Below are 261,312 nucleotides of genomic sequence, written 5' to 3'. Positions count from 1 at the left end.
ACTGTGTTTGTATCTTATGTCTCAAAATGTTTAAGTTTTCGACATGGATTACTTTTTTTACTAATAATGATTAAGAGTACGCCACCCTATTCGTGACGTGCAGACCATACTGACGTGTATAATATTTTGGAAAATTTAAGAATGTAATTACTAACTCTCAAAGTCACTTACAACTTACATGTCTATACATATGTGTACTATATATAGTCCATATAGACTATAGTCCCACGTCAGTGCCATTGTCAGTTGTTTTGAAATAATATGGGGGAATCAGCTTTGACTAAGAAGACACACGGAAATAAGAAAATTAGTAACCAAATTATCACTATAAAAAGAGGACTAGTGTCTAAGTGTGACTACAATGCCACTGTGTAAAAAAATGTATTCCTGTTTGAAAAACCAAAATAAAGAATGTTAAGACATAACTATTTTGTATCTTATCTTTTACTGTTTGTTTTCTTGGTTCGTTCTCGCACGAATCGATTTCCCACTAAAAAATTACGAACATGTGTGGTCGTACTATTAATTGTTATACTTTTATAAGCTGCCTTACAAATTAGTATGAAACAATAAATTATGATAATCAACATTTTATAATTGTATGCCCAAAATTAAAATTACGTACCACTGAATGTCCGTGCTTATAGAGTTATGAACCGTGATTAATTACGATTTGAGACGAGGAAAAAAATTAATCAATTTCATGACTTATGGGTGGCGTTTTGTTGGCTACGGTTATGTGGTCCCGAAAACACTAGCCATGAATAAATTCCTTCCGTTCTATCGGCCTCTGCAGTATCCACAATCTGAGGTTTTCTCTCTCTCCGACAATCGACGACTTGTCCATAATGTTCTTCACCGAAGCCCATTGTCGGTTACGCGAAATCGACGAATATTTCGTAGAACTATGCATCGTTCATCGTTTATGGCGCGGACACTGTTTGGTTTGCAGTCGCTGAGCACTGACTGTCGCGGTCGTCACTATACCGTCAATCGTGGCAGAAAAATGTCTTCCTCATATGTGTAGGAAATACGCATCTTCCCTCTCGCTGCTTTTTCACAGGTTGGTAATATGCGCAAACTGCGGTCTCCGTTTACGGCCAAGAAACATACCTACCACGGTTACCGCCAAACCTGTATAATATTGCAGTGACTATAGTCTGGTGTACCAATTTATTAGCGAATTAATAACTAATATCTATATTTTTAGCTACATGTTTTGTGATATCGTGGTCCAAACTCGCAGTTCCATAACTGCCTGCAGGCGTCTATTAATAGTCAAATTAATTTACTGTCGAGCGTAGGTAACTTATGTAGGTAGGTAGGTAACAACATATTTCATTTAACATGGATGTCGATTATGGTCGATTTAATTTCGTTAAGGAATTCTCTTTACTTTTGTTCATCAGCAAACAAAGAGTTTGAAATTTTTTTGTATACATTGCATCCTATTCAACATAGTAATTTACTAATACTTTATAGTATAACATTTTATACATTTTATACATATTTAATATTTATGCATTTATGTCATTTTAATGTTCTTTCGAATTACTATCGGGTCGATACAGACCCAACAACAGTAGAATGACATAATTTAGTCTACGAATCTATGTATGGTATACAATTTATAAATTTGTATAGTACGACAAAAGAACATTTATAGAGAAAGGTACAAAATTCTACAGTAGCAACCTATAAAATATTTCATTTTTAAGTTTTTAACAAATTGTCCATTTCCGTTAAAATCTTATGCTTTGTATTTTACTCGAAAGAAAAGTTTAATCTTAAATGGATTAGATACGTCATATTTATTTAGTTTGTACTAGGTATTTAGGTATGTTCTTAGTATGTTATATTGCTATAAAATAGTTATGTGTAATTTTAAAATTTAATTAGAATGTATTAGAGTTGTCATACTAACAATTAATGATTTTGTCAGTTACTCCTTTCGGTTTGGAACATTGAGTTAGTTTTTGCCTTACAATCGTATATGTCGTCGAGTGCTAATCATTGTGTGTGGTGTTCTATAGTTACAAACAAATAGTGTGTTAAGACTGGAGGTTATCCAGCGGAGTAGAGGATTAGTATAACTTTTCCCATAAAAATTATACCAAAATATTTTCCCAGGTCTAAGTAAAATAAAATATGGCAATACCCTAGAGTAGATGTATTTATATTACGATGCAAATAATTTATTAAACATTTCTATAATACAAACTGTGGGTTGGACGAAATGTATTTGGTCGTCCACTGAGCTTATCCCAAACATATAGGTACGTATATTTATTATGCAGAAATACGTCAATAATGGAATTTTTGTTAAAATTTAATTTTTGGGGAAGTTCAATGGGCTAAAATCATATTTATTCTATAGAGGAATTCATTTGTTAAAAAGTTCGATAAAAACTGAACGAATATATTTTAAATTTTTACAGAGTTGCTAGATATATTATTACGTATATTTGTGGACTGAACACCGTTGTCGAATTACGTTATTTTGATCACGTATAATAATAATAATATTGTGAGACCGAGCGTGCAGGTACTCGGGGTAAACGTACCAAACACTCGACATTTGTGACCAATCCTTTGTACATGTATTTTATGATATAATAGATACTACGTTGCAGGACCGTCCAATACAGTGTGTAATATTATTATTGCTTGATGATCGCCAATTCACATTGTCAGTTTTTGGTGGATTTTCTAATAAAAGAAAAAAATGTCTTACAATTGTATGATTTCCAAAAATGTGTCATTCATTCTTAGAATCTAAGAAACATAATTTGTCGGCAGTGAATTCAATGCAGGTGTGGCGTTTGGGACGATCGTCAGCATTTATTTTCATCATAAAATAAAATAAATTTTTGAGCGACACGCTTTTATATTGTGTTACTGCCAAGTGCCAAGTTCCAACATCCAAGAGATATTATATCAGGCAAAGTGAAAGCACAAATTACCTAGTATAGCTTAATAATTATTTCTTTGATTCTTTCATTAATATTACCACAAGAGATTTGATCCAAAACTGTTTTGAAATATAACAGCTACGATTTTTAGTACATATTGAATCCTTAACATTTATTCACGTAAAATAATACCACACCAATTGTTCCCATAGATTTTTTTAATCTAGATGTGCTTCCGTACTTTGTTTTATTTTATCTGCTGCTATTTTTTTTAAGTAGACTATTTTTGTGGTTTTAAATAAAATATTTCAGTATGAGTTGACTTTATAATGTTTAATTAGTTATAATACATTTTTTTTTTAATTGTCATATATTTCTATTTTTAACAAAAAATCAACACATTTCTAAAAAACATGTTTGATGCAATTTAATTATTGCTTTATTTTTACATCTATCGATGATTTCAATGAACTTTAAATTGATACATGCCAACTATTAGTATTTAGTAGCTTTATATATGTATTTCCATTGACCACAGAACAATACAATAGTGTCACTTGATAATAATCGAGTTTAAGTTATTTTCAACATGGCACATACACAGCACATTACATAAACTATTGTTTTTATTACTACTGTTATTATTATACATTAAATATTACCTATAGAATAATTTTATAATGATGTTTACGAACTGTTTAATTTTGAAACCAAACCGAACAAAACTTGGGGTGTTTAGTTTGGTTGGAAAATCGAACTTACAAAATCAAAATTTGTACTAAATTTGACAAATAAATTATTAAAAAACAATACGGAATTTTGTCGTGGTATAAATTCAATTTTTTGGTATATTTCGTCATAGTTGTATCAACATAATATTTCTTATGCCTTTTAGTATAAAATTTAAATAGTATTTAATTTATATAATTATAATTGTTACAATTTACTAGGCGGTTTCGGTTAGAGTTCGTTCAATTAAAAAAAAAAAACAGTTCGGTTCGGTTCGTCGTTAAATTCAGGATTCATGACATCGTTATTAATAACGTTTTGTAGAACAAATTTGTATCGGATTTGTGGTGGGGGCTGGATGTCAATGCGGAAAACACGGTGGTTGTTGTGGGTCGGCGTAGGTGTGTAGCGGTGGCAATGGTTGGCAGCAGCCGTGTCATATAATATTATACCTACCATATTGCCGGTTGATTTTACGCGTTGGGCTGAACATAATAATATTATGGCAACACTTTGTATAGAACTGATTATGCGTACACATATCTAAAGATACCAATGAATAATATTTTTGCTCTATCCTATAATTGGTTATTTGTGTTGACTATAATACATTTAAAAACATTTACAATTTTAATTATAGTTTGTACATTTATGACAGTAAAATTGTTATCACATCAAAATAATATATTGTTTTCGATGCCATAACAGTTGAAACCAGAAGAACAATGGGTTTTTAAATTGTGCAACATTAGGTTTTTCAATCAATAATATCAGGATTTTATTATAATATTTATCTATTTTTGTGCTCATAATATTTTGTATAATTAACCTATGCATTATGTGACTAGAAGGTCGATGTAATGGATAGTCTTAAATTTGAATTCAGTGATATAACATCATTGTATACGAAAAACGATTTTGAGCGGAAACAGTATGTCACTTTACGATATTTTATATTTGTATTACTTATTATTAATATTGTAGCCAGTAAGTTGAATTAATATTATTCTTAAATTATCAGTGATGCTGAAAAAATATTATAAATACTTGTGTAAAATTGGGCTGTTTTGGAACCGAATTACAACAAAATGACTAAAATCGTTATTTTTTTTGTTAAAATGTAATTTCGTCTAAATCTGAACTTAAAATAACTATAAAAAGCTGTGTTTATGTTTATTTTTAGATTTTTTTTTACAGAATTAACTACTTACGTACTTACGTTGAACCTTTTTTTTTAAATTTTCAATCCTTAGCAATAAAAGTTGAACATTTAATACATTTTTGATTACAAAATCATTTTTGAATTTGAGAAATGTTGTCAAAATTTGAACTTTAAATGCTTATAAAAAAAATCGTGCCTATGTATTTTTTAATATTTTTCAACCACTGTTGTAATAATACATCAAGAGTCTTTTATTAAATTTTAATGTCTTTTGACTCAACAAATACAACTTTATTGAAATTTATAGAACTTAAAAAAATTAAAATTGAACCCAAAAACAGCTCAAAACGAGTCAAAATATTTTGAAAATTTCATCAGGCATAAGAACTGATAAACATATAGCTAGGTGCTGAACATTTAAAATATCTACAGTTATTAGTATTTCGTTACAACGAATATTGTTCGAAAATTCATATTCCTCTAAATAGTTCAACATGAGTCAAAATATTTTGAAAATTTCATAGTGTATAAAAAATTCTAACACAAACATTTAGTGAAAATTGTATGTATCTATGGTCCTTTCTTAAGAGTTACACTAAAAACCAAACTAAATTTTTTCAGAAACTGGTTTTTTGTGAAAATTCCCGTTTTTCCTCAATTTATTGTCTGTTTTTCTTGTCGCGTTTGAAAACTATTGGGAGTTTCAAATTTTGATTTCCTAAATGCATAAATTAGATTAACTTTCCTACCAGAAGAGTTGCTGTTGGAGAAAATTTAAACACTTTTACTACCCCAAACCGTGATGACAGACACAACAATTAAATAAATAAATAAAACAAGAAGAAAACACACGTCATCTTTGTAAAATCACTACATCATCGTTTCTCAACCTTTACAGTTAAAATTGGTATAAAATATGGTCAATCACTTAGCGACCCCTACCCCCCTCCATCTATATTAGGTAAAAATTTGAACAATAAAAATATTCTATCATTAACCAAACTAAATATAACATTTTAAATATCAATTTATAAATACCATATCTATATGTACATCTTTATCAGGGTAATTTTATTATTATTATTTAAATTTTTGTTTTTCAATAAAAAGTCTTAAATATTTAAATAAAAAGGTACATTTTGTAAATCAGCGTTTTATTATTTTTGACCTACGCGACCCCAAGTCAAGGTGTTTGTGACCCCCTGGTTGAGAAACGCTGCAATACATTCATCGCTCCGCTCAGAATCTAAAATATATTGTACATTTACAATATAGGTACCTAATGCCAATAAATTATTCTAATTGTATAATATATTTTGTATTAATATTAGATACTCAAATTTAAACACATATATTTGAATATTATATGAGAAAAACAGCCTTGAATGAATATTTTATACCAAACGAAAACATTCAGTAAGTTAAGAAAGTAAAGTGAATATGTGGTAGGTTTCCCACTAAACTTATCACTTTAAGTACTGAGCAGTAAATGCTATGGGTGTTACGAGTTCAATAAAGATCAGTAAGTCTTTGGGAATATCTATATTTAGTACTCCATTATTATTATGAAGAATTATTATGTGTTTTTAATACGTATATTTAAGCTATATATGTATATCCCATACATCTACCTTTATACTTGTACATAACGTGTAATTACTCTTTATAAAAAAATTTATCGAACATAAAATATGATCATTATGTATGATAAAAATAATTTAATTAAGTACTTATACATATTTGCATATTTTTATTTTTATTTTAAACAAAATTAATCATTTTTAAAGTGTAATTATTTTAAATCATTAAAGGTTTTATATTAAAATTTCTTATTTTTTTTGTACTCCTTTATAGTATTGTTTTGAATAACATTTTATGCTGACATTTTCATTTAGCTCTCGTTATTAATTGAATATTGTGCCTAATATGTACGTGAAAGAAATAGATTTATTTTTATTTTTTGTGTTTAATTTTTTATATATTCAATCAAAATTGTTTTTAATATATTTAAATTTTAAACAATTTCTATAACACGTGAATTACATCATAAATGTAAATAAATAATTTTATTTTTTTGTAGGTTTTGACAAGGAATATATTCAATAAATATCTCCTATCATTTATCACCCTTATTTTGGATTCTTATGTATATTTGAAGTTTATAAAAACTAACATTAATTGAACAAACCTAATTTTAATTATATGCTGAATATAAAATAGGTAAATTCTGTGATTTACTTTTATATATTTAACGGAATGCATTATTTACGAATTAAAAATTATTTTTACAAAAACATTACTACCCATTTTACCTATATCTACACGTAATATTTATTGATTTATCATAGTTTGCTCCAATACTGTAATACGATACTTATCATAACTATAACAATAATATACAGCAATTTCTTATACTGTTTCCCAGTATTATATTTTTACTTTTTTTTCTCAGTGTTCTATATAACTAATACAAATAAATACGAAGTATAATATTATTTTGTCAAGAGATTTGAAGTATCAAAAAAGTTTTCATAACATATTTTGTGTACCTATACCTGTTTAAAACACTGAGAATAAAATTAAATGAATCGTTAGTTACGAATAATTTTTGAAATTTTGTTTTAATAATTAATTAAAAATAAAATATACCTTTTAGTGAATGAATTAATACATTTAAGCATATATTTAAATAAAAAAGGGGAAGTGGATAACCACTCTGTTGTACAGTGAGAGTCGAGTGTACCCCATCTCTAAGTAGCTACTGTAATGTATGCGTTAGTTTATTATTAAATCATAAATCATATTGTAGGTACACGATGAAAAAAGATATTAGGCAAAGATGGTCTAACTTTTGGTGTCAAAGTAACCAAAGTAACCAAACAATTACTTAATAATAATAATAGCAACATTTAAACAATTTTTCATATTATTTTTCAAGTTATTTCTGATTATTTTAAAAAGTAGTTACTGATAACTTTCAATTTTGACTCCCTACAAGAACCAGATGTATTCAATTTTTTACAAGTAATAACCTCCTCCAATCTGATGATCTGAACATTTTTTTTACTAGAAAAAGTTTCTTCAAACAAAATTTAAAAAAAATTAAAAACACACATTATTTTAAAATCAATACATTCATCTTTCCACTCTGAATCTAAAGTTAAATACCTATTATTTTCCTGTATATCAGGTGAAGCTAACTTCAGATTTCTTTGAATATGTAATAAGTATGAAAACAAATTAAATGGTATTAAATAAATATTAATTAAATTGCAAGTAAAATACAGGATACATCGATAATTATAAGATTACCATCTGATAATGAATATTGTTAATGAAAATGGTTTTTTTTATCATTTTAATGGTTGGCTGCGCTTCAAAGTAACTTCACGATATTATTGAATTTATGTTTTGAATAAATGAAAACATTGTGAATAAAAACGGTTTACTTCACTAAATATAGTGAGCTATAGATACAACATCAAATAATTGTTCTATCCATCAAGTAAGTTGATCATAGTTACTGACCACTGTATAGACGTTTAGACAGTTCTGAATAATATTGAACCACTGATTAGTTCTAAATGTGTGTCTTAACAGAATATACTGTGTCTTATGCAATATTTTGTTCCTTAATATTCGAAGAAAGCCATGTTGTACATTTTGATAAAATTATACAACATAAACATTTTACATAATATTAAACTATATAATAAGGAATAACTACCTATATTATTCTCGTAGCTCACAACGATAAGCTCTGTATAATTAATGGTTCTATATGAGCTGAAATCATTAAACAAGTGGTAAGAAGTATATTTAGCTGAAAAAGAGAGACAGTTATTTTTTAACCTATTAAGTGTTTTGCTGATACACTATTTTTCGTCATTATTAATTACTCTTATAGTACGTCACAAACAAAATATTAAAGTTTTGTTTGGAGAACCGCCAACTAGTAAACGTGAAACAAATAGAAAATAACTCTCAGGAACGCTCAGCTAAGAAATAATGCCTGAGAAATATTTGAAGCTATAAATTAACTGTTTATTGAAGTTACCTATACTGTGTATACTTACCTTGAACTTTTATATACGTTATATATTTGTCTTCTAGCAATAAGTGGATAGTCTTTTTAAACCTATAATATTATTGGGAATTTGATGTTTGCATATAAATCAAAAATCTACAGTGCAATATATTTTATACCTAGGATACATTTTGCCAGCTGTGTAGAAGTAAGTATAATGACTATTGGATTTTTAAATACATTCTATAAATTAATCAAATATGATTTTTCGAAATAACAATGTTTAGAAATGTCTACTTAAATAGCCGTTTACTGTTTGTATTCGTATTTAATGTATTTATTTATTCCTCACAATGCAGATTTTTTGTCCATTGTAATTTTGGTTAGTAAATACTTACAATCAATAAAGTTGGTAAACTTAATCTTAAGAAATAAACATCGTTATTTAAAATTATTCTGAAAGAGGTGTTTTGAAATATAAAAGTTATTCTAAACAATCTAAAATTTTAAAGTCTGTCATACTGTGGATAGGTTAGTAGTGAATGTTATTTTGCTTTTATGAATATGTTTTTATTTTTATTACGTGCTTTTTTGTACGATATAATTTTTTTCATGCATTAATAGTTTTAGTTTTTCAGAAATATGCAATACAATATTAAGAGATAAGGCGATATTCCGGTTTAAAAGTTTTTTGCTTGTAAAAAACGTTTATTATTTATTTATTTATATCTTTCTTTACCTATGCAAATACTAATGAATTGAAAAGTAATAACAACTTATTAAAGCAGCTAGTTAGTACTATGAGATTATACACTATTTAGTTACTAAGATCAAGGCTTTGCTGAGCAATAATTTTTATAATTTTCTTAAAAAATACAAACACGAAATGTTGAGACAGTTTGACCTGGAATACCACCCTTTTGAATATTATGCTTCCGATATTATTTTGTTAAATATAAGTTCCACCTTGCATAAAGCAGTGTATATAATTATTAAAAAATTAAACAATAATGATTAATGATTATAAGATTTTTACTATTAAGCTTAGCAGCAGATAACTACAATTTTAAATTTAAAGAGTTTAAAAATTGTAATTTTTATACTTTATAAACCATATAAAGAATAAAGCATAGTTTCTTCTAAGTGTCACTGTCTTTTTTAGTTATTCAATATCTTATTGATAGGTACACTGGGAATTTAAAAAATAACCCATATAAAGTGCCATCTGTGCAGTCCGATTTTCAATCGATATAGGGGCATTATGAAACTTTTGATGCACTCTTTTCTATCAAAAAACGTGTTCACTAAAAAAAAACACCTTCGTAAATCAATATTTTTTGCTCTTTACTGGATTTAAAATGTAACGAGTTCCTAAAATGTATTAAAAGGTAAAAACTCAGTGCTGTAATATTTTTGGCAATATATAACTTTTCAATGTTCCGTATACGGTTACAGTAAATCAATTATATTTTGGTATGTATAATTGTATACATGTATAAACAGTATATCAATGGGTGAGCATGAATACGATTGTGTTCCATTTGCAAGTGTCAATAGAACAATTATTTAAATATATACTCTGACCAATAATTATTGTATTTAGCACTTATTACATTCTTTAATTCTGGAATGGTCAACTCACAGGAATAGGCTACTTTGCAATCTTTAAAATCTAACGAGCCAAAGCTCAAAAACATTTTTCATTGAAAATAACTATTAATAATTATAATTTATTTTGTATAATTTTTACAATTAGTTTAATGTAAGTTTTGAGGATGTGTGGATTCGAATGATAGCTCTGCAAAAATTTCTATTTCTTAAGTGAAAACACGAATTACATGATATAATGTTCCATCTGTAAAACGATTAATTTTTTCAATTTGATATGCTTCTTATTAGTTATTAGAAAATGTATATTCCTAACTTAACTTGTCTCAAACATAGATAACATTACCAATGTAAAATGTCGTCAAAGTGAATATTTTTCAACAGGTTATGTTTTCCAAAACCACTCATAAATCTCTTTTGTAGATAAAAATGGTGGTCTGTTCGCAACTCTCATAATTTAAATTAAAGTGAAGCATCTTGCTTTTCAATTTCAGCTGTCATATTGGGATTATTAGGATTATTAAACAAATTTATTTGAGGACGCATTACTTCAACTTCTTATAACTGTCTTTTGAATTCTACAATTAATTCGTTTAAGTGAGTAATGCAATGTTCAAAATTAAACTCATCATGATATTCTATTTTTATAGCTTTATTTTCACAACATACTTAATTTTTTAAAAACTACCAATTTTTTTCTACATCCATCTAAAATCCCAATAATTTTAAAAATAGTTTATTTTTTTCCTTTATGTGGTAAATAAGTTTATATTTTAAATGCTGAGAAATATAAAGTACGGGTCAGGGAAAAAAGGTACGCGGGCAGAATACGGATCGCGGGCTGCCATCAGATGCACATCCTTGCCTTAAATTATGAAATGGAATTATAGTACTACGCAAACTCATTTAAGGAATAAAAATGTATAAATATCTAAAAATGTATACCTGTTTGGAGTGCATATTATTATTTAATGTATTAGGTAGGTAGGTGGGGTTTAGGTAAATTAATTTCGGATAGACGTGACAACTATACAAGCTATATAATAGTATAATATATTCATTATGCAACTGTGTATCACATAACTATACATTTAATACGTGCTCATTAAATGTATACGATATATTTTTGAAGTCCTTATGGTGTGTGTATTATGATTGATGGTGTACATTTTATAAAATATACCACTGTACATAGTACTGTTATAGTGGACGTTTTCATACGTAGGTATGTATTAATTTAATGATATTTTATATTGGTTTTAAATAAAAAACTGATTGATATTATAATAAAAATTATGACTCTCCCGCAAACAATAATATTCAAACCTGAAATATATAATCAATTACCTATATTTTATCTACGTGACTTTACTACTAGCTTGGCTAGTGATTTCCCAACTTCAATGATTTTATCATTGTCTATTGGTACATCTAGATATTAAGATCAAACCTTTACGTCATTGTAGTGATAGTTAATGTGGTATATTATATGGTATGTATGTAAATATATATTTATTTAATATAATAATCATCCATGGATAGAGCTCAATTATATTCTAAGATGTTTAAGATCCACGAATTTAATAATATTCTAAGTTTGGAAAAAAGTTGAATAATATATTTTATTTTGGAAAAATAATAAAAGAACTTAAATGCTTTAAACTTTTATTTTGTATTATGCACAGTACTATCTTCTAGAATATAAATTGAATAATTTGTAATTACTGAAAAAAAACCACCACTATAAATTAAGGATGTTAGAAATATGATTATTAAATACCAAATAAATTGAACAATTAAGACTGAATCCCGTAAGAAATTATACAAACGATATAAATTGTGACGATGAGTATTCAGTTGAAAGTTTCGAATGTAACAATACAAACTGAATTTAAATTTGAATTCACATAACGCATTTTTGTAAAAGACATCCAAACAAGTCGTGTGAATGTAAAAAATAGCTGAATTTACTTTCTTTATTGTTGACATTTTAGATTTGCATGACATGGCTTGGACCACAAAAGTGTTAGTGCTTTTAAAGGATTTGGTGACTATTCATTGTATTCTGTGAAATCTGTTTTGCACGAAATAAATATTTCATTCTACAAACATATAAACACATAAAAGACACATGTATATTGTTTTTCATATATTTTTCACCTGTTGAACAAGAGTTATAAATAAGCAGTTAGTAAATAATTAAACTGTCTTTGCGTTATTAGCTTACCAACTCCTAATAAAACAATTTACATCATTAGTATGCTATTATTATAAACATATAAACTTCTAAAAGAATTTTTATTATTTAATATTTTAACTAATGTTAATGGTGTTTAAACGTTACATATTCAAAATATAAGACAAAAGAAACTTCTATTTGATTTTTAATTTTTAGACTTCTATAATATGACCCGATGCCAAGTTCAACACTATTATCTTTAGTTATACATTTTTCATTTTTTCCATTTCGAATTAACTCAAACGGAAATAGTTTAATACCGAAACCGTTAATAAATAAATACAATTTTCCTGTATATTTAATTCGAATGCAAACAATTTAGAAATTCTTTCTCTTTCGATGTATTTCCATTTCATATTTAATATTTACTTCTTATTTTGGTTACCTATGTAAATCTTCTTCAGTACATGCACGCCAAATTAAAATGGATTCCGAGTGAAATCTGACCTTAAAAATACTTTGATATTATTTTAAGCACGTTACCGTCATAAAAAAAACTTTACATACATTTATAGGATATATTTTGTTTTTGTTTTTTTTTTTTAAGAAAATAATGTCGCTTGTAGACTTACTGAACTCATCTGTAAAACTTAAGTGAACCTATTTGAAAAACCTCGCCGGTATAATAATAATATAAGCTGCGATTCCGTACGTAAATGTAGCTTGTATATACGTATACTATGTGGTAGCCTACTGCAGTTAACCTTTTCGATCGCAATAATAATATATAATATGTACATAAAGGTATTTACGTCGTATCCGTGTCTGAATGTTTTGAAAAGTTTTGGAATACTATATTATAATTTATAATTATAGCTGTTTTGATTTGAAGGTTCTATATTCGTATTATACATAGGTGTAATATTAAATGTATAGCGGTCAGTGCGTCAGTGCGTCACCAATATTTTTCAAACAGTGGTAAAGTTTTGTGCCACTCCACTCCCCTTAAATAATTATAAATAAAGCTTGGATTCAAAACAAAAATGTATATCCTAATAAATTTGACTTAAAACGATCCTGATCAAAAATCTATATGTTTTATGTACTATTTTAAATTGTAATGCTATAATTTATAGTTGAGTATATTTTTATAAAATAATTTAAACCATTGGTTTTTGTAATTTAATTTTCATGACTTTAATTCTATTATTTTTTAGGACTGTAAGTTTAAAAGTTAAGTAAGTTTACTTTAAAATAGTATGGACATTCTATATTAAAAAAACAAAATAGATTACTGCATATTAATATGCCTGTCGGCTGTCACCCATACTACACTGAAAATGGGTTGTACTACTCCTTTGAAATGATATCTTTCTGTATCAAAGTTCTCATATAGTATTCTGTTTAGTAATAAAAAATCAAAAAAGCAAAAAATTCAACAATAATAATAATAATAATAAAATATAGTAAATATATAATTTTTATCAAACCTGTTGTATTGTGTTACTTCAAATTATGATAAGAAAGTATTTTACATTAAAAAAAATAATCTTGGAGATAATGCGTGTTTACTGTTTACTGTTAAAATTTCGGGCTTTATTTCCAAATTTGCAATGACATTGTGTTGAATTAGAACAATACATTATATAACCTACCTAGACACCTAGTTTATTTACACTCCAATGTGCGCAATATAATCTCATAATGCGGTGAAATATAGATGTTCTTGTTTTTTCCACTACTATTCGCGGATAGATGACTTTGAATTGTACCATGGATTCCTTCTGTTATATTGGCGTAGATATTGTAAAAAATAATTACAATATTTTCTAGGAAAAAAAACAAAATTAGTAGTATGCTGATCGAATGTAACAACATATAATTCGTTAGTTTCGTTTTAACTAAACGATTATTATAGAAAGACACATTCGACACCACAGCTATAGATTTAAAAGTCGTTTTCAAAAAATAGATTAAAGAAAAGCAAATGTTAATACATTTTTTAAAACCCATGAAGACAATCGGAAATTTTTGGTGCGAGAAAAACGATTGAGATACATTCTGGCGCAATTCGGTTATTTAAGCTTTTGCAGTAATACGATATTTACAGTTTATGTTAATGAACCAATACTAATTAAAAGTGAAAAGTATGTGTCTACATTAAGCGTAATATGATGGCATTTCAATTTTAAAATTATTCATAACAAATTATAATTATGATGAGTATCATCTACCTATAACATTATGGATGATTAAACAGATATGTAAAATTATATTGCACATAAAAATTTAAACATAATGTACACTTTGACATTAATAAATAAAAAGTGAAAAGTGGCTTTATTATTTTTACTTTTTTAGAATCATATGTGTGCATATACTAAAATATTATGCTCATAAAGATTGTATAACCAGAAGAACACAATTTACATTTGAATATTGTATAGTTGTGTTGAAGTTTACTGATTTAAAAATATAAAATAAATTACACAACTTAAAATAATTTTTACTCCAAAAACCGACACTTGATGATAACACACGTATAAGAATATTTTACTCGGAAAACCTTATACATTTCAAGGGATACGATCGATAAGCAATTTGAAATTTTGGCGTTCATCTTTTGAATGTTAAAAATGTTACATCAGAGCAAACGAGAAATGTATTTTGTTTCTATTTACTATACTGTGTAGTGTGTATTGTTTATTTTATCTTGAATACATCATACTGCAACACGTAATACGATAATACACGTTCCTTTGTGATCATGTCTACTTGAAAATATTTAATCCGATTAATTATATTACATAGCCATAGGTATAATTTTTAATCTCATTTTCTGTGTAACACGGGATACACCCAGTAGGTTAATCCCATAGTTTATATAAGTATAATCGTTTTATACTCGTTCGTTAACTTTATTAACTACGGTAAACAACATAAATCATTAAGATTTGTTTGTAATTGTTCTAAAAACTTTGAGAATATTATCAGGTTACCTGTATGAAAAAAATTCTAGTCGCATGGAAACTAATAACTTAATATACCATTTTGTTTCAGCCATGTCAACCTAAATTGAACTCGTCACTAAAAAAATAATTACAACGAGTTTTATAAAATAATTAACAATTTACTTTAATATATAAATAGTTAAAATGCCTTCTTTATGGTAATTCAAGTAATTATCTTTAGTTCATAAACAATGTAATTATGTTTTCGTATTAAAAATCTAAAGAAAGAAGGTTTTTTTCAAAAGTCACTAACTTTAAAATTGTTTTGAATATAAATATTAACAGTTATAGGCAATGTCGGTTGGCAAATGACTTATCGTTTATATAAGTATTAACTTATATCATTTAATATTTTTGCTAATCACGTGGGGTTGAGTTATATAATATATAGATTGTTGATTATATCACTTCATTTTTAAACGATACTTCTTGATTTTAAAATATTGTATATGAGAATAAAATCACTCACGTTCACATTATGGAGTCCAATAAAAGAAAATTCCATTCACAATAAAGTTTAAGTAGAAAACATGAAGTGGTAGACCTTTTCATTCAAAATATGATTGCATATTATATATTTGTAACCCAACTTAAAACTGTAATGGAGTATAAGAGTGTGAATGTTATAAATACATATAGGTATAGTGTATACGTACAAGATACATATGAAGTAAAAAACTCATATTTAATAGGTTAGTTCTAAATCTGAATAAACTACAGTATATAAATTTAACATGTTTTGTTGTTAATATTAATTTTATATCAAATCTATAAAACAGTTTAAAAATATGTTTTTTGTTACCCATAGGTATTTATATAGAGTATTCATATGAATTAATAATTGTATGTTATGTTATCATTCTGTTATTAACATAAACAATTTAAAGTACAATTTATTTACAATATGTTTTTTTTATAGATTTATTGACAAAGAAAATATTCGTTTAATAAGCCATCAAAGTTTTATATTGTTTAAAACTTCAAAATACATTTTTTATAATGAACATTTTATACAATTTATATATAGTAATTTATTTTTTTTTATTATTTTAAGATACCATCGCTAGAAGGAGCTAAATTACTAATTAACTGCAATACTGACTAATTTATACAAGGACTAACTTCGAGACTCTTAAATAATTATACGTAATAGTTATATGTACAATATACTGAGCAGGGTAAAAATTAATGTTTTCATTTTATTATTTTTCAATTTTCAATTTTCTTCACAAAAACCTAGTCTGATAGTTTTCAATTTTCAAAATAATCGGTTAAGCCTCAATAAATATAGAATGTGAAACCTTTTTTATTTTATTTTTTTTTTTTTTGAACAACGAAATTGGACCCATACCGTGTACACAGAACATTCTAAGTCAAGCATAAAAAACAAACAACAATAAAAATATCACGAGTAAAATAAATGGGTTTTTAATCTTTTATAAAAAAAATCTTAAACTTCTTATATAAGCAGTAATAATACTTACATTGGACTATATTGATAGGTGACATATTAAAAACATGTTTTAAACTAATTTTCTTAAATATTGTTGTACAAGTTATTGTATAAGGTGTCATTCAATAAATTAGAGGAGATCTATAATGAAGGAAATCGAGTTCATATAGATTTTGGTAACCTCCTTTTGATTTTATTACTTAAAGTTAGATTTAATAACGATAATAAAAAATTTTCTTTTATTACATTTGATCTGTCATATAATGTATGAACTAACAGATATTAAAATTTCAATTTCAATTTAAGTGACAAAATAATATTTTTTTATATTAATATGTCACACGCAACGTACGTGTCGAACATTTTTAGTCGATACCTATTTATTTTTTTCATAAATACATTTATAAGTTTGAATACAAAATATGCATTTGAATATAACATACATAATGCAGATATTTGAATGTATTTTATATTAGCTTAAAAACTAACACAAATATTTCAATTGAAAAGATTTATATTTATAAATGTACTTTTATTTATTTCATTTTAATTTATAAGCAAATAAAACACCCTATGTTTGATTATGCAACTTAGTTTTGTATGTATAGATACAATTTAATATTTGATTTTCAACTATTCATTATAGCAAAAAAACCTGGCAAGTCACTATGTTGTGAGATTTATGAAATTTCGAGTTGTTAAGTATACTTTTCTTAGAGTACATGTAAATTACAATAGGTTCTGTATATTATTTAATTGTAATTAAACTGTAATTTAATTGAATGATACATAGGTATGAAAAACGTTTCTGAGCTATCGAATGCATGCCATCCTTTATATCAAACTTTCCAAGAATACTTTATTGTTAATTAATACCTATAACTATTAATGATTTATTTTTGTATTAATAACACGGTAGGTTGAACTATTTTTTAACAAAAATATGTTATATTTTATACACTATTGATATTTTCTCATTTTGTGTCAGGAAAATTTGAATATAAATATTTGAAAATAGTATCAAATCTCTACAGTTATACTATTTAGGATTTCAAAAAGAATTATAATAAAATAAACTCAGAGAAAGCGTAAATTTTTCAATATTTTTTTTTGTTTTTCTCAATTATTTTGCAAAGAACTAGAAGTTCTTTACTTTTTCCTTCTTCAATGTACCTTCTCCTTTCCCCCAGAGATATGTTTTTGAGATGTAGGTTTAACTTTTTTTTTAACCGATTTCGTTTTACAGAACCTAGGTTCTGTAACAATCAATGCTTAATATAATTAATTATTAATTACGTCATCATATTTTATCATAGGCATAGCGTTCTAAGAACTTCATTGATGTATTAAACATATTGTGATACAATTTTACTTTTTGGAAATGTATTTTCTGTATAGTGCTTACATTACAAACCACACAAATTTATAAAATTGTAATTTATAAAAGTTGTAATTATGACTTCAAATTCTGCATGCAAGAAAGCCTATCGTGAACTCTAAAAGCAATCGAACATCGATAATTCAAGCAGTTTGGTACTCCATTCTGTTCATCGAATAAATAGGAAATTAAATGATGAATGTGTATTTCATAGACCTGCTAAACATATTATCTACGATGCATAGTATTATAATATAGTTGAAAAAATATCGAGTAGTTTTTGTCTGCTATACAAATTGATTTCAGGCAGACAAAAGTCGCTCCAAGCAGAATTTAAAATGTAAAACATATTGGCATATTGCAATACAGAAGACTGTTGTTATAATTTCAAAACGAATTAACATAGGTAGTTGACATTTTTAATAAACTGTAACTAAAAAGAAAAGTTGAGCATAAATCAATATTCACATCTTAAGTGCTCTGGAAGTTAGTATTTTAATAACTCAGAATCACAACAATTTATTATATTTTTAATTATTAATTTAAATTTTAAATTTATCACATACTTATTACTATATGACCTTTACTCAAAGACGAGGAAAACTTGACACCAACCGTACACCACAGTGATTACCTATGTACTTTCCCACTTTCTTTTTTAAAATTCAATTTTGATGTATCTATTATTATTGTTTATGTAATTATGGCAAAATGGATATAAACTTAATATAAATGTATAGACAAAAGTGAAATATTTAGTCTCTAAAATTTCAAATTCAATCAATTTCAGAATTTTTTTTTTTTTTTATATATAAAACCAATACAATGTACAATATTGTATTTTCTTATTTAAAAATATTTTAAAAAAATTTAATAATTCAATCCAATCCTAGCTTTTAAAAATCTGTATTTATTAACTTAATGCCTTTGTAAACTTTAAATTTATTTTTACCTGACAGTTTATTTAGAAGAATGGTTAAAAAAAACTAAATAAATAAATAATGGTACAAATTCTATATTATAATGTAATAAGGAATAAAAAAATTAATATTAGTATTTAAAATATTGTTTAATTTCAACTTTATGTTATACTAAATATTATGATATTAAAATGAAATGATATAAATTAGAGTCAAATTATAAGTTGATATTATTTTTTCAAGCAGGGAGTTAGTGCTACCTACTAGTGTATACCTACGCAATATAGTTGTTTTTACAAAGTTATATTTTATTACTTTAGAATCTTTTAAATGAAAATTAGTAAAATAAACACTATTATATTATTTTGTATTTATGTACCTAAATCTTTGTTTCAAGTTTTTTAGATTATATAAATATTCCCAAATTAAATAATATATGCTGTGAAAAATAATATAAATTAAAACTACGAGTTATAATCTCATCTCGCTTTACAGTGAAATCTTGAGAAATCTGAAGTGTTCATTATGTCTTGTTGTTTTATTGGGTATAACTTAAACAGTTTTGGTCGTAAAGACTTGGGCTAAAAGTTTATCTTATTACTTTTATGACATATATACCAACTTTTCAGTGTCGTTAAAATGTAGACAAACATTGTGTATTTATCTGCCTTATTCTATACCTACATTAGAGCTTTTAACATTTTATTTTTTTTCAACTAATGTTCGTTTGAAAAAAAATTAAAAAATTATCAACCCTAATTAATTAATCAAAATATAAGTTTAAACTGATCAATGTTTATAATTTGTTAAAGTGTTTTTTTTTAAATTAAGCATTGCATGGTAGTCTATAGATGAAAGAGTCAAAATAAAATGTTTAAAACTTAAGTAAATTATGCATTAGACCAATGTATTTTTTTAAATTAAGTTTTCACAATACGTTTGCATGCAATTAAATTAATTGTGGTAGTAGACACTCCGTAGTCCGTGATCTTATATTATGAATTGAAAGTGAAAAAAAATATAGTCATAGAAATAAAACTCTGTGCCAATTACTTAAGTTTAATTGTAATAGTTTTTACATGGTCTTAACAAATATCCTCTATAGAAATGTATTTAAAAAATAACTGCATACCTAATCAAAGGTACCTAATCAACCTGAGTAAAAAAAAAAATTCGAATAAAAATCCATCACTGCACTGATCATCTTAGATCAATTAATAATCATCATAAATAATTTTATTCACTACTGTAAACGTAGTAACATAATATTTAGTGTTATACAATGTGTATTACAAATTACAATTGTTATATTTTAGTTAAGTTTTTTTTATTCAATTTGATTTTATTTTAATTCAAAATTAATAAACTTAAGTCTAGTTCTACTAGACTAACGATAAAATTATCTCCAATAAATTAACGTAAAGATTGATAAGTAATCAAGTAATGATACATTTCCTGATTTCATTCTTGTTTTTATAATTTGTATTTATTCAAATGGTCTAAAATTGTATGAGGCTTTTCATAGAGACATATGAATATACAATGTACTGCATACATCTGTGACACGGTCAGATTTAATAAACAGTGCAACATATAATATTATAATAATAATGTAATTACTATGATAATTATTTTAAACCGTTAGGTGCATTATTGCCCTACCCACTAACTAGTAATTGTAATAATACCACCGACGTGATGTGTGTCCATCAATCATATCAAATTTATCGTGGGACAATTATAGCTCGTATAGTATATACTTAAACTACTTTCTAAAAACAAAACTTAGTACTTGATACACCCAAAAATATCAGTAAAGTTGTAAGACATACATACAATTTTAAATAATATAATATAATAATAATAAATATAGAATATAATAGAAATATAGAGTTAGGTTTATATTACTAAACGTATTTGTATATACAAAACAATTATTGGTAAATATTGTTTGTTCATTCGACAAAGTTTCACATTTTATATTAATTTACATTTCTTTCTAGCGAAAGCATAAATATAACGGAACATAACATATTAAATACTAAATATATGCGTAAAATGTATTTAAATATTCGTGCTCAATATTATATTATACAAATTATACAAAATGGCAAATGGGACGCTATAATGTATGCGAATTATTGTAATCATAAAAGATTTTATGCAATGTTTTTACTTTGCCCGAGACATGTAATTTCCAACAAGTAATTTATACTATATGCATAATTATAAATTATTTGAACACCAATACATCACGTAAATAGTATTCATCGTTTAAAACTAACAACAAAATATTTCATCAATATAATATATACTCAGGTATTGTCGTTTATCTCCCTTGTGGTAAACATAACAACTGATTTCGCAAACAATAATTGATTTATAAACTACACAACACACACACTATTAAATAGTTGTAAGTTAAAATTATTGTTTTCATTGTGTTCATGAATTTCACAAGTAAATTATTCATTAAGACCTGTTATTAAATGATACCCATCATGACCATAACCCACCCTCTTCACAAAAAATGTAGGTACTAAGCGCCTCTTAATGTCTGTTGTATTATATATTAATGACTTTCCATAACTTCGTGTTTGTTTTGATCACAATATAATGATTCAACGAATAGTGGAAGGAAAGAGAGATATTATGTACATAATATTATAATGTACGAACACATTTTTGATGATTTTTTTATAACTGTTATGACGCATTTTCTTATAATTTGCAAGACTTAAAAACTCTTAGAAATGGATATAATATTATATTATTAACACATGGTAATATGTAAATATAATAATTTATTGAACTTTTGAACAACGTTGTTTTATAACTTACAACGTCTACGTGTTTATGGATTTTTGTTACCATTACTTTTTTTCTGTGTGTGAAATGTGAATAAAAAAAATTATTATACACACCCACCATTATTGTAAAAGTGTAAGACTATTTATTATAATAGCAGCTTTCCCTCCTTGTGTGTTTGAAGCATGAAACTATGTATAGGCATTGCCGTTTTTGGAGGGTACATTTTATAATATGGATTAGTCTAACATACATTCAGTTGTAGATAGACAACAAACGATACTTCCGCATGCTTCTTAAAAATAATTATTGAAAACACTTCTCAAAAATCTGATCTGAATTGAGTACAAGTATAGGTGTACATAATCTGTGTAAATTATGTCATAATCTGTGTAAATTATGTCATATCTGTGTAAATTATGTCATAATGGACTACAAAATCGTTAGGTTTGTACCACTTGTATTTCATATCGCGGTTTGCTGAGAAGTACTTAGTTTGGTGTTATAAGTCGAATGCGAATAATAAAAAAAGGGTCTTGAAACGCAAAAAAAAAAGATTTAAATATGCTATGATTAAAAATATGTTTTGTTTTATTCATTAAATGTGAATTAATAGCGGTCGTATACTTTGAAATAAATTCAATTTATTGATGTTCGATCGTCACGTTTTAGGCATTAGTACATCCCTACTTTTTAAGAGCTGATGTTTGAGTTCACAGACAATACGGAATTACGAGCAAAAATAAAAACCATATATTTATATATTTTATTAGTTTCTAATGTTTCTATCAAAGGGTTATTACAGTTTATTGGTTAATACTTTTACACTAGTGCTACATTTGTATCTGCCCGCAGTGGCTATAAAAAACGACATTCACAGGTGTTCGTTTTTAGATAAGAATTTTTTATATTTTATTACTAAACTCGCCTGGTAATGTGTAGAACATCGTGTGGTTATGCGTAGGTATTCTTTAAATCAAATAAATTGCTTGTTATCTGTTTATAAAAATCGTCCTGAAAATAATCCTCGTCGTAGCACTTTTAATATTTTATTATTATGTTGTTATCTTATGTTAGGTACTCTTCTGCAGTGTATTTGTTGTTTTACTTTTTAGATTTTTTTTTTTAGTTTAACACAGTCGCGTTGTAAAGAACCATCCATATATCTGTCGCCCTGGGCAACACTCGATCTTTCTCCGGTAGAGTTGTCGTACTGTTGTTTTACAAAACTTAAAAACACCTAATTTTTATCGATGTTATTTTTATTACGTGAAATTACATTATGAAATGATAAACCAAAAAGGCAGTTAAGATTATAATTCTCACTATTATCAATGCCTCAGATTATACACTGTATTACTATGTCGATAAACTAAAACGTATATTTTCCAAGACATCGCTGAAGAACATTATACATATATATAGAACTCTATGCTTTATGGATTTTCACGACATTATATCTATTATACAAAAATCTCGGGTCACAATATGAAAAATGTTTGTTACCGAACTCCTCCGAACTGCTGGACCGATTTTCATGAAATGTTGTGTGTATATTAAGTAGGTCTCAGAGAGTGACATAAGCTATTTTTCATACCCCTAGGTGTAAAGGGCGGATCACACAAAATATATTTTAATATTTAAAGTGTAAATTGTATAATAATAATAATAATAATAATAATAATAATAATAATAATAATAATAATAATAATAATAATAATAATAAGCATCGAGCGTGCAGCAACAATATGGTTACCGAATATTATTATCAATAAATACATACAATTGACATAAAAAAAAACAGAGCATTGCAATAATATTAGAAGTTTTGATGGAATATTTTTGTTTTCAAAAATGACAGCAATTACACCTTCAAACTTAAGTCGTGGAACTCGCAATGCTATAAGTCAAAGACATATTACTGGAAACCCGGGGACTGCGGTGCCATAAAATACATGACGTATTTATACACTTTGTACATTGTACACGTTTATATTGATTAATAACTCATTTTCTTAATTTTTTAGTGGAAATTAATATTTTTTTTTTGTTTTCGGTTACCAATGGTTAATTGGGCAGAACAGATTTAAGCATGCAATAAATCGAATCTCCGCACATTGCCTACTAAAAAGGCTGAGTTGCACTTATAGCCGCTCATCGGAGTGTCCACAATCAAAATAAAAAATAAAATAAAAATAAAACATATTCATATAATCATATAAATAGTAATATAGTATGCACCTAGCGAGATCTGCAATCCACCGCAGGTGGAATACCTACCTCATAATATACTGCTCACATTATCACCATCAAGTCTCTTATGTAGAGGTGGCATTTTTAACGGGCAACGAAGTGCACGAAATCAGATAATATACGAATAAAATTCTATTGTAGGTCACAACTAAGTGTTTAAAGTATTTTAAGTATTTCTCTGTGTGTTATACCACTATACCAATTATTAGATGTATAACCAATTTTGTGCCGACGTCAATATATAAATATATTTAAAAAATGTAATCCTTAATTTTAAATGATCTTTTTATGACAATTCTCATTTTAATCATTACAATTGTATAATATAATTATAAATAATTTAGAACATGAATATTTGCTAAATTCCAAAGTTTTAATTTTAATTGCTAATATTTTTCCTGTTGAAAATATGGTTAAATCAGTAATTTACTATACAAATTGACACGAACCACGGTAATTTCAGTCGTCAGTTGCCGTTTTTCGATCAAAAATTGTGTTTTGTGAAAGGGAAGGACAAAACACATTCAATATCGAATGTACAATGAATATTATATTTTAATTGAACGAAATAGTAATACACAATATGTTACTCTTAGTGGTCGTCGTCACGGACCTGGTTATTCGTAAAACGTCACCAATAAAGCAAGTTGTGGCCTTTGCCACCGATCCGTACCCTACTGCAGCCAGCTCGGTCTCCCACCTCACCTCACTCATTATTAGGTAAGTTGGGTGAGTCGACAGAGTCGCTCTGTTTGTTTCTCGAAGAAGCAGTAGATAGAAATGATGTAATGCTTGTACTTTGTACTCTGTACTTATGACTTCTGCGGATCGCGTCACTAATTCACTAATCACTATTATAACCTTAATTGAAAACCATTACAAACACATTATAACATACTCAAAGACTCTCTTAGGGCTATCACCAATATTAAAAATAATTTACATACCAACGACATTGCTATTGATATGCACAAAAATATGAAGTTCAAGATTTAAAAGTACAAAGCGATAGCGCACAGGTATAATAGAAGTTAATATAGTTTAAATAATTTATGGTTGATGAAATAAGTTAAGAAGGCAGTTGTATTTTTATGCAGCCAATAACTTATAGTAAACTAAGTGTCTCTGGGTTTTATTACGTACAAATTTTGTTTAAATCATTTATTGTTAATTTGTATCGCTATAAACCCTAGCTATTACATACTTCTATATTATATTGTCAATAATTATTGTAAATTTCACTTTGCCCCTATGTATTTATATATTGATAAGTATGCTGTATCTATTGGCAACTCACATGGTGAGCAGCCCGCTATAATTCAATAAAAGTTGTTTCCCTCTAATTGTGCGGTAAATTCTATTATTATAAAAGTAGGTACAGTGTCACACCACTCCATAACTTGGTGGTTCTAGGGGCATAAGAGACAATGCACTCTTTAACATAGAAATAAAATTACAATAAAAATATTGATTATTAAAAAGTGAATATAAGAGCTAATATTGTTAGAATAGCTGTGCTGAAATTACTGGGCAAAACTGTATAAGTCATAATAATTTATTTTTATAACCCGTTTAAAAAATCAATGACGTATATAATTGGATAATATTTATAAGGTAATAAATGCTACCACTATATATTCGTTTTTCGTATTTTAAATAAAATTATTTTCAACTAAATATGATTAAACTATTTATTTTTAAAAATATTTTAGTCGAAAAATTGATCAGAAGACACTATATTATATTAAAATGGCTCATGGTTGGACAGAAATTTTATACTAGTAACTACGCATTTTGGAAAAAAAACAATAAGTACTTAAAAATCCTTCAAATTACGGTACAGTATCATGTGTATTATACATTCAGGTATCCATAATGCGTCATTATTAATTTGACAGGAAATGGAACCGGAAGTCATTCTTTTTCTTCTTATTTTTTTTGAACTTTATGTAATCTATTTTTATTTTATTATTATTCTAACAATGAGTTAACATTGGATAATGAATACACCATAATTAAAGGGACGAGTGTTGAAAGTACATTACATACAATAATACATTTAACATAATAATATTTATGAATACAACACATACCTAATATATGTTTATTTTGTAAATATGTATGCACCTTGTCATAATAAAATACTAGTTGGTTATTTAATGATCAATATAATTTATAATATCAACATGGTGGGTTGAAAGTTCTGAGAAGTAATTTCAAGGTGTCAAAAATTGAGTAGTTGTGAACTAAGGAAGCAATATTTAATAGAAATGTATGTATAAACTATAAATGTAAGCATCATGTTCAGACACATACCTACGTTATCATCATTTTTGAAGTTTTAATGACGTCTGATATTGTAATTCACAGATGGCCTTTCCTCGGAAATAATAATTTCATACCATAATATACTAATGTCCTAATTCCCTCTGACATAAAAATAATTGTATTGTGATTATTTAGACTTAAATATGATAAATATTTTTAAAAATATTTTAGATTCTGAGCTGAGCAATGTATTAATTTTCCAATGAAGTGTTGTTTTTCTTCTTATATTTGTATTGTGTACACAATTTATAGGAGTAAAATTAATTTGATTTTCAATTTAAATATTTTTTTTTGGTAAGAAAGTGTGTTTAGTTGGTACTTTAGGGGGTTAAAATCAAAAATGTCATGTACTTTTCAAAACAACTGTGAAAATAAAAAAAAATAAAAGTTGGGAAAACGGGATATTTTCTCAAAAACCAAATGTTTGTATTAGCATTTTACGTATATTCCAATATTTTCTATAGACAATGAAATTTTAAATACATTTATATTATTATATTAATTGTATGCAATGTATTATGGATTCATGTATGTAACTTATAAAATGTATACACTAATGAAAAATCAATCTATGTAGTATTATGAAGCTGTGTGAACAACATATTTACCTAATTAATATAATTCAAAATACCAATAATAATATGAATGTAATGCAACATAAACTATTATTAGAAATAGTCAATAGATCCTCATGTCTCACAAACTTAGACTCTTTTTTCATATGCAATAATATTTACCATTCAATTTAAATTTAACACATCCACAACAGTGATCTACTCAAACACCTATATATTTGACACATACTATATAACTGAGCAACTTCACTGTTTTTTCGATACTATTAGAAAAATAATTTGGTAGTTATCTAATCCTGCATTAGAATTACTGTAACAATGAAATAGAACTTTTTCGACCCAATCAGTGGAATATACGTTTTTATTGAAAACCAAATACACTGATAAAATCATTTTTACGAAACATAAACAAGGCTTAGAATCGGAAGATGCCGTCTGTATATTATTCTGTTTTATCCAAAAGTTTTGATATCGCCATACAGATATTTGGACAAAAATGTACTGCAAACTAAAAATATAGTTGGTAGGTAGAACTTTTAGGTAGGTTCGTTCCTAATGCTTGTCAATAATACTCAACAATGCACATCCAAATATTCGGAAACGTATACGTACTTATAAAAACAAGAAAGCTTAATTTTAAACCTACCTGCTTTTAATTAAACAGTCCGTAGCAGTTAAAATACTGCAGGTAGTTGGAGATTGGAGTTAAAAGAATGAAAGCAGTCAAAGGAGATCGCATTATTAATAATATACATCGTCCGTAACGACTTTGAAAAACGGCTAACTTTTCATTGTTTGTTAATTGTTATGATGAATTGCTCATAATTGTCAGCTATACAAGCACAATATAAAAGTACACCACATCATTGTTTAATTATAATGACTCCATCAATGTATTAATTTAATTAGTATTTTCGAAAACAAATAACCTTAGGTACTTGAAATTTCCACTAAATGCTAATGGTATCATTTATTATTCACAATTCAATTTTCAAAATATTTTTTGACTATTTACGATCAATTTATAAACATTTTTGATTTTTTTTTCATTTTTATTACAGTATACAGAACTGGACTGTTTGGTGGAAGGGGGGGAGGATGTCCAATGGCCATAATTATTTCATAATTCTAGGCTGTTTTTTTTTTAAATTTATTTTGTGTTTTTTTTTGTATTTTTGTGTTTTTGCATTTATTATTTGTATTATTATTATAATTTTTGTTTTTGATGTATCATTTGGTAGTGGGTTATCAGGAAGTGTAAGGGAGGAAATGTTTGAAATTAGGGGATTTGAATGGTTGAATGTTCTTTTGTAAAATGGTTTATAATAGTGGGAGGCTAGTGTATGAATGGTGGTTTTTAAAAATTGTAATTATTACGTTGAAAATATAGGACGTAGGTACGCCCTTGTTGTAAATGTTGTAAGTGTTGTAAAGAATATGTATTTCATTGCTGTAATGTGGTAATGTTTATTTTGTTAAATATTTTAGAATTCCACCTACGAAGACTTGTAGTTCAAGGCTATTAAAATCTAACCTTAAATATTTGAATAAGCTTACAAAATTCAAAATTGTTTCAGTTCATTGAAGTTAAAAATAAATTTAGCGATTGATAAATTATGTAATTATGATATAATATATGGCCGAGGAGTAGTGAAGTGTAAATTAGGTTCCGCTTGGAGTTGTTTTTATCTTATTTCCGGGTTTTCGAATAAAAGCTCGGTATATGATTGGGATGTATTATACTGAGGTTTTTAAGTTTTTAGATTACAGCAAATAAATAGGATTTTTTTTGTTTTTTATAATACTGATCAGCGCATATACTGAGTTTGAAGGAAATTCAAAAAAGATATCGGAATGTTGAATGTTATTATTTATCCATATAATGGACAATAGAAAAAACAACATTTGTGGTGGAGATAATCTGGCTGAGTTGTTTTGAAGTACTTATAAGTTAGAACGCACTATATGTAACGTGTAACTCTGTATAGTCTGTGGCAAAACTACTGTCCCGCGATAAAGTCCTATAGTCAGCATTGATCCTTTAACATTGTAAAACTTTTTTCAGGATTATATAATATATATAGGCTATATTATTTTTAGATGTTAAATAATATTCAATTTGGAAATAAGTATAAAGGATGCCTTGGGTAGCCGTTCAAACTCTGAAGAAGATCTCATGTTAGTGCTCTAAGGCCAATGGATTTGGTACACAAAATAACAATTTATAAAGGAAAAATGCTAACCACAGTAATAATGCTAATTTGATGTTATCTACCTATTAAGGTACACCGAAAAAACAAAAAAACACTGCAATAACATGTGAAGAACGATCTATAATAAAGCTCTCTGTATAATTTGATTTCTCCAAAATTACGTTTAATTTTTATATTCAACGATGGTTCCATCAATATTGGTCGGCTGGACTCAACTACAGTTTTTTTTTCAAATAATTTTATTTAATCATCAATCAAAATAAAATTAAGTACGATAGGTGATTGTTGAATTATTCAAAATGTTAATGATAAAAAAACACATTTACAAAAAAAAAAAATTTTTAATTTAATTTTTTGGTACTAGAAATTCGAAAATATAATATTGTGAAGTTTTGAAGTTTTTCGACCAGAACTTCCAAAGAAAATAAGAGAAGAAAAATATCTAGGTAAACAAATGTTTAAATAAACGAATTATAATTTTCATAAAAAAAGTATTACTTAGATGTAAAACAACAATATACAAGCATTTAATATTTTTTTTTCTTATTGTAAAAAATTATGTTGTACATATTACATTGAATAAATTGAAAATAAAAATAAAATAGTAATAAAAAAAAAAATAATAAAAAAATAATAATAATAATAAATACATAAATAAATAAAAAAAAATAATAAAATTAAAATAATAAAATAGTTATGGCACATAGAATATACTATATTATAAAAATAAAAAATTAACTGAAAAAAATTAAGTATTACCATTTTTGCATTTTTTTTTTTTATCTTAGTTTTGTTAATAATAATTATCTAGATACATTGATAACTTTCTCCTAGATTGAAGATTTGCAAAGTAAAGTGATCGTTTCTTCAAAATCTGTTTTCCTAACTTGTTATGCCTGATTGAATTGTCGACAATTCCAACGGAAAAACACCTTTCGTAGTTCATAGTTGACCTCAAATATTTTTCTAATTATTTACATTATTTCCCGGCTAATTGATAAAAACAAACTACATTTTTGAGTTGTAATGATTGGTTTCCAAATTTATAACAGAAGTTTATAATAATAATTTATACATAATAATAATATGAAAATATAAATACCATGCCCTAATTATACTCAACAATTTGACACTTCAGGAAACAGGGTAGAATTGGCTCCACCTAAATTCGTGCCTGTTGCTAAGGATGGATTGTTAATAATTTAAAAACGTACCTAAAATGACACTAAAAAAACATTTTTGTATAACTTAAAAATTGTATAAAATAGCTATAAAAATGCTGATAAGAAGGGGGTGCTCTGTTGTACAGAAGGTTACAAGTAGATCATTTTAATAGATGGTGTTCTTCTTAACGAAATTTATGCTTTGGTATGATTTTGACAATCCCTTATTTCCTAAATCTGCAAATAACAGATTTAATCAAAAAAATAAAATAATTTTAAACTTTGTACTTGAACAGTATAAATAAAAATAATAGTACACAATTTAAAGCAACTAGCTGGATACATAACTTATTTTCAAAAATTATAAAAATCCTTTTTATATGTGGACAGCATGAGTGTTTCAAATATATTTGACTCGTAGCTGTCTCACACTCAAAGCAGTGTTCAGTTGAGTCAGCTTTTTAGTACCTAATTGTTACAACAGACATAACTATAGTTTTTTTATGACACAGTCTAAATGTTATAACTTACCTAGTTTTCGTATACTATATTGATTATTGACCGTTCTTATTAAACCAACATGTCAAATATTGCAACAGTGGAGAAATTCATCCGATGTCAAGATCCATGACCGAATGTACGTTCCAGATTTTTGGCGATCTCGGGACAAATCACCTAAAGCGTTGGACGACCGTGATCTCGCGAGTTTGCCGCTACACAAACGATCTATACCGTTGCTTAATTTGGCGTTACAGTCTAAGTCCGCCGGCGTGGCACCCCAGATCGGATGGCCGTCCACAACCGGTATAATGATTCGGGGTTTCAGCGATCTCCGGGAAAATCCCTCTAAAGCAGTGGAAATGGATGATCGGCTGATTGAAGCTTGCATATACACAACATGGCAGCACTGATTTTTGGTGATGCAGAGTCGAAAAACGGCCCGAAAAAACCACCTGACCACGAGAAAGTTAGTTTCCGGGACGCGGTAACCCGTGGCGATCGTGGATGTGCAAGAACGGACATTATGGTAACCGAGGTTAGTCCTAGACGCCTCTAATTAAGGAGTCGAACTAGGAGATTCGTCTAGCCAATGTTTTGGCGCGGTGCTATTGACATCGACAGTAATGTATAAAGTATATCTAGCGTTTCACAACGAATATGGCTTTCAAACGTCACCGCGGGCTTTGAAAGTCCGCTGAGTTTGACCCACTCCAATCTCACTGTTGTCGCACTTGTGTCGTACGCAATTGTACTTTTGTGTCGGCTGCTGTGTTTGCAGGACAATCTGTTCGATGTCGTTTTATGTCGGCTTTGTGCGAGTATGTTCCGAGATCGCTCCACACCTAGGTGAACGGGTGGACGCCTGTTGAGATCCATTTTTTAGGGCAGGTTTTCAGCAAGTACTTCGAATACCATTCCGAATATGCACACTTGTCTGAGCCCACCTGACATCGGCTATATACATTTACACGAATACATTTTTTTTTTTGTTATGTTATTTAGTTGGTTTTTATTTGATAATTATTATGTTTTTATTAATAAACACATACACGTTGTGTTATAAACGCTCTAGTAGTGTGGCTAGTGGAAATTGCGTTTATATTTTACATTTCTACTTTCGATTTTTTTTTGTATCTGGTGTAGAAATTTCACAATAATACTTTTATTGAATTCTCAAGCTTTTTGACCAGAGAACAAACAAATAATATGTAATAATTTTGCCATTTGTAAAACAAACGTACAATATTTTATAGAAACCCGAGCTAACAATATGTCCATTTAGATATTTTAAGTGGACTGCCTCACGTTGGTACTGTAGAGAAAGACGGAATTCGGGGCCATCATAAGGCAGGCCACCAATACTGGTATAGCAATTTGACAGTAATATAGCCAGTAGAAATCACTTCTACGATAAGATAGTCGGTAATAAACATATTATAAGAAGGTGGTCCGCTGAAGGAATTCGTTATTCTGGGAATTCGATAATCGATACTTATATCAATTGGTTTTAAATATGTCTCTTGAAGTACTACGTAAATACACTACGTGGAAGTATGTATTTTACAATTTTTGATCCAAAAATCTGGAAAATTGTGTGATAATGTCATATAAAACAATTTGAGATTCTATGGGACAAAAAGTGTCTTGAAACCATGTTTCATGACATTGATAATATTTAAGAACGTAATAAAATCTACTGTGAATACTAAACACTTATCTTTAAAATAATTCTACGTTTGTGTAGAGAGCTCGGAAAAACATCTTACTGTACCCACCTACAATATAATATGCAAACACATCACTTCCTTCATACAAATGTATTGAGATGTATGTATATAGGTAGTATATAGGTACTTTAGTGTATTTGTGGTTTTTGTTTTAGTGGCAGGTGTTGGTACACGCTTATCAAAATCCTCGCGGCATCAAACTCGCTGCTGTACCGGGAATAAAGAAAGATTCGCGTGTGTCTTTTGATAAAGGCGACATCCTTTGCGGCAGCTACATCGATCGGATTATCTGGTTGACGAACAAAAGGCACGTCAAATCCGACCAGCTCAACGATCGGGGCTGAATATAAAGGAACGGCGGGGATTATCGTGCGAACACCATTAAGGTGCGTGCGATAACGGCCGTTTTAACAGAGAAGAAACCCGGCTTGGAAACCGCGTGCTTTTTTTTTTTTTTAAGAATACGAGTATAGGTGTATAGGTTTTGCAATAATAATACTATTATACATATTATATTATTCTGTATAAAATAAATGCCCCGAACGCTACACAGCAATATTGCACTATAGATTTGTAAGCGAGAGGCGCAGTTGATTTATTTGTCTCGATAACGTACCCTCGGATTCAGATTTTATAACCGTTTTAAAAAGGGCTCAGCGCCGTAACTAAAGTGGCTTTCAACCGTTTGTGCACTTTTCGGACATTGTACCTGCAATATTTTGATAAACATAATAATATGTGCATATATTTAAAAACTGTTTTAAATAATATTGTAAAAAATTTGTTTTAAATTCCATCCATGATGATTTTGAATTGCAATTTTTACAAACGATGTTAATATGTTATTAATTTATTATAATTAAAACTGATATGTATTTCTCAAATTGTTGGTAAAATTTTTGAAATATGCGTATAAACGTTACAATATACATTTTTAAAACGTGGTAAAGAGTGCCATGACCTTTTCTAAAATATATGCGAAAATGGTGTATTGAAGGTAAAAAAAGGTACAAATGGTTGTAAAGTAAATTGTCTCATTTAGGAGAATAAATAACATAGAGAGAAGGATTGATTTCAGTATTGCGAGGTAACTAATATAAAAATATACAGAATTACCATTTCGATTTTATTTATTTGATAAAGTTACCTAATCTGTATTAATTTTAATCAAAAGCCAATTAAAATAAAAAAATAAACACAATATTAAGCCGCATGGCACGTCTCACGCATATTTACTGTGTCTGATAATCTAACGCTGACAATAATAATTCGCCTACTAAATCGCACACCAATTGTTATCTTTCTAACCGCAGACCGTTCTAAGATTCAACATTTCCGATGTTATTCAGCTCTTGTTTGATATAATATTCATGTGTAGACAAACAGTGTGTCAAGAATCTATATACATTTTTACGAAGACAACGTTATTTACAACATTATATTAATTTAATATATAGGTACATCTGATTGAATGATATGCTTAAAACTTTACACAAAATAGTTCTATTATGTAAATTCAATTGAAAGTATAAAATGTCTTTATCTCTCATGTCGGTTTTATGTTACTGTTGAGACAATGTAACGTTGGTCCGATTCTGAAATTATCACATATTGTCATTCAGTGGTTTCGTCTATACATACCTATTCAGCTGCAGTGGTATGATTATTTGTGTCCGCAGCATTATGTTATTAAATATGTCTACTGTCATTGCCCATTATCTAGTTAAACAATTATATTAAAATATCAAATATAGTATTATATTTAAAATGGATTACACAGTGTATTTAATTATGGTCTTCACTTTTGCAATTACATTTTAATACGTTTGTATTAGTTGAACAATAAATTGAATAGCACGGAATATTAGTTCACATGTGCATCATCAGGTATACATATTATGTAATATTATATGTTATATGTTATCTAGAAGCTTAATGAATTAATAATTTGATTTTATTATGATCCGTTTTGCGTGACGTACATATTCAGTATTCAAGATGACAGTGGTGGTATTACCTATATATCCTGCAGATTTATGTGTATTAATAATGATAATAAACGAGTAAAACAAGTACCTAGTTATGTTATGAAATTCGACAATATCACGAGAATAGTAAGACAATTCCCTTAACAGGTAATTAATTACGGTTCTTTCTTTTTTTGTAACTATTTATTAAGATTAATCTAATATATGGGCACCAAAGTCGGATCATTGACTATAGAGCAGATAGTAATAACACCTATGATGTATTACTGAATTTTTGGGTCGAAAAATATTTGCAAAATTTTAAACCATTAATTTACATTTTATTCTTCTTGAAATTAAAATTGTATTTTCAACGGTATCCACATCTTAGAAAATACAGACAACTTACGTAGATTTACTTCTTCAAGTATCTGCAATTTGCAATATCTTATAAGATAAAAATAATAGGTAGGGTAGGTAATGTTAGTTCGTAATTTTTAACATTAAAAATATAATATATACAAAAGTTTCATAATATGAATAATAAAAAAAAAATCATAATCTATATGGTAATTCTTTGTTTTAATATAACTCTTTATATTGGCTCTGTAGATAGACTTTTAATACGTATTAAATATAAATATATTATTATTTATAGGTATTTTACTGTATAATAAATCATTTCTACCGTTATAGCAGAGACTTATTTGTTTTCTTCTCTTACAATATGACACCGCAGAATTACTTCATTAGTGGGCTTATAAATTATATACAAATTACTAATTAGTACCATATTAATCGTTTTAATTAATGTGTCAATTAAATGGACATATTTAAGTGGTCATTACAATATATAGACTAAAATATAGACGTTTATGACATATACACACAATACACAAGTGGTTAGGTTAAGTGATCAATGATCATGTTATATTTACCCGAAGAAGTAATTTAGATATTATTGTATAAACTATAAATTAACTATGTCATAATATTTTCAATTTGATTTCACACTCCTTAGTATTAGAATGGATTTACATTTTATTGTGGGATTGAATAGATATATGATACCAGTATATTAAATTTGATAAACGTTGTATAAATTGTTAATATTATAATAATACGGATTTATGTAGCCATTTAATTTAATTCGTGTAAGTAAATATACTTATTCAGTATCAGAATTTAACTCATAATCATAAACTAATTGGTTCTTAGCTGATATTAAGAGCATTATGATAAGTGGTATAATATAATGTCTGAGTTCAATAATTCAGCCAAATGGCGTTATACAGTATCCGATTTCTGTAAATTAGTTACATTTTTTATTGCTGTAAGCAATTGATCTTTTTTTAGGTAACCATAAGACGTTTTTTTTAAAGCATGGTGACGAATAAACAAATAACATTGTTTTCGTAAAAATGAAATTCAAATTGATCTATTATTATTGTTATTACTATTGGGTACATAATAAAATAATAATATAGTCTATTTCTATTAGGTCTATAGACATACATGCGAATTCATGTAAGAACATCGTTTCACAAACAAAATAATATAATAATCAAACACTTGTGTATTTTTATAAATGGAGTGGTGATTATAATGACGTGGGTTGTAAGTACCTGTGTATATAATATTGTGTTATTATGTATTGTTTTCGTGTATTTTTGATGGCTGTCTTCATGACGTGTATAATGAGTGACGTATATTATTACCTATGGAAAATACAATAATGCCCCGCCTACATACATAAACTAAAATTATTTTTTTTTTACAAACTATCATTGTAATTTATAAGTTTGTAACGCACAACAAAGTTGTCTACATTTATCGAATATATTGACATTGAATATTTATTATATACTTGCTGATCCCGTGCACTTCGTTGCCCGTTACAAATGCCAACTCTATAATATATGATACCCGTGAGTGATAATGCGAGCAGTATATTATCAGGTAGGCGTAGGCAATTCCACATGAGGTGAATCGCGGACCTTTCTAGGCCTGTGCTCTTTATGGATAAGTACGTTTGTTTTTATTTTTTATTTTGATTATGATTGCGGACACGCCGATGAGATGCTATAAGTAAGTATCGGCTATCTTGATTGACAATGTGCGAAAGTTCAATTTGAGAGCATGTTGTATGACTATTAACCAATGGCAATAAATAAACAAAAAAAAAATACTTATCAATTTCTACTAAATATATTTGTGTTTCTAATATAACCAATAGAAAACCGTTTATAAATAATAATTTCCTTCGTAAATCTTAAAATCCCTGTCTAAGCAATCCGGATTGCGGACCTACCGGATCCAATTGTGAATTTAAATCATCCAGGAAAGCACCCAAAACACCCAAAAAGTTTCATAAAAATCGGCCCAGCCATTTAGGCAGGCATAAGAGACTAACGTTCATTTTTATACATATAGATTCATCAAGAAGCAAAAGGAATCGTTTAAAATGCATAAATCGTTAAACTGCAGGTAATCGCAGTGCCAGTACAAATTAAATTAAACTAGTCATACGTCATCTAGATTATGGTAAATGTAGCTAGAAATCATCGTTTAGGAAATTAAACAAATAATACAATAATATGATAATAAATATTATTACTACCGATGGTCGTATTCTGTCACAAAATCTACTAGTACTTATCAGATAACGTGTCAATAACATTTTGTACTCGTATATTTAAGAAATTCAAACCCTCGTTCGTGGGATTAAACTTATTCCACACAATTTAGATTGGAAATAAAACCATATTACGTAACTATACTCGAATATGGCGGTTTTCTGTATCGTCGTCTTTATTCCACTGCACAGTATTCTAATACTTAATACTACGATATTGAGATGTAGGTTCAATATTAGTTATTATTACTACTAATAAGTGAAGGTTGTACTATTTGTTTAGGCAGTTAGCAGAGTATAATATTACTAATAGATACCGGAATTTAAATTAATCGAGTATTTGATGTTCAAAAAAAAAAAAAGTAAATGTCATAAGACTATATCCACGATTTATATTAAAAAAAAAAAAAAAAAACATTTTAGAAATAGTCCATTTGAGGCTTGCAATTCGCAAGTATTCGGATTTAATATTGTAATGACTTAGTGACATTTAGAAAATCACTATTTTTAAACCTTTGGCGCCTAAATACTGCATAGTAATCAAATATTATTAGCTGTCGAAAAGTGGTGGTCAATGAAGAACGCACGTTTATAGACATCGTTGTAGATACTATATGATAGTTAGGTACCAATATTTTTTTTAGCCATTATACGTTGTTTTTTGAAGAATAATATATTTTACAATTTTTTTAAGCTCAAAGCTCAATTTACATCTATTATTTCTGGTGAATTTGCGATTATTGTTTGTTGGTTGTATGAAATAAATGAATAATTCACAATCGTAAAAAGCACTTTAAACAAAAATACCCACATAATCCTAAAGTCAATGAGTTCATCGGTTTATGCCTACATAATATCTATAAAAACGAAGTCGTTAGCAGTTAAAGGAAGAACCCCAATAAATGTTACCTATCAATAAAGTCAAATAAAAGAAACTGTTTTGTCTTAACTCAACTGTTCATTGATGCATCGATCAATAATATCATAATTTTGTAAACAATAGTTTGAGCCGTTTAAGCCATCAAATTGTGAAAAATGTATATTGTATTGGTAATTACTCTTCGTTGTAAGATATAAATTTATTGAGATGAACGAACGATATTTAATAAATCATTAGTAGCAGACAAATAATTATTAGTATCACAGACAAAGAACCATTTGTAGTTTCAGACATTTTCTGCAAGAGGCGGGGGAGTCGTGGAGAAAATAATATGAAAAGTGGGACGTAAAACGTGTTTGTTAAAAAAAAAAATGGCTCTTCCGTCAAGAAAATTAATAATATTTTATACAAAAATCTCATATCTTAAGTATCACTGCAGTATATATATATTACATAAAAAAAATTATAAATCCCCCAAAACTGGTACGAGAAAATCATTTTAAGTAAGTTCAATATCGATTCATACTGAATAATTAGTTGAGAAAGGATAACTTTTAAATGCAATTAAAAAGCGGCTCTTATCAGTTACCATGTGATATAGTGATGATAGATAATACCATAACCTATAGTTATGTAAAGGTTTTCTTGATAACATTTCAAAACTTCGAAACAAACAAGTATATAGTTACCTATTTTTTCTAGCTATATGAATTCAATATCTCTATGGGAATTTCATTTTCATTCTGATACAACTCTGTCTTGCATTGTATCCCGTTAATTATAATCTATGTTTAATCGTTGGTAAAATAAATAAGAAAAAACTACAAATGAACCTATAAATTATTTCAGTTTTTTACCGTATACTTAATGACGGATTTTAGGTGTTAATATTATTATCTTACGTTTGAAACTGTTGATACTTATGGTGGTGTTGACAGCAAACGATACGTTCGGAATAAATGATAATCCATTTAACTCTAATATTATAGAGTGTAATGATTTATCATAAAATTCAGAAATAAGCTAGACTTAGCTATCTAAGCCTAAACTAATTATCTAGTGAATCTCATAGATTTTTTTTTATATCTCAATTTTAAAGCATGTTATGGGCGTTTTAATACTCACAAACCACTTACATTTTTAAAATAAACCTAACTTGCTTTAAATCAAAATATAAAAAATCTCTCAGATTCATTACATAACATTCTTACTTCTAAATTTGATAATAAATAACATCACTCTAATATTAAACATAACAGATTTAAATTAATTATTTGAACTTACAACTTGCAATGTTATGCTTTTATGAGACGAAGACAACGGATATGAGTTTAGAGTCATCTTAATGTTTCAATAGAATATGTTTATAAATATAAATGATGTACATGCAGTATACTTGTAGTATAAGTTATCCATACTTCTATATTTTTATACCTAAAAAAATTAATTAATATCTATTTTCAGTTATACAGAACATTGAAAGTAGACCGACACTGTATTATAAAATGTTACAAAGGGCTAATTTTAAATAGTGTCAAAACAACGTATAGGCTATATAGCTATTAAAAAAAAATACTAGAAAATAGAATTTAAAAAAATCTGTTGATGTCATCAAAATATGATTACAGTAGTGTGGCATATTTCGTATTATGTTCAACCGATTTTATTTACTACATTTATATTTTAAATTTATTAACATTAATTTTTTACTGTTACAATATTATGTAAAATAATTATAATAGATATATATATATATTTTTATTTATGGAATTTTACAAATACTCGTATTATAAAATCTCGACACTTATGAAGTTATGAGCATATTATTCGTGTATATACATGCGAATTTGTAAACCTTACAATTACAGGCACTTACTCTATTTTAAAAAAAATGATTACTTATATAAATAAATTATGCTCAATAATAAAATTCTTCCTAAAAAAAGTGTAATTGAATAGAATACAAAATTATAACATATTATTTAAGTGAGTTACCTTTTAAAAATGTAACTATATTAAAATTATTATTAATTGAACGTTTGTATGTTTTTAAACATTATAATATAACCTATTTAGATTATTTGTGTTAAGATAAATTATCTTTGAGATTGATATTTTAATAATATGAAAGGTCTCAACAATACTGTCAATACTAAATAAACTGCAGCTTTCAATTTATATCAATGAATATAAAATTAATTTCAATTGCTGTAAACACATAAATAATATGTAATGTTTACCCAAATAATAATTTCTTATTAGAATATATTATGAAATACTGAGTGTATCACTTGTATTACAGTTTAATTATTAATGTTTTTACATTTTGTTAAGTAGGTACGTATCAAATTATTAAATTTCAACTTGGAATGTAAAGTAATCAAACAAATTAACTTTCTTTAAATTATGTACACATCTAGTGATTTTTAAGCTTTATTTCTTCATACCCACAATTAAATTATATTTATTTCACATATTTTACAATAAAAAAAAATTAAATTTATTATATTTATTATTGGCAATTATTCTTGTTGATTCGTAAATTGTACAGTTCTGTAAACTTGAAACTCAGTAAACTTTTTATTTAAACATACTTATAGTCATACATTTAGATTATATATTTTAATACATACAAGCTATACAGTTAGTTGTCGTTGTTTAATTAAGCAGTTATGGGTGCTTTGATTGGTTGATGTATGCCAATATAATGGCGGTATGCGTATTATGTGAGTTTAGTTTTTTTTATTTGTTCTAGAATACATTTTATACACGTATTTTAGGCAGTGTTCTTCGAAATAATGTAATCAATTGTCATAAAAGACTTAACTGGTTTGAAATACTTTAACATTTATTTTTATTTTTTTATATTTCCTAAAATCGTGCAGCGAGTGTACATGACATTTTTTTTAATTACATTTGTTAAACTATAATCCGATCAGATACCGACTGCGGGGTTTGAACTCAAATACTCCTCACCAAGTTACCTCTTCGATTGACGTATTGAACGATCAAATACGTCCAAAATTACTAATTACCTTTTTGGACCTTTTTTTGATAGCAATATAATGATGGTATATTTTTTTTTTAACTGCGCCGTAAAATCAGGATGACATACTTCAATGCAACGAATATAAGTGAAACCATTTGAAACGTATTTTGTTTATTAAATCTGTGCGTATACCATAATACTATAACTGTCAAAACACTATGCTTAAAAACATGTTAATAATCCATTAATGTTATTGAAAGTGATGAACTATACGCCTAATTGAATTATTTTCACTGTGTTTTTATTTTTGTTATCAAAGATAAAAATACATCTTTTTATATTGAACAAATCTCTTAAGCCGCTCACATACTTTAATGGATGCTTATTTTAATACTGTTTGTTGGTACGGCATAATAATGTTTAAAAAAGTTTGCTAATTTTCGTTCTTATGTGTTAATGTAATATTATTTAAATATAGTAATATATATGTAATTTAGTGGATTTTATATAATATTATGTTGGAATTAATTTTAAGAGCGATTTAATATTATATTATATTGTATAGGTATACACATAAACTTTGTGATTTGAATTCCCTTTGATTGATATTATGAGTTCATCATATTTTTACATAATATATAATACGAGGAAATATTGAAATACGAATATTTTTATTTTTACTAAATAAACAATAAATCTGATGTGGTTTTTTTATGAAAACATTTTCTTGAGAAATAAGCAAATTCAATATCTGGTTCCAGATTTATTTTGTTTTAAGAAAATCTAAAGATGAAAAATAAAATTGCATTTTCTTCCTTCTTTACTATAAGTTATATGATAGGTTGCACTAACATTTTGAAAATTTCACTGCTTAATAATAACATAGGTACGTAATAATGACCTCTCTGAAATTCCTACCAATAACACTTTGAATTACAACAAATTAAATAAAAACCTTCATATGAAATTGGATTTAAATTTAAGCTACAAAATGTCTTTAAAAAAATATGTTTAATTATATAATATGTATTTTTGAAATTCAATACATTAATGGTGTTAAATAATAAAAATCACTTATGAGAAACTTTGTATAACATTTTCAAGATTTTCAGTCAAATGAGCAGAACAATTTTAATAATTTAAGCAATATTGGAATGTTTCAACTGTTTTAAGTTTCTACAGTTTATATTTTTCGAATGTCTACAGAATGACAATAATCATTTGTGGATAAACCATTATTTTATAACATTATGTGAATATCCGGCTTCTTCATAATTTGAATTTCAAATTCTCACACAAAAAATTAATGTGACCAAACTTCAGGTATTTTAAATTTCAGTAATAAAAGCTTACGATGATTCTTGTCTTAAAGTTTCAAGTCTAAGATATAAAAATAAATCAGGCAAGAGGGAACTGCTTTGCTGTATGCTGAGGGTCTAGAAGAATCGTTGTAATGAATGGTATTACATAAGAACAGAACTCAATGATATAAAATCATCGTATACGAAAAACAATTATGGGCGAAGGCGGTCTGTCACGATAAAATAATTACCAAGTATAAGAATATAATATAATTTTCATTGACACTTACAGCAAAACAAACTAACAAAATTTCAATTAAAAAAAATTTTAAATGACAACAGGTGGTTAAAATATTTTGAAAATTTTTTAATGTATAAAAAAAGGAAAAATAATCATTTGGTGAAAAATTTAATAGTAGTTTTTGAATTATAATCGAAATAAGGACATCGTTCTATGAAATTTTTTAATTACGGGTGAATCCAATGTCTAACTTCAAACTCTTAAAAAAAAAAAATTATTTCTCTTAAACTTTTTTTTTTGATGAAAATATGTAGAAGGTTTATAATTTAAAATTTAATGTGTAGTTTCGTATACATTTTAAAATCTATGATACAAATAGAAACTTTCTTATTAATTCCTAACTCAAAATAATCTGCGAATATTAGTGATTTTGTAGAATTCTGTTAAAAATTTTAACTTCAGACTCTCAAAAAAAAAAAAAATATTCTGGACTTGCAGTCAACTTTTTTTTAGTTTTCACAAAAAAATATTTACGAGGGACATTGGGTTAAATTTTCAAGATTTTAAAAAACGAACTTTATTTTTATAAATAGTAATTTTAAGAAAACTGATAAAAATTGAAATTTTCTTTTGCTTAAAGATATCTTAAATATTATGTTGTATGATGTTATATATATAATATACGGCTTTGCAAATGCCTACATTAACATTTGTGAACATTTAATGTATCTGTTTTTTTTTAAACTAAAATATTCATATTTTCGAAAACTTGTTTTCCATAAAAATCTTAATTATTCCTTTTATTTAGATTTACAAAAAGTATCAAAAATGTCAAGTATTATGATTATTTATTTTTGAATTGCAACAAAATAAAGAAACTCTATTCATCAAAAATCAGTGTTGCGTATACATTCACGTTTTTACTCTATTTTTTTCTCTTTTTAAGAAGAGCAGGGTTTACTAACGTACAATAAAAACTATATCCGTTCCTTAACTATAAAAATCGTATTTAATACTCTATAAGTTGATGATCGTAGTATTAAAAATGCTGTGTAAGTTGATAATAGACACAGGCAAGCAAAAAAGAAATTAATAAAGAAAATAATTACACATAATTGCAAAACAATATTTGTTCAAATCAAAATCTAAAATAATAAATGAATATACTAATTTTAATGCAACCATTTTATTCATATTTATTTTTATTTTTACTTTGAATATTATTGACATTATCTGTAAAAATGAAATTCATTTTTATTTTAATGTTCAATAAAATAAATAAGTTTTTATAATACTAATTATTAAATATATTCAAAAATCATATTATTTAAATTGTATTGACGATATTTATCAAAATTTAATTGACCATCAACTAAACAAACATGTAAAATTAAAATTCAAAGATTTTATAAGACTGGAGCTATGGAATAATTCCCATATTTCCATATTTCCTAATATTTCTTTTTCTTTTTCCGAATTACCTAGAATTTTTACTTTTTAACCCTAAAGAACGAATTAATTACATTTTCTACCAGAATTGACTACCCTCAATGTTGAAAATTGATGCATTTTTATTGCTTTTTAAAGAATTAAAGAGATGTCAAACACACATCATTGTGAAGACATTCAACTTTCCGCTTACTGCTCAGAATCTAAAAAAAATTAATTGATAAAAATGTAATATTTATTTAAAATGTGTTAATTTCATTTAAAAAATAATTAAAAATTATACATACTTTTTTTTAAATTGGTGAAGTTTAAATTATTTATTAATACTTGTAATCCAAGACTGTCAATTCCAGAGACTGCTGTATTTTAAATGCGCGGACAAATAAAGAAATAGGATCCAGACAAGTTTTAATTTATTGATGAATCTTTCACAAAATCACCATAAATTATTTTGAATGGCTTAACATTCAATTTTCAGAACTATGATTCTTTCCATCAATTTCGAATTAAAACATTTGACTTTTCTTAAAACTATTTGTCAAACATGTTTATTCTTTTTTTTCGAATTTATATTTGTGTTTATCCTTAACGTTAGATAATTTAAAGTTATATTATAACTTTGTTTTTCACCATAATTAATATTTTCACTAGCCAGTGGCTATACTTTGGATATAATTTAACCTTTTCATAATACAATACAACATGCCATTTCTATATTAGAATATTAATATTGATTTTTAATATTATACATAAGTGATTATTATAAACAGAAATTGTATTTGTTGGTACATTTATATTTGTTCAAAAGATTGACGATGAAATCGAGTTTAAATTTAACTCAACGTTTTCCTTTTATTTAATGGTGTTTTGATTCTCGATTGGTTTTACATCTAAAATTACACAAGTAAATAACCGTTTTGAACGATGGATAACAAAAAAAAAAAAATTTATTTTTTGAATTCGTCACTATTTCGAATGAAATAATAATAATGATAATAATAATATATAATCAAATTCTGTTTTACATTGAATTAATTTTTAATTTAATCAAACGTAAACAAATTTGTTATTTTTCCTGATGCATTTTTCATGAATTATATTGTACCTAATAACCAATAAAAAAAAGTTGTGAATACTACAGTTGATATGTGTTATTCGTTTATCACTCGTTTGGTTTGTGTTTTTATCATGCATACATCATGTAATGTACCATATTATTATAGTTATTTATAATAGTGAAGTGCATAATGGAGATGTAAAATAAATATTACATCATAAATACAACTTTTCTTGACAATATTTTACAATATTACAATAGATATCACTTACAAATGAAGATCAGATTTCGTTTGTTGATCGAAACTGGACGATGATACAAACATGATAATAATTTCTTGTTGTGGATAACCTTAAGAACATAAAGAAAAACAACTAAGGGTAATAGTTTTTTATTCGTGTTCACCACTTCGGCGTTAGAGAGCGCAAAACGGTTTTAAAACCTAAAAGTAGTACTCAAGTATTGTGTAAGTATTCATCAAGTGGCTTATGGCTATATCTGAAATCTGGTCCAACATATTTCATCACTGCATTCAAAAACTTTTTTTTCTAGATCATTTAATTTTGAAAAACCAGCTGCAATTCAGCTGAACTAGTGCAAAAGCTACAAATGACACATATAGTCCGTAAACCATGGGTAGACAGAGGAGGAGGGGCCAAAGCCTCTACACACGCATTTTCCTTAAGAGTGACCATCAGTCGGATATTTGCAACCCGTTAATTTTTTTTTAACTTTGTTTTTTAGGACCATAGAACCCGTAACTATTAAATCCTAGTTATTCCCATGTAAATATCAAAAATAATATTGTCTTTTGACAAAACAAAAGGGATCGTTAAATCCTTAAGCGGGCCGATGAGAATAATGTGAAGCCGCTATTAAACTTTGGCTGTTCCCCGATCTCGCCGGTTAAACTCGGTGAGGAGGGGTACCTTGCCGGTACAACTTAGAGTCAGATATTAGATATTAGATATTAATTTTTTATACATTAGATATTTTATTACATACATTGTTATATTATTTTATATAATTAATACGCTTATAAGTTATAGTCTCAAATTAGCTCCTCAAACAGAAACCGACTTGGTGGGGTGACGTCTTCGATCATGTCGTCTGTCAGCCGCGAAGAGACAGGTCACTTGCCGTTGTGCGGCCAATCGGGTGGCCTCGACAGTCATGTGCCGTACAAGTCATGAGGAGGGCCGCTGACTGAAAATATGTTAAGAGTTAAAAGTTGAAGAAATGGAGACTAAATGTTGGACTTGTACAGATCATAGTATATGATTGTGTGCTACGTTTGTTAGTGGGCCGATACAGTACTGAAAACTCAGTGGGCCAAATTCAAGCAAATTCAGCAAGGCTCATTAGTTGGGGGGGAGGGGGTAAAGATACGTCATAGACGATCGATCGGTGGGATGAGCAGGGATGAGCAAGGATGAGCAAGGATGAGGGAAAGAGGGGCGTAGGCATTATTAGAACATACCAAACCATACTACTTTCAACCTATATAATAGATGGGCAACTGCAAGTCACTGATGGACTTAGCAAACTTAGGTTTTTTTAACGTGATTCAAACTTCAAGCTACTCTCAAAACTTTTCTGATACATCTTAAAACAATCTTTCCGTTAAAATAGACAGTGTATTTTTTTAATACCTATATAAGCTACAAACATTAAAATATAATTTTTCAATGAAGGCCATGTAAAAGCGACGATTTTATACAATATGATTACATTATATACCTCATATTCTGTCCGAATAACAAAAGGCGGGCATAGACTAGTTGGTTTATTTTCTAAAAAGGTTTTTAATTTAACTAGTTTAATTGGCAGTTTAAATAACTAAGCTTTTCACAGTAGATTTAAAAATGATCCATCAAGTTAAAAAAATGTTGAAATCTTCCGTTTACACGTAAATCCTTATACATATAAAAGAACAGGCCTTTTTTATGTACCAATTTTGTGACGACGCTATTTAACTTTTTTCCAATTATTTTTCACAGAATTATTCCTAATACCTTCCTAAGTGTCACCACTTTTCATCACGATTTTCAAAATTTCGATTTTAAAGGGTTGAAATGGGTAAAAATAAATTGTTTACGTACAAATTGTATATATATCTATATATATTTTACAGCCCATGAATTATGGGTTTCCATAGCGACATGCAACCATAGTTTTTTGTCGGTCTAACTATGTGTTTAATCGGCGTGTAAATATGAATTGTTTTGACAAGTAAAATTCTACAATCTATCTATATCTATCTAGGTATATAAAAATAAATCCCTATTTCCCTTAGTCGAGGCATCACGCAAATTCTAAGTTTCTGCGTTAAAGTGCTGGGAGCTAAGGTCAGGTTGCCCACTCAAGTAAAAAAATTGTTTTCGGGGGAAACCAAAACCATTCAAATTCTAAAAACTCCATAGCAATTTCTAGCAAATGAGTAGACATTTTTCTAAAGTAGTTGGAAGTTCTTGGGTTAAAGTGGAAGGGGGGGGGGGCAACTACATGCTCGTCAAATAACAAGTATCGAAGAGGAATATACCAGAGAATACCAGCAACCAGATTCTGGAAATTGGAAAAAAAATTCTAAAAATAACTTGAAAACTAAATTGTCGTATAAATATAGTTGTACATATGCACTTCAAATATTATGATATGCTATTATACTTAATTATATAGAATGTTATGCATATAAAAAGTTTTAAATATAAAGATAAATATTAAAAAAAAAATAGTGAGTGGCCCCTTGATGTACAATGTCATAGTATTTTCCAAACATTTCGACGCCACTGTTGTACATTATGATAAAAAATTCAGTAAAATTAATTACTATAATTTAGGGAATTAGATCTTCCCCAAGAATTCAGTCACTCTTTATGCGATCTACATACTAATTAACAAATGTGGATTAACTTTTTTTAAACTGAGTTACCTAAGTCATTATTTTTTTTTTATATTCACTTTTAACTTTCCGAGTTAAATTAATGATTTGTTAACTGTTTACTTTTAACTTATCGATTAATGTTCTCTGAACTTGACTTAACTAGATTTAAAGATTTTCATTAACTTGTCCAACTTTGCTATATATGATATACAATACACATTACACAGATACACACAACAGTTTTAAATATAACATGTTGGTTTGGACACGTCTTATTAGCATAATTATGTTCAGATGTTCATAAATGACTCGTAGAAAATATAATTGAATAAGAAGTCTGCAGTGCAGTGCATACAGGGAGATTATCACTATCCATAATGCATTTACCAAAGTTATTTTTTTAGCTGATAGTTTATTCAAATTTTTAACTTTAGAAACTTTGAGTAAGTATCTTGGTACATCTTAAATACCACAATTTCGAAAAATTAGAATCATGACGTTTGTATAGTCACAGGATAAGAATTAAATTCCACAACAAATTCCAGTATTTAAAAATATTGTTGTCATCATATAATATATGAGTATAATATAATATATGATTTACCTATAGTTTATTATGTATAATTTTCAAAAATCATAAGCAGAATAAATGCATATTAAAAAAAAAATGAGTGACAACTGGGCACTTAGCATGTTCGGTGAATCACTTTGTATATAAATCTGCGTGTTTGTAATTATTATTTTATTTCAGTGTTGTGAATGTACTCATACACAAATTCATTATAGTTTTGGGTTTGTCGAATGAATATCACAACAAGTTGTTTTTCTCATAAGTTTTTGTTTATTTTTTTTTAACTGAGACGTCTTCCATAGCCTTGATTAATACTTATCACAAGTGTGTAGTAGCCAGTAGAGAAATCATGGGGCCTATTTATACTATTTACAGTATGCATGACACCGCCGCTTTTCTTCTAGAAGAAACACTAGTGAAATACACTCCCTCGCAGTAGAATGATCCCTTAGTTGAAAACCGTATGGATGCAATCGGGTGACAGAGAATGGAGGGTTCCTAATGCGGAGAGTGGAGACACACATTTTGTGCACTATTTATATTGTAACAATGACTGCATGCGCATTGTGTTCATCTGGTTAATAAAACACTGCGCCACACTAGCCAACACAACCTGTTGGCGGATCATTAAAATCAAACTAACTAATCACGGTTGATTATAATATACTTAAACGTTTATGGGACTACAACGCTGCTAAATATGTTCAAAAGGTCCTATACAATAATAATATATTAATAAAAAATGTATGAGATGGACGTTTTCATACAACTGTCTATAGTGTCTACAATCAGCATGTAGATAATTAATGTTTAAACACTTGTTAGGTACACTTTTAACTGCTTGCTACGTCCATACGGAATAATAATAAAATAAACGGACGTGTATTGTTTTGTCCGAGTGTTATCATACATGAATAGATTTTTCACAAATCTTTCACGACTGGTGACAGCGTCAAGCGTGTAATGCGATCAGATTAACTCAGAAATTCATCTTCAACATAATATTATAATATCATGCGAATATTATAGGTTCTATACTAATACATACGATGTTCGGCTCGGAAAACACGGAGACACTATAATTAGTTATCTCTCAATAACACTATGTGTATACTATAAACAATAAATAATAATAATAATAGGCAATGATTCATGTACGTATATTATTAAAGTGTGCATGTTATTGTACGAGACATATAGTATGTTACCATTACAAAATTTAATACATTTTTAACTCAAAAATAATCTACAAAATGTTTGTAATTACGACGAATTTACGTCACATTTTGACTTAAAACGTTAATATAGAATCGAAAACTATGTATTTTCGAAAACTGTTTAGTTAACAATGAAATATAATATTAACGGATGAGAAACAAAATCAAATTTAAATTTTCAACTGTTTTTATCCACAAACAAAAAAAGTGTCATGCAAAAGTCAAATAAAAACTAAAAAAGATGAATATTTGAAATGTTTAAAATTATCTCAAAAAGAGCTAGAGTATATTACAATTGTATAGTGTCAAGAAAAAGTTAGTACAAATATTTGAGAAAAATGTCATGGCTTTGGATATTAATTTTTGAGTAGTAAAAATAACAAGATATATTCTCTTAAAACTGGTTCTAAGAAAATATTTCCATTTTCGTTTTTAAATTTTTTTGTTTTTCATGTTTCTTTTGAAATATAGGTACTGGCAATATTTACTTTTGACTTCGAAACTAAAAAACTTTTCTACTAGGAACTTACCTTGAAGTTGAAAATCAAAGCATTGTTTCCACCGCACTTGTATGGTAAGTGTCAAAGGATGCACAATGCACACACAAAAACACACACAAAAAACACATTATTGTGTATAAATAAATTCATTGTCCCCTCTGCAGAATCTAGAATAGTAAAATATTAGTTATTTTTTGTAAAAATATATTGTTGTAAACATTTTAAACCATGGTATGTTTAACATAATATTATTACATGAAAAACTATTAAGTTTTCAAAAACACACGAATTGACATAGAAAACTCGTATACACTTCAGCTGCTAATACCATGAATTGTTGGGTGGATAGATTGGGAGTGATATCTTGCATTGGTGGTAGTGATGTGAGGAGAAGGCGACATTAATATAATGTGTTATCATTTAGCACTAGCAAAATAGTTTATACCATATAATATTATTTATAATATAATCGGTACGTAGGACGATGATTTCATATTTGACTGAGATGAAAACTTAAAAAAAAAATTAACGACATGTTACATCTTGGTTACTTCTAACGAGCGTTCAGTGTTGAACGATTTCGGCAGTTTGAAATGTCGTTCGGTCTATATGATTTCGTGAGCTATATTTCTGTTGCTGTTTTTTAGAGCAATATATTACATTATTTTTTGGCCCGGGTGGTGTGATACTGCAGCGAAATAGTGTTTTATCTAATACCGCGGGCGTTTGTCGTGTGCGCACTTTACTTTTGACCAACATATATATATATAATAACAAAACATCAGTCTATGTCAATTCAACACCACCACCGCCTCCACCGCAGCTGGTTTTCTCCCTCTATCCAAAGCTTTTCCAACTATAAGGGTGCTAACAAGGAATTTTTCATGGCCGAAGAAATGACATTAAACTTTCTACTTGTACTAACTTGCTTGAATTCGAATAAACTTCAACACCAACAGATGGTTTATGGCTAACAACACTTGTTAGTAAAATTTAAGTTGATAACCATTTTCATAGTTGAAATTACGTTATGTATTTTAGTTTAATTTACAAAACTGATTTTGTTGAAAGTAATATATTATAGTATTAGTGACTGCTTTTGCAACTTTTTGCAACCATTTAAATACTAGGCATTAATTTATCATACTATGTGCGTTATACACCTATGTATTTGTAAGATGTAATTATTTAAATATATTGTATCGTATCTTGATAAAACTGTAAAATTACGGACACCAGAGAACAATTATACCGTCCCCTGGTTTTTACATAGGTACATAGATTGATTTTTTTATTTTTTATTTTGCAATGTAGTTTTGAATAATTTTATTGCGTCTCTATATTTAAATACTATGGAAGTCAGTCAAATTCCGATTGAAGAATAGCACGAAATGAAATAAAGAAATAAATACACGAATAGTAAATAACATCACTACAGACTACACAATTTTAGTTTTGTTTTAATTCAAAACATAATGTTTAAAAATAAATGTTTGAAACAGAGTACTTTTTATTTCATAAAATATATTATAAATATTGACTTTGTGAACCTTATATATAATAAATTGGTTGTAAAATATGAACCGCTAAAAATTTTCTGTCCGTTTTACAGTATCAATAATAAATCAAACGTCATATTTCATACGAGGATGAAATAAATCTTCAATTTAAGAATTATTTCTTTTTTCGCGAAAGCATGCCGTTATAGAATAGCGGTTACTTTTTTTTTAAATAAACAACAATTGATCAAATATTAAAATATTAATTTAGGTATACATACTTTTTTACTTCATATAAAATTTCTTTGAATGCACAATGTAAAGTATTACAGGATTTCTTTAATACCATACTATACCTACCTTTGAGGTTGTTACATATTATTGCGGTAACTGGTGAATTGAATTGAATCAATTGCAATACCAATTTGTGTTTTGTTTTGCTTATGTGAAACAAATATCAACTTCGCAATCAGTAATACAACGCAGTAATAATAAAATATTCAATAATAACAACATACATTTTTCGATGGCTTAATACTTGAAATAACATACAGCTATCCTGATATATACTACGAGAAAAAATATTGATTGATAAAATAAAATAATGAAACGTTCAGGAATGAATATTTTCAACCAACATACAGATACCTATAATAGCTAGTGTGAAACTAACATAATATTTTAAAATATGATTTAATAGTTTAATACTATTACTAACTCATCAATAGCATCTGTGTAAATTGTATCGTATAATATCTAATTCAAAAAAAGTCCCAAGACAATGAAATCTTGTTATTAAGTGCGTAGTTAATTAATCCCACTAGAGTAAATAGCATTCGAGCTTGTATGTCAATTCTGAGTATTTTGGTATATTTATTAGTTCGTATGCTACTTTATAGTATTCAGAAAAGAAATGATAAATGATTATATTTTGTAAATAAGTCATTCATCGATAGAAGTTAGTGAAGCCTTTTGATTTTGAAAATAATTTTTCAGTATAGGCAACTAAAAACATAGTTACCTTTCTTTAGACTTGTAAAAAGTAGTATCTCAGATTTACGCATCGAAAGTTCTAGTAAAATATAAAACGTACGTTATGTACCTATAATACAAATCCTTAGAATAAAATATTTTCTATATGCTTTATATTTCTCAGTAGAATATATAACAATGAAAATGATTGTATAAAACTTATACTTGCATTACGATGAAAACAAATAAGCGTAATAAGGAAATGTTACAAGAGAAAAAAATTCCTAATTATAAAAATATAAATATCATAGAAATTATATTAAAAAAGAATAGTAGATACCTACGCTATATGCATTATATGCAACGAAAGCTTAGAAACTAATTTTTAATTATAAAAAAGCAGCGCTGTATTTTTAATGAATTCCGAAACTCGAGACTTAACCGTTTTAATCTTAATATAATAATACTGGACGATTTTTTTCCATAAGACACTAATTTACTAAATTGAGTTTCTTTTTTTTTAATTGTACGTTCATATAATTTGAATTACTAATAAGTTATAGCAAGTCTAGTAGTTAGTAGTTTATATTATGCATTTTATTTCTAAAAATGTATAAAATAATGATATCTAATTTATAGATTCTATTCGTTTAATTATTATCGTTAAATCATTTATTAAATAATATAACCCATTCAATATATTTAATATTTCCCATACTTTTAACATGTAATATTTACAATTTTCAAAAATAATCTACTGGAAGAACGTACAAATTACGAGCTAAAAGTTCGTTCAACATCATACCCGATATTATTATTAATATTAATAACTGTCTTCCGGGGCATATGAAAATGAAACAATTTGGTAGGTATAACGTAAAAGTTAATATCTTATTCTTATTTTTACCATATAATATTTATAACCTTTCAAATCGGTTAACATTGGTTATATTTTGTATGTATACTATAAGGTAATTTTTTCCCTCACCAAATATGCCATTCTCTCTCCGCTAAAAAAATGTACCATTTACGTGTTTTAAATTCATTGTTACATTGTTCATAGTATGACAGAAGAGTTTATTATTAAGTGTTAAATTATGAAATGGCATTTCAGACTATCGTACGATACGGGAATTCCTATAAACCTGTACAATATAACCAATGAGCATATAGTTAATATATAATAGTATGAAATATAGGAAAGTTCCTTATCTCTTAATTATTTTTCACGTTAATAACGCTCACAATTATTAATTATAAGTACCGTTAAGTGTGCTGTACATCATATAAGCAAGGGGTTTCTTGTAATGTTTTACAATGTTGCGTTTGAATTGTTTTTCATCACAAACGAACAACTCCTTAATACTAATGCTTAAGTGCAATAGTAATCTTTTTCTTATTACTTTGCTGAACTGTCTGTTATAGATATACATAATACATCACGTCAGTTACATTTTAATATTTAGTATAGCTAGAGAGCACCTACACGCTGTACAAACTAAAAAACATAATATACAGCTAATAGTGTTATATACTTATATTAAAATAATACATATTGTCATTGCCACTTTATTTTTTTAGATTTAAGTCTAAGCTCAAACGAAATCGTTTTCACAATATGAGTGTATGTGATTATTTTGTTTAAAGTGCAGTCGAAGAACTCGAAAAGGTTTACAGTTTGATTGGAAATTGACGAGTTATGCATTCAAATGTATAAAACATTGTAAAATAATCAATAAGTGAATTAAACAAACTTAAAAATAGCTGCGAATAGTATATTTTTTATACAGTTAAGTACCTACTTTTTATAAAAGAGCAACTAAAAAGGTCTTTCACAAAAATAAAGATAAAATCTTAATACTCGAGTAGCATTATGCAGTTTGATAAATTACAAGTACATTTTATTTTAAAATTATAACATACTAATCCCAGCCAGTGTATAATATAATTAAAATATTAAATACATAGCAAACCAAATTTGTCTAGAGTCTTAACAGCAAAAAATTAGTATTTCGCAATGTCTTGTAATATTTGAACACATAATGCATATAAGATTGTACTTTTACTAGATATGTTATATGTTTTTTTTTTATTAATAGCTTTAGGTAACAAGTAACGACTAATATAGCTCAGTTGTCATATGTTATTGACTACATTTTTATAAAAGAAGGAAGAAATCGCATGTTTATACCTTATACTTGATAAGTATAATAATATAATGTGTAATGCGTACGATATACATTTTGCATACTGTCCTAATGAAAAAAGTACCTACCTAAGCTATAAAACGTAAAGTGATGGATTGAAATCACAAGCGATCCATTACAGCTATTCTATTATTATTTTATTTTACTTTTTACTGCTAAGGTAGTTGTGGTTGACATTCGTGTTAAAAAATATTTTAGAAAAATATAAATGTAACAATTTAAAAATGTGTTTTAACCAAATACGACAAAATATGTATTGTACAGTGTCTTAATTCCTGAACAATATATTTGCACAATCAACGACAGAAATATCAGGATCTGAAAAGAAACATAAGTAGCCAACTGTAGGATTATGCGTGATAATAAACTGGGAGTTCTGTCTGGGTATAGTAGGAGTCGAGTGTTTTTCGTCATTTAGTAAGTTGTCGCGGTAATAGATGCGTTCAATTTGAACGCTTACACAAAAATCACATGGGTAGGTACAAAAATGGTCACTCAGCCTTAATTTTCCCCAAAATCTAATTCATATTATATTATATCACATAAAATACAATAATGTGTGATGGAGAATATGGTAACATGCGCTCGTCTATCATATGTACTGTCTACTAGGTACATAAAATATTAAAAAATAAATTAAAAAAGGGCCAATATATTTTGAAATTATATCATGTCATTAAATGGTAATTTACATCCCTACAACAATTAATTTAATAATTAGAACAAAAAAATAAAATACATTTTGACGAAATCTGGTTTTGTGTAAAAATTTTTTTTCACAATTTGTTTTATTTTGTTTTTACCAATTATTTTTATGTGAAAATACCCTGGGCATATTTTTACATTGACCTCTTCAATATTTTGTATTTCAATATTATCATAAATCTAATGTGTTAACAAGAACCACCCCCCCCCCCCCAAATTGAAATCGAAGCGTTTTTCCAAAATGTGACGATAGACACAACAATTAAAATGACATACAAAATCACATCGTTGTAGAACTAACACATTCATCGTTCAGCTGTAAATCTAAATAATAAATTCGTTTTGACTTTATCGAACTATTATAATATTATTATAATAAAATGTAATTGAAGGGTTTTTGACAGTCAATAATATTTTTTATATCAATAATACTGGACCTTATAAAATGTATGTATATATTGTACTATTTTTGATATATCTTACAAAAATCTATCACATTATTAGTATTATAATAAGATTAAAGAAATGCATTCGGAAGGTTAATAAATAAATGTTTTAATATATTATATTCGATGCAAAAAGCCGAACGATGCTCTCTAGTGTACAAGTGAAATAACCAAATACTAAAAAAGTAATGTATTTTACCACACTGTAGCGCTAGTTTGATTAAATATAATTTCTAACAATAATATTGGGGAGAATAATTTTATGATTTTAGTGATACTATGTAAATGTCGGTAGTAATTCTGCTTGAACTACAGTTTTACAGTAATTATTTTTATGTACATTGTGAAATATGTCAATGACGAATAAATGTACAACGCTGTAATAATATATAGTTTATACTCCACAGAGGTACTCGACGAAGTTGTGAAGTATAGACATAACAAAATTATCTTAGTGAGAAGTGACACACTCTAGTGGTAGAGTATATCTAAATCGTCTTAGGCCATTTTCAGATTTGCCATAAGAGATTACGCATATGATACATTGAACACAATAAAATAGCCAATAACAGATAACTATATTTTGGATGCTTTTAAGAATAGGAGATGGCCAATGATCGGGTACACACTGAGATATGTGAGCTTATACTTTTGAATAAAAATGTACACTCACTTCAATGTGATGACAAAAATAAATGCTAAATATTGTGTTGGATACATGTGCGTCTGTGTGTGGATGTGTACAATTGGTATACACTAGTTGATATTTTTAATATACGAATAATAAATTATAATTAACATCATTATTCTACAGCCTGTGGTTAAATTCATAAAAAAATCAAACGATTTTAGTTAATTTGTATAGTATTTAAAAAAAGCTATTTATACCAAGATCGTTTTCGCAGGGTTCTACGTTAAGTCGGGATTGATGTAGAAGTGTAGAACTAGTACAACAAATATCCCATATAGACTATGGGCTATGTATTATAATATAATGTCGAAAAACCGTCGCACAATCAGCGTATTCATAATTGATTTAATCAATTTATTCATAAATAAAAAGTTATAACTTATAACCTTTATTATAAATTAGGTTTGGGTTTTAGATTGGTTTTTTAAGCACATAAAAAATGGTTATGGTTTAGGTTCCGGTTAATAATTAACACAAGGTTACCGATTTTATAAACGGTTATATTCGGAGCAGTTATGCAGTCCCTGCGCGAATTATAACAAAATATTACTATTAAGTTTATTGTGTTTACACCATTAGTTTTTTGTTTTGTTTTTAATTAGTTCAATCTACAGCGTAATACTAAAATAAATAATAAATTACATAACATACTGTTTCCGCTCGGAATCGATTTTTGTACACAATACGACGTGCCCATAATTAGACCACTGAGACAGACCTTACATTAATAGACGGATGAATACAATTGTAATAAATCTTACTAAAATGACTCGTTATTATAATTATCCAATATAACGAAAACGTTGAAATTTATAATCAGACAAGTTACTAGTAAGACTTGTTACAAGTTTATTCATAATACCAGCTGCGTATAACCCGACTTCAGTCGTGAAAAAATGAACAAATTTAATATACGATGCTATATCGGTGTATCCCAACAATAAAAGGTAGTGCAAACCGGCCGCGGTGTAATTCTCTTTGTGAACTATTTAGACTGAGATCAGTAATCCGCAAGTATTGGATTGGATATAGGCCATATTATATTATAGCACTTTCGAACCAAGTTTAAACTCAAAGCTGCACTAAAAACTTTTCTGATATCTCTAAGAACAATCTCTGACATTTTTGACAAAATCAGTCGAGTAGGTACTTATTTTTTTAACCATTAAGCTACAGCCTCACTGACCGCCCGGGTTAAAACTTATCCATCTAATCATTTTCCTATTTCCCATTACATAATGTCATGGTACAGAACCCGCGAACAAACAGTCATACATGTATCTTCGAGTATTTCATGCAATGTTACATTTTATGTGTACACTCAACTATAACAACGTACACGATTTGAGAGCTTTGAATTTCTGAAATGCGATTTAAATTTAAACAAAAGAAAGTATATCAAATCACCAAAAAAAAAAATGATAACCAATCAAAACAATTATTTAAATTTTCCTGTAAAAATATATAACCAATATAAACCCTATACATACAACACTATTCGATTTTCGTTAACCAAAAGGAAATATTAAACGTATGAACCAACATTTAGTGGTTGAATTCCATGATTTACTTTGTAACTATGATGTTCAAGGATGGTGTAGCTTTGTATTAGCGAATGTAGTTTTAGAATCGCTTCAGTAATTATCCTCTGCATGCACACAATTTTCAATTTTTTTTTATAATACTAGTAAAATATGGTTAGCTATTTTTTAAATTATTTTATGTATCTATAAAACAGGAAAGAAGTTGGATAATCGTATATATTTAATGATAATAACACAAACAACAAACAATATTGTTGTTTAAAACATGTTTATTATAATTGATAAATATTTGTTTTTTCTAACAGCTAACATTTACGCTATTATACATATTTTTAAATAAATATATATATTATATTATCATAGGTCCGATATCTTTTTTTAAATTCCTACATGTGATTCAATAGTTTCGAATAAAGATTGTCATGAATTTAATTATACAATAATATGAACAAATCTATTTAACAAAATATCAAAACATAATAAACATTAAAAAGTTAAATAATAATGATAAAAAGTCACTATTGAATAACGAACATATTCAAAACTGTGACATAAATATAATCGAATGGTAACTTTCGAAACATAACTAAAAATACAAATTATTAGTTTGGTAAAATGGAACTAAGACCGGTGTTAACAAGTAGGAATCACGAATTTTTTTCCCTTAAAACATTTATACAATAAAAACAAAACCGTACTCGAGCTATGGATATAATATTATTATTACCTATATATTTGAATATTAATTACTATTATCTGATCATTATACTAATATGATGGCGGTCAAACACAGCAGACTGACTGAAACAATATTATTGAACAATATAGTGCTTACTTAATAAGTCAGTGGTTATAATATCCTGTCAGGCAATTTCCGGTCGAAATTAATTAAGTGTTTTTCCACCGTGTCAAAAAGCCACATTAATATTATTATAGTATTCATACATCGAAAATCGTATTGACTCTAAATGCATGTAATTATATAAAACACTTAAGTACGTATAAGTACTAAGAATCTACGTCAGAGATTTATACAATATTAATGTTGTGATTTTCATAGTTACGTTACAATAATAATTTGTATCATACCTATATTATGGATATACTGTATTATTCTAAATATTTTATCAATAATAATTACGTATGTATATGCGATTGTCTCAATAAAATCGTTTTACTAGACAGTCAATAATTAATATACGACTTATTTTACATCGTGTCGCTATAATAGTATGCCTAACTTAATTTAAATTTTACTTTTTGGTAAAATATCCTCATAACTCCACGTGAATTGAAAACAAACATTTTAAACTCGGCAAATGTTAACTTAATTTAACAACTCAAATATAAATAAGATAATTTTCAAGAAAACATAACGTTCAGTTATACAACCAGTAAAAAGTTTATAAACATAACTTAGAAAATAATTATCGAAAGTACTTAAATAATTCTTTATATAACAGCATAACAATTCCAATAGATAAAAAAAATCAATCGAAGTAATGATAATATCAACTAAAAAATTAAGTACACAAGTAAAAATACGTATAAATATATAAACTTTAAGATTTCTGAAATATACACTTGCTATGAATAAATGTATTATTCGATTAATTACATCATTATTAACCGTTAACATACATTTCTTTTCACTAGTACGTTCATATCACAACTAGTACGAACCATAAATATAACATTATTCTAATATTACTTTGTTCAATGATTATAATAATTATTTTAACCATTTAGAGCTATTCAAATGTGCCTTAACCTAACCATTTTGTTTCTAATAAATGGTCCCATATTTATATTATGGATCAAATAGCTCATAAACGATTGAGTTATTATTTTTATATTGTATCCAAATAAAATGTCTATCATTCATTCTTTATATAATTTTGTACATTATAATGCAATAAATCATAGTTTTTCGAACAATAAAGAACATTTAAAACACCATTGACAATTAAAAATAAATTATTAATGAAGTAAATCGTATTTTCATCAGATTTTATACTTCAAACTATTAATTAAAAATATTCAGTTATTAGTATGAATATCTGTGTGTTTTTAAATATTATATAGGTTCTAATCTAATTATATTATGTATGTTATAGTATATATTATAGTATATACATATATTAGAAACAACTAAATTTTCAATATTTTAATCGGTATGAAAGGAATGTACATTTTAAATAATAATCTGTTGAAAAATGATCTATAAATAAAGCATATTCGTTTTATTTAAATATTTATATGTCTACGTGGTATTATTTTGCTAAGATTATGAATACAGGTATAATAATCAACAATATCATGTATGCTAACGTGTTTATGTATTTTTAATTAGTTCACTTGACGACTAAACTTATTTTTCTATATCGCGTAGTGTGTAATTTATAATGAAATATTAGGTAATTTCGAATATCGGTTTTGATTATTATAGTATTATAATTACCAAACGTAATAGTTGGTTAAATGTCAATTTCATTACTATTTTTTTTTAAATAAATATTTATTGAAAATTAAAATTTCACATAATTTATAATAATATTTTATATATAAGTAGTTTGAACAATGTTTTAACGTCGATTGCCCTTCGATTAGTGATGGATATGTTGAAAGTTCAGTAAAATTGAAAAAATATTAAAATACTTTTTATAATAGTTTATGTTAGAAACTATAAAAATTAAAATTCGAAAATTATTATAAAGAAAACGATTTTTATCCCTACTTTGAGACGAAATGTAGAAAAAAATTGTTTTTATCATACAGTTTGCAGTTTTTTAAATATATCTACTTTCGATATTTTTACAGTTATGAGTTCAATGATATCATATAATAAGTTTTTGGAGCTAAATAATGGGTAGGTACGAAATGTACATTGCAGGATCACAATAGTATTATGGTAAACAAAAAAATATAGAGAACACAGTTCATACGTAATTACATTTCCCAAGATATCAGTGCTTGGAGGTGGGGGTGGCTTCCGTGGAATTGATATTAATTACAAATGACATTTCATGGCATGACGTCACGGAGAGTCGTTGGAGTCTGAGCCTAAACTCTGTATAGGGAAAAGCGGATACCATCCTTCGGTGACCTGTGTCAGCTTCAGAGCGTCGAGCGTGACTTCAGCCCCTCCCAATCCTTGGTTGTGCTCAAAGCCCTTTTGCCTCTCCCAAAGCATTACCAACAGTGACCTGCCCAACACATCGCACGCAGAATATCGAAGTGTTTGGTTGTATTCCGGATTGCAGTTGTGTCGGACCACGCGTGTCTTACGTTTCTGCAACCAGCGGTCGTTTTCTCGAAGATACGTTTTCACGTAAGTATCTAAACACAAACAACAAAAAATAGATTATTCAAGACGTCAAATTCAGGTCAGACATATTATTTAAATAGACGGAAAAAAACTGTTATCTCAATGTTACCGGTTTGAATCGAATCGAATATTATATATTGTGTTAATATAAAATTGCAGATTTCACGCTATAACGCAACATGAATATTTTTCAGAAATGTTAATACTATTATATTTTACTTTTTTCTATTTGTAGAAATTATATTCAATTTATGTATTTTTAAGGTTGCATTATGCATGAGGAAAAAAACTCAAAGTTGGCTTTTTGAAGACGTATAGTTAAAAATAAGATGTATTTAAAATTTGAATACTAAAAAAGGTTCCTGTAATTTATTATTTTTCATAAATTAGTTTATTTTATCTAAAACATAGTAAAAATTAAAGTTTAAAATGCTACTCATATTAACGAAATGCCGTATCTATGTATTTCAATAATTTTCAAAGAACTTAATTTTTTAAGTATCTTAAATATCTTTTATGTTATGTTATACTGAAGTATTTAATAATTGTTTATTTATTTATTAATAGTATATATGGGTTGCCCCACTTCAAATATGAAAATACTAAAGCAGACAAGCAAATATTTATTAACAAATTAAAATAGGAAATACTAATAATGGCACTGAAAAAAAAATAGAATTACAATACATTTATTATATAAATATAATAAAATAATAATTTCAGAACATGAATATAATGAGTCCTCGTTGACCAGCTTCATAATCATCTACAATGAATTTTTTTTTTAAATAAAGTGTTTGACAAATTGAAATAGAGGAATAGAAATGGTGAAGGTTGCTCGGAGGGTCAAGGAAATTGATATTATCCATTAAACATCGAAATCCAAATTAATAATTTTAAATAGAAACATATGAATATTAGAGAGAATTTATTTATTATCTAACTTGAAGATAAGATATTATCTGTGGTTTTTCGTGTTTTTTAGGATACTTAAATTTTTAAAAAGATGATTATTTTTAAACTATAATACTTCACATACTCATGACTTGGTTTGAAATTAAAACATCGTAAAAAACACAAGAATACCAAGATAACGTTCTTAATTATGAGTTAGAGGTTAATTCACTCTATTATTAATGCTTACTACAAGGATAATGTTGGATCTGCTGAATACAAATTTGTTATGTTGTACATTTGTAAGACATCTTTCTCTTAAAGAAATAAAAGACAGGATAAACTATTTTATTTTTTGTATGGATATCATCATATCAATATTTTAGCATGGAATTATGTACATAAAAGTAATCGGTATACGCCATAAATAAAACATTAAAAAAAAAATAATAATAAGAAATAAATACGAGAATATAGCTTTTAAATTTCAAGAATGGACTCGAAGGAGTCTTATATTTTTATGATAATGTATAAATTATATTTTATACTCTACAAAATTTTTTTCAAATACTTAGTGTTCTCTGTCTTTTTTTCAAGAAAAATAGTTTTTGATAGTAGTTAGTAGATTAGTGCTGAAAATTAAGTGATGATAAATGCAAATGTTATTATTTTTAAATATTTTGGAATGAAAATCAATTAAACATTATTTAAAACTTTTCAGATATCATTATTTGTTCTTGTTATCAAGTATTAAAATATATTATTTAAATTTTTATTACTTTATCGTGGAGAAAATCCTGGACAATATTTTTTCTAGATTATAATACCAGTAAATACTAAGATGTAACCAATACGTCAATGGTTCTAAAAGATATAATTTCATTTGTATATTTCTTTTCTATGCAGTATGCACACTTATACTAAGATACTAAGTCTAAAATGTTTGTTAATGTTTATTTGAATAGTTCATTATTTGGTTTTCCCCACCCAAAGAAAAACCACACAAAAGTGTTAAAGAAATTAAGAAAAAACTTCAGACAGCGTAGTTTTAATAACTATGATTCTTTTCTTTCACAACTATTTATTGTGTGATAAACTAGCAATATCCCTAAATACTATAATTATATAACAACAAAAAAAAAACAACCAAAATATATACAAGTATGATAATAATGTACAATTCCAAAAATAATAAACAATTAAATGTACAAGACTAAAAAGTAGAGTGTAATGACAATATTGAATCAATAAGATGTTGAAACAATGAAGCATTACATTTAAAATTATCAAGGTTAGGTTAGGTTATCAAGTATAGAATAAAAAAAAAACCAATGGAATAGGAGATTGTATTGGCTAAATGATTTATTGGCTTTGAACGCTACAATCATTTATCATAGCTTTCAAAATACAATATAACATCACAAAAATAAATGTGACACATTCGCCTAAAAAATATTTTGTATCAGCACTATAATGTTTTACAACCAAATAGGATCTTCTAGCAAGTGTATTTCAAATTGTCCTCCGAACGTACCACGTTTGTGTTTAAAACAACCATCTACAATTCTATACAATTGAAACGAATTTTCGTCCATACTGGCATACTAAGCTCATAGTTAAACGAGTCTGTTCAGTACACACTTACGATCTACGTACATATTATTATGATGGTGATGTTCTTAAAATACGTTGAATAATTAAGTGAAAATTTAAATTTTAAAACTTCTAAGTGTGATTTTAGTGTACTGCTGTGTATATATAAATGCACCCGCGTATGCTTTTAGCGTACCAACCTATTTTGTTGTTGTTCTTTACGTAGTCCCGCCCACAAGGGAAATGCTTTTACAATTTATTATTATTAGTTATTACCACGTGTGCATTATAGTTGAATACCTACCTCTAATAAACACAATATGTAGACTTTAATGGAGTTAAATGTGAACCCAGTCTTAAGCAGACATAATATTGTTTTGGATTTATGTTTTTGTTTTCATGTGTTATTTACACATTAAATTTATCTTATCCAGATCTATGTGATCTATAATATGGACCGTCATCCAAATTCAATATCATTAGTTGCATTGTAATGATGATCATGATTTATATATTTTTTTCGTTTGAAAGTGATATTCCTGGTTTTTGGGTTGTCTTACAATTTTTATAGCAACTTAAAGGCTCCATGAACGAAAAAGTCTGAGAATCGCTGAGGTAGACAATATAATACGTAATATAAGGTATTGCATCGAATAGTCCGCGAACGCAATGGGTTTCTTTTCGCACAAAAATGACCTTTCCCTTTTCACCCACGTTCTTTTCGACCAAATATTTTAAAATTGTTTTCTCTCTATGCACATTATAACCTTTTTTCCACGATTCCATTATCAAGACTTTGGGAAACACTTTCTTTAAATTATTAGTTTTATGAAGTCGTTTACCATTAACTTTAGAAATGTTTGAACACTACTCGGAATGTTATACACCGTATTCTATGTTTGTTATACTCGGTATATTATAGATGGTATAGACTTTGTCCAATAAAACGTCTTATTTTTGGCCCGGCACCAATAAATAAAAGGCTAATTTATTATTTATAAATTATTTGTCTATTTTCACAGTAAATTAAACACTAGAAAGTTTAAGGAAGTAATTAGCAAAAATCTAACAAAATATCATAGGAGAAATTAATTGCTATGCCATAGTCCATTATTAAATAAATGTAATTTAATTATTCCAAATTGCTTGTTAATTTACTAATTCAGATCAACTAATATCAACTAATAATAATTTGAAAAAATATAACATTTTTTTTTTTAATCAGCAAAAACATTTTAGAGATAGTACCTTTGTGGTACTATCTCAGTAAACCTTAATGGTTTTATAAAACTAATTTATACAAAATAAAAAATGCAAAGTAAGTGTTTCTTTAAGTCTTGATTATAAAAACTTGAATTAAAAACGGGTATAATATTTTTGAGTGAAAAGGGAAAACAATTTTAAATTATTTGGCTGAAAAGAGCAAGTAAATTTTTGAGCAAAAGGGTCTTGTTCACTCGAATAAAACTAATATCATTATTTCGTATTTACCTGGTGGCGAATCTTCGGCTCTAATTCCTCGCGCACACACAACGTCAACTTCGAGCTGACCTTTGGTCATTAGTAATCCTAGTTTAAGTTCAATATGACAACCTATATTAACACCGTTAATCGTTATTCATATTTAATTCATTAGTATAGGTAATACACGACCACTCATTTGCAAAGCGTTACCTGAACTTATGCCGTATCCACGTGGCATAATTTGGCCCGGACCCAATCGAATAGGGTCACTGAAATTCAAATACAAATGTTACTTTATAATCGTATGCCACATAATATGCTTTGAATTGTTTGTACATTGTATTAATTACTCACCCAACTGGTTCGTCTTCGTATTTAGACGTTGGTTCGGGTTTTTCCATAACAGACTCTTTGTGTGGTCGCATACATAGGCTACCCCCTTTGACAAAAATACAATGTGATATTTTCTTATAGCAAACCAATATAATATTATGATATATAAATGTATTATTTTGATAATGTAATAGGCATAGTTATAATTAAAGCAATTACTTCGCATTCCTCTCTTATCACCACAAATGCTCATACTTCGACCAAGTAACTCTCCTTTTACGGCTTTCAAATTTTTGAGGATCTCGTCTGGGTCTTGTCGGGGGGTACATGAACTCCTGCGTCGACTCCTGTTCGTGTAGGGAGTGGTCGTTAGCTCAGGATCTGCGTAATATCAAAGACATGTAAGCTGAGAGGAAAAACAACGAGAACAAAAACTTACCCTTGTCGGTGTTTTGTATTGATTGGAATGAACTACGACGAGATCCAGGTAACGACCGAGAGAAATCCTTATTCAATTGATATGGTTCAACGTCCAACTGCTCAGACTGGCTGGACCCTCGTCGAGAGTTCGCCATATACGCGTGATCTGGATGCAAGAATCCATCGAGCTCACGTTCTTCTGCAAATCCATGTGGTTTTAGTATGATGTTAGGATAAGTCGATAAAATGATCATTGACATAATTTAATAATATGTACCAGATACTGAACGGATTTGACCCCTTAATCCTCCTTTCCCAGTTTCGGAAATTGAACTTCTTGGTGATTTAGAGGCTTTGCTATGATTCGGTGACTCCAATTCATACCAAATCATTGCGTTGTCTAAAAGTGCATTTTGTAAATTGACTACAAACTCGCCTGTAAAAATAACGAACAAGTCAGATAAATAGAAACTATGTTTTATTGAATCGATTTAAAATTTTTTTTTTATTCATAAAAGTTACCCAATATTACGTCCTCTTTGTCTGGTCTGTAATCGTAAAGTATGACTTCCATTTGCTTTTCGATTAGTGTCTCAGAACGAACATTTGGCATTTCAAGCGTGGTATTCCATATGGGATTCAGTGATGGTTCTGCGACTTCAGTCCTTACAATATTTGTCTCCACACTTTAATGAGATAAAAATGAAATAATATTTTAAAACTAATTCCATATTAATATGATATGTGCTATACATATAGGTAATGTACAACTTTCGAAAGCTATTAAAACTGATATGAATAACATAAATACATTTTATGGAAAATCGTAATTATATATTTTCGAAAAACAATAACATAAGTATTATGCTGAAGAACGTTTATAATATTATTATACATTATATAGTTGGTTAAAAGTATCATGAAAAAATAACATAGGTAATACATAGAAAATACGATGCCAATAGTATTGAGTTCAAGTACTATATATTTCCTGAAAAATTATGAGTTATTTTAGTCTCAAATAGAGATTTATAACTGTGAATTATTATTCATCAATCGACTTATTTCAGCGGTTAAACCTTGTGAATCATGCTTTATCTATGAGTATGCTATTTCCTAAGAAACGAAAATAATATAATATAGTATTTATAATGTAGTAAATAATTAATAATTTTATTAAACTGAAAAGTATATACTTTGATGGTTTGAGTACAAAATAAAACAAAAGATTTCAAACGCAAACTAAAATTAAAAGTTTAATTTTCATAATAGAAACTAAAACTGGATTTAGAGTTTCTTTGAGTAAAAACTAAAAATACAAATCTATGTTTATGTGATAAAGATGGTAAACAAAATGATAAGAAGAAATATTAAATTGATTAATTAACTAATGTAAGTAATAACTAAAGTAATGAAAGCACACTTCCGATTATTGAATGCACGTTGCAGGGTTATTGTATTGTATTATGAATTCTTAAGGAATCTCATAATTTAAATATCCACAAAATTATTTTGTACTTCATTCGAAATTATACTGGATCTTTAAAAAAATGATTAAGGAAAATTAAAATATTAAAAAACAAAGTGAAAAGAAATATACAAACCCATATAATAATTTTTTTTTCCTGAAAATTCAAAGGTAGTTTTTAATTATTTTTACAGTTAAATTAGTTTGAGAATTATGAAATCACAAGTTGAAAAGGTTTATTAAGTAAAGGTAAAATTTGCGATAATTTCAAATTCCAAAATTTAGTAGGCAGGTACACGAAAATATCTAGTAGTATTGTAAATAGTGATACAGCGATCTTGTTGTACCTATTGTATTAGTTGTAAATAATATAATTATTAAATATTCAAAAATTCTTCCTTAATTTAAATATTAATTTTAAGTTGTATTTATTATACAAATTAAAAATTATTACAATTATATTGAGATTATCAAAAAGGAGGCTTAAGAGCTTTGAAACTTTTCTTTTTAAATATAATTAACTTATTAGAAAGCGACCTGCAAAACTATTATACACGATTGTATGAATGTACTATAAAATGTGAAAAGTAGGGAAAAGCAAAAGTGTAAAAATTAATGTAATTAAACGAAAATAATAATTCAGTATTCGTACCTGTATACACACACCTAAATATATAATTAATACACATATTTTATTGCATACAATAATAATATAAAATGTTCATGTATAAAAAATACCAAGTAAAAATATTATTTTTCATCAAAATCATTTGCGTGTTTTCAAACTTTTAACACATAATACGAGTATTATAAGTTATAACGCTGAGAGTATATTTATATTTTAATGGTTTCAAATATTGAAAAAGCACTTTTACATAAATTTAATTTTTAAATTAGTTTTTTATTGAAATTTGATGGATGGTTTTATTCAACTCCCTATAGGCATTTACAATTCTAATAAAAATAGGTTTTTGATTTTCATAATATTATAGTTGTTTTATAAGTAATAATTAAAGTATTTATATTTATATTATTTTCCTTTAATTTTAAATATTTGATATAGCATCTTTACCTTTTCCATCTATCAGTTAAGAAAAAAAACACTAGTTAGACGATAGAGTTTTGGTTTTTTAGTTTCTCAATGTTTTTTTATTTTCAGGCAATATTTGTAATGTATATATTATACTGACTATAAAAACTATATGCATCGATTTTAACATTTAAGTGTTTTCCGGCGAATGCGTAGATTGTATTTTATTGTTTTAATTTATTATGTGTTTTTGTGTGGTTTTTCGTTCGCTCGATTTATAGTCACAGTTTGGGGGTTATCGGTTGGAACGTTTAAGAAATTATGATACTATAATATACTATTATAATTATTTACGTGAACGGAAGAAGTTTTATCTGCAAATATGCTTCTGGTAGTGAACCATAATCAGCGTCGTTTCTCATCTGCAAGCCGTTGGCTGCCAAGACAGATATGGACAATTCGTTTTTCCCGTCCCTGTACCAGACTTGCATCTGAATACCACCAATGATGTTTCTTTCTCGAATGGAATCTTCGGGGATGGGCTGAGACATGCCAGACGTCTAGAAAATCGAGAGATTTAAAAAACGAAAACGTGATAAATACAATTTTAAGAATTGTATGTACGATTATTATAAAGGTATGATTCGATTACGTGCACTGAAATAGAATAGCAATGGTTATAATATAAAAATAATAATATAAAGGTAGCAGTTTGATTAAAAATAAAAATCCGCAAGACAATAATATCGTACTATGATGAAAAAAAAAATTGTTTGATTCGGAGCGTGTCATTTTTTTTTTAATCAAACGTTGGCAAAGTAATGTATCGTTTCATGCAAACAAATTCAAAAATGAAATATATTTTTGCTTAGCTATACTGTAAATCACAATATACTAAATTCTCGCTATAACAAGGAGTCGATAAAATATATTATAATATGTATCTATTGGTATCTTTCTACTTCTCGTGTATTGATACTTTAATTACTGTTATTTTAAATTAATAAAAATTTTAAATACAGGACTATGTATACCAAATAAAAAAACAAAATGAAGAAGCTCACATGCTGAAAGCTAGAAACAAAACAAAAATTACAAATAGCTTGACGATAGTCGAAAATTATGATCATACGTAAACGTAATATATGCATTGGTCGTACGTTAATATATGTAAGTACAAAACTGGTAGTCCATAAACTAAATGAGTTTAACTATGTATTAAATTTACAAGTATATAGTCAGCTGTATGTGTAGATACATATGTATAAAACATATGCCTACTTTGGACAGGACTAAAAAAAAAGTGGGTATATTCAAAGGCTGTCGGGGTTCAAGTTAAGAATGCGGTGGACACTATTATAATATTATGTGGGGCGTTACATGGATTACGTGTAATGTATTAAATCAAAAACAAACAAAATATAAAACAATCTTCCGATGATTTCGAAAGATAGGTACGTAATATTAATAATAATGATAATAATAATAATAATAATAATAATAATGATAGTAATAATAATAATAATAATAATAATAATGATAGTAATAATAATTGCAATTGCGTGGATACAATCAACAACACAACACGGGATTATGTTACAAACATTTTTGATCTTAAACCAATATATTATTATAATATAAGTGTAATGACAAGGCCTAATTGTATAATTAGGTAAACGTATCATATAGTATACTATAATGTTTACCCAAACTAAATCGTGTAGGTATATGTGTAAAACAATCACAAGGGTGAATGTCTGTGTTTTAATAATAATATACGTAGTAGTAATAATAATAATAGGTAGGTAGTTGAATAACAAGCTGCAAGATGATGAAAAAAAAAGTTTTATGTATAAGTTATATGTATATGAGAAAAAAAATACATTACATGTCAAGCACACGACGAAAAGCTGAAAAATAGTACAAAGAATGGTTGCATAACGGAGTTTAGCAAACCATGACTATAGTCAATTATTTAAAAAGCGAATTGCCGTATTTCTGTGGAAAAGTCGGATTATGAAATTGAATCATTTTTTTTTTGTTTTTCAACGTTTCGAACGAATTTTTATTTTTAAGTATCGCATTACAATGATGAAAATATTGTGTTCGGTTTGATAGCCAATAGCGCGTAACAACGTATTGTCATAATCGTTACATAAATTTCAAAGCGACCAAGTTCAATTATATTTTTTATAATTAAAATATTAATTTTATGACGAATTTCCGTGCGAAACGCCATGATAATGACGAGTGCGCCTTCGAATTAATACCAAGCACTCGCCGTATCTTTCTCATAAATGGTTCTAAAAACATGTGATAAAATAATATATAATATCTGTTTATGAGTAGTAAAAAGAATTCAAAACCAATGCTGTCAACATTAAAATGTGTGAATATATCGATTTTAATGGACACAAAATTATAATAATGCATTCTTGGTCCGTCCGCCATAACAATTTCATCACAAAACGTGAAATCTTTTCGAATCCGTGTGAAGATAATTCATAGACAGTATCGGAATTCTCGAGAACAAACAAAATATGCTGGTATACAGAAAACAACAAAACGCCGTTTAATATAATGTGGTAAACTACGGTTACGAGAATTTTAGTCATAATTTGCTTCGATGCGTGACAAGCAAGGTGTGAATAATATATTCGTATCGAGTGAAGTATGTAAAAAAATATACATATATAAGTATGTAATATGTATCATGTAATAATATATGTTGTTAATGACGATATAGGTATAAAATAAGGAAAAAAACTTACATGTTCAAGGATGAGCTTGGTGTGTCCAATAACGGTGGTAGGTACTCATACTCACATAGTCACATAGTATATACATAAAAAAAAGTATATAAAACACACAAACACGCACACACACATATGTAATATGTATAGATAATATATAATATAAGGCCTTAGGACCACTTAATAATTGATTTTTTTGTTTTAAAAGGATTTTGTATATGTATATTATGCATTATGTGCATACAAATATACAATATAATAATATGTTTATTGTATATTGTGTATTGTATATTGTATACAGTATGATTTATATAATATTATAACAGTTAATACTAATTATCTCATAAAAGATTGTCCTTTTTTAATCATTTTTCTGGATGAGAATTTTTAATTAAATTAAAATTATATTGTTTAGTAACTTTTTACATTAATTTTATATTATATTCATTTTTTCTCTTTTTTTGGACGACTACATACGTTTATACTTTCAATATTTCACAGGTTAGGTTACGTTATTACTTTTTATATTCCACATAAAAAAATTGTAATATCTAACCAGTAGGTATTGTAATTAATTACCTAACAAATACCTAATCATACAATATAATATACATAATAATATGTGAGAAAATGCGAGTAGGTATATACATAATATTAGAACATATTATAAATTATTGATTTTCCTGGATTGAAAATTATTATTAAGAGTTTAATAAAAAAATTTAACACGTTTTGAGATAAAGAGTATTTGAGTATTTACTGTTAAAATTAAATCACCCTAGCCATATATAAAAAAATAGTATAAATACATATTTATGTATATTTATTTCAGACACTAGCTGACACTTGTCCTCTTGAGAGTTGCTGACCGTGCAGAAGTCCATTCACATGGCAGACTAGTGTTTCTTGAGGCTATATTTTTTACTACAGCACTTCAATCACTCAATATATTATAGTTTTAATATAATAGTATAGTTGAATCCCATTCATGGCACTTGATAGTTATTTCACTTTTTTTTGGAATGATAATAAAAATACCACCATTCATCATAGTTAATAATAATATGTATTTATTATATTTACCTATATTATTTAAATTTTTGACAAAACCAATAATTTTTAATCATCTAAACTAGGTAATTTTTCAACTATTATTATATCGTTTACATAATTTTAAATATTTTAAGAACCACATTAGTCTGAATAATATGATTATATAGGTGTAAGTAGGTCTTAAAATATTGATGAATATATGAATATGTATATAAATTTAATCGAGTATTTTATTTAGAAACAAAATATCATGAAATTAATCAATTCTCTATAAACAAATTAAGTAAGAGGAATCCGTCAGGGAGTCAACGATGCGGGTAAAAAAGTATTTTTATGGTAAGCAAATCACAAACTGATTTATTCGCAATAAATCTTATTGAAATGTTTCATTAGAATTTTTTGAATATTAAGTGAATCCGATAAAGTGCACTCCAAAGCGATTCTGATTACCACTACAAATAAAATAAAAAGTAAAATATTTAAATTTATTTTTGATTCTTTTGTTTAATGCATTGAATTCTATGCTAGCAAGTCTAAAGTAAATATACCTAATGTAAGACTTAAAATTGTATATATGATGTATAAATAGTATTTAATAAAAATATATAACATAATATATTAAATAATTTATCTGAATTCGGCACTGTTTTTATTTGCCCATAATGAAATTAAGTTTTCTTATGAAGGATATTGTTAGTATACATGTCTGATTATATTAAATATTTTCAAAAATTAAAACCGTGACCAAAGTGTAATATGAATTGATTGATGAATAATGGTAATGATGTACGTATTTTTAAATAGGTATATCATACATGATACATTATGCTCCACTATACATAACACTAAAATATAGACTCTCTCTTCCTCTTGTAGGTACCTATGTTTTTATGAATACAATTTAGTTGTATGTAATTTACCTACTCGTTTAATTTTTTACGATTAATGATAATCTACATGATATTTCATCATAATATACTCGGGATTATAATATAAATTAATATTCTCCGTATTTCAGAATCTCTCTGGATTGAAATTTACCGTCGACGGATTCTCTCTCCTTAACCTAACCTTATATTACTAATGGACTTATATTTACATAGTATATTGCTAATGTATATATTATGTATATACTTAAGCAGAATTATAATAAGTTAAAGTATAATATACCAAATACACTCAATGAATATAATATAAATTACCCTTGTTTAACAGACATATAATATATTATCTTTTTAATAGTAGATACCTAAATCTAATAATAATTTATTACCACATTTATTCAGATGATCGATATCAGCAGAAGATTTTCTTATTAAACCATCTGCATAGTGAAAATATTTTTTGTTACGATATTAACTTGAAATACATAGTGCATTTCATTAAAGTAATAATGTAATAAGATTATTAATATATCGTTAATACATTGACCACAGATTTTATCATAATTTATAGACATATTAACTAAACAGGATCGGTTAATATGCCTATGATTTTTATAGCTAATGAAAACCCAAAAAATCAGTCTTACGTACAAGTAAAAGAGTAATTATTATAATAAAATTTTATAAAATATCATCCCTAGCAACAGAAACTTCGGGAGAATTCAGGGGTTTCGATAGTATTGTTCTGATGTAGCACAGCCTTTGAGAAGTAGCCATATTTGATTTATTTTATCTCTGTATAATGTTATAGTATATAGCATGTATTTATATAAATACATATATATATATCAGTTATCAGTACTGTCTTATACATAATAGATATAAACTGGCCTATTTACATAAATAATAATACCGCCAAAATAACGAAATAAAATCATAATAATATCAAATCAAAACGCACGCACTATCTACTTAAACCAACATACAGGAAAAAACATCGTCCTTCAGAAATATAAATATTGTATTGTATAATATGATACGATGGCTGTATTACTCAATATTAGATTATTATAGTTATTCGAAAGGTTGCCTTTAGTTAAATTTGCTCGCTTGTATAATTACATTGGAATAATATCATACGTCATATCGTCCGTTAAATGCCCTATGGATATATTTATATATATAATATATAATATAATCTATTTAATAAATAGTATATGATTTAATGTACAACATAATATATTGATTTTAAAATAAATAATAGTAAAAAAAAAAAACACCGTTTATATAGATATGTTACAATTTCGAATGTTGATAGAGATTATTGTTATTATTATTAGTATCGTTTTCATGTCCAAAAACAAGAGCTGTTCACTAAATAACATTTCTGAAGGATCGAAACTACTATACTGTACATACACCGTAAATGTTTAAATTCTATACCGGAGTCTTAGGTAGTTTTCTTCTCGTCGGGGACGCCGGAGAGTCTGAACCATCTGAAATGTCGATTTAATGATTTTTTCTTTTTTGTTAATAAATTAGTTTTAAAATAAACAACATAATAAATATAATAAGTACCTAATAATTTTATATGAACTTTATATGATTTGTTTTTGTTAAATGTGTTATGTACTTATGTATACATTTAATGTTTGGGTATATAATATTATAATATTAAATTGTATATTTTTTACCGAAAATTGGTTATAAGTTATAACCTATAATATATTCTGGGTCGCCATTTATTAATATCTTTCTTTTTTTTTGGTAAACATTACTTAAAATCAGAATATTGAGTCTAAAACTTAAAAGTTAAATCTTATGAATAAAACGAATAAATGAATTGCGACGAGCATCGTAGCTGGTATCGCGTGAGGGCGTAATTTTTCTGTGGGTGTAACAAGCAAACTATAAGTCCGTAAATTCTGCAATCAGGAATGTTTTTGCGCTTTTGCATCGTCGGTTCCACAAATACTAATACTACAATTTCATTAAGGCATCTCCGCTGCTCTATAATGTCGGTGTTTTTATTATCGTAATTTTGCGACTGGAAAAATATTTCGCGGTATAGGAAATAAATAATGTACAAGACACAATAATGGAAATAATGTACAATAGGTAAGAATCGGATATGTGCCTACTATTTATATACCATATACCGTTCGTTACTCGATTGAATTACACTAATTTAAAAAGAAACTTACGGGGATTTATAATAATGCATACGTATTTTAAAACAACAAAATCTAACCTAGTTGCAAACCCATAGCTTCACCAGAGTTCTTTCTAGACGTCATTGGTCCGGGCTCGTCGAGTAGATCGCAAATCCTTCTGCAAACATAAGATTGCTTATCATTTTTGGTAAACAATTTATTGTACGCCGTAATAGTAAGGTTTCTGGTGCAGGCTTTAGAAAATAATGTTATAGTATTTCATTAAGAACGATCATATTATGAAAGTTTTAAGTCGTAGCCACAATAACTAATTTCAGATTCTAAGAGAAGTGAAGTCTTTAGTTTATCACGACGATACTTTTTCTAATATAAACTAAATAAAACGTCTTGCCAATTCTTAATATTTGTAAATACGGACTACCATCACTTATGAATATTATCAATTTAATTTCGTTTGGCAGCATCAATAAATTATGATTACTTAACCATAAAAAATGCTATTTCTGAATTTTAGTGGTTCTTACTACTCTATCCGTGTATGGAAATAATTGATAAATTATGTTTATACATAGGTATGCCGTATGCATAGGTAATTATAGGTACCTACTTATAGAATATAATGTATAGACGTAATATCAATGATATAATTAGTCACCACTGTCTGATCATATTCTGTATTGGGAAATCAATAATTAAATAACCTATCATATTATTCACTCTGCTATTGATGACCAAGAAAAAAAACCAGTAAAAGACAATTTATGGAAGCGGTTATCTCTTTACCGGTAACCTATAGCTTATACTATAGTGACGGTAATTGATAACCATCACTAACGAAATGTTTAACGGTTTTCTGTAGAATTTTTAAAACTGTTTCATCCCTTCATAATTAGGTGCCTATACGTTTGCCTCCAACACATGATTTTATTAGTCGTTATTAGTCAGAAACATAACGCATATTTTTTAATTGTCGCAATTCTTAAACTGGAGTTATTAGAAATGTCTAGATACCGGTAGTAGGTAGATATATGTGATTGTAAAAAATGCCGATTGGAACGTAAATAAAAAAAAAAACTCACAATTCGTATCCTTGTTCCACTAACAGCTCCACCACGTCACCTGAACGGTCTATGATACCGCACACCTCCTCGAAACTGCGATTGGCCAACGGCATGCCAGCCCACTCAAGGACCTATGGACGATAAAAAAAAAAAAATAAACCACTCGTTTTAGCGATTGGCAATAGCGGCGCGCGAGAATAAGATTAGAATTTTGTACCTTATCGCCTTGCTGTAGACCAGATTTTTCTGCTGGGCCACCCGGAACGGTCCACACAATCGACGCGAACATCTGTCCATCCGGGCCGATCTTACCTCCCACGACTCTCATCCCAAATCCTCGAGCTAAAGAGATGAAAAGAAAAAAAAGATCGCGAGACATTGTCATTACGAGTTATCTTTGACAGCTTAAAAAGAGAAGAAAAAACTTTAAAGTGTGAATGGGGCACCGTTTTAACGACTAGCAATCTCGTCGTACTGTCTAATCTAACAAATTGAGGGAGTTATTCAGTGAGACATTTTTGTACTTTTTGTCACTAGTATGCTTAATGTTATCTTATTTTTTCGAAATACACCCGAAGATGTCGAAATCTGCATAATTAGTGTATATTTCGTGTTAAGGTTAAACTGTTTCTATTGTATACTCGAATAATTCCTTAAGCAAAAAAAAAAAAAATGATGACACATTTATAGTTTTAAAACTATTTCTCATAGACTGTCGGTAATAATATTGTACATGATAATTGGAAGAGCATAAAATGTATTCCACAATAATATACATCCAATAAGATAACCTACTTAAATTGTTTGTTAAACTATGTGTTTATTGCTATCAAGTGAAAGATTGAAAAACGACAAATTTAAAATTATATCACAATAAGTGCTACGAGTTATTTTTTTTATACTCGTATGATACAAGCGAATTATTATTATTATTAAATTGTTTTGTCAAAGCACTTACATTTAACGTAATAATTATAATATATTTATAATGAAAATAAACACACATTCTATAACTTACTATAGTTCCCTTATGCTAAAAAATCACTCTACATTTATAAATGTTAATAATATAATTATGTAAGAATTTATTTACGTAATTTATTTTTATACTTATCAATTCATCATTATTTGTAATATTTAGTATGTGATCAAAAATTATATTTACAAATAAAATAGTATTAAGAAATAGTTTATCGACAATGATTTCTATAAAAAAAAACTATATTTTTATATTTATGGATACATAGTAAAATAATTTAGTTTTTCTTATTCCTCGGTAAAATAAACTTACTGAAATCAATGAAGAGTTCTTTATAGAATATTGAAAACGATTCTTATTTATTGAGGTTAGATTCGTATTTTGTTACAAGTTTGTAACATATTATATAAATATATTATACATTACTTACTTCAAAATTTAAAATGTTTTATAAATAATATGATGCAGTATTAATTCTTATAATAAAAAATGTTCACCAATATATTAACCCAATAACACAGTAAAGCTACCTATCATTTCATTTCACTTTTTAGAAAAAATGTTGCTAAGCTTATAAGATTACATCTTAAGAGTTTTTTTTAAAACCAATTTTTTTCCAATCCTAAATGGCAGTTAGACATAAATCCTTTAAAGATAAAAAAAAAAAAAAACGAAAATCTATTAAATATAGGGTGTCTCAACCCGAAAGTCTCATCTACCTTAGATAGATATATGTCATATATTAAGACTTTAAAGCTTTATGTGTTGGTCTCTTATCTTATTTTTCTAAGTTTTTATATTTTTTAAGACACGACACATCTCTTTTATACAAATCTTAAATAATATGTAATGGGTTTGTTTTAATCAATAATTTATAAATATCTACTTTATGCGGTTTAAAAATATATTATATTATTACAATTTCTGCGATCCAGTCAATAACAGTCAACAGATAATTAAATTACTTCAAATATTGAATGCTTTCAGTACCTATTTATAGTTGTAACAAGTATTTTAATAAAACTGTTAATGTTTATAATATATGTATAGAATAAAGAGGTATTAATACTAATATAATGCAACTACCAATTATTTACCAAATATTTGAACGTTAGAAATAATTGCATTTTTATTAGTATGTTTCAGTCTTAAATTATTTAGAATTTGTTTGCAACGAATTATGTATTAAAAACATTTATATGATTTATTATACTTACTTCGATGAGCTTTGTCTGTAAGGTCACGCTTCAATATTACTTTACGCTTGGATCCTGAACGAACACCTAGAGAAAAGTCACAATATAATAATGTGTGTTTGACCTTTACCAATATAAAATAACTCCTTTTATAATAATAGAAAATCAATGATTTTATTGTAATATCTAGTACTTAAGACAATGTTGTCATTTCAGTTTTATATGTTGAAAACCATTTTGTACACTAAACTACTAACACATCGAATGCTTAAACAAAATAAACAAACAGATTGCATTCATTTTTGATTTTTAATTCTTCTTGTAATATAGTACTAAATTTAATGAGCTTAAGCGATAAGCTTTTATTATTGACGATTAATGTAAAAAAAGACAAAGTCTTTTATTGAGGTGAAAAAATCAAAGATAACAAAAAGTAAAACCAAAACAGCATTACGTTTAAATTTGTTTCCCGAATACCCAAGAGATATTTAATTCATCACAATAATTAGATTAAATTGCCTCATATTAATAGATAGATAATACTTTGTATGAAATATTCTATCCGCATATGCATATATAGGTACAACAATATATATATATATATTACAACAATCATTCTTTTATCCTCAAAAACCATGTCATACTATATACGAGTAGAATCTAAATAATTCAATACAGTACTGACCGAAAACAAAACCACATATTAAACAGTTACAATTCAGGGTATCAGGGTATAATTAGAAAGAAAAAAAATTCTTTACTTTTATACTACTGTCAATTAATTCAATGTCCAAGAAAGTTTTTCCTTGTGGTTAATAATATAATACCATAAGCAACGAAAATTACTGTATTGATAATTTGGTCGAGTTTGAATCGCATAAGTCAAACAACAAAAAATAATATTTTCTCTCATTGAGTACAGGTAATCAATGGTTCTACTACTATTTTGGTACCATTAAAATTATAGATGCAGAAAATATTTACTTAAATAAATATAGTTTAAGTTATGATGTATAATATGCAAAATAAATAAATATAGAGAGATACGTATTGTTAATAACTATGGTGTAAAGCACATACTTGTTTTTTGTATTAAAATATTTTGTTACCCGCAGTGACGTAAATAATCCGCAGTGACCTGGTATAATGTCTAGGAATTGGATGAAAAAAAAATATTAGAAAACACCGAACGTGTATAAAATAATCACGTTCTCTAGGCATTATAAATAATTCTGAACACAAACCAGGCTTCGCAATAAAAACAAAAACGATAAATTGATAAATTGATAAAGTGATGTAGTGTACGACAGTATGGCACCTTCACTAGACAATATAATATAGTAGTATGGTCAGCAGGAGGGAAGTGGGAGAATTCAATTTAGGATTTGAAATCAAAATGGGATCATTTATTTTTTCTTGCATTCGGGAGAGTGAAAGGACTTATACATTTTTATATTTTATACGCACTAAAAATAAAGGGGGGTTTCTACCTAATTAGAGTAAGATGTGAAATCTTTAATTTAGGGATAAATTACAAATGTCATGAACCGCGTGTGAGAGGGGTTGGATTTTAATTAAATTGTTTGGTATACGTTATATAGTTATTAAAAAAATTAAAATAAACAATTTTTGAATTGTGGGTGTGGTACCTAATTTATTTTGGATTTTATAAAATATAGGTAGACATTTATATAGACATTGGCCAACACTGACAATAAACGATTTTGTTTTCCTACATACGGCTACATGCTTTTGTTCATTATACATTGAGGGAATAGAGTGGATAACAATAACAATTTGATGCGAAATGAGAGAAAAAAAAGACTTTTTCCAGTAAATGCTTTTAGGGCTGTTAAAATAAGTCACCCATAGTTAAATTCTGTCACTGAGTGTAAAAAATGTATCAAAAATTTTGAATATCTGGTCGTAGTATTGTTTAGCCACTGAATATGAGTGTATAATTGACATGTAAACTTGCGACAGCTATCATAAAAACAGCAATGTTGAAAATAAATGTAAAAATGGTACTCACGTGAAATCACAGTGATTATTGTCTTGCATTCGTATTTTAACAACAAAAGGAATATTATTATAGTAAAATGATAACCTAGCTGAGATTCACATTATTTCCCTTTTTTGCAGATACAGAAAACAATGTCAGTTCTATTATATATTATGCACTAGATAGATGTAAAAGACACCCTATCGCGGCTTTTTATCTGAGATAAAATTAAAACCATATTTTACGTCTACAATTAATGTTCTTATTATTATTACTTGTACAGCGTGGATGTTTTTTTTTTAAACATAAAAACAGTGTAAGATTACATAAAACCCATATTTTTAGACTGAAAATGCTATAATGTGGAACCACAGGTATGAACCTACCACCCGCAACATAACGGGGGCTTGTGTATATAGCACTCACTCAGAGCACAACAATAATTTGACTCATATTAATTAATATTTTACGTACGCTTATAATAGTTGTTCAAAACAGAGTTCGTCGCAATATATTTTAGAATATTATATTATTATTATCATCTCATGGGAACGCAGCAATGAGTGAATACATTTAAATAAACTGCATCGGGCTATGTGTTTTTATATTATATAAAATAGGAATGGTATAATATCTATAACAACATATTTTGAAAATTGTATAGCGTGAGACAGAGATATTATCACGGTCGTCTCCAAGATGTTTTAAATTAGCCTATTTCATCTCAGTAATTCATAAATCAAATTAAAAAAAAAATTCTCTTATGTCTGCAATCTGTAAAATGCTATCTGATGTATATAGGATAAACATTTTAAATTTACACATCTAAATTTAGTTAATATACATCATGTAAGCTTTTAATAATAAAGAACAATATAAAAAAGAGGTGAAATTATTTTGTTGCACTTCCGTTCTAAAAAATTGTGTGAAGGGGAAGTTTTAACGATGCTGGTATCGTTATACGATTTCTATTGTAATATGAAGATGACTGACGTGTTTTTATCCGATTATACGATTTTTTTAAAAATAAAAAATGATGTTTTTCAATGAAACAACATGATTTAAACAAATGTTCGTAAACAACAATAATTCTAGCCATTCTTGAAGGTTAGGTCCCTATCAAGCATACATCTCCCAACCAAATAAGAAATTTATTACAAAAGTTTAAGGGCCAAAAATCAACAGGATACGATCAAATAACAAACAAGATACTTAAGCATCTTCCTAATCAATTATACTTCTCACATTGATTTATAATTTTATATTTGAGATTGTCCTACATCCCGTTAATATGGAAACCATCTATTATCACCCTTATACTATCTAACACAAAAAAAAAAAAACAAAAAAAAATCTTCCTTCTACAGACTAATAACTATATTACCAGTATTAGGACAATTATATGAAAAAGCGATGAAGCGAAGAATGAAGTCTTGAGAAGTAGTACAACTCTTCTTTCTTCTTACATCTCGAAAATTAAAACATCCTCTATTACTAGAAAATCTCCTAAATATTACTACAAAAAATTCAAAATTAAAGCAGTAAGCCACACAAAACTACTAATATCGAACTTAGTCTATGAATTCATCCCAGAAAATCCCTAAAGTCGATTAAAAAGACACTGTGGTGTCAGATTTCTTGGACCTCGACCTGTATTAAATAGCTAAACACATTTCTCCCCATGTTGTAAATAAAAATAAACGAATAAAATAACAAAATTGTCCTACTCGCCGGATCAAGTGTTACCAAGTATAATAATATCGAGTATCTCAATGTCCTCGATACCCAATAACCTGGTAGCGATAGTATCGAGGTGAAATACATCCAACTTGGTATTAAACGTAAAAGCAATACAGCGATGAACGGTATACCATCAGTGTTTTATCAAGATACTATTGCGAGTGTTCATGTTGAGATAGGTTCGTAAGCATCGAAAATAGCAACCGGCCGCCAACGCCAAATATCTACCGTTCAAGGAAAACGGACAGTAAGTACTCAACTCCGGGGTACTCGAGCCGCCTATATTAGAAATAGATACGTCCGGAGAATTAACCTTTACGCCAAATGGTTTGACACGTTTGATTGATACATATTCACGGCGACACGACGTTAGCGAATAAAATAGATATGGTTTCAGTTTTCACGTTTGTGACGAATCAAGCAGCGAAAGTTCGAAAAACGCTATGTTCCGTCAAAATCAAAACTAACTTTCAAACTGAATCCAAAATTATTCGACCAAGACTATGTCATATAATAATATGTACGTTGTACGTTGTCGGTCCACGAGACTTACCAATAATTATTATACTGTTGTTACTGGTTGTTCTTGTGTGTGCAAATGATGGATTATACTATTAAAACGTGTTCACTGTGTTTTTGGAAGAATAAGTTTCACTGATAATCAAAATAGATTTAAAGGGAAAATCGCTGAATAAAATAAAAACGCACTAAAAGGTCTTCTTAGATCAAAATAATAGATATTAAGCATGTATGCTATACCAGCTGTTAATTATTCGAATGTTTCCTTTAGTTTTTAGCAGGAAACATATTTTTACTATTCCATAATATTTTACACTCGCAAGGTTTTGTTTTCTATAACCCAAATGATTATAATCATAATGTTATATCACCAATACACTAGTACTGTGACCAGCATGAGTCCTAAAAATGCGTATTTCATTCAATGCCAATATTTAAAGTTTGAACACTTATCAACGCCTATTCAGACATTTAAAAAAAAACAATCGATGTATTTTATAAATATTCAACGGATTATTAACATTTATTTTTACTACTTTTTTATTATTATTTTTAGCTACACATTTTAACCCTACTGAGACGTGTATAGTCTGAAATGAAATAAGCCTCATAGTTTCCAATTGCAAAGAAGTCATTGATGAAAACAAAAAATATTGAAGCATTGTTGTCAACAAGTTCAAAAACTAAAAGACAATAAGGGTACTCAGATGAAGGCAAACCTTATTTATATTCACATCTAAGATAAAGGAGTGACAGAAGACCAACTCAGATGTTTCAAATAAATTTGAATACGAAGCACATTCTAACTTTTTAATTATATTTTTAAATTTTTACAACTATGGTATTATTATATGCTAATAGTATTAACTCTATATTATATTCATCAAATGGTATAATGTTATTTAGTTACTCAAATTACGGCCTGTGAGAGAATTGAAATCCGAGGAATTGTAGGACCTATTTAACAATCAATATTATAAGACACATAAAATACAATACATACGAATAATTGTTATGCATTTATAGATTCTATTTATATAACATAACAATAGTGACTATGTAACTTTTTTCTATTAAAACGTATTATTTTATTCAAAATTGATGTTAATAATTTTCAACGTAAGTGTATTTTATTAAAGATTTGAATAAATTGACCTTAAAAATAATTTATCGAGTTAATATCATTCATAATAATGGACTATAAAACTAAAAAAAATAATTTTCCGAATACAATAACTCGTATTATGTAAAAATAAATTATTTAATTGAATTGCGAACACATATAAGTAACTTTAAAAAATACATTTTACGCAGTTAATGAAATAACTAACTTTCATATAACTTACAATAAGTCGAGAAATATTACTAAAATGTTCTCTTCAAAATAACAATAATTTTAATTCATCTCATCTACATTGCTATATAGGTATTTATATTTTGTGTAATACCTACAGTTAATGATTTATTACTTTATTAGAATTCATTAAAACAGCCTTCAATAAAAATATTATATTGTATTATACCTATTGCTTAGACAGTAGTTATCGTCAAATATGATCAAATATATTTACTTATTATTTGTATAGTATTATAATCTATAGTTTGCAAAAACTTCTAAATAAAATCAACAGTTGTACCGAACTTTGCATAATACTATTGTATAGGGAATTTTCCTGACTACGCTAAATGCTATATTGCTCATAATAAATGCTAAAATATGAGTTAATTATAGTGGATGAAATGTTAATTAACATTGACAAATATTGTTAATATTGGACCAAATTTTATTATGATGCCTAATAATATTTTTGTGTTAATTAATGTGAATGGCACCTAAACTGGCAACATATTCGGTAACATTATTAAGAAACTAGATTATTAGTAATAACTCCGATAAATTTAACAAACATTTGCTCAATATTTAGATTTTTTTATGATTATAATTATTAAAATCCACTTAGTTGATTATATTTAAATATGATTAATACAATTTGCATTGTTCTAATTACTCGACCAAATACAGCGAGACCAATAGCGCACAAAAAACCATGTATAGTACCTATCCATAATAACAGAAATTCGAATAGAGAGATGAGATAAATCGCCTTCACAATTGTGCATATCCCCACCCCGTGTACACAATGCCACAAAAACAATAAACTAACTGTTTTCCCGAACGACATGTCAAAACGACTTACCCATAGTGTTGGGGTCGAAATCCACGTCATGTATGACTATCTTGATCTCCTCGCCAGCTACCGACGGCTGTCTGCGGACAGTTTCGTTCTGCTCGGTTTCTTGGATGACGGGTGGAGGCTGCTGTTGTGGCTGTTGCGGTTGTTGTTGTTGCAGTTGTTGACTGTCTCCACCACCCCTGCTGGAAAACGAGCTCCGACTTCCTCTGGACTCGGCGGCGGACCGTAAGTTGCTGATGTCTGGCCTGTCACAAGACCAAACCCGCCAAACATCATTAAGTAAGAATTCAAACGGTAATAAGACCGCAAAGACAATAAGAAAAAAATTAATTTTATGATAGTGTCCCACTTACAGTTGCGAACCACGTCTCCGTGGCCTCCATTCCTCGTCGTTGTTCATTCCCAGATTTTGCGACTGATCTAGAAATGAAAATATAGTGTGATATATTTTTTTATAATACGTAAATCGTGGGTAAAATATACAACATCATCTGAATGCAAAAGTGATTTTGTGTTTACTTTGTATCATACAGAATTGCTTTCTATGCATTGTTGTTTATTTATATAATAGCTGTAACAAGTTTTATATCGAAATACTAGTTCGTTTTTTTCATCTTAAGCCATGGGCTAAAATGTATATATTTTGTTTCCTGCACATTTTTTATTGCTCAAGATTTTTATCTCATTCCTTTAACCCTTAGATAATACACAATTATATACTATGCAACCGCCAACCAAACTGCATCAGTCTAACGATTAATAGCAGCTGTAACATCAAATTCAGATGTCATATGTTAGTGATCAACAATAATATTGGTTTATGGTTTGAAATTATTTAAAAGATAAATTAATTACGATTTTTAAAAATATATAATAAGTTTAGTCTATTAAAATTCGTACAGTTATTAAATTAAAATGTGTAAATGCAACAAACAATTAAAAAAAAGAAATTTACAACAATAACGAGTTGCCATAACCTTCCAGTCAATGCTCACTTTGTATTGAATACTGCACACTCAGCATTTTGTGTTACACAAAGTAATATGGTTCTGCAGTTATTTTTAATCTCGGCCTTACACAACTATTACCTTACTGGTAGTGTAACGCACAAACGGAAAACGATTGTTTCGTGCTGAAAATTGTTTTCATGATATAGAATATGATCGAAGGTTTAGAAGTATATATTATGACATAATACAATAATATGATACGATACGTAGTAAGGAATGAAACTCCTTTTTTTGCGAATTTTATTTACTACGACGAGATCAATCATAAATAATTAATCTATGCGATAACGATGATGATGATGATGATGATAATAATAATAATATGGTATGTTATTAAAGTTTAATATTAGTATACCCATTGTAACGGATAATGTTTTAAAAGCTTTTACGTTATTCATCTCGTGAAACCCCCAGCACAGATTGATGTTAGTACGCACGTATCATAAACGCAATCGATTTCATTGCAGTCTCGTTACCGATTCCATTAATATACGGGCGAGTATCTATTGACTATTATAGACGTTTATAAACGAGGAACCGACAGTAAAAGTATATACTTTTCGATGAAAACCGAAAGATACATTATATTATTGTGTGTATAAACTTTATAATATTATGTTTTCCGAAGAGGTGCTTCAGAGCCGATGATTTCGAAATTCCCGTTCTGCGAATGTACCCAAGACACATGATACGATATACATTTTCCGTGACCTAGTGGAAAGTATGAATTCTTGAGTATATTGTGTAAATAATACCAGTTTTCAAATACATTTTACACAGGTACAATTTGTATAATCTTTATACACACGTTGAGTTTCTTTTCTTTTTTTTAATTTCCAATATAATTTCACTGTTTACTATATTATATTAGACCTAGTTCGAATCTGTTGTTGAACGATTAAGTTAAAAGTATAATAATTCAATCAAAAAAAAGATTAATATTTGGATATGTTACAATTCACAGAATAGTCAATGTTAAATTCGTGTTTATAATAAAATGTATTACATATAACAATGTCTAGTTAAATATTATAACTAATAGAATTTAATATATATTTTTGTATTGTAATACAACGGTGAAAATAATATTACATTTTTAAGTAAAATAAGAATGATTTATAGTAATATTATTATTTACTACCTTACAATTTCAAAAATATTATAATTTTTCCAACAATTAGTTAAAAAATTAAAAATATTTTAATTAAAAACTAATCTCTCAGAGAAAACAAATTATTGGCATGAAGCTTAAATTAAATTAATTAAAAATTTTTTTCTGATCAAGAAATAAGTCAGCAGCTGTGGCCATTAGTACTCAGTTATGAACAATGAAAGTTTATATGGATTATTTATCCTCGTTTTTTTTTTCATTACTTAATTAAATGTATACTTTAATTCAAATTGAATAGTTAACTAACGAGTGAAGACGTATTGTTATCATAGTTTATAACAATATAGATATTTTAAAACAAATCTGTAGGTACATATTATGAATTATTAAAATAAGTACTTATAAAGTATAAATAAGCAGTCAGTAGACATTAGTAAATATTTCTTTTTTTTAAAAAAGATATGCTTAAAGTTTAAACAATGTATTCAGTAACATAATAATTCATAAAAAATAGAATATTTTCTCACGCGGATTGATGTTTTTAGTAGGCTACTTGGTTGGCATATAGCACTGTTATCAAATTCAATTTTTATTTATTACTTTAAAAACCAACTGAACATAATAGGAAAATTGTATTATTTTAAGAATAAATATGAATACGTATACTATAAATCATGTTCTAATATAAATTGCACAGTAAATTCAGCTGTTTTGTATGATTTCTTCGCGTAAATATATTCAAAATTTAAAAATGTAACACATTTTCAACCTTCGATTTTAAATTGAATAATATCTCATGAAATATATGAAAGGATACCTTGTAAAAGTACTACAAATATTAAACGAAGTCATTTTCATATGATATTTCAACTATAGTATGATATATATTTTTACCTATGTAAAGATACAAAAACATATTCAAATTAGATGATCTTAAATGACAATTAATAATATGCACAGGAATATATTATTTTTAATGATGAAACAAAATGTTGTATGATCGAAGGAAAAACTTTATACGATTTAATATAGAGTCACAATTTGTAACAAACATTGTCGAAATTTACACAACTGATGTAAAAATATTTGCACATATTATATTATATGAGTGCATACTTATGCACAACTATACATAAACATAACCATATGTGCATTATGTACTTGTACATACAAAGTCCCACAGTTATACCAAAATATTATCATAATTTGTGGAACTATATTTTTGTGAACAACAATGTTTCACAACTGCGTTCAAAAGCACTTGGGTTTTAATATTTTTAATTTTAAACGTTCTTAAACTGTTATATTTTTAATTTATTTCTAAAATTAAATTATTATACTACGTAAAAAGCTTCATTGCCAGTTAACAATAACCAAGTAATTTATAAAGAACGGAATGAATAAGTTTGAATTCCTAAAAGTATTTACAAGCTATATATTTTGTCACTAGCCTACATTTATTTTGTAAAATACGTTTACGATACCAGAAAGTTTACCATATAGATTTTGAAAAAAATTTTTAATGAAAATTTAATATACAATAAATTTGTAGACAAATTTAAATTTTGTTTAAATAATGAACAATTTGTTAGCTTTTTGAAATAATGTGAGAAAACATAGCTGCATAAAAACAAGAAACCTTAGCTTTTAACAATCATTTTATTTTTAGTTTCAATTAAAAAGTTTTTAAAAAGCAATATTATTAACCTAATAATATGTGTTCAATATTGTCAACCCATAAATGAAAACTGTTTTAACACTAATCTTTAAGGTATTATATTATTTATTAATTTCTATAACTAAAATACTCCATAAATACATATAATATAATTTATTATACTCTTGTCATATACGGATTGAAAATAATTGGAAATTGCTAATGCATTATTTTTTTAAATTTATTTAAACCAAATATTATATATAATATAAAAAAATATAGTTATTCTTAGTATGTAATAATAATATCCATGATATTATTAATGATGAAAATGATGATTATATGAATTTTACAAAATTGTCTTTTTATCATAAATATTATTATATAGAAAAATAAACACTTTTGTTTACATATTATACTAAAAATTAAAAACCAAATTTTCAATTGTATATTTTTCATGAAAAAATACGATTAATAATTTAATAAATTATAGTGTAATAGAATTTAAAACAAAATTGTGCGTTTTATATTATTAAGCAATACATGAATTAAAAATTTTAAGTCGATACCTTTTATATAATATGCAGCTATAATTGAATACCTAGTCCTGAATATAGATTATAATATGTATTTGGTTTTCATAGAATAAACTATACATTATATCACATTGTGTACTTTATAATATGACTATCTACTAGTTAAACGTTGTACAGTATTATTAAATAATTGCAATATCACATTTTGTTTTATTAAATTAATCATGGTTTTATAAAAAGTATTACTTTTTAATTAAAAATGAAACCACTAAATAGTAATTTAAATTATTGTTTCGTATCATATGGCACTGTTTAATAAGTGTAATAATATCATACAGGTAGGTGACAGATTTTAAAGAAAGTATATATTATTATATTTTCATAACTTTTAGATTTCAATATTATTAACCGTAATATTTGTGCCCAATTAAGTCCACAACAAATATTAGCCTATATGCAAATTTTTTGATTTGAATTTATTTATTTTGTATATTACGTATTATATTTAATTTTGTAGTGTCCATATTATAATCACACTTTATATCATTAATTGTCATTCACTATTATTATTCTACAATATTAATCTATAATAGGCCTTAGACACAATTGGTATATACGGTGACAAAATTATTCCGTCTTTAGGTTTAATGCAAAATGAATACACACAATTTTTCTTTTGTATCTTGTTACCTAACCGTAAACTTATGGTTTTTATTTATAGGTGTACATTAGAATTGTTTTCAATATTTTAGTGAAACATATAATATCAACCGTAAAGTGTATTATAACAATATACCCAGTGTTTCTGTCATTTTTTGCTATTATTTATTTAGCTTGACCCTACCGACCTAAATATTGTTCATCAAACTGTTCTGCGTATGGTAATAATTTTTGTTAAAATAAATTAATTTTCAGGAGAAGTTATCCAACTCAGTTTAACTGTCTGTTAGTGAATCATTTATATAATTTTAATATTATGTAGATATAGAATTCAATAATTATTGCTAACATGGTATTTATTTAATAGATTTAAGGTTTCCATTAAATATTAATCAACCGTACGTCGGAGCAGGTCCTTGCAACCAAAAAAGTTAATATTTTTTCCACGTTTTATCTTGTTGGTTTAAAATGGTCTCAATACTTATAAAACCAATGGTTTCAATTGATTTATTTCAATATTCTTTGAGAAAGTAGAAGATCCTCGATCATTCTATTATTGATATAAAGCTCTGTTCACTATAATACATATATAACAGTATTGTTTTTATAATTGACTCTTTTTTTGGAAAATAACACGATTAGGAACATATTATAACTTATAAGTAACTGGTAGATAATCTGTTCTTAAAATCTCATGAACGAAAAACATATTGATCAATTTCATGCTAGTTTACACAAATATTATATTATATAAGTCATTACATAATTTGTGTATTTGAATATAAAATAATAACAAGAAGAATATCATGAAGAGACAATATGGCAGCAATTATAAAATAATAAAATAAAATGTTATAAAATACCTATAGACTTTAAATAAATTTGTAGTATTTTTAAAAAGATATTATAAGGATTGAGGGTAGATATCTAAAGTGTCCAAAATATAATATGGTTATTATTTTGAGTATAAACAATATAATTCATTTTTTTACCATTGTGAATACATAAATGTATATACAGATATTTAAAATTTTTTTTTTATTTAAATGAGGCACAACAAAAAAGATTATTGGCTTTACTTATCAATAAGAATGAGAAAAAAAGAGAAAAAAGCGTTTACATGTTTTATATTTTGGTACAGCATCATATAAGTCTAAATAAATTGATTGATTTTAAGTATTTTAGAATTGTTTTAATGTTGTCTGGGTCTGGACCTAGTGCTTTTGTGAAGGCTGCCAATTTATATTAATGTATTGTGCTATTATATATTTATTTTATATGAGTTCAAATATTTCTAAAGTATAAATGCCAAAAAATATTAAACTTAATATTAAGCAAATATATAAAGGTAGGTACCTGAACAATTTTATTTAAATACTTTAATCGAGTTTACAAGAATTGCTTTTAGAACAATTTGGTTCTATGATTTAAAATAATGAATAACTCAAAACACGTTTAAAATAATTTTAGGTTAAACCATAAAATTATACTTCTTGCAATCTCAAAGAGATTTTGAAGAGTTTAAAAGAGCTTGAAGTTATCATTGAATAAATAAATATTCTATAGAAGTATCTTAGTTGTAAAAATAATTTTTATAGTAAGAGCATCAGTAAAATTAATTTGGGATAAGGTTATAAGACGAAGTTGATTGTATTAAAATCGTATGTTACCTATTTATTAATATTATATACTATATTATATTTATTAACCACATTTTTTTAAAGTTTCACATTAAGCTAAAAGGATAAAAAGGACATAATTCTTATGTTTTCAGATTCTACAAAATATATAAATTGTTTAAAAAAAAAAAATTTAAAAAAAAACTATTATACTAGCTGTGTACAATAATAATATTATGTACTAAATACATATACCAACAAATATTAGTAAAATTAATTTTTGATGGAAAACTTTTGATTTATTGTCTGATGTTTGATAATAAACAAATTCAAAAACTATATTTATTGATTATTTACTTACTATTGATAATACACGAGTACTAATTTAGTGTAATTGAATATAATATGTAATAAGTACATGGTTTAACACGGCGTAATGGTTATGCAATATAGTAGCAGTAGTGTCAATATTTCAATAAATTACATACTTTTTAAAGATTGTTATCGAATATGATAATATAATTTTGTTTGTAAAATTATGATAAATAACAATTGATATATTATTGACATTAGTATTTATAAAAATATTTTTAATCTTGTTTCAATGTTATTTTAGTTATAATAATATGTAATGATAACTAAACATTTTTTCATAACAATGGTATAAAAAATATCAAATAAATTTGATCTTGCTATTGGCGCCACTTTGTGCTTGAACATTTTGAAATTGTTATAAAATAATTACCTGTGAAAAATAGAGAAAGACGCCTTTTTTCGAAATTCCATATTATCGATTCATAATTGAAAAAAAAAAGTAGTACAATGACATAATAATTTTCACACTGTAAAATCATATTATTGTGTATGATATTAAGTAAAGTAATTATGATGTTTATAATATATCTACAAGTATTTTAATCACGTATCGTCATAAAAGTCCCACTATATGAGCCCATAACATCAAAAATTGGATTCGAATCAACGCCCTCTAGGAAGAGAAATTGTTTGGCTTTACTATATTCTTCTTCTAATGTTTACAACGAGTGAGTAAATAATTAATAAATACGAATTTACTACTGTATTTTATTTCGTCTTTTAGTAAGTAGGTAAGTCCTACATTGTTTCCAAAAATTAAAGTTCAATATATTTAATTGGGATTATATATTTTTTTTAATTACACTTATAAACATTATTTGTAATGTATGTATATTTCGATTGCGTTGCCTTTAGTACTAAAATGTTTAAGACATCATCGCTATAACTGTGACATAATCATGTTTGTTTATCTTAATTAATGTATTTAAATAAATATAAATTTAAATATAATATAAACTATACTATTAAATATGTATTAGATGCCAATACAATAGCACTTAACTTAGTTAAGTTAAAACTAATTTTGTTGTTTATTTAAAAAATCATAATCAAATACATTGGAACTGCAATTTGTTGGATTCCTCAGCCTAACGTCTTCTTTTCCATTTTAAAATAAGCTATTCTAGTTTGTGGTTTCCACCAGATAATGTTAATGAATCTTAAAATTTACATGTAGCCTATATTTTAAAAACAATGGCCCAATTTACCCAGTAAAAAAATACATTTACTAGATAACTGAAAAATATCTCTCTAATTCTAATAATTTTAGATCACATCACAAATCATCAGTTACTAGCAATATTAGCGCATGGTTTATGACTTAATTGACCTATCGAATAGGTATATTATAATAATATTATATTTGTAAACAAATGGAACATTGTATTAAATATGTTTAAAGTTTAATCTTGACGTATAATCGTGTATTATAGTTTGCCAAAATATCATCAAGGATTTAAAACCATTATAAATTTGCAAATGTTTTCTTGGTGAATATAATAATGTCATTGTTTGCACAATATCTAAAATGCATAATATTACACATATCACACATAACACATATCATTGGAAATCCTCGCGAGGTGGGGTATAAAATTAGCAATGGTGAAAAGGGTCTGGCGTGTTTTAGACGGATAAAAGTTATGGGGGTTTATTATCTGCTTAATTTGCATAATTCCAATAATCACGCGGTATACAACCCTCCACCACTCCAGTTTATACAATACTCGCCTTTAATGGCCGTTCGAAATACATAATTATAATGATATAATAACACCCGGAAGTACACGCGCGCGAGGTTCCGGTCGTAAGTCGTAACAATGGTATATTTTTACCTTTTTGCTGCACACCGCCACCACTGCTTACGTCATCGTCTTGCTGTATCCGGAAACTGGACCTCCGACTCGCCGGCGACGAACCCTGCTGCTGATCCACGCGGTTTTGATAAACGTCGTACGCTGATGCTCGTCTCGGCAGTTGAGCTGCGAACAAAACGATCGATTGAACCTCAATAATCATTGTAATAATATTCTTATAACATAATATATTGTTTAATATATTTAGATAGTCATCATAGTTTGACGGTTAGAGGTAAGCATTAAAATACTCATATAATGTCTATATAATAATACACACCCATGAAACCGTTTTAAACGTGTGTAATTATAACAGCCGACACAAACGGGTCTGTTATATTTTTATTTTACAAGGCACTATAAAACCCATCATGACGTAATTTACCAAATACTTTTTAAATTCGTGAAAACAACACATTGAATTTGAATTAAATGAAATATCTATAGAAATTAGCAGTTAAAAATATATAGGTCATATTTTTTTTAATTATTCCCAAATTGATAACAATAGTTTATCTTACAATGTCGGAGGGCAAAATGCGCAGCGCAATATTAACGGATAAATTGTTTTTATTCTCTCAGTCTACGTCATGTGCACAAAATATAATGATTTATTTTAAGCATCCTAATTTATTAAATGAAACACACTATATTTAATTATCAATTAAATAGCGATAGTAAATGAACGCGCTGGACGGCCCGAAGTTTAATTATTATATAGTGCATTGTTAATTACAACTTGCGACTCACTAGCCCATTGAAATGTAAAACTTAAAATCCTTTTCACGCTTCAAAATGTTTACGATCGACTTTTATTTATTAATCAGTTGGTGAAGGTACGCCGCATCAATGGACGTGCATCCTAATGTCAAGGTGTAAAAGTTATTCTTTAGTTTTTTTTTTCTTTTGATTTCTCGTCGAAGTAATGATTAATAGTTTTAATGGGACTGCTTTGAAACAATTTATGAAAATATTTAGTACCGTACAATTGCAAAATGTGTAAAAAGGTATTTCGATATTATTATGATGGAAGAGAACGAATTTACAAATAAATGTTTCTTTTTCCACAGATTCAAACTTTTAAATCTTCAATCATACAATTTACATTACTAAAAGACTTAATAATATAATTAAACAAAAAATAAATATCGTAGATTCATGAACAGAATATTGATTAAACCTTTTAACGATTGTTCTTTGAAGCATTATTATAATAATATAATATCTTAATAAGTAAAACAATTATTTTACATGAAAGTTAGGGTAAGATTATAAAATTACACACATAACCATATTATAATATAGTATTGTATATGAAACCTCAAGAATCGACATTTTCAAAATGTACATTACACAATATCATTTCGCATATACTTATAAAAGTGTACATATTGTATAAGGTAAAAATAACATAATGGACCTGCATAGTGACTAGTATTTCTTAAACCTTGTAATAATAAATTGTACATTTCAGACTTGAATTAAACCATGAGATGTCACTACATCGATCGGAAATGGGCTCTATTAATTAATTTTTGAAAGTCATTTCATTTAAAAATGTCCACAACCATGAGTAATAACTATAAAGAATTGTTGATGAATTAAATTAATCCAATCTGATGCTCTCTTAACCAAGATTAGCTCAAAACCACTTTTTGCATGCAGTGATTTATCATTGCTTTTAAATTTATTATTACCTACAACACAAAAATAACATCCATGGTGCCTAGTGAAATTCCCGATTCCCCTATGTTAAAGATCATTTCGGTGTTTTTCTCAAGGTCTCTTTATGGTAAGTGATAATTTTATTTGAATATCACGGGAATATATTTCATACAGTAGGTACCTATACTTTTATCAAGAATTCTGTTTAAACTTAATTATATACATTATTTTTTTGAAATTATGTCTTTTGTTTTGTATAGAAATTTCCACTCGTATATTATTTTTGGATCTTTTGTTATAAAATTTGTACTATTTAACTGTTTTTGCATACACATTAAATATTTATATCCCATTATTATAAGATGTAAAAACAAATCTTTGTTTTATTTATAAATGTTTGTACAATAAAACACAGAAATGGTTTTTTAAGTACACTTTTTGCAAGAAAAAAATTACTCTCTGACATAAATTTAACCTTAAATATACAAAAAAAAAAGTTGAGGGTTAAATCTTTATTACGATGACTGTAATATAACATAATATTATATATCAACCAGATCCAGCAATAAATCATATTATATGAGTATAAACCTCATTCCTATTTGGTTATAATTATTTCGTTAATCGGGATATGGAATATTCATCCGAGATAATAAAATAAAAATGTTTATTATGCCATCCCTTATTACTCCTATATTTACTTAATTGAAGAATTGTTGAAATAGAATGAAGAACAATCACACGGTTAACCACGAAAATCATTACCTTGTCCCTCAGCAGTCAAAGTCGAAGTGACACCCTGTCCTCCTTGTTGCCCAACGCCGGGCTTCATATCATCGTCATAGCTATGCTGTTTTTGCACCCTGGACTTTCTTCTTACCCTTTGCACAGCACCCCGTGCTCCTCTCCTCCAACGATTTTCCGCGTCGTCAGGATCATCCGTAGAATCATCTATTATATATATATGTGGTTTTCAAGCATTAAAATTCAACCATCTCAATCAATCATTTATAAAACTATAATGATATAACCTAACCGTAATGTTAACTAAATTAATTATTTATTTATTTGTTTGTTGTAAAATATACTATAATATGTTTTATATTGTTTTGGTTTGATCAACATTATATATGAATATTAGGAATAAGATATTACATTTCAAATATTTATGTGCTACCATACAGATATCGAAAATTAACGACTATAGTATGGTTAAAATAAAATGCTTATTAAAATGGAAGATTGAGAAACTGTTTTTATTAGTTTATGTATTGATTAAAATTAAGACAATGTTCTAAAACATGGTTCAAAAACTTAATTAAAATATTGTACTTTTTATTCGGTGATAAAAATAAATGAGAATTTATTGTTTAACATTAACAATAATTTCAACAAGCATACGAACAACGGAGGAAAGTTTTTTTTATATAATTTCATTAAATACAATAATTTCCAACCCAAAGTTCTAAGTGTGAGCAATAAATAATAATTTTAATTTTTGAAACAAAAATTCATCCCATCATGAATATTGTATAATATATTATATTTGTGTTACAGTAACAATATAAATATTAGTGAATCCTATGTTCTAAAAACGGAATTTTACCAATTGTCGTTAATTTCTAGGATATATAAAATAATATACCAAATGATTTTAGTTGTAGAGATTATTATTCAAGCGTTTAGAAATGAGAAATTGAATTAGAATAAGCTATCTATTATGGTTAAAGTAAATTTTTTAAGTTATTAAAATAATGTCCAAATCAAATACAAAGAAAGTAAAACAAATATCTATTTGAAAGTTGTTCTAATTTAATATTGTTATATTTCATTAATAAATATAAATAATTAAAAAAATTAAATAATATAATTTAAATAATAAATACTACCGGTGACTTAAAACGTTTAAATTTATTTAAATTTTTTTTATTTATTTGAAGGCATCTACAATCTATACATGTTCATAGTATAATAAGTAGGTTTTATAGGTGACAAGTAAGAATGAAATGAATAATACGATTAGGGAAGATATCCAGTTGAAACATCCTAAAAAATTTAAAGAAAAATTAAATGTTGATTATTCGAGGTATTATAATATTGTAATGGACATACATTGAAACTGAATTTTTATAATAACATGTTTTTATAAGGTTTGTGTGTATTCAACAGTTATTATAAGATTGTTTTATATTCTGAACGGAGCGATTAATGTATTAATTTTACAATGCTAAGTGTTTTTTTTTTTTTATGTATACATTAGAACACGAAAAGTAGTCGAAATAATGCTGTTATTTTCAACTTCAGTATATTGTTTGGTGAGAAAGTAAATCCCCGAGTGAATCCAGTTGGTCTATTTGAGAGGTTAATTAGGAAAAACTACAGTAATTTTTAAAGTAAGAATCGATAAAAGCCAAACAATTAAGGAAAAACTGAAAATTTTACGCCAGTGACCAAAACCTTTTGATGTAACTAAAAAACAAAATAATCGTACATACATGAAAATTACACTGCGCTTTTATGTACTCATTTTCTATAAATTTAAAAAATATCTTGTTTCATTTTGAAATTTATAGGGATAAGATTTACGGTTCTTATTAGTTTATATTTAATTATTGTCAATAAAAAAAATTCATCGGTCACAAAACTTTGACATTGTATGGTGCAAGTTCCTAGTAAATGTGAAAATTTACATTTTTTTTATGAGCGCTTAAATTTGGAACGAAATTTAGATAGAATTTAGCAAATTATTTTAAGTTGAATTCATAAAAAATGTTCTTTTCGTTTTAAAGATTTGAAAATGCAACATGAAATGTATTATAAGTTTTTCTATCTTTAACAAAAAAAGTTTACCAAAAAGTCACATTAATTTTTTGTGGTCGTTTGAAGTTCAAAGTTTTACTACATTGGATATTCAACCGCAAATTAACAATTTCTTGTCGAACGATTTTCTTATTTTGTTGAAGTTCAAAAAGAATAACTGTAGACACTTGAAATTTTCACCAAATGTCTATATTTGCATTTTCTATTCATGAAACAATTTTCAAAACATATTAACTTTTTTAGTTTTTTTCTATAACTGTTAATAATATTTTTTCTTTAGGGTAAAACGTTGAAAATGTAATATAATTTTATATATATCTTACTTTAATCGTAGTTCAAAAATCTTAATAATACGAACTTCCGATTTTTGAAGTGAAACTTGTTTACGGAGTTTACAACGCCGAAAAATGTGTAATAAAACTATGCTCATGATCTCATGATCACTACACGAAATTTAAAGTGAAAAAAAAATTAATAGTTAAATATTTAAAAAAGATTTTCTTACAGTTATTCATGCTGTAACCAAAAAATCTAAAATATATAAACACAGTTTTCGATAAAGATATTTTATGTTAACATTTGGATGAGATTATATTTATTTATACAATGAATACGATTTTAGTTATTTTATTGTAATTTAAAAATACTATTCGTAACTATTTGAAACCTTTAAAATATATATTGTTATATTATATACATGCAATATGGAGTTTTCAAATAGAATTTTAGGCAAAAATTAATTCAACCAACTGTGTTACTAATATTTTATAATTAAATTAACTACTTTAATGGCAATAATACCATACAAAATACTTATTCATACAGGCTGTCAGACTGTCTTCTCTTATAATAAATAATATAGAATAAAAAAATGTACCCAATTAAAAACGCAGTTAAAATTTGGTTTTTGATCCAATTTTTTTTATAGTTTGTATTTTAACCATAATATATTTTTATCCTGAGATTTTCAATATATCATTTGCACAAGCCCAAAATACAACACTATTTCAATGTTTAACTGAATTAATTTAAATGTCTTACAATTTACCAAAAAATATAAGTATGTAAATTAAAGGTTTTGCAGGTTAAAGGAAGGTTTCCTCCAGTATTCGTACTTATACAGTGACATACATTTATCATATTAATATGAATGTATATTGTATATTGCACATGATAGTATTTTGTTGTCGAGGGAAAAAAGCGTTTAAATCGTTGGACTATCAATAGTTGATATGGAAAACTCTTCTGAATTCAAACCTGAATAGTCACATTATTCAAACAGATCTAATAGGAAATTAAGAAAGCATGCAATGCGTTTATAAGCTATAACTTACTGTAGTTTTAAACTTCTTGGAAAACTTATGCACCCAACATGCAATAAAATACTCGTCTAATTGATAGTCCGTGACTTTGGATCTAAATTTCATGTTTAGTTTTGTTTATTTGCGATTTAATAGATGATGATACGAGTTTGTCAGATGAACTCAGAAACTTTGAAAGTAGGGTCAAAAACGTTTCCCTTAACAAAACCGAATAAAAATATCGAGCCCGCAGGCGTGACGACATATGGGTCAAGTGACATGTTTTCGAATGACACGCAATAATTGTGTTATATCCCCTGCCATAATATATGATACTATATTCCTTTTAGAAGGCAACTTGTTGAATAAATAATTTTTATGTTGATTATTCAATAAAATAATCTCCTAACATTTGCATCTAATTAAAGCCGATGCTTGTATTAACAATCATATTAGTCCGTGATCTTTCAAGTTCTCGCGTTCGCACGATTAGCATATTATTCAAATTACACTAAAACAATATGTACTTTAGATATACACTAGGATTCATCAGAACGCAAATTACTAGAGTTGTGACTATATTGTATCGGTAGTATGAAGAAATAATAAATATTTTTAAAATAGACATTTTAGTATCATAATATGATCAATGGACCAAAAATAACTCGTTCAAGCGTAGCAGAGGGTGCTAATAATAATGTCTCAGGTACGCACTGATACATGTAAAATAAATATTGATTTATTTAGTCGGTAATAATACATATCTCATTATTTGCGATAAAAAGATTAATTAACACGTCGCATACCCGCTAGTTTTCATAATTATTACCGTTATTATATTATAGTTTCATTTAACATAGTATCATTATTACACGGGCATTAACTACTCGAACCGCGCCCAAATATACGTTGTGCAGCTACATAATATATTTGTGAAGGGGCAACAAAAAATAAAACGCAATAATACAGTAAAAACTTTGACCCAGCTCTTATCTTCGTTGAAAAAGGTACCTACGTTTATACATTATAGAGGTTGTAAACTGCTCTCCACTACTATATGACCACGCACGCCAATTATTCGAGTGTTGAAAACCTAAAATAACCTTAGACTTGTTGTGAGAAGCCACGCTGAATATGTGTGGCTCTGTATATATTATTTACTAACCAGAATTTGGCCAGGTTCACGTGTCAGACACAATAGTATCTAAATAGTGTCTCAAAGACAATGACTGCAAATGACTCTAGTATTATTGTATCAGTGTCCGAGTATTTACCAAACAAGGCCTTAGTTTAAAACCACCCATCATAATATTAACATAATATACTGTGTTATAATAAGTTATTGGGACCCGAAGAAGACCACGGATACCATAGCATTATTATAAATATTATTATTGGTGACGATAAACGTTCATTTTTAAAACCAGTAAAAGTAAGAGAAGACTGAAATGAAAAAGTAAACTAATCCGGTTGAACATTTCGACCGTATTATCATTCATGGTGCAAATACAAGATTTCAGCCTGTGTACTTCAATGAAGATATTTAATAATGTTTAGGACCATTATACATAAAAAATATAAACTATCATAAGTTAAGTCTAATAAACGTGATGAATACTAGAGTGTAAAAAATTAAATGTGCCCATAATACGCATATTGTCTAGTATTGTTGAGAATTTGGTGAACGTAGCTTATGTTTTTCAGGTTCAATTTCAATATCGCACAAGACATTGTTCATAATAAGTTATAATTCTATTCAATGAAAAAACTTTTTTTTGTGCATTTCCGGGACATTTTATTTGACCTAGTTGAACTGAATTCTAAATAACTGTAATCAATATTCTAGTTTAACCCAGCAAACTAATGGCATGTATTAAACACAAATACAAGAAAGACTGGTAAATCCATAACAGTTACGTTTAATAAAAAAAAAACTTTTTGTAGTTCTTAAGAGTTATTGGCCTGCAGACTCAATTAATATATGCGTACTACCTATATTATATATAAATATGAGGATATAAAGAAAATTTAGATAAACATTTTTTTTTCTTATTATAGAAGATTCGTATGCGAAATTAATGTATTTTGTATAAGTAGATACAATATTATTTTATTAATATAAGTACTGCAGTTTTCAAGAACGAAAACCATTTTTTAAATTATTGAATATTGAAATGAAATACCTATGTGTTACAATATTAAGACTTCTGTGGAAATAATAAATCTTCAAATTAAAATATGTGACGAAAACTACAATGAACATCGCGGAGGCAGCAGGAGATTTGACGGAAGATAATATTAAAACTTCATTATTTAAAGGATAATAACTATTCTAAGTTCTAACGATAAGACGTTACGCATATTCAAGGCACGATTTCAAAGATATCATCGTTAATAGTTCTCTGTAAGGGAAAATATTCAGTAGAGATTTAAGTAGATATTTCGATCCATGTATGTGTTGTGACGAATTAATACATAATAATAAATACATTATTTAAAATTTTAGATATTGAATACAAAAAAAATATACATTTGATAATAACTAATAAGGGTAATTTTCAAGAACCTAATTTTTGATGGTGCTTAAAGTTAAGAAGAAGAAGAAGCTGTCATCTAAATATACATGTTAAATCACATAATTCATAAAATGCACATAAATTAAAATTGTTGATATTTTAGATATTATGTCAAATTAGTGAAATAACTAAAATCTTGCGATCTAGAGAAAACAATAAAAGATCATTGTGAACGTCTTCTAGAGTCTAATGTTAGTGGGTACTATACAAATGTAACTTATTGTAAATACATTTTGATTGAAACAAAATTGTAATCGAATACTACCTCAACACATTAATATTCATAAATACTGTATTTGAAGAATATTAAATCCTTGACAATTCTTAAAATAGCCTATATTATTATTATTACTATGATAATATTGTTTTTAAACTCTGTCATAACTGATACCGTTAGGTGTTAAATTTATATTCATCTAAATAAAAATTAGCAGAGACAGAATTTTGTAGGTTTTCATGATTGCATCCACTATAAATAGGCGACAGGTGTGAATATTATTCATGATATAATAAGGATGGCCAATCAATGCGATACTTTCACTTTCTACCTTAACTTCATCGGGACAAAACGGTCTCCTTTATTCTATATTATCTAAATATTTACAATGGTTATGATGGAAGCACTAAATTTTTAGCCATACGTCATCGATCATAGAGGTGAGACCTAAAACCATCAAGCATTCACCTTTCAATCTTCTTCGAAGACCAGCACAATGTTAGTCGACAGTAAAGTTAACAGTGCACATTATTTCTTTATCTAACATCTAATCTGATACTAATAACCTTGAACAATGCAATTAAAGAATGTAAGGTAGTAGTAAAAGTAAGTTTAGTAAAAAACAAAATTGAAATATTTTTAAATTCATTTTTGTTTTATTTAAAAGTTTAAACTAACGACAATTGAAGTAGGTACCTTTATAAACAAAATTGTATTTTATCGGTAATAAATTATAATCATAGTTCAGAGTTTCAAATAACATAGCTGAAATTGAAATTCAATATCTTCTAAAAGTATACCGTCAATTTACCATACATTTTGTTTTTTTTTTTCAGAAATTTGGGAAGTGATAGCGATACAACTTTTGTGTACATGTAATATTATACTTTAGAGTATATACAAACAAATTAGATAATGTGTTATTTTGCTTTTGAAATTTTGACATATCGGTACAAAAAGCTAATAAGTAAACCTAGGTTCGTATTGTTCAATATTCAATTGTTGAAAATTTAAAGAACATAGCCATTTTAAGATATTATGTATTATGTACTTTTAGCTTTTGAGTACAACAATCTAAGAAAAAATCTAATTTTACAATAATGTATGGTTTTTTTATCTTTGTGTCTGTCTTCATATTTCAAGAAAGTTAAAATTTTAAAATTGTATAGCTTTGAGAGTGGTTTATGGTAGCAAATTTGATCCGTTTGGTACTTTGTTGTAGGGGGAGTGGTGTTGAAATGAAAATTATCTTTTGTTTAACGTAATATTAATAGTTAACAACCATTCGGAAATGTTCAGTGCATCAATAAACCTGGATCCAAACCTTATTTCAAATTTAATAAAATTTATCTTCGCATTCGATCTACTCAATAAGATAAAAAAAAAAACATCCATATCGTATCATGCAGTATTCAAGTAATAAGTAGGTTCCTACCTAGTATTTATACTATCATTTTGTACATAATTACACTCCTATAATATCTATTTTCTGTGTGAAATTTAAGCTTGTAAATTGCATTCAATGATCACAACTGTTGCCATGGATTTATTAAAATTTAAAAAAAAATTAGTTATGACGTTTAGTGATTATATAATATTAATATTAATACAGAATTATTCGAATAATTGAACTTATAACTAACTATACATTAAACAAATTAATGTTGTATCATTCATTCTTTGAAATACAATAAACCATTCTTAAGTCAACCTAAATGTAAATTAACCATTAATTTGTTAAAGGAAAAATGAATTATTTAGGTGTTTATGTTTTGACTTAAATAACTATTAGAGTATTACCATTTATCTAAATATAAAAAAATAAAATAATTAAAATATAAAAATCATCCAGGCATGATTATAATATGAACTATGAAGGTACAAAGTATTCAAATAGAAATTCGGTTTTCTATAGGAACTTGTATTGCTTAGCAACCTTATTCAGTCTACCATATCCGATGTTTGTTCATTCTTGAGAATGTCTCAACGATCTGAAACTTTTATGCCCTTACCAAGAATTCAGCACAAAATCTATTCAATATACCGTTTTGTTTTTGTCGGTCTATTAATCCTAATATCGCTCATACAACTTCTCATGTACCTATATTATATGTACACCTATAACGTTTTATAATGGTATTAATGCGAAATTTGAAAGAATATACAAAATGTTCACCTACCTAGTAAAATATATAATTTGAATTTAAAAATTAGTAATTATTATAGCACTACCTATTATTTTAATTTAGTCATGTGACATATCTATCATAATTTATGTAAGGTAAATACATGCCCCACTTATTTTATAAATTTTTTTTTTTGTAATTAAAGGATTTTTTATTCAATCTGTTACAATATAAAATAGAACAATAAGAATAATTGATGAATTAGTTGAAATAAAAAATAAAATAAAAATAAATAACGACAGATTAGACCGAATTTAGAGGCCTCCCAGCGGAGGTACTATGACATGAGTAGGACTAAATTAGGCTATTTTTTTTTTTTATAAATTAAAGTTGAAATTATAAAATGAAACTACATTCGTGCTAATTATTGGTAATATAATATAAGTTTAACTTGCCTAAGGACCTTTAAATAGTTAAACATATCAACAATATTAACATTCAATTCTGCCCCAGCTCTTGTACTTGTATATCTTGTACCGTATTTCGTTCCTAATGGCAATTGTATAATATGTTCTTATGGTTGTAGCTATTACATATTTTTTTATTGTATAATAATATCGATATCCTATGGTAAATTAACTATCTACCTTTTCTTCAAATAGTGAAATAATTCAAATACTTTTTAAAGAAACCCATCTTTAAGTGTGATACTGATTTAAATATTGACTAGTTACTCGATTTGCAGGCATTTATATTAGCCGTATAACAGAATAATATTGTATTTTATTCAGTAATTAAGTTTAAATTATTTACAAGTTAGAGCCCCTGTTTTAAAGTTTAAGATATATAATTAATAGTATGTGATACGTATACCTAACAATTGAATTGAGTCACTTTTAAAATCTTCTTGGCCTATTGTTGTGGACTATTATCTTTACTAAGCACACCGCATAACTACTCGGAATGTAATCGTTCGACTTTAGATGCATCAGATATTCAAAAAAGTGTATCTTTTTAACGGATTATTAAAGGGTGTTTTACTATAGTTCACAATTGAAACAAATCAATTTATTTGTATTACCACAGGACAACCCTTGTGGTATAAAATATTTGTAAGGGTAGGAATATAAGATCTTTAAATATACTTATAAACCTCATTAAGTCGTAATTTAAATAAATACACTATAAAAAAATGAAGTGGTAGATGATCAATGCGTGACGATTAGCCACATAACCTGTTTAAGTGTTTTCATTTTGTTTTCAGAGTCAAGCTTGTTTATTGTTATTATTTGAACAAATGGTTTGGTTTAAACTCTCATTGAACCTAATGATACTCTATGTGCAACTAAATTTATACTTTACCGGCAGGTATGGATATTTTTGATTCTCGGCGAGTGTCAAACCGAAATACTGTGGGCTGCGTTTGATTCGTACTTTGGCCAACTACTGCGCCGGCAGATCCTCGTTTCTGTCTGAGTCCTGTGTCCCTGTTCCACAGTTTGTCGTCCGTGATACGGCTCCTATCGCCTACTTTCAATGCAGCTGCAGCCTGCAAATATCGATATCAATACGTAAAAGTTAATTTCTGTGCATAATATATAGTATGTCATGTATTAAACTGTCATAGGTTATTTTATATTTAGTAAATTATCGTTATTTGTTTTAAAACAGAGTACATAGTAGATAACCCGGAAAATATGACACATGATATAGGTCGGTCTAGATAATATACAATCATAAAACATAATATGATAAACATTTTGAGACAATCAATTTAAAAAAATAAAATCTATTAATAATACAGTGTATAATGTCATTACATAATACATACACTCTAAGGAAATTAGAAAGAAAACAATGATGAGGGCAATACATTTAAAATAAATGTCACCATTCTAAATTATTATAAAATAGTTCAAATAAAAATTATGCTAAGAAATACTGTCTTTTTTTAAACATTTTTACAAGTTTGTTTTATAATTAATTGTCTCAAATTGTTATTTATTATTTTCATCTCTAGATGTCAAGAAAACGAATAATTGTTTAAATACGTATACATTTTAAATTAAATATCACGCAGAATACATTAATTATTGTTAAAATAAAATTACCTACTTAGTACCATATTAAATAATATAATGTAAAACCGTACAGAATCTGTTTGCATGTATAGTATAGTAAAATATTATGATTTTGCATGGTTGATGATATAAGATATTTTTTTTTTTTTATTGATTTTTGCTATAAAGAACAATTTATTTTGAGTAATCGATTCTCAGATTTCTCTGTACATTATTTTTTCTGAGCTATATTGTATTTATATCACAACGACTGGGTAATTAATGTGCCCACTGATGGTTTTTTCACGTGTACATTATGAATATACTTTTATCGACCACAAAATAAAAGGTTGGCTTAACTAACGTACAGTGTCCACCATATTTAGTTATGTTATTTTTTTATGAATATTAAAGAACTTTTGTGATACCAAGGATAATGGATACACAATTATGGTAGATATATTTTTTTTAAATGTTATAAAACCTAACAAAACAACAAAAAAATTATGGAAAAACATGAATTTATACGTGAAACCAGTTTTCGACAAAATCTATTTTTTTTTGTGATGAAACTCAAAAATTAACAACTATAGATATATGCAATTTTCAACAAAAGTTTATATTAGTATTTAATACACATGGTTATTTTTTTTTTAATTGTTTTATAATAATTGTAAATTAAAATGTTTCTATCAGTCAAAAAGCTTGAAAAATTAATAGAAGGATCCTCGTAAGTTACTAGTAAAGGAATTAAAATTATGCTCACTATTATGTTAATTTTTTGTAATGGGTGTTTGAAGTTAGAATTTTGAAGTGAACATATCCAAATTACTTTGTATTGGTACGTAGTTAAAAAATCATAAAAATATGTTTTTCTATACCTATGATTTCTAAAGTCAATACAGATTCTTAATACGTTTATCAATCTATAATTTACAAAAGAGTTTACTGGACTATCACATTAAATTTAAATGAAAGTTTGAAGATAAATGTTTATGACATTAGACATTGGATATTAAGCCATGAAATAAATATTTCTCATCAAACGGTTTTCTTATTTCATTGCAATTACAAAGTGAATAACCTCAGTTACTTGAAATTGTTTTCCGAATGTTCTTGATTTTTTTTTAAGCTACTCGTATTTACAGTCGTTTGAGATTTTCGATTTTGTTTAAGTTGTTTTTCTATGATGTCGATAAAACAATTTCACTAGGCCAAAAAAACTTTAAAATAAAAAATTCTCATAATCTTTCATTGTATCAATTGAAGTATATTAAAGAGAAGTCGGTAAGCAATTTTCACAACAATTTGAATTAAAACATTTTTCAAAATTAATATTTTCATATGATCCCATAAAAGCACTAAGCAATTCAATTAAAATATTTGAAATTAAATTTGAATATAAAGGTGGGTAGTAATATATTATAATTATTGGAATTCTATTATAAAAAATAAAAATGGGATTGCAGTATAATACAGATTGACTTATACAGTAGCCAAAATTCTCTTGAAATATAATTTATAATCTTGTATAAAGTTGAAATATAGTATAATGGAGACACAATTTTGGAATGAGTTTTGTGTCCACCCACGTATACCACACATTTTTAAGTTATGCTTTTTATCGATTTAAAAACAAAAAGCGTTTTTTATGGTTGATTTCTGACTTCTATTCTTTCAAACCTACCGACAATCATAATATTAAAGCCCGGTGATAAAATTTAAAAAATAATTAATCTCTTATCATTATTGATAATTCTTTGATACATTGTTGTAGATGAAATCCATTTTCTCTTTTTCTTTCAATGACAAAATATTGATTATTTCTTTTAAATTAAGAATTACGTATTAAAATAATATGAAGGTTCTATTTTCACAGATTGCTGGTTCTGTGGTTGAAACATAATTTTGATAATTTTTCAGAGATTTGTTCACTGTTATTTCACCCGATATTTTATATTTTTATAGTGTTAAAATACATTTTGCCTTTCTTATGTTTTATATCAGGAATGAGTTCAAAAGTCGGAATTTTATTAGTTTCCAAATAGGGTAGAATAATATAAATAATACACAAAAAACAATGAGTTAATAATGAGATACAAATATGTTGATATATATTTAACTATCTGAATACCATAATGTAAAAATCAACCATTTGAAAAAGAAAAGGTAATTTCAGATAAAAAAAAATACATTCTATAACCAGTCAATAAAATAGAAATGAAAGCTGTGACTACAGAAACAGTTGTTCTTGTTTAGTTCATATTTATATTATTATATTTCGTTAAAATGGTTTTTATTATTAAATCAATAAAGCTAAGACACGTTGTAGTATCCATCATGACGAGGAAAGGGTTGAAAAAATCAATTCAAATATAAAACTGACCCGTCTTAATAAACGATTCAACCGTAACGCAAGCATGGCCATATTCTTTCCAATGATTTAGGTTTAAGCAACCTGTATCCTCACGATTATTTTAACGAGCGCGTTGGTCGAACACATTTTTTTTTCCTCGTGACCCATTGTGAATAGATCCTTTTAAATCTAATGTAGTGAAATGTATACTTATTTACTATCAGTTTATTCTGCAGATTACAACATGCATGGTAATAAAAATATTTCCTCATTTGAAAATAACATTTTTTACCAATTTTATTTGGGTTAAAGATCGTTGATTTCTAAAGCCAAGAGAATAATATTTGGTAAGCATTGTAAGAAAATGTTAAAATATCACCAACAAATTTTTTTTACCATTAATTCATTCTTTTTAAATTTGGTATTCAATGAAAAGGAATGTTTAGTAATTATGAGTTATGACTATGTTCACTGTTTATTATATATTTATATGCTATGATTTTAAATTAAGAGTATTGAACTTGAACTTAAAATGTAATAATTTTTAAATTGACAAAAGCCTCATATTTTAAATATTTAATATAATATAAATGAGAACATGATTTATTTTTAAAAGTATTTTTTTTATATATAAAAAGGTCCTTTTTGGTTTTACATTGCAGCTGCTGTAAATGTATTTACATAAATGGTAAAAGGAAAAACTCGGACTGCTTGAGTTTTAAAATCCCGTATGGAACGTTTTTTTTTTTTATATGTCCCTTTTATATTTTTATTAAAAATTAATTTAATAAAATAATTTAGCAAATATAGTAGATTCACATGCAAGACGATAAAACAAAAACAAATTAAACGAAATAATGCAATTACCTTATCTCAGAATTGCATATTATTAAATTTTTAATCGCGGGTTGGGTGACTGAGGTGAACCTTTTAAGATTCGTTATCGAAGTTTTTAAATATAATTTTAAAAAAAAAAAACAATTTATGCAGTGATTAAAAAATACGGTTTGGTCCTTAAACATCCTTCTACTTATCACGACTCGGACTGTACGGTTTTATATACATAGATGATATTAATATTTACCGAGTAAGCATCATATTATATGCGACCTATTAAATTCGTAATATAATCTATATGTATAAAAATGGAGCCAAAAATGTATAACAATTCATTAATTGAGAACGGCTGGCCGATTTGACTCAATTTTTTTTTTAATTGTTCGTAATTGCAAAGAGAAGGTTTTAACGAAAACAATTTTGGAAAAACCCTTTTTTTAAAAATATTTTTGATGATTTATTTTTTGAGTTCCGGAATGATTTTTTGAATTGAAAGCTTTAGCTTATAAAATTGTCTACATGGCATAATTAATCGTTAAAATGGGGCCACCGATAAACACAAAAAAAATTGATCAACATGGAGAAATATGTCGTGTATTGAATATTAGGTATTAATATTATGTTTTACTATATAAAGTAAAGTTTGAATTTTGTAAAGTGATAATTATTTTCGTATCGTTTTTATTCCGTTTGATTTTATTTATAGCCGTAATATTCTCTTTGCATAGAACGCAATAGTCGATGGTAGAGATATTAATGTTTAGGTTATATCTATATGAAATATGGTTATTCGATTATTATTTTTTAATTATTCATTTTCCATTTTCCGTTGTTGGCGTTACCAAAAAAACTGCGTGTGTACAATTTTATTTTATTTTACTAATTAGCAATCATTTATTTAATACCTGCTTTTCTTATAATATGAATGTTTAATTAATCTAATCATTATTAGAAAAATGAAATGCCAGTATTGTTTAAATTTTTTGTTGTCATAGTAAAAAAACAAATTAAAAATTATCCATCAATGTATAATAGTATTGCTGATATAAAAATAAAAATTAAAAAATAATATTATTATAATTAAAATTTTAACGTGGGCTAACAATCTTATTACACTCCCATAATTCCAACAGCAGTGGTGACCGAAGGGGTTAAGGTGTCATTTAAGAGACATTTAAGAAAATTATCAACAGTTTAATTCAACAGTCAAAATCAAAGGCCAAGTTTAACACAAAGTGGGATTGAGGGCAACCTAACCGATGCCAAACGAACCCCGTACATTTTTACAAATTTACTTTATAGGCGGCTAGGAAAAAAAAATGAATATTTGGTTATTTTGTTATTTTTATAGGCCGTCTTCGTTCACAGTGCTCCATTTATCTTTCAATCACATGCCAGTATACAACATCCCCACACACTAACAATACTTTTGAATTTTTAAGTTATTTTTCAAAAATATTCATTTGAAATAATTTATATGGAAAAACAACGTTTACCGCAAGTAGATTGTCTAACTGGTAATATATTGCTCGCATTATCACAATCAAGTCTCTTATGTAGAGATGGCATTTTTAACGGGCAACGAAGTGCACGGGATCAGCTAGTATACCATAAATGTTTTAATATTTCACGGTTATCAAAGCTGTTATATATTTAAATGAAAAGTAGGTACTTTATTTTATATATATTTATATTCTAATATTATACCTTTCAGTATGTATTATGTTCAACAATAACTAGTCCGATATCGATTGTTGTTTGAATGCAATACCTGTGGGCTGTGACTGGTACTAGTGGGGACATAGAGAACGTATAAATAATTTAATTGTATGAACGTGGAAGAAAACAATCAATAAAAAAAAATAATAATTAAGTGACCATTGATGACTTTAATAACTAAACACGAAATGTGAGTAGGACAGATATACGATACCTACGCGTATATCCATTAAAAAAAAAATTAGTGCGTCTCCCATAGTGTTTCTAAAATCGATTAAGCCGTATGATCGTAGGTCTTCGCAAACGTAAAAGGGTTAAATGTTCAATTGCGGTTTTACAAACAGGTCTTCAATTGTAGTGAGCTAGCTATACCAATTTATTTTTAAATCTTTACTTCTATTACCAATGCCTCATGACAACCATATACATAAGCAAAACATTATTTTATTTTCGTGAGCCAAAACCGTATTCATGTGTGAGCCATCCTGTAGCAATCTATAGTGATTGAAAAAAGAAGCTAAAAATGACCTCAAAGTCTCAAAGAATCAATTGGTATAACATTAACTGAAATCGGTCCAGTAACTTCTGAGATAAGGCGTTAGTAAGAAAATAATTTCATATTCATATACACAGATTTAAATTAGTTTTTTTTTAAGTGCACTTATGTGAAGATGTAATTTTCAATTAATTATTCAATTTTTTAAGCTCCTGCCTAGAAATGTCTCAAAAGTAAAGTATCTTATACTAATCATCACTAGGTTTAAGGTTAAAAGGCACGTTTACTTTTTCCATGTCCTTCAGTGTGGCGGGTGACACGTCCGAGTGCCGCCGGAGCTCGGGTGACCGTGGTGGTGCCAATCCCGATCCCAGTGATCCGTTCCCGGACCCGGCGTTCCCGGAATTGCGTCCAATTTTCACGTCCGAATGTCGCCGCTGTAGCGTGTCCGCTATGGGCACGTCCAACAAGCTGTCGGTAGAGTTTTGCGTCAGCACCGGTTGCAATATCGACGTACTTTGTTGTTTGCGCCGGCAAATACTGCAGCACCAAGTGTTCTACATACAGGACAGAAACAACAATTAGTAAACCAATGGCCAAACCGCTGAAAAGAGAAGTATAATTATAAACGTCAGACGCGCGATTTGCACATTATTAAAAGAGTTTTTCCACAACGAATGTCACTATTGGGATCTGCAAAGTGGCAACCAATAACGACATTTTTAGAATCACGTACATACACTGCAATACAACTACAGTCCCATATAGTTTTGTCATAATTCGTCGATGCAGGTGTAAGTAGCTGTGGTGATAGGCACCTTCAAATATCTGATCCTTAGCTACTAAAATGCATTTACGTATTTGTAACGCTACAACGACTCGTCTAATCCCTTCGCTCTCAAATCATTATACTATTCACAGGTTCGTTCCTGTTTGGATTAAAATTCCACTCGTTGGGCTCCTTGCCAATTAGGTTTAATTAAAGAAATAAATTCAATTAAAAATATATTTCTACTGTTTGTTTCCATGAACTGTCAAATATATTGAGAACCTCATTCACAGTATACGTCATAAATTAATTTGTTTATCTTAATTACATTGGAAGTAAGAAGAAAGACAGTGGACTTAAATTGTTTACATAAAAAATATTGTTAATACTCAAGTGTAGTATTGATACATCACTCAATAATTTGATTGATAGCCCTTAGTCCATGATTTAATTTAAGATTTCTTTATGCAATTTAAGATGTGTAGAATTATTTTATTCGCCTGTAGCAACAATCAATATAATGTCTAATTTTCCGATTTATCCTATTGTAAAATAGGCTAATATGCGCAATGTTGATATTTTATTTGTGAATTATTTAAGTGAAGTTAAAAGAAATTTAAATCTAGTCATTAGATGATATGTTTTTATACATCATTAAATATGTATTTATATTATTGGACTTAAAGTCCCTACCAATTAAATAAATGGGGGACGAGGTGACCGAGTGGTCTGACTCTTCCGCTGCGACTCAGCCGGTCGCGGTTCGATCCTCGGCCACCGGGCGGCATTTTTCTCCGGACAAGTCGCGGTGACCGGAGAGCAAGTGCTGCCATCCCCCACCCCCGGGGCATGGCAGAAACCTACGGGTGCCCCATTCGAAATTCTGCCAAAACAATCACACACGCGTGTTCCCCCCTACCGTACCAAAAAACATACAAAACCATCAATACAAAAAACCTACAGTACCTACTAATAGCTAATGGCCACAGTTGCCGGGCTCAGGATCAATTAAAAAAAAAAAAAAAAAAATTAAATAAATAAATAACAGTCATCTGCTAATATCCCGTTGTCCATCAAATTTCAATGAAATTATGGGTCACATAATTGTTTCGGTAATGACAAAAATTTGTTCCCGTTATGGTGAAATTCATCATGTGTCATTTTATCATTTTGCAAGCGTTCTGCACTGGCAATACAAAAGAATGTTTATTTTAAATGCAAGTCGTAGTTTTAAGGATACGAATATAAAATTCATGATTTAGAGAATAAAAATAAAAATTTTGAACATTTAATTTCCAGGACAGTTAATTGAGTAAATTTAATATTTATTATTATCGCTCTTATAGTTGTATTCTTTATAGTAATATCCTGCAAATATATTTGTGAAAAAATTGTTATATTAGACCGTATTTGGTAAACGTTCAATTATATTCGATAAGGAATATCTTCAACTGCAGAAATAGTGAGATAGCTATCTATTATTTTCGTATCTCTGGTCATTGTAAAATTATAGTACTGTTAAGCCTCAAAGGGCAGTGGTGTTGTTTTAAAATTATACACGGACTACCGATGAGATTCAAAACAATACAATCTTACAAACTGTTGAAAATAATATTATATTATCAGCTGTGCGAACGGAGAAAGCGTGGAATAACGAAGTATTATTGCATAATTTGTTAAAATTATACTCGTAGCCGCCGGCTCTATAAGCATAATGTGTTCTCAAACGACAACACTTTTGTCGCTGACAGATTCCATGACGAATATTTGTCAAGCCTCCAGATAGACACGATATCCCTCCTGGTATACGCCATCACGGTCTACGCTGATATGACGGCATGACGAGTTTAGAGACTGTGCGTGAATGATAAGTTTACAATTAAGGGGACAATAAATGTTCGTATTAGTCGAATTTATACATAGGTTTATAAATATATTATTGCAATTCGCAACTTGTAATGACTACTATTAGTCTACACGTTAAAAATGTAATTAGTATTTTGTTATCCTGTATGTTGTATTCGATTAGATATTTTTATTATGAACACCAACAGAAAATAGTACTATGGATTTGTTGCCCTAAAAATTGTTTGGAGAAAACTAAAAACTATGCAGCGTACACTATAATATTTTTGATTTTGTTACAACATTCGATATCCCTGCAGTATTACAATACAAAATAAATAGCATAGTAATTTGTTATAACTAATGCGATATTATGCGTGTGTCTATTTCCAACATCATGATATTCTCGCAATTAGTATTCATCTGAATGCTGATCGGCATTTGGTATAGAATCTGGGACCCCTGCTGGAAACCGATCGCAAACCTGTAGAATATGACTTATTGCCACTATTATGTTAGTACAATATTACAGCCCATTAATGGTTGATCACTTCAAGTCGATAATATATTACTATCGTTCTAAAACAATTTAGGCACAAGGGAGGGTGTTAATGTAGGACACGTCGACGTCGCGTTCACGATGGAGATCGACGAGCTTTTGCAGCAAAGCTTGATACCAGTGGGACCATTTATGGTATAGAAGTGGGAATGAAACCACTTAATAGTTATATGTTTTACTTTTGAATATACGTATTACACGTTTAAATATATGTAAACATAAAGACGACAACTGTAAACCTCAGCCATTGTAAGAGTTGACCGATTGCCCACTGTTTGAAAAGCCGTGCGTAACTTCTAATTTTTAAATCTAAAAAGGAACCAATTATCGTTCATTGACGTTTAAGTATCAGTGCGCAATATGCGTTGTTGCGCTGAAGTGAGGTGAATCAAAAGCGGTGGTCCCTCAAGGATTTCTCGATTTTTCAAAAGGGGAGAAAACAGCCTACGTGAACTTTTTTATTTTATCGACAAAATAGTATTACGAATATTTAACAGTATAGACATTAAATGTAATACAATATATTAAACCTAGTATGTTATTACAAGGAACATAACACATGTTATGTTCAACGTGTTATATTTCGATGCATTTGACAACAATGAATCGTTGTAAAAATGAGTGTATAATTAAAAGGGTGACATAATTACACCTTTATATTTTACTATTAGAATCTTTCACGCATCAACACAACAATGGTAAAAAATAAAGAGTTTGATCATAATAAATGTTTATGGAACTGAAACGACTATAATACAAAAATATTCGTAGATTCATTTCTAAACCATTTTTGTATTGATTAAAAAAGTAAAAACAAAACTAAATATCTTATGAATAAATGTTGACACTTCAATGGTAAACTTGATATTACCCGTGTAGAATATTATTCAGACTAAGGTAGTTCATTTTTAACTTTATGGTAATGTCGAGTTTACCTATAGATTATGCTAAAAGTGCTCAAGCATCCTTGGATATTAAAATATTTTAGGTAGGTAAATAAAAAAAAAATATATAGCATTGCAATTCGTAACTTAATATTGTTATACTTAAATATATCTACCATCTAGTAGATAGTAATACTTAATAATTTACTTATTGTAAATATTAACTTATTTACTAATTATTTAATAGAATTTAAAACGTATTTGGTAATGTATATTAGTTATTATAATTGCAACTTATTATTACATGTTAAAAATAAATATTATGATACCAAGAATTGTATATTTATTAGCAATAGCTTAACACTTACATAGGTAAGTACATATATTAGTAATTTTTTATCTATATCAAATTTTGTTTTCATATATATGCATTTTATTTTACCAATGACCTCCAGCTGTCTTTCATAGTATTTTTCAGTATGGAACATACGCATCTGGAGGCCAACAAAACAAATTGGTTTCTTCATGTCTCATAAGCTATAGGTGCCCAATGGTACCAAAAGTTTAAATAAGTTTAATAACTCATTCAAATTATGATTTATATGCATCAACATAAAATAATTTACAATAGTGGTTCTTATTTGAAAAAAATAAGTTTATACCTAGGAGTCTAAGACACTTTTTAAATGCTATAAAATATCTATGAATTAAAAAATATGAGTTGTAACTTTTCAGTATTCAAAAAAAGCAAAATTAAAAAATCGAATGAACGCTCTGTTAAATGATAAAATGGGGTCAGCATGTTTGGTGAATCATCCGGATTGTATTCTTTATTTTTTCGTGGTTTACCTGCTAACGCAATTTTGCTCACAGATAACAGTTTAATATACTATTATTTAACAACTATACATTATTATAAGTACTGCCACAGAATAATTTTCATATTTTTGTGAACCTAACTGTTTTGAACTATCTGATTGAAAAAACACACTTTGTAAACTAGTTTTTTCTATTCAATTAATACGCACAAAATCGTTGTTGGATGTTGTTCATATTTTCATATTATTTCCAACAACAATTTATATTATAAAATATTAAAATACCACATACTTTTATAGAACGCATGAACTCTGAAAAAAGTATCAGTTTTCAAAAATATTGTTTTACTTGAAACTATATTATATTATTATTAAAGTTATACTGGAGTAGAAAATTTCAGCAATAACACCTGCTGTTAAAGTTTGTTCACGCCTACGACGACTCTGACGAGTATCCAGTTTTGTTGACTTTTGGTGTGATGACGATTTCCTATCGAAATAAATATATTGTTATTTGAGTTTATGCGAGTCCGCTTGATGTTAAAGAACTTCTACCACATCAGCCTACCCACATGATAATTGTTGTTGAGTTATAACAATCATATTATTTTATGCATTTATTATTCGAGCCATAATAATCATATACAAATAACGGATCATATTAAAATAATAATAAAATACAATTATTAGAAATATTACATTTATCGCGCAATTCGATGTTTTCCTTCAATTTTTTTTGTTCATCGCCATACTATATTATATTGTTGTTTTTGCTGATAACTAATCTTATTCGTTGGGAAAAATATTGTAATTTTCACTAAAATATAATATAGATTTACATGTTCAATACTATAATATAATGTACGATGCTTGTACATTTAAGAATCAATGAAATATTTATGATTAAAAATATATTCTTTAAAATGTATAATATGTCATAGAATATTGGGCACATAAATAAAAATAATAAACAATAAAAATACAAGATAATGTCTTTAAATAAAATAAAGTTAAAAAAAGAAACTAACAATTAATTTTTATTACAAAAACAAGCACCTGCATTTTTTTGAACAAATGTCTGTTTCTAATTATTTATTGATCTACTGTTTAGTTTCAAAGACCATAGTAAATGTATATTCTACAACATTTTTGTTTGCATTTTGTCAATTTTTTGTAAATATGACTAATATCAGCTAGTGACGTACTATTATTTTTAGCATTATAAAAAAAATCCATTGTTTGTATTTGTTTCTATGCTGTTTTGTTGTTTAACATTTATTAAACAAAACGACAACGTAGTTATTAAAGTATCCATAATTTTATTCTGTATACAGTAGATGGCATATAGTTAAATATATGCTTTTTCGTTAATGTAAAATATTTAATTGCAGACATTTATAGTTATTGGCAATAAAATATGAATATAACGCATTTTTAAAAAACAAACAAGTATATTGATATTACTTAATATTTATAGTTAGGTAATAACTGTTTATATTTTAGCATCAATTTGATTATATTATTATGCTTAATTTTAAACAATCGGTATAGGTGCCACCAGCTCTCTTAAATTATTGAACAAATTAACTCGTATAATATAATAACACAATAATTTACTGTATACTATTTAAATACTGGGTGGTGTATAATAATATGTTTCACATTATACGAAATATTATAATTAATAGGTATATCGTTTGTTGAACTGCACCAAACATATTATATGCCTAACCAATACGGCAATAAATTATCGAAACACAAAGATAACAATCAAAAATATTGTATTGCGTGTTTCGCAGACGTGTTGATTTCATAATAATGGATTAAAACGTGCATATACTGTACACTGTATAGGTATAATATATTACTGTTATTTCCAGAGATCCGACCATAGATAGAATTAAATCAAAAAGTCACTATAGGTATATGAACTTATTATAATATAATTATTATTTGTTTATTTGCATTTTAAATGTATCTCAATGTATTGAGATGCATTCGTGTAGTGCAAATCAAAAACTAAATACTAAAAGAGAAACAAACATTTTTTAAAAATAGTTTGTGCGTTTCAAATTATGTGTAACACCACGATCCAATTATAACAATAATTAACAGCTATTATGTATTATCAAACGGATGTTGTTATTGAACGGATTCCTCGTTCGAGTTATTCGAGTCACGTAATTCACTCGAAACATGCTGAATATTTACTATATTATTAAACTTATATAAATAATTGCATTATACTACCTGCAAGTTTTGACAAAAATTGTTATTTTGATAACCTAACGTTGTAACAATCAAATTAATAAATAACAACAAAAACAAAACAACATTTTACAAAACTTTAATGAATAACTACATTTTACATTTCAAGTGAAACAATAACGGCAATTATAATTAATAAATATGAAAATGGAGTATTTTTAGTTCTTCCATAAAACTATTTTGAATGGGGAGGGGATTCTTAAAATATGTCTAAATAATAAAATTCAATTATAATTCCGATATACTAAAATGTGTCGATTTAAAAATGTTGCATCAAAATTATTTTCAAAACAGTGTTTATAGAAAGTCATAATATTATTATAATATACAAATTTAATATATTCATTCAACTCCAAACAAATCAGATAAAATATAAATTCCCTATACACACAACGTGGGGAAACTGACCATTTTTTCATAAAAAAAAAATATTACGTACAAGCTTGAAAAACTAGGTCAATTAGGCACTAGTTATTCCGAACTGCTATTGATCGATTAATTTATGTGTTTAATCATATTTTAATATCTAAGTAATTGGAGTTTTATTGAAGCGTTACAATATGAGAACATCGTATTTGAAGAGTACATCGTTCGTAAAAAAAGAAGAAAATGGAGAAGCTAATGGGAAAAGTTTGACGGTCTGTAAACTTTTAATGTAAGTATAAGGGAAAAAAATCTTCTTGCTCATATTTTATACATAAATATTTGTTATTATAAATAAAAGAGGCGAATTATAAAGTAATAAATATACTCAGGTTGTAGTTTATTATATTTTTTTATACGCAAATTATCATTTTTTTTTTTTAAACTTAATTATGTTAGTTAAACAGCTGCTTACATTGTTTATTTTATATTTTAACCATTAGAGATATTTTTTAATAATACAGAAGTTGTGTATCCACATTGTAAGTATAACACTAAACAAAAATAGACACGAAATGTGATAATATAATATTGGCTATATAAATTGTATACGTTTCTAGGACAAAGATTACAATTAGCATAAGTGAAATAAATTATATAATATAATATATAAGGTGTTGTGCAAGGAATATTTTAGTTTTACATAATTTTTATTATATTATTATCTTCTTTGTATAGGCATATAGCTTTCTAAAGATGTGAACCGAAATATTTTTAAAGTAAATGCAGGTGGGTACCAATTTAACTTATATTTATTAACTGACATAATTGAGTTGCTATTATCTCAATTCTTATCTGGTTCGAATAAGTAAGTAAAATAAATACAATAACAACATTTCATGAAAAACGCAGCCAATTTAACGAAACAAAAATGGCTTATAACATTTACAAAATGTTTACATTTATTTACGTAGGTAGGTAAATAATGGATTTTAAATTGTGATATCTTATTTGTTTAGACGTTATAATTTTGAATTATATGTAATAATTATCCATGTAACTGAATTGTATAATAATAATACATAATATATGTTCTCAAAAAAAGGTGCTATCTTTATAGTATTACAGTATACGCCATACGGCCCGTTTTTTAAATTTTTAAATTAAAATTGTATGATAAAAACCTTTATGATAATGTGATATATAATTAATATATCCTGTATTAAATGGAGTCGCAGATAATATATAAATGTGCCCAAGCTCCAGTCTGTATATAGATTATGGATGGTCTATTTTCTATATACAGAGTTATATAGGTAAATTGCAGTGAATGGGTATAGAAATTCATTAAATTATAAGGTTTTTTTATCCCCCCCCCCTTCACTCTTTAGAAATCATGGCTACTTATTTATTGGTATCAATAAAACAATGAAATTTCTCAACAAAAAAATGTATAAAACAAAAATGTTAATGAATTTTATGTTTATTGTATATTTTTTTACCATCAATTCCACATCTCTACATAAGTACCTCATATTTCCTGAAAAACCTATATAAATAATTCTAATCCACTACGTTTGTATTTTAGATGTTTTAGAATAAATACACTGTTTCTAAAGACGTTAGTGTTTGTTGTATAAAGGCAGAAAACTATACATTTTAAATGCATTGTAATGCTCACATTTCAAGATGTAATTTCAATAAAAGAAAAAATAAATATATACAACATACATTTGGATAATATATTTGTGTCCCCTGTTTAATCGCAGTAGGTACACGGAAGATTGAGGAAGTACATTAAAATCACACGCAAAAATTATGTGTTTGCGCAATTTTCATCTGAGTCTATACTGCGATACGCATACTATATATACGTATATAATATCTTCTTCTCTTTAATTACGTTTATCTCGGCATTCCGCCACATTGTTCCTCACATTTGCCGTACCATTCGTATGTATATGTCTGGCCTTGTACAAATAACGCTTGGCGCCCGCGGGAACCTCTTATTCTTCCCCCGTGCAGTTTATATACAGAAAACTATCAAATGGCAGAACGTCCCAGTGCCGTGTCATAATCCGGGAAATCACGTTTTTGATATTTAAATAACGGTCGATTTCTTCGAATTGTATCGTAACCGTTATGTCTGTGTCGATAAACCCAAAGCGATTTGTGACGATTCGAAAATTATTATTACTACTATAAAAGAGAAAACCGTGTCAAAAATAAAACTAGCTATATATGTATAGTAATACAACGCATCAACATTCACTAGTATGATCAACAACTTCAAATCGATACTATGAAAAAAAAATGTACACATGTTGCTGGTTGGGTCTTGCTATTAAGTATTAAGTATATATACAGAGTACATATTTTATGTTTATAAATATAAATAATATATATATATATATATGTTTATACTTATAAATAGTACACAAGTACAAGTTTTTCTATAAAGTTTTTCATTTGTTCAAATTCGTTATTGGCTCGTATAAACGAATAATAATAACCAAAAATCTTAACTATGATAATATGAGATTTATTCCGTATGATATTCCTATACACCTACTATACTGTTACAGATGACACATTGCGCATGTAAATAATAGTATGCACGTATTTATAGATCACACCCTTAGGGTATATGCGATATTTTCGTAAAATTAAATAATATATTTTATCGTGTACGAATGGGTGAATGGAGAATAATGGCATCTGCACGACGACTACGACGACGTCACAACGAGTATATAATATGAGATTATTTCCAACATAAATACGGTTCGAATTTCCGGGTAACGCGTAGGAAGCATACGCACACAACGACACACACACACGCACACACACACACACACACACACACACACACACACACACACACACACACATCAACAAACAAACACACACAAATCTAGGACATATAGTTCTCGTATGACGTCGGCGGGGGTATGAGTGGACGGGGATGGTTTGTTGTGCGGGGTGGAAGCTGAGCGTTAAGTTTACATACAATATAATGCATAGGTGTAACCAATCAGAAAATCGCACACGATGGAACGTGGGCCGCAAACGCATACCCATATAATATGATATATTGTATATATACATAATATACACGCCCAAATATTTGTTCTACGTGCACCACGCACGCATCTTCGACGTGTACAAAACCCGGGGTGTACCCGTAACGCGTGTTATTATAATAATATTGGCACGTGAAATTCGATATAACTCCGAGGTCTCGCCATGCATTCGTTTCATCCGCCTCAACCGAATTTTTAAAAAAAGAGGGTAAGACTTACGTTTCCGTCAAAATCAATATTTTACCCGGTTTGAAAGTTATTACCGTAACATATCAACGATTCCAAATTATTCCACTCGTCAATATATGCAACTATTGCCCTGTGTGGGACATGAGCATTATGAAGAGTTACAATAATTTTTAAATCTTGTAATAACAATTTTTTTTCTTTTTGTAGATAAATAATGAAATTATTATGACCTGTAAATGCGTGGTAAAAATATGATAATATTGGAAGGATTTTGAAAATTGTCTTACTTTTGCACTTCATATAAAATAAAATGACAAAATTATAACATCACAATTTAAAAAGTGAATAAGTTTGACAATTTCATCACTGAGTAGATCACTGTGATGGTTGAGTTAAATTTAAATGCGAGACGACATTTGTACATTTTAGCTAGTACGAAGCTTGTAGTTTACGCTGAATAGAAAAAAAAAAATATTCCAGGAATTTATAAGTACACATAATATTAGTTTCAATGAATTCGTATAATATTTTGTACAGTCATTAAATCAATTTGCCATTCAGCCGCGGAATGGCTATCTTAGTTTATATTTCGTATTTTTGGAATATTTCTTTTCCTACTCAGATGTTCAAATATTAATACTAGAACGAAAATTCTGAGTGTAGACAGTTTGCGGTCCTATATTACTAGGTACCTATATTTTATTTAAAATTATTTAATGTATTTTTTTTTTTTTTGCTATTATCAATACGGTATTGTGTCATACTGTATAAATAAATAATAGATAAGAGCTAACCTGAAACTACTTTGAAAATAACATTGATGAAAGAAAAACTACGAAAATCGCTATTATTTGTTTAAATGCTTTACTGTTATTTAGATTTTTAGATATTAATCAGAATTCCTCACGATGAACCAGATTGTATTACATTTTTACCTACAAAACAATAAATTATTGTGGTATTCAAGAAAACTTTCAAAATTAAAACGTCAAAATAAACAAAATTGTGCAGTATTTTGTATTTTAAAGGTTTTAATTAAGTATAATAATAACATGTGTGGGATCTTGTATTGCATTTTCAATAAATTTAACATTTTTATGGATAATATTAGAAAATTTTAAATGCCTAGGAAAAGTTCAAGGTTAAAATAAATATTTTGAATATTGTATTGAGTATAATATACCAAATGATAATTTATCCAACAATGAAATTTGTCCAAGTTTCTATTAATATTTCTTGAATTCTATTAATAAAATATAAAATTGTGTAGTTAGTGAGAATTTATTATTTTATATACGTGATCGTCAACATTTAATTTCCAGAGACTCGTAAAAATATTTGTAAAATAACACTTTTTTTTTTCTTTAATATTCTTGAAAGAAACTTATGTATTAATATCAACATAATAAAGTGAAAATATCAAGTATTTCCGAATTTTTGTTTTTGTGTAACAACCAAATAACAAAATCAATTTTGTCACGAATTGGTTTATCCAGTTTTTCTTCGCCTACCTAATTGTTTTTTCCAATTATTAAGACAAGTACTGTGAATTTTTACTTTTTAGTTTTTACCCACCCAAGGACCAACCATTGATACACTTTTTTTAGAAAATACATTGAAATCGAAAATTGATGAATATTTACTATTCCTAACGGTGATGGTAGACACAAAATAAAAATAAGTGCAAATCCTAAATTCAAGTCAAGCAGTTTAAATGAATTGATAAAGGGCATTTGTTATATCAGATATGTGATGAGTGGTGGTTATGATATGATAATCATAGATTGTATATTTTTCCCCGATCACTACCTTCTCTTAATCCCAAAATATAACAAAATATTCAATAATACCTAATATAATATACTATTGCTATCAATTTATCATAATCATCGTAGTATTCGATATCCGCAGTAGCCATAAAATAAAACGCACTTCCGGAAACCAAAAATAAAAATAACCAGCGGGGGGCGAAGACCGTCGATCACGGACCGGCGGCGCCTGCTGCTGCTGCTGCAGCTACATCATAGGTATACCGTATAGTCGGCGTAGTGTTGGGGTGAGCGGGGAGGTGCGCTAAGCGGACGTGGACGAATTGAGGCGGCGGCACCGTTAGCCGAAACGAGTTACGGTCGGGTCGCGAGGTTAGGCGGTTATACACATTACGCACACTCATATATATATATATACAAGTGCAGGGGATTCTATAACCACCGCGTAGGTATATATACACGCGACGGATGAGCGGTGGTTAGATAAATTACGGGCAGGCAGCGGACGGTGCACTGACTGCGAGAGGACCGTAGGAGTGATGTCCGGGCGACGGCGGGGACGACGGCTGCGGCCGAGTTTCCGCCGCGGAGAAATCGTTAAGGACCTCTTTGTGCTTAAACATGTGCGTGTGTGTGTGCGTGTGTGTGTGCGTGTGTGTGTGTGTGTGCGCACGCGATATAATGCAACTCGACGCTACGAGATTCCCGTCATCGCTCGTCCCGGCGGACATGGTCGTCGTCGGCACTACGTTTTTTATTATTTTTTTTTTTTAATAAAAACCAATTTATCTCGCACGTACACTTCTAAATTTGTTATATACGTGAAGCTATGGCTTTTTAGCGCGAAAATGAGTTTGAATATTTTTATTTTTTTTTATTTGGTTGGCACCGCTAATAAGAGATTCCGTGAAATGTTCGCCGTGAGTGAAATTTAATCGAATTTTAGCGGAAAGTCTTAATTTTTTTTAAATTATGCGTACTTGTGAATTGCAAATAATTTCGAATAATCACAACCCTCTCTCGATGACGTAACTATTTGTGTCTCTATACACACATATTACCTGTTGTACAGACTACAGACGTATACAGTGAACAATAACAATAATAATAATAAAATATAATATTTTTAGATTAGCAAAAAGTAAAAAATTAATTTATTATTAAATTTTTAAATTTAAAAGATAGCATTTGCTTGATAAAATGAGTTGGTTAAAGATAGCAAGCTATAATGACTCCAAAAATAGACCAACCTATAATCCAGTTTATAATAAATAACAATAAGATACAACATTCCAATATTAAGCTCATGATATAGCAATATCATATTATAATAATAAAATATTCGTCAACGGTCCTCGAAAATTGTTTGAAAGGGATAATTCTATATTATTCTGATGTATGTTTAATCTCCGCCTTTATATTATACTTATAATGTTGTCCAAGCTCTTATAATATGTCAAACAAATATAAATCTATCAAGCCTGGGCAATAACAATTCATAATATAATATAATAGAAAATCAGTACCATAGAACGTCGTTCACAAGGTTCGAAAGTTGTATGAACTAGCGCACTACGCGCGATATCATATTGTAATATAAAAATCAAATTAACCACGAATTGATTCAACAGAAGAGAATATTATTATCAACTATACCGGGAACACGCCGGTGTTTAATATGTGTACGAGACGGCCACTAAATTTTAGTGCTTTAGTTTTAGTTTGGTACTACAATTGTGCGCACACAGAGACATGGCAGTAATATGAGGTTAAACAAACTTCGTACCGAAAACCGAATTTCTGACGTTTATAATTCACAATTAAATATTCACCTGCGCCCGTTCAACGCTTGATAACTCCTGATAGTCGTAGTTATTATTACACACTATAACAACTTGACCTACATAAGATGATTACAAATTATAAGTATCAATCGAGTACAACGACTTGGGCGAAACACCAGTATACATATAGATATAACATATAACTATGACAAAATGTAACAGCTAACATGCATAATAATATTATAATATACGTTTCATTTCATTTCATTTATAAATATTACTCTATTCAAACCAGACTGCATATTTTATATCATATCACACTTGTTTCTTAAAGTTGTATCCGAAATACAGGTGAACTGTAATTGTATTATTATTCATTACGTAAATAAAAATTGAATGATTCACTCATATAAATTAATTGTATTCTTTTACTAAGTTAATGTTAAGTACTTGCAATAATTATGATAATTAGGCACTGTTAATAATAATTTAGCAATAACTACAATGCTTGCTTAGTGTAAACATTTATATTGGCTCCTACCCAGTCATTTTTGACAAGGCTTAATAAATGTATGAAATTATACAAACATTTCTAAAAATATGAATATTGAGTAAGCACTATGATAAAAAGCTATAATGTCATTTAGGTAACGTGATAACAATAGCACAACATTTGTTTTAAAAACAACTGATGCATTACTCTGTGTATACGTATTAAAAATTAACAATAATATTATGTTTTTAACACTAAATTTCGACTAGGTGGAGTTCCACCTTTAATTCATATGTACATATTCATGTGTACATAATAGAAGTACAGTATGGTCATTCGTAATAATTCCTCTTGATACTGTTAGCCCAAAACAATTAACGTTAAAAGAGTATCTATACTATAACGTACGTTTCGTTTCTATTATATCTAAATCATAAATAAAAACCAAAATTCGATTTGAATAAAATAATTGGGATTTTATGTTGTTTGTTAAATGATTATTGTTATTAATTTATTATTATTATTATAATTATAATTTTTACCGTCAACGTTGTTTTTTTTTTTTTTTACAATTAACTAGGGGGTAACCGATTTGTTTGCAGATTATGGCATTAGTTGTTGGACCCTAACTTCTTATTTGTTTCTCTTTCTATACAAAATATAAAAGTTCTTTCTGGAATAGTTCAAGTTTAATTGAATTTCATCCCATTATCGATATATTCCATCATATTAATAAATATAACACACAAAAAAAAAACACTCGATCCATAATTTATTTACTTTAGAAAATCGTAAACAACGGTTAGTTGCTTTTTAAACTTTTTACTAAGTCTAATCGATTAATCACAACATACTATTTAAAACAAAACGTACTATATTTTTATATTTATATTAAAATTAATATTATTTTTTATCAAGACACTCATTAAAAACATTAAATAGATTTAAATGAACTATTATTTGTGAGGTTACAACGTTTTAATTGTTGTGCATATTATTATTATATAAATAGGTATACCTATATTTTTTTGTTTTTGCTTGCTGGTGATTAAACTATATAGCCTGTAAAATGTATTATACCCCTGTCGTAGGAAATTCGAAATAAAAGCTCACTGAATTGTGGCTCGAGTATACGACACCACTGCCACTTTATATATACATGTATATTATTTTGGCATATGATGGCCAAAAAGTGAACCTCTACTGCGTCTGCAATGATGAATGATGGTGAAGAGTTATTTAAATAAGCCCCAGTCCGCACTTAATCACTGCCGACGCGGCATTTGCAAAAACGACATGCGTAGCGATGAGGGGCAAAATCGGTAGGAGAGTATACAGAGAGAGGAGCGAGAGAGATAAAGTTAGAGCGAGAGAAAGAAAAAAAGGTAAATAACCTGATGAAAAAGGGACCGGACACGGGGGCCTTGAATTAATTTCCGGACTACACTCTCGTGCTGCGCGTATATACTGCGGGGAATGCGAAAAAATAAAACATACAATTCTTTGTTATTAACAAAAACACACACACGCACACACACCAACATGCACATTTATATATTATGTATGTGTGTGTTTATACATCGTGTTTTTCTTTTTTTTCTCTCTCCGACGTGTGTTCCTGCCCGTTACCACTATTGTGGCCACTAACCGCAAGATTTATCTGGTTGTGTCAAAAGGTACACGATATATATAACATAATATACGAAAGAGTGATAAAGAGAGAGAGCGAGAGAGAGAGAGAGAAACAGAGACCGAAAAGAATACGATTCTATACAACGTTAAAAATATATTCAAGGAACTTAGTACCTACCTTAATGATTGGGCTTGAAATCAAAGAGAAAAAAAACTAGTAGAGTAAGATTATATATCACACTCGCGTTTTAACAGAATTAAATTGTAGTTCTAGTTAATATTGTTTTCCCAAAAAGAAAAACGTAGGGTAATTTTTAAATTAGTTTCGTTTTGTTTTTTTTTTTGTGTGTGTATAGAGGTACATTTAATCTCACCAAGTGTTTAAACGTTTCTGAATGTTCCACTAATCACTGAAGACTAAAACAAACAACATAAGTTATATCAAAAGATAAATTATATTTATAACTATTGATAATCATTTAGAACGAGTTATTGCACAGAGATCAAATTTGATAAAATCAGTAAGTATATTATTTTTTATTTTTTTTATCGGTGGCAAGTCATAAAAAACATTTCCAATTTGGACAAGTCAAAGGTATGTTTAAAAAAAGGTGATAAAATGTTTTATAATAAATTAACGTTTTCTCATAGAGTATAAAGGCTAGGCAAATTATTAAACTACACCCGGGTCAATACTTAAAACTAATACATATTTCTATCATTTTCCGTTTTGCTTCAGTTGAAATATATAATACAAACCCAATAATAATGAGTAATTTTATGATTTCCCACTTCTTATTTCTGGGTTTTTTTTTTATAACCAGTTTTAACAACTGGAGACAGATTCAACGAATGTTTAAGTGTTGGTGTTAATAAAATATCGTTTAGAGATCGTTTTCAAATATTTACATCAAGTATAATATGTCCAGAATAAGGAAAATTAACCATAAAAGTAATTATTGTAATTATTATGTTCATAAGTATATTTTAAAATTTTTTTTTTTTAATGTATAATTTGTAAAAAAAATTGCTTATGCCACATTTCTACTAATGAATAGAAACCTTTTTCCATATATATTATATTATATAGGAGATAAAAATCCAAAAGTGGCGAGGGTGGACACTTAAAACTGATTATGTACGCTGATTATGTACCACTGATCATGTACGCTTTGGAAGAAACTGATCAGGTATTATATTACTAATATACTAAACATCGTAAGTAAAACGATTGAAGCAATTTGGAAGGGACAGGCATAATATATATTATATACATCGTTTATTTGCCTGACACTTGGAAGTACAAAAAATACTTTCAGGCTGGATGCGTCTTGAGTTAGAGACTAATAATACTGAGACGTGGACTGTTTGTGAATGACTTTTTACGGGGACTGACACAGAGGTCAACACGCCTGAACCTGATGTTGGTCAATTAATTTATTGATCTCTATTCATTGAAGATGTATAGGATTGGCCGAGCAACTGCGGCCGAAGTCGGTTACTATAATTCAGTTATGCAATTAAAAGTCACTAGAATTGTTTTATAAAATAATAACCCTTAGGAATTTGACCAGTATGGTAACGTTCAATGTGTAAATACAGTTCAAACATACGAATGCACTGTGTAACATTTATAAATAAACGTTTACATGATTTACGGTGATTATAACTTTTGTGTGATTAATTTAATATACAAATAGAAACTTTGATAATAATATTAAAAAATGGTATTTCTTTTAAAAATCAATTCCTTTTATTTTTGAAATATATTTAGTTTCACTAATCTTTACTTAATCTATAATAATTTAAAGCTATATTTATTACTTACAGATAAAATCCTATTATTATCTTACGAATTAATATATTTTATAGTAATAAAATAAAAAATGCATGGTATCATGAACTCAACAGTCAAAATAAAAAATTACCTTTAAAAATAGTGCATCATGTCTAATGCCTATTATAGTTCCCAAAATATTTGGTTTACTTTTCCTGAGCCTTATAACATATATTTTTTTTCATAATTATAATTAATCGTTTCAATAATAGGTACTTACAATATTTATAATCACACGGCGCTCTGTATAAGCTATTTAGCTACACCGCTGACGTAGAGTCATGTTTCCGACATCTATTAATTATAACTTACAAGTAATGAGCTGTTATACCTAAGTGTGATTTTCCAGTAAGAAAACCTTCTCCACACTTTTTGACTATTTCTTTTCAAGCTATAGGTGTTTAAACTGAACATTTTATGAATTTTTAAATACAAAAATTTTTCGGGATTATTACGTTTTTATTTTGAAATTTTTCGAAAGTGAACTCCCAACAAAAAAAAAATCGTGACTACTACGTATTTTGATGTTTTTAGAGCATCGGAGGAGTTATTATGTATGTTTTTTATTTTAAAGGTTTTTTTTCACGGAGACACAATTTAATTAAGACATTTAAAATATATATAAGTAGCTAAATAAGAACCAAAATACTTTTGATATTATGTTATGCCAAGAAAATGCAGATATTGTGGTATTTGGTAAAAATGTCAAGTCTCTTGCGATATTTCTTTCTGAGTGAAAACAAATACAAAATCGATATGTTCGAAAACTGGCACTTGTGTAAATATTCCAGTCTTAATACTATTTTTTTGTTAGTTTAAAGTGCTGAGATTTTTGAATTCTAATGTATAAAAATTAAAAATTGATCAACTGAAATTTTATCATAAAACACTATCGATGTTGAAAATATTGTAGAGAATCTCTGAAACTTATAATGACGATGGACGATATCAAAAACACAAACATTGTTAAACCAATACGATTCGCTCAGAAACTATACATATTTTATATAATACAACATAATATCGTTGAAATATTTAGACATGAAAATTGCAAGTGAAATATCTCAAATTCGTAACCTTTATATTATGATAATTTTACTCGCACGCTTGTGCGTAGTTCTATACGCCATTGGATTTTTTTATGTATAATATGGTGTATCTAGATATACCCTCGGTAACACGGATAAACATATGCCAGCGGCCAGCCACATATTATAATATTATAATATACCAACACGTATGTAGCTGGTACATATTATAATACATGTAGTACATACAGTAGGGTTCATATACGATATTACGATCCCGGTAACAATATTAAATATTTAATTTGCCGTCGATCGGAACGTATGATAAAATGGCTGCTGCTGGATAAAGCGAACGAGCTCCTCAACTCGTTATTAAAGTATTATCAATGCATTCATACTAGTGTAGGTCTGGTGGTAGGTATGCTGAACAGAAACATATGCTCATGATGTTCACGTATGTTAATATTACTATGTGGAATCATACACAATTGTCTCTGGTTATTACGGTTTATATGTCTTATCACGATGAGGCGATCGGTTTTAATTATACCTTACACGCGTATTATTGATTTATGGTACTATCCGCAACAGAGCGATTCGTGCATTTTCGATCAGTTCAACAGTTTTAGTCGTGTCATTCAATGAAAAACTTTAAAAAAAATAATAATTCGTCATTGATCTAATTTAAAAAAAAAAAAAAAAAACGAAACGTTCGTAAATATTATTTCATAAAATTTCAAAAACAATTTTACCAAATTCGCTTTTTTAAATTCTGACGAGTTCTGACCTTGTGTTGGAATATTATGTTTTTATAATAATATTATGTATTATGTAGATACTTGAATATTTTTTAATGCTAATAATTTTATATTTTAATAATTTCATTACTATTTTCACAGTGCAAAAGACTTCACAAATAAGATTCCAGGAATTATCTGGGTACTTCATAGTCTACTGCATTTAAAAAAGGTTATTAAATATATTGTGACTCACAATTTATTTTTTTTATACACATTTAAAGTTTAAAAATCTCTGAAACTATTATCATAAATTGAGCAGTGTCCAGAAGAGTTTTTACTTTACAAGATCACAACTATAGTTCTGGGAAACTCCTCATAAATTATTCTCATATTATCTGTGAATATCTTTGCATACGATATTATTATTATTTATTCATTTAAATGGAAATATTTCACAACACATAAATTTGATACATTTTTCCTAGTACCGAGTTACATGAAAACTGAAAAGGCATAGAATCTCTAATGTATATAATATGACAGAAAGTTATCAGTCATTTAGTGTTTATACGTATGTATTATATAGTTTATAAAAGATTTTAACAAATAAATAAAGGGGAAAAGTTACAATGTTCGAGATGTTTTTTCTCTACGGGCCCATCTCATTTTCGCAGGCATCCAATTCAATCGATTGCAATAATATTTCATTTTCACACGTGAACAGAATCATTTCTCAAAACTAACCCATTCAAATCTGAGGTCACCGACGTTCTCGATGTGTATATAATATTATAATAAATTTATTATCGTACTGCGAGCGAGGATCAAAAGAGAGAAAAAAGGCGACTGCCGTTTACGCGTGGCCATTCATTGTATCTGTTGCTTTTTAAATGGATACACCCCTTCGGTGACAAGATTTGATAGTATAATGCTAACATCGACCAATTGTGAATATCGACGATATGGTTTAAGCTAGACAACTATATTGTCTGTGTGGGTGGCAACTTTTATTTTTATTTTCGCCAACTTAATTTCTGAACTAGTCGACATATAAAGCAACTGTATATACGTTTCTTTTATTTATCTCGCCACGCGCATCTCTTTCCCCATATACCTACATCCTACACACACATGTATATGTTATGTACTCACACAAACATATACACGTTCACATGCACACACATATCGGAACCCGTCAGGCACAATAGATGAGCTTTTTGAATTGAAAAAGAGACGGGAACAGATAGACCATCTTTCGTATTGGTCTTATACCGGCGTATTTCGTCTGGTCTTTTGTTCGCTTCATAAGCCACCCCGTATATAACATAATGTATATATGAGGTTATTGAGAAGACACTATATTATATATTATATGTATATATATTGTATGTATATAGAAAATATATATATGTGAAGTTTTGGTCTAAGAAAATCGTAGTAAATATATATGCATAGAAAAAGACGACAGATGATGGTTGGATATATTATTATTATTATTATTATTATTATTGTAGACGGATTTTTATGAATATCATTATTAATAGAATTTTTGTATTTACCTTGGACAAATATATTGGGTCATACATAATGTATTAAGAAGTAAAAAATGAACGAAACTACATACTGGAATATAATGATCAGCCACGACCATCATTCCCGTTCGGTGTTAATTTAGGTAACATTCTATAGCAAGCTGTCATGTTCAGTAAAAACCGAAAACAATTATTGTGCATGACTTGGTTCCAGTTTAAATTTAAATTGTCATGTTTCATCTGAAATGCAATTATTATGCTTCCACCAGGGTTATTATTATTATTTTGGTAGGAATCTACCAACTGAAAACTTGAGTTAATTGTTTCAATTTAAAACTGTAGGTAATAAAAATAACTTTGACAGGAAATATATATTTGTAAAATATATGGTGGATGTTAACTGAAGCAACTTAAAAGATTATTTTATTATAGTGAATTATGTAATTATTTTTACTCAATAAACTACGTGATTAAGTACAGCAAGATATAGTTTAGTCTAACCTGTAGGCTATATTAAATATTATATTGATTTAAAAACCCACGCCGCACAATAATTGTAAAACCTTGATTCTTTAACACAGAGTGATAATAGAGAGAGTATTACAAATAAATAGCTGAAGCACATTTAAAATTGTGTATTTATTTACTATGAAAAAATAAATGATACAACTCTACTGAAACGGAATATAAATAACATTCATCGAATCGTATTCAACTCTAAACAAGGAAATAAAATTAAAAAATGTATCTACTTCAAATATACTTTGGAATAAATTCTGTTTGTTTTATAGTTGAGTGGTTAACTGAACTTATAACTAACTGAGGTCAGTCTGAGTAATACAATATCGTTATGGTTCTATAATTTTAGATTTAACTGTATACATTGCATCCAATATTAGTACGTCACAATAGAGTTGTATATAGCTAAGTAGTTAGTTATATAGTTAGTTATTTTGATTTATTAACCCAGATAAGTCATGATAATTTATTTTATATTGAATATATATTTATAATTAATGCACGATTAAATATGTTTAAGTATAGCTTACCAATAAAACGCAAATTGTTCATGTTGTTTGGAAGTTTGGAACACATTATGACATAATAGCTAGGATTAAATTATTTTAATTAATTGTTTTCATGATTTTTTTTTTTTGTTGCGCGAGTACAAAAACCCATTTTTTACAGTTAGCCCAAAAACAATTATTTTAACTCAATAACTATTTTTTATTGATTTTAGGATATTATAGTAAAAAGAAAGGTTGAAATCGGCCATAAAAAAACCCACATAATACTTATATATTAGTGCAATTATTATGATAATGTGTAATTTTGAAATTTGAAAAACTATATCCCCGTTAAGTCTATTACTCACAGCTCATATATTATAATTTTGTATCTGAAGTGTTTCTAAAATATCCGTGCTTCCACCTGAGATGGCTTGTCACCATTGAAAAGGGCTATAAATATATATAACATACTTATATACGATTTTCTTATGTAGAAAAGCCTGGTTGTTAGACGAGCACGTTTACCAGTAAATGTATATTTATATGTATTATCTAGTATAGATATACGTATTCTACGCACGACATGACACACCCGCTAGAAATAATATGCCACCTGACCCCCATTTGGTTAATGAAAACACATTTCCGGAAACTATCGATTTGTTCTTCAACAGGCCGTCAAAATATTTATTCGCCACTCTATGAAACGTGGATACATCCATACTCGGGTATTATATTATGGCACGAGGACATAATCATTATAATAATATAATGTTATGAAACGAACGAAATAATAGTTAATGGAAAATGTTAAACGCATAATAATTACTGTTATTCGACCATTGTGTTTAGTGACGCAGAAACCTTAAAAATTCGAATTTTGTAAATATTCAATTACACTTTAAATTCCTTTTTATAACTTAGTGTTTTTTAAATAATGGATACGTGGGAAAAGTAAAATTTTAACACTAAATTATTTAAAATCACAATATTTCACATTTTTACTCAATGATATAATAATATTATTAATATTTTTTTAAAGTAATTTTAACTGTTTCAAAATTATAGTTGTTTTGGACCAAACAAACAATAAATATTATTTTTTGCAAAAAAATTAGATATTAAAAACATTTAATTTTTATACATTTATAAAAGAATAAATATCTTAAAAATGATACATTTATTTTAAAAATCTATTACTATTAGCTTAACATATTAAAAAATATAATTTAATTGTATTAATATACGATTTGATTACATTTTGCTTATGATCTTCAACCATCAACATTTGTACTAAAATAATAGTCCTTAAAAATGGTTTTACAAAAATATAAAATAGATGCAATAATGGATCTAGGTTTAATTATACTTGGACTATTTGTCTAAGTTATTATTAGATTAATATTAATCACCAACATTCCATTAATCAAATCGCCATCATAACCTACATATTTCACATACTCATTATCATGGACTTATCATTCTTAGAACACAATGTTAAATTACTCAAAAACTGGTTTTTGATTTTTCAATGATTACAGAAAAATTATCCACTAAATACAATAGAAAAAAAGGAAGAAGTTCTCATTATTTTGAGACACAGTAGTTTGTATCTCCGCAGGGCACTTCTTAAGCAGTACAAACAAATCTCAAGAATTTGAAAATATGACTAATAAGTATATTTAAAAATTTAAAAATTCTGATTTTGAATAACTGCGTTATAGAAGAATAATAAAAATGGTAAGAGCATGCTCGGTGAATCACCTCCTTGTGTAATATATTATAATGTAAACAAGTTTTAAAGAATTTTTCAATAATTAAGAGCGCATGAGTTTTTTTTAGAAAATAATTTTAAATATTACAATTTCAAATGTATTGAAGACTAGAGACAAAGGACAAACAATTATTTTAGTTCTATACGACTCATTTGAAGATACATTTACCTAATTAAAGCTGCTAAATGCAACAAAGGTTTGTTCTCGTTCACGATCAAGTTATAATGTTATATGGCTTTAAATGTACACTCTCCTGAAACCTCGCTTAATTAATATAAACTTTGGATTTGGAGAGGTATTGAATATATGTCTATGTGACACACAAAATATTATGTCATGTGATCAGAATATTATAAGGTACAACAGAGCAAAAATCTAATTTATATAATTTAAAATATAAAGTAACAGGCCCATTTATATATTATTTTGTTTTGAAAATCAAACATGAAAAAATATAGCAAACATATAAAAATTCATGTGGACAACAGAACTGGAGTGTACAAGCGAAATCTAGCAATATCGTGTTTAATATAGAATATGTGAAAGAAAGTCCTTGTTGTGATGTAATGACAGTTAGGGTCCATATTCTTGGAAACAGCCATATTATATATTATATTAGGGTCTAAGGTAGGTACTATAGAAAATGGTGATCGTAAATAGTATTTTTCTGCACGTAAGGGCACGTTTTATGGAGTTCTATAATAATATCATATATAATATAAAAATTGACTGAGACTATAATACAGGGAGAAAAATACTGATTGATATGAAATAAATTCAGCTAGCTATTTTTATTTTTCATGTGTATAATATACTAGCATAAAAAATTAATAAAATACATTTTACTATACTATAATAATTTATCAATCTAAATAATCGGAAAAAATCATCGCCAATCAAATGATGATGTATAAAATAGAGAAATATTAAACAATATGTCAATATTATATAATGTATTATTATTTTATACAAACAAAATTATATTTTTTTAAATTAGATAATCATAATATTCATTTATACAAAATATTAAACAATCCGATTATATCAAGTTCTAGTGAGTTTAATGTGTATTATAAATATATACAACCTATAATATATAGTTTAAAATATGTTCATAAAAATATAATAAAATAAATGGCCTGAGCTGCCAAAGTAGTATTTGATCAATAAAAAAATATGTTTATAAATTGTTCGCTAAAACATGATTGTAAAGGATATTTGAATTATTTTGTTCTAAAATAGAATTTATGCTTATATTTTATTTCTTTATAAGTACTAAACTATTGTTATAGAGAACTGAATAATATAAAAGTTTTTAGCAATACGAACCACACTTTACACAATGTTGGATAATCTATTATCCAGAGTGTACTTAGAAATAATAAACGACATCAGCTGTTTAGTTTTACTTAACATAAATTAATGTTCAATGTAAGTTTTAGAGAAAATATTATTAAATCATCAAATAAATGTATTATTTGTGAACTACTACTTAAATAATCAAACACGACATTGTTTATTGGCTCTTGCTCCGTTATATATAGGTACATATTATAGCTGTATATGTTTAGGCCATTTATTATTTTATCGATATCCATGATTTATTACCACCGTGTCTTATTTATTAAGTGTTTCAAAACGGTTTACACTATTTTTTTTTTTTTTTTTTACTATTGAGCATTAATAAAATAAATTAATCAATATTAAACTGAAACGCATTACTCTTTAAGTCATGTTCATATATTATACAAATAAAACGTGTATGATAATCATTTTATGAAATTTTTATTTTTAGTACCTAATACTGAAAGACAAATGATAACGAAAATATATTGTACATATTTTAATCTATAATGCTGGAGTAGGTATATCTATAATTTTGTAACTGTTAATAAAATATATGACGTACAGGTCAATGAGATGAAAAAAAAATCAGCAAATTATTAAAACTGATAGCCTTATAACGAAGAATAATATATTTGCAAAAATTAGTGCTACCTAGTTAAGTAATCACTGTTTAAATGCGATGTAACATAAGAAGATAATTATTACATAACAGATAAATGAATTGTTTTTTTTATAAAATTACTAGGTAAATGTATCTGAAAAAAATATACATTGAAATATAAGACGCAATGGATTATTTTGACTCTAGCATTATAGGTAGGTAAACTATTAGATATTAAGAATTGGTCCGATGGATATTTATTTTTTTTAAATATGAGAAAAAAAGTTTTTAAAATAGCAGAGAGGTTAAGCGTAGTAAGAGTAAAATTTAAAATAATCAATACTCTTTCCAAGCAGTTGAATGTAAAATATAATATATATTTTTTGTCCCAAGCCTTCGAAAACATAAGCATAAGAATGATGACGGAGTGCAAAATGAATGTGGCATATCAACCACATATTATATTATGCGTATTTGGTATCTACTTATAAAATTCCATTTTTTTCCTTATGCTTTGGATTATATTATAATATTATCTATTATTGATATTAATATAATATTTGCCTCGACAAACAACTTGCATCTTTGATATAAAATGGATTATTTAAAATGATTTTAAGCCACACAGAACTAAATTATATGCAACTAACATATAAAACGCATACCTAATAAAGAATTCTATTACATTAATTTGTAATTAAAATATCTGAATCAAAGGCGGATAACAAGGGTTAGAACACCAATTTTAACTCTCTTGGACTCCTAAATGGAAGTGGAAAGGATATGTTCGGGAAATCAGTTCATTTATAAACAGGAGAAAGGAGTTTTTTTGACACCACCGAAATGGATCGGAGATAAACGAAATGGCCTTTATATACGTCCTTTACTTTCCCATTCCTTCCTTTTTTTCTCTCTCACCCATTTATACACCTCGCATTCCTATTTTCCCCTATCCACACCCTTGAGGTCACTGGAATCTTGACGGATTTGTTGTTGTAGGTCTGGAAGAAAAACAGCGTGCAGGCAGGGAAGCAATCGGACAGCGGTGTCGGTGGTTCTAGATTGACCGCGTAATGGATGGGAACCGACTGTTTTGCAATTGATGGGTTCCCTCTGACCAATGTCCCCTGCCCACCCGAGGTTTTCGGGATAAAAATCTACGACCATTTTTTCTCCCCTACCCGTACGCACAATCGCGTAAGTATACGCGATTATGTACACAGTTATAAATACAGCTAGCTCGCGTTTACCTCGTCTTCGCCGATCTTCGTATACGAGGTTGCGCAGTCCTCGCACACCTTGAACTTGCACCCGGAGCATACGCGTGAGTAGTCACCTTCTTTAAAGCTTTTTAAACAAACTCGGCAGCCACCAGACCGGCATGCTGGTTGTTTGGCCATTTCTGGTTTGGATCTGAAACGTTAAACATACAAACATCAATAAATTATAAAATATAATATTATTATAATCTATACGTATGGATATTACAAGTATTATTAAGCTCGTATTATTGCTGGTTCATATTTTCAAAAACAAAAAAAAAAAACTTGATTAACATACGATGACTCAAAAGCGTTCAATCAACAATCGATGTGTTTTAATATGTGCTTTATATAGTCTAGTATTACTTACGAGTACCTAACTTTATTATAATATGATATACTGATAAAGAGATAGATGTTCTCAAAAGTTCATAACAACGATCGGCTCATTATGATGGTTATTATTATTTATTATTGGTATGCAGTAGGTATACTACGTATAACTGTATAAGTATACGGGTACTTTAATTCAATTAATGTAAAAAAATAATAATTTTATTACTTTGAAATGCAGTTAGTGCAATAAAATCAGAAAAATACTTTGATAAGGCAAATATAATCTCATAATGTAGAATAAAATAAACGATATGCAATTTTGCATAGAAAGTATATCGTTCATCATGTATAAATAAATTATTTCGTTGGTATTTAAAAAAAAAAAATCAGCGAAAACTTAGTTTTAATTTGTTAATTGATCAACTTTAATCAATTTTAGAGTGTATTATTAAAAATCCGATTACATTTACCTAAATCTAACCATAGTATACGTGTGTAAACTTTTAAAATGATAATTATTTTATATCAACCCTAAAAACATAAACTTCTAGTAAAAGGAAACCCTAACAGAGCATAACCGTATATTTATATAGGTACCGACTTAATCACCCTTTCCATTAAATAATGTGTTTAAGTAATGTGTACATCTTCCCTCCCTCCCTTTTTTTACATAATTTAAATGCGTGTCACTCCTGTACCCATAATTACCAACTTGTCAGGATATGAATTAATAACATTTTTTTTTCAAGAAAATTAGAATTTTCTATTGAGATTTAGAACAAAAAGAAAATATCTTTGAAATTATGAAAACTACTAAATCATAAAAATAATAATTGGTATAACAAAATCATAATTTGTGAGGGATAATTTAAATTTGATAGTAATTGTTTTTTAAAAAACAATATAACTCAACGACGTTGATAATTGTAAAATACCTAACCTAACCTAACAAAGAATTCAGATGGTTATAAATTATAAAAATATTATATCTATTATTCTAATAATTATTATTATAACAAATGTCATGATTAATTTTGTTTCAGTCAATGTATTTGATGTCAGTTTAAACAGTGGTTTTAAAGATGTATTTAAATTACGAGATTGGTACATATTGGTATGGTCATAATAATGGTTATTGGTGATTACGTGTGGAAGAACTATTGACATTTATAGATATTCATTTGTTTTTTTTATTATTGATCCAAATAACATTGGAATTTATATCTATTAGCTACGAAGTCTTATTTACACAGTTTTATTGCATTATGTACAATATAATACTCAACTTAAGTATGTTGTATAATTTTATTTATTTTAAGAAGTTGTTGATGGTCATGTATGAAAGTAGATTGATTGCTTCTTCCACCTGTTGTGGTAAGTGATGTTTGATTCTCATATCCTTATATTTTTGGAATTCTATTATGATATGCTTAACCATGTGTAATCCACTTCGCATGCATGATTTACATATGGGATGATGGTTTTTGGCCATGAGATGATTGTGAATCGAGAATGATAGTCAAGAGTGTAAGTGATTTACAATAGTATCATTTTTTCTCTTTAATCTGAGCTTGACAATATTTGAATGTTTTCTTATTGCATTTAATAGTTTGCTTTGGTTTATCCAATGTCTTTGTCATTTGAGATTTAGAACTTGCAGTTGTATATTATGTTTATTTTGTCTGCATTATATATGTTAATGTTTAGGATTGAAATTTCCGTAAATGTGACCGCTTTGGACGGTTCTTAATTGGCTTTTTCGTATTGATTTATTCCACTGTGCCCAGATACCTGTATTATATAGAAAATGAGTATACTCATCGCGAAGAGTGCATGTTTTTTTTTTTTTATTAGATTTGATATCATATTGATCGGATTTTTTGTGAGGCTACTGAATGAATCGGCAAGTATTATATGTAAACTATTAATTGATATGTGTTATTTCTTAATTTATAATTATATATTTAACTGATTTTGTATAATTGTATAGACAATGCAAGTGTTCAAAAATGTATTTTTAGCTGTACACTATGTAGGTATACATGATATATAAAATGATGTATGTATAAAGATTTCAATATTATATGTACTTACGCGATACACAATATTATGTGCCTATTGTATTTAGGACTCATAAAATATTAATTTCAGTGCGTACAACATTTTGTTTTTTAGTAATACCGTTTATATTATTATACATTTCACATTTGGATTGGACATACTTAATGAATAACCAAGAGTGTAATAATTACAAAATATAAAATTAATAATGAACTGTCAGATTTAATTAATACTGTGAGCTGAATAAAAACATTATAATACACTTACACAGTTGTTTATTAAATATGATCATGCCACTTTAAAGGAATGGAGCTCACATATGGTGAACAATTAGGAGAGTACGTTACATTTAATTAATTAAACACATGTTTTTATTAATTATTCGATATTTATAATCCAACTATACCCGGGTAATAATAATAATACAATTTACAAATAATAATGGTTAGTAAACTGTATAATATTTTTAATTCACTTCACACCGGTGTTTGATAATTTAAAATATTTTTCCTGCCAATAGAAACATCTTACAACGATGATATTTAATAGGTAGCAGCAGTTGATCACTATGCTTACTCGTTATATTTATCGGATTATATATATATATATACACGAATGTCGAATTTAAAGAAACGAAATGGCATGTCAGCGTTTATTATTACAAATGTACGGATTTAATTTTAAAAAATAAAACTAGACAGATCCTAATTAAGAAAACAAAATATTATATTATACTAGTAAAACCAAAAAAAAATGTTTATACATTTTTAAAGAGATTCCTTCTTAGTGGTTTTATTTTATGAGAAAAATATTTATTAGTATAATTGACGATACCACGCGTCAAAATATTATTTATACTATAGGTACTAATATACGTATAGCTGATTTACTAATGATAAGCATTTCCGTTAATATGATAGTAAGAATGTAACTAGGAATATATTAAGAATTTAAGAATTAAATTACCGAGAATAACTCACGAGTATGTCGCATTTTAAATAAAGCTGATACTATTTCTATAAACCTTTGTGGTAAAGCAAAAACGTACTGATAGAATACTGTATATTTATTATTTACTATTTTGTAATATATCTATCAATATTGTCAATTCTAAATAAAGACGAAGAGTTGTACCCATCATTAAAAAAACACTGTATTAAAGACTATGGTACAATCATACTTTTTCGGTACGGTCATGATCTGGGTGTACCACTTAATACATTTGTAATTTGTATGTTGTATCCATGTGGATTTAGTGCCTAAAACTACTGTTGGCTAGCAGCTGAATATAATGTGAACGCAAAACTAATAATAGGTTATGGTTGCTGACTACTGTAAGGCACATACAAGGTGTAGTTACATGGAATGTCAATGATGAAAGAAAACAAAAATAATTTTGTACAAACTGAATATATAAAAACGTGTATTTTTGAAGGTCATTTGCTCTTGGATAATCATTAATGGAGTTTAACTGTTATTGCGCTTACCTAGCATCATAATAAATAATAAAATACAATACAATATAATATAAGAAAAACAATAAATATACACATTTATGTAAAACCACGGCCACCGTTGTGATGAAATCATAAATCAATACCTAACATTGAAAACATAATAATGTAATCGTTACCAAAAAAAATCAGAATTTGAAATCTGTACTGAATACAACCAAAAACATTTTTACAATAGCGTATTAAATCAGAATTAACAAATCACTTTTTACTTGAAACGCATTCACCGACGTAGATTGATGAAATATTCTTAAGCCAAACACGAATGTAATTATATTATCTTACATTGAAATGTTTGAATAATAATAAAAAAAAATCATTATAATATTATCTCTTTTGGCGTTATGGTGATTTGCAGCAAAAGGGGAGAAAAACGGAAATAAATTATTCATACAACCCCGGGGATATAATATTATATACATACACTATTTCAAGTAATGTCTAAACACTTTTCGACGTTTCTTTGAAAATCAAAGCGGTTTCCAATAAAATAAATTTTCTTTTGAACTAAATTGTATTATTACGTAGGTAATAATATGCGAGCGCGTTACTGTAAAACTCAGTATAGGTAGAAATACACCCTCAATACTCGTAAATTCAACGACTTACCGAAGGATGTACTTTCATAAAGTGTATGCCACCCGACTTGTGCATGGTTAAACGAATACAAAACATTATACTATAATATATCGTCTACTATATACGATTTGCGTGACATTATTTTAATAACCGACACATTTTATCGCTCGTCCTCTACAAAAAAAAAATGCACAGGCACAAACCCCATTATTTATTATATTGATGGTTTACAATATCAGGAGAATACACTGACGTACCTACACCTTTTTGTGGGTAATTTGCGTTCAGGGTAAGTTGGGTCCCCAAAAAAGGGTAGTTGTGTCCAGCATACTTTTAAAGTGATGTGTTATAGTATTAAATCACCTTCCCATTAAAATCAATAATGAATTAAAAATAAATAATAAATTAAAATAAAATTGATTCAGCTTTCATTAGTATAAGAAATTATGAATCATGGAATTTTCGACAATAACCTGTAATAGAATCTACAGTATTTATGTCTATAAATACGATGTTGTTATTATGAAATTATATATTGCAGGATTATACATTTGAACGATAAAGGTAGATAAAGATAGTTGAAATTATGTTATAGACTGTCACGATTTTTTATTACAAATATCTTAATGGTGAACTCTACTTTTCACAATGGTGTATAAATATATATTTTAACTTTATTTAAAAAAAAACAATCTGTAATAATTAATTTACGATAAGCCTGTATGCTAATTTATGTTTATATTTTTTTTTACATGAAACGGGTGATAAAAGATGCCACCCAATGGTGACGCTTATAAATAAATTTGTTTAATTTTTACTGGATCTTTAATTGTGGTTTAGATCACTGCACCATCTTCCTTTAGCCTACTAGGGGGATTGCCAGAAATGGTGACAAAATTTAGTGCCGATATTATGGGATTTAGGTGATTGGTTAGACGTAAGCGGAAGCGTTCATATAAAAGTTTTGAAGTTTCATCAACAGAATTGAATATTAATTCTCAGGTCAGTATGAAGAGTATGATTTTAAATATAGAATGAAGCGTTTGTAATTATGCGAAGATTGAAATGTTTGGATTCCTGTTTTTTTTTCGCATTTTTTTCTGCCTCCCCCCTCCCCCATATTTGGATTCCAATATTCCATATGTCCAGAAAGGCATCAGTAGAGTTTTATAAAGTTGTAGGTGTGTAGTTATATGTTTACCGAGTAAGTAAGAGAGAAATTTTCGTCTAGTATTAAAGAGTATTCATTTAATTTTTATGTGGTCTGCCCAGGTTAGACACTGGTTTAGTATTAAGCCTAAATAACGAGAGCTAATAGATTTTGGGATGTTATGAGCTCCTATGGTGACACTATTTCTCGTTTTATAGTAAAGGTCAAATGTGATGATTTCTCGTGATTAATTTTTTTTTTCATTTTGTGTACGAGGAAGACATGTGATCTAAATGATTTTATAGGATATAGCTGTCAATTATTGAATTTAAATGTGAGGAATAAATTATTTAGTCATCATCGAAATTCGCAACAGAAGTGTGTTTCATCGTGGGTGCAATAGTATATGAATTGATATTGTCAAAATTGTGTATTGATAATAATATGTAAGTATGATATGATTAAAGATTTTTCACCAGTCTGTGGCATTTTAAATTACAAACGTATTATGATAGTAAATATACAAAAACAGTTTATTTTTCCAATACAATAAAAACAATATATTAAATATGTACAAATTGGACTGTGATCCGGACCTCTATTAAGAACAAATTCTTAAATGCGATAACTAAAACTTAACTTTGAAGATTTTTATTACTTCTATAAATATTCAATATTTTTGGTATTATACATAAGTTATCAAATCATTATTAGGAATGGAAATATATGGAAATATTTGGAATTACTAGCAAAGTGTGGTAGTTCACAGGAATCACACAGAAATTGTGATTAAAAGGCTAAATTATGCGTGGTGTACCTCATTAAACATTCAAGTTTTTTTACTAAATTTGCATTTTAAAAATCACTTACACATTCTTAAAATATTTAAAATTAGGTTTTAATTGAAATTCAATGTTTATTATTTACTTGTACTAACGGAATCAATTGGTCCCATAACAATTGTCTAATTTTTAAAATATTATTAATACAAAAATAAAAAATTAAGCAAACAATTAAAATTGTTGGTGCAAAAGTACTAAATAACAATTTAATCTAATAACTATTTTATAAATGCTAATCATAATTAGATTTAAATTTAATACAATTTATTAAATAAATCAGCTTTTTTTAATTTTTAATATTTTAAATACTAAAATGTTCACTGTTCAATAAATAGGCAAGAATAAACCACAAGAGAAGCCCCACTAGTGGCAGAGGACCCACTGACGTCAACTTTAAACCAAATCAGTGCTGTGAGAGAGGGTAGCCGCCCGTACGCCGAATCGGCTTGCCACTCATAGTTGCGGAGCCCACCTCGGCTGCAACGCTGTGGCTATGGAACTAGCACTAGATAGTAACAAGCCACTCCACCTTAGTAAGAGGAAAGATCTATAAGGCACAAGCCAACCTGGCTCAGAAAGGTATATATGCCTCTAGGCTCTAGGTGTGGAGATGGTGGTCCTTATGACGACCCAAGTTCGACGAAAGTCGTCCTCGGAACCTCTATAGCCAGTAAATAACTTTCATTAGCTAATACACAAACTCTAGTTATCTCTGTCCACAAACCCCAGACCGATTTGTTAAATAAATAAGTTTGATTAAAAACAGGAAATACTGCGGAAAGATAATTATATAAATCATCAAATACCTAATGCAATACGAATTTATAATAAAGTATTACCTACATTTCTTGAACATATAGAAATCCTGATAAATATTTTAAGAACACGTTCCCATGTGTCTAACCCTAGGGCCTAGAGCCTAGTGCCTTAGTCCCTAGTCCATATTTTAACTTTTAATTACTTTTAACTTTCATCAAATAAATAAAATAAATGGAGAGCTATGTATACTAGGTATGTATAATTTATATGTCATGGATATTTTCTTGGCGTTCTTAGTATTAAGATAACAATGAATAATCATCAAAACAATTATACCTATGACTTTTATTTTGTACTTATTTATATTTTCTTTATTCGTCTTAGAATTTGAAAACTACTTACAAAGGTTTCATCACTACCTAGTTGAGTAGTATATTATATTATTATAGCTAGGTATAAATGTACATACTTACTCTAAAACAAAATCAATTACCTACTCAATTCTTATAATTCTTATTATTTTTTTAAATTACCTACACATATTTTACAAACTAAAAATAATACTACCTTGTATTTACAGCATTATATTAGTGGGTATACATCCGTATAAAACGTAGATATATGTCAGCGACACCAATTACGTAAAACATTTTGTAAAAAGCAATGAACTTCAGTAAATGAATATTACCATACTAACAAGGAATCATTTGCTCTTGAAAAAAATGAAGTCCTTGGAACAACCAGGCAAATGCACTTTTTTCAGAAAATTAATTTTCCATGAAACTATTAATTCATGGAAGAAATACTATATATTTAAGCTTTATATTGGCATACCAACTTTACCTTAGAATAGATGATCTGAGAACGATTGATACAAGTCCAATTATTTTCTGTAGAAATAAATGAAATAACGAATTTTGAAATGGATGCCCTGTAGAATTCTGAAAAGTGGAGCCGGTTGTTCCGCTGAGCGCTTCAAATATAGACATTTATAATTAAGTCTAATATCTTATATATATATATTATATAGGTAACAGTTGTTTAACATAAATCATAATTAATTATTAGTAAACAAATTACACATCCAAACGCTGTTATCAAACAAGAGATCTTTTAACATTATTAGTTATTCACTTTAGAGTATTAATACACGCAAGACTATATAAATGTGTACATTAGTAGTAAATCAGTAGTATGACCAATACAGTAATACGATAAACCGGAAAGTAATTGATTTCAAGGTGAATCCGTTTTTTGGAATATTAACCAACAATAAAACAAATTTTAAGTATTTTTACATTTTTTTTCCAACAGTCAAACACATTCTATCAGATAATTTGGTGTACGAAATAAAAATAGTATTTCTAGTAGACCTGCTTCCGCATGTGTATAATATATATGTACTATACTACTATGCTTATGTATGTATACATTACACACATATACAGAAATAAATACATTATACATCAATATGGAACATGTAGCAGCTGAACGAATAAACAAAAAAAGGTACCTAGACATTTATACCCTTTACAATATACATTACATATAACAATTCACTGAGATTCTGTAGTTTCGGGTTTAGGGTTTTTTTTTACATTGCTTTTGCCAACTGTACAGGCTACCTATTACAAAATGCATGATAGCTATACAGCTACTTTACTGTACTCCATTTTTATTACCTGCATGACATTCAGTGCACCTAAATATACAGAAGTTTAAAAACATCGAAATACATTTTGGACAATTTTAACTATTTATAAAGCATTAAAGCAACCATTCATATGGGAATGTAATTTACATTTGAATTAAACAGTGAGGTGATAAGCCATGGTATTAACACGGTTAGATTAGGTTGTATACAAAATGTAAATCCTAAATCATAAGAAAAAATTAAGAACGCATCATTTATTATAATATAATATGGACATAAAAAGGTTATTTCTACATATATAGTTTTTGAGACACAATAGCCAAATTTATTGCTGTGTAAGTCGCAATAAAATAGAGATTTTACTCAGAGAATAAATTTCACCTTCTCTCCCTATCATAAAAAAATCTGGGTTTACGATTCAAATTGATTTTTCACACTAATTTGAGCAGTACGAGAAACGTAAGCCTATGAAACATATAGATTTTTTCATCATACCACTCACCCTAGGGTTTTACTGGATTTATGAAATTGATTTATTAAAATATTAATATCGATGATTGATGAAAACAAGTCTAATTCGTATGTTCTTATACAATTTTAGGTATCGTTGGAAAACATTAATTTGTATAGGTAGTTCAATTAAAACAATATGTGTGCGAAAAATGCACGTTCAATGTTGTATCGTGGTATACGTTATTTTATTATTATAATACAAACTCTTATTATTGAGTCACGAACCGCCTATTTATTAAGTTACATATTTTACTCGGAAGCACGTTTTTGTAGCCCACACTTTTGTGAATATTATTATATTACGTAAGTATGTATGAATTTATAATTCGGTAAACTCAATCATTTTGTTTATAATATATATAAAGTTAAAGATACAAGTTTCTGACTATAATTAATCATTAAAATATTTATTATGCTAATATATTATCAGTTTATTACTTAGTTTTGGATTTGATGATCAAGTAAATAATATTTCCACTGTGAAAACAAAATTAATAAATAAGTTACATCGTACAATTTAATTTATTATTAGAAAAACACATAATATTTAATATATTACATTAAATATACAACATATTTCATGAATATTATAGGTATAAGAAAAAAAACGTTTTATTATGATAGGATTCTCAAGTCTAAAGAAGCACTACATTGTTAGGTTACATATTATCATTTATTTATTTAGGTTTATTTACTAGAATATAATCCTTAAGAATCATGAAGTGACATTTTTCAATACTAATTCCATTAAAAAAAATCATCAATAATCGTGAAACCCATTTTAACTTAATTAAACATAGGTATGTCTGCTGTTATTGTATTACATATTATGGAAAACAATTTAAATAGTTCATTTACATAGGTTGAAATTAATACGTTTAGTTTGTTTTATTGAATGGTTTGCAATTTGCATATATATTTAAGCCGATAATGAAAAGTAATATTTAATTTTTTACTAATGCGTTTGCATATAATATCAACTTTATATTTACAAAACCTGAACTTAATAATACACAGCAAACATGCATTATTCTCAATACATGGTTTCCAGAAAGTAGGGATCTTACTATAATCGGTGTGATTATACTGAAATAAACTTGGCAATACAAAATACAATATATTTCAATAAATTAATTTCAAAATTTGTATTTAATAATAATTTATTTAAACAAAAAATTGATTAATTTACATCTAAAGTGTTTCTCAAAAATATTTTATTGTGTTTTAAATTATATAATTTTATTTATAAAGAGTTGAGATGACCAATTATTTAATTTAATTTTCTTAAGTGACATCTTAAACCCAAAGTTGTGGTTTGAACAAAAAGAAGAAAGACCCAAAATATAAATTTCATTAAGATATAATATCTCTGGTGAGCGTTGTAACAGTTTTTCCTAAGTACATTCAAAATATTCAAACGAATTTAAATTTAAATATAATTTATATATTTGTTTTTTAAATCATAATAATGGTAAAAAGTTAAAAGTAATAGGAAAAGTTTGGGATGATAATATTAAAAGTAGCAAGGAAAGTAATCAACTAGTCTATATTTACATATTACTTATACAAAAAATACATAAAATTTAATTCTAAGTTTTCAATTTTACAAATAAATTTTTCGATTTTTTCTACTTTGTTTTTAAACTAAATACTTTTATTTAAAAATATGTACTAATAACAATGAAGACTAGCAAAGTCATCCAAAAATTTAAATAAAACAATACTGAATTTGTCTAATAATATTGCATATTTTATAGTAGCCAAAAATAAAAAAGCGGGTATGTGGATGTCTAGGAGGTCGCTGTAATGGATGATATTAAATCATTGTATAAAAAAAATTTTAAGTGGAGACGGTTTGTCAGTTTAGGATATTTTATATTGTTATTACTTATTATTAATATGGAAGCCGGTAAGTAGAATTAATATTATTCTTTAATTATCAGTGATGCAAGAAAATTGTTAAAAGTACCTATGTAAAATTAGACTGTTTTGGAACTGAAATACAACAAAATCATAAACGTTATTATTTGTGTTAATATGCAATTTTGTCTAAATTTGAACTCAAAATGTCTGTAAATAATAATTATTGTATTCATATATTTTTTAGATTTTTAGCTACAGAAAAACCTGCTTAAGTGAAACCTTGTTTAAATTTTTAATCCTTAGCTATAAAAATTGAAAATGTTATACATTTTTAAATAGCAAATCATTTTCAATTCGATAAATATTGTTAAAATTTGAACTTTAAATGCTTACATTATATCATTAATATGTATTTTTAATATTTTTCAACTGCCATTGTAACAATATATCAAGAGTCTTGTACTAATTTTCTTACTTTTTGACACAAACAAAAAATGTTGATTGAAAATATCCATCAAAAGCTTAAAATTAGCCAAAATATTTTGAAAATTTTATCAAGTTTATGAATTGATAAAATACACCTTTGGTGTAAATTTCAAGTGTCTACAGTAATTCGTTTTTTAATTACAACGAAATAAGAAAATCGATACAAGAGAAATCGTGTGAATATCCAATGTTTTAAAAATTTTTTATGTAAACCTTTTTTGATAAAGGTAGAAAAACTTGTAAGGAATCTTGTGTTACATTTTTAAATTTTGATATAAAAAGAAAAATTTTTATGAATTTCTAACTAAATATAATTTGATCATTTTCGTGATTTTTACGAATTTTGTCAAAATTCAAAATGCAAACTGTCATAAAAAGTTATTGTGGGTTTACGCTCAACTTTTTTTTTAACTTGTAGCAACAACAACTTACGGATAACATTGTATTACATTTACAAGTTTTTTGAGAGATCGAAACATTTTTTATCGATATTAGTTTAAAAAAACAAATAATAATTGAAAATTTCATATGAATATAAATATTTCAACACAAGTCAAAATTGTATGGTGCATGGAAAATGCTAACATAAATATTTAGTAAAAAATTCATGTGAGTTACACAAAAAACCAAAATTAATTTTTTCAAAAACCGGTTTTGCTTGAATATTCCCTTTTTTCCTGTTGTTTTTGACAACTATTGGGAATTTGCATTTTGATCTCCCAAATGCACCAACTAGATTCACTTTCCTACCAAAAAAGTTGCTGTTGAAGAAAATCGAAGCACTTTTATTGCAAGAACCGTGATGACAGATACAAAAAAAAAAAAAATAATAAATTAGTGAATAAATATAAAAACACACATCATTATAAAATCAATACATTAATCGCTCCACTCAGAATCTAAAATATAGTTTATAATATACAAACGGTTTTTAGTAGGTATCTATGAAATAATTTTTAGTTGTTGTTTTAATATCTTATTTTTCTTGTTTACCAAAATAATATAATAACTGTATTTCTTATGTTTTTTATTTTTGTTTTTTATTATTATAAATTATAGAAAAATTAATTTTGAAAATCATCGCCGTAAGTGAAAAATAAAACCCATAGATGCACAATTTCCTATCCGGAAAATAATATGCCTCATTGAGTAGGGATATAGTTAACGCCGAGTCGTAAATAACAGTAAGTTGACTTGAAAAAAAATAGTACTTAGATCGAGGGTTAGTTATATTTTTAAATGGTATTTAATGTAATGTGAAGGACGAGAAATGGCAATGTATTCTGACAAATGAAAAGTATACGGTTGTATTATATTATTATATTACAAACCAAGACATATCAACACTATAATACTGCAGTAAATCACTTAGAAATGTTTCATGGGCCTTAAACAAAAATCGTAATTTAAACGAGATAATAATTTATTTTACAGCCACAAAAATGGTCAGATTGATATCGATAACATCTAATGCACAAGTGTTTTTACACTGATTTAACAATTATACTACTGTATCGACTAAAAAAATAGATAGCAAAAAAGGTAGTTTGTATATAGTTTTTGTATATATATTTTAATACGTAATACCTACATACGTGGTACTCATAAGATATTCTATAAGTCTGACTGTACCCTGGAAAACTTTTAAAAGATTATAATAAGTACGAAATATTCATATAAAGTTCTTTAAATTAGCTAAATTATGTTATAAAACTGTAATCAATATTATTGTACGTATAATGTAAATAGTTGATTGTAGCTGTAACCGTAATGTTATCAGAGCCCAAACTTCGTTTTTGAGGCAAAAAAAAAATGGTAATACACTGATTAACAAATTCGCTAAAAATTGCATAAAATATAACAGACGTTATGTTCACGTTCTTTCGTTTTCGTCCATAAGAGCGCAAACAATAACGACATATTCTAATTATATTCACTATAAATATTTTAAAACTATTATCCAAACTAATATTTTTTCCACAAATTCTAAGACCCATGTTTGATTAAAATTATGTTTATATATATCTAAAATGTATTATTCTTTTATTTATAAATTAGATCAGCAAAATATAATATTATATCAGACTTATTATTGAACAAAATCCGATCTTTCCATCAGCTGATGTATGCAAAAATGTATAACAGCCTATGTTAAATTAAGATATAATGAATTCAATATAATGAAATAGTTATAATAGCATCTATTTTATTGTATGGTATAACGAAATCTGGATTATAATTATAATTTATATTTGTAGTGTTCAAAAGTAAGAATTTCAGTAAGATATTCGGATGTGCCCTACAACTTAATACAATTCATGCATATGCTAATTTTCTGACAAATAATATGGATGCCTGGAAAAAAAATTTCAAATGTGACTTAAATAAAAAATGTAATGGTTCATTATCTTTTTATAGTTATCTTAATCATTTTAACGCCAGATAAATATCATCACGCCAAAATTGATGTTCCAAAATTCCATTGGTCCTTTATAGAAATATGAAGATGTATTATTACATTGTATGCGTCACGTTGAATTGTTTTATTACCTACATTATAATCGTTATGTCTGATCAAAGAATGTCAATGAAGCAGGTTTCGTTTCTTTTTAAATTTGGTCACGTGGGGGGGCGGATACATTTCAACTCTTTCCTCAATCCTCAACTCCATGCATCTACCTATCATCTTATATTCCACAGTCATCCATATATAAAATATATATACGGCAATGGCAAGCGATATATATACTCACACACATAGATATATACAATAAATATTTATATATAGACTCTATATTATGACGAAATTAATCGATTGACATTCGTAGTGGTGGTACAATTTATAGTTGAGTTATTATATATTATGATGGGATGGAAACCCTTCGTCGAAATATCGAATAATACGTGTTCGAAGAGGACCGAGAGGGGACTGAGATATTGTCGGTCGAAGATGGTGGCATTTTAATGCGAACGAGGCATATTTGCCAATCCCACCGGCATTATTAAAATTTGGAATAGACCAACCCTGCTCTGACGTCTGCCACGATGATACTCGACAAACCCAAAGCACATAATCGAGTTTAGCTTCATCTCCTCTCGTTTTTTTTTTTTTAATAAAGTTCGACATTCCATACCTTTCTCCGCGTGGATCGTTTATTAAAAGACATTTATTCTCACACGTCATTATATAGAGTATGACGAGCCAAACGCGTACAAGAATCTACCAAAGCCATACGAATATAATAACGCATCGTTTAAATAGAATTACACTGGCCAAAGTTTTTATTTTTATAATATTAGTATAACTATGTTACTTGACATCAAGGATATTAATACAATTTATAGCTAGGATTGATCATGAATAACAATGATAAATAGTTTGATGATTTAGAGTAAGTGATAGGTAAAATCAAAAAAGAAAAACATAAAAGAATTCTTTATTGGCAATGCTATTATTTTTGATTGCAGCCAAATGACAAATGTGGATTTTCCACATACAAGACGTAAAACACTTACCAAGCATATGTTTATTAAATTAGTTCAAGGCCTTAAGCTGTCATTTATTTACTTATTTTAAACACTCGCAATGTATAAAATATATTTTCAATGATTTTCTGGTAATACTATTTGATATGATAGAAATAATATTGATATTAAAATATCATTAAAGTTTAATATTTAAAAATATATACACATAAGTGAACAAAACATAATAAATATTATGTATATTTATAAATTAAAAACGTATAGTGGTATTTAATTCTAAGTAATATTTTAGTCATCTCTATCATCATCAAAGTGTTTTGAAAGTTTTAAAATTCTTTCAGAATATTATAGCTGTCGAAGTACTATAAAATATCGACTGCATACATATTATATATTATTTTGTCTTCATCGATGTGATAATTTGATACTATTAAACCGATGAACGGTTCATTAAATAGATTTATAAAAATATTTATTTTATTATTTTAAGATTTTTGAAAATTCTTCTATACACTTAAATAAGTAATGACATAATCCTTTATGATTAACGAGCGTTAACCGTGGTATAAGTTTATGATATTATTTATAATCCTTTGAAATAAATAATAATAAGTAGACTTAACATTGGTTACTAAATTACTTATCCAAACATATTATCAAAGAAAACTTTTTGTTTCAAGTTTTGAGTTTTCTTACTCGACTTTTTTTACTATTCATAAACAAAAAAAAATGCAAATGATACAGTACATTTTTCCACCAAAACGCTATCGGCACATATACGAAAACTTTATTGTATTTTCCTCCTCACCAATGCACGCCTATATTGTGGAACTGGGATACTTAATAGGTAGGAAGGTAAGTACGTAGGTAATTAACAATAAGGAAAATTAAAAGTTTCGTCACCGGGGAATAACGTAAAAGTTTTTATGTCCTGTGTTTGTAATAATAAATGACGTGTTGTGGTTATTGGTATACAAGGTGATTTTTTTAACTGTAAACATTTACTACTTACTTATTTCAAATACTAATAATAAGCAATAATGTTTTTCAAATGTTTTTCTTTTCAAATAATATGAAGTTAGTTACCTATACGAGATCATTTTTGAAAAAATTTATATTTTATTGAATTGAATATTTAGGTTTTTACTTAAAAGGACGTAACACGCTAATTCATTGTCTTTGTCTTACAATTGAGTAACATACCAAAATTATGCTCAGCTGATCACGTTTAGCTTCGTTAGCTTAAAAATTAGAGTGAATCATTAAACCTATTATGAAACTTGATGGTAAGAAAATCATCAATGTTTCAATGTGGGTTTTTTTTAGATTATTTATTTTTTTTAACAAGTTTTTTGTATATAAGATTAAGATAGCGTAAATAAAAAATACTCATAACTCGTGAAAACTAAATTACAATTATTATTAGTTAATGTAAATCGACTAGGTGTCTCTAATGTGAGATTTCCTACCATGTCATTCTTAGTTCCTAGTTTATAATACTTACCATAATTATTACTTATTGTTCACATGTATAGATTGTAATATTTCAAAATAAAAGTCATATTTAAAAAAAAAATTATTTTTATTTATTTATAAACGCCTGTAAGGCTTAAGTACAGTTAAAGTAAATTATAATAAAATACATAAAAATAGAACTTAAATATACATAAAATGGTATTAACTTTGCGTACAATAATAAATTATAGTTTTAATTTTAAATAAAAGTATCATTAGTCATTGAATAATAATAATAATAATCGTAAATTGTAGTAGTTATCGTAAAAAAATCACATGCAAACACGGATAATTGAATTACCATAAAGTTTCATAATAGGTTGATTCATTCTTATTTTTAAACTAACGAGGCTTAACGTGATCTGCTGAGGGTAATTTTGATATGTTATGCACAATGCACTTGTAAAGTTGTAAAACGAAGTCAACAAATGACCGAAAAGCGTCGTCTTAATAGTATGACAGCTCCATTTTTAGTTTAATATTCAAAACCAGAATACTTTTATCGGAAATTCATAACATAAGCAAATTTCGAAGGAGTAGTTAATAGTTAATATAAGCATTATAATTTTTAAGGAATTAAAATAATATGGAGTGAAGTAAAGGACTAATATTTTAAGAAGCACCCCTGTATAGGTATAACACACCACTCTTCTTATCAAAATTGTAAATACTTATAAGTAGTTAAAAAAACTAACTACTAGGGTGAAATTAATTTTTTATTTATCGTAATTCTCAGAAAAAAAATGACCTTACAAATTATTATGTCATACGCATAAGTAAAAATTAATAAAAAAATCGTATGACAATGAAAAAAAGTAAAAATATAATTTTTTTAACGATTTGGTTTTGCAGTGATTTTCAGATAATGTAGAAAAAATATTTTCAAAAACGTTAATACTATTCGAGATAATGAATGTTTACAGTCAAACAATTTCCCTATGTGTATAATAATGTTCTACAGTAACAATAAAAGCTGCAGCATATAGGTAGAGAGGTAACCAGGGTACAACAATAAGTATATCATCAAACAAAATAATGATTATGCGAAAAAGGTGGTTTTCATTCACGAGCCTGTACTATGTATAATATGTATGATATTAACATTTCCGCGCTGTTGGTGGAGCAGTAACGGTATGAATCAAAATTAAATGGTTTTTCGTAATAACTATAATAAATTATAGTTTTATAATAATCAAATTTAAAAAAAAAATCGAAAAATAATTCATCGGTTTGTTCTACCGTGGATTTTTATATACCTATTATCCCGTGGTTGCTACTTAGAAATATTATCAATAAGTTGATTTCGAGTATTTTTATCACCTTTTGATACAGGTCTTTAGTACTTAATTGTTAATATTACCAATTTAGACACTGAATAGGGTATGCATTTAACTGTCGTTATAAAACGTATTACAATTTTCAAATAATATTCTTGAAAAGTGCTGAAATTATATTGTTTAATATTTTAAAGAAAATAACGATAACTTTTCAAAAATAATTAATAATCTAAGAATGCGTATAGAAAACCATATAAACACAGTTCAAGATAAAAAAAATTGAGGATAAATAGAACAAAGAGTGATTTTCCTTATAATTTAATTCTTAATACGTAATAATTATCAATGGTATGTATAAAATATAATTTTAATTAATGGTGATCATAAATTAAAATGATAAATTTTAACAACGCTTCTCCTTGAAAAAATAGTGTCTATGCCACTGTATGCCGTTTCCACTTTAAAGCACACTTCATAATTTTTTTTTATTAAGAAAACGATAACTCCTGCGTTGGCCAAAAATACTGGCGTAGAGACAACATTATGAACAGCCAGCTAATAAAATAAAGCGAGCAACCGACATCGTTAATTAATTATGTAAACTGTATACATTAGTATAGTTCTTGGTTAATTTTGTCATCACGAATTATTTGAATTATACAACGAATTGTATCTGATAGTTTTACATTGATACTAAAGCATGTTATTTTATGATACTGGATAAATTTAAATGAATTTACTAAACACTTTTGGCCATGTTTATCATATTAGCACTCAAAATCAATCAAATAAAACATCTATAATTATTTTGAATTTTTTTTTTTTTAATGTAAATGTTTTTAACTTTTTACAAGAAGTTGTTGTAGCGTGACAATTAAAATTATTATTATATATAGATAAATAAATATACTTAATTATATATTAGAAAAGTAAAAATAATTTAATTTAAATGTCATAGTATTAAAATGTATAATATCAGAATGAATATAAGATCATGGACCGTTTATGAACTGGTACAATAATATAATAATGTAACCTTAACGCCAATATGATAATGATTGAAGAACTAAAATAGAATATGGTGTATATCGTTTATGTAATACAGTGGTAGCAAAAAAGGGGTTAGTTAATTATGTTAGATCAAAAATAAATTTCCAATAGAGATATATATCATTTATAGAACTATTGGGTGTTTTTATCATGTTGGCTTAGGGAACAACGGAGGTTTGAAAAGATAAACCGTGGCCACTTGATTTTTATTAGGACCGATAAAATATATTGAATGGTTAGGTTTTCTGGTACTTGAGAGAATACATAGTATATTAGTTAGGACATCTCTTGTAGCTGGTAGTGTGATCTATCACATATAGTCTGCACATATCTAGCTGGACTGCAATTCATATTTTTAGTATAGGTCTAAGAATTGAACCTTCCCATACTTCACGGTACACTGCCAAAAAATCCAAGGCATAAAAAGTTGGTGGTGAAAGGTATATATAATGAGGTTAAAAGAAAAATATGATGTGATACACAATCAAACTTCCAGTTAGTATCAATATGAATTATAACTAAATGACAAAATTAATTAATAATCTTGTTGGTACCAATAATAATTGAAAATAATCGACAAATATATCAGTTAAATTTATTATTTTAAATATTGTTATACCAGGATTTTTTACTCCGGACTTTGCCGAACCTAACCGAGATTCGTACTTTACATAGTGGGAACATGCAGGCAGTAATTTGAGGTGAATCCATAACCCGGCAATTACGACACTGGTGGACCACCTAAGGTTATGTAATTCTACTTTTATCGTTGTATGCAATATAAATTATATGTTGAGATTAAACTTGTTAGTATTTTTATCTCCGAGGTGAACAATAAAGAGAGGTAGCGAGTGACCTTTTTTAAAAAGTTAATAAAGCGCTGAGCAGAGATCAACTATAGAGACTCGGTTATATCAGTGGTGAGAGTAGTGTCGTGAAGGTTTCTCATAATAACCGCATATAACTTAATGCCAATGTAAAGAATATGTGGCAGCTCGAATTTGAGTTTACTATGTGCTCCATGACAATCGATAGTTGATGCTTATTAACATCATAGTTTAAGAGTTCACGAGGACGGATAATCATATATCGTCGAATTACATACTGTGAAACCGTAAGTAACAGTAAGTTGTAATAGTTTGATTTTGAAATCAATTTAGTGAGTTATTTTTAAATAAAGATTAATGAAGTATGGACGTTGGCAATTTGCTTGATAGGAATGTGTGTTGATCCACATCAACTGATAACTCAGAAGAGGTGTCGGAATGGTCTGCACCGTCCTCCATAAATGTCGTTGTGGTGAACCAAAATATTTTGTGTTTTTATTTGCTATTGTAAATTGGTGAGTTATGTTACGATGGCAGCATCCGTTTCGATTTGGCAGTTTGATGAGACCAAAATAATTGAAACTGCTTTTGTTTTGACAGCGGATTGCTGTCGTCTTGTATGATTTTCCCTTTTGGTGCCCACATACCGAACGTATTGTAAGACATGATACATTACAATATCGATGGACTTTACGAAGCAGCAGGTACACGGCAGAAGTGTGCTTTTAATAACCGATAAACCCTACCTAAAGTACTAGGTATGCTATTGTTTAAGAATAATTTCAATGAATAATTACAATTTAGTATATACAGAACTAAACTTTTGCACTTGGTATAGATGACCGAATGGAATATTAGTGGATTCTTAACGGACAAATACGGAGTTCTTAATTGTATTCATTACAATAAGACAATAATACATAACATTTTCTAGAAATATAAAAATTAATTAACGCGGATACTTAATTTACAAGGTAAAATATTTCTCAATTAAATACAATTATCACACTTACCTAAAACGTAACTCAATAGATATTCGTTTATAATGAATTGACATATTTTTTTTTATTGTTCTAAGTTAAAATTTGACTTCTCAAAGTTTGAAACTTCTAAAGCTAAAGATTTTTTAAAGTTTTGACACTTGAATATTGTTACATTGTTTTAATTATTTTTCGTTCTACAATTTTTTTTGGAAGAATAAATATTTTTTTTGTTTTCCAGTTTTAGTCTCAGCATAAATTATATTATTTTATTAATCTGAAAGGTTTTTGCTTGCTAAGTTACGTACCTACGTACATTTGTGTGTATACTACACTTTTTGGTTTGTTTTCAATAATATAAAAGTAGATTTAAGGACATATTATTTGAAAAAACATTAAAAACATAAAATGTAAATAAATAATAGTCTTTTTTTATCTATCCGGAAATCATTGATAAAAGTGAGTGATTGCAAAAACAAAATGATACGCTTTTTTAAAATCAAAATCAAAATTATTTAAATAAGAAATGTACATGCTACTATATTGCATAACCATCGCGCCGTGTCACTAAGTGTATAGTTATTTTATTGGTGCATACTTGCTATTATTAGGTTTACTTATTTAGTTATACTATAATATTATTACGCACCGTGATTGTATTACTATAGGTGTCTACTTAAATTCACCAGCTAATGATAAACATAAAAAATAAGGCTATAATAATAGGTCTGATAATTTTATTTTTATTTTTTAAGAATAGGATCAGCTGTAGTTTTTCGATCTCAATACAATATATTTCTTTCATCCAGTGATGTAGGTATTTCAAGGTTGATTGATCACCCCCATGTTGAAATTAATGTGTTCTACTATTATGCCTTTAATGGTAAATGTCTGTAGTTCCGTCCATTACACATAGGCGCAGGTTGTTTTATTTATTCATTAAGCGAATGTGCGTTAGTCTGGAATGTTCTACAAGCTTATGCCATTTCCCAGGATGGAAATTTTTTCTTGGCCGATTATCATTGCGTTCATGATAAATTTTAGATACCAAGTAAAGCGATAAGCACCGTATTTGTTGTACAGCCATCTAATGTATTAAGTATGTTTATTTATATATATTTTTTCAACAAACAAGGTTTTTGAATAGAATGATTACTAAAAATGTAGTCTTAATAACAAAGCACTATTTTAGATCAAAAATGAAGAAAATGTGGATTGCACTTTAAGAGCGTTGATTTTCAATTTTTCTGATATTATGTATTATTTTTCGAGATCTATTTCTAAAATGTATTGAGAAATAACGAAATATTTCACAACAATTAAAGAAAGCGTGGTTTTAAGTGTTTAACGTAACTCTGCTTAGAATTATAATTTACATGGCATTTCAATTATTATTACTTTTAAATTATATTCTAAAAACGTATGCAATCCATCCCAGTTATGTGCAATTGACACAAGCACTTGGGGTTTCTCTTAATTTAGTCTGTTTGTTTAATGTAAGATGTAATTTAATAATTCTTGAGTACTTATTATAATTGATACCTCATGGTCTAATACATAATATATTTTCATTCTGTACTGTATGATAAGATTATTTGCCAAAACGTAAAATATTAAATATTCGTTTTCGATATATTTATGAAAAAAGGTCAAAATAAAATAATAGTTAGATCGCTAAAAAAATGTACTTATACTTCAACATTTAACATACAAATAATAATTATAATTATATTTGGTCATATATTTTTAACTATAGCACATCGCGTGTATTATTATTGTTAAAAAAACAATACATGTTAGGTAGGTACTGTAAACAGTATAATTTAAACAATGCTTCGTTTAATTTGTCTTTTGGAAACAATTTCTCTACAGTGCTATATCTACCTTTATGCAGGTGACACGTAAAATAGTAATTAAAAATAGTAGGGAAGTGTAGTTTCTCTTATATTTTTTACAGTGAAACATAGGGAAAATAAAAGTGACCTAAAAGTATATATTAACAGTTATCAGTTATAACGTATAACCAAACGAATCGTCAATGCCAATGAAATTCAATCCACTGTCTCACTGAACAGAGTGTTTGGTACTCTAAAACCGTTTCTAATATTTACTTTTTAAGATGACAAAACACTTCAATATGTTAAAAGTCATCTCGGCGTTTTGTTCCTAATGGATTTTTTAGTATGATGTCAATACCGCCAAAAGTGCATCTTTATCCATTTCCAAACGATTGATCGGTCTACAATTATTATAGCTGTGGTATTTTTCAGCATAACGATAAAAAATAATAATAAAACGGCTCTTACAATTCCTTAGAGAAAGCTCATCTTTAGATAGCGTTTTATAAGACACTATATCATTACAAAACTAACATACATTGGGTATACACGACTTAAATAAATTGCCCATATAATCTGTTGGTTTATTATATGGGTAGTATTATAACTCCGAAATTGAAAGCTTTTATCATAAAATTGAAAAAACTGCCACAATGAGATCCATTTTGAATTTTTATTAAAAATATCATTATTTTTGTTAGTTTAGAAAAATAGTGGGAAAGTTTCTCGATTTTATAATAATATGCATTTTAAAATCGAATTTTCTGTTCTATGCAACTATACGGTTTATTTTTTCAAATGACTGATTGGTATATCGTGTTACATACAATTTTAAGGATCCTTTATACTGTTTATTATTTAGTACATCATTTTAGCAAAGCTATAGATTTTATGCACTATCACAGTATTGTAACTAAAATGGAATTTGATTTAAATGTTATTAAAACTCTGTCGTGGAATTGTATTAAATACAAATATTTCACAGTTAAATTCAATAAAGAGCAGAATTTGGCTGTAATTTTTATTTAATTATTTTAGAACTGCATCAATATTTACGATCATAAATAATAATAGGTATGTATAATATTAGGAGATCAATACAAATATTTGTTTAAAACTAATGAAACCAAATATAAATAAATAATATTTCTGTGTAAATACTATTCCCACGTTACTGAAATTATTAAACTAAAATACGAGTTATATTTTTCATATTTTTGTACGAACAAAAGTATAAATGGAATTTAATATTGATTTATATTATGTGTAATGTATAAATATGTATGCCGTTCAATAATCTTATCTATATCTACAAATGAAATAAAAAAATATTTTTTACTTCCACTCCAGCCGCCATTGTGTATAATGAATCTTAGATTGTTTTTAAAATATTATGTTCATTACTAATGAACCATTAGTATAATATTCCACCCTCCTTTAAATCATATTTGTCCAAATGTTGAAAAAACATACCTAGTTACTTACTCTAATTTTCTCGAACATAGATCGTGGTAATTTATTAGGTCAGATAATCGTTTTAAGTACTACATAATTTACTGTACATTTATTTATATTTGTTTTGAAATAAGAAACACGTCACTGTACCTATAACACAAAACACGTAAATGTGTATAGGTGCAACGTGTATAATAATATGTAAGTATATGTATATTACGTGACCTACGTGGGGTCATACATTTGTTTTTTTTCCTAAACCCAGCCTGCCCACTTTATTTTTTGCCTGAAAATTGGACCATCTGCAAGTCCAAAAAATACATTGTGCACTACCCGGTCGCCCTATATTACCGTACACATCATCTGTAGTTGATACATAGGCATAGATTAAATTTTTATTTTTTTAAAGTGAAAATGAACTTATGAAATCTCATTTTAGTTTAAAGTATAATTTACCCTAGATATTATGCATACACCATACAAATCGTGCATCAGAAAGCACATAAAGAAATATTAAAGCAATTTTTTTAACTGTCTAGATGCAACAACATGATTAGCCCTATTTTTGGATCAATTTTTAGATCTATTTTCTAATCTGAAAACGGTACAAACCATACATACACATATCTACAAATATTGCTTATTTTAACTGTTTTATTAAATATCATTTTTGTTTATAAACATATATATTATAATGTGATTTAAAATTACATGGATATTAATCAAGTTTTTATATTAAGTAATTTCAATTAAAAATATTCTATTAATAAATATAATTATTTTTAAGATTACTAAATTTAGAGTAATTAAATTTTTTTTAAGCTTCGTGTTACAATTAGTTTTTACAATTAATATTGAATAATTTTAAAAAAAAACGTTATATAACTTGAAAATAATTTAGAAATTAATTTAATAAAACACTATTATTTCATTACATTAATAATAATAAAATACGTCTTTAATTATTCCTAAAATAATAACAAAGAGGAAGTTCAATTAAATACATTTAAATAATTCATTTTAAGAACAACAATGTTTTGAGTATAGTTTCAATAACATATTTTTGTATGAGACTCGTGTGTGGTTTATAGTAAATAAACTATTCGCAAAATATATCAGAGTACAGTGAATGATTTAATGTGATAAAACATAATAATGTATTTAATAAACCTTTGTGTAAATAATATATTTTTCTAATATACAGGTTAAAATGAATATTCCAAAGTGCACACAATAATGTTCTAGGCTGTTTAAGTACGAAATTAAATTCATAAAGAAAAAAATTATTAAAAACTATTAGATACCTACTATAATATGTCTATATATTATAGTAAAAATACAATTAAAAAATTAGTTTTCAGACGTCAGACCTACATAATTTTGTGCTTGAAATAGCATATCCATGCAATATTGTAGTCATAATTATTAGTTTGCATCATAATCAATAGCACAACCAAATTTCCAAAATCGTTTATATACATTTTTATTATTATCATTGACATAAATAGTTTGTGCGTCTTCTGAACCCTAAATACTGATTCTGTATACTACGCCGTATAGTATTTGAGCGTATAGATGCAAATCAAGAGTATTGTAGTACATGACAAAACATTTATTGTTGGTTTGTTTACCTGAAGATGTTAAACATTAACTCATAACGTCAGTAGAGGTGGAGCGTTAATATTTTCATCAGCAGGGAGTCTGATATATTATTATATTTTGCTAAGTTACATTATAAAATAATAAATTATAAGGACAGATATTTTTAGTATTCACATAATATAAATACCATGAATATTTTAAAATATAATATAGGTATCAATTCCGTGTAATGTATAAAAAAAAGTACTTACATAGTTGCATAGATATGGCATAACACACGCAAAAATATGGATTTCAAGATATCAATATGAACATAACGTTCGGCATTGATTTAATATAATTTTAGCTAATTTTTAATGATGAGTAGTTTTTTCAGTCAAGTTTAACTTTAATGTCCAAATGCAGGGTTTAAGCCAAAACGGCTTGACGTCAAACGGCCCCGCCAAAATGTCCCATTCACACACGCAAATAATATGTAAATAATTCATGGTCATAGAGAAGACGATGGAAACTTCGCGTGACTTCGACAAAAAATTAGCTGGAGTAGATATTAATATTATATACATCAGCCATGTACTGCTGCAATGAATAACGTCAGTACGTGGATCCTCTCTGAAATGTTTACTATTGTTCTCATTATATACTATTGTCATCAACAACAAGACATAATTTTAGCCGACTTAATTCAACTTAATACTCTTTGATTGGCGGGGAGTGCTAATTATATTTTTACCAACCAACGTTAAGCACATCAAATACATAGGTTATAACCTACAGATATACAATTCTCGAGCCATTTTATTAATATACTACGCTCGTTTACGCGACACGAACAAATAATATTAGAAAATATAAGAAATCAAACTTCAAGTGTAACTGATAGAATCATGACTAATAATAATGAATACGATGTTCACATTTTTTTCTGTACCTAGTTATTACCCATTTATATTTAGAGATTTAGTGCAGAGGCAAACTCCTAAAGTTCTACGATAATTATCTTAGGATCCTATAATAGTCAATAAGTAAGCAATTCAAATTGAAATTATTGGAATTAAAGTTTATATCATGCGTTTTTCATTATAGTTATGCACTTGTAATAATGTTTGATTTCAATTTTATACCGAGAAGTTGATAAAATATTTGAACACCATTTTATGGAATTGAAGTTGTGAAATCTTAAAATCAATCGGTTATATTATATTATAATCGTAATACTTCCTATAGAAGGCCTCTGAAATCTGTTAAACCTGCATTTTATTTTAGTTATCTTATACTATCAATTGTTTTTATTGTTCTTTTTTCATAACAAATTGAATAAAAAAAAACTTATAAACTAAAAACCAAAAAAAAAATTGTTATATTAAGAGAAAAATGCCGAAGGCAACATTAAAATGGCATATCATTCCTACATTAGTAATGATTAAACTAGTACAATAATGGTCTTAAATGTATTTATCTCAATAATTTATTCAGCTAGTTAACTATCAAATTTAATGGATACTATACAGTAGTATTAAAGTTATTAACTAATTACTAACCAGCAATATATTTTTAGATCTGACATAAATGCTTTAAATTAATACATCAATTGTTACACGAAATTGTTTAAATTCATATAATTATGAAACCTGAACAATATTTTTTTTGGTAACATCTATTTTTCATATATTGGATAATTAATATTAAGTAATAACTATTAACATACAACAAAGATAGTGGAAATTCATAAGACAATTTAAAAATAATAAAACATGTTTCATTTTAAGGAACGGATTAAATATAATTTGTATAACACAAAAATATAACAATTTTAACTCGATTATCAAAACAATGAAATAGTAGTAAAGTACCTATACATATATTATGATAATAACGTTAAATAAAATTTTACAAATGTAAACGATCTGTATACATATTGTACTCATTTACCAAAAAAGAGCAATCGTTTTTAAACAATAATATGAATTTATTTATTTATATATTTATTTATTATAAATAATATTTACGAAATACAAAAAACCAAGTATTTAAGGATAACCTAAATATAAATAAAACTAGTAATAAAATAGAGCCAATAGAGTTTAATAATTTTAATTTTAAGTGGATTCTTATTTTATATCAACAGTACTAATTTCTCATCGTATTCAGTAAATCGATTGTGCTTTTAAAACAGATTTTAATTTGATTACGATTTGACTTTAAATCGACTTTTTAATTTATTTTTTCACCTCTTTTTCTTCAAAACATAAATTGTATTCGGCTAAATGTAGAAAAATTAATATAAAAGAAAGAAATGTCTGTGTGTGGTTAAGTTGTTGTTAAATGTAAAGTATAGTTTCAGAAATAATATCCAATACATTTATAAATATATCAACAGGTATGATAAGCAAAATGTACACACTTTTGTAAGGAAAAATCGTTCTTTCGCGCGACTGCGTGGTATTTACAATACTAAAATTATGCGCATGTGCGTGAAAAAATGACACTTTATGAATTATGATAAGTGAACACTCATGATCATTTACTAGGCACATAACCACATATTTTCTATATAGAGCTCTTTTTAACGGACCATATGGAACAGGAACACCCTTAGGTAGTATATTTTTAATTCCGAAGAAACTATTATTGACACTCTTAAGTCTACGGACAACAAACTACAAACTATCATATTAAGTGCATATTTTTTTTAAAAGTAGTACCTATTCTAGCATTATGATTAATTTAATAAATTGTGATTTTAAATAATAATTATAATTAGGAATGGGAATAAGTAGTAGTCACTGAAATTCATAATTAATTATTAGATTTTTTGACAAAAAGCAAGATTTTTATCAAAACAATTAAAACCGCACCAGATTTTCAAAGAAACGAAATGAAAAAAAAACCCACAACAAAACAATTAAAACAATTCTAAAATATTATTATTCTATATTATTTTGAATAATTCTAACGCAAACTTTAAAGTAAAAGTATTGTATGAAAGAAAACTGCTTCTGGCTCTGTGCACCAAATTAAATTCTATGGCAGTGGTATCACGTGCTATTCATTTATCTATATTTTACGCCTAATTTATTAAAAAAATTTAAATGATCTCCAGATCCGAAAACTCTGTTCGAAAATGTGGTCCCTCCTGTATCTCGGTCGGAGAGGTTCTCGAGTACAATATAATATAGTATCGTACATTGTTCGCATATATATAGATAAGCATCGCTATGTATAGTATACACCGCTTATCGAACGACGGAGTGAATCTTTGCGTAGATAAAAGACGATGATCTCTCGGGCTCCGAACTCTCATTTTAATTAAACCGTTTTAACGTGCTTGTGTAATCCGTATAATGCCAAGGTAAAACATCTGCAGTATACCTATATTATATTATATTGTATTATATACACCGATCCCCGAAAACCAAAATGGCTTATAATAATATTCAAGCGAATTATCCAAATTGCGTATTAACACGGCGGATATAATATACCACTTACGACCGTGTACCAGGTTATACTCGCAGTCCCGGCATTCGATAGCTACGCATTGGTTGTGCGGGGGAGGGTCAGTAGTGTATATAATATAATAGGTATGGCCTTACGCCAGTGATGTTCCCATAGGGTTATACTATCATTATATTATAATTTATATGTACCTCGTGGTTTTGTTTGCAGAAAATTCATTGATGTAAGGCGCGTATTACCTATGCCTTACACCTATTTTCGAGCAATTCACAAGTAAAAAAATAACTCGTGAACCCGGGGAAGTATCCCGTCGGTGTTCATTCTGCCGAATATTGGTTCTCACAGACCTGTAGGTTGATTACACAGGAATTATGGACATCAGGTATAATAGAACGGGTATCGGCTGGCCTCTTTGAACAGTACATTGTCGACTTGTTTCATACATCGATTTTTATTAAATTCGTGTCTAATATCAAAACGAAAACAATGTTATTTTAATTATATTGGTGATAATTGCACAGAACTATCCACCCCTGTTATTAAACTCCGACAAGTACGCCTGTACACCTACAGCTATACGTACATATACCTACGTCGCATAAAACTACCGAATGGAATAACGACGTGGAATACGACGTATCACATATTATATAATATTTTATTCGTTTGGTTGACTTTTTTTACGCTTTCTCATCAAACCCTGCAAAAGAGATTTAAATTGTTCATCCTTATTTTATAACACTAATTCATACATATCACATATTATAGGCACGGTATAGTCTAACGATATAGTCGTTCCGCGCACGCACATTCAGACGTCCAGATTATGTCATCCAGAGGGTTCCGATACTCAACCGAGCTTGGCCCACATCGATCAAAGAAAAAAGAATACAGTCCTATTTTTTTATCAAATATAAATAATAATATTGCGAAAAAAAGTATCATAATTTTATAAACTATACCAATTACTGTAATGATGGTTTTACTATTATATTTTTTAAGTACAGCAAAATAATAAAACGTTAGCTAAAATCAAAATATAAAATATGTTATATAATGCAGATAAAACTAGGTAGGTACTACGATATAATATGTATGAAATAGATTATAATTTAGTGTCCAAATATATTTATCTTAATTGTAATATAATGTACGTTAAACTGTTAAAGTGAGCATTTAAAATAATACGTAATAATATGTAAAATTAATCATTAGTGTACTTATACCTATATAGGTACTAAAAAAAGTATGAACAACCATATTTTGATGACCAATGCATCTCATTGAGTTTGTTCTTGTAGTCGACTCTTAAACAGCGTCACTGACGCCTCCAGCCAAGTGTTTGCACAAATGTTCTACGTACAGATACATTTTTAAATAGGTACTTACTTTTAGAAATAAATAAGTGACTCAAATCTTAAAATATTTTTACAAATCAATAAAACAATATAATTCAATGCATTCGTAAATATTATTACACTATAATAAGAAATGGAAATACAACAGTTAACATTTTTATATCGAATCCATCAGAAAACCCAAAATGCATTAACAACGAACATATAACAATCACTGTGGATAAAAAATAAAATAATGACCAAAAATATTTGAGGGACAAAGGTACGGTGGTGAAACACCCTTTACAGCCGTATTTAGTGCAACAACATTCGCGGGCCCTCCCGCGTCCACCCACCCGCTGCATCCGGGCTTTTCATCATCACCACTTATCACTACCCCCGTTCTGCTCACCCTGTCACGGCAGAAATCATCGTCGTTTGATCCACGTTATTCCTCCTCACGTCAGCCGTTTCCGCTAGACGTTTTCAAGACAACGATGACGACGACGACGACGACGCCAGGAAACGCTCGCGCGAGCAGCGGATAGATTAATGAGAAGCCGCCGCCACCGTCGTCAATTGTTATCCACCATCCGCCTCACGAAATACCAGAAACTGTGTGTACCGCACATGCACTCACTGCCAACAGTATAATAATAATTTGTGCGAGTGTGCCTACCTCGCGTGTTCGCGTAACACCGTGTCGTCCTTGCGGAACTTAATTATCACTCGGAGTCGTAATGCATTTAACCACCGTCGTTTTACTCAACCGCATTATAATTATTGTATTATTATAAAGCGTACAGGTATACCCACGCTTTTTTTCCCCACCGTGTCCCGTCTTGTTTCAAAGTTTATTGCGCGTAATGGTTTGTAACATTTAATAATACAAATTATGATACCATTGAATCGTGAGTATCAGTGGTGAATACAACCGATAGTTTTTAAATGGGACTTATAATTATTCGTATACGCGTCAAAACAAATTTTCAAACTATTAACGTTAAACAAAATAAAAAATAATTAATTCTCAAAAACAAAAATAAAACACAATAATGTTGTGCGTGTAGTGTATCTTTATATCGATAAGTTAAAAGTATGAAATGAATCGTCCACTCAAGTTTCAAAGTAGTTTCAGGTACATTATTATCCATTAGTCAATTAGTGTATACGGTGTATAGGTACTTATTAGTGTCAGTTAATAGTTCATACAGTCCACCTTAAAACCAATATCGTGGTTGTATAATATTATATGGATGAAATAAGTATAATAACTAATAATATAATCATACATGTGGTTACAGTGTGGTATATTGGACGGATGTTTCAGTTCGTTTTTTACAGTCTGCACTTTTGCATAAGAAGTAATAGTTTGAACTTTGAATAGGTAATAGCCGATAAGTATATATTTTTATATAATGATAAATAGACTTGTAAGAGAACTCTTGGCAGAGTTATCATTATGTTTAAGTTATTTTCATTTGAGTCTTACACGCTAATTAGTATATATTAACTAGGTATTGTGCACTAACTGCGTTTGAGACGTATAATGTTTCAAAGTGCAAACTAAACTACCTAATGTGCAATTCGCTTGGAGACTGTCGTAAACGCAATTTACCAAGTAGTCATGCAGGGTAACTCGTATTGTAATTATTATTTAAGCTACAAATTATAATGCAATACTAAGAAATCGATTTCATGTGTTTCTTGTATATGCGATGTTAAAAATTCATTATTTAAATTATCTAAAAAATTAAAATAAAAACCATTTCATTGACGTGGACATATTGTAGAGGTGTAATTAGGGTCAGTAAATATATTAAAATAATCCATCCTAATAATAGGTATTGAAGTACATAATATTATGAAGTGATATGTTTTGGGACCACAACAATAATGCCCTGTACATGCAATTATATTAACAGCAACCATATCTAATTTAAATGGATGTATTGTATTATCATAGCAATCATCTATAAGAAAATAAAAGTTCAATCAAATTACTTCCTTTAATTAAACAAAAAGGTCTATATTTTAGTAAAATATTTTATTCAGGGTTAAGCTTAGGGAGAGCTAAGTACTCTTAAAATCCTTCCACTCTCCCTAATTGTAGCTGAGCAGTGAACATATTTTACATATTCTTTTTAAAATACAATTTAATATTTTGTTTCTGTACGGAATGTAAAAATAATACATTTGTTCAGTGTTGAATACCTAACAAGTCATTTGCTAATAGAATGACACATTTGACTCAAAGTGCTTATCGACATTTCAATGTAGAATTAATGCATTCATGACTATACCGAAGCTTCATCTTGCATAGATCGGCTGCAAATTCGATGTAGGACTGTTTATCGATACAAATTTTTGAACGAATTCTGATTTTACATAAATTCAGTAAAAAATGTACGTGCCTTAGGGCTAAGTATTTCAATACATTTGTTATGTTCGTATGCGGAAATAAAAAAACTTTCCGACTACGCAGTTTCAGCTCAGCGTCGCGGAAAACTGTGAAAATTCTAACGCTCTTTCTTGAGATGTCAACAATAACGTCGTTTACGAACCTTTTACATTGGAAGTTCAACGGGCATCAACTTACAATTCATACACCTGACACGCACGCACGCACGCACATACACGAGTTGGAAGAAAAACGATTTGAATATTTTTCATTCTTATCAAACGCGTTCGCATTATTATATTATATATATTTTTTTTAAGTGATTCAGAACAAGTGTCTTGGCATTTATATATAAAATATAAATGTGTATGTGTGTGATATATACACACGAGGTAATAATGTTTCCGTGTATGAACATTTCCAACACATTTCCCCGGGCCTCCCTCTCACCGAGATTATGATGAATGGGCCTATTCGCTATTACTCGTCACCGCCGCCTCAGGTCCTCTTCCCTCCTTAACCTTTTCTAGTGTTTTGTTGTTTTTTCACCTGCCGATTTATTTTAGTCATTTCTCCACATGTCTTGTCATTTCAATTTTTTTTTTTTTTGTTACTCTAGACACGCACTTGTATATTTATATATATATATATATATATATATTATGTAGGTACACAGTAAACGAGAGAAATTTATTTCGTAAGAATAGTTCCCCACCATGCTCACGCACACACACACACATACACGTATACGAGTAATCGTAGGGAAAAAATAAAAAAGTGCAAAAAATATGACATCCGACTGACAAGCCGCTTCGAAGTGTTTGGGCGGCATTTACAACCGTATTGTCTCTACCACGAATACCATACGCACCGGAACAGATCGATAAGCATAGACCCGGAACGGTCAACAGGTTAACACTGCCGCAACTATCGCCATCGCCGTTACCGACGGCACCGCCACCGATGTTACGCAAATTGCGTTCATCGTGTATAATAATAAGTAATAACCATTGCCGTCACCACCGCCGCCCACCTCGTCGAGACCGCCACTTGAGTTTATTGATATTAAAATATTCAAGTATAATAATAATAATAATAATAATAATAATACCACTATATTGTTATAGAGCACGCTGTTGCAATCGCATTTCACTATAGAGAGTTCTTGTTTTGAAAGAGTACACAATGTCGGTCTACGGTACCTATCCTATATTTATCATCACGGATGAGTACGTTATGATAATACACCTACGCTCGACCATTTTCCCCGATCACAGCGGGTTGTCGTGGCCAGATGCACCGATCTGTTTTTAAACCACCGGAGTAAAAAACATAGTTCAGTCATTCAGTATAACAATGATCTAGGTCATAGACAACTGGTCATCTATACCAATGACCGGTGCAAGTTATTATTGTCAAGATGTAGCGTGATTGCGATTAATGCGTACCTTTGTGGCGTTGCGATGATGTGATCGTATTTATATATTATTTATACATAATGAATTTAGTTCAATCAAAGCCTTTAATTGTTATGAAATCAGTAAGACAGCTTTAGTTGTGATTGGTTATAATTATATTGATTCAGGGGCTTCTTGGGGTCAATTTCTCCACGGCATAGAGGGAGCGAAATAAATCGTATATTTTTTCTAAAAGACTTAAAGGAAAAACACATTTAACTGTGATGATAGAAATATAAAAAAAAACATCACATGGGGCACAAAGGCTCTCGTCGTCATATGGATGTGGCACAATGCCACAAGTGAATGGAGATAGTCGAAGATTCACATGAAACTATTATTACACTAACTCCAGGTATAAAAAACAACCAGTGACCGGTCAGTGTTATAATTTTTATTAATACTCAGTTCTTCGTCATCTACCGAGAGAAAAAAACAACGGGGGCCGACCCATCCGTTACGACTGTAGAGTGCAACGCAAAATGATTTCTTCTCTTTGCCCACATTAAACAATAAGACTTAACCACACCATTTAAGTGCGAATAGTACTACCAATAGGTAGTAGTATTGCGGTACCTAGTGTTATAGTAGTAGTAGTAGCTAGAAGCAGTATTGAATTAATAGTAGTAAAGGTCAGTAGAATTTGTATTAATTATAATAATATAGTGTATGTTATTATTCGTATCATTCAGAATGTTTACGACTACCTACTTGATGATTAATGAAATGTAGAGTGGCGCAAAACCGTCGTCAATGACCCGGACCGTCGCGGTAACCGATAATTTAACATCAGCGTCCGTCCGTATTGTAGCTGCTTGTAAATATAGTGCCGCTTCCTAGCTACGTCGTAATTACACTTATTCGGTTTCAAGCAAGAAAGGCTCTCGTAACGCGAAATATTAATCTATGTATGTATATGCATGTATTTATATTTATGTCTAGTCGAGTTTCACGACCATGCAATATAAAGGCTAATAAAATGCATCACGCTGTTTGTTTTACTGTGCGGTTTTAAGAAGCCGCATACATTTCAATAATTGAAGAAACTCTAAAATTTCATTTTTACATTACGCGTATGCGTATGAATATGCTTTAAATCCACCAATTCATTTTAAAATGCACGAGCATTATCGAGCACCACTTGAAACATATCTTGCAAAACAGTTATAGTAATATTATATATAATCAAGAATTTGTATTGTTTTTCCTTAAACATAATATAGGTACCTGTAGCTATTATTTAAAAAAAAAGTTATCATTATTGTTTGTTTCAAATTTCTAATTTATATTAATGCTGTTTCTGTAATTTTTCAGAAGCCACCGAGAGAGAACGCTCCAAAAGTAATTGTACTGTAAAATATGTGGGGGGTGACAGCTGTTAGTTACGTGACTTGAATACCGCAATAGTGACATTTTCCAACTCATGCCGTGGTATGAAAAACATGTTAATGTTTCACATGAATACTACGATAAAATATAATCAAGTTTGATTAAGTAAAAACTTAAGTTCGGACTCATGGCGAGATTAATTTGTAGTTCGTTTTAGCACCAAGTTTGTTAATATTAAATTATACAAAACTCACTACTATTTCTTGTTTATTGTACATAAATTTAAAATATTTTTTTAAACTAAATATTATTGTATAATTGTATACGATCGATGGAAAATAATAAATATATAATTGTCAGATGTCAACAAAATTATTTTTTAAAAAATACACGGGGAAGACAATACAAATTATAACATTTTAAAATAAATTAAATTTTTTTGATTATTTTGATGAAACTAAGATTTGGGATTGAAAAACACTTTGATGCTAACAATCCGTTATGAAATTATTATTTTACATAATAATAATATTATACGTATAGAGTAAGTGTAGTAAATTTCCAAAGTATAAAATATAATAATATGCAAATAGAACATATTTTCTAATACAGCTTAAATATAAAATAAATTAACTACTTATTATTAATAGTTGAATAACCATGGTGCAGATTTAGAATGTGACTTGTCCTAGATAAAAAAAAGTCAGTAATCATATATTTAAAAAAAATGCAAATTTGAGTTTTAAAAACCTTAAATTAAATAGCTTTAATGGCTGTCAATTGAAATTGAATAAATATTTATAAGATTTTATTATTTAGTTTATTGCATGTATTTTCATTCAAATGTTTGAGTCGCGTAGCATTCCATGCCCAATGAGAAACATCTAACCCATGACGTTCTCAGATACTACGAATACTTACGGAGAATACACGATTTCATTCTACGAAAAATAAGCTTTTTAATCTAATAAAAGTGTAACGTTAAATAATAAAAACAAAAAAAAACAACTCATATTCAACACAACAGACAAAGTAGAATAGTATCGCTATATCTTCATATTTTTAATGAGTATTATAGCGGTCTAGATCGATGGTAGCTTTTTTTCCATCCAGTTTCTCATTTTTTCCCCTCATTTCTTTAGGTACGCACGCGTATAGTTATATAGTGCATTCAATCTAATAACGACCCGTATACACAAGACAAGGAATTTAATAAAGCATAAACAAATCGAATTAAGGTCTTTCCTTACCATATATAGGGTATTATGCGAAATTCCCCCGAGTTCTAAACATCGTACGCACGAAAAAAAAATGAACGCTATTTTACTATATAATAACGTCAAGTCTTAAATAAATACAAATCGTATAGCCATGTAGGGTTTTCAAAATCATGTGCGGAGTCAAACACAATTTCCGAAAGATCCTTTCATTTTATCATCTATAAACACGTACTTATACGTGCAAGGTCGGGAGGACACCCAAACCGAATTGAACTCAGAGATTACAACTACGGATAACGAGAAACTCAAAATTGGCATTTAACTTTGAGACAATTTCGTTCACACGAAAACTGGACCTGGTGGATTGCGGGACTAGATCCGATTTTCAAATGATTTTGATATCCAAACCAAGTCGCATCCAATCTACAGATCAAACCATACATTTTGGGTTTATTTATTATGGCATATAGCAGCAACTGGCTGGTATGTATTTGGTATCTACTGCTTTTACCTAAATTAATATCTCGACTTTTACATATTGTGGTATATGTTAGTATAATAAAAAATATATTAGAATATTGAAACATTGGTAAATGGATAATAATTTAAATTTAATATCATTTTTTTAAAAAAAATTGTATACGAACATTAGTAAATAGTTAATTTATCCATATTTATCAACTTTAAAATGTCAAATGTAATTTTAAAAAAAAAAGGTTAAGGTGGGTCGAAAATGTTATACATATAGGGCATATTGTAAGGCAATGTATATTTTTACTTAATAAATCCATTATAAAGCTCATTTAATTTAATTAGTGAGGTGTCATTATCAAAGATATTGTGTGAGCTTGATGAAATGTAGTATTATATTAAACCATTGACATTTTATGAAGTCGACCGTGAATAAAATGAATACTTAAAAATGTGAAGTGTATAAGTATATTTAAATATTACAGTTGAGAGTCACGGCTGCTTTTATAAAAATAATTACGACGAGTAGTTTCCATTTGACAAAACACTAATTACGAGTAAATAATATGGTCAATGTCATATTTCCGTCAATTGTTTTTAGTTATGTAAAAGCTATAATAAAATAATATGAACTGTTTTTATGTTGTAAGCAAATGTGAGTAAAATACAAAGTATTTATTTGGATTTGATGACCTAGTAGTTCCAGGAATACATCTAAAAGAGATCGATTTTAAATGGATTCAAGCATTCCCAAAAATGTATATAATTAACAGTATTCATTTTCCAATTTTTAAGTTTGTAAAAATATACTTAAATTAAAATTGTTTTTTGTATACATTTAGGGCATTTAGGCATACTCGATCTCTAAATCTAGATCCGATCAGTTGCTCAATCTCAATAATCAATTCCGACAAAAAAAAGCCTTACTGTAAAAAGTCAAAGGTAGTATACGATTTATTTGAAATGCCAGACAGCAAGATATCTATTATAGATGTAAGTATATAAATAAGTATAATATTTGATAATGCAGATATTAACCAGTCACGGTATTAGGACGAGTAATTTTAAGTCATGGAATATAAGCAACTTCAATTGGATTTAAAAAAAATATATACATTTAAATAAAACATTTTTTAGAATATCATAATACTATTGTTTTTCAACCACTTAAATTATATTGCCTGCTTTAGTTTGTCTATTTTATTTTATTTAACGATCGTAGTAAATATCTTTAAATTACATCCCAAACCGTTTTCATTTATAATTTTTTTTTTTTGTATTAAGGCTTCAACTACTAAGGTCATTTGCCTGGTACTTTGTGTATGTGGGGGGGGGGCGATTGGTAGGAACACATTTTTATGTGTGGCAAGGATGTGTTGCTAAAAACCCGGATGGTCACCCATCCGAGTGCTAGTAACGACAGCCGGTACGTACGTTCATAGCGTTGCCGCAGATTGAGCGTACGACCGCGTCTCATCAAGCCAACATTTCTAATTTGTATTAGAACTATACCTATGTGTTTTAAATCTATGATTTATCTAAAACCAGTTATATTATAGTCTTTGATGCTTTTGTGTACTAAACAACGCACTGGTCACGGATTTCGACTGAATTTGGTTTTAGTTTTAGTCCCCCGAGCAGGAAGTCGTCGGCTTTCCACCTCTGACCATCAACTCTAATCCCGGTGGCACACTTAGAACGAGGGATGGCCAAGACTAACCAAGATATTATTCACTTTATTTTCTAAAATTTCAACAGACGTTAACCAAAAACTGTAGTAAGTCATCATCATGGTATAAAATATTGTCGGTAGTCAAGTAATCGTGCATACAAAATCGATTTGCGCAAAATGTGAAAAGGGGATCCAAAGCCTTCCATAAAAATCAATATCACTAAAAAATTTAAGACAACAACGCTAGCCTAACGCTAGCCTATAATAAACAAGGAATAACTGAATTATTTCGTAACGATATCGGTTAGATTTGTTGATTTACGATTTTTATTTTTGTATTTTTTGTTTACTTTAGTTATTTACAGGTAAAACATTGTTTACCATTAAATAGTCATACCGGCTAATGGAAGTAGTGTACTAGAATACTAATAAGTACATGGTGTGTATAAATTATACATATATATGACATTTATTAGTCTCTTTTTACATTATATAGTAGGTAGGTACAGCTAAATCGTTTGAAAGCTTAAAATATAAAAATAATTTGGTGAAAATATTTGAATATTTTACGAATTGTAATTTGTAAATGATTAATAACTCTATATTATACCAAGTCAAGGATTGTCACGGCTGCGAAACTTTAATGACTATAATAAAATAACACCATGTTTACACGGAGCGTTTATCGATCTGCTAGAATAATTTAATATTTCCCTTTACTTTATTATCAGAATCATTTTATGTGGGCATACATCCAACATCGTTTTGATCCCTGTGTAGGTGTTTAAAGTTTAAACCAGAGGGACTATTTGCATACAAAAATGTATTCCAAGCAATCGTGGGTGTTCTTCTTTTAAATTAAAATGTATTCCTTTTTAAAACTCAGATTGGTTTTACTCGAAATTACATTTTCAAAACCATTATTAATTTTTTTGTGTCACATGTAGTTTCTACGAACTCTGTAACTCTGAATTTTAACTATTGCATTTTATAATTTTTTTACAATCACAACAACTCGATCGTTTTGGATCATAATTTATATACAAAATATGGTGTATTTATGTATTTATTGATAAATATTTTATATAAAACATTTAAAAAAATGTATAACATCTTCGCGACCAGTTAAAATTTGTAGGTACACAAAGATAAACCTAAATGTATTGTTGCCTATAATATGTATTTTAAAATGTATATTCTTGAAAGTTTAAACGGTTTGTATTGTTCAGATGATTCCGATCCTTGACCTGAATTTTTAAACATTAAGCGTTGGCTTCACAATTTGCAGATTTGTTTCTCAAAAAGATTAATAAGTGAAAAATAAAATATCATTAATAACGGTATTGGTTAGTATAAAATCATTAGAGAATAAAATATGAATAGTCGTAAAGATTAAAAACTTGTTCCGGTGAACAAGATTATTATATCACCGTGTAAAAATATGCTTTCAGGAATATTTAACTTTAGGCAATTTGAGATAAAACAAAACTTATATAATATACAGAGTGTTTCACTAACCGTGCTCGCCCATTTTCAGGGCTGGGCAATATCTTCGATACAAGTATGTTAGATACAATATTTATGAAATATAGAGTATTTTATTATTATTATTATTTATTCATGTAATTTAACAATATATTTATCATAATATATTTATAATATTATACTTAATTAATATTTGAAATTTTAAAGTTAAATGGATTTAATGTTTATTGTCGTGTTATATACGCTATTCGACATGACACCTATAATTTATTTTTATTATTATTTATTCATTTAATATTAAGCGATTGACTTATTATAATATATTTATACTTAACTAATATTTGGAAATTTAAAGTTAAATGCATTTTGTCTAGATTCACAACCTACCTAATTGTGTATAAATAAAATTAAAAAAAAATCATATGCGTCATAGGCTATGGCTAATTTTTTCAAATGCGTCGAGTATCGAAATATTTAAAATTTAAGTATCAAGTATCTAGTATCTCGATACTCCAAATCCAAGTATCTAGTATCTAGTATCTAGTATCGCGATACTGATTTTTGAGTATCTTGCCCATCCCTGCCCATTTTTCTTTTAAAATAATACAGTTATTCGAAATATGATTTTTGTAATACTCAAGTATACTCAAAGACCATATTTTCAAACTATTGAGATTTTTTGTACTACTTAAGGAGTGTCCATTGGGGATAAAAACTCCTGTTTTTGAAGTGAGACCCTTTATTCAACTGTAAATTATTAAGCCGGTAATTTTTCTACAATTGATGATGTATCAAAATCAAAATGTTAACAAGTTGTGTTTGAACTTTTAGCTTTGTGTACTATAACTTATATTTTATATTATAGACTCATGAAAATGGGTTTGGAAGACATGGTATATGGCAATGGTAATTTGAGAACATTTGTAATTTATTTCAATTCATCAACATTTATATAAATTATGAATTTGTAAAAATGTGGTAAAAGTGATAAATCCCAGACCCAATATATTACATCCATTTCATACTTTTGTGAAACCATTTTTTTAAAGACTATTAATCATTAAAATAAACATTTTAATTAGTAAGTATAACTAGTAGTTCAAATTTTGAATTTGGAGCATCGTCGTTTAAAAAAATATAGCCACTATTTAATTTACAGTAAAAATTTTGATTTATAATTTTTAAAAAAAACAGAAGTTTCTATCATCTTAGGACTCAAGACACTCCTTGAGTAGTACAAGAAATCTATAGGAATTTAAAAAAAAAATTTAAGAAATATATTTGAAAACTTCAAAAAATAGCATTTATATAAAAAATGATTAAATGGAAAAATTATGGTAAGCATTATTATTGAATTACTCCGTTTATAAACCGTTAAATGCTTTATTAATCAATTGATCAAATAAAAACTTGGCTGTTAATTTAAATAACTTGACGCATCAATCGATATTGGAATATCGTGTTAAATTACATTTTACCAATTTTAGTTGAGTAGTACATATACTCAGACATTAAATTAATAAATAACACATAGGTACAATAACAAGAGTGTAAACTTTAAATACAAACGTGTATGTACCTACTTAATATAATATTATGTTTACTACAATGTATAGTGTCAAAATTAATATGATCAAATGTTTGACAGCCTAATTAATGTAAAAAGTATGACTTAAAAGCACAATTAAATCATCCAACTCATTTTTGGATAATTAACCCCCAACATTTGAACAAAATTGTTTTACTTGTCATGAATAGAAAGCGAGTTTAAAATACCATGATATTGAAACATATAACAACCTTAGTTTCAAAATCCCATTATTATTAAGCTTATTTAAAATTTGTTATTGTGTATGAGATTATCAAAGCTGTTAGCTAAAGCAATTTTTTGTATTTATAATAATGAATTAACGAACACCGTATTCGCAAGACTGAAGACACGTGACATTGTTTTCACTAAAGTCAAAGTTGAAAAGGAAGTATTTCTAAAGACTTTACTTCAATTAATTGGTTTAATCACGACGTAAGAACGTCCTAAACTTTGTAAACCGCTAATTATAATTTATAAACAATTTTAATACACGCTCAGATATGATTGATTGTATTTAATGTCATTATATATATTTTAAAGTATAATAATTATAGCGTAGCATTGTTATCGTTGATTGTCAAAATAACAATTTAACGCATTATATATTGTTGAGTATTATTTAATTTTATATTTATTCGACTATCAAAAGAAAAAACATATCATTTTTACAATCACGTAATTTTACATTCTAATAATTGGAGTAAAAAATTGATTATTGATAACGGTAAAAAACCATATTATTTTTTTTTAACGAACTAATTGTTGAGTATTTTTGTAGATCAAAAAAAAATTGTATTGATTTTGATTTAATTTTTCTCTTTCAAATTATAGCTTAACTAGACTTGGTAAACAAACAAATGAATAATAAAATACCAACATAAGCTTGAATCCGAGGAATCGTCAGCAGGCTCTATTTAAACACGGCTTCGTTCTGAGTCGATATTTAATTCGACGGTTCAATACAAAATGAGTTTATTTATAATGAAGTAACAACAATAGACCACAAAATGCAGCTGAGCCGATTCATTCGAATCGAGATGAATGCTCAACACCTGGTCTCAGCTGAAGTCCGGCAGGGCTTTATGTTTCGTAATACGAGTTCGATACCCGATATTATACACTCACTAGTTGTTTACCAACAATATTATGAATTTGCAATATATACTGCAATATTAATTAATCTAAGCTCGAAACAGAGTGTAAGTAATCGATTGCCATTAAATCTTTAATAAATCTGACATTTTTAAACGTCCTCACTTCATTAACAACTTTTCTAATTAGTATATTAATTAATATTTTAACAAATTGTTCTTAGTTTTCTTTAACATCTTCAAATATTAGTTTATTTGAATTTGAAAGTATATTTTTATATTATAATTAAAATACAATCCTTATAAGAACCATACTTTTAGATAATATGCTACAATATTTTTATGAATTTAGGAATACTGTTTTTTTTTTTAAACTAAAACTTAATACTTTGAGTTATGATTGTAGATTTGGTAATTTTTTTAAATGACTTACGCTGTAGTCGGTTGTTTATTTGTATTATCTTCTGGCGGAGACGCTGGACTAGAAGTAGGGCTGTTCTCTGCCGGATTCTGACGATTACTAGCACTATTCAGCTTGGTGGTCACTGAAAAAGAATGATTTTAAACTTATTATTAACTTTCATTTAAGTACAAAACTAACGATGAAAGTAATAATATTACGATGTATTATCTTTTAAAAATAGCGATTTCGGAACACTTCTTAGTGATGAATTATAAGTAAGTGTATACCTATATAAATATGTTTTCTGAACTTATTAAAAGTGCTAAATTAACACAAGTAAAATTATTTAAAACCCTGTTGTTTCATAACAAACTAAAATGTCCAAATAATATCGTCTATGCTGCTGGGATATTGAGCCGTTGAGAGGCCCGGGAGGTTCTCAGTGGGAGGCGACACAGTCACGACCTTAAAATCAGCCTTTACCATCTTATCACTACGTTTATAACTTAAATTAATTACATTTTTTTTTGTACCAAACTTACTTTACTTTTTCTTATTGTTTATTATAATAATTAGCAATCCTTTTGCTATTTATTGATATAAAATACTTTTAGAAATATAGAATATGGATGTGGACTCCCTACATTCAATGTTCAAACACAAACATCTTTAAAGACACTATTTCTCCATCGAACATCACGCACACAGAGCATGCGACTGCTGATAATATAATGCAAATTAAATATAGTTGGTTTCTTTTGAGCTGTCACGATTAAAATTTAGACGACGTGACATAACAAACGGATAAACGTGGTCAAAAACTCAAACCAATAACCATCAATAATAACAGCAATGTATCATACAGTATAGCATTCAGTCAAAAGGTACTACTTACATGTAAGCTAGGTTCACACTCCAATTATAATATTATCAGTACATCGTTAATCGAATTATAATATTATGTTCTTCAGTAACTACCTATCACGAATGTATAATTTTATATTTTATATGTTTACACATCCACAATTTTATATTAAATGTGCCTCGTAATTTGTATGTATTAAGTATGAACAAATAGACATAAATTTAACCCAAATTGAATTTTTAATAGCTTGCATTTATTAATATGAAAAAATAATCAAAAATTAAATTGTATTTTTTTTTTTTTTTCGTAACGGTATAATATTTTATTTGAATTTATAAAGTTGTATTATATGGTTTATGATGCAAAATATATTTACATTATTTTATATTAGTAATACGTAATACAAAAGGGTTTATATTCTTGTTAAGTAATATAGATACCTATTACCGCCCAAAAACATGAAATGAACGTCAATGAGTAAATAATATAAAATATGTTGTTAAATCATATGTTATCCACTTAATATATTCAGGTTTTTAAAAAATAAGATCTTTTCATTCTATGTCATCACCATAAATATATTCAAACATTAATTTATTCATATTATACTAAAACATTGTCAAAGACATTTTGGGGGATTTTCGTAAACTATTTTTACAGCGAATACACAAGCATTCAGTATCCAAATTAAACCCACTATGCATTGAAAAATAAATATTGAATTGTTTTTTCAAACTTTTAGTGTTTGGTGTTCTATTTCACGTGTGGAGAGAAGAAGCTATTGGTTTTACAGATTTCAGTTTATTATTATTTTTCAGAAAACACTTTTATGGTGGTAAACCCGTTCCAAAAGTTTCATATAGAATGTCAATCGATTCTAAATTGGGGCGTAGATTGTACTTTGGGTGTTTTAAAAGTTCACAATTCCCAATAGTCTAAAAAAATCAGCGAAGAAAAACACTAAAAAAAAATAGTTTGTTATTTTTTTTTCAGTCTCTTCAATGATAATATTGCTTTCGAGTTAAGTTTGACAGCGTGAACCTTGTAATACGTACACCTGTTTGCAGGATCTCCCTAAAAATTAGGAATATATCTGTACTGCATATTTTATAAGGAGTGTAATGAGAAAATTATGCACGAGTAGATGTTGAAAATCATAAATGAACAAAAAAATAATAACAATCGTTAATTGTTTTTGTTTGGATCATAACGATCTACCAGTATACATTTTGGTAAATTAAAAATAAAATTCTATTAATAGTGATTTTTTTTATTTTATCTTTAGGTTTTTTTCATAGAACACGGGTTTGTAAATTGTAACATTACCCATTGGGTGCCATTAAAACGTTTCCGTTCCGTTAAACGATAATCCCGTTTGTATATTTACTTTCATTAGCTAATGAAAACTGCCCTTGTTGTCATCTTTATGTTTATTTTACTTTCCGTTCATAAATATACGGTATGTGAATTATAAAGGTGTATCTGGGCTTGCTACCTTGAACATGTATTTGGACAGGTAAGTGGTAACAATAAGATATGATTAAAATTATTGTTTTTTTATGAAGCATTAAAAATGATCTACAGTTTGATTTTCATTTATAATTCCTATTTTTTTTTTTTTTGTTCCATACTTGAATTTGTGTACTTACTTATTTTATTTTTCATATACTCATATTTAAAAATATACAGTAACAATATTATTATGTTATAGACAGTTAGTATTGTTTCTACATTATAAACCAACCACTTGTAATATGATAATCATTTCTGTTATCGATACCTGTTAATATTATTTATATTTTATAAGTTAATATGAATTCTGTTTATTCAGAACTATTGATCACTCTTAATTTTATTTTTCCATAAAAAAGGTATTTTAATAGATACTGCTGTAAAATTTGTTTTTTAAAAATGTTCGCTTAAACTCATCCTAATTCGAATTTAAAACAACTACGTAATTTATTAGACCATATGCATTGTAACAGTTCATGAAAACAGATCAGATCAACAAAATTACGGTTATAGTTTGTACATAACAACACATTTTTTTTATGCTTAACATATTTTCTTATTTTAATTTTAGATATTGGTTTGCTGTAGATTTGACGAAAGTGCTCGTGAGTTACAACTTTATGAGAAACCGTATTTTTTCTTTGGACTTACTCTTCTAATATTTATTTATAAATGTTTGATATTCAAATATTGACAACATTTATTTTAAATCACGGAAATTATTTTGTAGTGAAAATTTATTACATTTAAATTGTTATAGTTAAAACTTGGTCAATGGTCATGTATTACAGAATTCCTAAATCATAAGTCGAAAAGTATTTCTTAGTAAACATCAACAATTAAAAAAAAAAATACATAAGTACAACTTGTTTAATAGACATTAATCGAAGTCCAAATGTTGACGAAATTGGATATTTAAACCAAGAATAATAATTTAGGTTATTTTATTTAATTCGAAAATATCCATCTTGGATACTTGAAACTCTTATTTTTATGATTATATTTAATATATACAGTGATTTTTTCAAAATATTTAGATTAATAATTCTATTGCCTATTAAAACAATAAAAAAAATATATATTTAAAAAATACTAGTGAATCCAAAGGTCACCTTTCTTTGCATCTTGAAATTTAATATCTACAATTCAAAAGATTTAAAAATAAAATATATTTGATGCCCTTCTACTCTACAACTTCAGGTATGCAATCGCTATTCCAGTCTTCATTCTATTCGGGTGCTCCCTGGACGAATGCATTGTCCCAGATGTTTGGATAAACTGTTCTATTACCCCCATATTCAAGGCGGTGACCTCTTTGATGTTTTCAACTACATACCTATTTTTTTTTACCCCCCCCCCCGGCCAAGCCTTTTGAATCTATTGTTTATTCTTGTATCAAAAGAAATCTCAACCACGTAATTATAGATTCTCAGCAGGGTTTCTACCCTAGTAAGCCAACCATCACCAGCAGCATTTCCTTCACCACCTACATACTAAACAGTTTTGAGGCCAATAGTCAAGTTGACACAATTTTTACTGACTTAAAAAAAACGTTTAATTCAGTGGACCATGGGCTTCGCATTGCCACACTTAACTCCTTCGGTACCGGCTATATGCTTATTTCCTGGCTCTTGTCCTATTTAACATAGCGTAGACAATTTGTTACCTGCAACAGAGCCGTCTCAGAACTTTCATTATTTTCCTCTAGTGTTCCTCAAAGAGGTCACTTGAGTCCCCATCTTGTTATCATTTTTTTATTTCAATGAATAAATGTTTCTTTTTTGTAAAGGTTCTCTTTTTTGCAATGACATTAAATTTGTTTGCAAAACAAGCTGAACCAAATGCATTCTTCATTTGGGCTGAACACCTGAACTTACTTCTCAACTTTGACAAATGTCACTCGATGACTTTCTCAAAAAAATGTAGCCCCATACTACACTCATATTCTATTGGTAGCTCCTCCTTCTACATGTTGATCTTATCAAAAAAACCTAGGTTTCTATCTATCACCCACCCGCTCATTCAAATACCACATCAATGTTACTGATTGGAGGAGGCTCAAGATCCTATTGTTCATCAAGCGCAACACAACTTGCTTCACTTCCGCCACCTGTCTCCGTACTCTCTACTTTAGCCTTGTACGTTCCATCCCCGAGTATGAATCGGTCGTTTGGTATGGATACTTTTCGTGTGATCAGCTGTAATTTGAACAAGTTCAAAATCGCTTCCTTTCTTTTATTACCTTTTTATGAAAAATGTAGAACTCACCTCGTGATTACACCTTTATCCGCTGAAGTCTCAATGTTCCAACTCTGGCCAACTTCACTGACTTCATGTTCATCGCCTCACTTCTCGAAGATACTATTAATTCCCTCAATTTATTAGCCACTGTTTCATTTTGTATTCCTTCCCAATCTATTAAACACTATTCCCTTTTCTCTGTTCCTACCCTTCCCAACACGAATGGTCATTACCAGCCTTTCCACAAAATGTTATACCTGTTCAACCAACATAGTCTTACCATTTTACCTTTCTCTATTTTACTTATTTACATAACGTGTTATCTACTTTATGTAAGTATACATTATTGTATTTTTAACCACTACCCTTCAGTATATATAAGTATCAAATAAATAAATTATAATCATGCTTATCAATTTTTATATTTTTCTTGTCTCATTCCGTTTCTTTAAGTTTTTCATAGTAATTTTTGATGCTCAGTTCTTTTGGTAGAATTTTTATTTTTCAGATAACTTAAAATCTTTCTTAAATCATAATGTTAAAGTTATGTATGTTCTATATACAAAACTATGTAAAATAAAAAACTGTAGAGAAAAAATGATATATTTAGAGTTGGATAAATTACCATAGAAAATATACTGATTCATGGCAATGCATGATTGGTAGAAAAAACATCATTTGTTTATTATACGTGGAAGATATAAATAAACGACATTTTTCTATATAATAGAGATATTACTTAGTAATATCGACTGGTAGATACCGTCTCCATCTAAAATCGTTTTTTGTATGGATACAATTTCAAATTTAACACTTCCATTACAACAGCAACCTACTCAATGACAAGTTAGCTACTTTCCGCGACAACTACTGTACGCCAGAGTGGTTAGGTTAGGTAACATAACCTTTAACGTATTGGTTCACTTGTTTTTTTGAACTAAAATATTTTTCTTTGAACACTTTTCCAGGTTTAATAAGAAGTACTCATCCGTGTAATAAATCAGAAGTTGAGTCTAAATCATACTTTAAAATGATAAATTTTCGATTTCGCAGTATGTTTATTAAATGTCACGCTGTACCAATACTACTGATGATGGATAAAAAAAAATCGAAAAAATGCGATCTTAAATCAGATCTAATCAAAATCGTTTTTTGGTTGAACCGATTTATTTTTTATTTCAAATTTAATTTCACAACCCAACATATTACCATTATCTTACATTAAGGTGAGTAAAGTGAGACAAATCAATCTCTATTTCCTATCTGGATTTTTTATTCAGCATGGAATAATAAATTCCAAATTAATAGTTTTATTTTTCATTTTATAAATAAATAAGTTACGTTTTAGTGGTCTTAAAATAAACTGAGCATATTTCGTCTTTACGTCTTTATTTATGGATGGGCGGGTATTTCAGTTGAAGTTGAAATTCAACGCTTGAGGCATCCAATAGCCTTCATTATAACATTCTCCACCATAGTTCGCTTTAATTTGTCCCAAATTTCCTCAACGATATAATAAATCTTGTTTTCCTAACATTATCTACTATGATAAAATAGTATATAAAATTATGAAGTCACTTAGTTTTATAAAATCGTTTTAAATTTAAATCTTTTTAATATTAACGTGATACAGTATTATTAAAACAATTATAAATTAAAACTACCTATATGATTAATATGTTAGGTAATAAAAAAATAATAACAATAAAAATAATATCCAACTTCTTAGGATCAACAGAGAATAAGGTAAAAAATATTTTTCTGGCACTCTTTTCCACATGGGAAATCTCTACTTACATGGACGGCTATCCACATGATAGTTTTGGATTAACCTTAATCTATAACGCCACACCCATCCATTTACCGACGAATGGAAATGGCTTACAATTATTGGACATACATTTTGTCTGCCAACATGAAAGTTAAAATAAGTTATTTTTAATGGGTCAATGACTTGATAAAAAACAGACTAACTTCCAATCTAAATTAGATTTCATCGGGTATAAAAAGTATAGTACAGTTATTTGTTTGATATTATTAAATTTTATTTCTTGAAAAATAATGTTCACTCGACTGATCTACATTATTTATATATTAATAATATGATAAAATAATCAAACGTCATTTTTTTATAAGATATTGTATATATTAAATATTTGAATAATATGTTTAGATACCTACTTTGTGCATAATGTTCACCGTTATATTCTAACCAAAGAAATAGTATACGATGAGAAATACATTTTTTACCCCAAAATGTAAGTACTTTATAGACCATATAGTTATCCTAGATTATGAACAAACCATATTAGCTCTGCAGATTACTTGTATAAATTTAAGCTTCTCTGAGGGTACACTTTTTTTTACAATATTTAGAGGTTTGAGTTTAATTTTAGTTTTTAAAATTTGTATTCATTAACTAAGTACTTACATAAAATATGTCCGGCACCCATATAATTTTAAATATTTCCCATAAATTGCTTTGGTAAACATTATTGTATTAACGTAGCATTAGGTATGGTTTTAGATTAAAGTTTATTTTTGAAAGCCTTTTCTAACAAATTGTTCTTTTAATTGAATTTAAACTAGGAATAACCGTTAATAAACAGTAATAATGATCGATCCTTGTTCTGCTTTAATATTTAACATTTTAAATAATCATGACTTTATGGATTAAAAATATTATCACTTATTCAACGTAGGTAACAATTTCATACCAAATTACGGTAATGTGGTTATAGGTACATACATATTGTATATTGTATACTAAATATAAATATATTAACATTTATATATATATATATATATCCGTACCACATGGGTTAGTTTGATAAAGGATATAATCTGGGTATAATATTAAATTATCAAGGGTCTCTAAATAGCTTTACTAATTTATAGATGCCCAATAATTCAACCAAAGATAAACGTATTGGGTCTTAAAACTATGTTGATAAATGCTTCGAGAAATTCTTATAACTCTATCAATAGGGAAGGTTTATTTAAATAGCGACTTATCGGTATCCATCACTATTTACACGAATAATTTATTATCTAGCCACCACAGCTAAACACTTAGAAAATATAGTTATAATTCAATAAGTACATTTTTAATTCAAATAATATGGTGAATAAAAGACCATTTTGTAGACTTAAATTGATTTTAAGTAAGTCCAATAAAATTGAATTAAAATATTTCTTTAACTCGTTATATTTTAAATAAACTAATTAATTTAATTGCATTATTGTATAGGTTTAATTTAATAATCTTAAATACTATTATATAACATATAAACATTAAATATAATTAAAGGTAAATATACGGTACATACTAACTGCTAATATGTATTATACACTTGCCTCAAGAAACCTACAAATAGAGTTAAACGTGCATGAAACCAATAGGTTTGAATATATACTGATTTACATATGGACACTTAGATGTTCTGCTCAATATTTTTAAATGTAATTATTAAATAGTAATAATTTAATAAAAAAAAAAAATAGTAATAATGTTAAGTTTTAAATAAAAAAATATAATTATGTGACAAATAACTACCAAATTAATTGTTACGCAAATCAAAGAAAAGAATTTGATCATTTTAAAATTGTTTGCTGGCGATATCAGTGGACAATGATTATAACTAGGTATAATTACCATGTCATGAATATGGATTAATCAGTATGAAGTTCATTAATGGTAATGTAATAATAAATTAAAATTGCTGAAAATGCTTCTTAGCTTAAATAGGTAGTATAAGTATCTGTGATGAATTCAGAAGGATTTATTTCAAAATGTTAATTTATTTAATTTTTAATTTTAAGTTAGTTTATAAAAATACAACTTGTGTATGTATTATACATTTATTTATTTATTTATTTATTTGTATAATTTAAACGGGCGAACCCAGTTACATATATTATAGACATACGTCTACAATTATATAATATAGTAATAATAATAATAATAATAATAATAATATTTGTTATCACATGAACACTAATTTTAAAATAATAATAAGACAATTATACAGATAGTTTCCATTTGGTAAATATACAAGTTTAAGTAATGTATGTGATGAGACACTTATGGTTGAAAATAATTCACTGAAAACAAAAAGGTTAAGAGTACAGAGTAAAGTTGTATAACATTGGAAATCGACTTATGAGAAATAGACATAGATTATAACATTTATACAGCTAAAATATTATTTAGGTAAGAATTAAAGTCCTTTAAGGAGACGCAGGAAAATAGATCAACATTTAAATAATTAACAAGTTGCATTGATCTATTCATAGGAGCATTTAGACCATAATTTGAACGTTGGAGTTGCACATAAAAAGTACTCAATTGCCTAGTTCTACGATTTGGGATATTAAAATTCAATAAAGAAAGTAGTTCAGGACAGTTAATATACCCATTCGTTAATTTAAAAATAAAACATAGATCCAGTCTTTTCCTTCTATTGACAAGGGTTTCAAGTTTTAAATAGGACAATAATGGTTGATACGATGAGTGAGGCACACGTTCGATACATAATCTGAATTGAATGATACGTAGAAAACGGTTTTGAATTGATTCCATGCTTTTTGTAGCACCGATTGATTGTGAGGACCATACTATAGATCCATAATCAAGTAATGATCTAACGAAGGAACAGTAGAGTGACTTTAACGCTAAAGGATTTACGAAGTCTTTACAGCTACGATTTATGAAACCTAACATTGAAGAGGCTTTATTTTGAATATAAATATAGTGATCATTAAATGAAAGAGATGGGTCAAAATAAATTCCCAGATCCTTGTACAGATAGACTCGATCTAATTTAATGTTGTTTATATAATAATTATATAAAGTAGGTGTACGGTTTTTAGAGAAGGTAATAATTTTACATTTGTTAATGTTGAGGGATAAATTATTTAGAGTACACCAGGTGCTAAGACGATTTAAGTCATCCTGTAGAAACAAATTATCAGCTGGTGATGTAATTATACGGTAAATTTTCATATCATCTGCATATAATAACGTATTAGAGTTTAAAAATTCGATGTCATTGATAAATAAATTAAATAGAAGTGGAGCTAAATGTGATCCCTGAGGAACACCAGTGTTAATTTTAAATAATGAAGAATTAAAACTCGTGCATTTTACATATTGTTGCCTTCCAGTTATGAATGAAACTAACCAAGAGTGGAAAGGATTACGTATACCTAGATTAAATAACTTTGTGCTTAGAGCACAATGATCTACTTTATCAAACGCCTTGGAGAAATCAGTATAAATAACGTCGACTTGGAGTCCAGTTCTGAAAGCTTGTAGGATGTAATTTTGGAGTACTAGTAAGTTCGTGGTTGTTGATTTACCAGGCATGAAGCCATGTTGAACATCAGAGATAATATTTTTAAATAACGGGAAAATTTTTTTGTGTACAATACTTTCAAATAATTTAGGAATAATCGAAATTATAGAAATTGGGCGATAATTAGTGACCAAAGTAATGTCTCCCCCTTTAGGAATCGGTTTAATATAAGAAATTTTCCATTTATCCGGAAAAACACCAGATTTAAGTGACATATTAAATAAGTATAATAAAGGGATAGACAGAACACATTTACAGTTTGTAAAGAAAGCGTACGGAATATTATCAGGACCAGGACAAGTAGTGGATTTTAAGGTGCTTAACTCATCATAAATATCGCTTAAAGTAATGACGCAGGTGTTCAAATCGACTTTCATCGATTTAATATCATCGGGTGGTTTTTGCATAAAATTTAATTGTTTGTAAATAGTAGAATAATAATTGGCAAAACTTTCCGCAATCTTATCGCCACCAGTAACAGTTTGATTATTATATGAGATAACAGATGGAATATTAGAATTTGATCGTTTGCTATTAATATAATTCCAGAACCTTTTAGGATTAGAGGCTATGGAACTTTGAGTTCTCTGTATAAAATTACTATAATCGGTCTTATTAACAAATTTACATTGAGCACGTAGATTAGAGAATATATTATAATTTACATTAGTTGGAGTTTGTTTATATATTTTATGGGCAACTTTTTTTGAGAATATTAACTGTTTTAGAGTTTTGGAAAACCATAAAGGATACTTTGAGGAGAACATGCGTTTTTTTTGACAGTGTACATCTATTATATCGTGTAATTTAGAGTAGAATATATCAAGGGCTTCATTAATATGTAAATCTTTAAATGTGCAACTCCAATCTGTTGAGGCCATACAAGACCTAATGGCATTATAATCACAACTAATAAAATCATGAACAATTTCATTATAATATAAATTTTCTTTTGTGGATGAAAGTGGAAGTGTAATTTTTAATGCAGGATGAAATTTATAGTCTAGAGGGACAAGAGGAGAATTTTCAGAGGAAACATTAACATTGACAATATTTGAGAAAACTAGATCAAGTAATGATCCAGAAGAATTGTGTATTAAATTATTTTGCATTAAATTAACATAAGATAAGGCAGATATAATGTTTGTTTCATACAGATTATTATTTGACAATCTAGGAATAATTTTACGGTTATTAGAGACCCAATTAACATTAGTTAAATTGTAATCACCTAACACCAAAAATTTATCATTATAATATTTACTCATAAGATTATCGATTACATTAACATGGCTATTATATAAATTTAAATCAGAGCGCGGCGGGAAGTACACGGATCCGACAATTAGAGAAATGTGATTTAAATGTATTTTTACAAATAGCTGCTCGACCAAATCGTGTTGTATAATTAAGCGATGACATGGATATTGGACTTTGATTGCAATTAAGACGCCTCCTCCTCGAATGTCGGGACCATGAATTTCGTAACGATTACATCGGAAAACGGTGTAATGTGGACAAAGTCCAAGTTCAGAGTCATTAACAGAACGAGATAACCAGGTTTCAGTTAATATAATTAAATCATAATTAAGAAGTGCTAGGTTACGTATAAATACGTCTAATTTGGTATTTAGACCGCGGACATTTTGATAATATACAGATAGATTTTTTGAGGTAGTTGATGTTATAAGTTTTTTGAGATAGTAGGTACATTGTTGATGTATCTAATAAATAAATTATCTTCGCCGGAATCACTACGTTGCTTAAGTTGAGATATAATTTTAGTAAAATATTGCCGTTGCTGTGTTGTCCGATCTGATGCAATGCGAATATCCTTGAAGTTATCAGTACTAAGTAATTTACGTTTTACTTTTAAGACTTCAAAAACATCGGATGAATTAGGTAAAGTAGTAAGCAGAGTACGAGGTTTATTTGATTGTTTGCCCAAGCGACGGACAGATACAGGATTAATTTGTAAATCAATGCTTTTGAGTATTTCATCAACAGTAAGAGTGTCAGTTAACTGATCAGGTAAAGAATTAAATTCTTGTATATTAAAAAATATAATATTACGTGCTCGAGATTGACGGTCCATAAGTTCAGAGTTAACGGATTCAACGTTAGTTCCAGGAGAAGCCGCAGTTTCTAAAGTTGTTATTTTGCCTTCGATCTGCTCAATTTTAGCTTTCAAGGTTTTATTTTCAGAAATAACTTCAGCTAGTTGATTTGATAGGGTATCTAATTTCGACTCAATAATAACGTACTTTTTTTCCTGGGTTTTGTTAGATTCCCGGCATGATTGGATAGATGCAATGATTTTGTTTTGAGTGGATTTAAGTTCATTCACCGTATCCAAAATTTGTTTGAGAGTCTCACTGGTATCAAGCGTTTCATTGGTTGAAGTGGACATTGTGGACATACTTATATATAAAGACGTTCATTCTCAAACAAGACATTTACAAGAAATCATATATTTCAACGAAGCTATTTTTTAATATTCGAATCGAATATATTATAGTAATATAGTATATGTGTATATAATATTTAAATAAATTAGTTTTTAATGATTGTATAAAAACTCGCAAGTTTTTATTATAAGCAATAAATGCATAGATATACATGAAATAAAACAAATAAATATATAATACAAGTTTCTTACTTTTGTCTTGTGCTGTCATTAAACTTGATGACAGTGTTTGCCTGATTTTACTAAATCTAGTGCCTTGTTCCGGCACTGATGATTCAGACCCCGAGTTAGTTTCTGGCACAGGAGGCACGATCTAAAAATAATTAAATATAAATTAGTTTAGATATAAATTAACATAATCAAGCAAAATTTCTCAAATAAAAAACAAACACCTACTGTCGAATTAAAATTATAAGATGTCTATTGAACCCGTGTATTTAACGTTCAATGATACAAATACAATAAAATCAACCTTCATATTATATTCATCAAAATAATTCATAAATGTCTATTTAAAAATTATTAAAAAATTTGTTAAGTTTGCAAGCAAAATTAAAAAAAAATCTGAAACATGACTTAGTAGTTGGTTTATTGATACTGGAAGTACTTTTTATATTTATGTTCTGACATTATTTAAATTTAAAACTAAGATAAATATAAATATAATCTATGTATATGTTATCATGTGATATAGAACACGGTTCTGAACAGAGATCTAGGAAAATTTGAAAAGTCGAAAAATTGTATTTTTATTTTCCAATCAACAATATTGAATATAAGACATATTGAAACTCGTAAAGCATATTTTCTTCTGACTTAAAGGTTTGTTAGAAATAATTGTAAAAGCAAATCATTGAGAATTAATAAAACTAATTTGATTTCTAATAAAAACTGTGATTAGTTTTATATTTATTTTTAATCAGCTGTAAAACATATATATTAGATATTGTTATAAAAATAAAAAAATTTCTTTCTAACTTAAAACTTTTTTAAAGAGAATAAATGATGTAAAGGTTTACTTTACAACTTTATTCTCAGCTTTCAATTGGTTGATATTTAGTATAATCATAATCATAACGGAACGTGACTGAAATTAATCGAAAATAATTTTAGACATCTGTATTCCATGACAAGAAAAAGGAAAACGAAAATACAAAATAATGTAAATTTAAATATAGCAGGGAAAGATACTTTTTTATTTCTTTTAATTTATAGAAATGTTCTCTTTTTATTCGTCTTTTCATTTTTATCTTCTTGCCGACACCTCGATTGCTTACAATAAATCACGAACAAACGTAAAACCAGGCATTTAGCCCACTGATTTATGAAAATCTGATTTCTTTTTTTTTCCTCTACTTTATTTTATTGCCGGAAAACTACTTTTAAACACTTTCTTCTTATACTGTGTTACGTGATCATATTTTAGAGAAATTATTTTCTGAAAATTGTATGTTTTTGTCGGTCGTCACTGTATTTTTACCGTATTCGCAATATGTGGTCTGGAGAAGATATTTGGTTAACAACTTAATAATAATTTCGAAGGGATGGATTTCATATTTTGTAATCAAAATAGCCACTATTTGATAAATATTTGACCAGAAAATAAATGGTTGATACCATACTATTATACTAGCATAGATAATACTCTCATATGTATGATAAATATCATCAGTTACATAATATTAATGAAATCGTTTAAGCAACTGATCTACAAAACACAACAAGAATGTTACAGAATTTTAATCATTTAAAAAATACCTACACAATATTATGTAAATAAATACCATTGACGATAATATACTACTGTATAACATATCATTTTTAATAAAATTAATTTACTATAATAATGCTCAAAATTTAACTGAGAAAATATATAACTTATAAGTTCTTATAATTAAAACAGTTTAAACTTATTTAGTTGTTTGATACAAATTATAACCACTATAAATAACAGCACTATGACTTTAGAATGAAAATAACTTTAAGGCTTTAACTTAGACAAAATAGATACAACACCAGCTATTATAACTGTGTATTAACTATTAATGAGAACAGCTTTTAGTAGGTATTTTCTTTGAGACTATATTCTACTACCTATAACTAACCTGTCAGTGTATTTAAACTATTATAAACAATTCAAAAAATAAAATCAGAACAAATATATTTTGGTTTTTTTAAAATTTAAACTTTGTTCTATAATTAGTTTCAATTTGTATTGCTAATTTTATTAATTCGTTTTAAAGATAAATGGATACTACTATATTTAGTTTTTTGTTTTAATTTTAAATTACAATTTTACCTTGTTACCACTAAAATATTAAAACATTTAATCTTAATAAAAGTAGCATAAATAAATCACGCAATAAGACTTGAGGATCAGAATCGTATTATTTGTTTTATTTTGAGAAGCCATATTAAACTTTAATATGGCTGTAACTAGTTTAAGTAAAAATCTATTAAATGGTCTATTCATTGAAAGTAAAACATGTCATGCAACAAAATGTATTTTAATAATTTAAAAACATATTATTACGTTATAAAATAATAAACAACATTTTTTTATAATGATCAATATATGTTTAATGTATTTAGGAATGCAATTATGAATTTTATACTTATCAAGAATACAACTTGTATTGATTGAGTACTTTAATTCATTCTAGATAGTAAATAACGAAAAATGTTTGTATAGATATGAATAAATAACTTTCTGGATATATTTCAAAATATTTATTCTTTTTAAACGTGTATGGTTTACCAATTGTGTCTAAGCTATAAACTGCATGGTCTGTGCATAGACAGAGCATATATGGCCGGCGGTGTTGAGTAGTGTGGTGACGGCAAACTGCATTATAATGATGTATTATTGATTTACATATAAAAGTCAGTATAAGGAAATCGGCGAAATCCAAAACCAGACAAGTTACTAGTACTTAAGACTTATTAATAAAAGTTTATTCATAATTCGTTAAATTCGTTTGAAACTTGTAAGACATATTCATGAATCGTGATATAATACGATAATTACGTATTTAAGCTGTTTTTGTTTTCAACTACGCACAATCTGGTGAGGTCTATGCACACGTGCAAAAGTGTGGAATAACACGATCAGAGATACCCACGTTTACCATGCTCCGTCTATTAGTATATTATGAGCTTTATGAGTCGGTGTATATTATAACAAACAAAAAAAAAAAACATTTTTTAATATTCAAAAGATTGAACTAAGCGGAGATGGCATTAATGATATTTATAATATATATTTAATTTCATTATGTTGATTCAAAAATAAAGTACCTACTCATAAAAAAAAGGGCGAGTGTATAACCCTGCAGTATTGTCCAACACAATTATTTAAAAATATCTTCTAAAAAAAAAAAAATTTTCTCATAATTAAATATAAAGCAGTTCTACGATTATATTATTTTACTAGAATATACAAATCATCAGTTATGATCGAAAATCGCAATTATTGAACTAAGCAAACCTTCTAAAATCCCCTCCTTATACAAATCAATCATTAACCTTTTATAAGTTGTTCTAGATGTTGCCAAAGATGCCGATACCATTTGAAATGAGGGACTATTTTCAAACTAAAAATTACATTTCCAATTTCCATAGCTTTATTCTTTACTATATAAAATAAGAACCATATATATATACAACTATCCCCTTTAATGTTCACCACATCTTCTAACACTTAAAACAGTTTTCTATTTATGTATGCTGATGTCCCTCAAGGCAGTGACATACCTTCATTTATTACATAATTACCATAAAATACAGTCCTTTGAACTTATGCAGATGACACTGCTCTTTTATCAGCATCTATTGCAAATCATTTTACCGCAAGTCTTCAACTGCAATTTCGCCTGAATACTTTTTCTGATCTGTTTACTAACAACTAACTGTACAATTAAAGAACCAATTCGCACTAAAACCTGGCAATTCAGCTCTACAACAATTGATAGCATCATCATCATTTACTAGTCTGAAGTTAAATATCATTGTCCAACACTGAACGGACACTTAACAGTTTTTCTTCCCTTCCACGTCAAGCTATATTTCTCATTCCAATCCAATCAGCTAATCAGTCATCTACCTAATCAACAAACACACTTCACGATTCAACTTTAAATTAATCGAGTTTTTAAAACTCTTTATTTTAAAACTGTATGTTGTGCCATACATCACTATTATTAATTCACTGTAAATAAGTTATCTTTTCATATATCTTATACTATATCCAATATTCTATAGGTTTAATTTTTTCATAAATAAAGCCCAAGGAAAAAATACTTGTCCAAATTGCTGCATATTTTTCTCATTTTATATACATATATAATTTTAACTTTTTTAATAATTACCTTATATACTTATAAACACTACCTAAATTAAACAAAATAAATGTAATAATTATTTATTATATTATAATTGCAGTGTGAAAACTTAAATAATGCTGTAAACGAACTGTTATCAGTTTGAAAATGAATATCATGAATATTAAATATAATATCTTCCAACTTAATAATTTTTATCTTTTTCTGAATATATGGGAACTTTATTTAAGAACAAAAATCAACTTTTGATCAATATTTTGAGATGATATGATAGAGTTTGCACAGTGAGTGAAAAATATATTCATAGGTAAAAAATGATTTTAAACATACATTTTTGAATTCTTGTGATTTGAATATCGGTTATATTCTATATATATAATATATATATATATATAATATATATATATATATAATATTCATATCAGTAAACAAAACATACCTGTAGAAATACATTTATATTTGTATTGAATACGGATAAAACATTAAACTAGAACAAAAAAAAAGTGAATCGAAAAATTCAAAATAGGTTGTCTGCCAGGAAATAGTCACATCAAAAATAAAATACGAAGAAAGCACGGCGTGAAGTACTTTTCATAAACCCAATTTTCCAGGAAGGAATAAACGAGATTTAGTAGGGAGGAAAGAAGAAACTCATATTTTATACTTGGGCACCCATTAAACGTTGTAATTTTTTTATATCATAAAAAAAAATTACGAGTATAAGGAGAACCACAGTTCAAAACAGCATTAATTCAGCAGGGCCATCTATATAGCGTATAGCGTGCACGTTGTTATTATTTCCGAGTGATGGGGTCTAATTATGTTTGAATTTTTTACACGAACTCTTTCCACCATTCAACCCTCTCCACTTCCAACCGTATTATCTATCATATTTTGTTGCCAATAACATAGCTTGTAAAAAACAAACATCAATCTACGTTCACCCACCGTTTGGTTAAAATTGATATTAATGAACATAATTTATACAACAAATGTATGATAATATACGAATTCGTCTGAAAACAAAAATATACAATATTAAGATCACTTATAATGAAGAAAATATATCTTCGTAGTGGATATGCATAGTAATGTTGTACTCACATATTTTGTAGATTGGGTTTTAAAAATTTAATATTAATATACCATATTACTAAAAAAGGGTTCTTTCCACATTTGCAGTTATTTAAGTTGATCAATTAACCGAATTAAATCTCTTGAATTCAATAAGTTGAATATGAATTGAAAAAATATATAAATTTAATAAAAGTTCAGAGTTGGGTCATTCGAACAACCGTAGATTAGGAACAAATTAATTTATCCTTGCAATTTAAATTTACATGGATAGGAAAAAAAATGGAATGTTAATATAGGTATTTTAAATATAATTACCTATGAATAAGTAGCTGATTATAATTTATTTATATACAACTGTTAATGAAACCGTTGACAAAAAATTCTATAATTTTATATTACATCAAAATATTGACATCACTATAGTACTATAATAGCATTACCTAGTTGCGCTATGTTTAAAATGTTTTATAAATTACTTTAATTCCAGAATAATAAGTGTTTATAGAGTACCTACAAATATTTAAATATGATAAAATTATTACGATAGAATCGTTTAAGAAACCTTACCTATTTTGTTTATTCTATGTAAAATAAATAATTTATTATTATCACACTGATGTTTAATTATTAATTATTTTCTAATAAAACGCATTGCAGTTTATAAAAATATTTAAATAGATCTACCCAACAGCATTGTATTCATAAATCTGTTCAACTATTATATCGTGCATAAGTATTGTATATTGTCTTTAAGTATTCAATTTTAGATTCTGGGTGGAGCAAAGAGGCTATTGATTTTACAATGATGTGTGCTTTTTATTTTTTTATTTAGATGTTTGACAGTTCAAAAAGTATAATTCAGCATGTAATTTATGAACTAGAAATTTGAAACCAGTGATATTTTAAGCCTGTCATATTTTTAATTAATCCATAATTTTGGAAAAATTTTGAAAAATAGTAAAATAAAGTTAAAATGTAATCAGCTGTTATTCCACCTAATGAATTTATTTATTCGTATAGATAATTGCAACTCAATGCAACCACACATAACAATATAACTGATCTCGTAGTATTAATAAACATCTCATCTATAGGTTTTAAGTAGATGTAAGTACTACACGCTCATATTTTTTTATATAGAGGTGCCATTTTAGTTTTTTTAATAGGGGTGCCAAAATGTAAGCAGGTCAATCATTTTCTATCGTCAGTCCTCTTTTTCTTTATTATAGCCAGTACATGTATTTTATGTATGTATGCGCATGTAATATTTCTGATGCTTGTATACTATGCATTGTATTGTATAATGCAGACACAGGCTGAAAATCATGTATACATATGTCAGTTATAACATTAAATATTAATAGTTTTAAATTATAATACATACAGAAATTTCAATAAAATTTAAAAAATATATATTAATCGATACATTAAAAACTTTGAAATATTAAATAAATACCCCCTGAACTCCAAAACTTACCTTGAATTAAGAATTAACTAATAATTAAAATTAGAAAATGTTTAAAGTAACCATAATTTATTCTCTTTATATTCACAATTCACTACTTTACAAAGGTCAAATAATACTTTTTATAAAAGAATATATCTCAATGTACTTAAAAAGTCATTCAATGACGAACACAATGACCATCTCGGGGCGTGTTTTCTTTTATTGCATCAAGGCATTCGTTTATTTTTTGTGGGTCAACAAAAATAAGAATAATAAAAAAAGAGCAATGAGCCGAACCTTTTAATATTAGACCAATCGTTTTGGATCTTTTGAAAAATATTAAATATAAAAATCAAACACAGAGTCATATAGAATCAAAATTTCTAATGTAACCAAAAAAAAAAATGTATCAAACAATAACATATATTGAACATACTAATAAAAGAAGGATAACTATACATATTTTGTATTGTTCCTTGAAAATAGGTATTATTCTTATTAAACTAAGCCTAAGCTTATCATCAAATGTTTTAGTCTGGATGACTTAGATTGAAGACGTATCAGTATAGATAACTATACTATAATATTAAATCAAATAACATTATAACATATTCATCTGGAATATTTTTATTGCAGACATACACATATTTTTAGTAAATAAATCGATGTGTGTAAAATATTACAATAACTTTAAAAAGAATATAAAATATTCTTCGCCTTCAAAAATTAATAACATTGTACGATAAAATATAAATAATAAATATCGATCAAACCTATAATGTAAGCCGTATTTTGGGTGAACTTCTTTGATTGTAAGCGTGTTTAGTTGGGGAATAATGCGATAACTTCTAATAGTCATGAATTCTCAAATCGGAATAGGTACACGCATTTCAGAATTTCTTACTTTATTTCATAATAATACAGGCAATATCCTTATAGGCTACAATCTAATAATCCAGAATTATATTTTATAGTATACAATCAAACAAACGGAATGACTGTTAAACATTTTTTAGCGTTCGTTAAGAACCTTAGTTATTTATTTCGTAATAGTGACATTATTTTCAATTAAATTAACTAATGATTAGAAAATTCAAATATTAACAATCGAAGTAACGCATATATAGTGGATGTAAATTCATAATTCGTCTTATAACTATGTGGAACACAGGTATTTGAAGGGCAATCAAAGGCTATGTTATGGCCCTACAACCATTTTAGAGGCAAACAACCAATGAGGTATGTATCGTGTATGTTAAATAACCGTAAAATGTATAGTTATTTTTATACTGATGGATAAAAATTACTCCATGGCGGTTATATTTGATTAAATGTAAATAGTTTTATAATGTATTTGTTATTTTAGTTACTAGCTGACTTACTACTATATTTTGTTTGACGTTCTTCACTTATTAGAATAGATATTGTAAGGTATCTAATACTATTTTATACTTTTCACGCCTGATTAAATAGATAAAAGGTGTTACATTTTAAAAAGTGTAATGAAGGTCTATAATATGATTTATAATAATCCATAGCGAGCTAATAATCCACATAAACATATCAATACAGGGTTGTATTATGTTAGGGTGGATCACACGATGGAAAAGCATACCGATGAGTATTATCTGAACACAATGTTTGTTATAACGATTTGTAAGGCTTGTCATTATGGTTTAAACGGAAATAAAAATATTAAATTATTAATAGGTACCTTCAAGATTTTCTTAGATAGAAAACCATTGATTTTGATTATAAGCATAGTGTCCTAAATATACAGTTATAACAGATTTTTTCCAATATTTGTATAATATTGAAGAAGATTCATATAATCATACGTTCATTCATCATTGATGTATGTGTGGTTAGATAGAAAATCGATTTTGAATATTGATAAAGTATTAGATGCCTGCCCAAAAATAAAATGAAACCCGAACAAAAATTATTCATTGTTTTCATAATATGAAACAATCTATTATGGCGGTATAAATAATAATATTCACCAACGTCAGAAATGTTTCCCAAAATAACATATAGATACCTACATAATCTGATAGCAGTAATAAATATGTACCTAATAGGTATACCTAGTAATACATTTTGAAAAGAAAGAATAAAATATAATAGTTAAAAAAGAAAAAAATTAACATTAAATTACAGTAAATCTGTTTTTGCGGAAAGTTATAGAGACTCAAATGTAGTACGTATATTAATTTAGCTATATTTATTTACCAAACAATTTCTATAACCCTGAAGAAAATATATACCTACATAGTACAAGGCTGCATACTATGTTAATGTGATGTACTGAGAAAAAATGAAAAAATAATAACAAAAAATGTAGCGTAAAAAACAAAAATTGATTTGTTTTATAGTATAAACTGTATACTGTACAAGCGTTGTGCTGGTAATCAATTTTTGTGAATCTAAACACTCTATTCGACGTTTACACCAGTTGAATAATTAGTGAATATGGTAATTATATTCAGAATAACAAATTGTTGATACTATTTACTCTGGAATAATATAGTGTTAAAATATAAATTATATAGTATAAGAATTATAATACACATCAATGATACATTCTGCAGAAAATATGAATTATTTTGCATTAATATCAAAATAAAGACACCTATACTGCAATGAAAACGTATTACCCAGTTTTAATATTCCTGGCTGTCAACCATGGATATTTTACCTGACATTTTTAATGAACTGTTTGCGTATATATTTTTAAGAAGGTTTTGGCGCCGTTGTGAAATCTAAAAACATGCAAAATTGTAAATAAGTAATTTCTAATTATTCATACAAGAAAATAACCTTTTTTTATAAAATTATTAAATTACAATACTTAATTATTCATTTATTATTACTATAATTTCATAGGTAATCTTTGTTATGAAATAGACAGTTATATTGTTAAAATTAATGAAAAACAAAAAACCAATACTATCTCACATCAAAGTATCTTTGGTGGTACCTACTACCTGTTGTATACAACATGCACCGTTATCTAAAGACTAAAATGTTCTATATTTGGGACACTTTGTCTTTCAAGTTACAACCCACCAAATTGTCCTTAATCCAATTATTCTGCTGTCGTCCGCAATAATATAATAACTCGATTAGCTCTTCATATCTAGTATACGCGATCTATATGACTATAAGTAGATAATATAAATAATACGAAGCAACCAATGACCACAACGTACAAAATATTTGTAATATGACGTACAACTATTTTACTACGGTCTTACTAGTATCTTTCAAACATATATATTGCATACATACAAACATTAATCATAAGTACAATAAATTACAAATTAGAGCGTTGTAGAGGAGTATTTAATAATTGCTGTTCCTATGTCTATGAGTTTGGGTACCTGCAGTAAAAGCAAAATATATAAGTGTCTAATACTCTAATGTGTCTATTACTAGTGAAGTTACTTTTATCAGAGGATCGGATTACGAATCCTAGAGAAACGGATGGCAAGTTATGTAGGGCAAGTAGTGATGTGGAGTGTCGTTCAAGTCTCATTTCGCCGAAATTTCATCACACTGCATAGTTTTACAATCTAACCTAACGGATATCTCAAAATGGTGGACCTTTTTTGTGAAAAAAAAACTACAATCTTTTAAGCCTCTAAATGTCGGACATCTTTGAATAGTGGACAAATTTCAGCGGCAGAGAATGTCTGGTATTGAGAAGTGTCATATGTGGTTACTGGTTATGTAGGTATATTCACTTTCGGATGGCTACACGAAAACGGTCAGTTTTAACTTATAAATGAAAATTATTAAGTCGAATTTCAGAGCACTTCACAATATAGTCGCATCGAAAACCATCATGAATTGGACGGCGAGTGGGACACGAAGAAATCTAAGGGCAGAGATGGTTGTCGTAAGACTGATGACGTGCTACCCGCTTTCCGAAAACATACCTTAGGTCCAAATGATAATATAGACAGCGGTCGCCTTTAACAGAGCTTACCGTGGTTGCCGGCGTGTGGTAGACTTCGGGCTTATAGAATCTCACTATGGAATTCGAGGACTGAAAGTTGTCATCGAAACGTTTATCGGAGAAATCGTGACCTATCTTGTACATTGCAGTTTGCGTTACTATATCCATGACAAGTCTATTATAATGAAACTATCGTCGTGGCCGTTTTCCCTACGTATGTCTCCAACGCCCAAAAGTGAACATTTAAACCGTGTACGTACTGTGTGTTGTATAGTGTTGGATACTGAAATCAGTCACAAATCTTTATCCATAGACCAACCAACCGAAACGAGTGTTAATCACATCCGACCCGGCGGCGACATAATAGCCACCGATTTTTCAAATAATAAACGTCAATGCTACAGATTTAGGAAGCACAAAGTCACCCATATTGTCCGCAGGTTCCTTGTGTAAAATAGACGCTTTAATACGGATCTGCGGTAGTTATATTACTATGTTAAGTTAGTTAAATCCAAAGAAACCTTGGTAAAATAATCGCGTAACGTGTTGTATTACGATTTACTATTTTTAACAGCGACTATAACATGATATGAATGAATATCAAGTAATGTCGCAGATTATCGTCGGTTCATTTACAAGCCGACGACACAATATGCGTAATGCACGTATGTACTATTTCGTAATGAAGTTGAAGTGCGCAAGTGCAGTGTCCGATTTCCGATGTACTTACCAATATTAAATCACGTAATACAGATTAAATTTTAACGAAACTATCCATATACAGTAGTCGCCGCTTATTGGACTCACTTTGGGACCCGACAATTTGAGTCAATTAACCGAATGAGTCAATAAGGCGAATGACTCAAAAACCTAACCTAACCTAACCGTGCGAATCTGGACCAACCGTTTTGAGTCTAATATGCGAATGAGTCAATTAACCGTGAGTCCAATAAGCGGCGACCACTGTACCATAATACCAAATTATATATATATATCAGAAATCTTAAGATCTAATAAGATTTACTACAACGCACAGTGATCTCACTAATCTTACTAATTTACAACCATGGCGTAAACGATTTTTGTTTATCTTATACAATTTTAATTATGAGTGTACTATGTTAAATTAATTTGAAAAAGTTTTTATAATTAATTTTTTTTAAGCTACTTTTATATTTGATGTATAATTCCTAAAATTATAGTAATAATACTATATGGATTCATTTAATTTAGTTTAGTTTAAGTTCTAATAACTAATAAGTGGCTCATATTTATTATTTTCAACAAGCCAGAGTTAAAATCTAATAAGATATTATATATTGATATACAAACAATTAAATTCAGAAATACCATCCGCATAATATTCAATATTGTATTATACTAAGAAGAATAAATATTATAATAATTATAATAGTTATTTTCCGTAATTACTTATTGATTATTATTATGATGTACAAATTATTTTATTATTTCAAATACGTATGTCTTTATAAGCCCTGTATTAATATAATTATTTACACAGCATCTTTGACCCCAATAGATTTCGTCTCAGACAGTAAACTACTGCACTGTTTATTATTATTATAAGTAAAGCTCGTTGATCAAACTTTTGAAGGAATAATATTATATTAATATATGTTATTAGAACTGTTATTTGTAATTTATATTTTTATTCTTATTTGCAATAGGAAATATGTAAAATTGCCAAAAATAAAAATGATTCAATAATCTAACCATTGGACGACTTTATTACACGTTAGTAGAAAAAAATAATATTAAGTTTACACAGTGTCTCAAATTAGATTTTTAAACTAATTTGAATGTAAAAAATGACAAGTGGTATAGACTTATACTTATAATAAGTGATATGTATATTCTTACACAGTGTCGTCGCAGTTGCTCAATCATGACGTTATCGCTTTCCAAGATTGATTATAGGGTTAAGTGTTTTAAACTAAAAACTGATACCATCTTCATAGCGGTGTTCGTGTTTTAACAGCTGACATGTTTATGATTCGATACCATAAAGTACAAATATGGTGTGTGCCGTAAATTAATACCATCACACTGTATAATAGACTTATTTAAAGTCGTACTCGTCTGAACTAGAGGAAAATGTAAGAAGCTACAAGCAGTATCCAAAATATACACATAGATGCACCTATGACCTATTTCATCGCTTTTACGAATTTTTCGTTAGATTGGATTGGGTCAAGATCATGAAAATAATTGTACTGACTGTAGATTATATTATTATGTATAGGTACATACATTGTATATTATAATATACAGGCTGTAAGTTAAGCTTTTGTATTGAAGGAATGTGCTACTGATTGCAGTGATGTTGGGAACAACGATATATATACTAAAATGTCACCTTTTATAAGGCCAACTTCAAAATCACCGAAACATTCAACCAAACTTACATGAATTATACCCAGGCAGTTTCATGACCACAAGGTCCGTTGAAACGAACCCACCGCATAATACTATCGAAGTTTAGTTCGAATGTTACCTTTAGTTTTTTTAGTGAAAACGAGATTTCCTAAAGGCTCTCAGTTGTATGGTGTGTCATTGGTCATCCGACTAAATGCTAATGATTTTAAATACAAATCAATATTTATCGGTTATTTTCAAGTAATTGCTAGTCCATTGATACGATTCGCAAGTCTGCAGTTTCGTCAGGAAACAAAAAATATGACATCACCCATCAAATCCAACAATTAATAGAATTATTAGAAAGCTGGTACAAATACTGTAACAACAAAAATAACAACGACGACAACAGCAGTGACCTGTACGTCATAATTCGTTTAACCGCGGGGACGGATACGAATAATACACAATAACAATATATTTCGAGTAAGTGGGATGCTTTGTTGAAGTGGGACAGTCGAGACAGGACGACGACGGCGATGATGGTGACGATGACGGGGACAGTGACAATGACGACGACGAGGAGCTAGATTTCTGGTCGTCTGATAATAATATTGTGGAGAGCGCAACTGGTAGGCGAACTCTGCCACCAGTGTACACGCTATACATCGCGCGTTACGCTAGCGATCGGGCGGAGAGGGCGGGCGACCGGGAATAACGGGTAACGACGCTGCCGGGGTGACGGCGGCGGCTGTGGCGGCGGCAGCAACGGCAGCGGCAGCAGCAGCAGCAGCAGCAGCAACGTGAGCGTCGGTAGTGGTAGCGACGTTGGGGAGGAAGCACGGTGGACTAGGTTGACGAGGTGGACGAGGTGGACGAGGTGGACGAGGCGGTTGCCCAGAGGTATAGAGAGCGCGTTATCCAGGGTTGTTGTGAACGTATTGATTATGGCGTGGCGCGCGCGATGCACACGCCGCCGTCAGCGGCGCGGAGGCGGCAACGACGACAACAACGACGACGACGACGACTACAACTTCTACTCCACGGCCGCGGTGCGGGTCGTTCCCGGGACCATCTGCCTCGCCGCCGCCGTCCCACGCGTCCCGCCACGCTCACACGCAGACCACCGCCCGGGCAACCACCGCCGACTGTGTGCGTATTATTATTATTATTATTATTATTATTATTATTATTATTATTATACGCACACCGCGCGCGCGGTCGCCGCCGTCGTCGTCGTTGGTGTTCGCTCGTTCCCCGCGCGTAACAGGTAAAAGCTGTGCGCTCCGACGTTGCCGCGGAACACGCGTCCCGTGAGCAATATAATATATTATTATAATAATAATGATAACAATAATAATAATAATTTATAAATGTACGCAATGCGCGCTTATACCTACGCTGAGGTGCTATAATATATTATGATTGTACGAAGTGGTCGCCGAAAGCGCACCGACACCGGACAACCGGGCCGTGACAAGTACCTGACTGCGCAGAGCAAATTATTTATAATACATCTATTTTATATTTTTATGTACCGTTCAACCTGTAATATGGTTATGGTATGATAATATTTTTATGTCTCTCAGCAAACCGTATAATGCATACCAATATAATATTATAATATATAATGTGCAAGCGAGCAAATAGATATTATACGTCATATTATAATATTATAATGTGACAATGTGCGTTATGCGTGTGTTTAAATCCCATTCAATTTCGATCCCGTAAAAACGTAGGGAGTCTTCAATTTTTCAACTTTTTTTGGCTTGAAAAATTGAAAATAATATTACTCTGAAGCCTACAACACATTGAGAATCATTATCAAATTGCACAAGAAACACAATATTTTGTTCCAAGTTTAGTTTCAAATTAGTTGTTTTTACCATTAAAGGTAGTTCTTATTTTAAAGCATTACTATTTTCTTATTTAATAAATGTGAAAACTGAAAAGACATTAAGTAGAGGCAATAATTAAAATCAAGAGTCCAAAACCATCCATTTTAACTATCGATAAAAATCCTTTAAAAAATCAAGCCCTGATATTAAAATATAAAATGTTGGTTAATGATATTCAAAATTTAATTTAATTTGAAAAATATTAAAACCCATAATTTATACCAAAATAATAACTGTTTTATAATTTGTATATAAAATCATTAATTTAAAATTAAGATTCAACATTATATTAATATTATATAATACTACTAACTTTAATATTTTTCATTGCTTTTTCAATATTAAAAACACCATAAAATGTAAAAGTGTTTTTTTTTTTAAATTGATACTAAAATCGATATATTTGGAACCCAGTTCAATCAATTCTGTGCAATAATATAAAAATTATAATATCAATATATTGTTTTTAAACTAAATTCAGTAAAAAGTTATATTGATAAGCAAAATTTAAATAAATTCTTATTTCTATTTCAAGCTCGTATACAAAAAATAATACACCTTAATTTGATTTAATTTTTGTCTATCAATTTTTCATTAAGAGACAAGAGTAGGTGCGATGTATGTGTATAATGTACTTTCAAAAAATTGATACTCTAAAAATTATTTATTCTTAGTCCTCGAAGTAAAATGTTAACATTAAAAGTATTTTCTATTATGTAAAGTAAAAACCTAAATATTGATAAAAACTGTCTTTTATTTTTAAAACAGTATCTTATGTTGCCGTTATTATTCGTATGTGTGTCAATAGTTATTAAGTAAACAAACATATACTTACTGTGGCTCGGTGTGGCGCGTTGGCTGCTACCAGTCGCGGAATGCGACTGGGTGTAAGCAACGGCCACAGCTACTAGCTCCCGGATGGGTGACCACCCAGGTTCATAGCAGTTAAGAATCTTGCCACACATTCACGTGTTTGCTACCTACAGTAACAACCGTAACAATCGTAAAAAACAACCTACCGTGCCAACCTAAACCCTACCACAGTTTATAACTCCTACAACACCTAATAGCCTTAGTCGCCGGGCTTAAGTCCAATAAAAAAAAAATATATGTGTATACTTACTAAACAACTCAACATGTAAATAATATAAACAATTATATTATACTGTATTATGCACACCAGAGTTTACCCATTCCGTGTTAAGGAATACGACGCTTGAAGGGTACATTTTAAAATAGTAACACCTTCCATCTATCACATAATTTTATCTATACCAAAATTATAACTCAGTAATTCAAAACTAAATAATTTAAAACAGTAAATATCAAATTAAATAATTGTGTTGTGTATCTTTTCAAAATACGGAGAAATATGAACAATTGAAAATAATATTCCATAGTGAATACTAATGCTATAATTTATAATCGAAAATAGTATAAACAAAAGTAGAAGTGCATCAGTCCGAGTGCTATGACATTTCCAAGATAAATAATTGCAAAATAATACGATATCATTGGAGCAATCGGTATAACTGTACATGCACTATAATATGCTGAATATTATATTTAATTATTACCACCACCGCGGAAACAAGAACATCACCATGGTCACCGCCAAAAATGTGAATGTATTATGCATAATTTTCAATAATTAATAAGTCTTCCTGAAAAATAATGCAAATACAACACTACAAAACTTTTGTTTTGTGTTTTGCCTTCTCTAAAATTTCCGTCCCCAAAAATGTAATTGTTCACCAGGGCCAACTGCCCGCCTTACCCACGCCCTTTAACACTGCACTGCGACCGTCTGCTGGACGTCTGAGCCCACTACGGAGACTAATCAGTAATCACACATAATACATCGCACGTTGAATATTTATTATTATTATTACCATTATAACTAGGCGTAACACATAGGTATTAAATATTGCAATAGTATTAATGTATTATTATCATCACTGTGCGGTGACCTCGGTACCAGTGTATGCCACACCATATCCGAAATCCGAATCACGTCGACGAGTTTAGCTGCTCGATTACGTTACGACATAATCTACGCAATCAAAAAGTCAAAGCACTAGTCTAAAAAAATGTTATAACAAATTACAATACGTAGAGGTACTCGTACTTATAGGTATTATTATACATTAAAAAATGGTTAATTATTTTCAAATAAAAGTACAGTTTTTATTGTTAAAACGAAAGGCTCTTACTATAATGTATTATTCCTATTACGATAATTTTATTTTATTTTATGTTCCTAACTTGATATAAATAATATTGACCTTTTTGATTTAGGTACCATTATTACTTGTGTTGAGCCAATTATATGATTTCGATGGATTAACATTTTCAAAATAATTAAGTATGAATTAAAGTCAAGTATAAATTTGATAACAGTAAAATCGAGTGTTATTGAGATGACATTATGATTTACCGATACCAAATACTCTATATGACATTACGGGACAGTCTATGATAAGAAACATGACATACTTCCCCCCCCCCCGTAATCTTAGTAGTTGCCTATACATATTCTGCCGGGCACTTGCCACTTATTTTATAGGCACTTGCAGGCATGACAAAATATATATTTATTATTTATGTCATAGATAGTGAGTAGGTTTTTATTATACAGGTAGGTACATATATTATATAGTCTATATTATATTACATAGTGTAAAATAGATAATAAAACGGGCAGGTAATTTACAACTTTATGAGTACATAATTTTTTTAAAAATTTTGTTTTTAACCATTTTAAAATAAAGAATGCTCACAATACATTTTTTGATGAAAGAATTAATGCTTACGTTTAATATATGATCTACTAATAAAAACTTACAATTTAAACAAATATTTAGTTTTATAGCTAAATAAAGATTAATTAATTCAATCATTTTGATTTTAATTCCGACCTTACTTTATTTTAATATACTTTTAATATTTGTATTAATAAAATAAAATAGAAAATAAAATATTAATCAATAGACATATCATTTGAAAACCACTCATAATTTATTTATTTTTAGTTCAGATTTTTTGTATAAATATTGAATTTATTTTTAGGTTATTTATTATTATATAAAACTGCATTTCGAATAAAAGCAGGATAATTAAGCAGAAATCAATTTTTTTTGCATAGATAATATTAAAGATATATTTATATTAACCTCATCTGTTTTACAATAAACAAGTGTTTTATTTTACCAAACCGCTTTCAAAATAAAAAAGTCGATACCTTTATCTACAATTCACTAACATAAATATAGTAACAAACCTTAAAACGATGTTCCCGTGAGACATAATTCTCGACAAATGTGAACGAAGAGAAAACTGACTACCTCTTAATATCGGTATCTTATTGACTATAGTATCATGTTTTTTTTAAATAAAATTATTAACAAAATTCACCTACTGTAACAATAACGATAATAGCCATTTTTATTATTATTTTTATAAAGTTTTATATCTCAACATTAGCTTTATTTCAATAGACGATAAAGGTTTGTGATGTATAATAGTCATAATATTATATTGTCTATGGTATAAAGGTTTTGATAATAAAAAAAACAAACAATATATTATGGATTACATACCTTTGTTAATTTTAATGAAAAAACATTTGCAGACGAATTGTGTTAGTTTTTTCATTTACTTTTAAATTAAAGTACGTCTAAAAGAAGCTGGTGTTTTAATTTTAGTCAGTATACATCTATCATAATAACAGCATTCATTATTCGTAGGTATATAATAATGCATAATACACCACCATCAATAATAATTACATGTAGTTATAATTTTTTAACCATTCTCTGCTTAAACGTAATACGCCAAAATAACATATCATATTTGAGCAGAATAGAACAATTAAACTAAAAGAAAATGTACTCGAACATAAGTTTATACAAATCTAAAATAATCGTTTTAAATGTTAATAATTAAGTATTTTCAAATACTAAATAGTAGATACTAATAAATACAAAATTTCTAAACATTTTAAACTGTTTTTATAAACCTAACAAATATACACTATAATTTAACATATTTTTTTAGTTTTTAAATTATCACATTTGTATATTAAAGTTAATAATAAGTGGTTTCAGTTAACCTGACGAAATATTTATTTTATAATATTTGTCGTCTGTCAACATACAATTTAATTGTTTTTAATCAAAAATAATAATTAATAATTTCTCTCAATATTTCACTAAAAACCATTGAAAACAAATTATTAGATTTATATAAGTCTGCATTTTATGAGAATATTAAAATATGTGTATTAATTAATTTTAGTTTTATCATAAATTATAAAAATTAAGATGATAACTATATATTGATATTAAACGAATTAGATAGATTAATTTGTTCTGTGCACACAGATCATCTTTTCAAGATATATTTTGAGGGTGGATTACAATGTTGCATTTTATCACTATCACGACGGCATTCGAATTTCAAAACTCATTCAAATTATCAAAATAAAAGATAACCAGTCAAAATAAATTAGTATATATATTTTCTAAGTCAAAAATAATTCATTACGTTGACATTTAATTATAATGTTGTACTAAAAATAAAAGTTGTAAAATAACTTAAGATTACTTGATACTGCGATCTACATCTAAAATTTATTATTACTCTAAATTAGTTAAACACTCTTACTAATTTAACACCTAACAAATCTCAAGTAAATATTTTGTGTTTGACATATATTAAGCTAACATTTGTGAAACAAAAACTTCTCTTATACTTCATGCATTAAAACCATAAGACTCTACTCCCATCCCAAAAAAAATATAATCCTTCCTAAATAATGCATTATCATAAATCATTGTCTTTTGACATAATGTTTTTAAACAAAAGGTATAATTATAATAATGAAATCTTATCTTAAATTATTTATAGATACTCGAATTAAGTTTTTAGAATTAAAAGAAATCCCTTGAGAACTTGAAATTAACATTGTTCTTAAATACTGAAATGATGCATATCTAGATATTATTATTGCCATAGTTGCCAAGTAATATCGACAAAATATTTTTAGTTAATTTTATGATAATTCTTTTTTCATAATATTATAGAAACACACAAAGAAAAATTGTATCCATAACTCATACGCAATTAATAATTATATTTAATCTGCAATCTTTATAGCTAATTATTAATTTATTGAAACAATATCATGTTGTAATTTGATTTAATATTTTTTATTTAGTATGAATTAATTTTTTAGTGTAACCAAAAATTTAACAATTGACTTTAGTGCTAATGCGTGTAATGTCAAATTTATTTCAAATTGGAGAATACTTAACCTAGTTACAAATAATTAACTACTGTGAACTATGAAAAGGGACTACTCACTTACTAGATACGACTAGTATTAATCATCAAAATCACTTATATCAAGATTGATTATATTATAACTGTATAAAATAACGTTCATTTTAATATGTATTAGTAATCTGCTTAGAACCATCAACACACATGCAGTTTCAAACATTATATCACCATAACTATTTTACAATAAAAAAAACCACACAAAAATGTAAACTAATAACAATAATTTTTAACCAGGCTATCTGTACCAGGAAAATCACTAGAACAAGGTACAGATGAATATTTAAAAAACACACCTTTTTAATATAACAGGGTAATTAACCAATTGTGCTAGGTATAGGCCCGATTTTTCCTTTAATATATATACAAATATTATTTTTAATTTTTTGAGATTCAAAATTCAAGGTATTTCAGTAGGTAGTTAAATGTCTTACTAAGTATGATAATTACTAAAAATGTTTTTATTAAGTGTATTAAATATATCTAATATTGGATGTATACATCTAGTATAAATTATACCTCAACAATTTATATAAATTATACCTCAACAATTTATATAAATTATAAATTTTAGATTAATATTATTAATTTTAATCACTAAAATATTCAAATCACCATAGCCTTATATCGTATAAATCTATTTGCATTATTGGCCTATTATTCTTAGTACAAAAAGTTGAATATCTCAAATACTACCTATTCTTTAAAATATTGATTTTAATAGGTACATCAAAATTTTCAGAGAACGTATATTATACTAAATAAATTTAAATAGAAAAGGGTGTTCCCATTTGAAAAACAGAAGTTTGCATAAACTCAACCTAACCTCAAATTTTGAAACAAGGTCTTTAAGTATAATTAAAAATTCCAAAAATTCATAACTTTTTAATTTAAAAAAATCATGTTTGTAAAATAGATATATTATTGTTTCTGTATTATACATTTTAATATTCTAATCTTGATTATAGTACTTTATTTTCAATTAATAATCTTATGAATAATACAATTTATAACAATATTATTTTTTCATAATAAATCAAACTCACAAAGTACACATTTAGATATCTTAAATATTTAAATAACACAAATAAATCTTAGGAAAACAAAATTAGTAAGAAGAATAAGTTAGAAATAAATTTTATGAATGGGAACACAGAAGTCAGTATGCCATGCTACAGCGTAGAATATATAGTATTATATATCTTACCAGCTAGGATAGAATAACAATAATTTTTTAAAACCCTCAACTATTTGTATCTCAATACTTCAATCATCACCAATAGGTTATTAATTGATTAATTGTATTGATTAATTGTTTTCAATGTAATTACAATTTATCGTATAATAACTAACAATATAGGTATTATGTGTAGTACCTATACATTTTATTTTCTCTTTTATTGGATTTGGATCGAATTTCAATAGTTATTTTAATGCTTTTCGTAAAAGTTTTTAGTTATTATTTATATGCATAGATTATGTTCCTAGAAGATTAACTATATATTTTAGAATGGAAAGAATAATACCTGCCAATTCCATTACTGAATACATTCAAACATTAAAATAGTATTGTCCTCGCTAAGAGCTTGTATTTAGATGTACCATGTATAATGTATATAATTGATAGATTCCGTAATAATAAATTTATGATTATACTCAAATGTTCAATGAGTCTGAAAAAATGTATATGCTTTAAGCATTGAATGATTTTTATTTTTGTATACGTCATGGTAAAACTTCGATAAAAAACAAACTTAAAGATAAAATATTCTGAGTAATCAAATTTATTTATAATTAAAGGTTATTAAAGCCTGAATCCAAAAATATAGTTTACTCAGCAAATGACCTTTTTGCTTTTATTTGAACAAAATTAACACGACAATTCAGCATAATTAATTTGCACTGACTACGAATAGAGTATTATATTATAGTTCCGGTTACATTTATCAAAATCTAATTTATTTTGAATAATAAAATTATTTGCACAAAAACAAGTAGAAATAAAAATAAAAATCAATATATTTCACACAGACTTTATAATGTGCAAATAATAATACGAGTATATTATAAAATTATTGTTAAGGTATATGAAATAAAAAATAATATTATACAATTTATATGGTAAATGTATTTTAATTAATTTGTTATCATAAACATCCAAAACTCTCTGAAGACTAAAATACTACCGGGTAAATGTATCGTACATAATAAATGTAATTATAATTTATAACAAACAAAAATACATAAATGCACATAAATCAACTTGTTGTAATATAGGAGCTGAAACCCAGTAACGCACTAACGCGGATTCATAAGATCCATTATTAATTATTTTAGAATAATAATACGTATATTATGGGTGCCAGTAAGCATGCTTCTATTATCCTTTATTATTATACTTTTCTAAAGGATTATGACGAAAATCATTAGATATACCTTCTTGAAAATCCAATATTAATTTCCATGTTATAACTATAATATACGAATATTTTTTTATTTCGTGTGATGTCAAAAATGTTTTTGTTTAGTGTATATCATTCAATTTCCGTACAACAAGTACAAAAGTGCATATATAAAATAATAAACATGTTTGTAATAATATACCTATTCAATTTAGATTTTGAACGAAACCAATAAGATATTGGTTTTACAATAATGTGTTATTTTTTTAATAATTTATTTGTTTTCCCTGGGCTCAAATTTGTGGTGAGACAAAATACTTTAAAAGTATCATATTCCTAATGGACTTTCTATTGATTGAAAGTCGAATGCTTTAGAATATGGAACTAATGGTAAGTAATTTTGTAATTTTCGACCAGTTTTAGAGAGAATTACAAACTGCAAGAAAAACTAAGACATTAACACAAATGTCGTTTAGAATTAAATTAATGTTTATAATAATAATCATTGATACCTTAATAGATGACAGTAAATCAGTTCTATAATATTTTCTAACTCTAATATAAGCTTCAAACAACAATGAACACCATATGCAATAATTGAGTAATAATATAATATGAGCACCAATAGTGATTTAGGCCCCTGCAAATCCTATAAATATTTTATCAAAATGACTTCTAAGGTCACTAAGGCTGACCTGAAAAATTTTAAAAAAATGAAAATAATTTGATTTGATAAAGAAGTTTACTTTGCGTTATATTCAATGTTTTTAATAGTTTTTAATAGTTTTTAATATATTTAATATAAAAAATTGCTAAAATGATATTTTTTTTTAAATTTGCTGAAATTAAAAATGCTCTGACCGATGCAATTTAAAGTTACTTCTGCATTCAAACATCTTTACATTTTTTAAAACGGTCCTTAAATCTCCTCATCCATAAATTGATTTTGAATATTTTGATCTAATGACTAAATTACATTGTGCGTAATATGTAGGAGAATGATTCCGGTGATTGGCGGAGAGTACCTATACCCACACATACAATAATTTCCTATACATTCAAAAACGAGTAGCCGCTGCAATTACCGAGAGAATTGCCTAGACACAACTCCTTAATAATAACTTATTTGCAGGGGCTTTAGTACTATTCTTTAGGTGTAATGATTTTTCAAAAAAATTAATTTCAAAATAAAATATCGGTATTTTTCTGCAATAATTTCTCTTCGAACGAAATAAAACGCTTTTAATTTAAGCTCACACTCGATAGGTTAAAATTTCACATGGAAATCTTACAAGACAATAAATTATTCGGACTTCGAATTCAAAGTAATTAGGTGGATGGGAGGTATAATATATTATCTTGACATGAATACCTCGTGACTTACCTACTCGAGATATCATATAAAGACAAATACTTTGGCACTTTGTAATTCGTTTTTATAATAAATGGCGGGAAGCGGCGAGGGTGAGCGTGGCGCAGAACTATACAATATAATACTAACGACGCACCGTCATCGGCGGCGATTCAGCAACAGTTTCCGGGAGTGAGACCGAGCGCTGGGGGGGGGGGAGAGTTGATATTTTATACGGGGGGAGCGCGTGTACCTACTCTTATACGACTCCGGAGACTCGACCGCTGCCACCACCGCCTCCGTTACAGATAATAATCAATACCCCAGGCACGCGTATCACGCAAGTGTTTGTGTGTGTGTGTGGGTATGTGTGTGTGTGTGTGTGTAGGTGTGTGTGTGTGTGTGTGTGTGTGTGTGTCAGAGACAGAAAGAGTTTTCTACACTGGCCCACACGATAATCCCATGGAAAACGACACATGACTGTCGCACTGACAGAAGAAAAAAATTAAAGATTAGGATTTGTTGGATTTTACCAAATGCTTAAGACGCGTGTACATTGTATCGTATATTATATATAGCCGGGATAATCGAAGGGAAATGGCTTAACACCTGTAGTACGATCCACCCGCAGATCCCTTGACGGGTCGAGGGATATAGGTTAGAAACCCACGCGTTGTCCTTGGACACCACGTGCTGGCTCCACGATATTGTTGGTAGTACGTTAAAGGAAAGCCATATCCAACACTCAACATGATATACATCATAATAAAAACATCAAACATACTATTTATGAGGCTGATTGCAGTCTTAAACAATATTCCAGACAAGGGGTGTGCCTATATAATTATCTTGTCAATAGACAATTATTGAATAACTTAATTGCATGAAGTGCCTATACATGCATTGTTATTGTGGCAGAATAGAAATTCTGCACAGCTTAATAGAGTTCTATAAAGCGGACTCATTTAAATTTAAATTCAATGAAATTAATACATAGTTTTGAAAAGATTAACAAAAATGTTTTCATTGTTATGTAGGTAACCGATCTGCTGTATAGGAGGTATCGAGTCACCTATGTGGTAAATTTGAATTCAATGATAAATCATTGCATACGATGTAAACTATTTTGAACAAAGGTGGTCTAACTAAGGTTACCAAATAATTATTTAAATTTTAAATAACAATGTTATGATATTTTAGCAAACTTTAGTATTTTTACCCCAGATTATTTGAAAAGTACTAAGAATTTTCAATTTTGAAAAAGCACTAATTAGTTCTAATTTGATACTAAAAACCACCCCCCCAAACTTGAATATCTGATCATTATTTTTACTAGAAAAAGAAAAAAGAAAATTTAAAAAACACACATCATTGTAAAATTAATATATTCTTCTCTGAATTTAGAATCTAAAAATGTATTTAAATTTAAAATCTATATTGCAATATAACAAATAAAGTACGTGCTATAAGAACTTACAGGCTTGTTTAAATTAATTTAAAAACTTTGAAGTCGTTTAATTTTTATAACAGTGAATCATTTAACTACCTTATGAAAGTCAACTTAAATTATTTGACTAATAAAGATTTAATGAAATAGTCTTCAAATTTATAATAATAAATAATAAATATTTTGTCATTCAGAGTGATTCACCAAGTATGCTCTTTCCAATTTTTTCATTAATAAAGAATTTATTCAAATTCTGGTTTTCGGAATTTTCGAATATACTCAAAGAAAATTTTTTCTTTTCAAATTCTTGAATTTTCTTGTACTACGTAAGGAGTGTCCTTGATGACACAAACTTCCGTATTTCAAATAAAAACCCCCATTTTATACTGTAAATTATTTAGTGGATAATTTTTTTGAAAATGTTGATGTACCTTAGTCAAAATCTGAATTAGTAGTTTATTAGTTATTTAGTATTTTATTGTTCTTTTGTCATTTTTATAATTAATTAATGTTGATAGAATAATATTAACGACTAATATTTTCAAATCACCATAGCATCCATATTTTATAAAATTAATTTGACACCATAGATCTTCTACCCTTAGAACACAAAGATAAATAACTCAAAAGCTACCTGTGTGAATTTCGATTCTGATATATCAAATTTTTCACAAAAATTACCCACTGAATCGTTAGTTGAAAATGAAGATTCTCGATCAAAATCAGAAATTTATAACTCCACGGGACACTTCTTAAGTAGTATAGAAAATCTCGAGAATATAAGGTCTTTAGTATATTCAAAAATTCCAAAAACCAGATTTTGAATAACTGCAATGTTGAAGAAAAAAGGGGTGACCATGCTTGACGAGTCACCCTGTATATATATAAAACCACTTTAAGAGTAAAATGTATATCTTTACACAATTATTACTAAGGTAATTAGTACTAATTACTATATTATATCAACTAAATTTACATGAAAATAAATCTACAGAATTATTGCTTAGCCAGGCGTAATATGTAGTATATTACCTACTCATACATTTAAAACTCAGTTGCATTTTAAATGATGGATCATGAATAATATAATGATTGCCAAACAAACGTTTTGAATAGATTTCATAGTATAAAGGATTTGTATTGATATTAATTAAATATAAAGGATATATTATAGTGGAGAGAAATAAATTATGGGTCGAGTCTCAATATACAAATCTTAATGGAAAACCGTGGTTCATAATACACACAATAGTCCCTAAATCTCTTTGATAGTTTCTGTTATAGGATAGGATAAAACTTAACTGTTAAATATATTATAAATTATTCATTGTATTCATAAAGTCAAAATAAACATAATATTTTATTATAAATACGTATTGTATAAGAAAATTTGTATCAACTGATACTACTTCACTTAATAAAAACTAAGTTTCAAAAATAATCACACCAAATTTATGAATTATCATATTTGGAAGTACTTAAATTATTTTTTTCATTTCATTGAGAACTCATCATTTTAACATGACTCAATGAATAAGATTTTGCATCTAAATGTAGTTACCTAAATTAAAATAATTGTTCAATTGTTTTTATATTTTATATGGTGAAATTCCGATTAATTTAAAAATGTTTAAATGGTTTTATTAAGAAATATATGCAGTACATAACCATTTATTTAGTCATTTCGGTATTGTGTATATTATGATAGGTACTATTGTAACTTAAAATATTTGTTGTCTCCGTTTCTTTTAGAACCTTCACCACTCTCTAGACTGCGGTTAAGTATCGTGATTACGATTGCCAGTTTGCCACCCAATTCCCCTGTGGTCAGGGTTTTGCAGCCCATTCGACTAACCACTGACCCTTCAAACAACCGACTACTCTAACCAAGCCACGTAGCTTTTACATCAGAAAAGATACTGTAAGTCCAAATTTGAGAAAATATTTTTTTTATACATTAAACAAAATAATGTTCAAATTTGGACAAAATTTTTTAATCTCTTAACTATTATAGTTAAGTGCTGAAAATTTAAAATAAAGTTTCACGCAAGTAGGTTGTTCTGTAACCAAAATATTTAAAAATATATAACGACACTTTTTTTTAGTTTTTTTATGTTCAAATGTGGACGAAATATCATATTAAATAACTAAGAATTGAAAAATAATAATTTATGTTATTTCGTTGTAAATTAAAAAAATTATTTGTCGGTAGGTACTTGAATGTTTTTAAGTGTATTATTATATTTTAAACTCACAATGACTTTTAAATATACATATATTTTTTTTTTTACGAAAATGAATTGAATCTACTGCGTAGTACTAATGCTTAATAGTAAAATAAATATTACTTTTATCACAATAATATAGTATTATAGTCAAATATACTAAATTACTAATTAATATTATTGACTAACAGATCCTCTTCGCTCAGAATCGTTTATCGTTCACAATGACTTATTATCATTGAATTCATATTTAACACTATCCATTACAGTGACCAACTTGTAACCTACTATAGAGGAAAGCGACATCCACTTCGTCATCCTTATCTATTTTTTTTATTTCTATGATGTAGAAACAAAACAATTTTAGAAGAATGATATTTTGAAATTTTTTTGATCGAATTATATGATAGCATGATTCAAATTATTTTGGAAAATCCTCAAAATAATTTATGAAAAAAGACTGGGATAAATAATTTTCTCACAAGTGTCAACAAAAGTTGTCATATGATATTTTTAATTTCTTTCCTTTCAATCTGTGAAATTTAACAAAATTTGTCTTTAGGAAAACTTTGGGCACTAGCTTGGAAATGAATATTTATTGATGGCTATTGTGTAAGCAATTTTGTGTTATGTGTGTGAAACTGATAACTATGCAGTACTTATTGAAACTTTTATGAAAACATACTCATCGATCAAATACGATAAGAATTCCATTCAAGCTTAAAAAGAATATTTAGATATGCCATGAAGTCCTCGACTGAAAGAGTACTTAAACTCTACTAATTAGTAATTACGATAAACTATAACTTATAGTTATAAGTATCTGCTTACAAAAATAACCACTATGTTTAAATGTATTTGGACTTATTATTAACACAAAATAATAATGATTGTTGAAACCCAGTATACTAAATATTTTACCCAATAATATTCTAGTATGGTTTATGTAGTAGTGGTTTATTTTCATTTCAATTATAAAATCCATATACATAATCTAGCCTACATCAAGAAAAATGATGTTCTTTCCACTCCATCTTCTCAGTTACATGTGTTTTCATAAAAAAAAATACATTTTACTCTCCATGTAAGGACAAATTACTGTATTATACAATGTACTAAAATATCGTACTCTTGTGTCAAGTGTATAGAAATTCATCAACGAGAAAAAGAAAGGCGTGCATGACAGACTCCCGAATCCCTTGATTAATAGTTGTACTTCGGACATACTCAAACATTCAAGCTTATATTCATAATTCCCAATTTTATTAGCGACCATGCTTTTATCAACTCCTCGTTTATCTTTTTGCTTCTCAAAAAAAATACAACTCCAACACTGAAAGACTAATAATAAACTTATTATTTATTAGGTATGTTACCTACGAAACTTACATGATATTTATTTATTTATTATAACAATAATCGTATTTTATTTTTAACATTAATATCCCTCAATGATTTATAAATGTTACTTTTAATAATTTTTTTGAATTTTCATTACTTTTGAAGAAAATAAATTATTATAGCCTATAGGTAATGTTAAAAATGTAACCTCTAGGCAGTGTATATCAATTATCAATAATAAAATAGGCAATATTAAGCACTTTATCAATCTTTAACTATCTATACGAACAAAACAAATAAATAAATATGCATACCAAAAATGTTGAAACTTCGATCATAATATTGAATACCTAATAATATTGCATATTATGTGTTTAAACATCACAAATACTCTTAATTTAATTTTCGCTCTAGGATAATAATCATAACCAAGCTTATATAAACCATAATATGTTCGATTACAATATAATATTATCTATAAATCCTATTACCATCTTTATATTATAGCTTAAATTTTGTGTTAGTTCAACTTTATTTTTTCATGAGGAAAATTCTACCAAAATACTATTTTTACCCACCCAAATTATGGTTATGAATTATTACACAACAAAAATTGTAATGAGCACAAAGGTGAAGGGTTAGTTAACTTTTTCGATCATTAAAAAAAACTCTTGACATGTGACAAATTTTGATTCATTGCATTCAACGGTCATACATAATTTAATACAGCTAGTGTGAAAATTCACAGTGTACGTCAACTAATATTATATGGACATCTGGTATAGATGGCTGAAGTTTTGGAATCGTTTTATCATTGTCATTTCGAAAAAAAACTTCTAGTTTCAATGAAGCATGTTTTTATAAGTTTAAAACTGGCTTGAGTGTATCTTAAAGAAGTTTAACTTGAGATTTATTTGGATATTTTTGGTTTTTTTTCTAACAATCAATAGTTTGGTTAAAAGACAGTTAATAGCCGTTAATGAAATATTCTGTCCAGAATATAAACCTATTATAGAAAAAATAGGTTTTACCATACATTTTTTTAATGCTAGAAAATGTTCCCACGCAAGAAAAAAATAAAAGTAGATAAAAAATGTTACTTATTAATATTTTTGTTAACGAAAGCAATTTGTTCGATTCAAACCATTCAAAACACAAGTATCAAAAATATCAGAATAAATAAAATGTTAAATTATAAAATCAAAACAATTATTTTTGCATTGACTACAAGTTTCATCATAATATCATGATACTATGGCTAAGGATATCTGAAATATAGACTAATTTATTTTCCATTAAATGTTATAATTTATAACTACCTACATTAACTAATTATTTTTCATTTTATTTCATTTATAATCTCGGCATTTAAATAAAACTCATAATCTATATTATATTCAATTCTAATAAAATCTACTGAAAACTAATTTAATAAAATAATTATTTTTCATATTATACACTATATTACAGCATTGATATGTTATTTGTTATTTATTCACAATCTATTAATATTAGGTACGTAGATTAATTTCAAGATTAGTTTTATCTTGACAATTTATTCATTATTGATTTACCAACCACCCGATAACATTCATTATTATTTATTATAGTATAAATAATCATTTTACTAAGCGATAAGTAAAAATTAAATAGTATATTTGTTTTATCTGTATTGCGAATAATAAACAATAAAAAAATAATATTAGAAAATGTCAAAGTAGTTTTGTTTTCTCAATTAAATCATCATTATTATATTTTAAGTCCAAATAACGTACTTATTGACAGACAATTTATATATTCGAGGTCAAAAACCTCGAACAACATCAAATATTGAAATCTGATTAATATTACAGTAGCTGGCAATTCAATATGAAAGACACTGCATACACGATACACAATACTATCACAGAAAAAAATTATGTTCTTGAAAGTGCTCGTACGGTTCACCTACTTGTTTATATTTCTTAAAAAGTTCTCAATAAGTTTTTCTCTTTATTTTATTTTTTCACCCCATTTGGAGGCTGCATTTCTTTTCTACTCTATAAACACAGAACATTATTTTCTCGTCGTAGCCACGTCAAAGGCAGCTGATTACTCCATTTACGACATTTCACCCCTCCCATGTACCACCATTATGTTTTACACACGCACACATATTTTCACCTTTATTTTTCTATTTTTCATTTTTTTTCTTTTCTTGGCGAATTTATCGAGTGATTATTTTTTTTATTCTTCTCTCCAATCGGTTGTTAACATCGTTGTTAAGACTGTATATGAACAGTAATAAACCGTTCAAGCATTCACACAATAATGCATGCCCATGTGGCATACGTGTACTAATACTAATACAATTGAAAGCTGTTTTCAAATCCCAGAAAATATATCAGAGAATCCTCGAAACACTAATTGAATTTTCAAAAAGGATATATTACACCACCGTAGCTATTATTTCCCGAAGAAAATTAACACAGCAGTGAAAACAGAACGATGTTAGTATACGAGTTCATTAAAATCCATTCAACTTTGAATTAAACACTAACCTTGTTGATGAATGACATGACGTTTGTGGGTATCATTTTGTAAGATTTGTTTTGCTCTTCCCGCGGTGTTTTGGAATATTGATTTATATCTGACACGCTATTGAAAATGCACTGAGTTCCCCGCTAGGATTGCGGGTTACGTGGCATATGGAAATGTATTTCGCCAGAGGAACGAATTAAATCCGTGAACGGCATAAATCCTCATGTTATCTTATTCTGCGTATCTGTCAACAAACCAATAAAATAATATAATATATAATAATATACAGTATAATTTACTAAACTCTTTTATTTAAACAAACGAGGGATGATTTTTACAAATTACAGTTAAATATCCCTAAAGGACGTCGAGGGGGGGGGGGGCACTACAAGGTTTCTGGACCCAGTGAAAGTGCTGTGCCCATTGCCCATTCTTTGACAGTGTCCGGTATTTAGAGGTTTCACCATATTAACTACGTACAATTTGTTTTTGTTGAGAATGCATGACCACACTTTTTTGGGCAAGTGCCTCAAAAATTGTATGTACCTACCTATCTTATCTATAGATAGAAAATTTGACACAGTTCTCTTAAAAAAAGAGTTTATTTTTCAATTTTAAAAGTAGTCTTGAAACAAACGTGAAAATCAACCAAATAAAATGGTAAGAAATGTGAGTAACACACGTTTTTCACAAAATCATGACCAATATCCACTTAATAACGTTTCATGTATTTAATTGTTACTATCATTAATTTATAAACTCACTCCGATTAAATTTAAAATATGTTGATACATATCAATAAATCTACCTATTTTTATTGCTGCATTATAATACAGGTGTTTATATGTGATTACGAAACCATAAAATATGTCATAATATTATAAATGGTTATCATTAAAATATTTAAGTTTATTATGTAGCACACTGCCTATTAATATAACTATGTTTCACTAAAAAAAATTTTTACAGTATAATATATTATATATCTATAACCGCGTATATATATTATTCATCACTTTTAAATATGACAATAGCACGCTTATAAATAAACTTATGCTGTTTATGATCTATGCATATGACGTAGTCAAGTTTCAAATCATTAATCACCTATCTGAAACAGTTCAAATTCACACGCCATCACCATGAGCAATATTATTAACTATACTACTAAAGTAACTATATTATTAAACCTTTAAAAAAATTGTTAATTAATAAACACTAATCATCATCAGAATAACATTACCCATATTATGCTAAATACCAACTAGTTAGCTAAATATTCATGTATAAATAAATATCTAAAAAATACTATCATATTCTAATATTTTACACAATAATAGTCTAACCTTAGAAAATTTATTTTTTTAAAAATAATTTTTAGATTAGTTTAGGTTAGGTTAGGTATTATACAATTCTATAAACACAGTATATTTTATTAAGCCTGGCAGATATTTTTTTGCACAACTAAAAGTTTCAACTACCTATAGTATATTTTATATTAATATATAATATAGAAGCTTATGAATAATATACTTAAATTATAGATTTTCAATGTTAAAATAAAAATATATTTTTATATTAATATTGTCTAAATTAGTTTTTGAGTAAAATAATACATACTTTCGATATATATCGACTATTTTCAATGGAAAGTCGATATTTCCAAGTTTCCATAAATGATATAATTTCAGATAATGTAATAAAATGGTTTGATGATAATAATCATGAACATAATATTTTAACTTAATAAAAGATTCAAATAATATTAGCTACCGTCCACATAGGGGCATTACTTGAAAAGAACTTTTGAAATTAAAAGTTACACATTCTTAATTTTTTTAATAGGTAAGTAGATAAAAATTTATAATTTATAAACACTATAGTTGAAAAATAATTAGTATGTTTAATAATTTCACTATTCAAATGAATAAATATAATACTGATCGAACAAAAGGCCAATGATATAATATAAATTGTGTCCATGAACTATGTAGTTTTCTGTAATTTAAGTAAAGTTGTTCAAAATATCCAAATATAATTAATATGCCTTACAAGGAGTTTCTTATATTTAATTTAGAATATACAACATTCTATATAATATTATGTAGTGGAAAAAATTCAAATATTTCATCTTCATGTATATAATGTAAGAAAATACCAATCTAATTATCAAACTTTCATTGTACACTCACCATAATTGTATTTTTAACGGATATTAACATAGCTTTCGACACACCATCACGATAAATTCCATAAAGCGAATTTTAAATTCAAATCTTAATAAATATATTGAAATTTTAATTTAGAACTCTTCAAAAATCATAAAATCTTAAATTGACAACAAACGAATACCTATCTATATTTATTATCTTTATTTTTTGTTCTCATTGTACCAATTAATAATTATGATTATTGTTACAATATTCAAACCCTTAAGTGCATAATTTAAAATGTAAAATATAAAATAAAATATAATCGACAATAATCCTTTTTGGAATGTGCATAATATATCATTATTCATTATTAATACACTAAATTTATAATCCAGGATATAATAAAATTACAAAAAAACTTTTTAGAAACTATTGGTTTTACATTTTTTAATTTATGACCACATAATGTATGCACTATGCAGTAATGCTCACAATCACCTTTTATGATTCACAATCCACTTTGGGTACTAAACGACCCTTTTTAAAAAAAAAATCCAGACGCTTTTGCAGGTTGGAGCAGTCGTCTTATTCGATTATCTCGACATAGTTTAGTTGTATGTTTTGATGATAAATTTGAAATCAATACAAATCAATACAAATCTTCGCATTCAAAAACCAATATTTAATAGAACTCGATAATAAATATCGCTCTTTAAAATTTTTTCAAACTATTTTAGAGGTTGTGGGCTATTTTTTCTCAGGATTACAAATATTATTGAAGAAGTCAACAAATTACCTATTACAAGTAGACTTGTAAAGTACTCGTTACTTATACTAAGTCATGACTTAAAATCAACTTAAAATATAATTGTACAACATTAAACTGTTTGTGATATCTATTCGTTCTCAAAAGTGTTCATATATTCATTAAATAAACATACCTATACTTAATACAATCATCTATCCACCCATAATCTATAACAGTTCAATAGTCTAATCCAGCTAAAAATAAAAAAAAATAAAAACTAAAAAATGTGTTTGTTATTAAAATAATTCAAGATAGGTTAAATGAGAAATTAAATGTATGTGGTATGTCCTGAAGCTAATAAAAAAAATAATAACAACATGTTATGGTATGCAATTCCTATGGTGTAGGTTTTAAATAAAAACCACACTAACCGAATTCTACTTTATTCTACTTTATATGATCCTTTATATAAATATATTTATAAATATAATGTTTAATAATTAAATAACAATAATGAAGTTGACTAAAGGACTTATAGCTAAAGCTAAAGATTTTGCCAACCTCCTTGGATGTTTTATCAACATAATTTTACCTCAATGGTTACTCACAGTAATTTTTTTTGTGAGTCCAAGGCAATTATAAAACTGAATAATATTTTAAAAACTTTAAATAGATAGATTATGAATTCATGCATATTTATTTATATAATTAAATTGAATGCATTCACATTTTTTTTGTTCACAAATTAAGTTCCATTTCGTTACAACGGTATCGTATTGATGATCGCTTAAAAGTTCTAAAATAAGCAACAAGTATAAAGCTGCGACTTTTCACAAATATGATAGAGGCGATAACATATAGAAGCAAAGAAAACTAATAATAAACTAACAGTGAAACGAAAAGAGGATTGAACCAAAAAGCCCATTTATGTAGTAAAACAAACTCTGTCAAAACTATAAGAAAATTCGTTATTGTTAATATATATATTTTTTTCTCATCATCACACCACAATAGTTTCAAAAAGTTAAGAAACATAACCATAGGCAGTTGGAGCATCTCAAGGTTATTAGCAGTCAAGTGAAATGACAAATCATTAACACGACAACCAAAAGTGATCACAACTTCCATAGATTAATGGTAGCACCTTTAAGTGACTTATTCGTATACAAATAGATTACCATCTTAACAGGCCCTTTACTTATAATATTAGAAAGACCTACATTAGTTTATTCTTGTCCTTAATCGGTCGTAGCTGTTAGTATGTAACACGTACCACTTATTAATCATTCTTTGAACTTTCAATCTGAACTACTTAAATATAATGAAATGTCAAATTAAGTATACAACAATATCACATGTATTTCTTGTTTTTTAAGTGAAAAGTCCAAAATATGTTTACCATGAACCACGGTTTAATAAATTTGAAAAAAGTATGCAGGAACACAGGGTGTGGTACAGTATTTCTCTGTTTTTCGAAGTTGGCTACATATAAAAATAATAAAAACATATTGGTCTTACATATCGCTGTAATAAAACTTTTAATTTGTATTAATTTAAATTTAATTTTAAATCTCTTGAATTATTAATATACAGAAAATTGTAATTAATTATAACCAGAACATATTTTAAATCAATAACAAAACAATATTTCATTCGAAATACTCGAGCTCCAACAAACCAAATATTCAGACTATGCCTCTGCAATAATTATTGTAAACATACTAAATAAATATTGGTACTAGGTATGGTAATAATTTAATAGAAATAATGATATTGAGCAATTCTAATATATTTTTTATTAGTATTAATAAAAAGTAGAAAAAAATCTGATGTTATTGTACATAATAAACGTATTATTTAAATGGACTTTAACTGGACTATCTCTAAATATTTTAATGACAAAAAGAAACATAATAATTATTATTTGTTTTGTCATAGCCCAAAATTAGATTGAAATGAGTTGATCATATTTTAACACTTATAGCAAAATAGAAAGTTAAACAGATATATTACCATAACTAACTATTTTGACTTTCCAAAAAAAAAAAATCTACAGACTAATAATGAACCATCTATATTTACTCATGTTGTGTCGCTGGCTCAGAGCAAATTATATTGACCATCATGTCTAATGTAAGAGCCATCCACTTCTATCATGGTTGTTTTTCTTTGCTCTAAGACATATCTTTTTTTTATAATTTTGTATAATTTCTAAATTTTAATATTACACATAAATTCTTATTTGGGGAATACCCATAATGTCAAAAACCACAAAAGTACTATCGAAGAAATATTTTATTGAGCGAACTGTCTTGACACTCTACAAATAGCCTGTAAGACATTTTTTATTTTGATTTAAAATTGCAATTATTTAATAGGTACTGCATTATGTTAATATGCATTATCGTTATTTGTCACGTAACACAATTATTATTCAGACTATAATTTTGTTTACATAAATAATTGCATCCACAATTATTAAGCTGAATACAATTATAATATTTGTATACACCACTGAATACCCTGTAATGGTATCGAATGTTTTTTGCATTTTTAATGTATACCTTCGATACCTACTTATGCTAAAATATTCAGATGAATAAGATAATAATATAATCATCGAGTTATTATTATTTTTTTTAAGAATTATTCAATACAGGAAATGATAATAATTAATTATTTAAAAAATATACAAAATAAACATAATTTCAATTTAAACTAATATAAGAAATTTAAAATATTTGTTTTTAATTTAATCTGTATGCCAATAAAGATATCTACAGTATAGATAGCTATTATTTACTACATTTTTTTTTTTTAATCATAAATGTATGTTCAACGGATATTTTTCATAAGTGTAGGTACCGCATATAAGACAAGTATATCATGCATTTATTAAATCATTGAATGTTTTAAAATATATATCCATTTCAATAAAATTAATTGAATAAAAATATGGAAATTAATGTAAACGTATATATTGTTTATCTTATAAAATAAAAGTAGCCCCCTAGCTCTGCCCTCTGCTCCTTTCGCTCGACAGCTGTCCCAAGGGCTTAGCTCTGGTGTCATAGTTCTTTTGCGTTAGATAACTTAGCCCTAACATTCTACCCACAATTACGTTAAAGATCTGTATAATAAATTAATATAAAAGACATGAGATAGAAAAAAATTATAAAAGATTATTATAAATTGCTTATAATAAGTGGACGATATAAGTATACAAAACTTTTTATAAAATAGACTGATAAACAATAAACATTTTGTAAACACATACAGCTAAAGTAAACATTTGTTACCTGTATTATTATAATTTTTAGTGTTAATAATTTTCTATCCAACATTTTATTATTTCTTTTTCATTGAATGTATGTTGTAGATAAAAGTATTAAAATATTTAAAATTCTAGAACTTCCAAATATTTTAACCATGATGGTCTGTTTAATACAATACAAATCATTGTTTGTATGGTTAGATTGGAAACAATTGGAATTATATATGTTTGTACTTGAGGGATATAAATTATAAACGAACAAATGATAAAGCGACATTACTCGAGTAAAAAAATAATGAACAAATTAATAAGAAAAAATACATAAGGTATTATTCAAGTAAAAACTGATGTATATGGGTACTTAGTACGAAGTTTTATTATCATATGCTGCTGTGTTACTCACAAATATACCCCAACTCCGATAATGTTATATACCCATTCGGCAATATCCCTTGTAGGTATTATTACTAAATGTCATATAGGAGACGATTTATTTTACAGTTTTCATTGGAAAAACGGAGATGGTTAAAAGTACATGTTCTGCTCGCAGAATACGAATGCGCCAAATGATGATGGTTGTTTTATCACGCCCAGCTGAAATGTGTTTGTTTGGATTAAGAAAAAAAAAGTCTAGAATTACATATCTAAAACGTATATATTCAACTTGAAGCTTTTGAGAAGAATACCTGGACCTCCATGCCTCCAATTCCAAGTAAAAAAATCAACATTTAATTCATACTATACTATATATAATGTATATATAATTTGTCTTCTAAATTGTACCGATAGCCAATAGTTCTAATAACTATTAATAACTAGTGGACGGTCTTAATGTTAGATTACGTTTACTCCATGCATGTGACAGGTAAGTTATACTTTTAATTATCTGTAGTAGTCGTCAATCATAGAAGAGTAAATAGTATATTTAACATTTAAAGCTCCTGTATAAACAAAATCTTTAAAAAATGATTTTGAAAACAATTTTTTTTTTCAGATTTTTATTTACTGCTTGACAAAAAATAACCAGTATACATATTCTTTTTAAACTATATTTTTTAGTACACGCTATTGTGACAAAAATTTAAAAAAAATTTGGTTTTGTAATCCTGGTGTTGTTAATTATATCTACCTACATTATTTCCTAAATAACCTAACATTTTTTTTTATATTTTATATTTTAACAAACCAATTATTAATCTCACACAATACAAGCAGTAAATTTAAAACCATATAAATCCAAATAAAGTTCTTGTTTAAAACAAAATGATTCAAACCTAACAATCCTGTAATAGCTACTGCATATCTAATTTAGTTTTAATTATACAATCTATTTTTCTCTAATGTACGATTATATACCGTTCGAAGGCGAATCATGCGATTAATTAAAATTCCTCGTAATCAATGGAGCATATTAGGTTTTCAGTACTTACAATTCAATATAATATTTACTTTTTGTAAGCTAATATGATTATATTATAAAGAATATTCAATTCTAATTTAACCTACTTAAACTGTAAGTACATATGTGGCGCTCTTACAATATACAAAATCCAATCTAACATTTCAACGAGTATATTTTATATTGACATTACATTTCAATGACATTGTTAAGTTATCATGATGACATGCACAGTGCATACATATTACATAATATGCCCCATACAGCCATACAGGTATATCGAGTATCGACATCCGTATAAAATACTAAAGACTACCACTATATAGGTATACAAATATTTTTTTAGATACCTACACAGAAACGTATGAGAATACATAATATATAATATGGGTGAATACATTTTATTATTGTATGTTTATTGCACGGAATTAAACATTTCTGATACCTATTAATAATTTTGACTTGATATAAACCTATGTAAAATTATACTATAGATAATATGCTGCACTGCCAGATTAAAAAAAAACGTGTAAGTATTTTATGAAGTTTATGAATTAAAAATATTTCCTTTCATCAGTGGTTTCTGCATCAATACGTCTATACATGTGATTATCACTTTGAAAAAATCACCCGTAGGTAGTATATTAATTTATAGCCATAACTCATCAGAGATAGGAATATTTTTATAAAATTTAAATAGTTCCTACTCAGTGATTACCACTAAAATCCATCAATCAAATTCGAAGACAGATGATCAAAACATGTTATTTATGGGTTTCGTTTTTAAAACATACATTATGAAACTGAATCAATATCAAAAGGTTTTTGATGAATACAGCAAGTAAAAATATTTTGAGTATCGAAACAAAAATTATAGGCATACAGTATTTTTTTTAAATCAAGATTTTGTTTAAAACGTGTACTTTTATATTTCTTACATTTTTTCAGTCAAAAACTATATAACTAACAGTAAATTTAAAAAATGACCTCTTTGAAGATTCATTATATGTCTTTGATTTATTATATAATAGTCAATCTATAAAGATAAGTAGGATTTTTTAGTTTTGTAACTGCCCCAAAAGTTAACTATACTTTGTAAAATATCACATATTTTTTTACAACTGAAATAATATTTATATATGTTTTACAATATAGTCATAATTTATACACAACATTTTACAAGAAACCAAAATGTATTTAAATATAATATAATTTAGTATGTACTTCAATTATTGAATACCTACCCATGTATTTTATTTCCTTTTAAGCATAAATTATTATACTTTGGCTTTATAGAAAAGAGCACTTTAAAGCACAACTATAAGTGTAAGATGAGGTTTGAATAGGTTTTTATAGATACAGAATTATACAAATTAATGTTCTACAATATTATTGTTTTTCAGAAATCATTCAAGATTCAAGACGAACAATTTTTTAACAAAGTCTCTAATTTATGAGTTCAAATAAAAAAGGGAATACATCTTGCTGTCTCCCCACCCCCACAAAAAAAATTGACTAAATCTAAATAATAAATCATTTAACAAGTATGAATAATTAGGCAGGACTAGAGTGGAAGAATAGGTGCAAACGGTTTACAATTTATGCATACATTTTCTGGATAAGCATTTCATCAACTTTTGTATTAATCTCAACCACCAACAATATAAACAACGCATTAGCAGAATACAGAAATAAAATTACACACAATAAATTAGAATGTTTTTGTATATAAACAGAGTGTATTATTTAGATATGAAAAATATACCTACAAAAATAAAATGAGAATACACACAACATTCAATTTACATTTTGCCATGACCTGTGTCTCAAATAGGTACTTATAAAAATCGGTCATAATGTTTAAAGATAGATACGTTTTTGTACATTCAATTATTTAACCTATGTATTATAATCCGTGCACCTATCTATCTATAAGAAAAAAATAAATCTAGGAATTAAATGTTATTGGTAATATAAAATAATTAAAATGTTTAATATTTATCAACAATTTAAAAAAACACACACGACGATGCATAACTAGTTAATGATAATCAATGTTTGTCTATAACCTGATGCAAATTTACTCTAATAATATGTAATCTTAATCCATCTTCTATAATAAAATAATCGTAATAATAACCATCAAGAATCAGTACAAAATCATTTGATAAAAATTAACAAACTATTTACCTCTAACAAAGTGTACCCGTATATCAATTTTCTTATATTTTATAAGAAAATATGAATTTTATTTAGAAGATTTGTATACAAATAACAATATAAAGTTATTATTTCCCTATAAGAGATAATTTCTATTCTAGTGAACATCACATATGGTTCGTTTTCACATGAATGCGTTGCAAAGAATTCATTTTCAAGTCCCTCAAACATTGTTGAAACATTTTTAGAATCATAAATATTTCATCAAAACTCATTAATACCTTATATATTTAATTAAATAAAGTGTGACCTCGAAGTTATAGAGCTCTTTCAATAACGTAAAATAAATTTCACAAGAAGGTTGGACTCTGGATGTACGTTTTATAATTCTGATATTATAATACATACAGAGTACTGAAAATGGATATATTTAATAAATTCTAGGTATATATTTGATTGAGAAAGCTATAGGTGTAACTATGTTTTTATTTTTCATCTCAGTAAACAATTTATGAAGTGAAATAAGGTATGTCGAAATAAATATTACATATATACTTCCCTTTATAAATTTAAAACTGAACAAAAGTAGTATATTAAATGTAATTTTATTTTTAATACTGAATGCGTTGTCTAATGCAATTTCTATATCATTGATATCTACAGCTTTTGCACGGCAATACAATATACCTATCTACTGATTTGAAACGATATGAATTAAAAATAAAAATATAATACTCAAATTAGTCAAAAATAATTGTATATTTCTTTAATACTTGATTAATAAAGAACCACAGGTAGAACTAAAACTTATAAAAAAACGAACTTCATCAGATTGAGGGCCCTATACAAAACTTCCAATACATTAAAACCAGTTACAAGCGAAACGAGTGTCTCATACACGATTTCTAGGTAATCAATGATTAACCTACAGCTTAAAATAACAAAATAACTTAACTTATTATAATATACATCTATAATATCATGAAATATTATTGAGTATAAAATGAGTACTGCTATAAAAATCTCAAAAGTTACAAATTAATTTCAACTGTTCTCCAGGTCCAACAGCCCTATATCCTTGTGTGTGCCCTGTGTGTACCTACGATAAAATAAAAAATACATAATTTAGAGAATAGAGAAATTTCCTAATATAAGAAATTCGAAGAAACATAATATTTAAACACAAATACTTTTAAATAAACAAAAAACCTAAAATCTAACGTCAAAACAAATGTTTTCAATTCATCAAACGAAACTTTATTAGTCTATGTTGTTCCTTAGATTAAGACCCGGACAATATATAATTTTCAATGAAATTATATTTGTAAATTAATTAATACAAATGAATTGCCATGTGCAGCAGTCCTTTAGAAGAATTTACGTATCCTAGTCATTAACCCTTTAATGGTAAATTAAAACAAACTTCGCTTTATTTCGGAATTAATAACAAACTCTTAGCTTTATTATGATCATTAAAGTCTTTAGAACTTTTGATTTAACACCTTTAAAAAGACAAATAATGATGGTTATTATAGTTTAATAATATTTTAAAACAAAGTAGTAATTAAAATATATTAAAACTATTTTTAAAACACAGAACTCTAATAAATAATAATTGAAATCAAAAGTTAAATAATATTTTTAACGCACAAATCTACTATAAAATGTTAGAAAAATAATTTTATATCAATTTTTTTTTTTAATGTATAAAAGTTTTATATTCAAATAATACTTTAAGTAAGTATTAAAGTATTATATTTTCCAAAAATATAGGTATAAAATCTAAATACATTATTAATTTTCATAAAAAAAAATTTTAAATCAAAATAAAATAATATACCTACCTTTAGGTACTACTACATATACTGGTTGTTAATTATATTTCGGATTTATATTATAATGATGAATTCATTTTTTAATTTGTTCAGTTACATATTTTTACTTATTGAATGACGTGTGTTATTGCCCATGTGCCCATAGCTTATAACCAAATCGCAATACAATATTACAACTGTAGTTTTAGTTTATATACCTTAAATATAACTTAATTTGAAATTTATATGGATTTAGCAACTTCATAATTTTAAATTAATAAAGTTTCATTTGATTATATGCATATAAAATAGGTAGGTACTTACATAATTATCATCTCCTGTTAAATAAATCATAATATCTCATATATATATCCATATAATATTATTTAATAGCAAAGTACATACTGTGTAATGTGCAGAATGCGCAATCTATACAGATTATCTTAATAGAATGAATTAAATTAGCTACCTACATCCTATTATTATACTTATAAATTATATTCATAATGTATTTCTAAATATCATAATAATATGTGACTGATAAAATTTAATATTACTGACGGTAATATATGATAAATATTAAATAGCTCGCGCATTCAATCCGCTTATTTTAAAAAAAAACCATGTTCAAAATTAACAGAAGATTTCCTCTTATATCAGCCAACTAATATATTATATAATAACAACCATTTTCAGTTTATAAAATAATATTCACCAATGTTATATACTTTAGATTTAAAAGGAAATAGCTGCGTTGAAATATTATTTAATAATTAGATAAAATGCAAATACTTGCATTTCAATTATACACTTATACTATATGCTTTATAGGCCTTGGGTGTGTAAATTATACCCAGGATCATATCCGAATATCGTGAATTAGAAAATATATGATTTATCATTATATTTGTTTTAAATTTGATAGGTAAAAATATTTGAATTATGAAAAAATTTAGAATATTATGTGTATATATGTCCTTATAAATTAAAATATTTGAAATCGTATAAAGGATAAGGTAGGTATTTTCTAGGTCATTATAAAAAAATCATCTCTCGCTCGTACAGTCATAACCTTATAATTTCAAAATGTATGAATTACAATCCCCTCTATAATCATTATTTCGTTCAGCTTATTTATAAAAATGAATATTAAATAATACTATTATATGAGTATGATAATACAAAATATCTATAGGATTAACTATTAAGAAATGTTGAATAGGAATATGTTTCAATACTTGTAGCTTCAAGAATTTCTTAAATAATAATTATTGTTCTACTCATGAGAACATACTGCATAAATAATAACCAGATATTATACACTTATGCTACTTCTCTTAATTAATTTATGTATATTAATATTTACTATAGTATATTATACACAAATTAAATAAACATATAACAACATATTTAATAATACTAATATTAAACTTAGCCAGTAACTTTATGCATGTGTTTTATATTTATCAACAGTCCAATTTATATTTCAACATTTCTCTTTTGAAATTTTAAATTTGCATATAATCCATAGTTCATTTTTATCAAATAAAAAACACAATACAATTAAGAACCTTTTTTAAATTGCATCCAACCTATTAAATCATTATTTTCATGTTACTGAATTCTCATATTTCATTTAACGCTATAATATAATATCAGCAATAAAATAACCATTTATCATTATTTCTGAAATCCAAACGCCAATTTATACTGGTGTTGTATGACTGTATACCTTCAGATTACTTTCGGTATTTGAGCACCCAACCATTCGGCATTAACATAATAACAATTATACCTACATAAAAACATGTAAGTATATTAACCCTACATATCAATTGTAGTTATTTGATTGACAAACATAAAATGTTCTGACCATGGCCCTTAGACTTATGCAAATCATACAATTTATTTATTCCTAGCATAGGTACTTTTAGATTCTATTTTATAAACATGGTAAAAATTTCAAAATATTTCGGCCATTTTTGTGCTATTTATTTTCCTTTATCTTATAGTTACAATATTATTACTTATTAATCTACATTTTTTACAAAATCACGGAGATATGCCAATTATATTTTAGTTAAAAATTCATAAAAGTTGGAATTTTATCAACTAAGATTTGAAAATTTAATTTCAAAGTTCCTCATAATTTTTCTTTAGAGAACCTAACCTAAAAACATTAAAAAAATATATGCCTATTTTTTACAGATATTTCAAGTTCAAATTATGTCAATATGATATTATTAAAATTAAAATTAATTACTAATAGGCAATAGCAATATAAAATATTCTTAGAAATATAACTAAAATTATGCCATCCCCGCTCATCAGAATCGTTTTTCATCTTATACAACGATGTATTGTTGAATTCAAATATATGACGATCATTACAGTGTCCTACTCAATGAAGAGGTACAGTTGTGACGCCTACTGTACAGCTGAACAACTTCTCTAGTTTTTTTTACATGGAATCCAATTAAATAGGTTTAACTTTAATATATTTTTTAAAAATATAATATTCTTTAATAATACCAAATGTAGGAAGGCGGTGACACTGGCTGATAACCCACTATATGTCTATATGTGATCTATATTTACATCGAAATTGGGTGAATATTAAAAAAAACTACAAAAGTCTTATTACGATACAAACAAATATTCTTAAGACAATAAGAACTTCATATTATGACAATTGGTAATGTATTTTTTTCAGAATCATCATTCAGTCAGTATTATTTTATTTTTTAGATTTTTAAATAAAATTGTAATATCTGAAGTGTAAGAATGATAATTTTTTCAAAAGTTTCAAGTACCTAGCACAATAATTTATCGATTAAAATAAAAATGTTTGTAACTTAATGGATGTAATTTTAAGATTTTTCAATGGTTTCCTTGAATGTAAAGGAAAAATATAGAATATTATTAAATAAATGGGAGGAACTTAAGCCCACGTAGTATTTTTACCAAGCATCGTTCAGAATTGTTATTCAAATAATCAAACTCGATAGTATTTCATCATTACTTTTTGATAAAATACCAAAAGGCAATTAATCTACCAGGATCTCCTAAACTCAATTATATACCATTATCGTATTAAAATAACAATTCTTGACATATATTTTGAATTTGATTAGAGCTAACGAAAAATTCTAGGGAAATAATAAAGAATTCGAATTTAATTTAAAAAATACATAGTAAATTTAACTTTTAAAAAACCAGAATTCAGAAATGATGTAATTAAATTGTACAATAAAAATCATAGACTAATTATTTATTACGATTACGATATTATTAGTGAAAATGGATTTTAATTTTCATCTTTCTGATTTTCACGTAATTTATAATCATTTATTTTTTAAACTCCATGGTCAATAATCACAATCCAACTATTTTATAGATTACCAGTCACTGTAGGTACTCGCGGATTCAAAGTGAAGACCTTATAGGGGCCATTCATTTTAGACGCATATCACGCAACCATTTTACTCGCACATTTTTGATTATAGAAAAAAATCACATATTATTATTCAATTATTTTTTATTTTTTAAAGCCGTAAAATCTTTTTATGCCTATTGCTAACAATGTTAAAGAAAAAAAACCATGGGTAAGCCATTCGATTATTTCAATTAATGTTTTACCGTATAAATAATAAATATGAGGGAGAGATTGTGTGTCCGGAAGCATGCTGTTGATATAATATATTATCTCTGATTGCAACATGTGTAATAATTATACGAAATATTTAACCTACCCGCTATAACGGCATTGACACGTGCGCTGTCGGAGTACATAAACACTGCAATAATATTATAGAGGACCGATTTAAATTTTGAGTATCACTATTATTCAAAGTCAGACGAACAACGGTGCGTAATAGAATTCAGGTGCGAACCCATCGCAAAGTTAGAGGTAACAATCAATATATACGACGACTGACGAGACGACAGTCAACATAATTTTCGTCGCTGCGTTCTGTCTTTTTCTTTCTCGAAAAACCTCCGACCGGGGTGTATGGAAAATATATATACATTTATGTCAAAAAAAAAAAAAACAGCTATTACTTTTGGAGTCCATCAGATCGGTATAAATTATTCATGCACTTCGGGATAAGTCTGCTGGATAAAAGGAAAACGAGTGAGGTAGAACACGGCGAGCGCACCGCGGGTTCTGATCATTACAAAACTGTTTTTCCGCACTTTCTGCTCGGCGCAACAGACTTTGTGTTTGCTTTGCTTCATCATTCCTTCATCTCGGTTCGCTGATAAGCGCAAACAAGACTTCAGTAATGCCAACCATTCGTTTAGGGAAAGTTGAGTGATTTTAACCACAGTCGCTTCGTAATAAATTGTCAAAAAAATATACATAAATATATTTTGTCCCCCGTTTAAGGTATTTGTTTTTTACTTTTTTCAAATCATAATAATAATATATTATAAATGTATTAGGTAACAACTACATTGTTTTGAGACGAAAATGGAAAAAAATTAGGTGTTTTTACAATTTAACTGTCAGGTTTATTTAAAACAGCAGTGTATGATACAATTCATTTTTTTAGAACAAAATAGTCTATAAACCTTAATTAAGTCATAGTAAGAAAAGAAAATATGTTTTAGTATTTACGTAGTTGGATTTTTGTTAACAAAATACTCAAAATGTATGAGTTAAAACTAATGTATATATTATTATTATATTATTAAATCTGCATTAAATCGTATATAATATTAGATAAAAAACAAAAGCCAGAGAAGATATGAACCATATAATTGAATGAAAATCAATTTCATAAACAATTGTATTTTTATAATATTCGAAACAAAAAAAACTAGTAAAGCGTAAAAAAATATTCATTGTTCAAAACATCATGAATGTATAAATATCATATTGTATACAATATTTTAAAGATAATAAATCAATCATATAATTTAATATTAATTTTCCTTAGTGTATAATATAATATTAATATTGCAACAAATTTAATAATTCAATACCACTTAATAATTTTGTTTTATTAAATATAATTGTTTGGGAAGAAGTTGTTAGTTCAAACTTTAAATTAAGGTAGGTTAAAGTTTAATTACGTGTTCGACAAGTGTATCAAATTTAGTTCGTTGATAAAAAGTTCTCCATAACCGATATCTTATTTATTTATTTTCACTTTTACTAACTCAAAATACGATAAAAATTGATCATCTCTTACAGCAATTATAAATAAGAAGTTTATAATTGTTATTCATTATCATATTTACCTACGATATACATATACATTACTTTGAAACTCACTTGTACGGTGAAAAATAAAAGGTTTGACATTTTATTCATGATGCGAAAAACTTGACAATAGAATATATAGGTTATATGAAGGAAATTCCTATCCTTGAAATTCCAGTATCTTAATTAAAATTCGCCATCGCGTTCTTTTCGTGCAATAATTTTATTGTTATGCGTCGATGGTTTTTACGATACTATTATAAAGTAAAATGCTCTTAAACGAGTGAAATCCTTTTTTCAATAACCCTCCTTTACAAAAATGTGTGATAAGGAAATTTTTAAATCGCTTTTGCCCCCAGCAACAAGTTGACAGGGTTCTCACACCCGCAACAACTAACAATATAAAAACTACCTCCTTAACCACATTAGTATACATATAGACTGTGACTATATATATATATGTCGATCGATGTGTGTACTGTATCGAGTGGCTGAGTTTTAGGTGAATATCAATTTAAATGATTATCTTGGGAATACGAGTACCTACAAATATCAGAATATATTCTGGAGTAATTTAATATAATAGTTTTATCGGATAAAGTAAAATTATGTGAATAAATCATTAATACAATATTTAGTTGATAATACATTATATTAATTAATAAAATAATATGTTAGAACAATTGTCACAAGCTGCAGAAAGAAGGTCTAATGTCTAGAAAATAACCACCACATTTTTCAAGCATACCATTAGTTTTTATAATATTTTGACATTGCACTTTCTTTTTAAATAAACAATTTATAAAATATCTGAAAAACCTTATCCTAATTATATTTTATAAATTTGTTAATAACTTTGTGTCCTGTCTGTTATTGTCGTATTCTAAGTAGCTATACTTATGAATTAAAAATAGTTAAAATTATCAAAATTATTCATTAAGATTATTACCAAATTCTAATATAGGTATAATCATAATATAATAATAAACTTATGTATAGGTACTATATCTCAGATGCGTATGTTGCTTATCTAAAACAATAACCTAACTGGTGGTACCTACTAAATTGTACTCTTTAAATAGAATAATTAGAATACCTACTTTACTGAAAGCCAGTTTTCAATGATAACTCATTATTTATGAAAAACTATTCCAAGTGGGATCTTCTATTTCTGAGGATATTTTTATAATATATTTATATTAGGTAGATACTATAAATTATTCATTTGTCCTATAATTTTTTTTCCAGAATATAAAATTAAAAATATATTGTTAAGTATAATATTTAAAAATAATGAAAAATACACAACGCTTAATATATTTTGTACGATTAATTACATGATTTAATCAATCTTCATGATGTTGTCCAGTATTTTGACAACCTTACTAATTTTGATATCATCTGTTTTTGTACTTAAAATACTCTAGGATCTAAATTACATGTGTTCCGATTTATACCAAATTTTTATTTTTCACAATATACAGATTTGTACAATAATAATTCACAAACATTTTATTCTTGACCGGATACTTAAGTGACGAAGGTACAAATATAAAATTAATTGTAATAGCTTAATTGAACAATACTGTAAATTAATAATTTAAATCTGAAAACCCGAATAATAGTAAAACATTTTAGCAAATGGCAAGAGAATTTTTATTCAGCTAGTAAGAAGGTCTTACGAGTTACCACAATGCCTAAAACAATTCCATAAAAATGTTATTTTTAGAAAAAAATACAGGTATCTTAATTAAAAAAAATCGTGATGTACTTTTTAGTAATTTAACCTTTAGATACGTGCAGTTTTAGGTATTTTTAGTTCAGTACTTATTGTAGTAAATCACTGTAATTAATTATGATTTTAGCTTCCATGAAATCCTAGTCCTAATAATAAGTAGGTAATGTATTGTTGTATTAAGGCCTAAGGGTCTAAAATAAATCATTTATGCGTACTGCTATGAATAAAACCTTTTTTTAAGTTGCTATTTTTTTAGAGAAAAAATAATAATTCATAAATTAAACATACACTTATTATTAACTAAAAAAATAAACTTTTTTGTTACAGTTCTATAATATTTGGATAAAAAAAACTTTTTCAGTATAATCTATACAGACTTATTATAAACTATACATTAAAAATTATGCAATGACGGAGTGTTAGAAAGCACAAACTCAAAATCTCGAAGCAAGACAGTGTTGTATCATTATTTTTTAATTTGAAAGCAATACATAATACATTTTATTGTATTAGGAAACAATTCTGAGCAGAATTAAATTGACTTTGGTCTTTATTGGATGTTTTCAATGTTTTCAATGAGTTTAATCAAAAAAAAACCTACGAACGCTCATCAGTTTGTATCAAATTCATACACCTAATACTTAGGTACTCAAACAAATTGAATAAACAATTTTAAAAATAAATAATTATGAATAAATAAGTTGTTATGAAATGTAATCCAAAAATAATGTTAAAGTAAAATAATAAAATTTATAAGTTAAAAAAATTACGAGTTCATGAAATTATGTTATTTTCAATAGTTATACTCGGAATGAAAAGTCTAATTAAAATATATAATTGAATAAATAATGCAATTAGTATTATTATTCTAATTCATAAAATAAATGATATGTATAGTCTAACAAAATTTAAACATCATACGCTCATGAAATCAATTTTCCGAGTCATTCAAACTTTATGTCTGATATTTTATACCATAAATTGGATAATATTATATGTATATGATATATTATATATATAAATATGATGGAGTTATTAATTTAAACTAACATACATTTTATAGTCAAATAAAATGTTTGTGCTTTTAATTACTTTAACTGTTATATAGTATTTATTAAAACCTCGTACAAAGTGTATCAGCAATATCTGACAATTTTCAATTTTCAATTTAATTTAATTTATCAAATCTTCCCAATACACCCTGTATATTTTTATGGTAAATACAATTTGTTTCAGAAAAACATGACATTTATGAGCCATTTTGTTTTTTTATTGAAAAAATATTTTAGTTTTCCATTATTAAGCTTGTGCATTAATCATAATTTAATTAATTCACAAATATGCAAAAAAAATATACTTAAAAAGTGTATTATATTTATTACAATTTCTATAAATATAAACACGTTACTCATTATGTTTTCGAATTAATTTTCTAGTCAACTGCAAATTACTAAAAAAAAAAAAACAATCATTCATGTTTGATTAATTTAGACTAATTGTCTACTGTTTTTATTTGTATTAAATTGTGTGGTTTTTATGTTCCTTCGTTCATTCCCCAATCCCTCTTTTTTTTATTTTACTGAAAAGAATAACGTATAATTATTTTAACAGTGACATTAATCCTTGGACATCTTAGTCTTTGGATTTCCTTGAAGTAATAAAAAAAAGCATGATCGATTCTTCTTTAGTCAACTTTCCTATTAATGGCAAGAATGAATGTAAAGTATGAAAAGATAAACAGGATAAATACATGGAACGACACAGAAATTATTATAAGCATGGTGATCATTTTTTTTTTAGCCAAAAAGTAATTTTTCATTTGGATGCGATCTTTTTTTTATAATATTTTTTTAATTAACATTTAACAATGAGTACGATAAATTCTCCGCTTAAACGATCTGAAGTCATTTTTATCTTTCTTAACAAACCAAATGATTTAATCTACGTAGATTATGGTTAAGAAAGTTCTGGAATAGAAAATTCTTAAATTCTCTATTGCATGTATTAAATATGAGAGTTATTAATTTGTACTATGTAATTATGAATAAGTTAACTTAAGTTTGTACCTAATGAACCAAAAAAAAAAATATTTGAGATTTCTTAACTCAAAAGTCTTGGATTTTACTCAAGTTAGTGAACAATAATCTGTTTCTATTGTGTATGTTGTTGTTAATGATTTTTGAAACCAATGACAAATCAAAACTTTGAAAAAAGAAACTGTTTGACTAACCATATTGTATTATAAAAGGTATTTATTTTCTAGTTTATGAATTTTTTTAAAATTTAAATTGTTCTTAAAATTAATTTATGAGTTCATATTTCAATTAATATATTAAATATATGTGGCTATAATAAGAGTAATTTTGTACCTATTTTTAAAATGTAAATATTAAATTATGTATAGCTCTAATCTATAAACTATTTAATAAAGAGGTAATATAAAAATAATGTCGTATTTAAATTAAAAAATAAATGTTTTCTAATATTCAAATTATTCAAATTTTTCTAACATAACATATTTAAATCATTTATTCAAATTTCATACAGCACAGGTGATGGAAAATAAATTAACAATAGAGTTAAGTCCAAAATAATCAATTTTTCCATACATTTTAAGAGGAAGTGCTTGTACATCTTTAAATACTCATAACTCGCTTTAAAAGTAAAATATAACAAAAAGCCCATGAGATGCCTTAGATAATAATCTAACCTTTACATTTTATAAGAGGTCAATTCATTCTAATTTTTAAACTAACAAAGCTAAACGTGATATGCTGAGAGTAAAATTTGTTATGTAACGCACTTGTAAGATGGAGACAAAAAAATAAATTTCGATGTGATATCCTCTTAATTCAACCTTTTAACTTCTAATTATTCTATAAAACATTTGCTTAAATAATTGTACGAGATATTTGAATAATTTTAAATAATTCTTTTATTTATTTTAATATTTTAAGTCTAACTATTCTTACCTATTTTTTTATACATATATATGGTGAGAATAATGACGAGCGTCTATTAAATTGTGAGTAGCTAAATTTTAGGAACTTAAAATAGTCATTCATATATTATACTATACAGGTATACCTATATATAAATGTACTATATTGTAATTTTATCAAAAGTTTTTTACCGTATAAACATTTATGCAATTCAAATTCAGTTTAAGACTTATGATGTTATATAATTTGTAAGTTTAAACATTGTGAATAAAGTAAATTCTACCTTTATACCAAATGGCGAATGTGTACTTTTATTTTACGGAAAGACTTCAACAACAATAGTTATTTGACTTACAGTCCTTAACAAAACAATTTGTTCATTAATTATTCATTTTAAAACTTAATAAAATATTAAATAACCATAAAAAAGCCTTACAATATTTCAATTGAATATTTTCCTGTGAATTCAATAAGTCAAGTACTTACACAAACACAATTTTTAAGGAACTTGTAAAAAATTAGTGACACATGGAGTTCTTTTCATAATATCATCTACAAAATTATACACATTGTTATTTTGATCATGTTGTATAAATAATATAATATCGTATTTACATAATATTGTAATAACTCACTAATAATAAAGTTTACAAAAATTACTTATTTCTATAACTGAGCATCTAACGAGAATTTTGCTGATTCATATTACAGACTATAAAATATTGTAAATATCACTTTAGCCAATAATTTTAAACTTTTAAATCATTAAACGTTAAGTTATGTTAAGGTAGAACTAAACATTTTGCTAATTTCGTTATTCCTTCTACCTTCCACCACAGTTCCACCCCGGAAAAAAAATGTAATATTCAATATTAATCAATAAACAGTCAGTGTCCCTGTGAACCTGTTTAATTCCATTACATGAGGTGAATCAGCGAGCATGCTCACCCATTTTTTCTTTAATAATGCAGTTATTCAAAATCTGATTTTAACCATATTTTTGATAATTTGAGTTTGTTGTACCAAGTAGTGTTCTAAAGCGATACAAATTTCTGTTTTCAGACGAAAACCATAATTTTTAATTAAAATTATTTAGCAAATAATTTTGTTGAAAATGCTGATGTATCTAAATCAAAATTCAAACGATTAGTTTCCAACTTATTAAATTATTAACTAGGTAAAGATAAATATGTATATTATATAGTCAATAATCAATATCCTATAAATTATAATGATACTAGCCCGGGAACCTGCGGCTGTGGTTATACATAATATAATTGAAATATAATACAATTAAATTTCATATATTTTGTTTAATCGGGTTCTTAATATTTACTATTCAGAATCATTACTACAAACTGTAAAGTGCTAATAGATTAATAAAAAATTAACTACAATAATTTGTATATTTTCAAAAATCTTTACCCTTTCGGTTTTATAGAATCTCTCATCTAACTTTTTTCATAACTATGAACAAATAAAAATTATAAAATATCTTTTATGTTTTGTGTACAAGCATATCCATTACTTTAGAAACTACCTACCCATTAGAATTTTTATTTAGATACATTAACATCTAAAAGGTATATATATGTTATATAATATATCTTAAGTAAAAAAGGTGATTCTCATTCGAAAAAGTCATTTTTTAATGCCATGTATCGTTAATATTTAATGTTTAGAAAATATAAAAAATGCATTACATTTCAAACAAAATGTTTTAACTCATTTTGAGTATGAACTTTTTAATCATTTACCAGTTGCGACCCAAAAAAATGTACTTACAATAATAATTTGATCCTGGATTCGTAGATTGAGCTCAAAGCCAGTCAAGCCTAGTTATAAGGTTAAAGTTAAGTTAGTTTTAAATTTTAATTCATAATAACTTTGTAATTAACGATTTGAGTTAAATGTGTAAGAGAATCTAATCCAACCCTTTAAAAACAATAAGTAACTAGTTTTGTATGTAGTTTATTTCATTCCAATGGTCCTAATATTCCGTAAAACTTCTAAATGCCAACTATTAGTAGCATCTTTAGCCGTGATCATAATTTATTTATAATGAAAAATAATGAATATTGAGTGTTTTCGATTGTATAGTACTTTTAAAATTTCATAATTTAAATCGGTAATCCTACTTCAAATTAATACATTCTCTAACTTTTAAACTTTACACCAAATTTCTTAAATTTGTTTGGGATTATATTTTAAATAATCCTCAAAAAAAATACTATTTTTATTAATATATTGTTTGAAGAATAAACGAAAAATGTAATGAACATTTTATAATTCTAAGTTTAAATAATCACTTAAAACTTCAAATTATTATTCGTTCATTTAGTATGTAGGTACCTATAGTTCGTAAAAACTGTAATTGAGTACTTTATAACTAAAATTTGAGTTAATTAATCATACTTAAACAAATATCCTTTATATGACTACACTCATACATAATACATACTACACATTTCCATATACTATTATACTACCTACACAGAATATTATGAAAACAAAATATTAAGTTTAAGTCAAGTTCGTGATTTTTATTTTCGACATTGTTCAAAAATACAAAATTATGGTATATTTCGTTACATCTTTACCAATTTTATAAATATTTAATATTTATTTAAATTCATAAAAATTCTATAGAAAAAATTTAAATATTTTCAATTACCGACTTAAAAAATGTTACACATTTAAACATACATTTACGCTTTTGGCATAAAGCATTATTTCTTGTACTATTTATTGTACAAATATTAAAAAAATATTAAGTTAAATACCTATTTATATTCAAAACTTTATTTTTAATTTAAAATGTATTATATCATCATATTATATTTTCACTTTGACTGTGATTTTTAGAAATAAATGTGTTTACATTTTTAAATATATTTACTGTGCGCTAGAAAATACAGCTTTTGATTTTCATGATGGACACATTCATACAACACATTATTAATATTTATCTATTTAAGATATGCCCTCTTTGAAGTACATAGTAAAGTGTAATACATTTAATTAGTATTTTAATTATATCTTGAAAAACATGATGTGATTTCTTTGAAAAATCTAGCTTATTAAATGTAAATTAAAAATTATGTTGCTGTATTTATTTATATATTTTACACATAATTAACTATTATATGTTACCATAATTGTTATGTACATAATACATTTTGATACCAACTGCATTGAGACCCAGCTAAAACTAAAATATTATAATTATTTGAAAGCTAAAAAAAAGGAATAATTACCGAAGATAAAGTAACTTAACTATACACAAAATGTATATGAGTATATCATACACGTTTTCCCGGTTCAACGAAATACGACGAGTTATTTTATTTATGAGTGTATCGAAATTTGTCATAATATAACTTTAAACAATCGAATATGGTAACAAAAAAATATTGGATATATATTATATGTACCTAAATCTATACGAACTAAAATTATTATAAAATGTTCAATTTAAACTCACGGTTTTTAATATTAGGAAAAAATAACAAGTCACAATAATATCACTATGTTTCCTAGTTCGTCACACTGCAGATATAATTCGTTTAAATGTGATTATTTAACCTCTGCCGCTGAGGCCTATATTATAATATAATAGGTACCTAATCTACTCGACGACAGACATTATCCATTAATATTATTAGATTTCGATTCGATTTTCCGCGGATAGTTTTCCCAAAGGGCGATAATATTACATACCATACGCATTATAGTGACACATTATACTTTATTGTATTATTTAGACAAAATCCGGAAATCTATAACTGATGAACACTGTCCGGGACTTACGGTGAAACAACTCGGCCTGCGTGACCACTGCGGGATCGCCAATGCGTGTACGCGTTTTATGTCGGTGAACACTTGTTGCGGGTCAGAGGACGGAAGATGTTGGGGTGGAACGGGATCGCGGGGTTCGTCGTCGGTTACTCGGCCGGTGCGCGACTACTACTATCGCGCGCGTTCCAAAAGCCGACGCCACAGCCATTCGTCGTCGGCGGCGGCGGCGGCGGCGGCGGCGGCAACAGCGACAAGCGGATAACGCCGGCAGAGAGAGCTCCGCCGTCGACCCCGTGTGCTCCGTCCTTTGTTCTCGTCGTTAAATCCTCATTCATTATTATTATTATATGTACATAATTGCTTTATTACGGGCACATCGCCCACTCACCAACGTCCACATGCCCAGCTTTCGATGGACGTCCGGTGGCTTTGGATTTTTTTACTTTGTATCTTTAATATTTTTTAGTATCATTATACACATATTGACATTGTGGTTATTATCGTCATTGTCGCTGTTGTCGAAAAGCATAATAATAATACGTCGTTTTAAAATTAATGCCGCTATTTATCTGGCTAACGAAATCAGATAAACGCATTTTGGTTTTAATTAAATTAATTTGAGAATTGAATAGGTAATGATTTTATCGATAAGTTATGTGATGATAACGGCAGCAATGTATTTATTTCTAAATAATTTATATTTATAAACACATGCTAAAATGATGTAAAAATGCAAACACGATTAAAGACCACATTAACCTAATAAATCCTAGCGGGATTACCAATACATATTTTGAATCGGATTTCGAACATTATAATGTATTTTATAAGCAAATTAAATAGTAGTTTTTCAAATTAAGAAGTCCTTAAATAATTGTAGGTATACATTTGTGTAGAAATACTCAAGATTTTAGAACATTTTTCTTTAAACCTAATTTATAATTGAATCCACAATTGTGTTCGTGAACACAATATAAACATAATATTATCCTGCAATGCGGCCCTTCTTGGAGAAATAAAAATAAATAAAATAAAAATTTTAAGATACCCCTACCAAAATAATTTTAAGTTATAGTACACAACTAAATCATCTGAACGTGTCCAAAAAAGTGAAATATTAGTTATTAAATATTAAAAGTCATAAACATTACGACTAAAGCTGGAAAATTAAAAGAATTATAAGACAAACGGGTTTTCAATGTTTTCATTAAAAGTACAATTATTTTTAAATACATTATTTCAATTCAAAATATATCTTAAAACTTATAAAAGTTTATGAATCAAGAAATCTGACTAAGAAACTAAAACTTGTCATAAGATAGTATTGTTTTAACAAACATCTCAGCTTAATTTAGTCTAGAAAATGTATAAAATAAACTAAAAATCAATTAATTACATTTTTCATAGATATGTGTTTAGTATTGTTATTATTTCTGGCTTAATGTAAGATAACTAAAAATATTTTATTCATAAATATTTAAACATATTCGTAATTAATAAAAACAAAGTTTTATGAAGCCAAGATTCATTTTCAGAATAAATAAAAACTAATTTAGCAACATAAAAAAAGTTCTTGTCTGAAAAAAGAACATTTCTAAGATACAAACTCTAGACATTATATTTTACACATTGCTATACTGGGTAAACCACTATTTTTGTAAGTTTGAAATGTTCTATTACATTTTAAAGCGATAATAAATCATCAAGCTAAAAAAAACAGTTGTAAGTTGATCTCATTTTACTATAGTTTATAAGTTATGTATTTCAAATTTAAGTTTTATAAGGGTTCATACCACGCTATTGGTCCTTATCTAGTTAACAAATAAAAATATTAATTTAAGGCCGAGTATTTACTAGTAAAACTCTACAAATAACAGTTTTTTTTTTGTTTTATGTTTTAAAATAATTTTTATTTATTTAAAAACAAATTTGAATCCACAAAATACTTTTTACATTAATAACTAACTTGGCTTCTCCGAGTATCGTTAGAACATAAAATACCCACATCAATGTCTCACTCATTCCTTCCATTTTATTAAAATATAATATTTTTTATAATTGCTATTTTTTATGAATTTCACTCTAAAAAATTTAGTTAAGTTAAAAAAAATTCTGTAGCGATAAATCAAATAGGAATATATAAACATTTTTAATATTCTATAATAAAACTATGGACAGTCAAAATATTTAAATTTAAATACTCAAATAAATAACAATGTCTAATATTGCTAATCTAACCAATTCAATTAAGTAAAATGTATTAACATATGCAATATAAATATCATTATTTATTATAAATCAGTTTTAATTGTCACAAAGTAAACCTAATTTTTCATACCCTGCTCATCAATCAACGTAAATAAGTTTCAATAATCATTCAAATATATACTGTAAACAGTTTTTGATAATTATTTTTGAAATTACGTATTGTTAAAAACGTAATTATTTTTCATTACATAAAATATAAGAATAAGTATAAAATAATATATAAATTCTATCATATTATTTTTAAAACTTAAAAATAGTAACATAAATATTTTATATAAATTAAGATATAAATTATAATATTAATATTAATATATAATAAATATATGTATACATAATAATATAAATTATGTAACATATTGAATTACTCAGATCGAAATAATCTATCAAAGAACTCACACAAATAATTTATTGAATAACACATTTTTTTTGTGAGGGTAGATGCCCACTTTACCGTATGCCTGTAATGTAGGTATCGAATGGTCACAGACATAAAAATAATTAATTTTAAAAAAAAACTGATAATCATTGAAAACCAACACATTTATTTCACATAATTTATATATAATATGTGACATAATTAAGTATAACATATCGAAGACGTCGTTTAATGAAATAGTACATAATATTTTTTACTTGATATTAGATTACGGGAGATAAGCAGTTGATTTGGGTATCATGACAGCATCATTTTCATCAAATTATATTGTCACTGCAGGTAAGTTTCAACTCTCAAATGTGTGATAAATATTAAATTATGTTAACGTCCAAAAAAACAAATATTTACGAATCTTTTCACTTGCCAGCAAAATGCATTCAGTTTATTCTTGTCTTCCGACTATTATTATTTATTTCCTTAAAGTAATTCAACGTTTCTAATATCAATACGAAGCATGCCAGTTACTATGTAAAATACCCTAAACACCATTAAGTTATTACTTATTACTTTATTACTTTTATTACTTATTAGGGGAAAAAAAATTCTTTAAAAAGAAAACTATATAGTATTCAACTCACTCATAAACCCAAACTATGGTTTAAGCATTGAGGTTTTAAGTTTTTAAAACAACATTGTTGTTATTCTTGATACCATAATATTCATTTGTGTAGGCGCAGTGTATAGGCAATTTCGGTACATTGTCGTGTAGGTGGTATTCAAACAGTATCCAGCTGATCCGTTCTGTTCTAGATAGCCAAATTTAAAATGGGAATATTTCATAACAACAACAATTCGGTAATCTCCCCCAAAAAACATTATGTAACAACGTCATCATTTTAAGAACGAGACATTTTTTATCGACATTTAAAGAAAAAAAACGATTTTTTAGATTTATGTCAATATTAATAGGAATTTCTAATACAAACATTTGATGAAACTAGTTTTATATGGAAATTCCTGTTTTCCCTTATTTTTTTTCCTCGATTATTTTGAAAAGTACTGGTAGTTTTTAATTTAGAAACCCAAATGTATTAATTAGAACCAATTTGCTATCAGAAACCTCAAAGTTGGAGATCAAATCATTTTTTACTATGAATCATGTTTACACTGGTACACAAAAAAATACACATACCATTGTAACATCAAAACATCCATCAATTTTTCCAGGACCAATTACTATTGAAATTTTATCGTAATAAAAAAGAAACAAAAACAAAAATGTTTCTTATCCGTAAATGTATCCTAAATACAAGCTATGAAAGCTCACTATGCAAGTATGCTAAATTCCCGGTTTTCTAAGCACATTTTAATACAACTATACAATGCAATAAATGACGAGTATAATGCAATATAATACAATTTTAAAAGTAATTATTAGGTAACATTTATATTTGGTACCAATTTTGTAATATTTCATACAGTAAATCTATATTAAATACTCATGATTTGATTTTTTTTAAAACTAACTAGTATAAATTTACTTTGAATAGAATCGTAGTTACACCTTAAAATTGTAACTTTGTTCTGCCATACTAGTAACTAACGGATGAACGGACACAGAAAAAATATAAGGAGTTAATGAAACAATAAGATAACAAATGAACAAAACATTTCAAATACCAATAATTAATACAATTTAGGTAATTGACTACTATTAAAAATAGTGCTATGTATGTTATATGTTATGGTGTACCCATATTCCACTGTATCGATTGATTATGTATCGTAGCCATATCGTGAAGTCGATATTTCATAAAGTAGAAACGGCTTTTTTACCCTTTGTGAAATACAAAAATAATTTCACAAAATGGTTACTCCAATTTGACATTGTGTAAATTTTTTCACAATGTGGTCGTTAACTTTGCATACATACCGAAATAAAACAAATATCGCACACGTCAAGTTTGATTAAATCCAGTAACCACGTATACATGCCAAATACAATAGTATATACTTCAAATAATTGCATATAAAATAATTAGTAAAAAAAAGCTATAAATTGTCTGTTTTTAAGACATATTATTAAAAAGTTTGAGATGAAAATACTTCAAAATGGAGTTCCAATTAATTATTGTAGATTTGTAACTTATGAGATCATGTAATTTTTATAATAGGGGGCATAGCCCTCCACGGATCTTTGAGGTATTTACAATTATAGCACCTCACTTGTTTTAGAGGTCTAATTTCGCCCTAGGGGTACTTCAGGGTATAGTTTAGAATAGAGTGTAATCGAAGAATCCTCACAACTATTTGCTTGAATATAAAGGTATTGCCAAGATTCTGATGTGCCATTATATAGTTTTATCATCTACACATTTCAGATCGTCTGATAATTGCAGTATAATTATTAATTATAATAGTAGTAGATATTATAGATATTACTGTAATTGAAATGTTTAACGGATATAAATAATAATAATAGATAAGTAGGTATAATCAAACTTGATGTGTGCTATTAATGTTTTATTTCAATAGGTCAGGTAAACAAGTCAGGTCCAGGTAAACTCACAATTAAAGATAGATCTTAAAAGTAGACAGCAAAAAGTTGTGATGTAAAATCAAAACTAGCAGCACATTCAATTAAGATTAGATAGTTACCCGATTTATAAGACATTGTTAGAGCACTGCTCAATTTTGTTAAAAATATCAATTCAAAAATGGTGGTAAATAACACTATCTGCTGGAGTATTACGCATTTCCACTAAAATAATATCGCCACATAAAGTTTGGAAGCCAATGGTTTTAATTTTTAAGAAACAGTGATATGCATTATTATTATTACCTACTTGTATTATAACAATTTACATTTTTTAAGAACTCTTTTAATGTTTAAATGGATAACAGGTAGGTGATTTTTAAAAACTTTAATTTAATTGTACCTATATTCAACTAAATTAATGTTTGTATTATAATTTTTCATTTTTGTGATATTTTAATATATTTAAATTTTAATGGATATTATGTGATATACTGACAAGCAATTATAAAATGATTAGAATATTTTTGTATTTTAGTATAGGTACCTATAAGATTTTTTACGATTAATGTCTTTAAAAAATGTTAGCTCGGTCGAAAAACTTGAAAATGTAATACAAGGTTCATCTTAACCTTGTTGTTAGTGGAAATCTAACAAAAATTTGAGCGTAAATCCACAATAATTTTTATGGGCGTCTTATAATTTATAATTTTGACAAAAATTAAGAAAATATTTTCAAATTATTTTGAGTTGGAAATTCATAACAATTTTTCTTTTTATATCTAAGATGATTTTAAGATTTAATACAATATTCTTTATAAGTTTGTCTACCTTTAAGAAAAAAAAAATGTACCGGAAAGTCAAATTAAATATTTATGAGCGTTTGAAGTTGATTTTTTTACAACATTGGCTATTCACTCCATTTCTCATATAGTGATTTTCTTATTTTGTAGTAATTCAAAAACAAATAATTGCAGTCACTCGAAATTTATACCATATGTTTATATTATTGATTCATATATATTATATATAATAACATTTTCAAAATATTTTGAGTAGTTTTGAGCAGTTTACAGACATTTTAAAATTTTTTTTTCTATAATTATCAATAAAATTGTATTGGTTGGGTCAAATAGCATGACAATTTTTTACAAGACTCCTGGTATATTTACAATATCGGTTGAAAAATATTAAAAATACAGAGACAGAGATTTTTTTTAAAGCATTTTAAGTCAAATTTTGACAAAATTCATATCATTCAAAATTTACAAATAATTTTAGTTAAAAATTTTAAATGTTCAACTTTCATAACTAAGAGTTGAAAATGTAATATAAAATTCCTCACAAGTAGGTAATTCTGTAACGAAAAATTTAAAAATATATAATCAGTTTTTTTATTCTCAAATGTGGACGAAATCACATATTAAATAACCAAGAATTGATGAAGGTAATACTATTTAATATTTAATATTAATTCTTAGTCAGTATGTTAAAGCAGGTGTAGCAAAACAGAAATTATCTAAGTCATGGTACTACACGATACGGTGGTGATCGTATGACTTCATCGCCACTAAACACCAGTATTTATTATAAGTGCTTATTGTAATATTTGTAAGTTTATTGTAAATGTCAAAGTAATCAGCGTACACGGCAATTCATAGGTTTTAAATTTCAATAAACTATTCAAAAATATTTACTGATAGCTAATATTTATAAATATTAAAAATTATATTTACCAAATGTTAAAATGTTATAAACTTATTACTCACAAAGTCACAAACATTAAACACATTATATAATTTTTGTTTAAAGTGTTCCTAACAATTCTTGAGATTTTAAAGATTTTTTCTAATCAAGTGAAGAGAAGTTTAAAAATCAATCTATTTCTTAAATTCATAAAAAAAATCTCTAATTCATCTCATATAAAAATTCATTCAAAAGTATCCCTAACCCCATAAGATCTTTGTAGGTACTATTTTAAATATTATTAGCTGCCTAACCCCACTGAGCTCAGGGTAAAACATTTTTTTTTTAAATTGCAGTTATAAACCTAGATAGGTGATACCACGAGTACATTATGTCTTCGCCAATTTGTTTTTCGAGGCAAGAGTTTTATCAGTCATTAGCATATAATATCATAATATAGAATATTATGTTGATGAGACAATCAAAACTAATTTATTGATATTGAGTAGATGTCAGCTGTTTTGGAGACTTTAAATAAAATATAACTGAAGTAAATTAGTAGTTCCAATCATATTTATACTAAAAAAATGTTACAGATACCAGATACTTAAATTCTTAGGACATATTACAGGAAAAAGAAAAAAACAACCAAATAAATGCTAAATTATTAATTTTATTTAAATTACTTTTATACAAGAAAACTAAAAGCAGGAGCAACATTACATGAACGCATGTATGCATATTGCATAATTATTAATTAATAATATGTTTATAAGGATAATATTAATATAATAATAGTGGAGTTTTCTTCGGGAAATGTTTTTTTTTTATATATTATATAAATATAAAATCATATTTTGTACTATGAAAATGATAATAAATGCTTTAATTAATTATATATTTGACATGAAATTAATAACAAATTGTTATACACTCTAAATTATTCAAGTAAAAAAAAAATAATG

General features: G+C 27.4%; 1 protein-coding gene across 3 annotated transcripts; it reads right to left on the bottom strand.

Annotated features, from left to right (window-relative positions):
- Positions 1-60,844: 60,844 nt before the first annotated feature.
- On the bottom strand, positions 60,845-253,641 carry LOC111028601 (regulating synaptic membrane exocytosis protein 1). Of its 3 annotated transcripts, none has more exons than XM_022307317.1 (25): positions 253,404-253,641; positions 228,267-228,490; positions 196,711-196,831; positions 184,107-184,218; positions 140,362-140,524; positions 113,073-113,342; positions 106,680-106,866; positions 97,043-97,228; positions 94,592-94,738; positions 86,142-86,208; positions 85,792-86,033; positions 79,354-79,419; positions 77,375-77,499; positions 77,176-77,288; positions 76,174-76,253; positions 75,366-75,418; positions 69,587-69,792; positions 67,257-67,420; positions 67,012-67,170; positions 66,754-66,933; positions 66,534-66,695; positions 66,336-66,420; positions 66,192-66,250; positions 66,009-66,110; positions 60,845-62,041 (listed from the first exon to the last, which is right to left on the bottom strand). In XM_022307317.1, the coding sequence occupies exons 2-25, from the start codon at positions 228,300-228,302 to the stop codon at positions 61,740-61,742; spliced, it is 3,387 nt and encodes a 1,128-aa protein (XP_022163009.1). In that variant the 5' UTR covers positions 228,303-228,490; positions 253,404-253,641; the 3' UTR covers positions 60,845-61,739. The 3 variants fall into 3 exon arrangements, with proteins under 3 accessions (XP_022163009.1, XP_022163008.1, XP_022163010.1); XM_022307316.1 differs by having other exon boundaries at positions 253,494-253,641; XM_022307318.1 differs by lacking the exon at positions 97,043-97,228 and having other exon boundaries at positions 253,494-253,641.
- Positions 253,642-261,312: the final 7,671 nt, after the last annotated feature.

Source organism: Myzus persicae, unplaced genomic scaffold, assembly GCF_001856785.1.
Source record: "Myzus persicae strain clone G006 unplaced genomic scaffold, MPER_G0061.0, whole genome shotgun sequence".
Lineage (NCBI taxonomy): Eukaryota > Metazoa > Arthropoda > Insecta > Hemiptera > Aphididae > Myzus > Myzus persicae.
This window is presented reverse-complemented; position numbering and strand designations above follow the sequence as displayed.

Bases quoted from the DNA above. Each gene is read 5' to 3' on its own strand.
- LOC111028601 (XM_022307317.1), bottom strand. From the start codon at position 228,302: ATGATACCCACAAACGTCATGTCATTCATCAACAAG. The intron at 77,289-77,374 runs GTACAAAATTCT...TATCGTCCATAG, and splicing joins GTCTACAGCAAGGCGATAAG to GTCCTTGAGTGGGCTGGCAT. The intron at 67,171-67,256 runs GTAACTTTTATG...TTATTTTTACAG, and splicing joins CAAAGAGGACGTAATATTGG to GCGAGTTTGTAGTCAATTTA.